We start from the raw sequence: 288,358 nt of genomic DNA on the forward strand, positions 1-288,358 counted from the left end.
TCTCCTGTGGTAGTGCTAGACTGATAAGTTAAACAAACTATATGGATATGATCAGTAATGTAATGGGGAGTTTAATGCTCAGGGGAGACACGCGTTCTTTGGTATGGGTGATGGCCGGCGTTTCATGGTAGTGGGTGATCTTTGATGGGACATCTTCAGGGCGTTGGGGCAGAAACAGTTACTTTTCGAATTGATATGCCGATTGGTTGGTTTTTTACCCGCGCCCATCGAATGGCGTGGTCTGGTCCCGTCTTCGGGGCCAGTTTGTGGATGTGTATTCCTGCTTGATTTTACTGGTTCATTGACTTGGGTGTTAGACGTAGGGGTCTTGCTGGTTGCCAACTCCTTAAAATTGTACTGGCTCGAGAGAGGAGTGCGAATTCGATATTTAGGAGATGGCTGATTGTATGGTGTTTTTATTGTTCCGTTCGACCAGCCAGTCTTAAGCGACGCTTCCTGGAGTTGGTGTGGTTTGTTCGATTCAAGTGGTCGGTTTGTTTAGAGTGGCATGTGATTTAAGCGGATTGTGTTTATTAAGGGATTTCGTCGTTTTTATGTCAATAAGTCTTTTATTCTTCCTTGACCTGAACCAATGTTAGCATAATAACAACAGGTTACCGTGTACAATAGTTGACAATAAATAAATACAAATACAAGAAGTATATGTTTCTCATAATTTTTGGACGAAGAATCACCGCTCAGGTGGTTCAAGTGTCGTTATGGGGGGGATTTGTTGTCTTCTGGATAACAAGTTGCCCGTTCATGTTCATCAAGCACCATCGTCTGATATAAGAATTGTCGGGGTCGGAATAGCATCCAGAATTACTGGTTATACGGAACTGCTTTTAACCCATTATTGCCCAACTTATTTTTCACGCGCATCACAAATTAAGTTTTCCGATCGGAAAAAATGATGTGGTCATTCCAGTATAATTATTTTTGTACTTAAAGTAGCTGATATAATAAGGAACAACCTGTGAAAATTTCAGATTGATCGATAAATTGGTTCTTGAGATATCGTGATCGCCGCGAATGAACTTTTCAACAAAATACAACTCCGAGATAATCGAGTTTTACTGTCGGTGCAGCGAGTCAACGGTCTAGCGTATCAAACACTACGCGCCGCCTACGAGTGGTCGATGGGTAGCGGCCTTTGAATAGCTGTAACTCAAGATGTAGTATTCCTATCTTAATGAAATTTTGAGAAAATTTTCCTCAGCGTATGTAGTTTCAGAATATCTAATTTGCAAAAATTCGATTTTTTTCATCCTGACAAAAATGTGTAACCCCTTAAGGAAAAATTGATTGAAAACAAAACATAAACGCCAGTTTAATCACTCTAACTTGTCTAAACGTATTCTGCAAGAGTATATGAACAATATTAACTCATTGATAATGCCTGGTCTGCGTTATTGTTTTAGTAATAGGAGTTCTTCTTAGCACCTACTATATATAGTAGGTTGGGCAATAATGGGTTAATGTATTATAGTAGCGTTTGGTCTAGGCCGAGACGGAAATAAATTCAATACGAAATAAGTTTGTTTTGATGAGGATGACTGAAAACAGATTTCTTAGATCACTTACAAACCTCCCCTTTTGCCTTTATTCTCTACCTCCGAACAGTTTGAGACTTGTGGCGGAAGCTTATCTACCGGGGAGAGGGCTGATAAATGACAACAACATTTTTAATATAAATCTTCATTGAAAACATATTTTATTTTGACATTGAAAATGTCTTACTGCACTATCTGGGGCAGGGTGCCATTCTAAAATCAAACGATGTCACGTTTTTGCGTCACTATTCTAATAGTCTTGTTGTTTATGAACGGATTTCCGTCTGGTTATGACCAAACAATTCGGTATTAACTGAAATTATGTTTTATTGCTTTAGTGTTTTTGTATTTCAATAGCACACTATTGAAAAACAAGCAAAAATGAACATCTCGAAAACGTGAAAACTCCCATACATCAGTCAATCTATCCCAGGCAGAGCCGTCAATAGGGAGCATGTTAGTGATTCAAACGAATACGAAAAGTTATAAATAAATGTGCCGCGTGCCTGTTTGAATCAGTTGTTGCTCTTTCGCCAGACAAGTAACATCGTGCCTATAGCGTCTCGTACGACAGATTTGAGCACCCAGCACACTACGCTTCTATGAATGACGTCATCATCGACTATTTAAAGAATATCATTCCTAGAGCGACTTCATTCTCCCGTCGAATGTCGGGCCGTAAAGAACAGCAGTAGCAATCATGCATGTTGACAATGCGCTGCGATGAGTGCTGCATTTGATCACTGCTACCGCTGGGGGTGAACCGATGTAAATAGCGCGCGGCTGGAAGAGTTGGCAAACCTCAGTTGAAGCTGACTAATTGTTCCATTTTGCATATTATTATTGTTAAATCTAAAACCCTTTTAAGGGCTATAACAATAACAAACAATAAAGAACAAATTGGAATATTTCCAATCATTGACGGCGATAATCCAATTGCGCAGTTTATATTCGTTATTTGTTACTTTCGCGTATATTGACAATCTGAAATTTGCAACAATCTGTTATTTGTTTAAATTTATCCTTCCGAAACAATACAAAAATGTGCAGCTACCTAAAGTACATTTCCAGGCTGAAATTAGCGAAAACCTGTGATTTATTAAAAATAGTCTTTCGGAAACATAATCCAAAATTCTGCAATCATTCAGAAAATTGGAGGATGTGGCAACACTGCCAGCTAGCGAAAGCCGCACCTACGTTAATACGTTAATGACATTACCTTTATACTCAAACATCTTAAAGTGCTTATATATGCAGATGACATGAAACTTTTCATGGAAATAAGAAATGTCAAAGACACTGAAATATTCCAAAACGAAATAAATATATTCCACATGTGGTGTAGCGAAAGTCTACTCCAACTTAATGTAAAGAAATGCAACTCAATAACCTTCAGCAGAAAAATTTCAAATGTTCCCATAGACATACACTTAGGCAACCAACTTGTAGACAAATGCAAAATTGTACGCGATTTAGGCGTAATCTTAGACTCCAAGCTCACATTTGTTGAACATTATAATACAATAATAAATAAAGCAAATAGTATGCTGGGCTTTATTAAACGTTTCACCTATAATTTTGAAGACCCTTACACAATAAAATCATTATACAATACATATGTCAGGCCAATTTTGGAATATTGCAGCATAGTATGGAACCCATACACTGTCCTGTACGAAGAACGCATCGAATCAGTCCAAAAACAATTTATTTTGTACGCGCTTCGTAAACTAAACTGGACGACATTTCCTCTTCCATCGTATAAAGCACGTTGCATGCTCATTAATATACAAACACTCAAAGAACGCCGCGAATTTACCATGCTTTACTTTATCAACGACATTATTTCTCAACGTGTACAATCCGCATCATTACTTTCGCAAATAAAATTTTATGTGCCTAGCCGACAACTAAGAACTCATAATTTATTCCAAGAACAATCTTTTAGGACAAACTATGCTAAAAATAGCCCCATCAATAGAATGATGCGTCATTATAATGAAAATTGTGTAATAATTGACCTTTCCATGTCTAGAAAACAAATCAAATCTGAACTAAACCGTAGAAATAATATATAGTATATAAGTAAATATTGTAAAACCATTCTATGTAGTCTACATATGCTTGACGAAAATAAAAAAAAATTAAAAAAAAAATAAATAAAAAGAATCCGCAAATATTTTTTCGTTATTCTGCATGAAGGCAGTCCTTCCATCATCAGTGCGAAAGTGATAAAAGCCGATGTCACGTTTCAAGCTATCAGTATTTCATATTAGATGCTGAAGCGAAAGGTTGTTTCTTTTCATTTCGAAACATTTATCTGATGTAAGTAACGTGCGGCTGGAAGAGATGGCAAACCTTTTTTTACAGCTGACTAATTGTTCCATTCTGCATGTTATTTTTGTTAAACCAAAAGTCCTTAGTTAGTTTAGTACTTTTCATTCCATAGCACGCGTGTTTGTGGATCTCACAAATAGTCCATTTCAGGATTCCACCAATTGGCCCTTTTCAGGACCCCACATACAAAACAGTTAATGTGAATGATTCCCTTAAAATGGTTCTTTTTGGGACCTCAAATATAGAACATTTCCGAGTTAATGTTAAATAAACCACCGAATATATAAAGGCACATATGTTAAACTTTCTTCGTTTACGAATAATTTGATTTATGACCAGTTATTTTTCTATCGTGCTTGCAAACATTTGATTTGATAGCAGGTATTTAAAGATAGATGTAAGGTTTTGTTTGTGAGCATCATTAATTTATGTGAGAACATAAATTAATGATGCTCACAAACAAAACCTTCATGGATTTGAATAAAACTTTTTTAAAACTTGAATTTATCACACTATAGGTTATCGATTTTAATTTAAAAATTCAACAATTATCTCTAGTGAAGAATAGCATGCCTGTGTGTAGTTCTGAAACAGTCGATGGCATTAACGGGTCTTAATTTGGCCACGTATAATATTGCTTGCTCATAAAACTGGCTGCATTTTTGATGTCATCATGGTCGTGTCTTGTACACGACACTTAATTTTTTTAACAGCAATCAGTAGTACCGTTTTTTACATTTTCATCACATGCTACAGCGCAAATATTCGTCAAGCATTTATTAACCCTTGATAAGGCAGTGGCAACTATATTGCCACCAATATATATTTACCGGCCTAATAAAATAATAGAATCAAATAGTTTTTGCCTTTCTCATATAAGGAAAGGCTATGCAATCACTGAAAAAATCGACTTTTCAACCGAGGCCCGGAGGGCCGAGTGTCATATACCATTCGATTCAGTTCGTCGAGATCAGCAAATGTCTGTGTGTATGTATGTGTGTGTGTCATTTAAACTCACAATTTTCTCAGAGATGGCTGAACCGATTTTCACAAACTTAGTTCATTTGAAAGGTATAACGCTCCCATATACTGCTATTGAATTTTTAGTTGATCTGACTTGTGGTTCCGGAGTTACGGGTTGAATAGTGCGGTCACACAGCAAATTCCTATATAAACTGGTACATCCATGATGTCAAAATGACGTAAATTTCCCATAAAATCGGTGCAATCGTAACACCGCAGAGGCTAAAAACTATTGAAATGGTCACCGAATTACTTCGATTCGCACATCTAAATCACTGATTGCCAATCAAACATTCTTTGGATATATTGTCCACTATCGACGATTCCGAAACACCCGGATTCCGGGCATATTCCACAATTTAAGTCACATCGGTTCTTCGGTGATGACTGAACCGATGTTCTCAAACCAAGTCTCAAATGAAAAGCAACATATGCGGTTGAGTATTGTGTCGCCACTCAGCACACCCCCACCCATGCCCTCACACCTTGCTCCTTCATCACACCTCTCCCTTTGGACCACCCTCACATCCGCATCCGCATGTGATCATTGTCCTTTCAACAGCAACAAATCCTCCGGTGGCGGAGTTTTGCTCGCTGTGCGTCGTGGATTAAAAGTTCAACATATAACAAATGACGCTTGGAACAGCATCGAACAAGTATTGGCATCGATAAAATTGGGAAATAGAACATTATATATATGTCTGGTTTATTTCCCTCCCGATAAAATTCGCGACTCAGCACTAGTTGATTCTCATTCTGAATCATTGACTTCTGTTTCCGCGATGGCGCAACTCACTGACGAAATCATGATTATCGGCGATTTCAACCTTTCTACAATAAAGTGGCGTTCCGTTCATAACGGATTTCTACAACCCGACCCAGACGAATCTGTTTTTCATCCTGGCAGCATCACTCTTCTGGATGGCTATAGCACGGCTACACTTCAGCAGATCAACAGCACCACGAACGAGAGCGACCGGATTTTAGATCTATGCTTCGTCAATGCCAGAGATCAATCGCCGCATATTTCCACCGCCCTCACCCCGCTAGTAAAGTATGTTCGCCACCATCCGCCTCTACATCTTACATTCCAGGACGTACCGCCTATGAAATTTTCGAGCCACGCGCCCACCGTGTGTTACAATTATAAACGGGCCGACTATAGCAGCATTTTGAATATTTTACAAAGTATTAACTGGGATTCTGTGCTAAGCAAGGATGATGTGAACTCCGCCGCTGAAACGTTCTGCCATATAATGAGCTACCTTATCGATCGTCATGTCCCAAAGTGTAATCAACGAAGTGATCAATCCCCCTGGCAGACAGCCGAGCTACGTCAGCTAAAAACTGCGAAAAGAGCAGCATTACGAAAGTTTACCAAACGCCGTACCTTGTCACTTAGAGCTTATTATGTAAGGCTCAATAACGATTTTAAAAAACTGAACAGTTTTTGTTTTTCAAACTACCAACGAAAAATGCAACGTAAGCTTAAGTCGGATCCTAAATCGTTTTGGAGATACGTCAATGAGCAGCGGAAAGAAACCGGCTTACCTTCTACAATGCTTTTGAATGGTGAAGTTGGGCATGATTCACAAGCCATATGCAAATTGTTCGCCTCTAAATTTGCGAGTGTGTTCGTCAGTGAGACTCTGTCCTCGCAGCAGATTGACGTTGCAGCTAGCGGCGTGGCCCAACTCGTCAGTGAGTGAGATTCGTGTGGAGCACTCGGATATTGTATCAGCAGCATCCAAGCTTACAGCATCGTCATCTCCTGGGCCAGATGGTGTCCCTGCTGTGTTTTTGAAAAAGTGTATATCTGGTTTGGTGGAACCCCTCTGTCAACTATTCAAAATGTCACTGACAACCGCGATTTTTCCTCAATTGTGGAAAGCAGCTTTCATCTTTCCTGTCCACAAAAAAGGTGATAAGAGAAACATTGACAATTATCGAGGAATTTCTGCGCTCTGTGCCATTTCCAAGCTCTTTGAGTTAGTCGTAGTGGAGTCAGTGTTTTTTCACTGTAAGGAATATATTTCTAAAGACCAACACGGATTCATGCCGAATCGATCTACGTCGACGAATCTACTATCTCTAACCTCTTTTGTGTCCGAAGGGTTCGATGCGAATCAACAAACTGATGTTATATATACTGACTTATCTGCAGCTTTCGACAAAATCAATCACGATATCGCAGTCGCTAAATTGGAAAAACTTGGCTTCAGTGGATCACTCCTGCGATGGTTTCAATCCTATCTCGTTGGCCATCAACTCAGTGTGAACATAGGTGATGCATACTCCAAACTGTTCTCCGCAACGTCTGGTATTCCGCAAGGAAGTCATCTCGGACCATTTATATTCATTCTCTATTTCAACGATGTAAACTATCAGCTGAAAGGACCACGGTTGTCGTATGCAGATGATCTAAAAATTTTCAACAGAATTAGGAGCCGATCGGACGCACAATATTTGCAGCAGCAATTCGACACTTTCAGCAGATGGTGTGAAAACAACCGAATGATTCTGAATCCGGCGAAAAGTTCTGTGATATCGTTCACCAGAAAAAAAGATCCCAGACAAAAGACGCGCATATTCACTAGACAACACGTTCCATGGCAACATAATCCGGAACTCGTGATATGGGGAAACTGACTCTCTTCTACCTTCTACCGTACATTAAAAATTAAGCATCAGATTCACGATCCGCGTGCAATCATTCAAGAATACACGCCACATGATTATAAAATCGAATTTATACACGCGAAGACACACATACGACAAACACGTTAACATACAAATGCTTGAACCCTTCGCGATCATCCATGCCACCTACACCCGCGATCTCGCAAACATGATAACATCCCGGTGATAAGGTGAACATCTCAGCGCTTATAACGCTTTCAAACGCGGTTTTAAGTGTGAACCTAAAGACTCCCGCACTCGCACGATCATGAATCGGTCACTTCCGGAAATCTCTATCCTTGGTATCAGCAGAATAGGTCCATTCCTTCAATTGGACCAATGAAAAAAAGAAATCTCATATCCACTGGACAACATGGCGATATGACCGGGAACTCTAGTGATATGGGGTAACTCACTCCCTGCCAGAATGTGAATTGTACACCGAAAACTAAATAGCAGAATGACGGTCCACGTGACTATCCACGAACGGACGCGAATATGTGAATGGCCACAGGGTTACAAAACCGAATTTATACACGCGAAGTCACATGCACGCGTGCACACGTGACAAACACGTTAACATACGAACGCTTAAGCCCTTCGCAATCAACCACGTACACCTACGCACGCGATTCCGCAAGCGTGATAACACTCCGGTAATAAGGTGAACGTTTTAGCACATACGATGTTTCAAACGCGAACCTACAAATGTTCGTATTCGCGCGATCATGAATCGGTCACGTCCGGAAATCATTACCCTCCGTCCTAGCAACTTAGGTTGGATCAATCGAAAAATAAAGCTCATATCCACTAGACAACACGTTCCATGGCGACATGACCGGGTACTCTAGTGATATGGAAGATCTCCCTTTCTTCTAAAATCTAAGACGTACATAAAAATTAAGTATTAGATTCACGTTCCGCGCGCGATCATCCAAGTACACACGCGAATATGCGAAAGGCACACGATTATAAAAGAGAATATATACACGCGAAGTTAAATACACGTTAGAACACGCAACATACAAACGCACACGCGATTGAACACTTTAACGTACAAACGCTCGAGTCCTTCGCGATGATAAACACGATCGCGAAGTCTCTATGCCCGCACATATCTGAACCGTACAATGAATTCCACATTCAGTATCACGGCCCGCTGCAATTGGCCTTAAGCAGTGTTTTATTGGGCGACATTGCCTGTCTCGTATGCAATTGTAGTGTGTGATTCTGACGGAGAGCCCTTCCGAAAACCTAGCTCACAGTAGGACAACTCTCAATATTATGCAATGGCTTAATGCTTATGGTTACTTGAGAAGTTACTTTGTTTTCCAAGTTTTTGCAAATTTTTGAAGCGCTGACAAAATCAGGCCTTGATAAGGAATTCTGTTCAGAAACTATAATTTTATTGGTTTTATGATAGCTTAGAAAAAGGGTTAAGCTTAAGGTGTCGGTTTAAACCGTAATTCAACTAGATTCTGTACCCTTCCCGCGCAAATGTGGTTCTAAACTCCATTAAGGTTCACGTTTGCGTTCAAAATCTCGGTAACTATTAAGGCCAAAATTTTTGAAATGGGCCCTCTTTTAAAAACGTTAGAGTATTCTACATCAGAAAATAAATTGGTTGATCTGATAATTGAGACTACTTTCCAACTATGAGCGAATTTCCGATTCAGGCTAAAACCCTAACAAATAAACACAAAAAACATTTTTTTCCAGCTATTTCTAATTAGCACTACATATTCGATATTCCTTCGCGAACAAGAGGGGTTTACATTCTTGTTTTTCAAAGCAATTACAGCTTTCTTTTATAATTTGACGGCATAATAACTGGTCCAATAACCAATGTTTCAAAGATTTTCTGTATTGTTCCTGCTCTTATATTTTGGTATTAGTTAATGTAGAATTCAGGTTTTCCTAAATGTGTTAGCTAATCAGTTCTCTCACTTTGCAGCGGCCATCACTATCAATGTGTGCAATCAACAAATCCAAGAAACGCCAACCATGGTACACAGAAAGATAAGAAATGCCAACCATACGTACGCTAAGACAGTCTAATTACAACGATGAGAGTTTGGTGCCATGGCATAATCTTTTGTACTAGAGATTCTGAATGAAACGACACACAAGCCCATGTTCCAAAATTTGAGGGAACAAGATTTGGCCACATTGCTTGAGAGATTGATCTCATTTTTATGGGCTTTGTTAATATCCAGTCATGCTGCATGTTTCTGGTATTTCAAAATGATTGATTATAATTCTGATTTTCGACAAGGTCGTACACGACAAGTGTGCTACGAAATATGAACGAGTCCATTCTCAACCAGTATTCATCATCGTCTGAACTAACGCGAATTCTGCACAGAGAATAAAATTATAGCTTGTCGAATAGTCCGTCTACTATACATAACATTTATGAGTTGATTTGTCATCACATCATTATGTAGCATGATCATCAGTCGCGTTCGGTATAAGGTGAGAGCTTTCCTAAAAGAATTTGGTAGTGACGAAAAATCAGTTGCGACAGCAGTTGTACAAAGATTTCTAATCAAATGAGCAATGAATATTGGGAGAATCGTTAAAATCAATACTACGATAAGCCATTTTTGGATACGTGATATTTTAAACGCAAGGCTGTTCCCTTGTTGGCTGTTTAACATAATGTGATTTATTCCATTTTAAAATCTTACGAGCTAACCTAGCTAACTGACTTAAACTATTCTATGTACATCAAAATGGGAGGAGTCAGTTACAATTTCAAAGCACATAATAGACCTTTCTCGTCCGACCTAACCCCCTTTTTTCTTATTTTTATTCAAAAGACTACACATTTTTAAGAATATTTCCGCTGAAATGAGACTTTTTAGAGCTATCGTGATTTTTTAATGATTTTTTTAAATTTGAAAAATGCAAGAATGTTGAGTATTTTTTTTTATCTTTGCAAGAATGGTGGGACTCAAAATATGTGTTTGGGCAGCACTGTTTTGTATATTTTTGCTTGGCTTCCTGGCAACGCGGCAAATGAAGTGGTGAGTCGCGGTACAAAGTTCATTGGTTATGTAAACAAACTAAAGTGAACCTCTCGGTGGAGAACGTTGCATGGTAATGTTTAACCTCACTTTTTTGACAGTTCAAAGAGATTGTTTACATGATCTTGGAATTTTTGTTGATTCGATCAGTATGAGTATAGTATGAGTATGAGATAGTATGAGAAACTTGGTTTGGTTCGCTGCCAAATGTTAACACTTTCCCAACAAGGTCGCTCAGCTGTATTTTTTAATTGATGTCGGCATCATACATTGTTCCGTTAAATTTAACATTTTTACTTTTCTTGTACATGATTCATTGAAGAAGCAAGGAATTTCTAGCCAAACATTTGAAAAAGGCCTACTGCCAAATGCAAACAAATCGAATTTTGATGTTCTCTATTAAAATCCTGGGACAGAACCTGTGGATAGATGTTTTCTTTTTCTTTTTTCTGTTCATTTTATCTCTTGTCTTGCATAGCCACTCTTTCTTCCTCACATATTTTAAATTGACTGGCTACATTTGACAGTCCCCCCTGACTGCATTTGACGGTTCCCTTTGGCTGCATTAGACAGCTCCCCCTGGCTACAATTGACATAAGGTTTTTTCGTATCCACACGTTCCTTCCCAGTTAAAAACTATCTATCTGGCCATGTACATAAACATCACGCAACAATGGATCATGAAGAATTTTGATAATGATTTTATAACAAATTATAAAAGAGCCCGGCTGATATAAAAGTCTTAACTAGCAATACACTTATTATAAAATGATTATAAAGGATTATTGTAACTGATTCCAAAAGGATTATAAAGGCAGTGAAATACGTACTCAATGAATTAAGGGGTGTGTCTGATGTAATCAATATGCGCAATCAAACTAAATAAAACAGTATTCAATTTTTAAATAGAATTATAATGAATTCGACCAAAACTTCTTTTGCCTTTTCTCATTTTCAAATGTTTGGGTAGAATTTAGATTATTTTATCGTTGTTGCAATCAATTTCGTTTGGTTTGTTTTGTTCACAATGTTAGTCGCAGAGCATTTTGGTGATCTATGGCAATTGATGACCTTTACACCCCATACTAGGTCCGCTCCTGTTGCAGCTGTTTCGCCCTGTCCGGCATCGAGTCAACCGATGGTCCAACCTGCGCCGCACTCGTCTGTCGCTATGTCAATGGCAGGGACTTGGATTAAAGGCCAAAATTTCAGTTACGGTTGGTGGAGTTGCTGCAATCGGTTTGCCTTCGGCCACGTTGGACATTCGGCTAACGGGAATATTCAGCGATTCCGATTCGAAGGAAGCAGCGCCAGTAGCAGACTGCTTCGGTTCAGCAATACGCTCCGGTATCGGACGAAGTAAACACTCCGACAGGACGAAGGTTTCAACGAGGGGCTCAGGCATAAGTAGCAGAGTCCTTGCACTTCCTGCTTGTCGAGTGAACAATTCCGACGAAACCACTGCCGCTCTCGCCAAGTTTGATCACCTTAATAAGTGCGACGTCAGCGGTATAGTGCCAGAATTAGTCGAGAACAGTGCCAGGACTGACTTGCCAACAGCTACAAGATTAAATAGCAATGCGTTTTTAAAGTGACCATAGTATAACGTAGAGGCTTTAGCCAGATGATTTATTCAGCAGAATAAGATAGCAAAATTACCCAAAACATAAGACCTGGCTGCCGAAGTGAATACACACACATCATCACCTACAGAGGCAAGCAATATTGGAACGCAGCGAAATTCCTCACAATAAATTGATCTCGTTAGGTGAAATTCCAGGAAGTACAATTTTCATAGCACAATTTAGTCGACCGAAATTGTAGTCCTCAGTCGAGAGAAAGACTGATAGAGTAGCAGCAGCTAGGAATTTTCTTTCGAAAGCTAGCCACGGTTTCGCGTATCCTGCGCTAAGTAGAGAGCGTTAAGACAGATCTCCGAAACATGTCAAGTGCTATCAGATGAGAAAAAACGTCGCATCTATGACCAGTACGACAAGGACGGCTTGCTGACCAACGGTTCCGTCCGGTACCACCATAACACACTGCACCGGTGACACATATATATTCACAACATACTAATTACTTATCCTTCCGAAAAAGTAAACAAATTGACTATGCAATTTATCATTCGCTGTCTAGTTATTTCCTGCCAATTTGAACAAGACAGCAGTTGCAGAAAGCTTCATTGCGGTGCAAAAATGATGGCAACTCGGGATATAATATAAATTTACATATAATTTCTCCTCCCCTGATATTCTTCCAGAATGTATAATGCTCTGCATTCTTATCACTCCTATCAAATCCTTCTTACTCCTTATCGTCAGTGCCGAGCACTGTTTTGCATTTGCCGGCTAAATCAACGACAATGCGATAATCGTCAATCGACGAAACTTTTGCTGTAATGGAGCTTGAACACGAATAATAAATAATTGTTCCATTCGAAAGTGATAACCTTGTTGTCCTCATGTTTGCAGCTATCATACGCTGGCAGGCATTCTGACCAATGGAAACGTTTTTCGGTATGGGCATTAAACGATCATTTCAACAACTTATCATCGACCGAATTCGTTACCTATAAAGTTCAGGTAAACTTCGCCACCTAAAAATGAGTAATAAATCGGATCATCTTGTTAGGACTTAACCCACGAGCAAACAAACAAATGTGTACAAATCCTTATCCATCATCCAGAAAGCAATCGTTTTATAGCCCAATGCTTGATCTTACGATTCAGCATATGCCACCGGGTTTTGCTTCCAGCGCCGATTGGTTAATGTATGAACCAGGGGTGACATTACGCATCTCGAAACGAAAGGTTTATTGTATTCAAGTTTGTGTGAAATGGTCGATTCGAATTGGTTGCATAATGTGGCACCAGGTTCCCATTGTTCCAATCCTCATCCCTCTTGAGTTGATAGTCTTTCAAAGAGCATCGAAAGTATTCAAGTAATGTAAATTTTAAAAGTCCATGTAAACAAGTCTTAGGTAAACAAGCACACTGAACTGTCAGAAAAGTGAGGTTATACATTTTCATGCAATGCTCTATGTTTTTGACAGGTATATGAATGAATCATTTCAGCATCAGTGATGCCAGGTCTATTTAAACAATAGCCTGCAGTGAAAATATAAAAGTCTGCAGATTGCTACAAAAATCTTCAATAAATTTGACATAGAAATGTAGTATGTATATATTTTAAATGATCAAAAATGTTGAAGGCTTGTGTATAAATTGGCTGGCATAGGCTTTGTTCTGCTAAATATTTGTAATCTGCAAAACATCTGCAGTGAAAATGCAAAATCTGCAGATCTGGCATCCTTTTAGTATTCCCCACAGGAAATTCATCCAAATGGTGTAAAAATACGGGGAAACAAGGCAAGATAGGTATTCAGAATATGGGGTTAAATGAGCAGCTTGCACTATTTTTGATTTTTTCATTAGTTAGAGGTACCAAATCATCGCGGCAATCAGCAGTAACGAATTGGGGATAAAAAAGGAAGCATACTATCATATAAATTTTTTTGACGAGAAAGGTCTATTATGTACGGGTAGCGTAAAAAAGGGAAAACAAATCAATGAATAAGTATGAGTGCATTGGTTGCTATCGGTGCTTTTGTTTGGTTACGCAAGGCTGTTTATTTGTCGCCTCTGCATAATAATGACCTAGTGAGAATGTTGCTATAACAAGTGGTGCGACCCAGAATGGTTTAACTGGAATGCGCCCATCTGGTTATGCAAGTTGGATTTGAAAACGATCGTTCAAGTAATTTACGATCTGTGGGAAAATATGAGTGTGGCCTCGTTTCAAGTGGCCTGACTAAAGGATATGTTAAATTTGGTTTTTATGACCTGTGACCTGAGAAGGATTCACATTAGTGCATGTAGGGATTGGTTTTGTGGGAATAATTTGTGATGCTAGAAAGTAAGTCCCTTACACCATACAAAATCAGTTGTGTTCGTTCATAGCTTGCAGTCACGTATACGACGATACATAAGGTAACACGAAGGAGAAGTTGAATACACACTGTATTACACAGTCATTGAACGAAAACAACTATCTAGTGCACGGTTCCAACCAAAATGGACGGTGGTAACGATAATTTCACTTGAAAACGATAGCTGCACCAATATCGGTGCCAACATCCAGCGGTTAAGTGTCAACTGGTTTTCACAATCATCAGTTAGATTACAGTTTAGGCAATCTTATATTGCTTAACAATTGATTCATGCTGTGCGCTGCAACGATTGGACATCTCACAAAGTCTGATTTATACCTCTTCAGTAGTCTGCATGGAGCGGGATTATGTACTTATCGTATTTTTTTCCGAACCAGAGTTTAACCCGTAAGTATGTCTTATAATCAAACAAGATTAAATCATGCCCCCGGAATGTAAGGTTAGTTTCTGTACTCCCATCTTATCTTTCCTTCTATTGTATATATAACACTGTAATACTGTTAGTTTTATAATTATGTTTTTAACACAGTCTACATATCATATCCTCTCTTGTTTACTTCCTAATGCAGAATTGTGCCGCATTATCTACTGTTGCAATAAGAATCGACTTTAATGCATCGTTTAAACCAGATTTGGCAGGCGATTAACCAAAAAAGGGCGACGTTCATGTTCCTATCATGAAATATAATGCTATATATGAGCATACAGGACAACGGCAAGGCTATATTGCTGATGATTATGTTCAGAGCAGCACCAAACATCGATAGACTGAAGCCAACGCAAAAAGGTTAAAATGTTCAATTCGAAAGACCGCTCATATTTGGACTTTCAAATGATGATTTTTCTTTCGGGACAATAAAACTCGTCTTTCATTAACCTTATTGGCTAGAATATTTTCAATGAAAGGGTCATAGTTGTGGATCATCCTTTAAAATACGATACATAGGATCATTAACATGACAACAAACAGGTATAACAATGTAGCAACATTTAGGATAATAAAATATTCGATCTTTTTTCGATACGCGAGGTTACAATTTTTAAATAAGCGGTATTATTGAATACAATATATCACATCCCTTTTATTACGTCCTTTTTATTACATTGTTCTACATTACGCATATTTTAATACGTTGATTCACATTCTGTCATTTCTATTACGTTGCTGGTGATACGTCGGTCAATGATTGTCTCGCATAGCAGTACGTCGTTTTCATGTAGCGTCGAATGAACTAAATAGTACGCACCTTCTCAAATCCACTTTATGTGCATACGTTTCGACGTAATATTACAAGATTTTTTTTTGCTGTGTAGCTTTACATTGGCTTCCTCTTGTACTTCCCCTTTCAAAACCCTGCTCGTTTGGCTTAGAAAAACTCTAGAAAGAGAACTGCGGAGACTCCATTTTGGGTCGATTTGATTCGCGTTTAGCTGTCAAAAAACGATTCCAATCGAACATTGCCTATCCTTATAACATTGGACGTGTTGCCATACAATGCCGGGGCATACGTTGCCAAAAATGCTGTTTTTTTCTCCGCAGTTCTCTTACTACGAGTTTTTCTAGTTTGGCTGCACTTTTTGACAGTCCGTTTGGCTGCAATTTTTGACACTTCGCTAGTCTGTGTGGGCGATTTAAGGGCGGGTAGAGCGAATAAAAAATCACGGCGGCAAATCGCCCAAATGTTGCATTTGAAATAGCCCCATAATTGCCAACAATTTGCTGGCAAATTGAAGGGAAATTAGCGCATCCGAGTTGGCAAATAGCCCCCCGTTAGCCAGCAACTTGTCCTTTTTGATTGGGTGGGAGTAAAAACACGATAAACTTTACCCAATTTATGTATTCAAATTGCCCATTTTTGGAAGTTATTCGAGCTGTCAAAAAATGGGTATTTTTTGTTTCTAACAATGAGTACTTTTTATCCATTTCACAACTACTCGATGAGGTAATGTCAATGGGTATATTGATCTTGATAATGGGTGAAAAATCCTTAAGCATTATTTCACGCGAGTTCACCTGCAAACTAATGTGGTTTTCGTTTGAGGCGAAACTGAGTCAGTTCCTAACCCCAACTGCTGTCAAAATGTATGAACTGACAGCGGTTGGGGTTAGAACCTGACTCAGTTTCAGCTTCAAGCGAAATCGCCATAAGGATCGTAGTGGAACCTGCAAATTATCGCCCTGCATCGGAGTCCATGGCGTTAACGGAACATTTCGGCAATGCTCCGAAAACAACGTCTGTTTAGACTACTGAGGACGTTGAAAATATGCGCCAGTTCGGCATTTTTAGAGCAGCCAAAAGATCCAGCCATCAAAAATATATCCAGTTGGCGGTTTTATTTTGTTAAGTTGTTTTAGAATAGGATTTCTATCTAGATTCTTATACTTTTATAAGGAAACAATAATGTGAAATGATTGTTATTTTATGTTTTTTTTAATTCATGTTTTAATAATTCTATTGACAGTATTTTGTATTCTGGCGCGAATTTCATGAATGGGTATTTTTTACGCATTTTGTTGTAACAGTTCTGCGAAAAATAATGGGTGAAACATACCCAGGTTAACGCACAAGGTCTGTACTCATTTATGGGTACAAACGCTTTACCCATTTAATGGGTTATTCCACTTTTATTGAAAATGAGTAGTTTTCTACGCATTAATGGGTATTTGATTTTATCAGCACGGTGACAACTTAACAGCTCCCATATATTGAACTCATAAGCAAATTTTATAGAGTACTTGACAATCTGTAACAGTATTTGTGTTCAATGATTTGTTTTCCTCCACATGTCATAATTTTTGATAGGTGGAGGAAAACAAATCGAAAAAAAGCTTTTCGGCCGGATTATTTGCATGGTGGATCCAACCCAACCGGTATTGTAGTCTCCAGAAGAAGTTTCACAGTGACACAGAGCATTAAAACACCATTATAAATATTTTAGGAAAGCGATTTCAAACGTTTAAATTGACTGACAGTTTAACATATGACAGCTAGAGGAAAACAAACCCCCAAGTAGTGCAAGTGAAATCATTTGCATAGAACTCTATGGTGATTTGGTGATGTCATGGCGGCTCAAATTGAACAATATTTGAAAAAGGCGCATCCCAATAATTATTTTCCATAGCTGTAAGAAATAAACAATTTAAGCATTTCTATCACCAAATTAATTTCGCAGTTCAAATTACAAACTGTCCTCGTTTCACCATACCTAAACAGAAACATAGATTTCATTTTGAATTTAAAAAATACAAAATAAAATAAATCGATTTTCGGAAATACAAGAAGATGACTCAAAATCGAGCCACTTCCACCACTTGGAATGTTGGAATTTCCGAAAATCTTTGCGATCGAACCAACATCCCCAGACATGAAATCCTTCGGTAGAATCCGTTCCGTTAGGTTTGTGTCAGACTGAAGCCGAGTAAAATGCAAGAAGAATTGGTCGGTGTTCAGTCAGACCGGACTAAGTCGCAAAACATCAAAAAATGAGATAATGATGTCACTGGATAAGAAATTTTGTCAGCTACATTCGACTTTTGCCAGATTTGTAATATGTAACAATAATCAAGAATTGTGACAAAAATTAATTCAATTATAATGTAAAGGATGCTACGATTCAAACTTTAAACTCGTTTTTCTTGAAATCAATATTTTGTCACTTAGTCCGGTCTGACTTAACACCGACCAATTCTAAAGGGATCCGTACCACAACCATCGAAATATCTTCCGGACAGAATTATTGCAAAAGTCGAACGAAACTCTGGCAGAAGTCGAACAAAATTGTACATTCCTGAAAACATGCTTGCTAAAATCGGACACTACCGGTTTGCTGTCAGAATTCTGGTAAAAGTACACAAATTCTATTCAAAACCAATTTTGCTAAATGTGTAGAAAATCCTAAATAGAATTCTTGACGTTCTTAATTAATTTGAAACAAGGTGTCATAGGTTCACGAATTAACAGCTTGGTGCTTTACTTTCATTGGTCAACATGTTTTTCATTTATATATCTCGAGAAAAAAAAGCACCAATGATTTACCGATTACACACTACACACAACAAGACAACCAAAACATTTTTTGGGAGGAAAAAAGCTTCCAGCTAAATTTGTAAGATTTATGTAACTTTACTGACGGTTTCCAGTTACGGATAAATTTATTCTCTAATACAGTAATATTACGATTATATCACGCTTATATATCCATATATGTATGCATGTATCTGTGTATATAGATATGTATATGTACCTATCTTTGTATGCATATATAAGTCAGTATGTATATATTTAAATGAAAATATATGCATGTACTTAAATATTGTTTTATACATGTACACATCCATCCCTATATATAACTAGGCGTGATATAATCGAAACATTACTGTAACAGTTTTCTTTATCCACATTTTGGAATACGCTTTTTCTAAATGTTGTTCTTGCTGCATTGACGGCGTTTATAACACACACTGATAAAATCAAGTACCCATTAATGCGTAGAAAACTACTCATTTTCAATAAAAGTGGAATAACCCATTAAATGGGTAAAGAGTTTGTACCCATAAATAAGTACAGACCTTGTGCGTCAACCTGGGTATGTTTCCCCCATTATTTTTCACAGAACTTACTGTTACAACAAAATGCGTAAAAAATACCCATTCATGAAATTCGCGCCAGAATGAAATATACTGTCAATAGAATTTTTTCTGAATTAAAAAAAAAACCGATTTAATCCACCTAGCAGTGAGATGAGACATTTCTTACACATTTCACTATTGGATTAGTTTGCAGAACTCACGAGAAGTAGGCACCCAATTAGAAGTGGGATGAAAATAGTTTCTAGTCTTGCACGAATAAAACTCGAATAAACTGAATAAATTATAGAAATCAACAAAACGACCGAAATAAAAAAGTAAAGCAAAAAATGAAACAATAGGTTTTTAAATTCATAAAATGAGTAGAAAAATTAATGGAAATCATTATAATTTTGATCCAAATACACGAATCAAATTAGATTAGGTTATTACATAAAAATTAATAGAATAAGTTGACTCATACTAACAAATTGAATGAAATAAAACGAATGATTGAACATGAAATGCATAAAATTAAAGATATGAATAAAATGAATCAGATAAATCAGATAAATCAAATGAATCAAATGAATCAAATAAATCAAATGAATCGTATGAATCACATGAATCACATGAATCACATGAATCAAATGAATTAAATGAATCAAATTGATTTAATTCATCCAGTGAATACAATGAATCAAATTAATGAAATGGATCAAATGAATAAAAAGAATGGATGAACAAAATGAATAAAGTAAAAAATAAATGAAATGCATAAATAAAACAAACGAATCAAATAAACAAAATGAGCTGAAGTGATAAAATGAATAAAAAGAAGAAAATGAGCAGAATTAAATGCATTGATTAAAATGAAAAATTGAAAAACAGTAAAAGGTTATAAATCAATATAAGAAATAAATTGAATCAAATAAATTATTTGGATGAAATGATTAAAACTGAAAAAGTAGTCAGATTATTAAAATGAAGAAATTGAACAAAATGAATAAACTGGAAAAAAAATAATAAAATACATACAATGAAAACAATGAATGATATGAGTAAAACGCACAAAAAGAATAAACTGATCAGAGTGAATCCAAAGAATGAAACGAATAAAATAAGTAAAATGAACGCAGATGAACAAAACGAATAAAAAGATGCGGAATGAAATAATTAATTAAAATGAAATGGTCATATATTTGAAGAATTTTTGAATAAAGAAAATGAATAAACCGGATTGTACGAATTTGAAAACCATTGCATCAGAAAGTTTTGAAATGTTTTTGAAAATCCCATCTTCTGAGAAAAGGCTAATAAATATGCAATGGACTTTCTAGGGCTTCCATCTTTTTTTGGTTTTATTCTTTTTGTTTTCATGCTTCTTTACTTGACGAATTCAAAGTTTACTTTTTGGTCACATATTCCCGAAAAAAGATTTATGTGCAGAACAGAATTTACTGGTCCAGTATTTTAACGCGCAATTGAATATAGTAAAGTGAGACAAGGTCACATGTGCTTTCAAGCCCCTTGAACAGAGAACGACAGAGGGAGAATGCGATTCGTGAATGAGACAGGTAGATATTTCAAAGTTTTTATTTGCATTGAAGTAAATAGTGTGAAATGTCTAGGCTATGTCGATTGCATAAAAGCCGTGTTTGTATTGTTTCGTTCGGAATTCTCGTGCAGGAAATATGGATAAATAAGTCCTATACAGACCAATATTGTGAAAAAGAAATGGTTCAAACTACTCAGTATATCCAAATATGGACGACGATAAGTTAGAAGACACATTGTAGTTGCATCCCCCATCGAGAGTGGGTACTTTGGGGACTTCTTTTCCTGGATCTAATTTGTGGATATTTTCGGTCTTTGATCCGTTATTTTTCATGAAAATTCGTACCAATACAACGAATGTGCAACTGATACAACTCATGGTTCATTCGCCTGCGCAACGTTCCGTCTTCCATCTGCACGCCACCATAGATGGTACGCAAAACTTTTCGTTCGAAAACTCCAAGGGCGCGTTGGTCCTCCACGAGCATAGTCCAGGTCTCGTGGCCGTAGAGGACCACCGATCTAATCAGCGTCTTGAAAATAATCAACTTCGTGCGGCGGCAAATTTTGTTCGACCGGAGCGTCCTCTGGAGTCCAAAGTACGCACGATTTCCCGCTACGATCCGTCTCTGAATTTCTCTGCTGTTATCATTGTCGTCGGTTACCAGTGAGCCCAAATACATGAATTCGTCGACCATCTCGATTTCGTCACCGTCAATCCGAACTCGGGTGGGAGGTTCACATTGTCGTCTCTAGAACCTCTTCCTCTCATGTATTTTGTCTTCGAAATCCTGGCTTCAGCTTTCAGTCTATGAGCATATATTTCATTCAAAATTCAATAGAGATACGAATAGTTTAAATATCGCACGTGGAATGTCTCTTTTGAAAATTTCCATCGTCAAACTTTCATATTACCCAGTTAAGCCAAATATTTTTCTGATATAGCCATGAATTTCCTTAATTATAGTGTAGATACAGGCTTTGAATACAATTGAATTAAAGTTGAGTTGATGTAGCAGCAGACAAAAAATAGTTTTGTTTTCTCAAACCTTCGCAATTACAATTAATAAATATTTCAGATTGGCAGAAGATCTTATCACACAACTTAGAAATGCATACAGAAATAGCTAGATAGATGCGATAGAAGAGAGACAGAGAGAAAGAGAGAGAGAGAGTGAGATGGGGGGGGGGGCGTGTGAGGAATGGCAAATGATGGTTAATGCAGTGACATTATTTTTATAGGTATATTATTATGATATATTTATTCTTACATTCTTATCATAAATAATGTAAGTAGTAATTTTTGCTCCATAACCAGTATAACCAAAATCTTGCAAAAGAGCTAAATTTTCGCTAGATTTTTGGGCTTCAAACATACAGTTGCTTTCGGTGACGCCACGAGTATAATTATATGAGAAATCTTTTATCTCACTACTAGGTGAATTACTTGTTGATCTGTGTATTGATATACCATCCAACATTTACCTCATGATTGAACGCAATGCCTTATCCAAGAGATAAATACTAGAACTCACTGTTTCTTTATCAACACATTATTTTGTCTTTGAAGCGAACTTATATAGTGATTTTTGAGAAATAGTTAATTTATTATAAAGATAATTCACAAAATGTTCTGAACATCGAATTCCTTGAATCACGTAGATTTGTTTTCATACCCCGATATTCGAAATCGGTTTAGTTTTGCCCCTAAAACACCAGTAAAGCAATACTCTGCATGAAACAATCTCATTTTTAGTTAGTGGAAATTGGTAAGCGAGGACTAAAAATACAAAATGTTTAATATCTCCGCCGCTCGTGCACGGATTTAGATAATTTATAGCTTGTTAGAAAGGTATTTTTACAAGCTTTCTATTTATGTGCGATTTGTAAGACAACATTGTATTGTTCGAAAGTTATTTGCAAAAAACCTGCTGTGTTTTGACAAAATCGCCCATATCTCAGAAAGTAAACAACATATCGAAAATCAAAAATAATAGTGTCAAATGGCAACGTTAGGCCTTTCATTTGAAACTAATTTCATTAAGATCGGTTCAGCCATTGCTGAGATAATTACATGACATTTTGTACATACATACATACACACATACACACACACATACAGACATTGTCTCAATTTGTCGAGCTGAGTCGATTGGTATATGAGACTCGGCCCTCCGGGCCTCGGAAAAAGTTGTCAAATTTTGAGCGAATCCTATACATTTCTTTTGTAAGAAATGTAAAACATAAAATAACAATCATTTCACATTATTGTTTCCTTATAAAAGTATAGGAATCTAGATAGAAATCCTATTCTAAAACTACTTAACAAAATAAAACCACCAACTGGATATATTTTTGATGGCTGGATCTTTTGGCTGCTCTAAAAATGCCGAACTTGCGTATATTTTGAACATCCTCAGTAGTCTAAACAGACGTTGTTGTCGGAACATTGCCGAAATGTTCCGTTTCCGCCACGGACTCCGATGCAGGGCGATAATTTGCAGGTTCCACTGCGATCCTTAGTTTGCAGGTTAACTCGCTTGAAATAATGCTTAAGGATTTTTCACCCATTATCAAGATCAATATACGCATTGACATTACCTCATCGAGTAGTTGTAAAATGGATAAAAAGTACTCATTGTTAGAAACAAAAAAATACCCATTTTTTGACAGCTCGAATAACTTCCGAAAATGGGCAATTTGAGTACATAAAATGGGTAAAGTTTTTTTTTACCGTGCACGTAACGAAACACGCTTTTTCCTTGAAACTATTTTGTTTCGTTGTTCATGGTATTCGTACGGAGAAAGTATACTAGCACTAGAAAAACTCTAGTAAGAGAACAGCGGAGAGAAAAACAGCATTTCTGGCAACGTATGCCCCGGCATTGTATGGCAACACGTCCAATGTTATAAGGATAGGCAATGTTCGATTGGATTCGTTTTTTGACAGCTAAACGCGAATCCAATCGATCCAAAATGGAGTCTCCGCAGTTCTCTTTCTAGAGTTTTTCTAATTAGCACCAGAGTTTTTAATAGTAGAGTTGCGTAAAGAGGATTGGCAACATTGGACCAATCGTTGGTCTTTTTTAAATTTTGGCAACCTTTTATTTTTGGTTAAATTTCAAATGACTTCTCCCGAACGCTTCAGTTAGAAGTTAACTTTGCGCATTTAAAAATTTAAAATTAATTGTTTAGTTTCATTTTGTAAAAATCTTAAATAACATCGTATAAAGAATATAAGCTTTTTCCGGTTCTCAACTGATCCGCAACTAAGAACGAAATGCATTGATTTTTGCCGCTTGCCGTCTGATTGGGGTGTGACAAAAAACAGTCGAATTTGCAGCGTAAGATAAATTTTAATAAGTACATTTGTATAAGTGGAATGCGTACACAAATTTGTCAAAATTTTAGATGCACTTTAACTATGAGAAATACCTTCATATTTCCACTGTCGGTGGAAGATTATTAACACTACCCAGAGCTGTTCCGGTGTTTGAAATAGTGCCAAATTTGAATATCAGTGAACATATGTTTTTTAATAATTGTCATTAAGCAAAATATTCCTGGTTTTAAATTATGTTAATATTACATCATTGAATTTTCTCATAAATATAATCACATAATAACGATACTCCCCACGCATTCGAGCATTGTTATTCTTCGTGTCCGATAGGTAGACGTTTTGAGTGTTCAATAGGTAGATTTGCTTCAGTCTTTGCGCAACTGTTCTTTATAAACTGTGACTAGCACCACCATCAAATCAGTGGTACATATATGAAACAAGTACTATCTGTCAAGTTATCCCCGGGTTGAGTAAAAAGAACTTATTCTGTGGGTTGTTTTATTTTTGCGTGTAGATTGTAGAACTACCCACTGAGACGTCCAAAAAATTGTTTCAAAATCGTTCAACACTGGTCCAACGATGGACGTTTGTTGAACGGTTATTTGGACGTTGTCCAAATCGGTCCAACGAACGTCCTTCATTGGACCAGTCTATACACGCAGAAAATTGCATTGTAGATATAACAATATTCTGGTTCAAATTCAATAATAATTATTATTGTCTCAGGGCTAATAATATTCTTTTCTTGATTCAATCCATAATATTGTTATTTCTACAACAAATTCTGGTTTTGACGTTTCTAGATTTTAATCGCATTATCGGATGAATCGACAATAAAATTGTTGAAACGATCGGCACTGTGTTATTGATCGAATGATGTGAACACGATTAGTTTAACAATATTCTGTTGTTGAAACAACGATTATTATAGTAAACAATTACTATTGAAATGTTTCTTTCTTTCTAGGTTTCTTTCCAATAAAAATAAAACAATTTTTGCAGGGGTTTAATTTTTATTTATAATAAAACCGTTCTAAAACTTACAGAATCAGTTGCCATACAACTTTCAACATTTCAGGGTTGTTCTGTAAGTTAAAAAGATAATGTTACTGTCAATATAAATTATTTTAATATTTACACTTACGCAGAGATCATCCTTTACGTCAGTACAATTGTAGCACTAGCACCCCAACTGGCCTGTATGTTGTGACCGTTGTAAGTCTGTGGAAATAGAAATTTTACATTTAGTAAAAGAATTGTGATGCTTTTGATTTGCTTTGCTTACATGTATCAGGAAAAAAATAAGTACCATGCATAGAATACACACAAAAAGTACACAATACACGCTGATTTGGTTCCACGCAAGACCAACATGAAATCAAATTTGATTGAAGTAAAAATAATATTTTTAGTTCAACAATAAAATAATGTATATTTAAAAATCGCTGAGTTTTGAATCAATAATAGAGTGACGATTCAAATCAAAAATCCATTTTGTTGGTTTAACCGATTGAAATTTCGCTGCGTGTAGAGAACAGTTGCGCAAAGAGTGAAGTCAAAAAATGCCTACCTATCGAGCACAATTGGAATACATCTCTGATACCTCTGCAGCAAAGTTGGATTCTAATTTTGCTCAATAGGTAGACTTTTTTCGGCTTCACTTTCTGCACACTCTTTGCGTACCTTTATACTAGGGCCTTTACATTGGACGATTTTGAAACCAACCGTTCTTAGAGGGTATGCATATTTTTATTTCTCAGTGTACATGTTGCAGGGTTACCATATTCACAGATTTTTCTCACGCAAAAGAATTGTGCATGTTTGATTCTATAAATTATTTCTTCATTTTTAATCGATAAAAATTCTTTATTGTGAACCAAGGAATTTATTAAACCAAACTATTTTTTTTTTGGTTGGATCAACCAAAATATCTTTTGAATCAATCTTACAAGTTTTGTTATCTTTGCTTTTCGAAAATCGACAAAATTATTGTTTGTTCCAAACATATCAGTGATTCTAAATAAAACATGCAGCTAATTGATTCAAAAGGACTGAATGCATTACATCAACAGTCCTTGTTGAATTGAAACAAATAAAAAATAAAAGTTGCTACGAAGAAGAAAACTTTCCACGTGCGTCAATGCTGGAAAAATTCGCTATTTTTAAATCAGGGAATTCAGATTTCGGTGAATTCGTATAGTGCTCAGATTTTCCGGACTCGAAGGGCGCAAGTGCAGCTTGAAAATAATCATGATGTCGCACAAAGGTTAGTGAATAAATTAAGTCGAATGCACACGGTGCGTTTTATGGTGCCTTCCTCTATTCCAGGACTCAACCAAAACACCCTTTGTGGCTTAAAAACGACAATCGCAGAACTGAAAACACGTCGCCGCACCAGAGATAAATAATACCCGTTCGAGAGGGCAGTTTCCTGTACTTCACCATCTCTGGTCCAACAGGAAGCCACAGCGTATTCGTGCGCCTTCTGCAATCTTTTTGGAAAAGCCGAGACTCTGAAGCACTACATTATAGCGCATATCTGGAATAAACCACGCGCACGGTCAAAGGTACTACATAAAGGGACGGTGATTGGAATCGTATGCGCTGCATGTAATAAAATTTCATTTCATTCCAAGCAAACCGGAACAGGTTTAGAATCCCTTATGGATTCTCGCTCAAATGCAACAAACGATTGAGTCGGAATCGGTTGTTGCCTTTGAGCTGGAACTCATAATGAATCCATTCAGAATTCCTAACCAATCCCGGAATGGGTTTGACTGGGCCATACTGCATCTGTTCAAACTCTTCGATAGCTGCACGCGCGAGTACGGACCATCAGTGGCCACGGGAAACGTAGTCGGATTTCGGAATGTGACAATCTTTAAAACACGCGGTGCTATACGGCAGAAAAATATACGACCTGATCTGGAGCCAAGAGACCGTTTATTTTAATCTTCCTTCTACCTAAGCCTATGAGAGTTGAGATAAATCATATTTCTCTCTTGATCGACACAATGATAAGTACAAACAATATACATCGATTAATTTTAATTGAACTCTACACACGATGAACAGAAAGTCTAAGCCTAGGTTTATATTAGGATGTCTCAATTCCCAACATGCTGCCCCCATTGAAATCAATAGATTTCAATTGCTACTCTCTTCGTTAGCTACTGGGACCTGAGCAAGGTCGTTATCCTCAATTGGGAGCAGGCACAATTTAGCGATAGGTCGTCTGATAATTTTTCCACACACACGAACATCGGCCACTCGCACCAAGCAGTCTGGGCCCGGAATGACGTTGTTGATTCTCCCTAGTCTCCACTGCATTGTCGGAAGATTGTCTTCGCGTACGATCACCATTAGCCCCGGTTTAACAGCGAAACGTTTGTGCCATTTATTTCGATTCTGTAGTGTTGTGATATAGTCGTGGGACCAGCGAGCCCAAAAATGTTGTACCATCTGCGTCTGTCGCTGCCAACGAGAAAGTGTCGTTTCCTTGCGGTCGGTGACGTCAGGTTCGGCGATATCGGTCAACGGGCGACCGACCAAGAAATGTCCTGGAGTAAGAGGTTGTGTGTCGGTTGGATCCACTGACATCGGCGTGATTGGCCTCGAGTTAAGCACAGCTTCAATTCGAGTAAGTACTGTACTATATTCCTCGAAGTTCATGTTGGCAGTGCCAGTAATTCGCTTGAGGTGATATTTGGCGGATCGAACCCCGGCCTCCCAGAGGCCGCCAAAATGTGGAGCACTGGGCGGGATCAGATGCCATTCGATGGCCGTTTTTGAACAGAAATCGTCCAGCTTGTGCTTAAAGAGCTGGGACTGGAACATGTCGTACATCTCCCTCAACTTGTTTTTGCTACCAACAAAATTAAGGCCATTATCGGAAAATAATTTCGCACATTTACCTCTGCGTGAGATAAATCGTTGCAAGGCCGCGATGAAGGCATCTGCCGTCATATCCCCAACCAGCTCCAGGTGGATCGCTCTGGTTGCGAAACATAGAAACACCGCCACATACACCTTGTACGTGATCGTTGATCGCTTATTATGCTGACGAATGTAGATCGGCCCGCAGAAGTCTACCCCAGCATTCAGGAATGGAAAGCCGCCTTCCAAACGGGACTTTGGCAAATCACCCATCATTTGTTGCATTATCGCCGGCTTCGCCTTGAAGCAAGTAACACACCGTCTGAGTACCCATCGTACTGTGCTGCGGCCATGTACCAACCAAAACCGACGTTGCAGTATGCTAAGCAGCAACTGTTGAGGAGCGTGAAGGGATTCACTGTGGTAAGCTCGAACAACAGCATGTGTAAACGGATGTCGAGATGGTAGCACCATGGGATGTCGTTGACTCAATGGCATCCACGTCGCATGACGGCTCCGACCGCCAACTCGTAGCACCTTGAACCGTGATTTGTCTGGGAACACAGAATATGTGATAAGTTGACTATTTTTATGGATTACCTTTCCAGCTTCCAGGCAATCAAAATCCTGTGGGAATGCTTCCTTCTGGACGATTCTCGTCAGCGCCATTGTTGCATCATCAAGTTCTCGTACATTCAGATGTCCGTAGCGATGTTCTTTGCGGTCGTCTTGACGAAGATGATCAATAAACCGCAACATTAGCGCCATAACTCGTTGCATTCGGCGATAGTTACTTTCGATGGTGAACAGGGTGAACGTCGTTGGTTCTGTAACTGTGAGACTGATCGAGGGTTTTTTCGTTTCCGGGAGTTGCTCTGGCGGTATGTGTTGGATGCTCGTTGGCCAAGTATTATCGTTTTGGGACAGTAAACTTGCTCCCATCCACCAGAGTGTGCATGCTCGGATTTCGCAAGGCATAAGCCCTCGCGATATTACGTCAGCGGGATTATCATGAGTCCCAATATGTCTCCATTCTATGTTCTTCGTTAGTTCCTGGATTTCAATAACTCGGTTGCTTACGAACGTCATCAGTTTGGTGGGATCAGTTCTTATCCAGGATAGTACTGTGGTGGAATCTGACCAGAGAATGATTCTGGAAAAGGTAATATTTAAATTGTGCGTTATGTTAGAAATCAATCGTACAAGTACAAGCGCTCCGCAAAGTTCAAGGCGCGGTATAGTCAGTTTAGCGTTCTTGAAGGGTGCGATTCGAGACTTTGAGGTGAGTAAGGCAACTTTGTAGTGACCGTTGTCGTCGATAGAGCGGATGTAGGCACATGCACCGTAGCCCAAATCGGAGGCATCGCAGAAGCCATGTAGTTCCACCTGACGTGGTGGCTGAGATGGCAATACGCCGCGTTGTATAGCTATTTCTCCCATCTGAACAAGTTGATTGCGGAAAGTTACCCATGATTCAGCATAAGTTTCGGCTAAAACTTCATCCCAGTCAACTTCCAGTTTCCACAATTTCTGTAGTCGCACCTTCGCCGCAAAAATTACTGGACCAAGGAGGCCCAACGGGTCATACAACTTTGCTATATTCGAATACACAGATCGCTTTGTTATAGGTCCTGAGTGGAAACTGATCTCGTGCAATTTGGTCAGGAACACATCCCTACGGGGTTGCCAAGTTAACCCCAACGTGCGTGTAGTTTTCTCGTCCTCAAAAAATGCAATCTGCTCTGAATCGGCGTTCGGTACCGACTGTAATAATTCGGGATGGTTAGAAGCCCATTTATGCAACTTGAACCCTCCAGAAGCCATCATCTGAATGAATTCGTTTTGCAACGCTAAAGCCTCGTCAACAGTATCAGCTCCACTCAACAGGTCTTCCACATAAAAATCTTCAGTCCCTGCCTTCGATGTCAAAGGAAACCGTTTGCTCTCATCCTTGCACAATTGCTCCAGCGTCCTCGTGGCCAAAAACGGTGCACAAGCCGTTCCGTACGTAACCGTGGTCAACTGAAAGATCTCCAATGGGTGTCCTTGCTCTATCCGCCAGAAAATTTGCTGATACTTCCAATCGTCGGGTCTAATTTGGATCTGTCGGAACATCTGAGTTATGTCTGCTGTAAACACTACCTTTGGAACACGAAATCTTTGCACGGTATCAGTCAGTTTTCGCTGTAGAACAGGACCAACAAATAAGTGATCATTTAGGGAGGTTCCGCTTGTAGTAGCAGCGGATGCGTCGAATACGACTCGCGTCTTCGTGGTGGTGCTCGCGGGGTTGAACACCGCGTGATGGGGCATGAAATATCCTGTTGGACAATGTTGCTTCGGTTTGATCATATGACTCTGCTCTTGATAATCGTTCATGAATGTTCGATACTGATCTCGTAGGTTGGAATCATGCAACAATCGCTTCTCCATCTGCACAAATCTTCGCAACGCCATAGTCTGACTATCTCCGAGCTTTTGAATAGTTTCTTTTGTAGGGAGACCTACTTCATATCGTCCATCTGGAAGTCTCCGGCATGTATCCGAAAAACTTCGCTCTGCTGCTCGTTCTTCTTGAGTCAGTTTACGTGCTTCGGGAAGCGCCTCCATCTCCCAAAATCGATTAATCTGTTCACTTAATGCCTCGTTCGTCATGACTGCACAAAAATTCGTAGAAGTTGACCTTTCTTCTTGCTCGTTCACTACTCCGCCAACAACCCATCCAAAAATCGTTTCTTTGCACCAGAACGTACGATCATTCGTCAACGAAAAAGATTGGCCAGTAAATAATTCGTTGAATACTTGGATTCCCAACAGCATATCGATTCGTCGCGATCGATTGAACATAGGATCTGCCAGTACTACATCCGCTGGGATTCGCTCGGGGTCTATCGGAAATGATCTTAGGGGTAAGTCAGTAGTAACCTTCTTCATTACCAGGAACTCAAGTTTCATTGAAACGTCAGCGTTCACATTAGAGCGGATCGTTGCTCCTACTTTGCTCTTGATTAAATGCGGTGCTCCAGAAACGCCTTCTATGGCAAAATTAACTTTCATCATGCGCAAACGCAACGCGTTGACTAAGTGCGTAGTGATCAAATTGTGCATAGACCCACAGTCGAGAAGAATTCTACAATTAATCGAATTTCCATTTTCGTCTTCGACTAAACCCACTGCTGTGTAAAGAACATATTGACCCTTTCGTTGATGATACAGTAGCAACGATCGAATTTGTCGATGAAGTGGAAGGTGCAGGGTTCGATCGATTGGTTATGTTCGATGAGGTTGACGGTACTGGGTCCAGTTCATGCAATGTAGTGTGGTGACGACGGGCACATTTTCGACAGGAACTGGACTTACACTCCGGTACATGGTGCTTATTACTGAAGCAGTTCAAACAGAGACCCAAACCTTTAACTTTCGAAAAACGTTCTGATAGCGGTAGTCGAAGAAATTGCTCGCATCGACTCAGGTAGTGAGTCCCTTTACAAAGGAAACATGTTGGACTGGACTTGGTTGGAGCTGTGCTGACTGGGAACGATTTGGAGACATTCGACGAGCGATCGCTAAAGTTAGGCTTGGTACGAGAACCTAGACCATGTACAGAGGAGTCCTTGCCGTCTTGTTCAATATTCTCCAAACACCTACAGCGCGACTGAAGGAAATCGAGCAGTTTATCCCAAGACGGTAGCGAATTATCAATTAACTGTAGTTCGAAGTCCTTTCTGGTACGGGAATCCAAACGCGTACAGATAAGGTGAATAAGGAATTGTTCCGACAAAGGTTCAAGTTTTAACTCAAGATTGGATAAGGCACGAATGTTGCGAGTAACATCGTTTATCAAACATCGTAGCGCAGTCCCTGACTCACGAATTATTGGTTTTAAGTGGAACAACTGAGCAATGTGCTTGTCGACCAGCAGTTTTTTATTCTCAAACTCACTGCTAAGGGCTTTCCAAAGGGACGCGAAAGTGTCTTCGGACGATTGAATATGGCGGGCGGCACCATCTTGAATGGCTGCCTTCAAATAAAACAATTTCTCACTTTCTGAAAGACCTTCCCGACGCTTTATCAGAGCATTGAACTGACCTTTGAAGGAAATCCAATCCTCCAACTGTCCGTTGAAACGAGGAAGAGGGATGTCTGGTAGCTTTGGTTGGGTTTGTTGGGCAGTCGCAACTACAACCTGTGCACTCGCTGGCTTGGGAGGATCAATCGCACGAAGTTTGGTTCGAATAATGTGACGTATCTCATCGAACAGGTCTTCTAACTTCTCACTGGTCATTTGACACGACTGGACCTCATCTTCCTTGATAACGCCATACAACTTAACCTCAGTCTCATGAAACAAAGAACGCATGGCTTCAACCGACTCTAGCTTGTCTTCGAGAATCGACTTGTCTTGCTTCTCGGGATCAAAAGAACGCACAAAGATCAGCATTTTTTCCGAACGTGACTCAATAGAGTCAATCATACGGCTATATGACGTCACCAAAAGCTTCTTCTCGGCCGCCATCTTAGAAGACGCGCAAAATTAAATCTGATCAATATTTTTTTTACAACTCACCACTTGCACGATTTTACCTGATTTCTAAACCGTACCGATTCCACCTATACCAATCTGAAAGCATGAAAGGCATACATCAGTGATCAAGCCTAGCAACGTGGCGATCCAACTGGCATCGAGCAAATTTTGCACAGCACACCGCTCAAATCTCAACAGCACAATAACTTTTCTTCGCCAACCTTAGTTGGGTTATCACTGTACTATTTTTCATGTGTTTCATAGATCAGCGTCTCTTCTTATTTTTTAGCACTCATTATCCATCCAGCACATTTATAGCCGTGCATTGTTCGTAGCACGCATCACACAAATTTGTCCAACGTTCATGCACTGATTCCGTTCTCCGAAATCCACGTTCCTCGTGGTCACTTCACAAAAATGTTCTACCTTTCTTCACCGGCGCAATCCGGTTCGAAGGACCACTTTCATGTTCAAACTCTTCGATAGCTGCACGCGCGAGTACGGACCATCAGTGGCCACGGGAAACGTAGTCGGATTTCGGAATGTGACAATCTTTAAAACACGCGGTGCTATACGGCAGAAAAATATACGACCTGATCGTGCGGTGGTCTGGAGCCAAGAGACCGTTTATTTTAATCTTCCTTCTACCTAAGCCTATGAGAGTTGAGATAAATCATATTTCTCTCTTGATCGACACAATGATAAGTACAGACAATATACATCGATTAATTTTAATTGAACTCTACACACGATGAACAGAAAGTCTAAGCCTAGGTTTATATTAGGATGTCTCAATTCCCAACAGCATCCATTCAGGATTCCGAAGCGGTTCCAGAATGATTTGACCGCGTAAAATTAATGCGTTTGTAGCCTGTTTTTAGAGAAAGGCCAATAAGTCAATGGCAAGTATTTACTTTGTGAGGTTCATTTGTACTGATGTTATCTGTTGTCAGCGAGTAATGGTTTGTTCTAAATTTGTCACCATGACAGTTGGCCTTTGGTTCCTATTAAAGAATAGGCATATTTTATATACAATAAAATTGGTTGTGCTTCAATATTTGCTATGCACTGATTCAAATATTTGTTATGTTTAAACACAATAAAAGATATTATTTGATTTAACAAAAATGTTTTTTGTATTGAACATTTGACATGCATTGATCCAAATATTTTATTAGTTTTATTCAACAAAATGAGCTCATTGATTCAACAAAGTTGTTTGTTGTTTCGATTGTTGTTATGATAAAATCAATAAAAAATTTTGTTGGTCCAACTATTTTCCATGTTTGATCCAATAAATTCTTCAGAATTATTTCAACAATTGTTTTATTTGTATAAACATGTATTTTTTATTGAACACAGAACAACTTGGCAAATTTATTATTTCAACCCTCATATTATTTGACATTAAAAATTATTTTTCTGCGTGCTGTATTGAGGGCAGATTTTTTTTCAATTTTTTTTTTCACAGATGACAGATTTTTGACATTTTGATACAAATTTCACAAATTTTCACAGGTTTTTGGAAATAATGTGATTTTTCACAGATTTTTTGAAATTTATCACAGATTTTCCCAGATTTTTTTTCCTGTTTTGGTCATCACAGATGGTAAAAAGATTTTTTTGGCCGAAACACAGATTTCAATGTGGCATCCCTGCCCTGATGTTATTTAATGGCATATTCGTTTTTGACAGTGCACTACACCGGTGTACACACATTCAAACTTGGGTGTAATCAGTCTATCTCTTTCTTTGCACTACACCGGTGTAGCACCAAACAAACGAAAACGCCATAAGTAGAGCACTCTAGTTAAAGTGTGGCCAAGAGGCCATGACGTATCCAAACGAACATGGTATTTGACGTATACAAAGAGAATAGGGAAAGAGACGAAGAGTGAAAATCAGTCAAAACGGCAACACTCCCTTTATGATGATTTCAACACTAGAATTTTGGCAACCGCTTCCACAGGCAGCACTTTAAATGACTCCTATTATATTTTGAAAACAAACCGTATGTCGATCGTTGGATTTGTTTATTAAACGATGCGCATTTCGAAAAAAAGAGATGAAATAATTCTAAAGCTTGTTTTTACTCATACATATACTCTAGAATGCACCTCACAATCACGATTGAACCAAATTCTGACGAAAATTGAAATTTCTTTTTTAATAGATGTACAATACTTATCTCCTCCAACTCAGGCATGAGTAATGTTTATTTACATTGCACGATTGGTCTGCTTAATAAGGTATTTTTGGTTTCACACTATTCGTCTCTTTCCCTATTCTCTTTGAGAAATACGTCAAATTTCATGTTCGTTTGGATACGTCATGGCCTCTTGGCCACACTCTAACTAGAGTGCTCTATATTTAAGAAGGTGTGATTAGAGTTGTGTTTTTATGTTTCTAATACTCAAACTTTTGATACATCATTTGAGTTTGAGTCATTTTCAAATAACAGAATGTCCAAAAACAGGGTTCAATATGATCTAAATACGGCGGCTGGCCTGATGCCGGTAAAGGTTTTACATTTTTTTGTATTTCAAGTAATGTAATCGAGCATTTTTCAGCTCATACAAGCGCTCATCAAACCACCGGATTCTGGTGAATCTTGTTCCAAATTGGTTGGAAGAAAACCAAATCATCCGTACTACAGGAAACCTGGCCGTGGACACAATAATGACTCCTGTGACGCTTGCGGTGAGGGCGGTGATCTGATTTGTTGCGACCGATGTCCTTCCAGTTTCCATCTTGGCTGCCAGTAAGTTTAGAGTAGAATTTTCTTTTTCAAATAAGCTCACTTTTTTGTTCTAGTGATCCTCCACTTGAGGAAGAACATATTCCGAATGGACTCTGGATTTGTCATACATGCAGAATGACGGAATCGGTCAAATGTGAACCGCAGCAGGAAATCTGCTTGGATGCCGCACCTGTGGAATCGTTACAAATAATGAAGGTAAAAAAAATGCGCAATAGAAGTACATCTCGCAAAAACTCGGCAACAAGTATTGGCCTAGATAAACCTATCAATGCTGCTAAGGATGAAATTGCAGAAAATTTTAATGTTAAAAAACTGGACGATCTAGTTGATTTGACACCAATGGATCAACTGATTAGGGCAGCTCGAATTCTCAATCCCCGTCAGTTTGAATTGCCTCGCGAAATGAATAGTCACTTTCCTTTCCCCGGAACGGAGAAACTGGATTACTCACATAAAATGGCAAATAGTAAACGCGGAGGTAAAGGACGCAAGGTTTACGAATTGGATGGGCAAGGGTTGGTACCGCTGCCTGCAAAAACTTGTCACGCCTGCGGCAAATCTTGTAGGAAAGCTCCACTGATAGCATGCGATTATTGCGATTTGTTCTTTCATCAGGACTGCCTTGATCCTCCCTTAACGGCTCTTCCAACTGCCATGTGGATGTGTCCGAACCATGTCGAGCAGTTCATCGTAAGTAAATGTTGGTGTTCATCGTAAGTAAATGTTGAATAAATTCAAACTTTTTTTCTATAGGATTGGAAGCTTGTAAATTCAGTGTCGGCAACTGAACGGATGAAACTGTGGAATCATTTCAGTGTTATTCATGATCAGGATAGTGTCAAAAATGAATTTTTTCGCAAAGTTCATCGTCGAAACCCTCCATTTCGCATTAAGCAAAAACCAAAGTTGCGTGATCGCATCGAAGTTCCAGCAATGATCGAGTATCATTACAAGAACCCACCAAGCTTGATACCCTCATTGCGTGAGCTGTTGCGTTCTGAACGAGTGAACCGTCATGCAGATCACACTAAACCATTTTATGACGATTCTCAGCTATTGGCAATAATCGACACGGAGCTCAAGGAAATTAGTGCTGCAGATGAAAAAATCGAAAAGCTTGGTCAATATATAAATAACACAGATAAAGAATCTCAAGCTTATGCAATTTCTCAGGAATTGCCTGTCAAGCTAAGATGTCTAAGAAGTAAGAAAAACAAAGGATCACCGAAAAAAAATTCCATGGAAGAAACTATTAAATCGCAAGCTACGATTGATTCAGAAGCTTCAAACCAATTGAAGGAACTAAAGAATAAGTCAGAACGTATGAAAGCGGACGCGGTCGATGGAAACAAATTTGGCGATGATCGTGCTGAGTTTCAAAAAAGTAAGTTGAATAGCGGCGAGTAACCAATCAGGCTAAAGCCTTTTTACATTTGGGTGGGTTAGTAGAGTGAGAGTGGAGAGCGCGTCAGAAATCTTTTATCTCATTTCGGTATGCGGGGTAGATGAAGCGAATGCTTGTGGGAGGGTGGTTCACAAGGGAAGGGGGGGGGGGGGGGTGTATGAACAGTGGAGGTGTAAGGGCAGGGGGGGGGGGGCATACAACACTCAACTGTATATTATACCTTCCATTTGGTCTAGGTTTGAGAAAGTGTGGAATATGCGCGGAATTCAGAATTGTTGATAGTGGACAATATTTTCAAAGAATGTTTGATTGACAATCAGTGATATAGACCTGCGAATCGAAGTAATTTGGTGACTGTTGTAGATTTTTAGCATCTGAGTTATTACAATTGTATCGTTTTATATGGGAAATTCCAGTGTGACCTTACTAACCAACCTATAACTCCGGAACCAAAAGTCAGAACCAAATGAAATGCAATATCAGTATGGGATTACCGCATCTTTCATTTTTCCCTCCCCAAGGTTGTGGGGTTTGACCTTGGGTTTGACGGTATTGCAAACATCATCAAGCATATTGCGTGCATCAGTGCTACAGAACCTCTGACAGACAACTGCTTTAAGATGGTTATTGCATTACACCTCGATAGTGGTGCATCGAGGAGACCGAGAGGGCTTTTGTGCCTTTTTTATGTTCTTTGTTTTTTCATATTCTGCACCTGCGCATACCAACGCTCAACCACTGGTCTGTGCGCGGTGATGTGGCCGATTGGCGAGCCGACGTGGCTTGACTTTAGTGTGTGCCGTGCTTGCAAATATTGTTCCACAATTTGATGGCGGTATTCGTGGACGGGATTCACAGTGGGAGTCATTGTGTGTCCATTTATCGGCCGACTTCGTCATCGTGCATATACTAAATAAATTGATTTAATAATTACATTAATTTAATAAATACAAAAGTAGAAACCTATTACTTGTCGTAGTTTTTCGTAATAGTGTAGAATTGTTATGTGGTAGTCGTATGTATCTGTGTATGTGTTCGTCCGAGTATTTGTGACAGTTAGGTCAGGGAATGGATGCAGAACTGGCGTATATGATAGGATAGTGCCTAGTATTTCCGGTGTTCAATTTTTTCATTTGGTTCTATTCATTCGGGAACGATTGGATAAATTAGGGTATAATGAATTTACCGACGCACGTTAATCATCCATTCCCGGCCAGCATAGCATGATGAAAGTATCAGAATGCAATTGTCGTTAATGGTAAATATACAACATTTGCATTTAGACGAGTTTGATTGCATTTTACATGTGTCTCTATTCTGCTTCATTTATCTGTTTTGTACATCTATTAGTTTGCTTTTCCATAACTGATGTATACCAAAATAGTATCGGTCAATTTATACACTTCTAATCAAGCTCTTTGCATTTTTTATTTATTCGGCATGTTATGATTCCTTTTATTAGTAAATATCTACTATACGCTATCTATACTCATATAGGCAAGGATGCAAAATGCCTACCTTTTCTGCGGCTGTAATTTTTCTGCCTACATTCTCATTTCTCTCTCTCGATGCTGCTGTCATTCGCTAGTGCAGGACGCCCAGCGCTGTACGGCTGCCTGTGTGCAAAGCAGTAACATGACAAAAAACTACTGTCCCCAGTACAGCCACCAGACGCGAGCGGTACAGCTTCTCTTTCCTTATTTTACATTTTTTAATATTTTCAATCTTTTTAATATTACCATTAAAAAATTACGTCAATGAATGCGGCTCATTTACGCCACAGCCGGCATCAACGCTTTCGTGTGCGGGCCTCTCCCTTTGACTATGCAGAGAAAAATGTACAAAGCGAGAGAACAAACTTTACTACGCCACACTCTCACCGAGCAGTCGGAGTACAGCAGCAAAACAAAAATGTATTCTACTGCTGTACAAGAAAATGTACTCGGTTTGGCTACCGTTCTGGCAAGAGCTGTAGTGATGCGTCGCTGTAGCGGGCTGTACGGCTTGTACAAATGTAAATATACCGAAAAAATGTAGTTTATCGGTACCGTTGGCATCCCTGCATACAAACGCTCGTTGCGTTCACGATAACATAAACCTGGTCACAAACGCGACCATGCAATTGCAATAATCCAGCATACTTACGCCCGCGATTTCGCCAACATGAAAACACTCCGGTAGTTAAGTAAACGTAGCACCACTTCCAATCGCGGTCTCAAACATTAACCCACCACTCGCGCGATCATGAAACGGTCACGTCCGGTTGTCTTACCTCGGCTCTAGCAGTCTGGACTAATGCCTTCAGTTGAACCATACAGAGAAGTAACGCTCATATTCACTAAACAACACGTTCCATTGATCTAGAACTCTAGTGATATGGCGAAACGGACTCTTTTGTACCATCTGTATCATACACTAAAAATTAAGCATCAGATTCATGGTTCGCGCGCGATCATTCATGAATACACGCTACATGATTATAAAATCGAAATTTTACACGCGAAGTCACATACACGTGACAAACACGTTATTATACAAATGCTTGAGCCCTTCGCGACCATACACGACACCTACACCCGCGATCTCGTAAACATTCCGGTGATACAAATGTCCGTTTTCGCGCGATCACGTCAAGAAACCATTACCCTCTGTCCTAATAACTTAGGTCGATACATTCAGTAGGACCAATAAAAAAATAAAGCTCATATCCACTAGACAACACGTTCCATGGCGATATAACCGGGAACTCTAGTGATATGGAAGATCTCGCTTTCTTCTAGCATCTGAGCCGTGCACCAAAAATAAAGTATTAGAGTTACGATCCGCGCGCGATCATCCAAGAACACACGGCAATATGTGAAAGGCACACGGTTATAAAATAGAATTTATACACGCGAAGTTACATACATGTTAGAACACGCAACATACAAACGCACACGCGATCGAACACGTTAACGTACAAATGCTCGAGTCGTTCGCAACGATACACGCGATCGCGAAGTCCCTACGCCCGCACATACCTGAACCGTACAATGAATATCACAATCATAGGACAACTCTCGAAAAAAATGTGTATGTATATATGAATTCATACTATCAACCAGTTGCCATATTAACAACTTGGTACAAATCAACTTAAGTATTCTAGAAGAATTCACATCTATAGTCCCATAAAAGAAATCTAACAGATTGGATTGCTTCTTATCTCGCAGGACGAAGCGCTTTTGTTCGATTAGGTGATACACTTTCTACACCTTTTGATATCTGTTCTGGTGTGCCACAAGGCAGTCATCTTGGACCATTGCTCTTCATTTTGTTTATAAATGATCTTGGCACGGTTTTGAAATCTCCGAAATCTATGTTTGCCGATGATTTGAAATTCTACCGACTTATAAAATCTTTGGAGGATTGTAAATTACTTCAGCTAGACATTGACGCTTTGTTATATTGGTGCACCATCAATGGAATGGAGGTGAATATAGAAAAATGCAGCGTTATTACATTCACTCGGATCCTATCGCCGAACATGTTTAACTATAAAATGTCGTCAGCCAACGTGCACCGCAACTTCGTCGTCAAAGATTTGGGAGTTTATTTGGACAACAAGTTAACTTTCTCCGAGCATGTAGCGTCTACTATCGCCAAAGCGTTCTGCATGTTAGGATTTTTAAGGCGAAACACTCAGTCGTTCCAGAATGTGTACAGTTTGAAAACGCTTTATTGTTCGCTTGTACGCAGCATCTTGGAGTATGCCGTTCCTGTTTGGGCTCCTTATCACGGAGTCCACATTAACAGCATTGAGAGGGTGCAGAAATGTTTCATCAGGTATGCTCTTCGCCTTTTACCTTGGACCGACCCAGTTCGTTTGCCGACGTATGTGCAACGTTGCGCATTAATCCACCTGCCTACGCTTGCTGACAGGAGAATCAAACATCAACGAATGCTTATTTTTGACATCCTGGACGGGAACATTGAAAGCAGCCAACTCTTGGGTCAACTTAATTTCAATGCACCTAGAAGACAAACACGCCAAGTGGACTTTTTCCGTTTACCGTTGTGCCGTACGCAATTCAGACGAAACAACCCGTTAAATGTATGTTGTCGTGTGTTTAATCAAGTTTCATGTTTTTTCGATTTTAATGTTGCAAGATGTACTTTTAGTATTAGGATTAGTTGATAAGCCAGTCTGTGCGATTAATAGTCGAAGACCTATATATAAATAAAAGAATTATTCATTAAAGAAATATTCGCATCTACTAATCTCTCATGTACGAGCGGAATAATTCATGAAATCGTGGACACAGAAGAGCTTACTAACAGAACGGAAAAAGGACTAACTAAGAGGAAAAAATCTAAAATCTGAAATTTAAAAAGGAGATAACCTAATTCACAATGGCAAAGGAATAAGGAATACTAATAGGAGGTAAATTATGGAAACGCAAAGGTAAGAATGCATTTCAACCAATAATAATAATAATGATACTAAATGATACCAAATAATTATTTTGATATTAAAAAAGGTGTTTAAATGGCGCTAATTCGTCCTAGTTAAAATATGGATTTAGTGGGAGGGGTGCGACGCATTTTTGACCTAGGGCAGAAATGCCGATCAGACCGGTTCTACACCAAAAATGTACTATAAGGAAATTATAAGGAAGGGTTACTGCATCTTCCATTTTTTTCATTTGAAATAAAGTTTGTAAAAATCAGTCAAAAAATCGCTGGGAAATAGGTGCGATATTAGCTTTGGAACATGGCGAGGTCCCCGAGGGCCTCAAGAACCGTCATAGGTGGCTAATGTGTTCCGAGCTACTTTGATTGATCATTAGTGATCTAGACGGTTGTACGACTTTCCCCCGAAAACCATTCCCCAGAAACTAAAACACCGAAGTTTTTTCCCCAGACAGAACCATTCTCCAGAATACCATTCCGTCGAAAGTACCAATTACCAGAAAACTTTTTCCCAGAAAGTATTTTTGCCCAGAAAACCGTTACCCAGAAGTTCAAGTTCCAATCTGAGAGCCGAGCATGTCGGATGGTTTGTTTCGTGTTCTTCGTGTAGTATTTTAGTTCAATAGTAATTCTTCAAAAGGGCTAATGAGACTTTTGTAAACAAACTTATTTCGCTCATTATTCCGCTACCGAGTTGAATTTCATGAAAAATACACATGAATCAACATCTTTATCCTTGGTAGAATCAATTTCAAATGTTTTCTAAGTTGAAATGATAACAAATTAGGAGAAATCAGCAAAACAAAAGTTTGTTTACATATCTTATTAGCCCTATTCAAATGTTGATATGGAGTTGGTCTTTCCAAGTGAAGTCTTGCGACAGCTGTATTGCGCTGTGTATTCAGACAATTTGTGTGTACTAGAGATGGGCGAAACAGTTCACTTCGAAGAACCATTCCCGACTGAACAGTTCTGTAAAAAGAACTAGTTCAGATGAACCGTTCTTCCGTTCAGCTGATAATTTACTTGTATCTAGCGAATGTCTCTCAAAACATTCGATTCTTGGAGAGGAACCAAACAGATGCTGCCAAACTATTATACCCCTGTATGCTTAACAAGTTCATCAAGGGTAGCGATTTCTTCATGCTGTATAACTAGAGAAATAGAGAATGTGATGAGTCGTTCTTCGCCGGTTCCATTCTGGGAGAGCACAGAGAGCGGTTTGTGGGACGGCAAGTCGGTTCATTTTCATTCGTTCGCCTAAAAATCGGTCCGAGAAATTCGCCAAACGGCTTTAGGTCAGGTTCAGTTCATTCGCTTTGAAGAGAATTGAGAACTACCGTTCTTTTAAAAAGAACTTCCGTTCGCTCATTCTCTTCGAAGAACCAGTTCACTTGAACCGTTCGCGAACGAATGGCCCATCTCTAGTGTGTACCTCGTGTGTTTTCGAAGTGGCATAGTTAATGCAAAAAGTCAATATGCGGAAAACTATTCATTCGGAAGCAATTTTTAACAACGCTTCGTAACTTTTTTTCTTTTCTGCTGTGGCGCATGATGGGAGAGAGCGAGAAATTGAGAGAAGTGGAAAAATAGCAAGAATATGAGAGCTTATGGTGCTTGTCGCACTACGGAGCATGAAAGTGTCAGTGAGATACAAATGCATATCTCACAGCGATGGTATCACGGGATGAGTGTGTGAAAGGGACGAAGCAGCAAAAAAAGATTTCGTAGGTCATAAAGAAAACTGGACACGTGGTGAGAGATTTCCAATTATTCTTTTTAACTTTATTATTCTTATGAGGGCTCATATGATTTCTTCATTTCTTTCTTCTTCTGCTAATGACTAGCTTTTACATTTCGCTTTTCACTTGCGTGATGATACGTTTATAAAATTCATCGTCTCTCGATTGTAGTGGAAGGGAAACTTGTAGCCGTTGTAGTTAATATGAACAGTAGGCCTAGCAACAAGCAAATCGGGACTCTCGAGTGTGTTTTCAGGGAGACATGAGAGGTTGCTGCTGGGATAATCACGGATGGATGCTATATTTATTTCTTTATAATTGTCTCGTCTCCCATTACATACTGTTTTATTCTGTTTTAAGCATTTCAGTGGCAGTCCAGCACCGTCTTCAGCCACCAGTGTTCTGTCGCATGCCTCACATGCATGCATTTATACAGGTATAGAGTTCTACGCAAATCATTTCACACATACACCGCTTGGGTGGTTTGTTTTCCTCCAGCTGTCATATGTAAAACTGTCAGCCAATTTAAGGTTCAAGTTACTTTTTTTGAGCATGTGTTAGATTTGAACGCTGGGTGGTGTAGGTGGGAGGGGTTGTGTTCGGCTTTGCCACCTGATTGTCCATTTGGACTTTTTCGGGGCTCTAGGGGAGGAGTATCGGCCGGTTTGTTGGATCGCGGCGATTCGGGTCATGCGGGAGGGCTGCTGGAGGGACTATCGGTTCCGCTGGGTGGTGCTTTTGAGGGGGTGGCTGATTTTTTGTCACACTACCACACCGTGCTGGGGTACGCAACACAACTGCGAAGTGAAGAAACCACAGCCACTTTTTCGGGGGCACCATTTGGCTGGGCCGATGGTTTTTCCAGCAGGTAGTTTGCGTGGATTGAGTTGTGGTGGTCTGGTGAATCGGCTGGTGTTCTTCTTTTGGTGTTTTTTTTTGGGGGGGGAGGGGGGGGGGTTTGGGTGGATAGTCTGGTGGAGGGGCTGAGCAGGGTTATTCTTGCGCACACTACCAAGCCTTGAGGTAACTTGAGCCTTAAACATTTCAAATAGCTCGCATATAGTAATTATAGTGGTGCTGAGATGTCCTTTGTCGCCGTAGGGGATCATCCATAAATGACGTAGCATTATATGGGGGCCCTGTTTTGTATTTTGTGATTATGTGTGACGACAGGGGATAGGGGGCCATATCATGCTACGTGGCTTTACCCGTTTCATCTAACTAACATCGTTTTTTTTTAAATTTTTTACGGAGTCAAGGTGGGGAGTAGGTTTACCGTCAAGCTACGTAATTACCAGGGGGAGAGGTTTAGGGGTTTGTGACGACATGCTACTATGAGGGAGGGGGTGCCAAATCTCTCAAAAAATGCTACGTCATTTATGGATGATCCCTAAAAGTCATTCCGAAGACGTACAATGCCGGTTGGTCAGGTTCCATCATGAAAATAATCCGACTGAAAAGTTATTTTCGATTTGTTTTTCTCCGCCTATGACGGGTGGAGGGGGACAAATCATCCAACACACTAATACAGATACAGATTGCCAAGTACTCTATGATAGTGTGTGTGGAGGAATATTTGTGTTCGTGCGCTGTGCTGGATCGTCGCTCAATGGAACAAATCGAAAGGATCTTTATAAAAGACAGAAAAACTCGGTTTTATTTCAAGTTTAGTGTTTCTCCATTCGAATATTATTTGAATTTTTTTATTAATTGAACTGCTGTGCTGTTTATTTTCGTTATTTTTTATTATTACTATTGCAGCATTACATACAATTCATATTTTGTATTTTTTGTTCATATCATTAGTATTGTTGTGTGTTATTACAGTCATGATTCGCTGGATGAGCCAAAGACTCTACTAAATAAACGTATTTGATACGCTAGTTGAAAAAAAATTTGTGATTTCTATGAGCATTACATCTAGGAGCATTGTACCCCACAGCTGGCAAACAAAAGTATATGGAACGATGGATTGCAAGTTTCTAGTATATACATTTACTATATAAAATGTATTATTCTTAATTGTCATTTCGGCTGATTAGAACTTTATATACGTAGTATTTTGTGACGTGCAATTGAATATATTACATGCAGCACATTCAAAAATTCTACAAATTTATATGATAACCATATTGTCTCTTATACTGATTTCAGTGATGGGGAAGGGGGGGAGGTTTTTAGCGTGAAGAGAAATACTCTCTTGCGAATTTTGTTTTGGAGATTTAGTTGGGGCGAATTGATCGGTACTTTCTGCACTGTATTGTGTCATTTCAGTAGCATTCTGTAGTTTTTCTATGTGGGGCTGTCGACGGGCGATTAGGTGACGAAAATTTTTCGGGGCATCTATGGGGAGCACGATTTGCGGCGCTGACTGTCATTCGGGAACTGCTTGGCCGATTTGTTGCAGGCTTTGCATGCGCATGCTGTTTGGGAGGTGCCTGGCCCCTGCCAGAAGTTTTCGAGATGGTTTTTCAGTTGGGGGGGCTTTTACTCATAAAAGAGCGGAATTTTTCTTAAAAAATGGCAATTTTTGTTTCAAATGAGTAAGAAAAACTCATGGTTGAGGTTTTTTTGATGGAGTGTGTTTGCGGGGTTTGAGATGGATCGGTTGGGTAGTTTTTTGGTTGGTGGTTGGCCCGGGGTCGTGTTTTTTCCGGAGACATTCTACGGGGGGTTTCGTCGCCGAGTCGTTTGTCGATGTTTTTGCGTGGAGGGATTGCAGAGTGTTGTTGGGGTGATGCAGTGTAGTGTGCGGGGGTTTTGATCGGTTGTCTTCGCCCGGGTTTATAGGGGGAATTGCAAACCGGGTGTTTTTTTTCGCGCTGAAACCCTTACCTCCTCTTAATCATACACATAATTTCCTCTATTTTCATTTTATTCACAAGTGAAGGATTGTTGTCATAAACATTAAAACAAATGAACAATATGAAATTTAGGAGAAAATAGCATCAGGGCACCTCACAATGGAAGACTAGATGATGGAGTGGATTGCCAATCGGAGTTACTTGGAGGAAACGTTCTGTTTCCTCTTGGAGATCTGACAAGAGTGAGACGCGCATTTATAACAAACAACATTTTGTTATAATTTTTACATATATTTTATCTGGATTAGGTCCACCCTTCTTTTTTTAGAGTTGAAGACATCCAAATCAAAACAATGATTATTTCATTATTTTATCTAATGTATACTACATTGCAGGTTATTTATATTAAAGAGAGTATATTTAATTTAAAAACATTATATTGTACTACAGTGGAGACCCGATTTTATCAGTCTTCGATTTTATCAGCCCCGGATTCTATCTACCCCCGATTTTATCAGCTTCGTATGAAAATTGATAGTTGGTAGTTTGATGGGCTCTAGCAGGCGAACCAACTTGAATTCGAGTAAATCCTTTCTTGAGCATATTTTTCTTATCTTAGAGATCCGAAATATGCAAAAATAAAAATTATAATTTTTTTTAAAGAATTTTGCACTGTTAGACCCCCTTAAGGGAAATGTAAACAAAATAATCAGAAAGGGGTATGAGGCTATATCTAGGGACTAAAGAAAAATGCTTTAAGAGCTTCAATTTTTGTAAAAGAAAGAAAAATGTATGTCCCGATTTTATCAATGTCCCTGTTTTATCAGCCCAAAATTCACCAAGGGGATGATAGAAACGGGTTTCCACTGTATATTATATGATCCCCATATCATTATGTAATGAATTTTATCTTATTAAATGATACATTTACTTGACGCAACAAATAAAACCGTAAATGGGGCGGAAGTATCAGGGTATCAAACAAACTGAGGACTGGACGAGGGAACGTGGGTAGCCAGCCTGAGTCACTTGAAGGAAACTTCAGAAGGTCCGATAGGAGTTTGACGCACCCTTCTCCAAACAAACCATCAGGTGGGTTCAAGCACGTATAGCGAAATTTTTTACCCTTTGACTGGATGTTATTGTTGGAAGAGGATCTTTTTATCCCGCGGTATGCGCGTAAGTGTCTCTGCTTACGGGGCCGCCCAATCCCCATTTGTTCCCTCTTCATTAACAACAGTAATGTGAAGGTTAAATGATAATCAATTTCGGAGCTACGATAAGTCTACCCGCATACACTGGAAAAACCTTGAGCTGATGGTGGCTTAAAAACACATCACATCACATCACAGAAAACCGTTACCCAGAAGTTCATACCCCAGAAAAAAACAATTCCCAGAAATTGAGGTATTTTAACTGAAGATGACTTTTTTATTAGTATTAACCTTTACAGTACCAAGCTAAAATTTTTCTGAAAATTTTGTTTAAATTTTGCTCTCATTTCGTCAATTTTAGACCGAATTGGATGGAACTGGATTTAAAAGATCTGGAATTTAGTCCAGTTTCTATATACCGAGTAGTGTTCAAATCCGTGGACCGGTTCCGGAATTAATCCGAATTCCCTTGGGGTATATCCGGCATCCCAGTGGGGTGACGGACGAGTTTTGAAGAAACATCCCATAAATTTAAGTAATTGTATTTTGAAATGTGCTACATATGACTATTTCCCATTGATCCTTCACAATAGACATGAATTGGACCAATCTTGGCCACCGGAGAACTGTTCCGGGAGAACCTAAGAAAATGTATATATTTTTCTATCATTCCAGCGATTTGGGTTCATAGCTTTATACGAAATGCGAAGTTCTTCCAATCATACGGTTCTACAGCTCCCTCAAGGCCATTCCGGCACCGGTTCCATACAGATGGACATTTGACGCCATTTTTAAAACCAAGATGGCAGCTTCCGGTTACCACAAAATAGTGAAAACCACCATCAATATGGGTGTTATTTGAAAGAGAACGGCCAGCAAAAGCCGGAAATTGACAATTGACGCCATTTTGAAAAGCAAAATGGCGATTTCCGGTTACCACGAAACAGTGAAAAGCATCATCAATATGGGTGTCATTCGAAAGGGAGTGGTCAATAGAAGACAGAAATTGATTTTTGACGCCATTTTCAAAACCAAGATGGCGGTTTCCGGTTATCACAGTGCAGTGCAAACCGCCACCAATAATGGCGTCATTGTAAAGCGCTAGCGATCAGCAAAAGCCGGAAAATGATTTTTGACGCCAATTCGAAAACCAAAATGGCGGGTTCCTGTTCCAAAGAAACAGTGAAAACCGTCATCAATATGGGTGTCATTAGAAAAGAGATGATCACTTGAAAACCAAGATGGTAGCTTCCGGTTACCACAAAACAGTGAAAACAACCATCAATGTGGGTGTTATTTGAAGGAGGAAATTTATAATTGACGCCATTTTCAAAACCAAGATGGCGGTTTCCGGTTACCACAACAGTCAAAAGTATTGTCAATATGAGTGTCATTCAAAAGGGGGGGGGGGTCAATAGAAGACAGAAATTGATTGTTTCGCCATTTTCTAAGCAAAGATAGCGGCTTCCGGTTTCCACAAGGCAGTGAAAAACACCGTCAATAATGGTGTCATTGTAAAGCGGGTGGTCAGCAAAAGACGAAAATTGATTGTTTACGCCATTTTGAAAACCAAGATGCTGGCTTCCTGTTCCAAGGAAACAATGAAAATCATTGTCAGTATGGGTGGCATTTGAAACGGGGTGATCAGTAGAAGACGGGAATTGATGATTGACGCCATTTTGAAAACCAAGATGGCGGCTTCCGGTTCCACAAAACAGTGAAGACTGTCATCAAGATGGAAGTCATTTGCGAGTGGATGGTCGGCAGATACGGATATTGATTGACGCCATTTTGGAAAGCAAGATGGTGGTACCACAAAATAGTCAAAATCATCATCGGTATGGGTTTTATTTAGAAATGAACGGTCACCCAAGTAGCAATTTTTATTTCAACAACTATTTCACACCAACAATATGTATGTGCTGTTGTGACAGACAACTAAGTTTCTTCGTGACTCAAAAGGTACAGATTTAGACTAATTTTCAATATAGTTCAGCGAAACTTTTAAAACTTGCTCCCGTTTCGTAGTCATTACTATGCGAGAATAACCGAATTAAATCACATTGTTGTCAATATGTTGAACGCAGATCTCAACAAGATTAGTTCATTCTTGCCGATGTTCACATGGGCTATCAATCGGCAATATTATTATAATAATAATTTTCGATTTGGACATGTGTATTTTTCCTCGTTCAATACTGCGGATCGTGATAGTGCGTTGCATTGGAGATGTATTTGTTGATTCACGCGTTCGTGGTTGGTGTCGGTGTCGGCTACATAGTGTGGTATACGTGCAGGTGTGTGGGGCTTCTTCGATGAATTCATCGTTTATGGAGTGATTGCTGGCCTCAATTAAAGCAGTGGATGATATCAAGAAGTTTTGACTCGTGAGCCGCTGCCGAATAATGTGCTGGGGGAACGACGGCGACTGAGATGCCGCGGTTGCCTACTTTTTTCTTTACTTTGTAAGTAAGGGTTTTCCACTACTCGGGTTCTTGTTTGCCCGGCGTACCCTTCTTTTCAGGGCGGCCTAGGTGTTTCTACAGAATTACGGATTTTCGTTTCACAACAAAAAAAAGGTAAATAAACTAATAGATATACCGACTTTTATTCCACCAAATCTCCTCTTTGCTGCACTCTGTCGATGAAGTTGATCAGCTGCTTCTGACGATGGCGGGAAGGCGGGCGGTTTCTTCCGACCGGCCGGGAACACAACGGCCGCGTTCTCCTGCTGGTGTCGTTGGCTGCGCCGGCAGCGGTCCTTGACTTTTAGCTAGGGAGGTGAGCTTGGCTCCTTTGTTGGAACCTCTCTAGCGACGATGGCGAATTATCGCCGGATCTACTCGCTCCCCGCGAGAGATCCCAGAAGTCACCGCAGTGTACTTCCCAGGGAGCACCTTTGGCCACCCTGCTTCGCTCTCCTTGAAGCTTAGCTGTGAAAGAGAGCTAGGCTCGTTCGGCTGATCCTTCACAGCGAGAGCGGAAAGGCGTCTTCTGGGTCCTTTATACTTAGCCGGGGAAGCGAGTTGCTCCTTGGCGCTTAGCTTCCTTTTCCGGCGACCCGACACCAAAACACTTGAGTACCCGAACCACGGGTCGGCACTTTTCGAACGGGATTGTCACCATCGCACACGCGCACTTCACCGCACTGGTTATTGTGGCTGGAAACTGTCCCGGAAAAACAAAAAAACTCGGGGCGTCTGTTCGATGCCGTGGTCCGTCACTATCTAAAAACCTCGATGGCCGCCTTCTCCACGACACGAAAAAACAAACACCAACACCAAAAAACCGTACCGCCGCATAGCTATGTGTAGCATATCCAGCACACTTATTGCAGCAAGAGGAGAGCGGTTGCCTATCCAACCCCTTTGTTTCTTGTATACAAACTTAAAACAAAAATTAGTACACCTATCTGATTACACAAAACCGTTCGACGATTGTAAGGACGTGACCCCTATCGGCCTACCCCTGAGTCGATTCCTAGTCTCACCAGGAGTACTTGCTCTAAATTTGAAGCAAATCGGACAAGTCTAGCTACCGGACCAACGTGCCTGAACTTTGTATGGGATTTTTCGACAATTTATATGAAGAAAACCCACTAGCTCGCATTTTCACCGCTAAGTGGCACAGTATGCATCGAATTATCACTGTAAGTGAAAATAAGAAATATAATTTAATTGTGTACAACTTTGTCGAAGACTGCTAGTCAATTCGGCTTTGTTAAAAGAAGTTATCAAACTTTTAGCGAAGTGGTGTCTGAGTCAGTTTTGCATGGGGCCTAGCAGTGCGTGGTAGTGTACCGGTACTAGGTTCTAACAAACTAAACATTTTAGATTTTAGCTGAATAGTATGTTCGGAAGAATTGCAATACATAATACAAGTTATGTCTTGGTTAGAAAATTTTAGTGCCACCTGTGACCGCATACATGGCGCCAACACTAACTTTTCAACGGAGAGAGATAGAAATTAGGTGTCTTCTACAAATATCACCGGTTCAATTTACTATAGAATCCATTCGAAAAATGGTTTTTGAAGAAAATTGCTCAAGGAGCTTAACTTTTCGCGGCAGTGATGCCAACTATGCGATTTTTTCAGTTAATTATTAAGTTTTTTTTTCTTATTACAAATATTTTAATTATGAAGATTCTAATGCCATCGTGTTCTGTAGATATTTTTACATAAAAAACACGTATAATCTCAATATAATTTGAGCGCATCCTGAGATGCTCTGTTTTGAAGGGAAGAACTCGAATTTTTCTCATATAAAAATCCATTTTTATTGGCCAAAATTGAGAAAATCTTCAAACAGTCATAAAAATTGACCCTGATCTGCTAAAAAGCAACCAAAAACGTAATTTTTCATAATTTCTCGTCTACTTCACGATAAATTATGTGTGAACTTAGAATACTCAAGTTAGTTTTTTTATTGTTGTGCGCCTGCGATTTTATATGGGAAATAGCGTTTTTTTGCTTCAAAATATCGCTGATTTGCTATTTGGCTGAAAAAATCGGATAGTTGGCAGCACTGCCGCCAATAACTAATATATTTTCTAAACTCCTTGAACAATTTTCTTCAAAACCCATCTTACGGTTTGGTTCTAGAGTAAATAGAACCGGAAATATGTTCAAAAGGAAATCAAGGGTTTTGACAATTTGCCAAAACGGGGGGGGGGGTTCCCATTGCCCGAGGGGTGATTGAATAGACACAAAAATTTGGGTTTTTATATATTGGCCCTAGATGAGCAATTCCTCCAAATTTGATTCAAATCCGTGAAGGTCGATTACACGTGCCTTGATCACTGCGCGTGGAATGACCCTTACATAGAATACATGGGAATTGAGAGGGACCATCAAGCCACCTGATTGAAACGATTTGGGCAGGAAGCGTGGAGTAGCCAGATTCTTGTTGCTAACATTTCGTGAACATTGCGCAGGATTTTCTCCCCACCTATTGAGGCTACTTTTTATAACAATGGCTTGCATTGTAATTGGCTTATATGGTCTTGTTATTGGAAGCAAAGGCTTCCGTAGTACATATAAGCGAAGTCACTTTCCGACCACGCAATTCCTTTTTGGCCCTTCGTACAGTAGCATGCTGAGTATGGTCAGAGATGCTTGAACACGTCATGCTTGTCGTGTAAAGATTGCTCAGTGCTATGGAGAGTGTTCCTGTTACAAAGGTGGTAGTACCACCGCCACCACTGCATCTACTGGCCACCCCTTTCAAATGACACCCATACTTATGGTTTTCACTGTTGTTTGTAGTAACCGGAAGCCACCATATTGGTTTTCGAAAATGGCGTCAAAAATCACTTTATGACTACCTCTTTCTGATACCTATACTGATGATAGTTTTCGCTGTTTTGCAGTAACAGGAAACCGCAAACTTGGTTTTCAAAACTGCATAAACAATCAATTTCGTCCTTTTTTCTCACCAATCCCTTTCAAATAACACCTATATTGATGGTAGTTTTCACTGCTTTTTGGAAACCGGCAGCCGCCATCTTGGTTTTGAAAATGGCGTCAATCATCAATTTCCGTCTCCTGCTGACACACCCCTTTCAAATGACACCCACATTGATGACGGTTTTCACTGTTTCTTTGGAACATGAACCCGCCATTTTGGTTTTCGAATTGGCGTCAAAAACCAATTTCCGGCTTTTGCTGATCGCTAGCGCTTTACAATGACGCCATTATTGGTTGTGGTTTGCACTGCACTGTGATAACCGGAAACCGCCATCTTGGTTTTGAAAATGGCGTCAAAAATCAATTTCTGTCTTCTATTGACCACTCCCTTTCGAATGACACCCATATTGATGATGCTTTTCACTGTTTTGTGGTAGCCGGAAATCCCCATTTCTTTTCAAAATGGCGTCAATTATCAATTTCCGGCTTTTGTTGACCGTTCTCTTTCAAATAACACCCATATTGATGGTGGTTTTCACTGTTTTGTGGTAACCGGAAGCCGCCATCTTGATTTTCAAAATGGCGTCAAATGTCCATCCGTACGGAACCGGTGCCGGAATGGTCTTGAGGGAGCTGTAGAACCGTATGTTTGGAAGAACTTCGCATTTCTTATAAAGTATGAACCCAAATCGCTAGAATGATAGAAAAATATATACATTTTCTTAGGTTCTCCCGGAACAGTTCTCCGGTGGCCAAGATTGGTCCAATTCATGTCTATTGTGAAGGATCAATGGGAAATAGTCATATGTAGCACATTTCAAAATACAATTACTTAAATTTATGGGATGTTTCTTCAAAACTCGTCCGTCACCCCACTGGGATGCCGGATATACCCCAAGGGAATTCGGATTAATTCCGGAACCGGTCCACGGATTTGAACACTACTCGGTATATAGAAACTGGACTAAATTCCAGATCTTTCAAAGCCGGTTCCATCCAATTCGGTCAAAAATTGACGGAATGAGAGCAAAATTTAAACAAAATTTTCAGAAAAATTTTAGCTTGGTACTGTAAAGGTTAATATTCAGGTTTCGTTTTGTAATATTTTTTTGTAAAAATTTATTGTCCAGTCTCTTATTATTACTTATTTAGTTACATTGTAAATAAAATTTATATTCATCTACAGTTTTTTTGGTTCGTTGGTGTACTGGTCATGTAACATAACATCTGGGAGAATTCCTTCAGTATCAGCTGGCGTGTCCGTCTGGATTGGTGTTGGAGAACTGGGTAGATCCAATCCTCAGGTTGTAGTTGCATTAGCCGTCGATCAATCGCTACGAAGACATTCCGTTGGTATACCCAGATAGTTTTGTTTTCGCTACATTGAAGAAGGTGATGCTCGATGCTATCTGTTTGATCAGGACAAATACTGCAGTCGGCGTCGGCTCGTCTATTCATTTTGTAGAGTAACTCGTTGGTAATTATCTTGCGATGAACAACTGAATAGCACGCAGATCGTTGATCCGATTTTAGCAGCTTGGAATGGATGTGTCTAAATACTTTCTTCCAGTCGCGTAGTGGATTCTCCCTCACTATTTTCGGTTTCTTCAGTTGTTTTAGGAAGCTGCAGTATATTATACTGGAGCTAGGCGTTCTTGCGATTTCATCAGTTAGAAAAGCAGATTCTTTCACCACTGTTCGAATGTGTTCGTATTTCCGGGGTATCGCCAGTAGATTTGGGGGATTGGCGTTGTGTTCTAAGAAACTCCAAAGAAAAGGGAGATCTGAAGCGATTTGTATCATTCGATTTGTCAGCAGAGCCTTGGCTTTGATCGGTGGTGAATGTAGATTTAACCCTCCCCTGTCTTTAGGAAGTATCAGCGTTTCGATAGCTATCCTGGTCCATCTTTTCCCATACCATAGAAATGATCCAATTCTCGAGATATGCTTTCCACTATGCTTGTTTGGAAGTGGAATTACAGATACTGTGTATCATAGCTTCGATGTTATGTAAGTATTTATCAAAATGACTTTTTGTACGAGATTCAGATTTCGGACGTTGATCATCCACATACACGTTTGGAACCCTCGTAAAACCGCAGCCCAATTGCGGTCAACTGTGTCGGAGAAGTTTTCAGCAAAATGTATTCCGAGGATTTTCACTGATCCTTATGGCTTTAGTTTTTTGGGTGTTTATTCTTGCCCCAGAAACAAATCCGCATGCTTCAAAGGTGTGTAGAACAGCTCACACCTGATAGTCACTGCCGAGAAACATAGAAATATCATCAGCGTAGGCGTTCAAAACAGCATGTGGAAATTCTCTGTGCAGTTTATCAAGCAGTGTTGGCAAATAGATTACAAACAACAGCATTGATAGTGGATCCCCTTGTCGTACCGATCTCTTTATTTTTATTTCATTTCCCAGTTTACCATTGATAAGCGCCCTTGAAAAACTGTTGTTTGTACAGTACATTAGAAGGTTAACCAGATCAGGATTGAAATTCATTTTTGCCATGGTGCTTGCCAAGAAGTTGTACTCTACCCTATCAAAAGCATGGTCGAAATCAAAAGCAACCAGCAGTGCATTCGCACGTCTCGCTTTCAGTTCACAACAGCGGTCAAGTATCCGAGCAGTGGCTTCAAATATGTTACGCTTCCCATTGGAGCATTTTTGATGTTTTGATAGTACCAATGGGAGCAAGGGATTAATTCTGTTTTTAATTATTCTAGCGAATATTTTGTAGTCCACATTCAGGAGTGAAATCGGTCTGAAAGCTTTGACGCTGTTTTCGCCCTTCTTTTTCCTAACAAGCACTAGTACTCCATCAAAGAATTCTTTAGGAGCATTAGAGGACATTGCTTCGTTGATGACAAAAGTAAACTCTCTCATTCGTTATCGAGCACTCAGTCGAGATAGAAGTCTTTTGTCATCGGTCCGTACACTCTATAGCGACAAATAGTGTTAATCCGCGTTCAAGGTTATTTGCACACTCTACGCCTAGTTGAGGTTTCAGTATTTTTCCCCCTTTTGTGTTTCTGTTTCTGAGTACCGTTAGCCGGTCAGTGAAGTGAAGCAGTGTTCTTCTAGTAAGCCGTCTGGATACCGTTACCTACACAAGCTAAGTATTAGTTTTCGTTTCCCCTTCTTGGTTGTCTTAATAACGTGCACTGGGCAATAGGCCCGTGCAAAAATGACTTCCCCTGACGGCGGTTCATCTCAAGGTGAGATGGACGTCGAAATAAAATCGGCTCCCCGGCTCAAGGTATATCCGAGCTCGGCCACCGGGCCATTTGTGATCTTCTTTCGGACCAAAGAAAAAAAGTGTTTGTATCTGTTGCAGATTTCTCGAGTTCTGACGGATCGGTATTCGGCCGTGACAGAAATATCGAAAATTCGCTCTGATAAGCTTCGGGTGGTGGTTAACAGTTCAACTCAGGCAAACGATATTGCTGGCTACGAGCCCTTTACGAGGGAGTACAGGGTGTATATTCCAGCTAGCAGGGTTGAAGTCAGTGGGGTCGTTTCCGATTCGAGTCTGAATTGCGAGGACCTGCTAAAATATGGGACTGGCTGTTTCAAAGACCCCATGCTTAAGCCAGTGAAGATACTGGAATGCAAACGTTTGCATTCAGCATCAGTCGCAGCTGACGGCAAGAAAATATACGTCAACTCAGACTCTTATCGGGTGACCTTCGCCGGCTCTGCCCTGCCCAATTACCTCCTCTTTGACAAGGTTCGTCTACCTGTTCGCCTCTTTGTGCCGCGGGTCATGAACTGTACTAATTGCAAACAATTGGGACACACAGCTTCCCATTGTAGCAATAAAGCCCGCTGTGGGAAATGCGGTGGGAATCATGCGGATGATTCCTGTGGTAGAGATGTCGAAAAGTGTCTCTACTGTGGGGGAAACCCACATGATCTCCCTTCATGTCCCGCGTACAAACAGCGCGAGGAAAATCTTAAGCGTTCCCTTCAGGGACGCTCTAAGCGATCTTTTGCAGAAATGCTTAAGATAGCTACGCCACCTGTCTCTACGAACATCTTTACCAACTTGTCTACTGACGAAGGCGACTGTGATGAACCCCAGGAGGGAACATCTTCTGCTGTGCCTAGAAGTAGTAGAAAAAGGAAGAACATTTCCTCTTCCAAGCTTCGTCGTAAAGGCCAGAAGGTGTCTCTTCATGGTCCCCCTAAAATAACTACTCAAGGAAATACTGGTGCAAAACCGAAGCAAGTCGCTCCCGGTCTCAGTAACCTGAGCTCAGATAAGGAGTTCCCAGCACTTCCAGAAACGTCAAAAACCCCAAGTGTTCCCATATCTCAGCCAGAGAAAGAAAACAGTGCTGGCTTAATAAATTTCTCTGACATTGTGGACCGTATTTTACAGCGTTAAACATTTCTGACCCCCTTAAAAGTATCTTGATAAGCTTTCTCCCCGCAGTAAAAACATTTTTGATGCAGTTCACTGCGAAATGGCCCCTTCTTTCAGCGATTGTATCCTTCGATGGCTAATTCATCGAACGAGGTCAAGGATTTAATCACTGTTCTACAGTGGAATTGCAGAAGCATTATCCCGAAAATCGATTCGTTTAAAATCTTACTAAATAATTTGAAATGCGATGCATTTGCCCTATGCGAGACATGGCTCACTTCAGAAATAACCCTACACTTCCACGATTTTAATATTATTCGTTTGGATCGAGAAGACTCTTACGGAGGAGTACTTTTGGGGATCAAAAAGTACTATTCTTTCAATCGGATAGACCTCCCCTCGACACCAGGCATTGAAGTTGTCGCTTGCCAAACCAGAATTAAAGGCAAAGACCTTTGCATTGCTTCCACCTACATCCCCCCTAGAGCCTCAGTTAGCCACCGACGGCTTTGCGATATTGCGGAACTCCTCCCCGCACCGAGGCTAGTTTTAGGTGACTTCAACTCCCACGGCACGGCATGGGGTTGCCTTCATGACGATAATCGATCTACCCTACTCCATGAGCTTTGCGACAACTTCAATATGACTATTTTGAATACGGGTGAAATGACACGGATTCCTGCCCCTCCAGCGCGACCGAGCGCCTTAGATCTATCCCTCTGCTCGCCATCGCTGCGGTTAGATTGCATGTGGAAGGTAGTTTCTGATCCCCACGGCAGCGACCATCTGCCAATCGTAATTAATATTGCTAACGGTTCAGGGCCACCGAATACAATCAATGTTTCGTATGACCTCACATGAAATATTGATTGGAAGTGCTACGCGTCCGCGATATCCGACAAAATCGAGTGCACTCAAGAGCTTCCTCCGGAGGAAGAGTACGGGTTCCTGGCTGGCTTGATTCTCGATACCGCGATTCAAGCTCAGACTAAACGCGTACCAGACGCGAACTCACGCGGGCGTCTCCCAATCCATGGTGGGACAAAGAGTGCTCAGACATGTACGCGGAAAAGGCCGCTGCGTATAAGACCTTCCGGGACGACGGGCTACCAGCTAGCTACCGACAGTACGCGATGGCGGAAACGCGCATGAAGAATTTGATAAAAGCCAAAAAACGTAGCTACTGGCGTCGGTTCGTCGACGGACTAACGAGAGAAACATCGATGAGCACTCTTTGGAGTACGGCCCGGCGCTTACGAAACCGAAACAGTACTAATGAGAGCGTGGAATATTCAAACCGTTGGATCCAAGAAGGTTTGTCCGGATTCCGCCCCGGCACAGAAGATCTACCGCGCCGCGTCCCCTCACAATAACGCGAACGAAACACCGTTTTCGATGGTGGAGTTCTCACTTGCTCTCTTATCATGTAACAATAAAGCCCCAGGGCCAGACAGAATCAAATTTAACTTGTTAAAGAATCTGCCAGACTCTGCCAAGAGACGCTTGTTGAATTTATTTAATAAGTTTCTTGAGGGTAATATTGTCCCTCATGACTGGAGGCAAGTGAAGGTCATCGCCATTCAAAAACCAGGAAAACCAGCCTCCGACCACAACTCGTATCGACCGATTGCGATGCTGTCCTGTATCCGAAAGTTGTTCGAGAAAATAATCTTGTTTCGCCTCGATAGTTGGGTTGAAGCAAATGGCTTACTGTCAGATACACAATTTGGTTTCCGCAAAGGCAAAGGGACGAACGATTGTCTTGCGTTGCTCTCAACAGAAATTCAAATGGCTTATGCTAGCAAAGAGCAGATGGCATCAGTTTTCCTAGATATAAAGGGGGCTTTTGATTCAGTTTCTATCAAAATTCTTTCTGAGAAGCTGCACCAGCATGGTCTTTCACCGACTCTAAACAACTTTTTGTTAAACTTGCTGTCTGAAAAACATATACATTTTTCGCATGGTGATTTATCGACATCACGAATTAGCTACATGGGTCTTCCCCAGGGCTCATGTCTAAGCCCCCTTCTCTATAACTTTTACGTGAATGACATTGACGAATGTCTTGTCAATTCCTGCACGCTAAGGCAGCTTGCAGATGACGGTGTGGTCTCTATTACAGGTCCCAAAGCCGTCGATCTGCAAGGACCATTGCAAGATACCTTGGACAATTTGTCTGCTTGGGCCCTCCAGCTAGGTATCGAGTTCTCCACGGAGAAAACTGAGCTAGTCGTATTTTCAAGGAAGCGTGAACCAGCGCAACTACAGCTTCAATTAATGGGTCAAACTATTGCTCAGGTTTTAACTTTCAAATATCTCGGGGTCTGGTTCGACTCTAAAGGAACCTGGGGATGTCACATTAGGTATCTGAAACAGAAGTGCCAACAAAGGATCAACTTTCTCCGTACAATAACCGGAACATGGTGGGGTGCCCACCCAGGAGACCTGATCAGGCTGTACCAAACAACAATATTGTCGGTGATGGAGTACGGGAGTTTCTGTTTCCGCTCCGCTGCGAACATACATTTCATCAAACTAGAGCGAATCCAATATTGTTGTTTGCGTATTGCTTTGGGTTGCATGCACTCGACACATACGATGAGTTTAAAAGTGCAGGCGGGCGTCCTTCCGCTGAAAAATCGATTTTGGGAACTCTCATATCGATTGCTCATTCGATGCGATATCTTGAACCCGTTAGTAATTGCAAATTTCGAAAGGCTTGTCGTGCTCAATTCTCAAACCCGATTTATGTCCTTGTACTTCGATTACATGGCACAAAATATCAATCCTTCTTCATACTATCCCAACCGTGTCAATCTCTTTCATGCTTCTGATTCAACTGTATTCTTCGACACATCCATGAAAGACGAGATTCGTGGAATCCCGGATCACATACGTCCGCAAGTGATCCCAAGCATCTTTCATAGTAAATTTCGAGAAGTCGACTGCAACAAGATGTTTTACACCGACGGGTCAAGCCTCGACGGCTCCACTGGCTTCGGTATATTCAATCAAAACCTCACCGCCTCATTCAAACTCAATGATCCTGCTTCAGTTTACGTCGCAGAGCTTGCTGCTATTCAGTATACCCTTAGGATCATTGATACTTTGCCCACCGATCATTACTTTATTGTCTCGGATAGCCTCAGCTCAATCGAGGCTCTCCGTTCAATGAAACCTAGAAGGCACATTCCATATTTTCTGGGGAAAATCTGGGAGCGCCTGCGTGCTTTGTCTGTAAGATCGTACAAGATTACCTTAGTTTGGGTTCCCTCGCATTGCTCCATTCCAGGTAATGAAGAAGCGGACTCTTTAGCTAAGGCGGGCGCTTTACAAGGTGACATATATGAAAGACCAATTAGCTTCAGCGAATTTTTCAGTATTACTCATCACAGAACCCTCGAAAGTTGGCAAACTTCATGGAGCAATGGTGAACTGGGAAGGTGGCTACATTCGATAATCCCTAAGGTATCGACGAAACCTTGGTTCAGGGGGATGGATGTGGGTCGGGATTTCATTCGCGTGATGTCTCGGCTCATGTCCAATCACTACACGCTGGACGCACATCTCCGGCGTGTTGGGCTCGTGGATAGCGGTATCTGCGCTTGTGGCAACGGTTATCACGAAATCGAACATGTTGTCTGGGCATGCGCCGAGTACTGTTCTGCCAGATCTCAACTATTCGATTCCCTATCGGGCCCGAGGAAGATCACCCAATGTCCCGGTTCGAGATGTACTAGCAAGCCGCGATATTCTCCACATGTCCTTTATATAAACGTTCCTCAAAACCATCAATATCCAAATTGAAATGCCCCTATCTTTTCTCTCATCATTCCCAGAAGTGCCCTCTTCCGCCTACCGTACCCCAACGATGGTTTGATACGACTCCAAGACGAGACAAAACATTTGTCGAATGAACCAACAACACGAGATCTACAGTACAACATCACACGCGCAGCGCGGTGTGTTTCCGATCCGTATCTGAGCCGTACTACGAAATCGTCTGGAGGAACCCCTGCCGGCGTCCCAATACTTGATACATCCGTTCGAATCTGTAATCCTGGCCGTTGATTCCTGATGTCGGAAACTGAAAGTTTATATCCCCCCCCCCCCGTTCAGCCTTGTCCACCCTCTCTCCCATGTCTCTGATACACAGATGTATGACTTTATCCCTTCTCCCCTTGAATATCTTCCCAAAACTTATGTGCCCCCCTATCTTCTAGTTTTAGTTGATCAATCCGTTCGAATCTGTAATCCTGGCCGTTAAATCCTGATGCCGGAAACTGATAGTTTATATCTCCCCCCCCCCTTCAGCCTTGTCCACCCTCCCTCCCATGTCTCTGATACACAGATGTATAACTTCACCCCCTTCTCCCCTTGAATATCTTCCCAAAACTTATGTGCTCTCCTATCTTCTAGTTTTAGTTGATCAATCCGTTCGAATCTGTAATCCTGGCCGTTAAATCCTGATGCCGGAAACTGATAGTTTATATCCCCCCCGTTCAGCCTTGTCCACCCTCTCTCCCATGTCTCTGATACACAGATGTATGACTTTATCCCTTCTCCCCTTGAATATCTTCCCAAAACTTATGTGCCCCCCTATCTTCTAGTTTTAGTTGATCAATCCGTTCGAATCTGTAATCCTGGCCGTTAAATCCTGATGCCGGAAACTGATAGTTTATATCTCCCCCCCCCCCCCCCCTTCAGCTTTCTCCACCCTCCCTCCCATGTCTCTGATACACAGATGTATGACTTCACCCCCTTCTCCCCTTTAAGATCTTCCCAAAACTTATGTGCCCCCTATCTTCTAGTTTTAGTTGATCAATCCGTTCGAATCTGTAATCCTGGCCGTTAATTCCTGATGCCGGAAACTGAAAGTTTATATCTCCCCCCCCTTCAGCCTTGTCCACCCTCCCTCCCATGTCTCTGATACACAGATGTATAACTTCACCCCCTTCTCCCCTTGAATATCTTCCCAAAACTTATGTGCTCTCCTATCTTCTAGTTTTAGTTGATCAATCCGTTCGAATCTGTAATCCTGGCCGTTAAATCCTGATGCCGGAAACTGATAGTTTATATCCCCCCCCGTTCAGCCTTGTCCACCCTCTCTCCCATGTCTCTGATACACAGATGTATGACTTTATCGCTTCTCCCCTTGAATATCTTCCCAAAACTTATGTGCCCCCCTATCTTCTAGTTTTAGTTGATCAATCCGTTCGAATCTGTAATCCTGGCCGTTAAATCCTGATGCCGGAAACTGATAGTTTATATCTCCCCCCCCCCCCCTTCAGCCTTCTCCACCCTCCCTCCCATGTCTCTGATACACAGATGTATGACTTCACCCCCTTCTCCCCTTTAATATCTTCCCAAAACTTATGTGCCCCCTATCTTCTAGTTTTAGTTGATCAATCCGTTCGAATCTGTAATCCTGGCCGTTAATTCCTGATGCCGGAAACTGAAAGTTTATATCTACCCCCCCCCCCCCCCCCCCCTTCAGCCTTGTCCACCCTCCCTCCCATGTCTCTGATACACAGATATATTACTTCACCCCCTTCTCCCCTTGAATATCTTCCCAAAACTTATGTGCCCCCCTATCTTCTAGTTTTAGTTGATCAATATTTAATCTCGTTAAGAAATGCACAACAGTACCACTACTTTAAAATAGCCCTAATTAATTCCCCCTAATCTTGAACAACTCTCTCCAGTTATTTCTAGTTAATAAGCTTGTAAAATGTTCCGCTTAGTTAATAATTAATTTCTCCTACAATCTCCCTTCTAAAAATCATAAAGTGAATTACTATAAAAAGAACACAAAATGATCCGTCCCCCAAATCTTACGAATATTATATTATACTGTAAAGTTTTTTTTTTAGTTTCATTATATAAAACAAAATAATACTGAAATGTGTAACCCCCTAGTTTTAAGAAATTCAAAATGTAAAACAATGAAAAAATGGCACCTTTAAGCTAACGCATACGTGCCTTATCAAATAAACAAATTGAAAAAAAAGTAAACTCACTCAATCACTTGCCATGCCTTTAGGTAGAACTCTTTTGGCAAGCCATCGTTGCCGGGTGATTTCCGTGAGCTGCTCGATTTGATTGCTTGTAGAATTTCGCCTGAAGAAATTTCATCCGTTACTCGCTGATTGTCCTCATTTTCACTCGGGATGCGCTGTGTTGGGTTGAAGTCGTCGTTCTCGACCGGGTGCGTGGAAGAGTATAAGCTAACAAAGTATTCTTGCACACTCTGGTGTATCGCATTTGGCTCTCGTATTGTTTCATCTCCATTCTGCAGTATATTAATCGAGGTTTCGGTTCGTTGGCTCTTCTGGTTTGCTATGTGAAAAATTGATGTGTTTTCTCCTGCTATGTATATTTCGTTCCAGCACCGCGTGCGATGTGCATAGCTACGCTGTAAAGAGAGCATCCGTCCTTTAATGTGATTGATTGTTTCCAGTTGATGGGGATCGCCATAATACCGATCATATGCTGAGCGAAGTATGGCGTAGTACAATTCCATTGTATCATGGAATGAGCGCCTTTGAATGGACGATTTCCATTTTAGGAAGGAGATCAGTTTAGGTTTCACGAATTGAATCCACCAGTCTATCCAAGTACGATAATTTCGTCGATGCCTTGTCCAGTATCCCCATTTCACGTGCAGTTCCTCAATGACCGCTGGATCATCAACCAGGCTTGGATGCATACGCCATATTCCCCAACCAGGTGGATTTCCAAGTGTTGGAAGAACAGTGCGAATTATGTATGCTTTGTGGTCTGAAAAAGCCGTTGCAGCAAAATTTGCGGTTCGAATCCATTCTCGCATATTCGGTGTGACAAGAATCCTATCTATCCTAGAGGCAAAGTCCGATCTGATAAAGGAGAATTCAACATCCTGGCGGTTTAAAAGCTCCCAGCTGTCGTCTACACCTGAGGCAGTCATGAATCGTTTTAGCATTGGACTATGCGCGTTTGAACCAGTAGCATCTTTTTGGTTTACTACCGAATTGAAATCACCACCAATGATGACAGTGTTCGTAGCATTATAGAAGTAGTATGGTAAAACTGTGTTGTAGAAATTTGCGTTGCGATTTTGAGTTCCCGATGCTGCGTACACATTAATGAAAGTTACGCCATTGATCCGTGCACTGATTAACCTTGAATCCATGCTTCTGTCTACATGGGTGAAGGTGAGAAAACTTCGTGCTTCAATCGCTGTTCCTCTTTTGTGCTCGTCTGTATTGTACTCAATGATGAAGCCTGGTATGTTGAGATGTATCGCTGCCACTTCCTGCAGGAAAATGATATCAAGTTCAGCGGATCGGATGAATGAATTCAGGGCGTCGAGCTTTGTCCCATTTGTCACTGCGTTCATGTTGATTGTAGCAATCTTGTAGTTCCTCATGTCAGCCATTTGATCGTTGAGAAGGCGGCTCGTTGACATGTTTGCGCCACCAGCTGAGCGTTGTCACCATAGCTGCGACACGAGAACCAGCGGAGCAGCTTGAGCAGGCGGCTGGGAAAGTTAAAATCTTGCTGAGGATGGCAGTATCATATGTTGCTTCGGCGGGACGTATACTGTCCAGAATGCTTACCGAGGAAGCTGGAAACGCGGCTGGCATATTTGTTTTTTGTAGTTTCCTGACAGCTGGCGGCCGTTTGCAGATACAATGTAAGGTTACCCCGGCAGGATGGGTAGCTGATGGGGGCCGTTTCGGATACGCCGTGAGCTGGGAGAGATAGAAGGAGGGAAGCGAAAGTCGCTACTTGCACATCCGTCTTGTTGATGCGGTGTTGAGACGAAGAGCTAATCAGAATTTGTCCGACGCCGGATATTTGATAATTGTTCAGTGTAACTGCAGTAACGAAACGCTGCAGACTGCATTTTTTTTCGCCGACACGACGAATGGCAGCAGGGTTCAGCTGCAGCGGGTAAAGCTGGGAGCGGTGGAAACTTGCTAAGGGTGGTAGTATCTTGTGTTGCTTCGACGGGACATATACTGTCCAAAATGCTTACCGTGGAAACTGGCAACGCGGCTGATATTTTCGTTTTATGCAGGGTGCCATCAGATACAATTTGTTATTTCGGTGTTGAGACGCATAGCAGGTCGATTTTTCATCACGAACTGTGAATGTGTGCAGCTGCATTTCATTGTTGAACCGACGGGGCAGGTCAGAGGATTGCACTGTAATGACTTTTCTGCTGCGCAGGCAGAGTGAGGAAATGCAGGATACAACAACGTCGACAGCAGCTGGTAATGATCGAAATTTGCGAGGCAGTTGACAACGGTTCATCGGTGCCGGGAGCAGGTAATAAATTTGCACTTTTTTTCTTGTTGTTTTGATGAGATCGGTGAGCACCGAGGAAGAAGCAGTTGGCACATTCATTTGTTTGTTGTTGTTGAGATGAGGCTGGTTCAGGGTAATTTTTCTATTTACTGTTTGTTGCGCGAAGACGATCGTGTGTGATGTGGATCTAGCCGTGTGACATTCCGGGGCGGTCTTTTTTCGTTGTTTCTTCTTTCATTTTCGAGAGGCGATGCTGATCTTTTTGAACTCACTGTGCTGGTTTTGATTTAGTCGCTTTCGTCTGTGAAGCCGGCAAATGAACTCATAACGTTCACGATTTGACAATCGTTTGCAGTTTGGGATGTACTGGTTGTTTCTGTTTGTTGCTGATTTCTGTTCTCAGGTGTGTTTTGGAATGGCTCGGCCACCATAGCGGTATCACTTCCAGTCAACGAGATATTTGACCCGTGGTGAGATGTGCCCTTTTTAAACCTGCGGAGCCAGCAGTGTTTGGTTGACGAAAAGTGTGCTGCGAGAGTGACCGACCGTCGCCGTTTTTCACGATTTCGGCCAGTGTTAAACGACCGCTGTCGCTCGGCTTCAGAGATTTTGCATACTCAGAGCACTTTTGAGCATAGTGATTGCAATGTGTCGATTGCAATGTTTGCATGTGGCGACTTGACCTTTGTAGGTATCGGTTTTACAAGTTTCATGCGCATAATTCTCACTCCATTTGGTACACCAGGGAAAAAATCTTTCCAGACTTCATCGCGGATTGAGATAGTTTCACCATACTCACGCATTCGGTATGCTAGCTGTCTGTTACTTGTGCTCGGGCGGAGGTCATGAACTCTAACCTCAATAGATCCATCTTCCATTGACAGTGGAATGCTGTAGAATTTTCCATCGTGTTCTAGCTGGTGTTTCATGTTGTGCTCTTGTACAATGTCCTGTGCTGTTTGAGCGGAATCGGTGCCCTCGAAGACACGTCCATTGCTGACTTGCAGGTGCTGTAAGTTAGTCGCTTCGATAGCGAGATTTTTTGTTATAAACTCGGCGATTGCGGTTAGATTTAGTTTGGTCGGCACAACTTTAAAGTTTGTAGCGTACACGTTTGAATTCTGTACAAGATCTAAGAGTAAGCATGAATCTAGCGTTAGAAATAGTGTAGACAGTCTTTGCAATTAATGTCTTCACCGGCTGACTGTAATCGCCAATCACTAAGCCCCCCGTATGACAACAAGTCAATGTCACGTCAGTTCAGTGGAAACGAAAATGTTGCCAACACCACCACATAAATGCGAGCAAACCAGAGCAGAACGGAAACGGCAGAATTCTACTGGGACTGTGCTGGTGACAAGGCAGTAAGCAGACGTCACATTCCGCCTCGAGGATCGGCCGCATTTTCATCCAGTCGAGGAAAAAACTCGAGCAAACGTGAAGTTGGCCGAGTATTTTGGCAATCAGCATTGCAGAAAATTCACTTCTCCGCGAGAAGCGCGCGGCGAAGAAATAACCTATCGATCTCGGTTTCAATCGGCGACGGAACCACACGGAAAACATCGGGACGACCCATAGCAGTAGGTGAGCAATTTCGACGGAAAGCTGTCATCTCCACGAGGAGAACATAACCTAAAAGACATTTGACTGAGTTCGAATTTATGCTGTAGCATCTCCATTCCAAGAAGCATTCAGACGACGGCGAAAGTCAAATCTAGCGTGGATCGAACAAAAATCGGTGAAGAAATCGAACATTCCCGTAAGGAACGCATGACAATCAGGACATCAGGTCAAGTTCGGGTTCGATCTCGCAAGACAGCACTATTTTCGGAAGAATTGAGGCTACTGCACAAGATTGATTCGCGCTTTCCGTGCTCAGAGCTAATTGCGAAGAGGAAATCTCCAATAGAACGGAACAACGAAACTAGGATCGTCCAGGTGAAGGACGTGACCGGTAGGACGAATTCTTGAAGCTCTCCGAAGTCGGAAGTTCGCAGCAAAAAACCTTCCAGTGGGAAGGTTTTTTTTCTAGTTGCCAGACTCAGCGGAAACTGCGAAGGAGTGATTTTCTTCTGCTACACGCAGTGCACACTACGAGGCAACGGTTTTGTCTGCTAAACAGACAAGTGACGAAGGGAGGTTCTCCAGCTGGAGTGAAAGCTAAGTGTGACTAAGAAACACAACAGTGTCAGTTGCACCACCGGATCGATCGCCAAGCAAAGGAAGATCGCCGTTGGTGCCGGTATTCGTCAAGGAGGTGGAAATGTTACGGAGGACCGAAATGTCACAATGGGTTAGCTTAGATGGCACAGGAAGACTATGCAAGTCAGGCAAATAGAAGGATGGGCCCATCATACGTGAGTAGTAGTAGTAGCTAGGAGGTTAAGACATTAATGGTTAAGCAGGAGGGTGTTGAATAAATGTAATAAGTGCAGATTTGGGTTCGTTTTGTTGGTTGCGTTCATGAGTTTCGGCCTGTAGACCGGGTACCCAAGGCATTCCAGCTTAGGGGGAGAAAACCGAACATTGGCGCCCAACTAAAAAACCCCACATTAGACACACATTATCGTTAGCATTGAGTTTTGTTGAGTTTAGTGATAGTTTTGTGAATTTTCGCTCGATTTTTTTTTTAAGTTACATTCGATTAGTGAAACCGATTTTGATTATGGATTATACGCACTTAATCGATGAGGAGATTGAGTACGAGTTGGCTTTGAGACATGTAGTTAACTTAGGACCAAAGATTCATCGTACGAAAGTGCAACTTTTGCAAAAAGCAATCCGAGAGGATGCAGCACGGAATGTGACACGGGAAAGCGCAAAACACGCTATAAGTCCCACAGTAAACATGGAAAGGTGTCAAATCCAAATTTATGAATTACATAAGCTGGTTAGTGTCGCTCTTAGAGACGTAAATATAGAAATGCTCGCGCAGCTTCGGTCGCGTATCGCACACTATCGATTCCGGTTAGCAATTTTGAAACCTCCGGATGGGTTCGCGGAAGCGCACAGTTCGCTTCGAACGCTGGTTAAAGTGATGGAAGGTGATGTGAACAGTGTACTAAACAGAGCAGTCACCCGAGTGGTGAACGGAAGTGGTGGAGGAAGAGAACAATGGGACGTACCGATAGGCAGAAACAACGTCCCAAGAGCAAGCGATAGCAGACAACACACCTCGTTACTTCCAACCAGCTCTCCACTAATAGCAGGTCATGGTAGCGGTTTGGCGTGGCCGGACTTCACCGGAGCACGTTTCAATGGGAGCTCGCACTACACCCCATTCCCAACCGGGAATCGGACAAACAACAGTAACATGAGAGGAGCGACGAGCGAACTACAAGGCCAGTCGCACCTGAATGACATCGAGACGGCGGAAGTCATTTGGGTACCACTACCAAGAACACAGCAGGAGGTTGAACAGGCACACAATCCAAACCGAAATAATCAATGTCGCAACGCGTGGGAGGAATTCGACGGACTTCGGGATGATTTACTACGTTCTCTACTGCGACGGGAATCAGCACCAGCACAAAATCGTAGTGAGGACAGGCGCATGCTGAAGGCAGTGCACAACTGGCCGTTCAAGTTCAGAGGAGAGAAGGACACCACATCACTGAACGTTTTTCTGGACAGGGTGGAAACTTTCGCCAGATCGGAAGGAATGAATGATGACACACTACTGGCATCAATCAAGCATTTGTTGCAAGAGGACGCTCTTGATTGGTACGCTCGAACTATGACGCAGCACACATTAAACTCGTGGGAGGCATTCAAACGGGAAATTCGCAAGGAGTTTTTACCCAGCGGGTATGCGCAGATATTGCGACTAGAGGCATGTTTTCGATTCCAAGGGCTCAATGAGTCATTCGCCAATTACTATCGGGACATCGCAGCTCTCTTCCGTTTTGTAGAACCACCTATGCAAGAAGAGGAATAGTTCTTCATCGTCAAGAAAAACATGAACGCGGACTACGCGGCGATCGTCACAGCAGCAAGACCAAGGACACTGCAGGAGATGGTGGAGGTCTGCACCAGCTACGACGAAACTAGACTGCTGTTAAGCAGGCAGCGACGTCTTCCTATACCGCACGGCGCATTGTTGGAACCAAACTTTGCAACGCCGACGGTTACACCAAAGCCGACGCACACCCCACAATATCAACCACGATTCAATCGGGTTCACGCGGTTGAGATGGAGGAAACCCGGGGAGACGATAACAGGATACCGGAAAGTCTGGCAGCAGGTTACGAGGTGGATCAGTCACAGGGATGGGAAGATCCCTGGCAACTGAGAATAGATCAGCTAATGGAGCAGGTCAGTGAAATGAAATTACAATTATCAGCGAGAGGACCAAAACCAACCTTTCCACCATCGCAAAAAATAAACCCACCGGTGCAGCACCGGCGGTATATGCAACAACAGGAAATGCAAACACGACATGAGCAGCTTCAGCAACGGGTATTGCAACAGCACCAGCCACAGCATGTGCCTTTTGCACAGACGACGGCACACCAACCGAGAAGCGAGGAGCCCTCACTGCAAGTACAGGGCGAAAGCACTTCTGATCACCGGCGCTTAGTGACGATTTGCTGGAACTGTGATGAGGAAGGACATCGGTTCATGGACTGTCCTAAGCCACGGGCAATATTATTCTGCTACAGATGCGGGAGAAAAGGATATTCACTGCGCAGCTGTTTCTCTTGCAGAACTGACGTGGGAAACGGACCAGCGGAGAACAGACAGTAGAGGGAAATGATTTTCCGCAGCAGCTCGAGAATCCCTCAACCATTCCAGAATTGCAAAACATTAACTCAATTATCATCAATCCCGGACAGGACAACCGGCCACATGCAGTAATTAGTGCAATGGGAAGAAAAATAACGGCATTGCTGGACAGCGGCGCGAATTGCTCGATTCTGGGAGGAATGTATGCAAAGTTGGTCGACGACCTATCGTTGCGAAAAGGTATTGTCGAAGGAGGCATTAAAACAGCTGATGGGACGCGACACAGGATCAGCAATTTCACCCGATTACCCATGGTATACAACAATCGCAATGACACGATTTCAGCACTTTTGGTACTCACGATTCCAGACTGTGTGATCCTAGGAATGAACTTCTGGGACAAATTCGGAGTAAAGGCGGTCTGTTGCGCAATGGAGACCGAAGTACAAGACACTGATCTGAAAGAAGACGAGCCCATGAAGGAGCTGACCGTCGAACAACAACAGCAACTTCAACGTACGATTTCAATGTTCCCAAAGGCGGAAGACGGGAGGATAGGAAGGACCACCATGTATGAGCATCGTATTGATGTCGGACAGGCTACACCGCGCAAGCAACGCTACTATCCAATGTCTCCCTATGTACTGGAGGAGGTGAACAAAGAGATCGACAGAATGATTTCGTTGGACATAATCGAGGATGCACTTTATTCACCGTGGAACAATCCTTTAGTAGCGGTAAAGAAGAAGACAGGACAGCACCGCGTCTGCTTGGATGCGAGACACCTCAACTCAGTAATGGTGAATGAAGGCTATCCGATACCTCAAATCTCCTCGATTCTGAACAATCTCGGCGGTTGCACTTATATCTCGTCAATAGATCTGAAGGATGCGCTCTGGCAATTACCACTACATCCGGATTCGAGACCGTTGACAGCTTTCACAGTTCCTTCGAGGGGACACTTCCAATTTAAGGTTGTTCCATTCGGCTTGTGCACGGCCAGCCAGGCTCTGGCACGTTTAATGACACGATTGTTTGCTGATATGGAGCCTGAAGTATTCCACTATCTGGATGACATAATCATCTGTTCTAGGACTTGAGGAACACATTAAGACGCTAGAGGAGGTAGCAAAAAGGTTGCGAAACGCGAACTTGACCATATCGACAGAAAAATCGAAGTTTTGCCGGCATGAAATCAAGTACCTAGGCTATATCCTAAATGAAAGCGGATGGAAAGTTGATGAGGACAAAATAGAATGCATCGTCAAGTTCCCGATTCCGTCCAACAGAAAGGAAGTTCAAAGGTTTCTGGGTCTATGCAACTGGTATCGCCGATTCATTATGGACTTCTCAAAAATTGCCGCGCCAATCACGGAGCTAACAAAGACGAAAACCAAGTTCCAATGGAACTTGCAAGCAGATCAGGCCTTCCTGAAACTGAAAGCAGCGTTGGTATCTGCACCGGTATTGGCCATGCCAGATTATACGAAACCGTTTTCGATTGCGTGTGACGCCAGCGACGTAGCAATTGGTGCAGTGCTGACACAGGGAGGGAGAAGAGCACCCCATCTGCTATTTTTCTCAAAAGCTGTCATCGTCCGAGAAGAAATACTCCGTCATGGAGAGGGAATGCTTAGCTGTAATCCGCGCGATTGAGAAATTCCGAGGATATATTGAAGGCATACGGTTTACGGTGTACTGTGATCACGCAGCTTTGAGTTATCTAAGGTCGATGAAAAACCCGATGGCGCTAATGAGTAGATGGCTGTTGAGACTGAACGCATACGACTTTGAGATCAAATACAGGAAAGGAAGCGTCAACGTTGTACCGGATGCGTTGTCGAGGATCGTTGCAAGCATGGTATTCGCGACGGAAGAAATCAAAGATGGCTGGTATAAGAGCCCACAAGAACGGGTAGCAAAGAACGGTGATAACTTCCCGGACTTTCGATTGACAGGAAAGGAGCTGTACAAGAACTGTCTTTGCAAGGACGAAATGGGAAACACGACACACAGATGGAAGAAGGTTGTTCCAAGCGAGGAACGGATCGAGGTCATAAAACGGTTCCATGATTCCCCGACAGCCGCTCACCTTGGTTTCCACAAAACTTGGCAGAAGATACAATCTCATTTCTGTTGGCCAAAAATACAGCTGGAAATCAGCAAGTACATACGAGATTGCGACGCGTGCAAGGCCAGTAAAGCACCGAACACACAGATGATGCCAACAATGGGGAAGCTGAAACCGGCTAGATTGCCATGGGAACTGGTTTCGATGGACTTCGTAGGTCCGCTGACCAGATCGAAGTGAGGCAACACAGTGATGTTGGTTATCGTGGACTGGATTACGAAATATATCATTGTGCACCCAATGCGCAGCGCAGATTCGGTGAAGATGACGGAATTCCTGGAGAAGGAGGTATTTCTGAAATTCTCACGCCCTCGGATAGTCTTGTCCGATAACGGAAAGCAGTTTCAATCATTGGTATTTAAATCACTGCTGTCACGACACAACATCAGCCATATGCAGACAGCGTTCTATTGTCCAATGGTCAACAACACGGAAAGGGTCAACAGAGTCTTAGTAACATGTATACGTTCCCTGCTAGATGGAGATCACCGAGAATGGGACGAGCAGCTCCCAGCAATCACTGCGGCCATCAACAGTGCTAAACATGATGCGACCGGCGTAAGTCCTCACGCTGCAAATTTTGGCAGAGACCTGATTCTCCACACGGATCTGTACAAGCAACAAGAACTAAACGTTCAGGATGACCCGAAGGTGGCACAGGACATGCGGTTATCGAAGATTAGGCGAATTCAGCAGTTCATCGTACAACGCATGCAAAACAATCACGAAAAGGCAAAGCAGCGTTACGATCTCCGTAAGCGAGCAGTATCATTCAAGGTGGGGGACCTGGTGTGGCGAAGAACATTCGGCCTGTCCTCAAAGGCGGACCATGTCAACCAAAAACTGGATCCGAAGTTCACACCAGCCATGATAAAGGAAACCCTCGGAGCCAACCTATATTTGCTGGAGGATGTGCCAACAGGAAGGAAGGGCAGATACCATGCGAAGGCCATCAAGGCAGATTAGAGAAAAGATACTCAACTATGTCGGCGGGTTTCAGCCTGCTAACCATGAGCAATGTGCTCCAAAAATACCGTTAGCCGATCGGGACAAATCGTGCCCTGTCATGGTGTGGTGAGCAATACCTTCTTTCAAACTACCTCCCTACCATGGCACACCAGCCAGCGTCAAATGGATTCGAGGAGCTGTCTAAGAAGCCTCCAGCAGGCACGCCGTTAGCGATTCGGCAGAAAACGCACGTCGAGAAGCAGAAGCCTTCAGCAGGCACGCCGTTAGCGATTCGGGAGAAAACGCACGTCGAGAAGCAGAAGCCTTCAGCAGGCACGCCGTTAGCGATTCGGGAGAAAACGCACGTCGGATGAAGAAGCCTTCAGCAGGCACGCCGTTAGCGATTCGGGAGAAAACGCACGTCGAGAAGCAGAAACCTTCAGCAGGCACGCCGTTAGCGAATCGGGAGAAAACGCACGTCGAGAAGCAGAAGCCTCCAACAGGCACGCCGTTAGCGATTCGGCAGAAAACGCACGTCGAGAAGCAGAAGCCTTCAGCAGGCACGCCGTTAGCGACTCGGGAGAAAACGCACGTCGGAAGAAGAAGCCTTCAGCAGGCACGCCGTTAGCGATTCGAGAGAAAACGCATTTCAAGAAAGCAGAAGCCCACAGCAGGCGCGCCATTTCGGAACGAGAGAAATCGACCAGCGAGCACGCGAGCGCAACAGGAAGGAAAGCAGGCAACCGAAAACTAGAGACGGAACTTTCGGAGCAAGTCTCGGGAAAGCCTTGAGCCGTTGCACAGGGGTGCAGGTCGACGAAGGCGGACCCCTCAGGACTCCGCAGACGTAGCAAAAGTCAATCTCATAGGTAAGCTGCTTCATGGTGACACATCAAACCAAGTTATAGACCTCAGTCACCAGCGCAAGCGCGCGAGCATTTTTCGGAGCGAGCAAAACCATGCAGCGGATGGAGCAGGGCAAACCAGGACAAGAATTGAGCACAGCAGACCTTGGCGAAGCGGAATCACCAACGGACACGCACCGCTCATAGCGGGGATTTCGAGCATGACGAAGCCAAGCACCATACACTCCTCACAACTTGTCAACTCCGGCTGCCTACACAACGTTCCAGCGTTTGCCGTTCTCGATACGGGAAAAATCGAAGTACGAGTGTTTACGACAAGCAAGCGTCCGCGGGCCAGCCGTTTGTCAGAGCGAGAGAAACTGACACAGTTCACGAATCAAAATGATGACGGAACGAGAAATTCAGATAAGTTAACCAGCTATGAGCAACACCAGCGACGATAAAATAGAAAAGCCACTCAAAACAATACGTTTCGCGGAATCAAAATAACCACTTCCTGGATTGGCGTCGGACTTTGGTCAGATCTAGTGCTAACAAGATCCATAAGGAGGGAACTCAATTGTAGCAGGGGCCGTCATGAAAATCAAAAGAAACGCGATTCTGGGCGCGGTAAAACCCTTGCTATGGACTCATGACGTTCTAGGAACTAAATACCCCTTTGCCTGCGCAATTGTCAACCCCACACAAATAAAACTATCACTTGTAAATTGTAGCTTCTCGTAATTTAATGATAATCTTACTAGTTTAGTGCTATAATTAGTATTGATTAGAGCCTGTTGAGCCGAAGTGGGGGATGTACAGAGAAGTAGGGATAAAAACTCAGTCGGAGACATTTTGCCAAAAGTTGTTTGGTGTTTGTGATCGCAAATTCTACCAGAACTCGCTGGTGTATATTTTGTTTTGTGTAAATGGAGAATAGATTTAGAGAACTTTGGCGGGCATAGTAGCTTGCGGATCATAGTTTGTGATATGTTACTTGTTGAACTTGTAGTTCGAGCAAGTCCCCTTCTGAGCGATCCACCGTCTCTGATCGACTTTTTGCAGTAAAAGTTGTTTTAGAATTTTTCATGCATCTGTAGCTACGATGCATGAAAAATTCGTCCGCTTCGGTAATGTTGTGTACCGTATACGTTTGAATTCTGTACAAGATCTAAGAGTAAGCATGAATCTAGCGTTAGAAATAGTGTAGACAGTCTTTGCAATTAATGTCTTCACCGGCTGACTGTAATCGCCAATCACTAATCCCCCCGTATGACAACAAGTCAATGTCACGTCAGTTCAGTGGAAACGAAAATGTTGCCAACACCACCACTTAAATGCGAGCAAACCAGAGCAGAACGGAAACGGCAGAATTCTACTGGGACTGTGCTAGTGACAAGGCAGTAAGCAGACGTCACATTCCGCCTCGAGGATCGGCCGCATTTTCATCCAGTCGAGGAAAAAACTCGAGCAAACGCGAAGTTGGCCGAGTATTTTGGCAATCAGAAAATTCACTTCTCCGCGAGAAGCGCGCGGCGAAGAAATAACCTATCGATCTCGGTTTCAATTGGCGACGGAACCACACGGAAAACATCGGGACGACCTATAGCAGTAGGTGAGCAATTTCGACGGAAAGCTGTCATCTCCACGAGGAGAACATAACCTAGAAGTTTTCCGTCGAAGAGCCACGGTGTCGGTATTTGTCAAGGAGGTGGAAATGTTACGGGGGACTGAAAGGTCTCAATGGGTTGGCTTAAACGGCACCGGAGGGCTATGCAAGTCAGGCAAATAGAAGGATGGGCCCATCATACGTGAGTAGTAGTAGTAGCTAGGAAGTTAAGACATTAATGGTTAAGCAGGAGGGTGTTGAATAAATGTAATAAGTGCAGATTTGGGTTCATGTTTTGTTGGTTGCGTTCATGAGTTTCGGCCTGTAGACCGGGTACCCAAGGCATTCCAGCTTAGGGGGAGAAAACTCAACAAGTTGATGACAAACGTTTTGTCAACCGATGACGCCATTCTGGCAGTTGCTGGTTCCGAATATCGGAATTTTGTTTGATATAATATGCCGGACTAAGTCCGCAAATTTCGTTAAAGAAAAAAACTATTATAGTTGTCTTCAAAAAAACGTGTGCTCACGACAACAGTTTGCTGTCAACTGATATAACAGCTATTGATAAAATGGTATCTTTAAATGTTGTACCATCTTCCTGGTCGGCAATTAACCCTTAAATGCTTTATATCACATAATTCGGTATGTTGTCAAATGGCAACAGTATGCATTTAAAGGATAAAACTTATTTTAATGTTTTGTCTATCGTGCGTGTTTTTGCCTTTCTCAATAGAAAGGTATTGTAATTGCTCTGAAAGCCGACTTTTTAACGGAGGCCCGGAGGGCCGAGTGACTTATACCATTCGATTCAGTTCGTCGAGTTCGGCAAATGTCTGTGTGTATGTATGTATGTATGTGTGTATCTGTGCGTGTGTGTGTTTGTATGTGACCAAAAATGTCACTCATTTTTCTCAAAGATGGCTGAACCGATTTTGACAAACTTAGTCTCAAATGAAAGGTGCAACGTTCCCATAGGCTGCTATCGAATTTCTAATGGATCCGACTTTCGGTTCCGGAATTACAGGGTGATGAGTACGAACACGCAGAAAATGTCGATTTTAATAAATTCTGCAATGAATGTATAAAGGTGAAAATTTTTCCAAAATATGACCACAACTGCTTCGATTTGTAGTATTAGGTCACTAACATCCATTCAAAGTCTATTTGGCCACCATCATCAGTTCCGGAAACCCCGGCGGAAGTATCTAAATTCAGAATAACAGTCACATCGGTTTCTCGGAGATGGCTAGACCGATTACACTAAATGAAAGGTATTGCGTCCCCGTAAATGGCTATATAATTTCATCCCAATCCGACTTCCGGTTCCGGAGTTACGGGTTGTAGCGTGCGATCACATAGCAAATTGTGATTCAAACCAATACTCCGATGAAAGCAAAAAAGGTAAAAATGTATTGAAATTTTAAATCGACGGATTTAATTGTAATATTGTTGTTAGAACTATTAAAGATTAAAGATATTAAAGATTTTTTAGAACATTCTTCGATGTTTGTTGCATTATGTACCATCGAAATTCCAAGGGGGTCCTCTACTTTCGAGGCCCAAAATCGATGTGGTTTTTGGGAATAAATTGCGAAAGATCTACTGAATGGATCTTGATTTTTTACATTTCTTATAAAAGAAATGTATAGAATTCGCTCAAACTTTCAAGATTTTTTCCGAGGCCCGGAGGGCCGAGTCTTATATACCAATCGACTCAGCTCAACGATTTGGGACAATGTGTGTGTGTGTAACGGACAAACTCTCATTCGTGTTTCTCAGCAATGGCTGAACCGATCTTATCCAAACCAACTTTAAATGAAAGAACTATCAAACAGTAAGAACGCTATTAATTTGTTTTTGATTCTGATGTTTAGTTTCCAAGATATGAATGTTTGAATGTGTGAAAATGGCGTTTTCTGCAGTTTTTTATATTATCTGCCGAAATTGACAACATAGATTAACAACTTATATATTTTTAGGCAGCTTATACGAATACCTTTCGAACAAGCTATAGCTTGTTGAAATCGGACTATTATCAAAAGAGATATTTAACATTAAATGCGGACGAAAGATTTTTATCATTTCCCATTGTCAGAAATATGACCAAAAACATGTAATCTATTATTAACGCCAAAACGGCTTATTTTAGGTCAATAGTATTTTCGGAGAATATAATGGAGGCAATATGCCCTTTCTTTTGGTATTGTGCTTTTGCTGATTAATCCCCCTATGAGTGAAATATTTTCACAAATTTTCTTGGAAGTGATTATATCGAAATGATACCTTCAGCAAATTTGTAGCTCTTACTTTTGCGAATAACTTTACTGAAGACTTCAAATATCTATTTTGAATACTTTAAAAGTTATGGCTTGTTGTTTGTGGATTACTCTTTGTCGCCTATTTATTGTTCAATATAGTAATAATCCATTGAAATAAGCCAAACATTATTACGATAAAACGAATTTTGTACTTCATTTTTCTATCCACAACCGCTAGAATAAATCACCGAACACTTCCAAGTTGTCTGGAAGGAACTTGATAACTTATCAGTGCAAAAATGTTCATTTGTATGAACCTTCTGACTGCAATTTTTCTAACTTATAACCATCGGATCGATCTGAAACATATCGGAAAATGAAAGCGAAGTAAATAACTCCAAGCAACGGCGTAGCCAAGAGATCATACAACTCGCCCCCCCCCCCCCTCACCACAAAAAAAATTGGATTGAAGTTTAAAATTTATTGATGCTGACTGATTTAATTCAATATTACGATAACAATTATCTGATCCGTAGTTTGATAACCTGTTGTTTTAAGCATCATGAGGACTTTTGATAAATTGTCGGAATGGGGTCCTGATATGTAACTGATCTATTGGTCTTGATTTCACAGTTGTCTAATAGCATCAATATCAAGTTCCTGCCTGAAAACATTCCAATAGAAAATTCCAGAGTTCTGTAATCAATCATAATCCTCAGATTTCTTTTCAAATTGAGCTCGCTTTTGTAGAGATGTACTGTAATAAGGGTCTTTATTTAATAGAAAGCGAAGTTAAAATTGATTTAATGTCTATGAAACATAGAACTGCTCACCAAAAAAATGCATAACTTTCAACATTTGCTAAAAATGTTTTTGCCTTTCTCATTCACTCTAAAATTCGTCAATCTAATCCCGACCGGGAGGGCCGAGTGTCATATGCCAATCGACTCAGTTCGTCGGGATCGGAAAATGTCTGTGTGTGTATGTATGTGTGCATGTGGAAAAAATGTGACCTCTGTTAATCAGAGATGGCTGGCTCGATTTGCACAAATCTCAAATGAAAGGTACAACCTTTCCATCGACTGCAATTGAATTTTTTATTGATTGGACTTCCGGTTCCGGAGTTACGAGTTGAAGAGTGCAATCACACAGCAAATTTCCATATAAACTGAAATGAAAATTTTTCGAAATTAAATTTGTATTTTTGATGCCAAATGACTTTATAATGCATGAAACATTGAGATTTGATGTAAACTCGAAAAAAATAATGTTTGACAAAAATTGATTTTTTTGGACTTTGGTACATTTTTGCCTTTCTCATATAGAAAGGTTATGCAATCACCACCAATCGTCAATCATACCGGCCCGGAGGGAGCATGCAGTGAGTGGTTGCTACTTCAAAATTAAAACTAGTTTAAAATTTCTTAACAAGTTGAAAATTTTCGGCAGGACCCGGACCTCCCGGATCTTTCTCCATGATCCGCCGCTGGTTTCAAGCGATGTTTCAGTATCACATAGTATCTCAAGATCGTGGCTGTCGATCCATTGTACGTATGTGCAAATCGTACTGAACATGTAATATTCATTTCCACCATTGTATTGAACATAACCAGCCATGGAATCGTAGTCTGGACAAATGAGAAAAGCACAATTGCACCACTAGGTGGATTAAAACAGGTTTTTATTTTGGGAATGCGTCGAGCTGAGACGAAAACGTAATATGATTAATAACGAGGATAACACTTTCAGAATGTAGAGAGAAATTTATGAAAAATGACCATTTCCATTCGACTCTAGCAAGTCCTGATGGATTTTGATGAGAATTTGATTTTTGTTGTATGATCAATTATATGGGTCATTCCATGCGAAGTGATCAAGGCACGTGTAATCGACCTTCACGGATTTGAACAAAATTTAGAGGAATTGTTCATCTAAGGCCAATATATAAAAACCCAAATTTTTGTGACAATTGAACCACCCCTCGGGTCATGGGAGCACCCCCCGTTTTGGCAAATTGCCAAAACCCTTGATTTGCTTTTGATCATATCTCCGGCTTTTGAAGAAAATTATTCAAGGAGTCTATAAAAAATATTATTTTTTATCGACAGTGTTGCCAACTATGCAGATCAGGGTCGATTTTTATGACAGTTTGAAGATTTTCTCAATTTTTGCCAATAAAAATGGATTTTTATATGAGAAAATCGGAGTTTTTCTCTTCAAAACGGTATATCTCAGGATGCGCTCATATTATGTTGGGACGATAAGTGTTTTTTATGTAAGTTTCGGCTAATTGGGTAATCAGTAACCAAAAGGTTGATATCTATCTATCTATCTATCTATCTATCTATCTATCTACCTATCTATCTATCTATCTATCTATCTATCTATCTATCTATCTATCTATCTATCTATCTATCTATCTATCTATCTATCTATCTATCTATCTATCTATCTATCTATCTATCTTTTTTTTTTTTTTTTTTTTGGGAGCAGTAAAAAAATTTTCAGAAAAACCCTGAGTGAGGAAAAATGTACAAAAACCCCATTGTCAGGGAACGGGTTTGGGCTGCCATCACCCGACCCGCTAAAAACCACTGCTCTTGCCCAGAACCTGATTCCTCCCCGGCACTACCTCACGGCATTACTTCGGGGAGGGGTTTTTATGTGCATAGCACGCACTCTAATTCAACTACTTACTAGTTCGTTTCTTCCGTAGGGTGACAGCCCCACTCCTCTACACACCACCAATTCTCTACCATCCACACAGACTGGCAAGCTCTGCATGGCAGTCGGAAAGCTGGCTGTGAGTCGAGGCTTAGTACTCCTCCCCTACGAGTACAGTCTGAGCGGCAAACTTCTGACTGTCTAATTCACCGAGCCCTGCGGCTCGCTTGTGCCGGTTAGCACCGCAACTCCCTTCTCGCACCATTCAACGCCGTTTACTCTTTGAGCACCAGACTTGTTCGCGAAATACTCGGTCTAGTCCCCGACGATGGACCTAGCCTACTCCGACGGAGAATTCCCCGGCGAGAGAAGTTCTCCCGAAACCGAGCCAACCAACCAGATGTCGAGGTCAGTTCGGCGATTCCGGTGGAGCAGAGCGTCCGGTTCGCTGATGCCCCGACGACCTGCGACTGGTGGTATTTCGTCGCGGTCTACTCAGTCTAGTCCCCGGCGGTGGATCTAGCTTACGCCGACGGAGAGTTCCCCGGCGAAGGAGGCTCCCCCGGTACCGATTCTTCTTTTGTTTTAGCACCACAATTTCATGAGCTCTTTGGCTTCCTCTCGTTCCGTTTCGCCCGATCTACTCGATCTAGTCCCCGGCGGTGGATCTAGCCTACTCAACGGGCCATACAGTAGGTGCTGAGGTCTATCCGGCGATTCCGGTTGGAGCGTAACTTCCGGTTCACCGGCGCCCCAACGACCCACTGCTAGCTCTGCGCCGCGGCCTACTCGGTCCAATCCCCGGCGGTGGATATAGCCTACTCACGAGCTACCCGGAAGGATGTCGAGGTCGGTTCAGCGATTCCGGTGAAGCTTGACGTCCGGTTCCCAGGCGCCCCGACGACCCAACTCGGTGCTACATCACGCACTACTCAACTGGTCCCCGGCGGTGGACCTAGTCTACACAGTTGGAGAGTTCCCCGGCGGCGGAATTTCTCTCGAAACCCGATTTGCGGTTTCTTGTTGGTCTCTACGCCACTTCCTCTGCAACTCGGAGAGTATGCTCGAGACCACTCTGTTGACAGCGTCCCAGGTATGTTCGTCACGGCACATCTCTTCGACGATATTGTCCGCTGTCATACCAGGTATACCCCTACGAACTTCTTCGAATCTAGGGCATTCGAAGACCACGTGTTCCGGTGTCTCCTGCACGGTCGCACAACCCGGGAAAAGGGGTGACGAAGCATGTCCAAACCGATGCAAGTACTTCCGGAAGCATCCGTGCCCGGACAAAAACTGCGTCAAATGGAAGTTCACCTCTCCATGCTTCCTATGTACCCAGGCCGATACATTTGGGATGAGTCGGTGGGTCCACTTTCCTTTCTCCGCGTTGTCCCACTCCTGTTGCCATTTAGCCAACGAGTCCGCTCGAACCTGTCTCCTAGCGTTACGTGCATTTCTCCGCTGATAGCATTCCACGTCCTCCGCCAGGGTAATGCAGATGGGGATCATCCCGGCGATAACGCATACTGCCTCCGACGATATTGTTCTGTAGGCACTCGCGACTCGTACGGCCATCAGTCGGAATGTCCTGTTTAGCTTTTCACGGTTCCGCTTGGTTTTCAGCGCAGCACTCCAGGCAGGAACCCCATATCGGAGTATCGATGACGAAACAGTAGATAGCAGACGTCTCGTGCTGCTTCTCGGACCGCCGACGTTTGGAATGATTCTCGCTATTGCGTTCGTTGCCTTCGCCGACTTTTCACAGGCGTAATCAACGTGGTTGTTGAAGCTCAACCGGTCGTCGATTATAACTCCCAATTGCTTCAATGCACGTTTCGATGCAATCACGTGCCCTCCGACGTCGATCTGCATCCGTTGGACTGATCTGCAGTTACTGACCAACAACACCTCCGTCTTGTGGTGAGCTATTTGCAGCTTAACCCCGTTCATCCAGCTCTCGATCGCGTCTATTGTCTCCGTCACCGACACCTCCACTTCTTCAAGTGTCTCACCCATCACCGTTAGTGACACCTCGTCCGCGAAACCTACGATTTTCACTTTCCTAGGCAGCTGCAGCGTTAACACCCCATCGTACATCCCGTTCCAAAGGGTTGGACCGAGAATGGATCCCTGAGGAACGCCCGCTGTGACGCGCAATGACTTCTGTCCTTCGCTCGTCTCGTACAGTAGCACTCTGCTCTGAAAGTAGCTCTTCAGGATCTGGCACGGATAGTCGGGAACCCTCATTCTATGCAGCGCTGCAGCGATGGCTTCCCAGCTGGCACTGTTGAACGCGTTCTTCACATCTATCGTGACCACAGCGCAGTATCGATCTCCTCTTCGCTTCTGTTTAGATGACTTCTCGGCACTCTCGAGCACTATCCGAATTGCATCCACTGTCGATGCTCCTTTGCGGAAACCAAACTGCATCTTGGACAGTCCGCGCTCACCTTCCGTGAATTTCGTCAACCTGTTAAGTATGATCCTTTCCAGGAGTTTTCCGAGTGTATCCAGCAGGCATATGGGTCTGTACGAGGTCGGGTCGCCAGGTGGCTTCCCTGGCTTCGGCAGCAACACCAGCTTCTGGACCTTCCACATTTCGGGGAAGTTGCCTTCATTTAGGCACTTCTGCATCACTATCCTGAACATGTCCGGATATGCCAGGATCGCAGCTTTCAGTACCACGTTTGGTATTCCATCCGGACCAGGGGCTTTCTTTGGTTTTAGGCGCTTCGATGCTTCTACTAGCTCGTCGTTAGTCACTTGCCGATCCATGTTTGTTCCTTCTTCCTCGCCGTGCGGTGACGGTGGCCATATAGTTGGATCGTGCTTCGGGAAAAGACCCTCGACGATTATCTTCAGCTTGCTCGGACACATTTCGGCTGGCGTCGTCGGACCCTTCATTTTCGCCATCACGACTCGGTATGCGTCACCCCAGGGATTGGCGTCTACTTCTCGGCATAGCTCCTTGTGGCACTCTGACTTGCTAAGTCTGATCTCCCGTTTTAGAGCGGCCCTAGCTTCCCGAAACGATGCCTTATGCTCTTCTCTATCTGGTTCCGACCTTGCTCTTTGGGCCCGCCTTCTGGCTCTGAGACAAGCAGCGCGTAACGTACTAAGCGTCTCGTTCCACCAGTAAGCTGGACGCCGTTTGTTGCGTGGTTCCAGTTTTCGCGGCATTGTGGCGTCACAAGCCGCCACAATCCTTCTTGTTAGGTCAGCCGCATCCACGTTCTCGGTCCCGCCGTCCGGCCGAAGTGCCTCAACAAAGAGGTCTTTGTTGAAGGCTTTCGTCTTCCACTTTCGTTCGCCGGTCACCCTTCTCTGTACTGCCGCGGGGTTCCGTTGGTCGATACGGTAGCGAATCTCCTGGTGGTCACTATGCGTATACGTTTCGCATACTCTCCAATTCATGTTCGCCGTCAATGAGGGACTACAGAATGTGACGTCTATGATGGACTCCCTCCCGTCTCTCCGAAATGTACTAACAGAGCCTTAATTGCACAATCGTACGTCTAACTTCGCTAGAGCTTCCTGCAAGATACACCCTCTTGTGTTGGTTACTCTACTGCCCCATTCCACAGCCCAGGCGTTGAAGTCACCACCAATGACTACCGGCTTCCGATCGATCAACTGCTCGGTTAACTGCTCCAGCATTAGGCTGAACTGCTCTTCTGTCCACCTTGGGGGAGCGTAACAGCTACATACGAAGATGCCGTTGATTTTGGCTATCACGAAACCCTCATAGGAACGTTCTACCACTTCTTGGATAGGGAATCTTCCCATTACTGGTATCGCTGCGGTTCCTGATCTATCCGCCACCCAGTTACCGTTATTAGGGGGGACTTGATAAGGCTCTGCGATCAAAGCGACATCGCACATAGTTTCTGTCGTAGACTGCCACAACAGTTGCTGTGCGGTATCACAGTGATTCAGGTTTATCTGGGTCATCTCCATCACCGTTGGCCTGCAGTCGCCTTCTTGTACGCTGGGCATTTAAAGCCACCCGTCTGATGGTCGTTTCCTTCCGCTGGGGTGCAAAGCAAGCACTTCGGCCTCTGCGTGCAGTCTCTCGCAAGATGGCCCGTCTCTCCGCATTTCCAGCACATCCCGGATCTGTCCGGGCCTTTGCAAGCCCCTGCTAAATGTCCAAAGCCTAAACATTTGAAGCATTTCTCTGCTTGTTTGTTTACTCGTGGGGCGGCTCTCAGTAGGCATCTCGACCATCCAACTGTAACCTTACCTACCTCCAGTGCCTTGTCTGCAGCGGTTACCGGTAAACGTATCATCGCTATCTGCGTTCCTCCGTATCCCTTCCTTAACCGGATCGTCATGTGCACCTCGCCCAGTTTGCACTGCTGCTTCATAGCACCTCTCAGCTCGTCTTCCGTCGTTATTTCGTCGAGGTCTTTGCACACGATTACCATCTCCGGGCTTAAGGCTTTAACTTCTGCCTTTCCACCCATTGATTTAGTTATAGTCTCCTGCAAGGCAGAGCTACTAGTCGTAGTATTCTTCTTAAGCTCGAGGAGCATCTCATTTTTTTGGGTACGCCTGACTCTTAACACGTTTTCCCCCAAATCTTTCAGCTCCGGGTCCTCTCTGACCTTTTTGAGCAGTGCTGCGTACGTAGTCTCGTCATTTGCTTTGACGAGCACGGCTTCTCCCTTAGGCGCCTTCTGACGAGCCGAGGGTTCTGATTTCCTCTTCTGCTCCCCTTTTCGCTCCTCCTTCTTTTTTTGCTGTTTCCCGCGTTTCTCCTTCCGACCTACAACGGTGCTCCAGCTTTCACACTGTAAGGTGGCGTCCTTTTCTTCGGCAGCAACAGCATCCTCGAGCGTCTGCCTCTTTGACCCGCCTGGTCTTTCTTCTCCTGGTGAGGATCTTGTCCTCTTTGGAGTTATGGGAACTGGCGTGTTCTCCACTCCAATCTGCCTCTCCTTACCCTGTTTCGGAGGGGCTAGGAGGATAGTGGCCTTAGCCGACGCGGATGCTCGCTCAGCTGTAACTGCCCTCTGCGTTGCCGTATAGTACTCTTTCACGGCAGACAGTAGCGCCTTCCGGATTTTGATGACCATCTCCTTAATGTCTTTGTGGACATTGTTTCTCATGTCCACGAACTTGTGGAGCTCCTCCACCAAGTGCCTCGCTACCACTACCTTTGGCGTTTGTGGGGTGTAGCTCCTTCCGCTCTGCTCCGGCTGTTTTTGTTGCTGCTGTTGCTGTTGCTTCGGCTTCCCCTCCTCCTGCTCTTGCTGGGTGACTTCAGCTACTATTGGTGGTGGTGACCTCACCAACCCACCTCTGGCAAACGGATTTGCCGTGCCTGCTCCATTTATATCGGTTGCTTGTTGTTTCTCCATTTTATTTTATTGGGTCCCAACTCCGGGCCGCTATCTCCACTCGCTGCATATAGTCGCCTCTCGCGATCCCATGATTATCTATGCTGCCGAAAAGCAGCAGTGAGGTCATGCAAGGGTTGACACCATCTCTCATGGGGAGTAGTGTTCAGAGCCGGATCGGCGTAAATCGGGAATGCTTCAACCGAACCTAGTACCACCAACCAAATGATGGCGAGTTTCGAACGTACCCGGAGACCTGCCAGGGTTTTGTTGGAACGGAGGCAGCCATGCTGTTAGCCCACTCGCCATTTCAAGTCGGTGTCATCCTTCCTTACTCAGGGAGTAGAACAGCACGCCTGTCAGCCCTAAGTCGCCATCCTTTTCGCCATCCGTGTCCTGTCCGTTGCCGTTCGCCATGGCCAGTATACCATAATCAAGATGTTACTGGCGTCGATCCTGATGTGCCGGTTGGCACTCCGGTTGGGCTAGAGTGCTTTTATTGCCCAGATCTTAGATTATTGGAATCTTAGGATCTTAGCAGAAGCGGCACAGACTCGCTTCGTCGGAGCTGCTTTCGGAGTTATGGCTTTTTTAGAGGTTCAGAAGAGCCCAATCTTAGCCCCACCATATCCTAGCAAAACTCCCCAACTCGCAGTAGGGCTGTGGGGGGGGGGGGGGGGTTCGTTAGGCCCCTAGACTCCTGTCCTTCCTGTCCCTGCTGCCCCCAATCTATCTATCTATCTATCTATCTATCTATCTATCTATCTATCTATCTATCTATCTATCTATCTATCTATCTATCTATCTATCTATCTATCTATCTATCTATCTATCTATCTATCTATCTATCTATCTATCTATCTACCTATCTATCTATCTATCTATCTATCTATCTATCTATCTATCTATCTATCTATCTATCTATCTATCTATCTATCTATCTATCTATCTATCTATCTATCTATCTATCTATCTATCTATCTATCTATCTATCTATCTATCTATCTATCTATCTATCTATCTATCTATCTATCTATCTATCTATCTATCTATCTATCTATCTATCTATCTATCTATCTATCTATCTATCTATCTATCTATCTATCTATCTATCTATCTATCTATCTATCTATCTATCTATCTATCTATCTATCTATCTATCTATCTATCTATCTATCTATCTATCTATCTATCTATCTATCTATCTATCTATCTATCTATCTATCTATCTATCTATCTATCTATCTATCTATCTATCTATCTATCTATCTATCTATCTATCTATCTATCTATCTATCTATCTATCTATCTATCTATCTATCTATCTATCTATCTATCTATCTATCTATCTATCTATCTATCTATCTATCTATCTATCTATCTATCTATCTATCTATCTATCTATCTATCTATCTATCTATCTATCTATCTATCTATCTATCTATCTATCTATCTATCTATCTATCTATCTATCTATCTATCTATCTATCTATCTATCTATCTATCTATCTATCTATCTATCTATCTATCTATCTATCTATCTATCTATCTATCTATCTATCTATCTATCTATCTATCTATCTATCTATCTATCTATCTATCTATCTATCTATCTATCTATCTATCTATCTATCTATCTATCTATCTATCTATCTATCTATCTATCTATCTATCTATCTATCTATCTATCTATCTATCTATCTATCTATCTATCTATCTATCTATCTATCTATCTATCTATCTATCTATCTATCTATCTATCCCTCTATCTATCTATCTATCTATCTATCTATCTATATATAAAAGTCAAAGTTTGTATGTATATGATTTATAGACTCCCAAACGTCTTAACCGATTTCCGTAAAAATTTATACACAGTAGATATTTGTTATGGGGCGTGTTTGTGTGAAATTGGTTGGGGATTATCTGCTTGCCAGATGTCGCTTTGGAATAAATTATTTTTTTCTCCTGTTTCGTTGAATATCGCAGCAATGCGCGATGGGTATTAGCTAGTTCTCTATAATCATAGCTACGTTGGCTATATTTTCCCGAGTTTTGCTTAATTGTTTTTTTTTATGTTATGTAACAATTTGTAAAAAATTCCAATTATTACGTCATTTTTTGAATAAAATTTTGCAAATCGTACTCGGCCCAACATAGCGGTATGATTTCTGAACAATTAAAAAAAATATTGAAATCGGACCAATAGCTTTATGAGGAGACTCGACAGCTAAAAACACTACTTTCGGAAAACGCGCTTTTTTCGTCTTCAAAAGTGAAATTCGAAAGCCAAAACACGTATCTTTGTATTAAAAAACATAATAAAAATCCATTCACTCCCTAACAGTTCCCAAAAAATGTTTCATTTCTTCTAAAACTGGCCGTATGCAATTTTTTATTAAATTGAAACTATGCAATCAATGAAGTATTATTAAGTTAGAAAACGTTGTTAATGATCTATGCTAAGTACTCCGTTGTTGAAAATATCGAGTTATTAAGTGGTTACTCATTAGAATTTAAAAAAAAACGAAAAAAATTCAATGGCTGAAAATGTGCTTAACCCTCTAGTTCCCAACACCGCCTCTAGGCGGTCTCTTTAAAAATCTAAATAAAACCACTAAAACATGATTGTATGTTGTCATCCGCACTACTATTTCTTCCCGACGCTCACACCTTTCATACACACACATTGTTTGAATAATCGTAGCTTTCTGTTAAAAGGCAATTGAAGCTCAAAGTTGAAAATTCGATGAAAACGTGGAAAAAAACTATTTTGTGTTTAGTGGTAATCTTCATTAAACAAATTTTAACTAGTTTTGGAAATTTTAATAACAAAAAAAAATATTTTTAAGTAGCCTGTTAGTAGCGCTTTACTGTAGATGTGAATTGGTTTAGTGGAATAATTCGGACGTTTAGCTTTTTTGGTAAAACACTTTGGACTTTGCCCGCCTAAAAGGCAGTGTTGAGCACCTGGGCCAAAAAAAATTTCAGTCTTTTGTGATTACTTATCGTACCGAAACTAGCTTTATGTGCAATTTTAGCTGGAAAGAAGCATGTTTTAAATTTTTTGGGTAAATGCTGCTGTTAGATTAAAGATGTCCTTATCATTTAATTATATTTAGGGGAGTCTGGGGTAAGTTGGTGGAATCTTTTTTTCTCCTTTTGTATTAGATATATGGCGCTGTTTATAGTCCTGCACTTCAAGTACTGTGTAATACATTCTCCCATGTATTTATGTTGCATTACATCCTGTTTCGTTCACGTTAAGCATTAAGTTTTTGAGCATATTAGAGTGAAGAGCCCATTGTGTATTAGGGAGGGTGCCTCACCATTTCATTAATTATTCGGAATACAATTGATGCAATGCGTATGAATTGGCACCAGTATCTTTGCTTTTCAAAGCGTTGAACAAAGATGGCTAATGCTGCTTTAATCACCGGTTTCACATGGTTACGGCAAAAAGAGGCTCATTACCCTAGGTGAAGTTTTTAAATTTCAGCATTTTTGTTATTTAGAGCTAAATTATAGCTATTCCACGAATGACTAGATTTTTCGATAACGCGCGAAAAGAACTTTCCGTGGCCGTATATACAATAGGGTAACAATAAAACGACCATTTTTGAAATCACTAATCTACACCCCCTAGCGTCGTTCCAAATCATGAAAAAAGGGCACTGTCCAAATTTGAGCGAAATCGGTTAACTCTAACCCCTCCCCCAAAGAGCTTAAAGTTTGTATTGGATTTTTGGCCAAAATGTATGGGGAAACACTAGCAGTTCACAAAATCGCTGCTAGAGGTCGCTGTAAACTTCCGATCACTGACCTAGGAAGGAGTTAAGCTTTTGAAGATATGCCGAACAAGTTTGTCGAAGACTGCAAGACAATCCAACCAACCGTTAAAGAGTTATTAACGTTTAAAGTTGGATACTGCTGCTTAACATTCGCAAAGGGCGTACTCCGCTTCAAGGTGCGGAAAACTCGCTCACCGCCATGAGCGTACATGAATTTGTTTCCTTATACATCGTCGGGGGTTTACGCTCTCGTTAAAAAGATACAGACCCACACAACTCGTTCCACATCACACCGTATGCGATTACGAAGAGAGAGAGAATCGGAAATCGTAATGAGTGCCATCGAACATATTCGGCAGCGAACATGTTCGTTCGGAAAAATGATCCAAATCTTCGTGCTCAATCCTGAAACTGAACGATTGAAATATATGGCTGGCCTGAAAATATCGGTAGGAGTCAGTGTCCGCCTGGACACCGCACGGAGGTTCAACTCGCAGTCATTTCCTTGCTGCGTGTTAATTTTATCATGCGCTATACATGTTATCGCTCGTGTTGAACTCTACCATTGTATGCACAAATGCCGTACTTGCGATGTAGACAAGATGGTAATGTAAATTTGGTTAGATTTGTTTGGATTTAGTTTAATTTTCAATGTTCAGGCGCGTTCGTCTCCTTCCATGCGCTACATTCGAGAGGAAACTTAGATGTCTTCTTTTCTATGCTAATAAATAATCTCGAAAGTTGTGCGTTTTATAGCGTATCATTGCGCTAATATAGCTCACTACTTTCGGTGATATGCATTTGCATAGAATTGACAAAATATCGATTGTCGCTGATCAATTTTCTTGTTTTTAACTGTAGTGATAATATCTTTTGCTTCTATCATAATCATATGATTATCCACGTTTAGGTGGTTTTGGTAAGAGGCGAAGCTGGCCCATATTATAACTCAAATTGATGTCTAAATAAATTAAGTGATAACAGTTTCGGTTGAAACCTGACTCAGTTTCGAGATCAAACAAAAACGCATTCGAGCTACGGCATACGAGTCCGGCGCATAAAGTTCATACTTTTTTGTGTGCATGAAATTAGGTGTGAATAAACAGATAGAAAGGGAATCATATGTATCAACTAATAACAATATCATACAATATAATAGATAAATCGAAATTTTAAAAACAGTTTACCAAACGAAATTTTCACTGAAATGCTGTTAAGTTTATTAAGTCTCTTGGAACTAATAATTGGAATGTGGATTGCGTGAAATTTAGTAACAAGGATCACCGTTCTGGCGAAGTAACTATTGGTGTTTGCTTCAGGCAAGATTTGTTCACAAAAATATATAAGGCTAGTAACTAGGACTATAACCATTCATTTATGCGCTTACAATTGTATTATCTATAGCACTGCAGTTACTGATATTAGTCTGAAAGGATTCCGCTGTAGCAGTGCTGCCAGGGATATTTTCAGTTAGCAGTGAAAATAAAATTTGTAGATAATTCGTTATATTGCATTATTATTGAAAACTGATAAAAACACATAAACGTAGACTATCTTTGTCTTTTTTTTCCTGTGCTATGGGCTATTGAACAATTTGGCAGCCCATAGCACTCTGATAGAAGCATCACTCTTAATAATCAGAGGTTTTTAGTGTTTCTTGATACAAACAAATAAAAAAAATTAGCATGAAAGGTTTCGAGTGATCGGTGTGAATGAATTTGTTTATAGACATCATTCAAAAACCGGGGATGGAAAACGTGTGCAACTTTCGTAGCCATATATTTTTCCAATCATAATAACTGACCAACAACATTTCGATCCGCCTCAATTTTTTTAAAATCACAGTATTTTCAATTCGATTGGAATTTATGAATCGGACAAGATCGGTTGAGTTTGAATCTAATATTAATAGAAGACCCCATGTTATATAATACTTTCAGAGAAAATCACGGTATAAAGATACTTTCCTAAGATTCAAATTTGAAAAATGATACATGGTTAATTTTACGAAGATGCGAATTTTAATCCAGGTCGCAATTAAATGATTGTGAGTATTGTGCGAATTATATTAGAATTTAAACTAAACTGTTCTCATTAGGGTCAGACCCAAAAAAAATGTGAAAAGCCTTCAGGCAACACAGAAAAGCTTTTAGGAAAACTTGGAGTCTCAAACCGAATTACATCTTTGAGTTTATATAAAAAAATTGTATGTTTAATAATGTGGTGTGGTGTCAGATGGAAGAAGTGACGACGATCCTGTAAAAGCTTAGCTATCTGCTGAGAATGGTGTTCATTGCGATAACTGGGGCACTTACGACACAGCACTGCGTAGAACTGAAGAACTTATAAATACTATCAATTTGGACAGTCTTCGGCTATCTTTTCCAAGCATCTGGATTTTTGCAAAGATTCTAGGGGAATTCTATTGTGCTTCGGAAAGTAAAAATTGAGTAGTAGCTTATTACTGAAAGAGAAGCACATACCACAGAGAACAGACGTCCATCTTTAGCGTTCAACTTGTGTAAAAATCACTAACGTTATCGAAGCTAATTGGGATATCTCCACCCGGTGCGTTACTGTCGTCATATTTTTAGTGACCGAGCTCGATAGATTGAAAATCGAATTGTAAAGCCTGAAGATATTTAGGTTTGAAGGAAACCATTTTTGTTGTAAAAATCACTTTCAACTGTCCAAACAAAAGGTTCTTTTGAATTTTTTTTTCCAGAAATAGTCTTATTATCCAGTGTAGCGCAATCCTCTGTATTAGACTCCTAAAGTGCATAGACTCTGGGTCTTACTATAAAAATTGATTCCGTTAGACACTAGTTACACTGTTACCAGTTATATTATATATAAGTAATACATTTCTTTGCATTTTAATCAATAAATATAACACGTATAGCATAAAGTATAGTTAACCCTTAAGTGCATTACGCTGTTTTAAAACAATATTACCCAAAACATCTCAAAATTATCACAGTAATGTATTGAAACTATGAAACAACTTTCACAAAATAAAAAAAAGAATTATTTGCGCCTTTGAGGGTTAATATGACTCCCATGTTTGAAAATAAAGTAAAATGTGATATCAATTGATACAAAAAATATCTATTGCGCATTTTTAAAAGACCTATTATGTACAACAATAATGTTGCCAAAAACGGAATCCATTTGTTGCCAAAATCTGAGTGTACCGAAAAGGGAGCATGCAAAAATCGGAACGTGCCAAAAACGTAATCTTACTGTACTATCAATGAACAGCCTCCAAGAAACATAAAACACACATATCGTCAATACTTCCTCCATTGCATTACACGTTGAATAACCTTGTCAATACGCTCCAGTATTGATAAAACAACTGAACGTGTAAGGACCGCTAATATGGAACACAAACAAGTCAAACATTCTTCACTAGTATATATGATGATTGACAGCAGGAAAAACAAAAAGCACCACAAAAAGGATAAGCAATCAAAAACAATATTTAGAAAACAATATTTAGAACAGATGGATAAATCGTCGTACCCGGAACATCACGTTCCAGATCCATTCTTGACCGCTCATCATTCCGAATTAGATCCACATAACATCACTGTGAATAGTCTAGTGAAAGAAACCGATTCCACGCACCCCGGCTTGCTCACAAAGTCAACTTACTGTACTATCATACTACAAATTATGCAAAACATCAAACTGTTTTGAAAACAAAAACTTCAAAGTCTGTTAATGATTAGCGGCTCTTAAGTTTCAATAATCCATTGTGGTATAACAAAGTTGGGTTGACGATGTGCATCAAAAATATTGAACCCGTAAAGTCCGCTATTCATTTAATCGCTTAGCATATTACAAACACGCACATGCACTCGACTGACACTACACCACTTCATCGATACAAAACACCGCGGCAGCGTCAATGCAAACAATCGCAAGCACCGCTCCCGCTCGCGTGCGGTGGAAATTGAATCGATTTTCGATTTAGACGAACATAGATCGCGATCCAAATTTTTGAGGAAGAATCGCATTGCCGTACGGATCCGCTCATCATTGTTTGGATACAATTCCGAACATGTATCGGAAAGAACCTAAATCGCAGCGATTCAAGGTGAGCGTAAGAGAGAAAAAATACGAACATGTGAGCTACCATATTCGCTTGGCTTTAGCCGATCGGGAGCTCAACAGATGACACTCATAAACAAGAAAGACAGAATAAAGCATCGGAGGTGGGTGAGTGCGTGTGAGCTTTGAGTGAGCATAAAACGATGCGATTCTTCCTATCCTTGCTCCGCTTATCTCATGTATGTGAACCACGAGTGAAGGTGGGACAAAGTTAGGAAAAACTCATATCTGTGATACGATAAGAGATTGAAAGTTATGATGTTCCACAAAGTTGTAGAGGAATAAAAGGACTTTTTGGTTTCACTAGAAAGTTTCAGGATTTCTCCGCAAGGTGGCGGTAGTGAGCCAAGTAATTTAAAGGGAATACTCCTATCTGTACAACGGTAAGAGATGGAGCATTTGGATGTTCTACAAAGTTGTAGAGAAGCAAAAAATATTTTCTTTTCTCATTTGAAAAATGCTGAATTCTACCACATGGTGGCGCCAGTGATCAAAATTAATTCAAGGTAATACTCCTATCCATACAATGGTAAGAGCTACAGCAATCTGATGTTCTGCAAAGTTATACAGTATTTCAAAGGCTTTCGTGTCTCGTTATTAAAATTGGAATAAGGACGCATATATACTGTGTGTATGAAGCTTAAGGGGTTACATACTTTTTTATTTTTCAAAAAATCGAATTTTTTATTACTTTATCTGAAAGTACAACTCCTTGAGAATATTTTTCTAAATTGTATAGAGATCCGAGAAATAGATCGAAAGTTACAGCGCTTCCAAGCGTGCTTCGTCTACCAAGCGCAGTGGTAATTTCAAACTCGATTATCTCGAAATACCGATTTAAAAAAAATGGTGTTCCCGTGATCACGATTCCTGAAATACCACTCAACCGATTGTCTTTATTTTTTTTTTAAATTTATCGTAATTAATTTTTCTCATACCTTAACAATTCCTTTTTTATGTTTGTTTTGTAGATGAGATTTTTTTAATAAAATTTTAAAAGCCTAAAACAGCGATTTATTAGGAAAAACGTTCACGAATGCAGGAAAAATGTTGAAATGTAGTTTCCGGTTATTCAACTAGGTCGACTAATAGAAACCGACTAAAATTACAATTATTTTGTTCAAGATGTGTGGTTCGGCGCACGAAATTAGCGGTAACCAATCACGAACTGGCTTTAGTTGGGTGTTGTAAAATCCGTTTTTTTCGGCTCGGTGCATGAAGTTAGCAGTAAAGAATCACGAACTGGTTACGGGCAGGTGTTTAAAATCCGGTTTTTTGTCGTGCATGCTACTCTCTATCAGAAATGAAAAAAATTTCCTCTGCTAGTAGTAGGTAACGACACAAATTGATTCATCCACCAGCCGTGTACAGTTCACAAATATTAATTTCCCGGTATTGTACAGCCCTTGGAGAACCCTGTACGCTCTAAACAGCTCTACACAAAAAATTGAAATAAAACTGTAGCGGACCTACATTCAAAATGTCTCATCATTTTAGTGTCCGGTTGGTGCATCATATTGAAGGTTCTGACCGAGATGAGCTGAAACTTTTCCCCATTTCCAAGTAGTTTTTTTCGAAAGATTTTTCAAAACAGGTTTTCGTTATTAATGCATGTCATACATACCTCACAATTTTATACAACATTGTTGAACTTATTTTCGACAAATTCCGAAAATTGATTAATTCCATGCAGTATGATATGAAAAGATATGAGCGTTCCAAACCTTACACGACTTTCATCCCGAAATTTTGAAAAGGGCCCGTATATTGAATGATAAGTCGTTAGCCACGACAAAAACGGAACAGCACTTCATAGTATAATGGGTTCCGCCGCGGTACAATTTTCGAAAAAGTACACTTTTATTGGCTTACCTTGGGGTCATAGAAATAATGTCACTGTTGAGTTACTTAGTACTTTGGAATGGACATGGCTCCAGAATGTAAATTTAGCAGGAATTTTATCTTTTTGCTAAAATTAAATGATTTAGCCTTACAATATGTTTAGCAAAGTTGTTGTACTTTACAAGTCCTTCATTTTGCTTTAAACAGAAGCTAGGGTGGTTCTAACTTTGGCAATATTTAAAATGAAACTTGAACGGTTCGAGATAGAGCTTGACTATTATCGATGAAAATGTAGAACAACACATTTTTGCCAAATTTGCTGAAAACACGCAAGCTCTAGCTTTTATACTTTCCATTGCCCGACAAATCCAAATGTAAGCTGTAAGGTAGAAGAAATAGGAGTAAAAATTCGAAAAAAATAGAAAACATTCAAAAGGTGTATTAAAAGATAATCATACTTTATGCTGTTTGCACCACTAAGCGGCCTAAATTCTATTTTTACAACGAGACACGAAAACCTTTGAAATACTATATAGCTTCGCATAACATCAGATTGCACTATCTCTTGCCATTGTTTAATTTTGATCACTGGCGCCACCATGCGAAAGAATTCTGCATTATTCAAATCAGAAAAGAAAATATTTTTTGCTACTCTACAACTTTGTAGAACATTCAAATGCTCCATCTCTTACCGTTATACAGATAGGAGTATTCCCTTTAAATTGCTTGGCTCACTACCGCCACCTTGCGGAGAAATCCTGAAACTTTCCAGTGAAACCAAAAAGTCCTTTTATTCCTCTGCAACTTTGTGGAACACCATAGATTTCAATCTCTCATCGTTTCAGAGATATGCGAGTTTTTCCTAACTTTGTCCCACCTTCACTCGTGGTTCACATACATGAGATAAGCGGAGTACGCCCTTTGCGAATGTTAAGCAGCAGTATCCAACTTTAAACGTTAATAATGCTTTAACGGTTGGTTGGATTGTCTTGCAGTTTTCGACAAACTTGTTCAGCATATCTTCAAAAGCTTAGCTCCTTCCTACGTCAGTGATCGGAAGTTTACAGCGACCTCTAGCGGCGATTTTGTGAACTGCGAGTGTTTCCCCATACATTTTGGCAAAAAATCCCATACAAACTTTAAGCTCTTTGGGGGAGGGGTTAGGGTTAGCCGATTTCGCTCAAATTTGGACAGTGTCATTTTTTCATGATTTGGAACGACTCTGGGGGGTGTAGGCTGCGAAATTTTTTTCATATAAATCATTCTCACCCTAATATACAATATACGCAATCATAAACAAAATTTGTTCTTCTTTGTTTGTTTACTTCGGAATTTCACCTGAAGAATCTCGAAAATTCTCTTTTACACGATCTTCTTAAATTAAAAAATAAAACATGATAAGTGTAACCATCGCCAGCGGACGCTGGTCTCCCCTACTATAAATTAGAAGTCAATAATTAAACAACCAAAGCACTAGAGAAATACTCCTTAGCTTGGGTAATTCGCGTTCTGATGGAATCCAAAATATAAACCATCTGAATTCGCTTACGCTGAAGTAACTAGAAGAAAAAAAAATTATTCGTTTTTTTATTCGCCCAGGTGTCCAACACCGCCTCTAGGCGGCCTACTTATTTTAAGGCTTTAATGAAAAATTCACTGCTTATATAAATTTATCAAGATTATTTTCGTTTTTCTTATCACGAAACCCACCTACAAAAGTTTTTTCAAGCCAAATAAAAATTTGGGCACTAGAGGGTTAAATAGTTTTGAAAATGATACGTCGCCGACGCGCGTCTTATGTATACCCCGAGCGTACTGAAAACTCTAAACGCGATTTTTTCGAAACAACTTTTTAGCTGGTCGGAAATGTAAGCCAAACAACTCTTTTTGGATCGTTTTGAAATTTGTAGTGTTTTCAGAATTCCTATCTGCAGCGATGTACGTAGGATTTTTGATCTTCTTTCTTTTTTTAATTTGCGTCGATTTTACAGCGCTTTTCATTAACAAGTGCGCCATTTCACAAAATCCTACGTCGCTTGCCATTATACCAAGAAATAAAAAAATAGTTTTTAGCTCTAGGCAGCCAAAGCTTTGTGCTGAATCATTAACCGTCAATAACACACGCAATTAGAAAGAGGTTCGAGATGTTCTATTAGGTATTTAACCTAAGGGTGCTCTTTTTATGTTTCTAGATCTTCAGGTAATATTACATGTCTTTGCAACTGAAATGTATTATAGAGTTTTAGAATTTTTCCGCGGCGCGATGCCGCAAACATCGAAAGTCGACGAATGTTGAATATTCAACAGTAGTTGCAGTAGTAGGCTAAACGCTTGATTAAAATGCCAACCGCCGTTAATTATTTTTTGCTTTCTAGTTCGCACTAAACTCCCAAGGCAACACAAGTTTTATCATAGAAATTTGCTACAAAAGCATGTAATATTTAAAACTAGCTCATACTTAAGCCACGAACCAAAACGTGAAGGCAAAACATTAAATCTCATGGTGTGTATATTGTGTACACATTATCGCTTATGGTCTATTCTCCCCTATGCTGACCTGTCATGCAGAGCTTAGGGACTAAATTTCACAAGTGGTGTCACTCTTAATTGCTGCCTACTCACGGCCCTTTTCTTGCCGCGTGTGGCACTGCGCGTACCCCTTCGATGGTTGACACTTCGCGTGCTCCTCACACGCTCAACTCCGTTCGTGAGATCGAACTTCCGATCGGCATTATGCAGCCAATATGACACGTCGACTGGTGTGGCGCATGCTTCTTCTTGCAGATGGTATCTGGTCGAAGAGTGCAGCATCCCCTGCTCTCCAGTTCCCCGCGTGTGCTAACTAAAGCCAATCCGGAACCGAGTTGCTTGATCTCACCGTGGAGGGTCTGCTCCGGAACCGAGTTGCCTCGTTCCGCCGTCGTAGCTCTACTCCGTGTACGACAGATCTGCCCGGGAACTTGAGACGTCCGCTCCGAGACGGCGAAACCTGCTCCGGGGCTGGGACGAACTGCTCCGAACTGAAGAATCCACTCCAAAACTGAGGCCCTACAAGAAATTCAGTTAGCCTTCTTTATTCCCCTTGTTGGCAATCAAACGTACCCCTGGTGAGGGCCTTTCTTGTTGCTTGTTGTTGTTATGTTGTGCGGGCACGCTCACGTGCGCTACTGGTATAAACCTTGCTTGATTTTTGATCCCTGGCTTCTCAACCTTCTACCGTGAAAACCTTCTTTGATCGGAGTTTTAAAGGATTGCGGAATCTACGAATAGAATTAAGCCCATTTAACGTAACTGCGCCAAATTCGTGACCGAGTGAAGGCATTGTACCTCACGTGATAATCGCGTTTGCCAACCAATGCGTTTGATCCTGCTGCACGACAATGATGACCCGCTCCGTCGTCTTGGGCACCCGTCGCGCAGATCGAGTGATGAATCTATACAGAGGGGATGTCTGTCACTCAAATTGCCGTATGTGCGTTGGCTATACCAGCTCTGAATTATATATATTTTACCTTGTTCGAGAAATCACACATCGCTGGTGAAAAGTTCGTCCGATGGTTTCCCCATCTGCAACGATGAGGGTCGGATGCGTTTTCCGCTGCTGAATTCCGCCCGAAAATTGATACACGGACTTGCTTATGGCCTTCGGTTTTGGCGGGTTACCGCTTTTCACTCTCTCGGACTTTGCACCGAAGTAGTTTTGCTCGAAGCGCGTGTGGTACGTCTGACCAACTCGATTGTTTTTTCACTCTGCTTTTTCCGGAAATCGTTCTGTCACTGTCGTGTTGCCAGTTGCTCGAGATTTATCGCGTGATTTTCAAGAAAATTCCTTTGTGGCTTTTGATTTTCATGCACCTGTCAACCGAGGGGCTTGCGCATGGCACCGTGGTAGTTCCTGCACTCTACGAAATCTGCTCTCGTTTCTTCGTGTGGCTACCGATGATGCAATTAATAAGCCGTATTTTGATTTCATAAATGTAATTACGACTACTATCAAACACTAATGCTAAACAACCCTACCCAATGGCAAAAATTTTTCGTGAATTGCTACGGCTTCAAATATGTAATCGTGCGCCCACTTGTCGTGGCTAAAATGTCTCCGACTCAGTTCTTTGCTGGCCTTCAAATCATATGCTCTCATTAGGTAGTGACATTCCAAGATTCTAACTAGTTTCATAATGGCTAAATTATACTAGTAGATCTACATTTAACATTGATTGTCAAAACAAAGACAAAATGGCTCAAGTGTGTCTGAATCGGTAAGTGGTTCATAGAACATTTACTCTCATTGGACTGTAAGTCATGTGAGAGGCGGTCGTATGTTTGAGGTATGAGAGGATTTAGTCTCTCCTATCACCAACACTGTTTGCGTTTTTGCCGATCTGTCTAGTCTGCTTTCTCACACTCGTCCGTTTTCTCTCGTTACGTTAACGGCAAGCCTGGGAGGCTTCAGCTTGTTCCTCGACGTGCGTCCGTTTTCTCTCGCTACGGTAACGGTAAGCCTGGGAGGCTTCAGCTTGTTTCTCGACGTGCGTCCGTTTTCTCTCGCTACGGTAACGGTAAGCCTGGGAGGCTTCAGCTTGTTTCTCGACGTGCGTCCGTTTTCTCTTGCTACGGTAACGGTAAGCCTGGGAGGCCTCAGCTTGTTTCTCGACGTGCGTCCGTTTTCTCTCGCTAACGGTAACGGTAAGCCTGGGAGGCTTATATCCTGCGCGTTTACGTCTGCTTCTTTCCCGCTCCGGTTGCGACAAGCCTGGATTGTTCAGCTGTTTCTCCTTTGCTTCTGCACACCCGCCTCACTTTTGTGGCATTTTCTGCGGTCGTGAGCTCCCTGCAACCCGTTTCCAGTCTGCAGGGTACGATTTCACCCGAATCGTGAAGGACCCGCGCGGTTACGCTTGCTTGTCGGTTTCTGACGTCCTGAAACGGTTCGCGCGCTTGCGCCAGTGACTTAGGTCCATGACTTAGTTTGATGTGTCACCATGAAGCAGCTTACCTATGTGATTGACTTTTACTATGTCTGAGGAGTCCAGAGGGATCCGCCTTCGTCGACCTGCACCCCTGTGCAACGGCTCAAGGTTTTCCCGAGACTCGCTCCGAAAGTTCCGTCTCTAGTTTGCGGTTACCTGCTTTCCTTCCTGTTGCCCTCGCGTGCTCGCTGGTCGATTTCTCTCGTTCCGAAATGGTGCTCCTGTTGTGGGCTTCTGCTTTCTCGAAATGCGTTTTCTCTCGAATCGCTAACGGCGTGCCTGCTGAAGGCTTCTTCTTCCGACGTGCGAATCGCTAACGGCGTGCCTGCTGGAGGCTTCTGCTTCTCGACGTGCGTTTTCTTCCGAATCGCTAACGGCGTGCCTGCTGGAGGCTTCTTCTTCCGACGTGCGTTTTCTCCCGAATCGCTAACGGCGTTCCTACTGGGGGCTTCTGCTTCCGACGTGCGTTTTCTTCCGAATCGCTAACGGCGTGCCTGCTGAAGGCTTCTGCTTCCAACGTGCGTTTTCTCCCGAATCGCTAACGGCGTGCCTGCTGAATGCTTCTGCTTCCGACGTGCGTTTTCTCCCGAATCGCTAACGGCTTGCCTGCTGAGGGCTTCTGCTTCCGACGTGCATTTTCTTCCGAATCACTAACGACATGCCCGCTGAGGCTTATCTTTCTCGACGCACGGTTTCTCACGTTCCGAAAACTGCATGCCCGCTGAGGCTTATCTTTCTCGACGCACGGTTTCTCACGTTCTGAAAACGGCATGCCCGCTGAGGCTTATCTTTCTCGACGCACGGTTTCTCACGTTCCGAAAACGGCATGCCCGCTAAGGCTTACTGTTCTGATTGGTGGAAGTCCTGTCCCGTCCCTCACGTCTCGACAGCTGCGTGCTGCGACTGCGAGTTGTCATGGGCCTTCCTAGACAGCTCCTCAAGTCCAATTGACGCTGGCTGATGTGCCATGGTGGGGAGGTAGTTTGAAAAGTTATTGCTCGCCACACCATGACAGGGCACGATTTATCCCGATCGGCTAACGGTGTTTCTGGAGCACGAAACTCGTGGTTAGCAGGCTGGAGCCTGCCGACATAGCTGAGCAAATTTCTTCTAATCGGCCTTTAGGTCCTTCGCGTAGTACCTTCCTACTTTTCCGGACGGAACATCCTCCAGTTCATATAAGTTGGTACCCAAAACATTCCGGATCATAGCTGGCAAGAACTTCGGGTTCAGTTTCTGGTAGATGCGATCTACCTTCGATGATAGTCCGAACGACCTTCGCCAGACAAGATCTCCGACATTGAACGCCACCGCTCTCCGTTGCAACATGAATTCGTGGATCCGCTTTAAATTCGACAAACGCAGATCCTGCGCAAGCTTTAGATCCTGCGGCGTGTTGAGATCCTGTTGTTTGTACAGATCCGTATGCAGAATCAGTTCTCGGCCGAAGTTGCCAAAGTGCGGACTCACTCCCGTGACCTCGTGCTTCGCGCTATTGATGGCGGCTACGATCGATGCTAGATTTTCGTCCCAAATTCGATGATCTCCATCCAAAAGCGCTCTGATGCAAGTTATCAATACCCAGTTGACCCGCTCTGCGTTGTTCACCATCGGACAGTAATACGCTGTGGTCATATGCTCGGTATTGTGCCACGCGAGAAGAGACCGGAACGCCAACGACATAAACTGCTTCCCGTTGTCCGTAAGAATGATCCTTGGCCATGAGAATCGAAGGAATACTTCCTTTTCCAGAAAGTTACACATGGCCTCTGTATCTGCAGCGCGCATGGGTTGCGCGATTACGTACTTGGTTATCCAGTCGACTACTACCAAGATGACCGTGTTTCCCTTCTTCGATCTTGTAAATGGGCCGACGAAGTCAAGCGAAATCAGTTCCCACGGTATCCTGGCTGGTTTCAGCTTCCCCATGTCCGGCATCATTCGATGATTCGGAGCTTTGCTAGTTTTGCATACATTGCAACTGCGCACGTGGCGGCCTATATCCTCTCGCATCTTCGGCTAGTAGAAGCCCGTTTGAATTTTCTGCTACGTTTTCTGGAATCCCAGATGTGCTCCTGTGGCTGAGTCGTGAAACTTGCCTATCACTCCTGCTCGTTCATCTTTTGGCACTACCTTTTTCCACTTGTGCGCGACCTGTTTCAGCTCGTCTTTGTATCGGCAGTTCTTAAACAGCTCGTTGGTGATGATTCGGTAGTCCGGAAACTTGTCTGGTTGCTTCTCCACGCTTGCTGCTAGTCGGTTGTAGCAGCCGTCGTTGCTTGTGCTGCCGGAGAAAGTCATCGATGCCACGATCCTCGACAGAGCGTCCGGAACCACGTTACACGATCCCTTGCGGTATTTGATTTCAAAGTCGAAGGCATTCAATCGCAGTATTCACCTGCACATTAGCGGCGTCGGATTCTTTATTGACCTCAGATATGATAACGCCGCATGGTCGCAAAATACCGTGAACCTAACGCCCTCCACGTATCCACGGAACTTTTCAATTGCTCTTATTACAGCTAAACATTCCCGTTCCGTGACAGAATAATTCCGTTCGGACGTTGACAGCTTTTGATAAAAGAACGCTATCGGTGTTCGGTTCCATCTATTTCCTGGGTTAGGACGGCACCGATTGCGACGTCGCTGGCATCACAAGCTATGTGGAACGGTTTGGCATAATCCGGCATCGCAAGAACTGGTGCTGATACTAGCATTGACTTCAACTTGACAAATGCATCCTCCGCAGCTGGTGTCCACCGAAACTTGTTCTTTGTTTTCGTTAGTTCGGTCAGCGGTACGGCGATTCTGGCAAAATCTTCGATAAATCTCCTGTACCAATTACACAACCCCAGAAAGCGTTGTACATCCTTTCTGTTCTGTGGCGATGGAAAGCTCACGATGCAACTGATCTTCTCGTCATCTACCTTTCATCCATCTTCATTCAGTACATACCCCAAGTATTTTAACTCCTGGCGACAAAACATCGACTTATCCGCGGATATCGTGAGGTTCGCTAGTCATAATCGCTCAGCTACCTTCCGCAGCATTGCAAGATGCTCTTCGAAGCTCCGCGAGCAGATGATGATGTCATCATGGTAGTGAAACACTTGAGGTTCCAGATCCGCGAAGAGATGCGTCATCAAACGGGCTAAAGCTTGGCTTGCGGTACACAGACCGAACGGTACGACCTTAAACTGAAAGTGGTCTCGACCCGGTACTGTGAACGCTGTTGTCGGGCGAGAGGCTTTCTCGAGCGGCATCTGCCAAAAAGCGTCTTTCAAATCGATCGAAGATATGTAGTAACAGCCGCTGAGGTTGCTGATGATCGAAGCGATTTGCGGCATCGGGTGTCCTTCGTTCACCATTATCGAGTTCAGGTGACGTGCATCCAGGCATACTATGTACTGGCCTGTCTTTTTATTCACAGCTACGAGTGGATTGTTCCAAGGGGAGAACAGCGCTTCTTCGATGACGTCCACGACTAACATCCGATCTATCTCCTTGTTCACTTCGTCTAGGACATATTTGGACACATGATAGCATCGCTGCTTTCTGGGCTTGGCGTCCCTGATATCGATCCGATGTGTGTATGTGTCGGTGCGTCTGATCACTTCGATTTTGCTTACTGCGAAAGTGGCCACTTCCGCGTCTAATTCCCGCTACTGTTTTCTTATCAGCTCTCTCATCGGTTCAGAGCAACTTACCTACTCTTCCAACGCTAAATCCACCTTGTTGCATATGGCTCTCACTCCAATCTTTTCCCAGAAGTTCATACCCAGAATGACACAATCCGGTAGCGATGGAATGAGTAGCATCGGTATCGTTTCGTTGCGCCCATTGTACGCGACAGGTAGCTTAACGAATTCGGCGATGTTGTGCTTGGTGCCGTCAGTTGTTTGGATCCCGCCCCGCAGGAAGCCCTTTTTCAAGTTGAGTTCTTCGACGATCCTTATCGTACTTCCTCCAATTAACGAACAGTTTGCGCCGCTGTCTAGTAAACCCGTCAGTTGTCTTTCGAGTACCGAAATGTTTGCGTGAGGTCTATTGTCTCCATCCATGTTTATGATTGATGTGTCGCAGTTCGGGAAATAATGAGGGACTGTAGAAGTTTTGCAAGGATGCTGATCCCTCTATTATTGACTCCTCGCCTGTGCGTTTCCCTGCCCCGTCGAACAGATGGGACAGATGCGAAGCGAATAACCTTTCCGACCGCAACGGTGCAAAACAATACTGCTTGGGGCTTCGATCAATCCATAAATCGATGTCCGTCTTCATCACAGTTCCAGCATGATAGCGTTGAACGTCTTGAATCACTCTGTGGTTCTTGAACGTGAATAGGAGTCTGCTGGTGTTGCTGCTGCGACCGCGGTTGATTCTGCGTCTGCGGTTGTGGTATGTCGTTTACTGTGTTCGATGTTCCGCGTCGCTCCTGCGTCGACTGATTGTGCTAGAATTCTTGTGAGTTTGAGGGTCGACGTTGCTCTCTCCTTTCAAACCGCCCTTTCAGCGCGTTCACCTATTGACAAAGGTTTTCCAGCTGGTGTACCCACTCTTGATCTTCCTGCTCGGTACGTGCGAAGTCTATTAGGTCACTGTCTGATTGAACATTTTGTGCTTCTTGTAGCCTTATCGCGTGTACTCTACCGAACCTCTGTGGAGTGACCGCACCCGAGTATATTCTTTGTGAGGTGACGGGGGTCGCAAAGTTTGGCTCCAGTTAATTGTTGTGCGGGAACGGTACACTTCGCTACCGGTTCAGTAATCACCTTGTTTCGTCAAACCCGTTGCAGACCTCGGACAATTCCAGTAGTGCTCGTGGTCTGGCAGCCGCTACTATCGCTGCGTATTCCGCGTTCATATTCTTGTTCACGATGAAGAATTTTTCATCTTCCGCCATCGGTGGACTAACGAAACGGAAAAGTGCCGAAATGTCACGATAAAATTTTGCGAACGATTCGTTTGTTCCTTGGAACCGGAAATTCGCTTCGATGCGTAAAATCTGCGCATAGCTACCAGGTAAGAATTCCCGTCGGATCTCCTCCTTTAAATGCCTCCACGACAGCAGTGATCCCTGTGCAAAAGCTCGTCCATACCAATCCAGTGCGTCTTCCAATAACAGGTGGTTGATGGATTTAAGCAAAATTTCCTCCTCCATCCCTTCAGAACGAGCGAAACATTCCACGCGGTCCAAGAACGTATTGAGTGACGTCGTGTCCTTTTCACCACGGAATTTGAACGGCCAGTTGTGGATCGCTTTTGGATTTCTCGGTCCATCCAGTTGGTTCTCTTGGAGAGTCTACGGAACGATATGCTGGAGGCGGCAGTCCGTGCGAGATGTCACTGTAGGGGTTGGGTCCCCACTCGGTGGAATCGTCCTCGTTTCGCTGATACCTAGGTATTGTAAGGTTCCATCTTGTTGGAACTCCCTGACCCCGTCCTTTACCTGTTGTAGAGGAAGCAATTGGTAGTCCGTTCTGGATTCTCGTCGGTCCTGCTTGTTGCTCGAATCGTGTCCCTTGGGTTGACGAGTTTTTGGGAACTGTTCCGGTCGATGGTGCTGTCCTGGTGCTCTCCGGAAAAACATTGGGAATGCTGACTTCTGAACGATGGTCGGAACTGTTGCTCCTTTGGTCCACGCTGTCACTATGCACTGTTGTGTTTTCACTACGTTCCCTCACTGGACTAACTATTGAGGGGTTTAACGCGACGTATACTTCCTCTAAAAGAGCCGCAATCAGCGCTTGCAAGCTTTCATATTCTTGTCGTAACTCAACCGGAGGCGGATGAACGCGTACTAAACGGTTTCTATAATGACGCAATCGCGATTTGACATTTTCTAAAAATCCGATATGCTTCTTTATCGCAGTGTCGATCGGTGTGAGAAGAAGTTTTACTCGGGATTGACAAGCTTCTATATTACGGGAGTCTTCCATCACGTGAGAGGAGTCGGTATGAAAGCAACCCGTTCTCATGTCTTGCTCCATGGCTTGTTGCAAACGAGAACATTTGTCTCGCCGGGTGGATTGTGCAGGACCCTTAATTTTGCGCAACGCCAACTCATAATTTAATTCTTCCTCACTCAAATGTAATGGATTTATCTCCATGACGAGTAAGGTCTTCAAAAAGCCAATTTATCAACTAAAGCCAACAAGAACTTATCAAAACTAAAATCTATAAATTTTTGCCAAATTGGGTTAACAAATTATCTAAGGTTCGTTTTGGTTGGGTGCCAATGTTATATTTTAAACTAGCTCATACTTAAGACACGAACCAAAACGTGAAGGCAAAACATTAAATCTCATGGTGTGTATATTGTGTGCACATTATCGCTTATGGTCTAATCTCCCCTATGCTGACCTGTCATGCAGAGTTTAGGGACTAAATTTTACAAGTGGTGTCACTCTTAATTGCTACCTACTCATGGCCCTTTTCTTGTCGCGTGTGGCACTGCGCGTACCTCTTCGATGGTTGACACTTCGCGTGCTCCTCACACGCTCAACTCCGTTCGTGAGATCGAACTTCCGATCGGCATCATGCAGCCAATATGACACGTCGACTGGTGTGACGCATGCTTCTTCTTGCAGATGGTATCTAGTCGAAGAGTGCAGCATCCCCTGCTCTCCAGTTCCCCGCGTGTGCTAACTAAAGCCAATCCGGAACCGAGTTGCTTGATCTCACAGTGGAGGGTCTGCTCCGGAACCGAGTTGCCTCGTTCCGCCGTCGTAGCTCTACTCCGTGTACGACAGATCTGCCCGGGAACTTGAGACGTCCGCTCCGAGACGGCGAAACCTGCTCCGGGGCTGGGTCGAATTGCTCCGAACTGAAGAATCCACTCCAAAACTGAGGCCCTACAAGAAATTCAGTTAGCCTTCTTTATTCCCCTTGTTGGCAATCAAACGTACATCTGGTGAGGGCCTTTCTTGTTCCTTGTTGTTGTTATGTTGTGCGGGCATGCTCACGTGCGCTACTGGTATGAACCTTGCTTGGTTTTTGATCCCTGGCTTCTCAACCTTCCACCGTGAATACCTTCTTTGATCGGAGTTTTAAAGGATTGCGGAATCTACGAATAGAATTAAGCCCATTTAACGTAACTGCGCCAAATTCGTGACTGAGCGAAGGCATTGTACCTCACGTGACAATCGCGTTTGCCAACCAATGCGTTTGATCCTGCTGCACGACAATGATGACCCGCTCCGTCGTCTTGGGCACCCGTCGCGCAGATCGTGTAATGAATCTATACAGAGGGGATGTCTGTCACTCAAATTGCCGTATGTGCGTTGGCTATACCAGCTCCGAATTATATATATTTTACTTTGTTCGAGAAATCACACATCGCTGGTGAAAAGTTCGTCTGATGGTTTTGCCCGGCTGCAACGATGAGCGTCGGATGCGTTTTCCGCTGCTGAATTCCACCCGAAAATTGAAACACGGACTTGCTTATGGCCTTCGGTTTTAGCGGGTTACCGCTTTTCACTCCCTACTTTGCACCGAAGTAGTTTTGCTCGAAGAGCGTGTGGTACGTCTGATCAACTCGATTGTTTTTTCACTCTGCTTTTTCCGGAAATCGTTCTGTCACTGTCGTGATGCCAGTTGCTCGAGATTTATCGAGTGATTTTCAAGAAAATTCCTTTGTGGCTTTTGATTTTCATGCACCTGTCAACCGAGGGGCTTGCGCATGTCACCGTGGTAGTTCCTGCACTCTACGAAATCTGCTCTCGATGATGCAATTAATAAGCCGTATTTTGATTTCATAAATGAAATTACGACTACTATCAAACACTAATGCTACAAGCAACTGAAATAGTGAGGTTTCCTTGATTTTTAAGCTCCTTTGCAGCTATAGTGTTGCATGCTCCAAAATTAATCAATGGGTTTTGCATCTATAGGAGTAGAAATTAGCAGTTACCACGGTGTTCCTAAAACCGTTATTAACAAAAAAATTACCATAAATTTGTCATACGGCATTCGAAAGATACTGTATCCAAGCATCTTCTCAGAGAATATCAAAATGATCCATCGAGGGATTCGAGAGAAATTGCAATTTGAAGTTTTATGACACGTTTCATAAGGCTACCAGCAAACACCCACGGGTTTGGTCCCATCTCCACAAACAAAATTTTTTTTGTCTACTTATTTAGTACATGGCATTCGAAAGATATAGTAATCAAGTATATCCCCTGCTAGTTTGAAAATATTTCATTGACGGAATCGAGATTTATAACGGTTTGAATGTGGTATGCGCTCATAGATGGGTTTTCTACCAGACTTCAAGAGTGAATCCATGTTTGTCCATTGACTATTTAGATCGTTTATACGTGTCGCGGTTTTTAAAGGAAAACCTTACCATTTAATCACATAAATATAATGTACAAAAGGTGTTATTTATATGGTGATGGCGCCCTGAAAAAATATGAAAATAGGGTTGTCTACCAAACGTTAAATATAATGTGAAAACTAAAAAATGAATGAAAGTTGGAATGTTTACTTCAAAAGGCCATATCTCAATGGTTTGTTGACCGATTCTAATTATTTTTTTCATTATTCATACAGGTAAACGTTTCATTGTTAATTTACATTAAGAAGAATATAAAACAGAGTCATCTACATCAATAAATAGGCGATATAGTTGATCTCAACTATATGTATTATCATTATTTAGTAAATATTTTTGTTTTAAAAATAGCTGCCTATCCATTTTTACATACTACCCTCTCGCAGGTTGATGGGATTGACGGTATTGTAAACATCATCAAGCCACAATATATTCAATAGAGTTATCTAAATATAAGGACCTTCGCTCTTTTTAGTTTTTATTTGCACCAAGTTCTACTACTAGAGGTTAATTAGTTCTCATGTTAATAATCCACCAAACATTACGACTACTGAGGATTTGATTTATATAAGAAGCCCGCTTCAAGATGTTGATTACAATACGCCCCGATAGTGGTGTGTCGAGGAGGCCGGGAGGGCTGATATGAGCCTTTTGTCTGTTCTATACCTTTCCTCTATTCACCAGCTCATAACCAACAATCAACCAGTAACAAATAGATAATTGAGAAAGGATGTGCTATGTGTGGTGATTGGCTATTCAAGTATTAGTAGTGTTTGAAGTACTAATGTATGTCTCATGTGATGATCATAACTTCAGCTGTATCTTGTACCTATCTAATCTACTACGTCTTTCATATATTGTCTTTTATTTCTTCTTTTCGAGTCCTATACTGCCATTCTACACCCGCCTTCAGCTGAATCAACAACGATGGTGATAGTGAACGTCTTAACACTCACACATTCTCAAACGCGGTCTCAGCGGGAACCTACAAAAATGCCATCGTGCACGCGATTACGAATCGGTCACGTCCAAAAGTCTATCCTTGATCCTAGAAGCCTAGGTCCATGCCTTCAGCTGGACCAATTAAGAAAATACGCTCATATCTATTAGACAACACGTCTCATGGCGACATGACCGGGAACCCTATCGATATAAACGATCCCACTTTCTGCCAGAATTCAAACCGCGCACTGAAAATTTAATATCAGACTCACGGTTCGCGCAACCATTCAAGAACACACGTTACAAAATCACGTCAGCGCACAAACGTTAGAGCCCCTCGCGATTTTCCAAGCAGCCTACGAACTCGCAAACATGATTACTCCCCGGTGATAAGGTGAAAATCTCAGCACTCATAAACTTACCAACACGATCTCAAGTGTCAACCTACAAACTCCCGCGCTCGCGCCATCATGAATCGGGATCGTCCGGAAGTATCTATCCTCGGTACAAACAATCTAGGTCCTTGTTAATTATTAAAAAAATAATAAAATTGAAAAATAACTACCATATCCACTAGACAAAACGTTCCATGGCGACATGACCGGAAACTCTAGTGATATGGGGTAACTCTCTCCCTGTCAGAATGTGATCCGTACACCGAAAACTAAAGATCAGAATGACGGTCCGCGAATATATAAATCGCCGCAGGGTTTCAAAATCGAATTTATACACGCGAAGTCACATACACGCGAGCACACGGGACAAACACGTCAACATACGAACGCTTAAGCCCTTCGCGATCATCTACGCACACCTATGCCCGCGATCGCGTAAACTTGATAACACTGCGGCAATTGTGTGAACGTTTTAGTACTTACGAAGTTACAAACGCGATCTCAAACGCCAACCCGCAAATGCGCGATCATGAATCGGTCACGTCTGGAAATCTTTAACCTTTATTCTAGCAATTTAGGTCCATACATTCAGTTGGACCAATCAAAAAAAAATAAAGCTCATATCCACTATACCACGCGTTCTACGACGACATGATTGGGATCTCTAATGATATGGAAGAGCCAACTTCCTTCTGGAATCTGAACCGTACACAAAAATTAAGTATCAGATTCACGGTCCGCGCGCGATCATTCTAGAACACACGCGAATATGCAAAAGGCACACGGTTATGAAATAGAATTTATGCACGCGAAGTTACACGTTAGCACACGCGACATACAAACGCACACGCGATCGAGCACATTAACGTACAAATATTCGAGCCCTTCGCGATGATACACGCGATTCCGAGTCCCTACGCCCGCACATGCCTGAACCGTACAAAGAATATCACATTCAGAATCACGGCCCGCTACAATTGGCCTATTGCAGTGTTTTATTGGGCGACATTGCCTGTCTCGTCTGCAAATTGTAGTATGTGATTCTGACGGGGAGCCCTTCCGAGAACCTAGCTCTACAGCTCCAGTAGGACAACTCTCGAAAAAAAAAAAAAATAGCTGCCTGTCCATTTTTACATACTAGTTGATTGCAATTGCTGTATAAACATCTGAATGTCAAATTCTCATGATAAGTTCAATTCGACAATAAAACTGACAATAGTTAGAGATATGAGCAGATGAACTTGTACTAATAACATCCCCTTTGACCAGTTTTAACATCTGTCAACCCAACCAGCGATTGTACAAAATTTCCAACAAAAACCATATCATAACATAAATTGATCTGAATCAGCAAATACCTTCATATTTTTTAAATTAGTGGTTTTATTTTTCCATCATTTGTAGTTTGCGTTCTTTGCGTTCAACTAATGTATAGGTCACCTATTTTCATATTTTTTCAGTGCACCATATAAATAACACCTTTTGTATATTATATTTATGTAATTAAATGGTAAGGTTTTCCTTCAAAAACCGCGGCACGTATAAACGATCTAAATAGTCAATGGACAAACATGGATTCACGCTTGAAGTCTGGTATAAAACCCATCTATGGCCGCATACCACATCCAAACCGTTATAAATTTCGATTCCGTGAATGAAATATTTTCAAACTTGCAGGGGATATACTTGATTACTATATCTTTCGAATGCCATGTACTAAATAAGCAGACAAAAAAAATTTGTTTGTGGAGATAGATCCAAACCCGTGGGTGTTTGCTGGTAGCCTTATGAAACGTGTCATAAAACTTCAAATTACAATTTCTCTCGAATTCCTCGATGGATCATTGTGAAATTCACTGAGAAGATGCTTGGATACCGTATCTTTCGAATGCCGTATGCCAAATTTATGGTAATTTTTTTGTTAATAACGGTTTTGGGAACACCGCGGGGGCCCCTTTTCAAAATTTCGTAAGAAAAATTATGTAAGATTTTGAACGCTTATATCTTTTGTTTTACTGAATGGATTTAATCAATTTCTTCGGCATTTTGTCGAAAATATTTGTACCAATGTTATATTAAATTTTGGAACATGTAGGACATTCATTATCAACGGAAAAATAGTGTTTTGAATTTTTTTTTCGAAAACGACTCGGAAAAGTGAAAATTTTCAGCCCATCTCGCACAGAGCCGTCAATATGGTGCAGCAACCGAACAATAAAATAATGAAAAGTTTATATATAGGTCCACTACATGTTTGTTCCTATGATTATTCGTATTGGGTTGCTTGACGAGAGCAGTTGTCGGGGAAAGCCGGCATATTAGTTTTGGTTATGCCATTAGAAGCCGGACGGAAAGGAAAGGCTCATGCACGGCACGAGAACGAGCGAGAAAGCGATAGTAGTGCATATTAGCGAAAGATTTACGTACAATTTGAACCCTAATAACTTTTTTTCTACTAAACGGATTGCCAATCTTGTTTCATAAATCGGAAGGAAAACGTTCAACGCTTGCTACCGATACGTTGTTTGCTATATAAAATTTGTTTAAATAGTTCAAAAACTACTTTAAATGAGAATCAACATTAATGATAAAACCTCTAAATAGGGGTGTCGCTGCTTTTCTCTAAGCCAGACGTGTGTAAGACGCAGTGCATAACAGACGTGCGTGGTCGTGATAAGCTGCATCGGACGACCAATCCAATCGGCTACCCTCGGAGAGAAGAAGAAAAACGTTGGTGGAGGTGGTGGCGGCCAAAAAGCCAAAGGCTAAGAAACGCAGTCACTGAAAAGGCGGTACTAACTACCACTAAAAATGTCACCAAAACATCGAAGGCTGCAGCGAACAAGCCAAAGAAGGCCGCCAAACCTGCCAAGAAAGCTGCCCGAAGAAGATAAGTAAATTCACGCGTCTCTAATGTTGCCAACAGTCCTTTTCAGGACTAACAAAATACTTGTATGGCCGTAAGCACAAAGCCGTACTAACTGTTTTTAAACCGGACTAACAACCGGCCTAAAATATTTGGTAAGCTTTAATCAAACGATGCTGTCATTTATATGGCTGCGTTCTGATCTGCGTTACACGTCAATGTTAAAAAACAACAAATTCAAGTTAAAGAAAATGAATAAATGCATTCCGATATTTTCTTGCAGTAAAATAGCTTTTCTTCGTCAAATATCTCGTTCCATAGGGTTTGAGAACAATTTTTCTCAACTTGTTGCCGATATGTTTCTGAACATAGAACTTTAACGTGTTGGATAGTTGAAAGTTGGCCGATGATGTGCAGTACTTTGTAGTGACATAATATGCACAAAAGAAAATAAATTGACATACATATGCATGTTTTTGTTCAGTTTGAATAGGCGCTCGTCGAGTTAGAGGTGGCTAAACCATCGGTTGTAATTGGTGCCATGATAGTTATTTCTCGACAAAAATATGATTACTGGTTAAAACCCAACTGTCAAAGTTCTCTTTGAAAGGAAATTCCAGACAAACAGTCGCTGGATAAACACAGTTCATAGCAGTTAATGGAAGAGAAAATTTTTCTCTTTTGTTTACTGCCAACATCTGTGATTGGCGAGAAACGGTTTGTCCGGAATTCCCTTTCAAAGAGAATTTTGACAGTTGACTTTTAAGCCGGAATTATATGTCGAGATTTCATACTTTGATTAAAAAAATGGTTAAAATATTTCAATTTGAATTTAAAATGAACTGTGAGTGTCATTCTAATTGAACATGATACCTATCGACGTGGGGGAGAACATTTATTTTCGTTTCAAGTGAATTTTCACAAGTTTGGAATAAAGATAAATTATCAATGAAGGTCTGCGAATTAAAATTATATACGTTGTTCAGCGAGGTTTAAATAAAAAGTTAAAGATCAAACAGAAAATTAAACTTTGACAGAATGATCATTTATATTCACGAGCGTTATATTTAATTTTTTTTTTGCACTGTGGCAGACAGAATATAGATATATTTCTATAATGCATCAATGCAAATTGGAACGATTTATGCCAAAAATCGAAATAAATATATTGATCATCGTTGTGTTCACAATAAATTTCAAAACATTTTGTATTCAGAAGTTTTATGTGATTTTATTCTTATTGGAACATTGCACATATTTAAAATTAATTATTTACTCTTAGCTTAGGGTATTTGTGGAGCTAATTTCTAAGCTGTTAACATTCTGATTCAATTTGCTAACGACCAGTGTAAGTAAATTCATAAAATATTGCATTTTACGATCTATATCCAATTGTCATTTGTTTGGATCTACCCCCTAAAAACAATAATTTTCTTCCGTTATTTACTTTCTTTGATGTGTGATACAATAGATATATGGGCAATCATTCGTGAAAATATGTTATCGATTTATATTAACGAATTAAATGGTCCCGCTTATTTTCTTAGCGATAAGCAAAAAGAAAAGAAACAAAACAATTCTTATTGTAGTTCTGTTCCTAATTCACAAAAACAACTTTGATCTGAATTGATTGAATAGATTTCAATTTATCCAAACGTGCTCTACTGTAACCCTTTGATGTGCAATTGGAATGAAGCGTGTAGAGAGAAGGAAAGAACGAGGAAATAAAAAAATGCGGGTAGATAAACACGGTAAAAAAACTTTACCCATTTTATGAGCTGTCAAAAAATGGGTATTTTATTGCTTATAACAATTGGTGCTTTTTATTCATTTCAAAACTACTCGATGAGATAATGTCAATGGATATACTGATCTTAATAATGAGTGCAAAGTCATTAAGAATTATTTTAAGCGAGTTAACCTGCAAACTAAGGTTCGTAGCGGACGCTGCAAATTACCGGCCTGCATCTGAGTACGTGGCGGAAACGGAACATTTCGGCAATGCTAATAAAAAACGGCTGTTCAAACTACTGAGGATGTTGCAAATATGCGTTTGGCATTTTTAGAGCAGCCAAAAGATCCAGCCATTAAAAATATATCCAGTTGGCGGTTTTATTTTGTTAAGTAGTTAAGGAGACAATAATGTGAAATGAATGTTATTTTACTGTTTTTTAATTCAGAAATAATTCTATTGACAGTATTTTTCATTCTGGCGCGATTTTCATGAATAGATATTTTTCACGCGTTTTGTTGTAACAGTTCTGCGAAAAATAAAGGGTAAAACATACCCAGGTTGACGTACAAGAGCTGTATTCATTTATGGATACGAACTCTTTACCCACTTAATGGGTTATTCCACTTTTATTGAAAATGCGTAGTTTTCTACGCATTAAATGGCATTTTATTTTATTAGTGTAGTTCGACTGTGCTTGTCTTTCCTACCTGATAAACTGGCTTATTTATTGCCATCTTTATTGCGAGCAAAGAGAGCCATATTTATCCAGAAGAAAGCCGAAGAGAGGATTGAAAATAACGAAATATATGCAAGAGAAGCATGATAAATTTTTGCATATTTTGTCTTCTTCCGGTAACATGATGCTGCCATTTGCGTTGCTGCGTTCTGATCAGCAATACACGGCCATGTGAAAAAACTGTACAATAAAGTTAATTTAAAATTCACTGTTTATGCCATTTAAAAGTCTGATTATTTCGAGAATTTTTTATTGCTCTATAAAATGGTGAATCGACATCTTGTTGAATGGGATTTATAACATAAGTATTGTATCAAATAAAATAATTTTTTCAAGCAATTTCATCACAAGATGGCGGCTCTGCAGCATTTTAACCTCATGCGCGTTTTTTGGAAGGGGACCACGGTCTGAAATCTATCTCCCGTGATTTTTGACCTAGCGCCAAAAACTAAAGTTTTTCTGATTCCTTATGTCAATACCGATGTACGTAGGATTTTTTCGATATTTTGATTTTAAGCGAAATGGTGCAGTTTTGAGTGAAAAAACGTAGAGAATGTCATAAAAATCTACACAAAATCGTTAATCAATAAAAAGGTAAGCAATAAAAAATTTAATCCTGCTTACGTGACTAGAAATATCAATTTTGAATATACTGTGAAAATTTCAAAGCGACTAAAATCATTTGCTCGAGTTACATTTCCGGCCAGTGGTTTCGAGAAAAACGCGGTTCCCAATCGTTCTGAATTTTGCACAATTCTTCTTCTTCACATCATTGCCCAGGCTACAAAACTGCTAAATATTATTATTTTACAATAACATGTTAATGGTTGTTTTAGCAATAATCGGACTTTGGCTTCAAAGTACTACGAAAAAATCGAAAATCGACCAAAAAATAAAAGCTCCCTTAATTACTTGTGAAGTGCTGTGAAAAACAACTGTGCAAATGTCTCAACGTTTGTCCAGTAGATTTTGAGTTATGGTGTACACCGCAAAACAAGATTTTGATGTGGCGCTTGACTGAAAAGACTAAGAATCTTTGCATCAAAAAAAATTAAAGTATCCAATTTTTTGCCGATAATACCTTACACAACCCCCCTTAAGTTCCGACACGATTTAAGCGATTTTTCCGTATTCAACTTTTTGCGTCATTTTGCCAAGTCATCTGTCTAGTCTCAGCTTTCACAGCTCTTTCATACCCTGTGCATATCTGTTCTATCATAAAGAATTAAACTAAAATTTGTACTACAGCGGAAATGCAAATAGTTCAAGATATGCTAGAAAATTATAAATTACGAAACAATACAAGCAAGCTCCGATAACATTTAAATAACGATCAAAAAGAGAATATTTGTAACAGTTTGTTTGCCGTCATATTTAAAAGTGTTACTTAGGCTATATGGCATGGCATCATTTAGAATTTTTTATTCAATCTTAATTTTGAACTCTTTCAAAAGCAGTCAAAATATAAATAAACTTCCACTTGCTTATGGTGTTCTTTGTGAGAAGATACAACTAGAAAAGGGAACAAATTGTGATTATATATTCTTTTCCTCATGTAAAAATAACTAAAAAATTGTGAGCAAAACTTCACTCATTTTGATAGCCATAGGTAAACTAACGAACGAAAACAATTTTCATTTCTGAATCCAATTATAAAATTTCGTTCGACAGTTTGTTTCAATATGATTCGGCTTCTGCTAACCTGCAATATAACTCTTCGATGTGGCGTTTTGAAATGAGCGTGTAGCACCTTCTAGATATAGGACGATAAAGAATATTACAAAAATGTATTTAAAATTCGATTACACCTGTTTTTCGTACGGGATAAAACTTGCTTACTTGCCCTCTTATGGTTTGTGTGCAACATGGGCCATAATATTGCACATAAAGTTCGAAAAGTTGATTCAAATTATTGAGATGTATGCAAGAGGAACATGGCGGCCTTTTACACTGTTTTCATTTGGCTTAAGGATGCAGCCATTTCGGCAATGACAGGTACTAACGTCTTAGGCCGGACTAAACTCAGGCCTAAAATCAAAGATAGTACCGTGTGGCGGTACCAACTAGATTCAAGGTTACCGCTAGTAAAGAATTAGTGGTGCTTATTTTCCGTTAGCGCTGTTAATTGTAGATGGATTTGTGTCATAGTTGTATGCAAACCGTCCTTAGGATGAAAATATAATGTAAAAAGAATTTTATTGGGAAGTTCCTTTTATTAATTTGTATAATTCAAAATAATTATATAAGAAAATATTTTTCAAATTAATCTACAAACCCGAAGGTTTTTGCAAATCCTTCCAAGAAAATCAGTGAATGTGGTAACTCTGCCACTAAGCGAATGCTACACTAAAACGAATGATGAAAATATTTTCATTTATCGCACAAAAGGATGGCCTTCCATCTGCATTGAAAAGTCAACAAATAGGAACGCCTTGATGCAAAGCGTGCTCATTCGGTGTGAGCTTTTTGCAAATCCTTCTATGAAAATCATTGAATGTGGCAACTCTGCCACTAAGCGAATGCTACACCAAAACAAATGATGAAAATATTTTCATTTATTGCACAAAAGGATGGCCTTCCATCTGCATTGAAAAGTCAATAAATAGGAACGCCTTGATGCAAAGCGTGCTCATTCGGTGTGAGCTGCGAAAGGGAAAAGATCGTATGTATGTACGCAGTAAAAACAATCATCGGCTAGGTTTGAATTGTTTCAAAAGATTCTCATCTTGTTTCAACCTAGTTATCTACAAACCGTCCTTATTAGGACGAAAGCAAAATGGAAAAAGAATTTAATTAGAAAGTTTCTTTTATTAACTAGTATTAAGTTTGCGCTTGTTAATTCTATACTTTTACCAGTGCATCATAAAAAAATATTTTTCAAATTAATCTACAAACCCGAAGGTTTTTGCAAATCCTTCTATGAAAATCATTGAATGTGGCAACTCTGCCACTAAGCGAATGCTACACCAAAACGAATGATGAAATTATTTTCATTTATCGCACAAAAGGATGGCCTTCCATCTGCATTGAAAAGTTTATAAATAGGAACGCCTTGATGCAAAGCGTGCTCATTCGGTGTGACCTACGAAAGGGGAAAGATCGTATGCATGTACGCAGTAGAAACAAATCGTCAAGGTTTGAATCGTTTCAAAAGATTCTCGTCTTGTATCACCATAGTTATCTACAAACCGTCCTTATTAGGACGAATGCAAAATGGAAAAAGAATTTAATTAGAAAGTTTCTTTTAATAACTAGTATTAAGTTTGCGCTTTTACATCTATCTATATATATAAAAGTCAAAGTTTGTATGTATATGATTTATAGACTCCCAAACGGCTTAACCGATTTCCGTAAAAATTTATACACAGCAGGTATTTGTTATGGGGCGTGTTTGTGTACTATTAGTTGGAGATTATATGCCCGCCAGATGGCGCTTTGGAACAAATTGTGTTTTCCTCCTATTTCGTTCAAAGTCGCAGCAACGCGCGATGGGTATTAGCTAGTTTCTTATAAAAGAAATGTATAGAATTCGCTCAAACTTGCAAGATTTTTTCCGAGGCCCAGAGGGCCGAGTCTTATATACCAATCGACTCAGCTCGACGATTTGGGACAATGTCTGTGTGTGTGTGTATGTAACGGACAAATTCTCATTCGTGTTTCTCAGCAATGGCTGAGCCGATCTTATCCAAACCAATTATAAATGAAAGACCTATCGAACAGTAAGAACGCTATTAATTTGTTTTTGATTCTGATGTTTAGTTTCCAAGATATGAATGTTTGAATGGGTAAAAATGGCGTTTTTTGCAGTTTTTTAAAATTATCTGCCGAAATTGACAATATAGATTAACAATTTATATATTTTTGGACAGCTTTAACGAATACCTTTCGAACAAGCTATAGGTTGTTGAAATCGAACTATTATCAAAAGAGATATTTAACATTAAATGCGGACGAAAGATTTTTATCGTTTCCCATTGCCAGAAATATGACCAAAAACATGTAATCTATTATTAACGCCAAAACGGCTTATTTTAGGTCAATAGTATTTTCGGAGGATTTAATGGAGGTAATATGCCCTTTCTTTTGGTATTATGCTTTTGCTGATTAATCCTCCTATGAGTGAGATATTTTCACAAATTTTCTTGGAAGTGATTATATCGAAATAATGTCTTCAGCAAATTTGTAGCTCTTACTTTTGCGAATAACTTTAACGAAGACTTTAAATATCTATTTTGAATACTTTAAAAGTTATGGCTTGTTGTTTGTTGATTACTCTTTGTCGCCTATTTATTGTTCAATATAGTAATAATCCATTGAAATAAACTAAACATTATTTCGATAAAACGAATTTTGTATTTTATTTTACTATCCAGCCATGGAATCGTAGCCTGGACAAATGAGACAAGCATAATTGCACCACTAGGTGGATTAAAACAGGTTTTTCTTTTGGGAATGCGTCGAGTTGAGACGAACACGTAATATGATTAAATACGAGGATAACACTTTCCAAATGTAGAGAGAAATTTATGAAAAATGACGATTTCCATTCGATTCTAGCAGGTTCTGATCGATTTTGATGAGCATTTGATTTTTGTTGTATGACCAATTATATGTATAGGTCAAATGTTTAAAAACAGTAATTTAAGGTCAAGATAGCATCATTTTGAAACCGCCAATTTCGGAGGTTTAGTATCTTCAATGAGTTTTACAAACGTTAAACAGCGCATCATTTGATAAAATAATTTTGACGGTATATCGTCCAAGAAGTATTTATGGTGAATTTTCTCAGATTAATATTCATGATGCAGCATGTTCACCTTTTTCGTAGTTTTTGTCATTATTCGTTCACTACACTCACTGTGCCAAAACGCATCACATCAAGAAATATTCAGACGCTTGTGTACAAATATTCGCTTGCATGCAATTTTAGCCTATTTCGGATGAACTTTCAAAAAAATATTCCGTCTCACCGAAACCCAAATGCGCATTAGAATGAAATGGATAGATACGAATGTGTTAAGAGGAAAGAGTATTCTTAAAATTCAAGCGAGAGAAATGGTTGTCGAAAGAGTAGTATTTGTAAAAATACGTACTTCCAACTACGAATACTTAAATCACTTGACGCCTATCTGAGGATTTACAGAACTGCAACTCGTCCATTTCGATCCTGATCGTGGAAGAGGCAGCAGTGTGAAGTTCTTTTTTAGTATCGCGGTGTGTTTTAAAAGGTAGTTGTGAGAAGTTTTTTAGGATTAAATTTATTTAAAAAAGTTCCTTTCCGATAGGCATAGCTAGTGCGGTCAGTGAATTGTGCGGTCAGAAATACAAATTTGAATTCGCTACATTTCGTGCGAACTTGTGTGTGAAAAGAAGGTAAGATTAAATAATTGAGTTGTGTGATAAAAAGCTTCAAAGCGTCGAATAGCCGATCGACGGCTTCTTTTCTTTTATTGAAAGTTTGGAGATTTTCCGCCATCCGCGTTCTAGCGACGCATACGCTCGGTACACCGCCCGTCTCGTTTACCACCCTGCTGACCCCACTTTCCGGCTTCGAAAGTTCCCGACGCTTTTGGTAAAAGGTCGGAGGGAAGCAGCAAAACCATCAACGCGCTTCATCAGAGCGACGGCCATCTTCATCGTCAGAAAGTTGGCCGAATTCAACACCCGGTAGGCAAAGGCCTAAATAGCGTCATCATTGCGACGCCATTGTAGACGCCGTTCGTCGCCATCGCTGAATTGGTTTGCGATAGGAAGTCGGTGCCGAAGCCGCAATACCAGTCGGCACCCAGCTGAGATGCAGCTCTGCTAGATCGACGCTGTTCCAGAAATAACACATGTGAGTAAAAATAGATCATTGATCCGTGCACGTAGATCCATACACACACACAACACTCAAACCTTCGAAAGCTTTCTTTGCCGCTCGAAAGCTAAAGCCGAGCGCGCATTTGTACTGCTCAGCGCAGCTTTATCCGCTAGCAGAAATTTTGACCGCACTTAGATAGAAAGAAAAGGGGAAAGCTAGAAAGAGAGGAAAGGAACCGGAAACATGTAAATATATTAATTAATAAAACCTAGGTTAAGAATAAATGCCGTATTTTTATCCGTCCAATAAAATGTTTTCCTGTTAGTTAATGTTACCTGAAATGTTTGTATTTTTTATGTTGATTAGCTTTCCCGTGTAGTGAATTTGGTTCGAGAAGATTTTTCACGTTTCGCGTCGTTTCCGTAGATTTGAATTTTCTTTGTGTTTACTGTTTTACTCCGATGGGCTATCGGGAATTAGTCCCCACTACTACTTACAAAGCGAGAGGGAAAGAGTGTTCGACTGAGTTCTGCCTGTGATGATAACTGATCGTTTTTTTTGTGCATGAGCTTTCGAGTTGGTATAACGCTCATTTCTCTTGCGTCTTTGCTAAACATAGTAGTGGCTCCATCTATACGCGAAACGGAGTGCATCTTTTCACATTTTGTGTTTACCTACCGTTCCTTTGCGCCATTTCGGGATCAATTTCTATAACCTGCCCTGAGGTTAGGTTTCATGCTAGGCAATTCTAACCTCACGAGTGGTCCTCTTCGGGGGTGGCGCTAAAGCTACTCGTTTAAAACGTCCTGAGGAGCGTTTTGGTAGACGGAAACCGTAAACGGCCATTTGGTCCGCTACAATGACTACAATAAAGTCTCAACAAATTTGCTAAAGACACGAACTCTGTTACTATTTTCTGAAAAATTAATTCTGCATAATTTTAAAACTTCAAAAATTACGGTTTCGGAATTATGCCGTTTGGACAGTAAGATCGATTTTCACCAAACCCCCACCAAACCGAATTTCTGGCTACGCCGTTGACGTCAAGAAAGTAGAAACAAAGTCGTTCTACACTCGTTCACAAGAAACTTCTTCGAATGCTGAATATCTATTATAATGCATTGAAACCCCTGAATATCTATTATAATACATTGAAAAAAATATGTTTGATGGGTTCTAGCAGACGAACATGACTGAATTCTAGTAAATTCTTTCTTGAGCATGTTTTCCTTATCATGAAAATGGAAATATGCAAAACTAAAAAGTTCATCATAATCAGAAATAGTTATCAGACTACATCAAGGGACGGGAAAAATATTTTAACAGCTTCAGTTTATTATAAAGAAAAAAATTGCCCGATTTAGTCAATGTCCCCATTTTGTCAGCCTAAAATACGCCATGAGACTGACAAAAATGGGTCTTTATTGTATGTATTATTCACTGTGTTTCACATTAATAGGTACATTTCATTTTTGGAGATTTTTTTTTGCATCGAACTACAACAATTTTTAGGTAGTTTTCAAGGGGTTATTTTATAGACTTCTTCCAAAATTTGGCGAACCTATTCCAATTCGTATACCAATTAATTGGTATACTTAAGGGTTTATATGTTGCAGATGGAGAAAATATTGAAATTTTCAACTTTTTTCCTACACAATATTACGAAAGCTTATTAAACAATTTTTCCTAATAAGTTTGTGAAAATTATAAACTATTTGAAATTTTTTAATAGTTTTATTTTTTATTTATCCGTGTTTTTTTAATAAATGGTGACCATCACTTCACAACGTAGTCTATTTTTCATGGCTTGCGGTGAGCACGATTTCTCGAAATGCTGAACTGAAAATTATGGAACAGAAATTATTTTTTAGTATTCTTTGCAGATTTAACTCGTCGCGCAGATAACTCTGAATTAGACCCGCTGGTGCCCTAAGACGATTTCGCTAGATTTTCACCCAGTGCATTAACGCAAGTGACGGAAGGTTATCGAAAAGTTTCGTGAAAATGAAAATTCCAGTAATGATGATGATTTTCCCAAACGGTTCGTTTTCGTGAGGTTTTTATTTGTTCTTTGGCATTAGGATTAGCGATAATAATTCAAATCAAGGATACTACTGGGAAGTCACCTTTAGAAAAAGTTTCGACATCGACTTTGAAAAAAGAAATTTTGAAACGTTTTGAAATTTTACGAAAAGTAAAATTTGAAACTATGCACACATGCACTTCAGAGATAGCGTGATATCAGGAGCTGCGATTTCATTTCAACGATTTTTTGTGAAAAGGGCGAAACTTACAAATGTAAACATAGGGCTTTTTTCATACATGCTAATGAGGGCTTTGAAACGCAACAAATTAACCTAAAAATTTGGATTCTACGATATTGCTTTCTTAAACTACAGCAAAAAATACAACGGGCGAAACTGTATTTTTGTTTGTTTATTTAAAGTTTCGCCTTCCACGTTCCATGCAAACAAACAGGGCGATACTTTTTTTGCTAGCAGTTTAGAGGCGAAACTGTTATTTTCGTATTTTATTTAGGATTATCAAGCTGATACCAGCTGTAAATAGTAACAATGATCTCTATTGAAAAAGCACGGACGAAATCGGTGGTGTAGAACGGTAGTTATTGTTAAAAAACGTAAGGGCGATACTTCAATGCTGATAGGTGGTACCGAAAAAGTAAACAATCGCCAAAGGGGCGATACTATCATTTTGTCAATTTCAATAGCAAAAACAAATTTTAATTTAATAATTTCAAATACTTTATGAAGTTTTGGGTTTCGATCACTGAATCATGCAATCTAGGATGTAAAAAAACACAATAGTTCTTAAATAGGAAATAAAACCAAGTCTGGAAATATTCACTGTTGATTTTCTTTGAATGGTATCAATGCTAGTATCGCCCTTTTCAAGAAAAAGCGTTGATTTCTTAGTTCTCGGTCGCGTTGGAAATTTGAGTAAAGTATAAACTTCAAATCGATTCAAAAAAAAATTCGATTTTTTTGGCTCAGTACAATATATAACCCCTTTAGGAAAATTCAGTTTTCCCACCACAATATAGATATTTTATTAACAGGGCATTAACAATAATTCGTTGGTATGTCTATTTTATGGGCCATTTTTTCGCTTTCCAATTGATTTGGTTTGAGATTTCTAGCACTGATGTTGTCCTATGCTGATTTGAGCGATTCTCTTTCCTACCACTATCCCATGTAGTCTGTGTTATCGAAAACATCGCGAAGCATCAAGTTCTAAATGTTCTCAAACGATATAATATCCGAAGAGAGTGATAAGAGTTATAAGAAATGTCTCATCACACTGTTAGGTGGATTAAAAACGTTTTGCCTTTCTCATATAAAGAAAGGCTATGCAATCACTGTAAAAATCGACTTTTTAACCGAGGCCCGGAGGGCCGAGTGTCATACACCATTCGATTCAGTTCGTCGAGATCGGCAAATGTCTGTGTGTGTGTATGTGTGTGTGTGTCATTTAAACTCACACAATTTTCTCAGAGATGGCTGAACCGATTTTCGCAAACTTAGTTTCATCTGAAAGGTATAACGCTCCCATAAGCTGCTATTGAATTTTTAGTTGATCCGACTTCCGGTTCCGGAGTTACGGGTTGAAGAGTGCGGTCACACAGCAAATTCCCATATAAACTGGTACCACCATGATGCTCAAATGATGTAAAACCTATTAAAATTGATGTAACATTACTCTAATTTACGGGTCAATCAAAGCAGCTTTGACCACATTGGCCACCTATGACGGTTCATGACGCCCCCGGGGAACCCGCCAAGTTCCTAAGCTAATATCACACCCATTCCCCAACGAATTCTCTACCGATTTTTACAAACTTGATTTCAAATGAAAGATACAGTAATACCATTGACTACTGCTGAGTTTCATTCGGTTCTGACTCTTGCTTCCGGAGTTACAGGGGTGTTAGTAAGGATACACTGGAATTTCCCATATAAATCGGTACAATCGTAATACCTCAGAGGCTAAAAAGAATTGAAATGGTCACCAAATTACTTCTAATCGCAGATCTAGATCACTGATCAATCAAACATTCTTTGAATATATTGTCCACTATCGACGATTCCGGAATTCCGGGCATATTCCACAATTAAAGTCACACCGGTTCTTCGGTGATGACTGAACCGATTTTCTCAAACCAAGTCTCAAATGGAAGGCAAAATATGCAGTTGAGTATTACGTCGCCGCCCCTCCTACCCCCGCCTTGCCCTTACACCTCCCTCCTTCATCACTCCCCTCCCCTTGGACCACCCTCACGCCCGCATTTCCTTCATCCACCCCGTATACCGAAATAAGATGAAGGATTTCTGACGCATCCTCCACTCTCACTCTACTAACCCCCCATTCCCTCCACTTTCAAACCCATTCCACCAACATTTCAAAATATAATTACATGAAGATAACATTGAACTCATGCTGATTAAGGTAATTAAATACTATTGTTTTGCCTTTCTCATATAGAAAGGTTATGCAATTGCTCCAAAAACCGACTTCCTAACCGAAGCCCGGAGGGCCGAGTCTCATATAACATTCGACTCAGTGCGCCGAGATCGCAAAATATCTGTGTGTATGTACGTGTGTTTGTATGTGCGTATGTATGTGTGCATGTATGTATGTATGTATGTATGTATGTATGTATGTATGTATGTATGTATGTATGTATGTATGTGTGTGTATGTGCGGATTTGTTAACAAAATATCCACATCGGTTTCTCGGAGATGGTTGAACCGATTTTTAGAAACTAAGATTCAAATGAAAGGTATACTATTCTCATAGGTTGCTATTGAATTTCATTTTCAACCGACATCTTGTTCCGGATTACGAGTTGAAGAGTATGGTTACAAAACAAAATTTGTTGATTTGTCCACATCGGTTTCTCGGAATTTTCTGAACCGATTTTGACAAACTTGATTTTAAATGAAAGGTCCATCAGCTGCTGTTGAATTTTGTGTGGATCCGAGTTCTGGTTCCTGAATTACAGGGTGATACGTACGATCACGCAGCAAATCTCGATTCTAACGAATTCTGCGATGAATGTAAAAAGGTAAAATTTTTGCCTTTCTCAATAGAAAGGTATTGCAATTGCTCTGAAAACCGACTTTTTAACGGAGGCCCGGAGGGCCGAGTGGCATATACCATTCGATTCAGTTCGTCGAGTTCGGCAAATGTCTGAGCGTGTGTATGTATGTGTGTATGTATGTATGTGTGTGTATGTGCGTCTGTGTGTGTATGTGACCAAAAATGTCACTCATTTTTCTCAGAGCTGGCTGAACCGATTTTGACAAACTTAGTCTCAAATGAAAGATACAACGTTCCCATAGGCTGCTATTGAATTTCTGATGGATCCGACTTCCGGTTCCGGAATTACAGGGTGGTGAGCACGATCACGCAGAAAATGTCGATTTTAATAAATTCTGCAATGAATGTATAAAGGTGAAATTTTTTCCAAAATATGACCACAACTGCTTCGATTTGTAGTATTAGGTCACTAACATCCATTCAAAGTCTTTTTGGCCCCATTGGCCACCATCATCGGTTCTGGAAGCCCCGGCGGAAGTATCCAAATTCAGAATAACAGTCACATCGGTTTCCCGGAGATGGCTAGACCGATTCAACCAAACTTAGTCTCAAATGAAAGGTGTTGCGCCTTCGTAAATGGTTATTTAATTTCATCCCGATCTGACTTCCGGTTCCGGAGTTACAGGTTGTGGCGTGCGATCACATAGCAAATTGCGATTCAAACCGATACTCCGATGAAAGCAAAAAAGGTAAAAATTTCGCTAAAATGTCTCTCAAACAACTTAAATTTGCTGTTCTAGGTCATCGACGGCCAACCAAACTTTCGTTGACTACATTGACCACCATAGACGGTTCCGGATGTGCCCGGGAAAAGCGGCCATCTTTCAAAATTGACGTACTCACATCAGTTTCCCGGAAATGGTTGGGCCGATTTTCACAAACACTGTCCCAAATGATAGCTATAGTATCCCCACAGATGTCTATAAAATTTCGTACGGATCGCTTGGATGCGTCCGGAAATATAGACTAATCCATCCGGTCACATATGAAATTCCCATATAAGCCGGAACTAAATTTTTTTTTCAAAGGGGGGACCCCATGAAATTTCAGAAATCAAATTCGTTTTTGATGCCAAACATCTTTAAAATGCATGAAACGTCGAGATTTTATGTTATCTCGAAAATTTTTTTTTTTATGAAAATCGACTTTTTGGGACTGCCGATTTCGCACCTTTTTTCAATTTAATATTAATGTAGCTGTTTTTTCTTTTACAAAATTTTAGAACTCGAATAGTGATTTTTTCTTGTATATTTATCATGTCATGTATAATAATAAAATGTAATATATTCATTTGAAAGCTTTTAATGAATATAAACAACGCAAACATTCACGTGTTCATGATTGAGAAAGGCACAATTGCACCGCTAGGTGGATTAAAATAGGTTTTTAATTCTATACTTTTACCAGTGAATCATAAGAAAATATTTTTTAAATTAATCTACAAACCCGAAGGTTTTTGCAAATTCTTCCATGAAAATCATTGAATGTGGCAACTCTACCACTAAGCGAATGCTACACCAAAACGAATGATGAAAATATTTTCATTTATCGTACAAAAGGATGGCCTTCCATCTGCATTGAACAGTCAATAAATAGGAACGTCTTGATGCAAAGCATGCTCATTCGGTGTGAGCTGCGAAAGGGGAAAGATCGTATGTATGTACGCAGTAAAAACAATCGTCGGCAAGGTTTGAATTGTTTCAAAAGATTCTCGTCTTGTATCAACCTAGTTATCTACAAACCGTCCTTATTAGGACGAATGCAAAATGGAAAAAGAATTTAATTAGAAAGTTTCTTTTATTAACTAGTATTAAGTTTGCGCTTGTTAATTCTGTGCTTTTACCAGTGAATCATAAAAAAATATTTTTCAAATTAATCTACAAATCCGAAGGTTTTTGTAGATCCTTCCAAGAAAATCATTGAATGTGGCAATTCTGCCACTAAGCGAAAGCTACACCAAAACGAATGATGAAAATATTTTCATTTATCGCACAAAAGGATGGCCTTCCATCTGCATTGAAAAGTTTATAAATAGGAACGCCTTGATGCAAAGCGTGCTCATTTGGTGTGAGCTGCGAAAGGGGAAAGATCGTATGTATGTACGCAGTAGAAACAAATCGTCAAGGTTTGAATCGTTCCAAAAGATTCTCGTCTTGTATCACCATAGTTACCTACAAACCGTCCTTATTAGGACGAATGCAAAATGGAAAAAGAATTTAATTAGAAAGTTTCTTTTGTTAACTAGTATTAAGTTTGCGCTTTTTAATTCTGTACTTTTACCAGTGAATCATAAGAAAATGTTTTTCTAATCTAAAAATCCGAAGGTGTTTGCAAATCCTTCCAAGAAAATCAGTGAATGCGGCAACTCTACCACTAAGCGAAAGCTACACCAAAACGAATGATGAAAATATTTTCATTTATCGCTTAAAATGATAGCCTTCCATCTGCATTGAAAAGTCAATAAATAGGAACGCCTTGATGCAAAGCGTGCTCATTCGGTGTGAGCTGCGAAAGGGGAAAGATCGTATGTATGTACGCAGTAAAAGCAATCGTCGGCAAGGTTTGAATTGTTTCAAAAGATTCTCGTCTTGTATCAACATGGTCATCTACAAACCGTCCTTATTAGGCCGAATGCATAATGGTAAAAGAATTTAATTAGAAAGTTTCTTTTGTTAACTAGTATTAAGTTTGCGCTTGTGAATTCTGTACTTTTACCAGTGAATCATAAGAAAATGTTTTTCTAATCTACAAATCCGAAGGTTTTTGCAAATGCTTCCAAGAAAATCATTGAATGTGGCAACTCTGCCACTAAGCGAAAGCTAAACTAAAACGAATGATGAAAATATTTTCATTTATCGCACTAAAGGAGGGCCTTTCATCTGCATCGAAAAGTTGATAAATAGGAACGCCTTAATGCAAAGCGTGCTCATTCGGTGTGAGCTGCGAAAGGGGAATGGTCATATGTGTGTACGCAGTAAAAACAATCGTCGACAAGGTTTGAATTTTTTCAAAAGATTCTCGTCTTGTATCAACATAGTTATCTACAATCCGTCCTTATTAGGACGAATGAAAAATGGAAAAGATGGGTTGGTAATGTATATGATAAAACAGGGGTGTCGTGACCACACTTCAAAGTTATTTCAAATCTTGCAAAGCAAAAAATTGACATAATTTCAATGATTGTTCCTGTATGAATGAAATGACAAATTTTCAGGTCAACGCGGCAACAACTTTGCAATTTATAGAACAATTTTATATTTTTAATTATCATATATTAACTTTCATCTTTTCCAAACAACTTATCCCTCTGCTGCCAACCCCGTGGTTTTGCAGGGTTAAGAAGAATCATTGTAAAATGTCCAATACACGATTTTATGTTGTTACCTTCACTAAAACACTTCAGAACACTCCCACCTGTCATACATGTACATTGTCTGCTTGTTGAAATTATTATATGAAATTATTGACCTGTATTCAATGCGGAGAACTCGGTAAGAAAATTGTTTAGCTGAATATACTAACGAACGGGATCCCCAGGAAAATTTCGCTGAGCCTGGTGAATCGAACTTAATGCGTAAAATTTTGCCATTTGAAAGAGATACAAGCAGAATTTTAAGAATATAATCATCGTGGTTATGTCCCGAGCATTACCCGCCCCTAGTTTTTCGCTAAGCGTGTTCATTTCTGTACGCTAGGAAAAAGATTCCGATGGTTGTTTCGAGAGATTTTTACATTGATATTTCAAAGCAAGAAAATGTGAAATTTGTTCATTTCATGAATGAATGTCTCAACGAGCTTAGAATCCAGCGCATCCCCTATCAACGCAGACGCCAACAACAAAGGTGCTTTTCAGAACCACCATAATTATTATAAAGAATAACTTGAAACATTCCCACATATTTCATTGAGTATCATTCGATTTGAATTACAAGTCAAACGAGTAGTCACGACACTCCGGTTACCCACTCATCTTTTTATCTAAAGTTTTATTTGAAACGGCTCAATGCGTTAGCACAACTGAGCCGTGAGTCTTATCTTAATTTTTTTACAATAAGTAAAAATAAAAAAAATAAATTGTAAGAATGTCGGTCTGCCAGATCTCGTGGACGCAGTTTGCTGCTGCGTGTTGAGATCCTTTTCCTTGGCGGTGAAGCCGCTTGGGGGTCATTCAGTCTGCCTTCTCTCGCGTTATCGTTCCCGTCCATGTCGCCATCGGTACTGCTTTCTTACTGTTCACGATCAGAGGTTCTTATTTGTTTCTTGTTCTTACGAGTCGCTGTTGTATATCCGTCTTCATCGGTATTTGCTTCTTTATTGGCGATGCTAGTTGTTGGTTTGGGAGCGGTTGTCGTGGTCGTTGTACCTGCATTATTGGTTAATTGGATCGTTGTTTTTGGTTTATCTGAAAGTGTCGGTGGCTGCTTGTTAGAGTTGGCTGTAGTAGATGAGTTTTGACTAGTTGCTTCGGCGCATGTTTTTCCGTAGTCGGCTGTATGGTTACAGAATTGGCATGTTGGAGTCTGCTCGGGATATGTGATTAGCGTTGTTTGCTTATAGGTCACGCCATCCTTCGGTGATTTGCATTCGATAGTAATGTAAGAAGGTATTGGTTTAGGCACTCGCATCCTCACAATTTGGAAATGCCGGTGACAAAATTTCTCCAGGTGTCATTCGTAATAGATTCTACTTCTCCAAATTGCGACATGATTCGTTTGATGCAATCTTCCTTCGTGCGCTGGGCCAAATCATGGATACGCACGTCCACCATGTCGTTTTCCATATGCACGGGGATCTTGATTCTGGTGTTATTAAATTCGACCTCGTGTTGCATGTTGTTTTTTGCAATGAAGTTTTCTGCCTGTGCTAAGCTTCTAAATATATATACTTTAGCGAGATTAAGCTTCATTTTCACTTTAACTCATTGTTCCACTTCCTGAGCTGTGGGTCTAACACGAGTTTTATTAAAGTTGATCGAAATTGTGTTATCCCGTAGCACGGGCACTTTTGTTTCATTTGGCAAACTCATATCACTCCGCAGCCGGCCATACAATTTGTATGTGTACTGATGTATAACAATAGCTAGCTTGATTCACTAGTGCCTATAGCCTGCTATAGCGTAGCGATTTTTCGCTTCTGCTTTGTGTGAGGTCAGAAGTTAGACTGGCCAGAATAGTTAATATAAATCAAATTAATACAATAATACAGATCAAATTATTTCAGCTCTTTAAAGTTGAAGTTACAAAATAATAGCATAAATTAAATTAAATCAAATTAACAAAATTGATGAAATGAATGGAAATAATGTCTAAACAGAATGAATAAGATTAAAAAAATGTAGGAATTGAATAAAATGTATCTACTTAAAATAAATAATAAAATAAATGAAAAAAAAAGTTTAAAACAGACAGTAAACTTTCGCTTGCTTAGAATGAATTGTCCAACAGTGACATGCGTAAGATATGCATTGGTAACATATTCTATTATTATTTTCAGTTAACGGAGAGCTAGCATGTCTCGATGATTCTCTGATTAAAATGCTAGCGTATCAACGACTACAACAAATAATGGCACAAAGTAGCGATAAAATAGAGAAAGATGGCAATAATTCAATTAAATCAATACGTAAAATTGTCAAGATAGAAGAACCAGCAAAATCCATGCCTCTACCGAGCCAACTATTGACGAAAGATGACATAGAACGAATTGCAAGAGAATTCACCAGTCCAAAGAGGGAGTATGAAGTGTCAGATGATCATGCTTTGTCGTTACCTTCCCCGCTGATTAAACAAGAAATTAAGGAGAACAAGCCCAATGCAGTTGCCAAAACACAAGAGCAGAAGTTAGTTCTGCTTACAGAAAACCTCGTCAAATATGCGACATATCAGGACATTCGTGCTCGCGCCGTCGTCACCCCAGTTGACGTTAATGTCCCAGGCTGTGGTTGGTTCGAAAATCCAGATATTTTACAATCCGTTCATATGCGATATCGTTCACTTTCGATCGGCAGTGGGCGTGGAAATGATATTCAGTTGACTCAGTTTGGTAGCTGCCAATGCATCTCGGATAAACATGCGACGATATTTTATGACGAGGTAAATTTATTTATATATATATATATATATATATATATATATATATATATATATATATATATATATATATATATATATATATATATATATATATATATATATATATATATATATATATATATATATATATATATATATATATATATATATATATATATATATATATATATATATATATATATATATATATATATATATATATATATATATATATATATATATATATATATATATATATATATATATATATATATATATATATATATATATATATATATATATATATATATATATATATATATATATATATATATATATATATATATATATATATATATATATATATATATATATATATATATATATATATATATATATATATATATATATATATATATATATATATATATATATATATATATATATATATATGTAGGTATGTATATAAAGGTATCACCACAGAAAACAGACGTTTTGGTTCGTATTCAAATTATTTAAATACATTTTGTTATAGCTTAATGTATGTTATCTGTGGTAATACTACTGGTAATTGCTCCAAATTGCGGCTCAATCGAAAAATGAGTTAGTTTTTTTTTGGAAATGGTTCTAAGCGGACTAGTTTACAACAACAAATCAAAATATCGGGGGAATAGCTTAAAAGTTGTTTAAGGGGTTATATCTACCTGAGTGGGTAAAAAAATCGATTTTTTTTTGTTTGCGTTTTCTTAATGAACCTTCTCTCAAGAGTGTTTAAATTTCAGAAGAATCTGACCATTTGAACTGAAGTTATAGCACTAAATAGCCGAGTGACTTCAGTTTTCACACGTCCCCGGTTTTCCCCAAAATACTTGTTCATTCCGAAAGTCACGTTCATCAGAATGTATATTAGTGTTAGTCATCTTTTGAAAAGAGAGTTGATGCTGAATGGAGAACAGCGGGTCTAGTTATGTAAGGTATGCAAGCTAGGCTCGATGGAACAATCCAAGTCAGTCTTGGATATAGCGAAATGGCAATCTGTTAAGCGAAAAAAGTTATTGGGTGAAATTAAAGTATATTTTGGAATACCTCCTAAAAAGTGTTTTTCACTGTAACTTTTTCATTTGATTTTTTACAGTTTTTCATTGTTCTAGAAAGTAGCAGATGCTTTCAAAATATACCTTTTTGGGTAATAGACTAACTCGCTATCTCTTTGTTTTTAGGATGTATGCTAAACTTTAAGGGGTTATGATTTGTAGAGTAGCAGGTAGCATCAGCTAAATTTATTCATTTGTTGTTCAGCAAGAAATGCCCTATTGATACGTATATAAATCATAGGGCGATCTAAAGGGATCCTTGGAATAATGTGGGGTAAAAAAGACTAACGTTCCTTAGCTTAGTAAGGTCAAACTGGTGTCGAGGGGGATCAATTGAGGTTGTCTGTCGTATTCTTGATGGTCATATCATTAGCGTTTATGCATTAGAATCGTGTCTGTCGATTATAGGATTGAGGAATATTTAAAAAAAAGTATATATAACGTTTTTTCGCTTCAACCAGTTGTTATTCCAGGCTGTAGAACCCCTTGAGCGTCTCGTGGCATATACCAAAAAATTACATCATCCCGGGTTTTTATTTTTGGGTTTCACCGGGTTTTTCCCAAATAATTTCAACCCGACTGAAACATGGGTTTTTTTCGTTCTATTGATTTTATGAGGCGCTTACCGTTTTTAAAAATGTAGCATTTATATATAACTTAATTGAATTAAACCAGGTAATTTGTAACAACTGTTACAAACAACAGAACCGTTATTTCTCCTCGCCGAAAACATCACAAGAGGATTGTTCCAACTCCAAAAGATGTCAGGTGAGTTGTATAAGGATTTGCGAGGCCTTCTCGATGAGTCTACACGCATCGTAAGCCGGTATTTGAACCAGCAGCTCATCGGCATTTCGGAGCACATAATTATTAACACCATTAAGAATGCACTGGACAAACCGACGCGCAAGGCTTGGGAATCCACTCTACAACAAGGTGAAATACCTAATGGGGTTTTTTATTGAAAAACCCCGGGGTAGTGGATTTCTAACAGAAAAGCAGGCCACTAGACGTGTTTCATTCACTCCCCCCCCCCCCCCCTTTCTGCTAGAAAATGCAAAACCGGTGCAATCTAATGCCCCGGTATTTTTCACTGAAAAACAACAAGTATGAATCGATCATCGCTTTCCTGAAAACCAGATGCCAAATTATGGAAAACTGCGAGATTTCTACACCAGTACCACGAATCAGGCAGAAATGTATGAGCTTTGTGGTGGTGCACATTTCAACTACCAGTGTGCCACCTTGAAGAACTTGAATGCATCCCAGAAGATCCGAGCAGCTGGTGCACGTTTCAACTGCCTGCAGAAAGGCCACCGATCGAACAGATGTCCATCGAACAACACCTGCAGAAAGTGTCAGAAGCGTTATCACACCATGCTCCACGATAATAATGCCGAATAATGCAGCCAGGATGGACGTACGAAGGTACTAAACGCCTTGAAAATGCTTGCTAATTAGCCACATGAGTACCGTGTGTTGCTCGACAGCGGTTCTCAGGTAAATTTCGTGTCCGAGAAAATAGCAGACGTCCTTGGGTTCCAGAAGAAACGAGCCAATGTTGCAATTACCGGCATAAACGCCTTGAAAATGCTTGCTCGAGATAAGGTTTTCGTGAAATTCCTATCCCGATATAAAGATTTCCATGCCAGCATCGAATGTTTGATCACACCAAAGATGATGAACACAATTCCATCTCTCAAGATGGAAATAGAACATCTCCCAAGGAATTCATTTGGCCAACCCTGAGTTCCATAACCCTGAGAAAATCGACATGCTAGTCAGAGCTCAGCTGTTTTTTAACTGACTGAAGCCAAGTTGTCTCACTCTAGCCGACAACTTGCCACAATTCCGAGACACTCACCTTGGATGGGTGGTCGCCAGAGTGATAAACGATGTCATCTTATCCAACGTAGCCATTCAACTATCCAATGTCGCATCCATCGCCCGTGTGGGAAGGTTGATTCACCAGTTACCGATGTTACGCCGCTGTCTGTAGAAGAGCAGTTGTGTGAAACACATTTCCTTTCCATTTACAATCGCAAAATGGACGATTTGTCATTAGCCTACCTCTGGAGGAAAATGTCAGCCAGTTTGACGATTGTCGTGCTTTAGCTTTGAAACGATTCCTTATGCTTGAAAAACAACTGCAGCGTGACGCCGAGCTTCGATCTTTGTATGTTGATTTCATTCGCGAGAACGAGGCTATTGGACATTGTCACGAAGTGAAGGAGTCCAATGATAAACCGAATGGGACAATGTACTATATGCTACACCACGCCGTTCTTCGACCGCATAGCTCCAGCACCACGTGTCGTGTGGTGTTCGACGCAAGCGCCAAGTCATCGTCACCAAAGCTATCGCTGAATGAAATGCTGAAGGTTGATCCTATTGTTCAGAAGGATCTGTTTTCCATCATGCTGAGTTTCCGGAAGCATGCTGTCTTTTCGGCGGACATTACAAAAATGTATCATCAAATACTAGTGGCCCCGCAAGACACGTGCAACCTGCGAATATTTTAGAGAGAGAGCAGCCAACTCAGTCGCTACGTGTTTTAAAACTGGATGCTGTTTCGTACGGTACAGCATCCGCTCCATATCAAGCCACTCGATGTTTGCTACAGCTCGCCGAAGAAGAGTCAGCAAACTTTCCCATTTCTGCTCGTATCGTAAAGGAGGATTGTTACATCGATGACGTGTTATGTGTTGCGGATACCACAGGGGAAGCCATTGAATGCCATCGCCGATTAAAACTGATGCTCGCCCGGGATTGTTTCCCCGTGCACAAATTATGCTCCAACTCGGATGAGTATGCAGTGTATTCCAGTCGAGGAACGTGAAAAGCGGCTCACCTTGCAGGAATATGGTGCCAACGAAGCAATGAGCATTCTTGGCTTACTGTGGGATTCGAGTAACGATCAGCTTTTCATCGCTCATCAACATCATGAATTGTCAACGCCGGCTTGACCAGCGACTAAATGGATCATCTACTCTGAGATTGCAAGTTTTTTCGATCCATTGGGATTGTTCTCACCGGTGATCGTCATCGCTATAATTCTGATGCAGCAGCTATGGAAGACCAACGTAGGATAGGATGATATCCTGGATGAACAATTCCAACGACAATGGCAACTGTTTCAAGAATCACTGCCTCGTCTAAATTTCATTAAGGTACCACGATATGTGGCTTTTCCGAATGCCTACGAGCTTCATGGGTTTGCTGATGCTTCTGCCGTTGCGTAACGTAACGTAACGTTGAAACTTCTCAACACTGAATGATGTAACCATCCCGAAGAAGGATTTGAGTAGTTTATGTCGTTTCTGTTTACTTTATATGATATGGTGCGCTTTTCCATATTTTGAACATCTTGCGGCAATATACATGAAACTAGAAATTCTTTATAACGACACATCCCGATCAGAATGAAATGACAAGATTATAACAGAAAATAATTTTTGTAACATATTGTGTTATAATTTTGGTCTCGTTAGTAGTTAAAATAATAGAAATTTATAACAAGTAACAATGCGAGATATAATTTTGAAATATTTCTGTTATGTGTTTCTGATCGGGATAGATGTCCGCACCATAAAATAACCTCATCCCAGTAAATTACACCCAGAATCAGTTTCGGAATATGAGTTGATTTATGATGGAATTCCAACAAAATGGAACAACCTACCCTGAATGAATCGGTTTTAGAATGGGTTGTTGCATTTGCGCTTAAATTCTAAAAGAAAACATTCCGATTGCGATGAGTTGGGAATCTGCTGTCAATACTACAGACACTTTATATACAGACTAGCGAAGTGTCAAAAAGTGCAGCCAAATGGACTGTCAAAAAGTGCAGCCAAACGAGCATGAGGGTATTGAGAAGGGAAGTAAAAGGGGAAGCCCAAAGCTTATAGGATCTTCCGTGATGCCAGGAAATGTTCATGATTGCTAGTTTTACTGTTTTTGTCTCCGAAAGTCTGTATATAAAGTGTCTGTAGTCAAAACGAGTGAAATAGAGTGTTGTTTCTTGGTGGAAACTAATAGGTAAAATGTATGGGCGCAAACAGGTTTTTTAGATGTTATTTGAAAGTTTTTGCCTTTCTCATATAAAGAAAGGCTATGCAATCATTGTAAAAATCGACTTTTTAACCGAGGCCCGGAGGGCCGAGTTTCATACACCATTCGATTCAGTTCGTCGAGATCGGCAAATGTTTGTGTATGTATGTGGGTGTATGTGTGTGTCATTTAAACACACAATTTTCTCAGAGATGGCTGAACCGATTTTCGCAAACTTAGTTTCATCTGAAAGGTATAACGCACCCATAAGCTGCTATTGAATTTTTAGTTGATCCGACTTCCGGTTCCGGAGTTACGGGTTGAAGAGTGCGGTCACACAGCAAATTCCCATATAAACTGGTACCACCATGATGTTCAAATGATGTAAAACATATTAAAATTGATGTAACATTACTCTAGTTTGCGGGTCTGGATCACTAATGATAAATCAAAGCAGCTTTGACCACATTGGCCACCTATGACGGTTCATGACGCCCCCGGGGAACCCACCAAGTTCCTAAGCTAATATCACACCCACTCCCCAACGAATTCTCTACCGATTTTTATAAACTTGATTTCAAATGAAAGATACAGTAATACCATTGACTGCTGCTGAATTTCATTCGGTTCTGACGCTTGCTTCCGGAGTTAAAGGGGTGTTAGTAAGGATACACTGGAATTTCCCATATAAATCGGTACAATCGTAATAAATCATGGGCTAAAAACTATTGAAATGGTCACCAAATTACTTATAATCGCGGATCTAGATCACTGATTGCCAATCAAACATTCTTTGAATATATTTTCCACTATCGACGATTCCGGAAGTCCGGAATTCCGGGCATATTCCACAATTTCAGTTACATCGGTTCTTCGGTGATGACTGAACCGATTTTCTCAAACCATGTCTCAAATGGAAGGCAAAATATGTAGTTGAGTATTGCGTCGCCGCACCTCCCCCCGCCTTGCCCTTACTCCTCTCTCCTTCATCACTCCCCTCCCCTTGGACCCACTGTCACGCCCGCATTTCCTTCATCCACCCCGTATACCGAAATAAGATGAAGGAATTCTGACGCATCCTCCACTCCCACTCTACTAACCCCCCATTCCCTCCACTTTCAAACCCATTCCACCGACATTTCAAAATATAATCGCATGAAGATAACATTGAACTCATGCTGATTAAGCTAATTAAATATTATTCTTTTGCCTTTCTCATATAGAAAGGTTATGTAATTGCTCCAAAAACCAACTTTCTAACCGAGGCCCCGAGGGTCGAGTCTCATATAACATTCGACTCAGTTCGCCGAGATCGCAAAATATCTGTGTTTTTTTACGATGGAGAAGACCTTTACGTCCTAGCCCAGTACACGTGCTATTGGTAGGGTCCAATCTACCACACGGGGTGCACTGGGGGCGTGTCAGGCTCGAATGGTGACGCTGCCATTAATACCGACTAAACTCCATTGGGCTCCGCCATCATTCCTCCCAGGAACTACCTCTCGGTATTACTTCTGGGGGGATGGCTGTACTAAATGTACTCATTCACTCTCACTCACGCGTTCATACGTCCTGTATGAGGCTTACTTGGGTGCTCTCTCAATCGCACTTTGATTCACTCTCAAACACTTCCACATGAGGCTGACTTTTGTGTTCACCTTTTTCGTTCCTTGCGTGGCTGACTTGTGTGCTCACCTTACTCATTCCTTGCTAGGCTTACTTTTGTGCTCGCCCCACCCATACCATGTGAGGCTGACTTGGGTGCTCACCCTATTACCTGATTCACTCGTGCCACTCTATTGTACCTGTGTCACTCCCCCTGGCATCCCATGTGGGACATTTTTCTTAGGCCCCACTTCTCACATACCATGCGAGGCTGACTTGTGTGCTCACCTTTTTCATTCCTTGCTAGGCTGACTTTTGAGCTAGCCTCTACCATACCATGTGAGGCTGACTTTTGTGCTCACCCTTAACATGCCGTGTGAGACTGACTTGGATGCTCACCCTTTCACTCCTCTACCACGCCATGAGGTATCGATAGCTAAGTCCCAACATACTACGCTACGACCCTCCCGTCTTGGCATGAGGCAGTCCACTTATACGCCTATACACTCACTCTTCTGTCTTGCTTCGGGGTGGCTGGGTTTACCCCTTACGCGGTTGCCAGTCGCTGCGCCAAACCTGCCTCGGCATGAACAGACCATTCACTCCCTTTTTGCGCTTGGCCTTTTTCGCTCCAGCTAACCAATCACTAGTTAGCCGTGCCCGTCGTCTGTTGCTCGGTTCGCCAGATTACCTGTAGCCTACTGGCAATCTGGATGGTAGCAGCCGAGACTGCGCTCCATTTTTCCACCGATTGACACATCCGCTGAATAAGGGTATCAGGTGTTGTGTCCCAGCCACAGACGTCAAGCATTTCTCTTCTTTCGACGTCGAACCGATGACATACGAACAGTATGTGTGCGGCAGTTTCGTCTACACCTGGGCAGTCCGGGCAGACTGGGACCTCCGCGTGCCCGAACCTGTGGAGGTACTGTCGGAAACAGCCATGGCCTGACAGGAATTGTGTCAGGTGGAAGTGAACTTCCCCATGGGGTCTTCCCACCCAGCTCGATATGCTAGGTATCAGCCGGTGGGTCCACCTACCTTTCGAGGAGTTGTCCCACTCACGCTGCCATCTGGCGACCGAGGTCACCCTGGTGCGCTCGCGGGCTCCCCTATTTCCACGTAGCTCGAAGCACTCCTCATCTTCCCGAATGACCAGCCCGACTGGCATCATGCTCGCTATCACGCAGGATGCATCGTGTGATACCGTGCGGTAGGCAGATATCACTCTGAGGCACATCACGCGGTAGGTGCTCTCCAGTTTCTGTAGGTAACTGGTTACCCTCAGTGCCCTTGACCATGACGGGCCGCCGTACCTGAGGATAGATACGGTAACGCCTGCCTGTAACCTACGTCTACTGGCGCACACCTTTGAGCTGTTGGACATCATCCTCGATAGAGCCGCAACAGCAGTCGACGCTCTCTTGCATGTATAGTCGACATGGCTGCCGAAGGTCAGCTTGTCGTCCGAGAGACTTCAGACTTCGCTGTGAAGTGATCGCGACTTCTCCCACATGGATAACTGCATGTTGTGCCGACTTGCGGTTGTTGACGATAACTACCTTCGTCTTATGATGAGCGAGCTCCAGGCCTCTCGCGCTCATCCATTCCTCCACCGTGCTGATCGCGTGTTCTGCGGTTAGTCACTGGAGCCACCATTTCGGCCGTGCCCGCACTGTCTCGTAGTGCAGGTGGCCAGTGGCTTGTGGCTCGAGACGGGAAGAGTACTTCGATAAACGTTGCCAACCGGTGCGGTGACCGTTCTGGGGGTGAGGAGCCCCCTTTGGTCTTGGCCATCACAATCCTGTAGGCGTCACCCCACGGATTCGCGTTGGTACTCTCACACAGGTTGTCGAAACACGCTCTCTTGCTGTTTTTAATGGCCTTGTTAAGGGCCAATTTCGCAGCTCGAAACACTTCACGGCGGTTCTCTCTTGCATCCTCGGTGCGAGCCCATTGCATCCTACGTCTAGCTCTGAGGCAGGCTGACCGTAGAGCTGCAATCTCGGCACTCCACCAGTATACCCGGTATCTGCCGTTTCTTGGCAGTGTTTTCTCGGCATAGTGGCGTCGCACGCGCGTGATAGAACAGCTACCAGCGCATCCCCGCTTAGACTGTCGGTGTTGGCCTCTAGTCCCAGGGCCGCGGTGAAAGCTTCGCTGTCGAAGTGATTGGACTTGCACCCGCGTACCTGACAAGAATCTTCCGCCCTCGGATGCTGCACACCATAGTTGATCCTAAAGCGGATTGCTAAATGATCGCTATGGGTGTAGCCTTCGTCTATCCTCCATTCCATGCCTGGAGCCAGACTCGGGCTGGCAAATGTTACGTCAATCCACGCCTCCATCCCGTTTCTACGGAATGTACTAGCGGAGCCATTATTAGCTAGCACAGTATCGAGTTTCGCAAGCGCCTCCATTAGCGCTTGATTCCTGCTATTTGTACAGCGGCTGCCCCATTCCACTGCCCAAGCGTTAAAGTCTCCCGCTATGACTACCGGTTTCCGGCCCACTAGGTCCGATGAGAGCCTGTCGATCATCTGGTTGAACTGTTCTATTGGCCACCTTGGTGGAGCGTACCAGCTGCAATAGAACACACCATTGATCTTGGCAACCGCAATACCCTCGGCGGAGGAGTGGTTCTCAATTGTTCCATGTACGTATATTATTACAGACATGCCACTATTGAGATCCGTCATTCGCTAGCGAAGTTGTGTAATATCTGTGTGTATGTATGTGTGTATGTATGTATGTATGTATGTATGTATGTATGTATGTATGTATGTATGTATGTATGTATGTATTTTTTTTTTTTTTTTTACAATGGAGAAGACCTTTATGTCCTAGCCCAGTACACGTGCTAACGGTAGGGTCCAATCTACCACACGGGGTGCACTGGGGGCGTGTCGGACTCGAATGGTGACCAGCCATTAATACCGACTAAACTCCATTGGGCTCCGCCATCATTCCTCCCAGGAACTACCTCTCGGTATTACTTCTGGGGGGATGGCTGTACTCAATGTACTCATTCACTCTCTGTATGTATGTATGTATATGTATGTATGTATGTATGTATGTATGTATGTATGTATGTATGTATGTATGTATGTATGTTTTTTTTAAGAGAGCAGTAAAAAAATTTCAGGAAAACCCTGAGTGAGGAAAAATGTACAAAAACCCCAATGTCTCAGGGAACGGGTTTGGGCTGCCATCACACGACCCGCTAAAAACCACTGCTCTTGCCCAGAACCTGATTCCTCCCCGGCACTACCTTATGGCATTACTTCGGGGAGGGGTTTTTATGTGCATAGCACACACTCTAATTCAACTACTTACTAGTTGGTTGCAGGGTTACAGCCCCACTCCTCTACACCCCACCATTCAGCGCCGTTTACTCATTGAGCACCAGACTTGTTCGCGAACTACTCGGTCTAGTCCCCGACGATGGACCTAGCCTACTCCGACGGAGAATTCCCCGGCGAGAGAAGTTCTCCCGAAACCGAGCAAACCAACCAGATGTCGAGGTCAGTTCGGCGATTCCGGTGGAGCAGGGCTTCCGGTTCGCTGATGCCCCGACGACCTGCGACTGGTGGTATTTCGTCGCGGTCTACTCAGTCTAGTCCCCGGCGGTGGATCTAGCTTACGATAACGAAGAGTTCCCCGGCGAAGGAGGTTCTCCCGATACCGATTCTTCTTTTGTTATAGCACCACAATTTCTTGAGCCCTTTGGCTTCCTCTCGTTCCGTTTCGCTCTACTTTCCCGATGAGCCATTCAGCTCCCGCCCTCACTTGTTCGCAAACTACTCAGTCTAGTCCCCAACAATGGATCTAGCCTACTCTCCTGCAACCGAGCGGTAGATTTCTCCTGATTCCGATGTACGTTTTGTGAGCCATTTAGCTATCCGCGTCGTCCCGATCTACTCGATCTAGTCCCCGGCGGTCTATCTAGCCTACTCAAGGTAGGTGTTGAGGTCTATCCTGCAATTCCGGTTGGAGCGTAGCTTCCGGTTCACCGGCGCCCTAACGACCCACTGCTAGCTCTGCGACGCGGTCTACTCGGTCTAATCCCCGGCGGCGGATCTAGCCTACTCACGAGCTACCCGGTAGGATGTCGAGGTCGGTTCAGCGACTCCGGTGAAGCTTGACGTCCGGTTCCCAGGCGCTCCGACGACCCAACTCGGTGCTACGTCACGTACTACTCAACTGGTCCCCGGCGGTGGACCTAGTCTACACAGTTGGAGAGTTCCCCGGCGGCGGAATTCTTCTCGAAACCCAATTTGCGGCTTCTTGCTGGTCTCTTCGCCACTTCCTCTGCAGCTCGGAGAGTATGCTCGAGACCACTCTGTTGACAGCGTCCCAGGTATGTTCGTCACGGCACATCTCTTCGACGATATTTTCCACTGTCATACCAGGTATACCCCTACGAACTTCTTCGAATCTAGGGCATTCGAAGACCACGTGTTCCGGTGTCTCCTGCACATTCGCACACTCCGGGCAAAGGGGTGACGAAGCATGTCCAAACCGATGCAAGTACTTCCGGAAGCATCCGTGCCCGGACAAAAACTGCGTCAAATGGAAGTTCACCTCTCCATGCTTCCTATGTACCCAGGCCGATACATTTGGGATGAGTCGATGGATCCACCTTCCTTTCTCCGCGTTGTCCCACTCCTGTTCCCATTTAGCCAACGAGTCCGCTCGAACCAGTCTCCTAGCGTTACGTGCATTTCTCCGCTGGTAGCATTCCACGTCCTCCGCCAGGGTAATGCAGATGGGGATCATCCCGGCGATAACGCATACTGCCTCCGACGATATTGTTCTGTAGGCACTCGCGACTCGTACGGCCATCAGTCGGAATGTCCTGTTTAGTTTTTCACGGTTCCGCTTGGTTTTCAGCGCAGCACTCCAGGCAGGAACCCCATATCGGAGTATCGATGACGAAATAGTAGATAGCAGACGTCTCGTGCTGCTTCTCGGACCGCCGACGTTTGGCATGATTCTCGCTATTGCGTTCGTTGCCTTCGCCGACTTTTCACAGGCGTAATCAACGTGGTTGTTGAAGCTCAACCGATCGTCGATTATAACTCCCAATTGCTTCAATGCACGTTTCGATGCAATCACGTGCCCTCCGACGTCGATCTGCATCCGTTGAACCGCTTTGCAGTTACTGACCAACAACACCTCCGTCTTGTGGTGAGCTATTTGCAGCTTGACCCCGTTCATCCAGCTCTCAATCGCATCTATTGTCTCTATCACCGATACCTCCACTTCTTCAAGTGTCTCACCCATCACCGTTAGTGACACGTCGTCCGCGAAACCTACGATTTTCACTTTCCTAGGCAGCTTCAGCGTTAAGACCCCATCGTACATCCCGTTCCAAAGGGTTGGACCGAGAATGGAGCTCTGAGGAACGCCCGCTGTGACACGCAATGATTTCTGCCCTTCGCTTGTCTCGTACAGCAGCACTCTGCTCTGAAAGTAGCTCTTCATAGATAGGCATAGATAGTCGGGAACCCTCATTCTATGCGGCGCTGCAGCGATGGCTTCCCAGCTGGCACTGTTGAACGCGTTCTTCACATCTATCGTGACCACAGCGCAGTATCGATCTCCTCTTCACTTCTGTTTAGATGACTTCTCAGCACTCTCGAGCACTATCCGAATTGCATCCACTGTCGATGCTCCTTTGCGGAAACCGCACTGCATCTTGGACAGTCCGCGCTCACCTTCCGTGAATTTCGTCAACCTGTTAAGAATGATCCTTTCCAGGAGTTTTCCGAGTGTATCCAGCAGGCACAAGGTCGGGTCGCCAGGTGGCTTCCCTGGCTTCGGCAGCAACACCAGCTGCTGGACCTTCCACATTTCGGGGAAGTTGCCTTCGTTTAGGCACTTCTGCATCACTATCCTGCACATGTCCGGATATGCCAGGATCGCAGCTTTCAGTACCACGTTTGGTATTCCATCCGGACCAGGGGCTTTCGTTGATTTTAGGCGCTTCGATGCTTCTGCTAGCTCGCCGTTAGTCACTTGCCGATCCGTGCTTGTTCCTTCTTCGCCGTACGGTGTCGGTGGCCATATAGTTGGATCGTGCTTCGGGAAAAGACCCTCGACGATTATCTTCAGCTTGCTCGGACACATTTCGGCTGGCGTCGTCGGAGCCTTCATTTTCGCCATCACGACTCGGTATGCGTCACCCCAGGGATTAGCATCTACTTCTCGGCATAGCTCCTTGTGGCACTCTGACTTGCTAAGTCTGATCTCCCGTTTTAAAGCGGCCCTAGCTTCCCGAAACGCTGCCTTACGCTCTTCTCTATCTGGTTCTGACCTTGCTCTTTGGGCCCGCCTTCTGGCTCTGAGACAAGCAGCGCGTAACGTACTAAGCGCCTCGTTCCACCAGTAAGCTGGACGCCGTTGGTTGCGTGGTTCCAGTTTTCGCGGTATTGTGGCGTCACAAGCCGCCACAATCCTTCTTGTTAGGTCAGCCGCATCCACGTTCTCAGTCCCGCCGTTCGGCCGAAGTGCCTCAACAAAGAGGTCTTTGTTGAAGGCTTTCGTCTTCCACTTTCGTTCGCCGGTCACCCTTCTCTGTACTGCCGCGGGGTTCCGTTGACCGATACGGTAGCGAATCTCCTGGTGGTCACTATGCGCATACGTTTCGCATACTCTCCAATTCATGTTCGCCGTCAATGAAGGACTACAGAATGTGACGTCGATGATAGACTCCCTCCCGTCTCTCCGAAATGTGCTAACAGAGCCTTCATTGCACAATCGTACGTCTAACTTCGCTAGAGCTTCCTGCAGGATACACCCTCTTGTGTCGGTTACTCTACTGCCCCATTCCACAGCCCAGGCGTTGAAGTCACCACCAATGACTACCGGCTTCCGGTCGATCAACTGTTCCAGCATTAGGCTGAACTGCTCTACTGTCCACCTTGGGGGAGCGTAGCAGCTACATACGAAGATGCCGTTGATTTTGGCTATCACGAAACCCTCGTATGAACGTTCTACCACTTCTTGGATGGGGAATCTTCCCATTACTTGTATCACAGCGGTTCCTGATCTATCCGCCACCCAGTTACCGTTATTAGGGGGGACTTGATAAGGCTCTGCGATCAAAGCGACATCGCACATAGTTTCTGTCGTAGACTGCCACAACAGTTGCTGTGCGGTATCACAGTGATTCAGGTTTATCTGGGTCACCTCCATCACCGTTGGCCTGCAGTCGCCTTCTTGTAGGCTGGGCATTTAAAGCCACCCGTCTGAGGGTCGTTTCCTTCCGCTGGGGTGCAAAGCAAGCACTTCGGCCTCTGCGTGCAGTCTCTCGCAAGATGGCCCGTCTCTCCGCATTTCCAGCACATCCCGGATCTGTCCGGGCCTTTGCAAGCCCCTGATAAATGTCCAAAGCCTAAACATTTGAAGCATTTCTCCGCTTGTTTATTTACTCGTAGGGCGGCTCTCAGTAGGCATCTCGACCATCCAACTGTAACTTTACCTACCGCCAGCGCCTTGTCTGCAGCGGTTACCGGTAAACGAATCATCGCTGTGTGCGTTCCTTCGTATCCCTTCCTTAACCGGATCATCAGGTGCACCTCGCCCAGTTTGCACTGCTTCTTCATAGCACCTCTCAGCTCGTCTTCCATCGTTATTTCGTCGAGGTCCTCGCATACAATTACCATCTCCGGGCTTAAGGCTTTAACTTCTGCCTTTCCACCCATTGATTTAGTTATAGTCTCCTGCAAGGCAGAGCTACTCAGCTCAGGGTCTTCTCTGACCTTTTTGAGCAGTGCTGCGTACGTAGTCTCGTCATTTGCTTTGACGAGCACGGCTTCTCCCTTAGGCGCCTTCTGACGAGCCGAGGGTTCTGATTTCTTCTTCTGCTCCCCTTTTCGCTCTTCCTTCTTTTTTGCTGTTTCCCTTGTTTCTCCTTCCGACCTACAACGGTACTCCAGCTTTCACCCTGTAAGGTGGCGTCCTTTCCTTAGGCAGCAACAGCGTTCTCGAGTGTCTGCCTCTTTGACCCGCCTGGTCTTTCGTCTCCTGGCGAGGATCTTGTCCTCTTTGGAGTTATGGGAACTGGCGTGTTCTTCACTCCAATCTGCCTCTCCTTACCCTGTTTCGGAGGAGCTAGGAGGATAGTGGCCTTAGCCGACGCGGATGCTCGCTCAGCTGAATCTGCCCTCTGCGTTGCCGTATCGTACTCTTTTACGGCAGACAGTAGCGCCTTCCGGATTTTGATGACCATCTCCTTAATGTCTTTGTGGACATTGTTTCTCGTGTCCACGAACTTGTGGAGCTCCTCCACCAAGTGCCTCGCTACCACTACCTTTGGCGTTTGTGGGGTGTAGCTCATTCCGCCCTGCCCCGGCTGTTTTTGTTGCTGCTGTTGCTGTTGCTTCGGCTTCCCCTCCTCCTGTTCTTGCTGGATGACTTCAGCTACTATTGATGGTGGTGATCTCACCAACCCACCTCTGGCAAACGGATTCACCGTTCCTGCTCCATTCATATCGGTTGCTTGTTTTTTCTCCATTTTATTGGGTCCCAACTCCGGGCCGCTATCTTCACTCGCTGCACATAGTTGCCTCTCGCGATCCCATGATTATCTATGCTGCCAAAAAGCAGCAGTGAGGTCATGCAAGGGTTGACACTATCCTTCATGGAGAGTAGTGTTCAGAGCCGGATCGGCGTAAATCGGGAATGCTTCAACCGAACCTAGTACCACCAACCAAATGATGGCGAGTTTCGAACGTACCCGGAGACCGGCCAGGGTTTTGTTGGGACGGAGGCAGCCATGCTGTTAGCCCACTCGCCATTTCAAGTCGGTGTCATCCTTCCTTACTCAGGGAGTAGAACAGCACGCCTGTCAGCCCAAAGTCGCCATCCTATTAGTCATCCGTGTCCTGTCCGTTGACGTTCGCCATGGCCAGTATACCATAATCAGGATGTTACTGGCGTCGATCCTGATGTGCCGGTTGGCACTCCGGTTGGTCTAGGGTGCTTTTATTGCCTAGATCTTAGATTATTGGAATCCTAGGATCTTAGCAGAAGCGGCACAGACTCGCTTCGTCGGAGCTGCTTTCGGAGTTATGGCTTTTTTTAGAGGTTTAGAAGAGCTCAATCTTAGCCCCACCATATCCTAGCAAAGCTCCCTAACTCGCAGTAGGGCCGTGGGGGGGGGGTTCGTTAGGCCCCTAGACTATTGTCCTTCCTGTCCCTGCTGCCCCCTATTAAATTCCATCTCCATCCGACTTCCGGCTCCAGAGTTACGGGTTGTGGAGTGCGATCACATAGAAACTCCGATTTAAACCGATACCTTCCCCTTCCACATTTCGGGGAAGTTGCCTTCGTTTAGGCACTTCTGCATCACTATCCTGCACATGTCCGGATATGCCAGGATCGCAGCTTTCAGTACCACGTTTGGTATTCCATCCGGACCAGGGGCTTTCGTTGATTTTAGGCGCTTCGATGCTTCTGCTAGCTCGCCGTTAGTCACTTGCCGATCCGTGCTTGTTCCTTCTTCGCCGTACGGTGTCGGTGGCCATATAGTTGGATCGTGCTTCGGGAAAAGACCCTCGACGATTATCTTCAGCTTGCTCGGACACATTTCGGCTGGCGTCGTCGGAGCCTTCATTTTCGCCATCACGACTCGGTATGCGTCACCCCAGGGATTAGCATCTACTTCTCGGCATAGCTCCTTGTGGCACTCTGACTTGCTAAGTCTGATCTCCCGTTTTAAAGCGGCCCTAGCTTCCCGAAACGCTGCCTTACGCTCTTCTCTATCTGGTTCTGACCTTGCTCTTTGGGCCCGCCTTCTGGCTCTGAGACAAGCAGCGCGTAACGTACTAAGCGCCTCGTTCCACCAGTAAGCTGGACGACGTTGGTTGCGTGGTTCCAGTTTTCGCGGTATTGTGGCGTCACAAGCCGCCACAATCCTTCTTGTTAGGTCAGCCGCATCCACGTTCTCAGTCCCGCCGTTCGGCCGAAGTGCCTCAACAAAGAGTTCTTTGTTGAAGGCTTTCGTCTTCCACTTTCGTTCGCCGGTCACCCTTCTCTGTACTGCCGCGGGGTTCCGTTGACCGATACGGTAGCGAATCTCCTGGTGGTCACTATGCGCATACGTTTCGCATACTCTCCAATTCATGTTCGCCGTCAATGAAGGACTACAGAATGTGACGTCGATGATAGACTCCCTCCCGTCTCTCCGAAATGTGCTAACAGAGCCTTCATTGCACAATCGTACGTCTAACTTCGCTAGAGCTTCCTGCAGGATACACCCTCTTGTGTCGGTTACTCTACTGCCCCATTCCACAGCCCAGGCGTTGAAGTCACCACCAATGACTACCGGCTTCCGGTCGATCAACTGTTCCAGCATTAGGCTGAACTGCTCTACTGTCCACCTTGGGGGAGCGTAGCAGCTACATACGAAGATGCCGTTGATTTTGGCTATCACGAAACCCTCGTATGAACGTTCTACCACTTCTTGGATGGGGAATCTTCCCATTACTTGTATCACAGCGGTTCCTGATCTATCCGCCACCCAGTTACCGTTATTAGGGGGGACTTGATAAGGCTCTGCGATCAAAGCGACATCGCACATAGTTTCTGTCGTAGACTGCCACAACAGTTGCTGTGCGGTATCACAGTGATTCAGGTTTATCTGGGTCACCTCCATCACCGTTGGCCTGCAGTCGCCTTCTTGTAGGCTGGGCATTTAAAGCCACCCGTCTGAGGGTCGTTTCCTTCCGCTGGGGTGCAAAGCAAGCACTTCGGCCTCTGCGTGCAGTCTCTCGCAAGATGGCCCGTCTCTCCGCATTTCCAGCACATCCCGGATCTGTCCGGGCCTTTGCAAGCCCCTGATAAATGTCCAAAGCCTAAACATTTGAAGCATTTCTCCGCTTGTTTATTTACTCGTAGGGCGGCTCTCAGTAGGCATCTCGACCATCCAACTGTAACTTTACCTACCGCCAGCGCCTTGTCTGCAGCGGTTACCGGTAAACGAATCATCGCTGTGTGCGTTCCTTCGTATCCCTTCCTTAACCGGATCATCAGGTGCACCTCGCCCAGTTTGCACTGCTTCTTCATAGCACCTCTCAGCTCGTCTTCCATCGTTATTTCGTCGAGGTCCTCGCATACAATTACCATCTCCGGGCTTAAGGCTTTAACTTCTGCCTTTCCACCCATTGATTTAGTTATAGTCTCCTGCAAGGCAGAGCTACTCAGCTCAGGGTCTTCTCTGACCTTTTTGAGCAGTGCTGCGTACGTAGTCTCGTCATTTGCTTTGACGAGCACGGCTTCTCCCTTAGGCGCCTTCTGACGAGCCGAGGGTTCTGATTTCTTCTTCTGCTCCCCTTTTCGCTCTTCCTTCTTTTTTGCTGTTTCCCTTGTTTCTCCTTCCGACCTACAACGGTACTCCAGCTTTCACCCTGTAAGGTGGCGTCCTTTCCTTAGGCAGCAACAGCGTTCTCGAGTGTCTGCCTCTTTGACCCGCCTGGTCTTTCGTCTCCTGGCGAGGATCTTGTCCTCTTTGGAGTTATGGGAACTGGCGTGTTCTTCACTCCAATCTGCCTCTCCTTACCCTGTTTCGGAGGAGCTAGGAGGATAGTGGCCTTAGCCGACGCGGATGCTCGCTCAGCTGAATCTGCCCTCTGCGTTGCCGTATCGTACTCTTTTACGGCAGACAGTAGCGCCTTCCGGATTTTGATGACCATCTCCTTAATGTCTTTGTGGACATTGTTTCTCGTGTCCACGAACTTGTGGAGCTCCTCCACCAAGTGCCTCGCTACCACTACCTTTGGCGTTTGTGGGGTGTAGCTCATTCCGCCCTGCCCCGGCTGTTTTTGTTGCTGCTGTTGCTGTTGCTTCGGCTTCCCCTCCTCCTGTTCTTGCTGGATGACTTCAGCTACTATTGATGGTGGTGATCTCACCAACCCACCTCTGGCAAACGGATTCACCGTGCCTGCTCCATTCATATCGGTTGCTTGTTTTTTCTCCATTTTATTGGGTCCCAACTCCGGGCCGCTATCTTCACTCGCTGCACATAGTTGCCTCTCGCGATCCCATGATTATCTATGCTGCCAAAAAGCAGCAGTGAGGTCATGCAAGGGTTGACACTATCCTTCATGGAGAGTAGTGTTCAGAGCCGGATCGGCGTAAATCGGGAATGCTTCAACCGAACCTAGTACCACCAACCAAATGATGGCGAGTTTCGAACGTACCCGGAGACCGGCCAGGGTTTTGTTGGGACGGAGGCAGCCATGCTGTTAGCCCACTCGCCATTTCAAGTCGGTGTCATCCTTCCTTACTCAGGGAGTAGAACAGCACGCCTGTCAGCCCAAAGTCGCCATCCTATTAGTCATCCGTGTCCTGTCCGTTGACGTTCGCCATGGCCAGTATACCATAATCAGGATGTTACTGGCGTCGATCCTGATGTGCCGGTTGGCACTCCGGTTGGTCTAGGGTGCTTTTATTGCCTAGATCTTAGATTATTGGAATCCTAGGATCTTAGCAGAAGCGGCACAGACTCGCTTCGTCGGAGCTGCTTTCGGAGTTATGGCTTTTTTTAGAGGTTTAGAAGAGCTCAATCTTAGCCCCACCATATCCTAGCAAAGCTCCCTAACTCGCAGTAGGGCCGTGGGGGGGGGGGGGTTCGTTAGGCCCCTAGACTATTGTCCTTCCTGTCCCTGCTGCCCCCTATTAAATTCCATCTCCATCCGACTTCCGGCTCCAGAGTTACGGGTTGTGGAGTGCGATCACATAGAAACTCCGATTTAAACCGATACCGCGATGAATGCAAAAAGATGCTCTTATATATACTTACCAAGTGTAATAAGAATGAAAGACATTTCCATAATGTTATATTGTACGAACCAGCTATTAAATCATAGTTTGGAGAAATGAGAAAGGCACAATTGCACCTCTAGGTGGATTAAAACAGGTTTTTAGTACGTATCTGAATGAACTTCTACAAACTGTTCCCATATTTTTTCTGCATCAAATGTGTATCCTTTTTACAACTACAATATTATAGTTTCTCCAAAATCCCAAGTTTTAATATCTTTTCCATTCGTTGAACAGTTATGTGTCCAACAAAAAAACACCTTTAACAGGCCAACGAGGGTACCCGGGTACCCACAAATTGAAATGCTCATAACTATGGCTTCCTTTAACCGATTTGGATACTTTTAGATATTTTGGATTCAGGAACTCGTCCATTTTTTGATTCTGACAATAGAACCGGAATAATGGATCTGGTTTTTGGTAATCCGGATTTTCCGGAGTAATGTTCCAGTACTAGGATATGATTTGTAAATTTTAATAATGTATTAGCAATATGAGTATCAAAACTCTTCAAATTGTCTCGGAAGTCTGTTTTTTATTGTTACGGGACCCCATGGCAATTTTAAAAATGGAATTGGAATGGAATGGCCACTCACGGCCCCACGGGAACCTGCTCCGGAATGTCCGTTCCGGGGTCAAATCACCAAATGGTTCCAAAACCACGAGATATAGCCAACTGATGCAATTCCAAGAATTTTGATACTCATATTGCTAGTATTCCATTGAAGTTCGCAAATAGTACCCCAGCACTGGAACCTGCTTCCGAAAACCCGGATTCCCGCGAACCGAATGAAGTAATACGATTCATTTTTACCAAGTCCAAAAGTGGATGAGTTCCTGAATCCAAAACGGCCAAAAGTATCGAAATCGGTTGGATATTACCTTAATTACGGGCATTTTAGTTTTGTGGGTACCCGAGTACCCACGGCCGACGCGTCGGCCTGTTACGTAGTAAAAAAATTCAGGAGCCCATCCTCACTCCCACCCTTACTATATCAACAATATTATTAACCCAAAAGCTTGACTTAGTGAAGTTCTAAGATGTCACAAAGTTTCAATTTCCAGCTATGGATAAAACATAGAAATTTAATTAATTGAAACTTAAAAAGGTACCCGGGTACCGCGTCGGACACACAACGGTTAAATTCACGTTATCCACCACCGAAGCAGCGCTATCTCTTGAATATTTTCATGAAAGTATTACCTAATTGTGCGCCTCTCTACTGCTAACTCGCCTACTAGAAAAGGTACTACAAGCCATACAGATGACGTTCAGAGAAATTGTGCTCTGGTCCGATAGCACAATCATCCTGGCCTGGCTGAAGAAGCTTGCCGATTGTTTGCAAGTTTTAGTGCGAAATCGCGTGGCAGAGATCCAGAGAACCACCGGAAACTACAATTTATTTATTTATTTCAAGTCGTCAATCAGATGTAGACCGGTTTCTTACAATAATTATTAAACTAACTTAACACTAGTTAAAATTTTGGTTTACTTTAACTGCTGCTTAAGTTTTGTTTTCGACATAGTGAAATCAATGCTTTCGCAATGCTTGTTGTAAATATTCATCATTTGGTTTAAGGGGCCAAACTTGGCATAATTAGTGTGATGGCGAATTGTACAAAAGATGCTGCGGTTACGTAGTTGTCAAGAAGGAGCATAAAAATTTAGTTTCGATAAAAGTTCGATTGAATCAATACGATGTGATACAATGTCGTTTACAAATGATACCATAGAAAATTCACAACGATCTTTCAAGGTTTGAATGTCAATTAGCATGCACCGTGCTTCATAAGATGGCAAATGTAGGCCAGTCCAACCTAGTTTACGAAGAGCGAACAGTTTTTGACTGCTTTTGTACTGATTCTATCCGGTTTGCATGCGTTGCTGAAAAAGGCGACCAAACTATACTACAATATTCTAGTGTTGAACGTACATAGACTACATATAATGTTTTTATTGTGTAGGGATCTTGGAAATTATAGCTGAAGCGTTTTATAAAACGTAGTGTGCTGTTTGCTTTATTAATTATTGTGTTATAATGATCTATGAATGTTATTTTGGAATCTATAATAACTCCTAGATCTCTTATTCTGTCACACTTTTCTACTTGTTGATTTCCCAATAAGATTCTATTGTTCTGTATATTATTCTTTCTACTCAATGTTATGGAATTACATTTTTTTACATTCAGTTTCAGAAGGCTTTTATTACACCATGTATAAAATATATTTACTTCGTTTTGAAATGTCTGAAAGTCTTCACCATTTCTTATTTCTAGAAATAGTTTCATATCATCAGCATATATAAGAACTTTCACATTTTTTAGAATGAAGGAAATGTCGTTAACAAATAAAATAAAGAATAGTGGGCCCAAATGAGACCCTTGAGGGACTCCTGATGTAACTTGTAAAAATCTAACAGCTTGTTCACGATTTGTAAGATATGATTGTACCCTAGAGTGCCCAGAAAAATAAAGAATTTTTGAAAACTCACTCGGCCCACCCCTGAGTCGATTCCTAATCCCACCAGGAGTGTCTGCTCCAAATTTGAGCCAAATCGAACAAGTCTAGCTACCGGACCAACGTGCTTGAAGTTTGTATGGGATTTTTCGACAATTTACATGGAGAAAACCCACATTCGCACATTTTCCCCGCTAGGTGGCACTGTATACATCAGATTGTCACTAAAAGTGAAACTTAAGAAGATAATTCTATTATCTACAACTTTGTTGAAGACTGCAAAGCGATCCGACTCGAACAAGAAAAGTTATTAAATTTTTAACGAAGTGATGTCTGAGTCAGTTTTGCATGGGGCCTAGCAGTGCATGGTTGTGTATCAGTACTAGGTTCCAACAAACTATACCTTTTCGTGGAATAATGGTTAGATTTAGCTGAATAGTATGTTCGGAAGAATTGCAGTACATAATACGAATTATGTTTTGGTTAGAAAATTTTAATTTCACCTGTGACCGCATAGATGGCGCCAACACTAACTTTTCAACGGAGAGAGATAGAAATTAGGTGTCTTCTACAAAGTTGTAGAACAAGCTTTTTGCAGTAATTCTTCCAAACATCTCGATATTGTATCTCTCTCCGTTGAAAAGTTAGTGCTGGCGCCATCTATGCGGTCACAGGTGGAACTAAAATTTTCTAACCAAAACATAATTCGTATTATGTACTGCAATTCTTCCGAACATACTATTCAGCTAAATCTAACCATTATTCCACAAAAATGTATAGTTTGTTAGAACCTAGTACTGATACACAACCATGCACTGCTAGGCCCCATGCAAAACTGACTCAGACATCACTTCGTTAAAAGTTTAATAACTTTTCTTGTTCGAGTCGGATCGCTTTGCAGTCTTCAACAAAGTTGTAGATAATAGAATTATCTTCTTAAGTTTCACTTTTGGTGATAATCTGAAGTATACAGTGTCACCTAGCGGGGAAAAAGTGCGAAAGTGGGTTTTCTCCATGTAAATTGTCGAAAAATCCCATACAAACTTCAAGCACGTTGGTCCGGTAGCTAGACTTGTTCGATTTGGCTCAAATTTGGAGCAGACACTCCTGGTGGGACTAGGAATCGACTCAGGGGTGGGCCGATGGGGGTCATTTTTTTCTGTCACTCTATTGTACCCATTTAAATTTAAAAATTAGCATGGGTATGTTGATGCGATCAAATGCTTTGCTAAAATCTGTATAAAAGGCTTCAACGTGGTTTCCGTTATCCATTGCTGTTAATGTGTAGTTAATGAACTCGAGTATATTTGTACTTGTAGAACGCCCTTTGAAAAAAACCATGTTGCACATGGGTAATTCTGTTCTTGATTTGGTGGAATAAATTTTCATTAACAATCGCCTCGAAAATCTTGGGAATGCATGAGATGATAGCTATTCCACGATAGTTACGCACATCGGATTTTTTACCATTTTTTAAAATTGGAACTAGGAAAGAGCTTTTCCATGTTTTAGGAAAACAACCTGATTCTAGAGACATGTTAAAAAGCCAAAATAAAGGAGCGGTTAGTTCTATTGACAAAGTTTTTAAAAACACCGGTGGAACGCCATCAGGTCCAGGGCTTTTAGAGCTATCCAAGTTTTTTAAGGCATCCATGATTGTATGTACTTTTATCTGTTTAATGTTAATATCTCTTGAAAGTTCTGGGAGGAATGAAAAGTATTCACGCTCTCGATCCTTCTCTGAAAATGTAGTGTAAACTTCTTGGGAGAATGTTGCAAAAAGATTGCAGATTTCCTCTGAGTTATCGTCTACCTTTGCATCAAGATGCATTTCGGTTGGGAAATAATCCGATTTTATTTTAGTTTTTACGTAATTAAAGAAGTTTTTTGGGCAAGTTTTTATATTGCGTTCTGTTCTTGCATTGTACTCTTCAAACGTGATGTCAATGGCAAGGTTCAATTGATCGCATAGATTTGAATAGTTTGTTAAGCTATCTTCGCTGTTATATTTTTTATAGATTTTGTGTGCTTTCTGCTTACGATTTTTTAAATTTTTGATTTCTCAATTAAACCAGATGGGGTGTTTTGAGTTATAGTGACACCTTCTTCTTTTCAATGGTATATTTTCGTGAATGACTTCAAATAATATTTTGTAGAAGTTGTCTACGGCAGCTTCAACATTTTCTTCATTTTTTAAAATCATTTGCCAGTTTATTGCATTAATTTTTGCCTCAAGCTTTCATAGTTAGCGGACTCGTAATCAAATACCTCCTCAAATTCACTATCACCAGGTCTGTCGTTAACATGCAAGAATATAGAAAACTCAATGGCTGTATGATAAGCTTCATTCTTCCATAAGGGAGTAAGTGATTCCGTTACACAGATGTCTTCGTCTATATTCGTCATTAATAAATCTAAATAGCAATGTCGCTGATTTTTTATGTGATTTATTTGATTAAGGCCTAAACTGGCAGATTTATCGCAAATGAACTGCAAAGTTTCATTTTCCCTTACAACAGGAAGTAGGATGCTCTCATTATCAGCATCTGGTATGAAATCAATACCGCGTTGATTGAAATCGCCATATATGTGAACTTTTACGTGCGGGGAAAGACTATTAATAATGCATTCAGCAGCATGATAAAACTTTTCGTAAGTCGTTTTTCGAGCTAAATTTGGAGGAAAATACACCGAAGCGAAAACGTGAGTTTCGTCTTTAACATGTATTTTCACCCACACATGCTCGAATTCTTTTGATTTTATAGTTTTGATAACTTCTGCATTTAGTTTTGCTGAAATCGCAATCAACGCGCCCCTCCTGACTTCTTACCAGATACATGACAATCACGGTCATCCCTAAAGACATTGTAATTGCTCCCGAAAACTTCTTCACTTCTCACTGTTTCGTCCCAACTAGTCTCAGTTGCTAAAATTACGGAATAATGACAACCTAATATTTTGTTTTAAATCACATTCATCTTAGCTGCACTTTTCATTCGGTTAAAGTTTTGGCAATAGACCAAGATTTATGTTCTTGACGGAGATTCTTTTAGAGAAGTGTTAGTGGAATGGGAATTAATTAGACCTAGCTCTACCTCTTCTTCATCTTGAAGCGCAATATGATTTGTCAATTCATTACTATCTTGCTCTAATGAGCGCGTCGATTGCGGCAAAAACACTGACAGGCGCCAATTCCGGAGGGGTACATAGGTGTGGCAGCAGCTGTTCGATGTGAGGTGCTAGGTTGGTCGGTAGGGCACGGGTTTAAAACATGCAATGGTAGGTCTGAACGAAGTTGAAGGTGGCCTCGAAAAACGTTCATTTGCCTCAGCCAGTAGCTCTCTATCCAACGGAAGATTGTCGATGTCGCGGCGTTTGTTATCATGGTACGCAAATCTGCTGTGGTTGTAATTACATCCGTTATTTTTGTCGAAAATTGTGTGGTGCTTGTAACCGTGATTCTTGCGACGCTTGGTGTTATTATTACTGTTACGGGTGGTGTCAAGTGCATTAGCGGGCCTCTGTTTATTCCGTTTCTTCTTTATTCTTGCTTCCCCGCCGCCGCTTTTTGTTGATTGAGACGACGCAATTTACGTGCGTCGTATTCGGACCAATCAGCCTTCCATACCTTAGAGTTGCCAAGGAAACGCCAGCCTGAGTTACTGGCCTCGAAAAACGTTCATTTGCCTCAGCCAGTAGCTCTCTATCCAACGGAAGATTGTCGATGTCGCGGCGTTTGTTATCATGGTACGCAAATCTGCTGTAATTGTAATTAAATCCGTTATTTTTGTCGAAAATTATGTGGTGCTTGTAACCGTGATTCTTGCGACGCTTGATATTATCATTACTGTTACGGGTGGTGTCAAGTGCATTAGCGGGTCTCTGTTTATTCCGGTTCTTTTTTATTCTTGCTTTCTCCGCCGCTTTTTGTTGATTGAGACGACGCAATTTACGTGCGTCGTATTCGGACCAATCAGCTTTCCATACCTTAGAGTTGCCAAGGGAACGCCAGCCTGAATTACTGGCTGCCTCGACGGACATCTCAGCCTCTAAACTAGGGGAGGAATCTGTTGTGGGTGAAGCAACAGTCTTTTGTTCCAGTGAGTTTACTGCGCTAGAAATTTGCTTTAACTCATCGATAATATCATCCGTGAATGTTGGGTTTACATAACTCATATTCTGTGCCGACCAGTTGTTAGCCATGTCAGTTATCACGCTGCTAACCTTTTCAGTTTCTGAACAAATTTGTTTCAACTCGCGTGTCATATCGGTGGTCAATTCATTGACATAGGCTGCGATGTTGTTTTTCGTAGCTTTCATCGATATGTCGAATAATGATGTTAAGTGATTTTTTGTGGCAACGACATCAGTTTTGCCAGTTTTGTTGGAAGCAGCCAGCTCATTTCACAACTCCGAGGTTTTGGCTATGTGTGCAACCGCGTTATTATGATTAGCTACAGTTGTTTTAATTTCGCCTTTCAACTTGTTTAGGAGCATTTCGATACATTCAAATCCATCTCGGACGTTGAAGTTGCTAAATGTGGATGTGAGTTTGTGATTCGACTCCATAACTAGCTTGTTGAGGTTGATGGCTTCTTGTTGTTGTCTGTACAGTTTATCGAAATTTAACTCCATCACGAGACGCTTCTGGCACTCGTAGCATATTGGCAGCATGTATGTTAGTATTCTTTGCTCATGATTCCTCTGAGCACCAACGCATGCAGCTTGGAATTTTTTCCCGCATGATCGATGGCAGTACCACACATGTTTGTCGTCACTCACTGTACAATTATTAATCGCGCACGGCATGTTAAAACACGCACGGTTAAACTTTAAACGGCGCAAATGGAAACGCGACCGAACTGTAACGACGTCTTGAATGTATTGGTGCTACGTTCGCTCGGGAAGCAATCCAGGTGACGTGATATCGCGAAGTCAAGTACCGGAACAATTATTTAATAACGAACTTTGGTGGAACGGCTGCGAGTTACTTAGATCATACTTCTATGAATTAGAAGATACAGAAGAAGCTCCTTATCAGCCGCTTCTAGAGATGCAATTGACCATCGCTATTCCAGCTGTGAAGATCAAACTCTTTTCGTTTGTGACTAAATTCAGCAAACTTTGCAAAGAATAACGCACCATGGCATATGTTTTGAAGTTCGTCAACAACTGCTAGAAGAAGCATTCCCTCGATCGTATTCTCGCTCCTAATGGGGAATCTAGGAAAAAATATGAATGTAGGAAAAAAATGTACAAAACCCTACTCAGCGAACGGATTTGGGCTTGTCATCACCCGACCCGCTAAAAACCTGCTCTTGCACAGAACCCGATTCTTCCCCGGCACTACCTTACGGCATTACTTCGGGGAGGGGTTTTATGTGCATAGTACCCACTCCATTTCCACTACTTCGAATTTAGTTTCTTTAGTAGGGTTATAGCAGTACTCCTCGACACACTACTAGTTCACCACCATTCCACACAGACCATGGCAGTCGGAGAGCTAGCTGTGGGTCAAGACTCAGTGCTCTTCCCCTACGAAGACAATCTGGGCGGTAACTTCAGATTGTCCAATTTACTGATCCCTTCTGTTCCTCTGTGCTGTTCAGCACCACGATTCGGCATTTCTCGTACTATTTAGCACCACTTAATCTTTAAGGTCCCGACTTGTTCGCGAACTACTCGGTCTAGTACCCGACGATGGATTTAGCCTACTACGACGGGAAATTCCCCGGCGAGAGTCGTGTCGAGGTCAGTTCGGTGTTCCGGTGGAGCAGGGCGTCCGGTTCGCTGGTGCCCCGACGACCTGCGACTGGTGGTATTTGGTCGCGGTCTACTCAGTCTAGTTCCCGGCGGTGAATCTAGCTTACGGCGACGGAGAGTTCTCCCGATACCGATTCTTCTTGGTTTTAGCACCACAACTTCTTGAGCCCTTTGGTTCCCTAACCGGGGCCATTTATCACCGCAACTAATTTAAGCCCTTTGGTTCCCCTCTCGTTCCATTTCGGTCCACTTCCCCGATGGACCGTTCAGCTCCCGCCCGCAAACGCAAACTACTCGGTCTACGATGTTCGTTTCCGTGAGCCATTTAGCTCTCCGCGTCGTTCCGATCTACTCGATCTAGTCCCCGGCGGAGCATCGAGCCTATTCCACGGGCCAGCCAGTAGGTGTTGAGGTCCATCCAGCGATTTCGGGTGGAGCGTAGCTTCCGGTTCACGGTTCCCCAACGACCCACTGGTAGCTGTGCGACGCGGTCTAATCCCCGGCGGTGGATCTACCCTACTCAGAAGCTACCCGGTATAGTTTTTTCCCTTCCGTTTATTTGACACCGCATTTGCAAAAGCTATTTACGCCAGTTTCTTTTTTTACATAGCACGTTACAAAAACCCTTAAGACGAATTTTAACGATACTAGTAATTTGTCTAAAACTAACACTGAAATCACTTTATTGTTTCCTTTTTCCTTCCATTGTTGTATTTCATAATGATGTAGTATTTTCGGGTGTAATTATTTACTTTTTTCTGTTTTTGTCTAAATTTAAAAACTGAATATTCTAGGACACTTTAATTGGTGAATGATTAGCCTTGGATGAGAGTATGAGGAGATGAATTTAATTAAATTTTGACAGACGCTGTTTTTAGAAAATGATAGATAAGTTCCATGTATAGAGGATCGCGATACGCCAGGATGTCTCTAACAGGAACATGGATTGGTCTTCCTCGGACTTGTAAAGAATCTACTAATTGTGATCTGGCTTCACGATATTCAGTGCAGGACCAAACAACATGCTCAATATCATGGTAACCCTCTCCACAAGCACAATGATTGCCCTCAGCGAACCCAATACGACGGAGATGCGCATCTAAAGTATAATGATTGGACATGAGCCTAGACATCACACGGATGAAGTCCCGACTTACATCCAATCTTTTGAACCATGCCTTCGTTGATACTTTAGGGATAATTGAGTGTAGCCATCGTCCCATATCTCCATTGTCCCAAGATGTTTGCCAACTAGCAAGTGTCCTCTGTCGAGAAGCGCTATAAAATTCATTGTAAGCGATGGGTCTTTCATATATTTCACCATCTAGTGCACCAATTTTGGCTAAATTATCAGCTTTCTCATTGCCCACAATAGAGTAATGGGCGGGGAGCCACACTAGGGTAAATTTATAACATTTTCTTGCAAGGTTACTCAGAGATTCTCGTATCTTCCCCAAAAAGAATGGATCGTGATTATCAATCCTCTTTGAGCGTAGAGCTGCAATTGTGCCGAGACTATCAGTGAGGATAAAGTAATGATTCGGAGGTAAAGTATTAATTATTTGCAAACTATAGTGCACTGCTGCTAGTTCCGTTATATAAACAGAGGCGGGTTCTGCAAGTTTGAGAGAAATTGAAAAATTATTGTTGAAAATACCGAAACCAGTGGCCTCACTGATTCGTGACCCATCAGTGTAAAACATTTTAAGGCAGTCTATGTGTTGATATTTACTTGTGAATATTTTAGGGATCTCCCGCGAGCGAAGATGATCCGGAATTCCATGAATCTCTGCTTGCATGGACGTGTCGAAGAATAAAGTGGATTCAGGAGTATCTAGTATATTGACGTATGTGGGAACATACCTAGCAGGCGTTATTTCTTGTGACATGTGATTGAAATACACTGTCATGAATCTGGTTTGGGGTTGAAGCTCGACAAGTCTTTCAAAATTTTCAATTACCAGTGGGTTCATAACCTCACATCGAATAAGTAAACGAGAGGAGAGATCCCAGAATCGGTCTTTTAAAGGAAGAACTGCCGCTAGTACTTCAAGACTCATTGTATGGGTCGACTGCATGCAACCTAAGGCAATTCGTAAACAACGATAATGTATCCGTTCCAGTTTAATAATGTGAGTGTTCGCAGCTGAACGGAAACAGATGCACCCATATTCCATTACTGAAAGTATTGTTGTTTGATACAATCTTATCATGTCACTTGGATGAGAACCCCACCATGATCCAGTTATTGTTCGCAGAAAATTTATCCTTTGTTGGCATTTCGTTATTAGATACCTAATGTGGCCTCCCCATGTGCCTTTAGAATCGAACCAAATTCCAAGGTATTTAAAAGTCAGGACTTGGGCTATCGTTCTACCAACCAACTGAAGCTGAAGCTGAGCTGGATCACGCTTCCTTGAGAAAACGACCAACTCTGTTTTCTCCGTAGAGAAATCGATGCCCAGTTTTAAAGCCCAAATTGATAAATTATCCAAGCTATCTTGCAATGGTTGTTGAAAATTTATAGCTTTTGGTCCTGTGGCAGCAAACTGGGTATCTGCAAGTTGTCTTAGAATGCATGGGCTGACAATACAATTATCAATGTCATTCACGTAAAAATTATAGAGAAAGGGGCTTAGACAAGAGCCTTGTGGGAGGCCCATGTAACTTATTCTGAGTGTCGCCAAATCGCCATATGAAAAGTGCACGTGCTTTTCTGACAATAAATTGTATAAATAATTATTTAATATCGATGAAAGACCACATTGATGTAGCTTCTCCGAGAGAACATCAATGGAGACTGAGTCGAATGCTCCTTTTATGTCTAAGAACACAGACGCCATTTGTGCTTTTTTGTGTAAGCGAGTTGGATTTCTGACGAAAGTAGCGCCAGGCAATCATTCATTCCCTTTCCTCTCCGAAAACCAAACTGGGTATCTGAGAGCAAGCCGTTCGCCTCAACCCAATTGTCGAGACGTCGTAGGATAATTTTTTCCAACAATTTCCTGATGCAGGATAGCATTGCGATCGGTCGATACGATTTATGATCGGAGTCTGGTTTTCCCGGTTTTGGAATGGCGATAACTCTCACTTGTCTCCAGTCACGCGGGACAATATTCTGCTCAAGAAACTTGTTGAATAAATTCAACAAGCGTCTTTTTGCTAGGCCAGGCAGATTCTTCACCAAGTTGAATTTAATTCTGTCTAGTCCCGGAGCATTATTGTTGCATGAGAGGAGTGCAATTGAAAATTCCATCATTGTCAAAGGCGAATCTATGAAATCGTTACTTGTGGGAGCATCACGAATGATTTTCTGCGCAGGAGCAGAATCTGGACAAATTTTCTTGGCAAAATTAAATATCTAACGATTCGAAAAATCTTCGCTTTCATTAGTCACGTTTCGATTCCTCATTCTTCTGGCTGTGTTCCAAAGAGTACTCATTGATGTTTCTCTTGACAAGCCATCAACGAAGCGTCTCCAATAACTAGACTTTTTGGCACGACGTATACTGTCAAATTTGTTTTGCAAAATGAAATAATTTTCAAAGTTCTCACGTATACCCCCTTTTTGTTTCATAATTTCTTTGTAGGCAACTTGTTTAGCTTCATATGCATCAGAGCACTCTTTGTCCCACCAAAGATTAGGGGGCCGTCTATTTATTGTCATTCCAGGATTGCATTTCGTTTGGGCTTGTTCTGTTGCTTCTATAATTAAACCCGCTAGGGATTCATATTCTTCGGTAGGGGGTAGCTCTTCTGTCGAAGCAAAAGAAGTGGAAATTAATGTTTCGTATGTTTTCCAATCAATATTTCGTGTTAAGTCATAAGGAACATTGATTGAATTCGTAAGGCCTAATTCACTGTTAATTGAAACAACGATAGGAAAATGATCGCTACCGTGAGGATCAGGATTCCACTACCTCAAAAATTTGACGTTGTCCAATTTGAACTTTGGGAGGTATATATATAGAAGCGATAGACATGTCTTTGTCTTTAATATTCATTTGGACTGCTACAGCCTCAATGCCAGCAATCATGGGGATGGTAATTCTATAGAAAGAATAGCACTTTTTAATTCCTAGAAGCATTCCTCCATACGGGGTGTCTCGGTCTAGGCGAATAATGTTGAAATCATTTAAGTTGAAATTAATGTTTGAGGTAAGCCATGTTTCACATAGAACAAAAGCATCGCATTTTAAATTATGCAGTAAAATTTTTAAGGAATCAATTTTTGGTATGATACTTCTGCAATTCCACTGTAAAACAGTGATGGAGTCTTTCACCTTAGGAGTTGAATTAACCATTGAAAGATATAATTGCTGCAAGGATGGACCATTGAGCAATCAGCTGCTCTAAAAATGTTCTAATTGTTGGGAGGAAAGCTGAAAGTATACTCTTTAGTGGTTCAGAAATATTGAATGCTTTAAAAATCCAATCAACAATTTCAGAAAATTTCAATAATCCTACCCCCGACTGAGGCTCAGAGGAAGTCGAAATTTTATTATTTCCAGTAATGGTGTTCTGTTTGGAAAGTACGTTCCCAAAACCGGGCGGAATTGATTTCGGTTTTGAATCGGAATTTTTCGGTTTTGGGCGCAGTTTATCTATTGGTGGACAAATTTTAAAGCCCTTTCTTGGCAGCTTGGGAAAAGAAGACTGTTTTCTTTTTCTGGAATTTCCGGGTAAAACAAATGATGTACCTTTGCACGCTCCGTCAGAGTCAGACTGTTCCGAAAATAGAGATGTGTAAGTGTTTTCTAAGAAGATGGGTTTAGGGGTAGCATTTTTCAACATTTCTGCCTAGGAGCGCTTAGACCTCTCCTTCAAGGATCGTTTAGTTTTATCCTCGCGCAATTTATAAATGGGGCATGCAGGGAGCTCATGCGAGTTTTTTCCGCACATTAAACATTTTTCTGAATTTTCATTGCATGTATCCTCTAGATGAGAACCCCCACATTTGCCACACCGTACCTTATTGGAACAGTAAGTGGCTGTGTGGCCAAGCTGTTTACAATTAAGGCAATTCATTACACAAGGGATAAAAAGGCGAACAGGGAGACGAATCTTATCGATAATGACATAGTTGGGCAGCGCAGACCCAGCGAAAGTCACTCGAAACGAGTCAGACAGTCGATAAACTTTTTTATCTCCTTCGTGTGATACTGAATGCAATTGCTTGCATTCAGGTATCTTTACGTCTTTAAGTATGGTGTCTTTGAAACGACCAACCCCATGCTTAACACTCGGAATACCAAGGGGGTAAAAAAATGGGAACGCTTACTTTGACCGGTCATATCTCAGCCGTTACATAATCGATTTTAAATCTGTCTTCACCAATAGAAAGATATGTCTTTTGTGAATACGTCAAATTAAAAAATAGAAAAATAGAGTTGTCTATCGTAAGTTACAGTAAAAAGAGTATAACAATGTCAGTGAGAAAAAAAATGGGAACGCTTCTTTGACTTGCCATATCTTAGCTGTTTGCTCACCAATTTTAATTCTTTCTTTACCATTGGATAGGTAAATCTTTTATAAAAACAGTGAACAAAGAATGATGGAAATCAAATTTGTATATCTGAAGTAATTGTAAAAACAGTAATTGAGAGTCAGTACAGAAGAAATGAGTTTTTCTGTTCAAACAATCGTATCACGACCGTTTGTCAACCAATTTCAATTTTCCTTACACCAATGCAATCCTTAGAGCTTCTAGACTTGTAATATACGCAATAAATAGTAGATTTTCAAAAATTACTATACTTTTTCGAGTTTTTAGGAGATAGGATTTTCACAATGTACGTGGCATACGGATGATTGAAATTCTTTGCGACTTGTTAGTTTTACGGTTTGAAAATTACCTGTTTACTCAATAGTTCTACATATTATACATGGATATTATTATATCAAAATCTTTGCACGGACGTGGAGAAACACATTAATGTATGTAAGTTACTAAATAATAGGTGTGTTAGGACGATTCAGTAAATACGAAGAAGTTAAGAATTTTAAAATATTCGTCATATAACTTTAAATTTGAAGCGATGACCTATACATTTTAATACACCAGTCGATTGTAATTGTTGGTGGCTACAATTTCTGAAAAAACACATTTTTGTATTTTCTCAAAAAATAGCCAAAAGTACGTAAAAGTACAGAAATTTCATTTAGTTAGCAAATAACGTCGAATTCAAAGCGATGGCCCACACCTTTTTATATACCAATCGATTATAATAGATGTTGGTTACAATTTCTGGAAGAACAATTTTTATATTTTCTCAAAAATAGACAAAAGTACGTAGAACTACAGTAATTTCATTTAGTTGACAAATAGCTTCAAGTATTCAAAGCTATCACCTATGCAATTTATACACCAATCGATTGTAATTGATTTTGGCTACAATTTCTGAAAGAACAAATTTTTATATTTTCTCAAAAAATAGCCAAAAATACGTACAAGTACAGAAATTTCATTTAATGGGCAAATAACGTCGAATTCTAAGGGATGGTTTATACTTTTTTATACACCAATCGATTGTAATTGATTTCGGCTACAATTGTTGCAAGATAAACTTTTCATATTTTCCCAAAAAAACGACAAAAATACGTAGAAGTACAGAAATTTCGTCTGATTGGCACATAACTACAAATTTCCGTACTTCTACGTATTTTTGGCTAATTTTTGAGAAAATATAAACAATTGTTCTATCAGAAATTGTAGCCGCCATCAATTACAATAGATTGGTGTATAAATAGTGTAGGTCATCCCTTTTAATTTGCAGTTATTTGTCAATCAAACGAAATTTTTGTACTTCTACGTATTTTTGTCGTTTTTTTTAAGAAAATATAAAAAGTTTATCTTGCAACAATTGTAGCCGAAATCAATTACAATCGATTGGTATATATAAAAGTGTAGTCATCACTTTGAATTTGACCTTATTTGCCAACTAAATCAAATTTCCGTACTTCTACGTATTTTGTCTATTTTTTGAGAAAATATAAAAATGTGTTCTTTCAGAAATTGTAGCCACCATCAATTACAATCGATTGGTGTATAAAAAAGTATAAATCATCCCTTAAAATTCGACGTTATTTACCCACTAAATAAAATTTCTGTGCTTATACGTATTTTTGTCTATTTTTTTAGAAAATATAAAAATATGTTCTTTCAGAAATTGTAGCCAAAATCAATTACAATCGATTGGTGTATAAATTGCATAGGTGATAGCTTTGAATACTTGAAGTTATTTGTCAACTAAATGAAATTACTGTAGTTCTACGTACTTTTGTCTATTTTTGAGAAAATATAAAAATCGTTCTTTCAGAAATTGTAACCAAAATCAATTATAATCGATTGGTATATAAAAAGGTATAGGCCATCACTTTGAATTCGACGTTATTTGCCAATTAAATGAAATTTCTGTACTTCTACGTACTTTTGGCAATTTTTTGAGAAAATATAAAAATGTGTTTTTTTCAGAAATTGTAGCCGCCATCAATTACAATCGACTGGTGTATTAAAATGTACAGGTCATCGCTTCAAATTTAAAGTTTTATGATGAATATTTTAAAATTCTGAACTTCTTCGTATTTACTGAATCGTCCTAACACACTCTATTATTTAGTAACTTACATACATTAATGTGTTTCTCCACGTTCGTGCAAACATTTTGATATAATAATATCCATGTATAATATGTAGAACTATTGAGTAAACAGGTAATTTTCAAACCGTAAAACTAACAAGTCGCAAAGAATTTCAATCATCCGTATGCCACGTACATTGTAAAAATCCTATCTCCTAAAAACTCGAAAAAGTATAGTAATTTTTGAAAATCTACTATTTATTGCGTATATTACAAGTCTAGAAGCTCTAAGGATTGCATTGGTGTAAGGAAAATTGAAATTGGTTGACAAACGGTCGTGATACGATTGTTTGAACAGAAAAACTCATTTCTTCTGTACTGACTCTCAATTATTGTTTTTACAATTACTTCAGATATACAAATTTGATTTCCATCATTCTTTGTTCACTGTTTTTATAAAAGATTTACCTATCCAATAGTAAAGAAAGAATTAAAATTGGTGAGCAAACAGCTAAGATATGGCAAGTCAAAGAAGCGTTCCCATTTTTTTTCTCACTGACATTGTTATACTCTTTTTACTGTAACTTACGATAGACAACTCTATTCTTCTATTTTTTAATTTGACGTATTCACAAAAGACATATCTTTCTATTGGTGAAAACAGATTTAAAATCGATTATGTAACGGCTGAGATATGACCGGTCAAAGTAAGCGTTCCCATTTTTTTAGACCCCCTTGGTAGTCCGCGTAACTTTTTACCCCCTTGGTATTCCGAGTGTTAATTAAGTCATCAACAGTCAAACTCGATTCTGTGATGACCCCATCAATTTCAATTTCCTTTGAAGGAATATACGCTCTATATTCACGCGTAAAAAGCTCGCAAGAAGCAATTGCATTGGCTTGTTTGAGACTACCAACGACAATGCGTATTTTATCTTTATTAACTTTGACGATCTCTTTTACATCCGAGAATCGCGATGTCAAATCTTTCGAAATTTGAATGATATTTAGTGCCTTTAGTTTACGCCTAATAAATACAATCCATGGTCCCGTTGACGACTCTGGGTAAATTTTAATTCTAATCGGGTTTACATTTTCATCAGAAGGCTTAGGGGGAGGGTCTATTACTCGTTCTCCCATCTCCTCATCCATTTTACCTAGCAAGAAAAACTATCACAAAAAGGAATGAAAAATATACCTGTTATCTGCTATCTCTTAGGTGACGAAGACACCGTTAGAACACATCTCATGTGTTACGTTGTAAACTCGGTGCCCGTTGTTTGACAATGTGACACTTGCTGTCCTTCTTCGTCGCGTTGCTTCTTCAGTAGAGAAATAGGCCTACATGCAACACTTCAAAACTCTCTCCGGTTAAGCGGCTCGTCGGTATCACCACCACAAGCGCGCTCTCTCCGTTTCCACCACCGCGGTAAACAAATGTGGCTACCTGTGGCTTGCTGCGATAATCCCACTGTCGGTGCGGCACTTTCGGTGCCACTTGTTTTCCTTATTCGTCGTACCACTTCTGCGGTAGACAAATAGAGCAAATGGGTCTACCTGTGACGCTTTCTCTCTCGTCGATTAGAATTGCCCGACGACACCAATACAATATATTTTTTTCTGTGTGAAGAGGCACGATCACTGTCGATTTCTGCCACCGCGGTAGGCAAATTCCTCTGCCCGCGGTTTGCTGTCAAAACATCACTTATCGAGGATGCCGTTGACCACGCCTCCGGCGTATCAACTGTCGACTCACACTTAGCAAACTGGTCTCTCTCTCCCACAAAAAACGCATACAGCGTCTCGCACTCCGTCACTCTCTCGAGAACAAAACCTTCCACCTGGAGGCACAACCGTCTCGGCCGGTTGTAAAAACTGTTATGATACCCGGTATAGTGTCGAGATCGGTCGGATGATTCCGGTGAAGCTTGACATCCGGTTCACTGGCGTCCCGACGCCCCACAGTGGCCGGAGGCTGGCCAAAACCTCAAAAATTTATTTTTGAAATATTGATATTTTATATTTTTCCTCAATTTCTCATGTATTGAATGATGTATATTCAAAATTGTATGATCATTGGATAAGGACACGATTTTTAACACGAGTTTAAACGTACCAAAGTCCGGATTTTTTAATGATTTTCATTTCCGAAACCACCATTGCTCTGTTCACTTCAAATGCATGTTGCTCTTTTGATTTTGGTCCGATTTTAGCACAACTAGTTTCATTGTGTAGAGAAACGAAAGAACTTGGTTAGTGGGTAAAATTCATTTGGTAAATTTGCTTGGAACTATGACTTTTTAGTTTAAATATGTTTAAGATGGTCAGATCAAAAATACTTTGTTCACTAATGTATTCTGTACAAATTTCGGAATCAGTTCGGAATGGTCACATAGTATACATTCTATGTGAAATTACCTCTACTTTTCGAATATCATGGTCTCGTTCTGCGCCTAGGTGCGCAAAAAGTTTTAAGCAGATTTTGAAGCTTTGTTGCTGATATGGAGACGCATGGTGTTTTGTGTAAAATAGTTAGACAATCTACAGTAAACCAACACGTTCAACAATGGTTTTTAAGTAGTGTTCTTTATTTTTTATGAGATTGTTGACATTGGTGAACAGTAACGGAAAATCTACCATAACAACGGGATCATAGTTATAAGAAAGGTTCAATGACACTGTATGGAAAAATGCATTTAATATTTTACGACTTTTGACATCAAAAATGAGCTCAGCACCTCAAAATTAGCTTAAATTGTGATTTTCAGCCAAATTAGGAAATATTTGAGGTTTTGTCCGACTTTTGTTTGAAGAGCCGCCACTGTGCGCCCCACACTCGTTGCTACGTCGCGTACTACTCAACTCTTCCTCGGCGGTGGACCTAGTGTACACCGTCGGAGAGTTTACCGTGGGCGGAATTTTTCTCGAAATCCGATTTGTGGCTTCTTGTTGGTCCCTTCGCCACTTTCTCTGGAGCTCGGAGAATATGCTCGTAACCACTCTGTTGATAGCGTCCCTGGTATGCTCGTCGTAGCACATCTCTTCGACGATATTGTCAACTGTCACTCCAGGTATCAGGGATGCCACATTGAAATCTGTGTTTCGGCCAAAAAAATCTTTTTGCCATCTGTGATGCATAAAACGGGATAAAGTCTGTGAAAATCTGTGATATATTTCCAAAAAATCTGTGAAAAATCACAATATTTCCAAAAATCTGTGAAATTTTTATCAAAATGCCAAAAATCTGTCATCTGTGAAAAAGAATCTGTGATCAAAAATTGTGAAAAAAATCTGTGTCATTACAAAAAAATCTGTGAATATGGTAACCCTGCCCTACGAGCTTCTTCGAACCAGGGGCATTCGAAGACCACGTGTTCCGGTGTTTCCTGCACTTTCACACTCAGGGCAAAAGGGTGACGAAGCAAGTCTAAACAGATGCAAGTACTTCCAAAAACTACGTCAAATGGAAGTTCACCTCTCCATCCTTCCTATGCACCCAAGCCGACACATTTGGGATGAGTCAGTGGGTCCACCTTCCTTTCTCCGCGTTGTCCCATTCCTGCTGTCATTTAACCAACGAGTCCGCTCGGACCAGTCTCCTTACGTTACGTGCATTTCTCCGATGGTAGCATTCAACGTCCTCCGCCAGGCTGATGCAGATGGGGATCATCCTGGCGATAACGCATGCTGCCTCCGACGATATTGTTCTGTAGGCACTCGCGACTCGTACGGCCATCAGCCGTTATGTCCTGTTTAGTTTTTCACGGTACCGCTTGGTTTTCAGCGCAGCACTTCAGGCAGGAATCCCATTACGGAGAATCGATGACGAAACAGTAGATAGCAGATTTCTCGCGCTGCTTCTTGGGCCGCTGACGTTTGGCATGATTCTCGCTATTGCGTTCGTTGCCTTCGCCGACTTTTCGCAGGCTTAGTCGACGTGGTTGTTGAAGCTCAACCTGTCGTCGTTCATCACTCCCAATTGCTTCATTGTACGCTTCGATGCAATCACGTACTCTCCGACGTCGACCTGAATCCGCTGAACCGCTTTGCAGTTGCTGACCAACAACACCTCCGTCTTGTGGTGGGATATTTGCAGCTTGACCCCGGTCATCCAGCACTCGATCGCGTCTATTGTCTCCGTCACCGACACCTGCACTTCTTCAAGTGTCTCACCCATTATCGTTAGTGACACGTCGTCCGCGAAACCCACGATTTTCCTGGGCAGCCGCTGTGCTAGGACTCCATCGTACATCCTGTTCCAAAGAGTTGGACCGAGCATGGAGCCCTGAGGAACGCCCGCTGTGACTCGCATTGACTTTTGCCCTTCGTTCGTCTCGTATAGCAGCACTACTCTGGAAATAGCTCTTCAGGAGCTGGCATAGATAGTCGGGAACCTTCATTCTGTGCAGCGTTGGCTTCCCAGCTGGCTCTGTTATATGCATTCTTCACATCTATCGTGACCACCGCGCAGTATCGATTACCTTTACGCTTCTGTTTAGATGCCTTCTCAGCACTCTCGAGCACTGTTCGAATTGCATCCACTGTCAAAGCTCCTTTACGGGATCCGAACTGCATCTTGGACAGTCCGCGCTCGCCTTCCGTGAATTTCGTCAATCTGTTAAAAACGATCCTTTCCAGGGGTTTTCCGAGTGTATGTCTGCATGACCACCAAGGCCGTGCACCTCGAAGCTGTTTCTGATTTGACGACGGATGCGTTCCTGGCACCACTCAGACGCTTCATCAGTCGTAGAGGATTGGTACAGCAGTTGCATTCTGATAATGCAACCAACTTTAAGGGAGCGAACCACGAGTTGAACCAGCTGTAACATCTTTTCCGAGATCAACAGGGGCTCTATCAAGCTCAACAGTTTTGCGCAGAACGTGAAATCGAGTGGAATTTAATCCTTCCCGACGCCCCTGAATTCGGCGGGCCGTGGGATGCAGTAGTGAAATCGGCAAAAACTCATCTGAAGCGGGTCGTCGGCAACACGCGGTTAGCGTTTGAAAAACTGGTAACAATTTTGACCGAAATAGAAGCTATGTTAAATTCTCGCCCTCTATTCAGTATCTCCAGCTGATACACAAGTGATAACACCAGCGCACTACCCGATAGGTCGTCCGCTCAGCATGAGCACTTTTGGCGTGTTTGGAAACGGAAATTACCTCAACAGATTGTAGCCATGCAATTTAAGAATGATGCCGAATCTACGCCCCGGAAAGGTTGTTCTTCTCCTGGTTATACCTTTTGCCGTCCGGTCAACAAGATTTCGGTTCTTACTATCGAAGATAACTCCATCGCAGTGCCATCCGACGACTAATCTGTTGTAACGTATTTCCAACCGGATGGAGTATGTTCCACCCGTCACACATATACTGCTTTCCCTTTGCGCAACGATAACTGACCTATGTTTGTGTACCAGCGTGACATGCTGTTCATGTATCAATAATAGGGGAGAGTGAGGATACTTGATCCTTAGGGATATTTGATTCTCTGGCCATATCTCATAATCTATACACAAAAATTATCACAATATAACAAAAAAATGAAATATTTGTTTTTTATGATGTTTAAAAAACAAATCTAATGTGTAATACATTTGGTTTGGAAAAGTTGTATAATATTTTAGAAAATATGTGTTCAAATCCATCTTGAAGATCTTTTTACAAATTTTTTGAACGATTGTATGAGATCGTCGAACTAATTTAATATGAATATTTTCAAATACGATTACTTTCTAGGGGCTTTTGTATAAACACGTTTTTCGAATAAACAGAATTTAAAATTTTAATTTTGTTCACTTCATACAACAGATATCTTTGATCCCTGTAACACTGGGTATTCTTGATTCTTATCATTAGCTCTCTCAAACAGTTTCGAAATGTCTAGAAATAGAAAAACATCATTATAATAAAGCACCTGGCACTATTAATTGATTAAAAAATTTCGTTCCCGTCAACAAATTATGGTATGTTATAAAAGGTAGTCTTATTAATTAATTTGTCAGGATAGGTGAACTTTCGTGTCTATTAGTCATAGTGTACTTTATGTCTTTAGCCCTAGTAGGCGGGGGAGGAAGTTACCATAAGTTTTTACAAAAAACTTCGTTGTGGCATGATTTACAAAACTCTTCATATTACTGACAGGACATAGTATTCGGAATTACACATTATTCACAGCTCTTACATTTCGAATTGACTAAAAAATGGCGAATTTCGCAATTAAAATTTTTATTTCATTGCAAAGTTATGAAAGAAAAACAAAAGTGGGATCAAGTGTACTCACTCTTCCCTAATGATGTGACTTATTTCCTCCCAGCAAGCATATAAATTTGCGCTGCAAAGCAGCCGCATCGTCAGTTTATTTTCAACCACGATGCAGCAACAACATAAAAGGGGGGGGGGTTGATTTTTTTTATCGTTTATTTTAAAAGAAACGTACAGCAACCCTCAAATTTTGAAGATTTTTTCAGAGGCTTGGACCTAGTCTTGTGAACCAAACGACTCAGCTCAACAAATTGTGTTAATGGTTGTTATCGAGAAGGAGTCATCAAAAGACACCGCTGCATAGTGGTCGGAAGCCCCAAAAACGTGAACTTAATTCACTAGAGGTTGTAACCCGTTAGGGTAACAATTTAGCACTGGGTGTAAATATACCTATTTGTGGGTATACGCTCCGTAGAGTGTATTTGTTGACATGTAAAATTATGCTCACCGCTTTTCGATACCGTTCACTTTTCCATGTAAATGTTGTTCACGGTGTTCCTAAAACCGTTATTAATAAAAAATGACCATAAATTTGGCATACGGCATACGAAAGATAAAGTATCCAAGCATCTTCTCAGTGAATTTCAAAATGATCCATCGAGAGATTCGAGAGATATGGCGATTTGAAGTTTTATGATACGTTTCATAAGGCTACCAGCAAACACCCACGGGTTTGGTCCTATCTCTATAAACAAAAAAATATTTTTGTCTACTTATTTAGTACATGGCATTCGAAAGATATAGTAATTAGGTATATCCCCTGCAAGTTTAAAAATATTTCATTAACGGAATCGAAAGTTATAACGGTTTGGATGTGGTATGCGGTCATAGATGGGTTTTCTACCAGACTTCAAGCATGAATCCATGTTTGTTAATTGATTATTTAGATCGTTTATACGTGTCGCGGTTTTAAAAGGAAACCATTTAATTACATAAATATAATGTACAAAAGGTGTTACTTATATGGTGCACTGAAAAAATATGAAAATAGGGCTGTTTGCCAAACGTTAAATATAATGTGCAAATTAAAAAAGAATGGATAAAAGTTGGAATGTTTACTTCAAAAGGCCATATCTCAACGGTTTGTTAACCGATTCTAATTTTTTTTTCGGTATTGAACAGGTGGACGTTTCAGCAAGAATTTTCATTAGGAAGATTATAAAATAGAGTTGCCTACTTCAAACAATAGACAATATAATTGATCTCAACTATATGTATTATCATTATTTAGTGAATATTTTTGTATTAAAAATAGCGGCCTATCCATTTTTATATACTAGTTGATTGCAATTGCTGTATACTACGAATTGTGGATATTTAGTTATTTATTTATTTATTAATTAATTTATTTATTTATTTTTAGTTGGACCTCCGCTAGTTGATCCATTGTCAAACTAGAAACATCTGAATGTCAAATTCTCATGTTAAATTCAATTCGACAATAAAACTGACAATGGTTAGAGATATGAGCTGATGAACTTGTACTAATAACATCCCCTTTGACCAGTTTTAACATCTGTCAACCCAACCAGCGAATCACGATTGTACAAAATTTCCAACAAAAACCGTATCATAACATAAATTGATCTGAGTCAGCAAATATCTTCACATTTTTGAATATATATATTGAATTTATGGTTTTATTTTTCCATGGTTTGTAGTTTGCGTTCGTTGCATTCAACTAATGTATAGAAATTGATAGGTCGTCGTTTTGAATATAAAGATATTCACTAAATAGTGATAATACATATAGTTGAGGATAATTATGTTGTCTATTGTTTGAAGTAGGCAACTTTATTTTATAATCTTCCTAATGAAAATTATTGATGAAACGTCTACCTGTTCAATAATGAAAAAATAATTAGAATCGGTTAACAAACCATTGAGATATGGCCTTTTGAAGTAAACATTCCAACTTTTATCCATTCTTTTTTTTTAAATTTACACATTATATTTAACACCTTTTGCACATTATATTTATGTGATTAAATAGTAAGGTTTTTCTTTTAAAACCGCGACACGTATAAACGATCTAAATAGTCAATGGACAAACATGGATTCACGCTTGAAGTATGGTAGAAAACCCATCTATGACCGCATACCACATTCAAACCGTTATCATGTTCGATTCCGTCAATGAAATATTTTCAAACTTGCAGGGGATATACTTGATTACTATATCTTTCGAATGCCATGTACTAAATAAGTAGACAAATATTTTTTTTGTTTATAGAGATAGGACCAAACCCGTGGGTGTTTGCTAGTAGCCTTATGAAACGTATCATAAAACTTCAAATCGCCATATCTCTCGAATCTCTCGATGGATCATTTTGAAATTCACTGAGAAGATGCTTGGATACTATATCTTTCGAATGCCGTATGCCAAATTTATGGTAATTTTTTTTGTTAAGAACGGTTTTAGGAACACCGTGTGTTCATTTTCGCGAATGCGAACGGTTTTGTTCGTACAGCTAGGTTAGATAATTTTCGTTTTATGTTTGTAGATAAATAACATAGGGATTAGTTGGGTTACCGTGCTCCTTTTGCTGTTCAATTGGTTGCTGGATATACTGCAAGGGCGATGACAGCTATGCACCTAGGCGGTTTGTCGGTTTTGGAAGGTGGCCATCGCGGTGATAGTTTAATTAGTGACAGACCACGGTATATGCAAGACGTCCTCGATAACCCGTTCCAGCACAGTTAACAGCCACAAGAGCAATTGTGTGAAGTGCGAGTGTGTGGCGGAAGATATCCGTTGGAAAGTGCCGGCCTGTGGTTTGGGCACTCATATTGTGTGTGGTGCTGGATCGCCGTCGGGGGAAGCTATTTATAAAGGAGTTTTCGCTTCCCCGGCTAACCGCAAAGGATCCGGACGCACCATTCCGCCCTCGCTGGGAAGGATAAGCTAAGGAGGGCGAAGCAGGGTGGACAGCGGCGCCGGTGTTCGCGCGGTCACGGGTCGATCACGTCCGGAAGTCTGCTCCATGGCTACACGACTACAGAACCGAAACTATACTCGCGAAGCTGCATACACGCCATCACACGTGACATACATAGGCCCACGCGATCGAATACGCTACCATACAAATGTCTGAGTCCCTCGTCGTTAATTGGCAGGGGCGAACATGCAAATGCGATCGTCCACCAATACATCCAAAATGTCGAATACGCGAAAGTGATATGGAAGAACGCACTCTCTTTTAGCATCTGATCCATACTGCGAAAATTAAGTATTCAATTCACGGTCCGCGCGCGATCATCTAAGAACACACGCGAATATGCGAATGAAAACACGGTTATACAATCGAATTTATACATGCGAAGTTACATGCACGCTAGCACACGCGACATACAAACGCCTACGCGATCGAACACGTTAACGGACAAACGCTCGAGCCTCTCGTGACAACAAATATCATTAAGAATCACGACCCGCTGCAATTGATTCCGTCTGCAATTGTAGCGAGTGATTCTGACGGGTAGCTCTTCCGACACCCTAGCTCTACAGCTCCAGTAGAACAATTCTCGAAAAAACATCCACACACTCTTAGTGAGCATCCACGCACAAACCACCACAGTAGGACTCACAATTAGATATATACATACATAATCACACGTAATAATTACAAGTATTCGTCTGGCAACCGGGTGAAGTACATCTCAAACGCAGAACTTATCATTTCAATGATGGCATTGGATCTACGTTGTCTGTGCAAGGCACCATAGCTTCGTCCGCCAGGTCAAGGATGTATGAAACCCGCTAGCCACCACCCTCGGCCCTAGCTGCCCATAAAGGGATAAACACAACTTTTCCCACTGTAATTTCTCGTGCAAACCATGTTTCAAACAAATGTGGAGGGCCTTAGAAAACGCTTTATAAATCGATAACATTAAATCCTACAAGTTCAAGTTGTTCAATAAAATTCTTCATTACGAGCATTTCTGCAACTTTGTCGAAGAGACCAACTTTCTACATCGTCAGTATAAAAAGTTAATTTTTCTAGTTCAATCATAGTAAGCCATGCCTCAATTCAATTTTTATTAGATTGTGGAGAATATTCATATGAACAATTCCTCCAACGACACCCTGTGAATATATTCGATGGTTCGGCCTCTAGTAAACGTTTTTGGTATTTCCGACCACAGTGCGCTGCCTGCTGGCTTGTGGTGGATTTGGATTGGTGTGTAGTTGTTGTTAAACCAACCAACTAAACTTAAACCTCTTGTATCTCGCAAACCTCATCTTTCCGGGGCAACAGTTAAGTACTGTTTTGTGTTCTTACTTATTTTGTTTTGTATTAATCGTCATGTTTTATCCATAGCTACTTTTCCTTACTTGCTGCCCAACCTTCGCGATGCATTTGACCTGCTCAGGTCTGCTGCAAATATCGTCATCTGTTCAGACATGAACCGATCCGGAGGAGTCGACCAAAAGGGTTTACATCTGTTTACACCAACCTTCGCCTGACTTCTTAACCTTCTTGGTGCTAGTCGTTCCTATTTATCTGCTAGCTGGTGCTGAGAACATCTCGGCGGCAGTATTTCACCCTATACCGATGCCCATTTTCGCGATCCATTTCGCTGCCATTCCAACGGAATAATCATCGGCGGTAAAATTTCTCTAGACATCGTTATCCCGATTTTCTCCAACTTCGTGTTTTTTTCTCCTTAGCTGCCCTTGCTAGCCTGCTGACCGACATGTGCTGTCTACTCACTACTGTTGCTAATATCGAAGCTTGTCGAAACGTGAACCGATCCTTCAGAGAAGCCGTCCAACTTGACATAGATCCCTTTCCAGCTACCCTCGCAAAGTTTCGTCCTTGGTTTCTTTATTGACTTGTTTCTAGAGTGACCGAACTCAAATGACATTTTATTTGTCAAAACGGTTTGCTGTATATTGTTTTTTCCTGAACAGGAAGTTAATAAATTTTTATGTGGTTTGAACCCCGAAAAGTTTTTCGTAGATCGCTTATTAAACCAGAATAGTCTACCGAATCATTTTAATTTGAAATAATTTTTACTCTAAACTTATAAAATACTGATTTGATATACTTTTTGAGGATATTTTTCGCTATTTGGGTACAAAAACTACAAAAAAACGAAATTTGACTTTACCTTATTTTTACGAAGCTTCGTAAAGTGTCTATTTTTTATAAAACAAATAAATCTCAGATTTAAGCAAGAGTAATAAATTACAAACGAATTTTTATTTTCTTTTAGATTGGGTTGTGCCTAATTTAGTTTTAAGAGTTTGTTTATTTTAAATACAATTTTTTGTGAAACTAGTTGGCAATTATTCCAAATTATTTAAAGCTAAAGTTCCAAAGCCAAAATTACTCAAATTTTACAGTACATTGAAATACTTTGTATAATACCAATTAACATCTATTTAACTATTTAACAATGAGTTTTAACATTTGAACGAAAAACATTGACATCAATAACTTATTGTGGGTGAACATGCAGGGTATCAAAGTCACCCCGGAATACGAAAACGGACTTCAACTTGAAATCATTTTTGGAAAAATAGCTAAAAGCAGACAATTTTAGGTAAAACCATCCAATCTTGTTCTCCATACATCAGTACATGGTTTAAAATATTAAACTTCAAAAAAATGTTTTGCGTCTTAAAATATGTAATGATTACTTCGAAAAATGATCAATGTCACCCCGGTTTACGGTATATAAGCAAATATTGTAATACCATTCTGTGTAGTCTACATACGCTTGACGAAAATAAAATAAAAAACCTAAACGATGTCGAATATTAACAGCTAGGGTGGAGCGTAATGTAACATGATTTAGTGAAATAAAAACTGAAAATGAATTTGAGGCACACTAGTGAAGCGAGAATAATAAAACTGACAACAAGTGGCTAACGTTCCTGTGCTTGAAGGGGAAAGGTATTTTGGATTATTTCCCTTTTTTCTGCAATTGTTTATGAATGGCCCCCAAACAAACAATATTCCATAACGAATATCACGTAACATCGATGTCAGAGCAGCGGGATCAAGGCTCCGGTTCATGCCAAACTGACAAGCAACATCCATTTAGGCACCGAGAACAGACGTCCAGCGTAAACGTAAAAGATGAGAAAAATTTACGGTGCATCAAAAGAAAAGTGTGATGGTTCTACCGTTTTTCCATTTAGTGCGTGAGTTTTACTGAATTGACAGTGGACCACACAATTGATGTCCAAGTGGCTATCACAATTATACTGGATTATGCCAATATGATGACCGTAGTTGTCTAGCGGAGATTAGTTCAAATAGCAAAACAAGTATTTTAAACTTGTTAGTCGACACCTGGGTGTCTGTTCTCAATGATTTAGATGTAACATATTAATCTTCCTAATTGAATTGAATAAGCAGATAGTATAGCCGAAGGGAGAGGCATTCAACAAGGTTAGGAAAACTAGGAGTGAGGACGAGAGGTCGTCTGATAAGGAAGATCACACCTAAAAAAATCCACTGTATTAAACAAGCATAGTGGCGTTACAACAGAATAATACAATCTAATGTTCGTTTAAGCAATCATTAATACACACTAGAACAGAGAGAATAACTGGTAGAATAGCTGGAGGTAATTTAGTATTCGTGGACATTACGGCTAACAGCGCTCTCTGATTTACTAATAGACGATTGATCCGCTTCAGAACTAGGGGACCCAAGAGGAGATCACGAAGAAGAAGCGAAATCAATGCGAAGTTTTAATTGACTGACGACTTAGCATGCGTTGTTAGGAGCATGATAACAAAAAAACTTAATTTCAGGAACTGTACGTGATGGCGCTGGGCCTGTGGCCTTCGACTGGGATGGTCCATTCTCATTGGTTCGGGAGTCTGCTTGGCTGGTTTTGGTAGATGTGGGCTCCTACTTACAAGTTGATCAATTCGCTTGGGTGGGGGACATGTGGATCCTACTAGTTGTCGATTCTTTTGACCGCGAGTATGAGGCTAGTTCAGGATAGGAGTGGCACCTAAGAGATAGTTAATTATTCAGGACTTGTTCTTACGATTATTTAACTCGACCAATCACACCGGCTCTCAGAAATGATAAGCAGCCCTTTCGGGTCGGAGTGGTCTGTTCGAGTCGAACCAGGCGGACAATCGGTTCGAGCTGATTTTGTGGGGGATAGTGGATAGGGTTCGCAGTACCGACCCTTTTTGGCGAGAACCGGTACTACGGTACTGAAGCCCTCAGTATCGGTAGTACCGGTAAAGTACCGGTACGCGAATATTTTTTTAAAAAATTCGAAAAAAGCTTCAAACTGAAATTGAATGCTCAAACTGATGATCTTATTCTCAGATGATTGATTTGTGCTGATCAAAAAACATGTTTATTGTTTTTAATTGCTTCGGAATGGCAAGACTTATTTCACAGAAGATATTTTTCGTATAGGGCACCTTCTTTTATTTCTAAATCTAGGCCACTTTGAAATCAATAACTGCTAAGTGGTGCGACTTTCGTCGATTTGAACAGATGGTAAATGTATGAAACCCTATTAACAACAGTAAATTAAAGCAAGAAGTGCAGTAAATCCGAGCAGGTTAATTGCATTTCCTCTCTTGCTTTTCTGAAAATTGGTTCCGACCTTTGTGTCGTTTGCCTACTATTCTCTAATGCATATCAAGGCTCCTTGCTTTCCTGTAAACTATAGAATTTTGCTGAATTTTCCGATCACCAATAATTACAAATCACACCCCATTTGAAGCAGTTTACCAAGCCCAAAACTGTTAGCTACTAAATCGCTGTTCGTTCTTTTATAGATAAAGGTTTAAGAGCAAACCAAATACAGACATGACCTAGACCATAGTCTTATTACGCGCCACCCAGTGAATAATGGAAACCAATCAGAATGTCGACAATAAAACTTTTACTTCTAGAATTATTATGATGATGGCCCCACCTCATTCCCACACAAAGGTGTTATCTCAACGATTTATCTAGAAGGCAAATTAATATAATTAAACGTTATCTTGCAGACCGATATTTTGAAACAGATCCCCCTGCAGAGTTAACATATTTGTCATAAAAAATGTATATTACCGAAAATATCGGTTCTGGCTTTTGTTCAGTACCGGTATTACGGTATCAAAAATGGGTCGGTATTCCCGGGATTTTCGGTACCGGTATTACCGGTACCACAACCCTACTTGTCATGGCGGAGCCAGACACTTCAGTACACTCCGTGTGGTAGCTTGCCATCTACTAATGCACGTGTTACAGGATCAGTGCGTAAATTGCATTCTCCATTGCAAAAAAACAAGGCATACATACGGGCTTACATTCATACATACTAGTTGGCACAAGTTTAGAGAGTGTAACGTCGTGTCATCTAGTCTGTTTAATCCAACGGAAAATCGTCCTAGCATCGCCTTGGAGTCTACGTCATATTGGCAAATTTCGCATTGAATCCGCTTCTGTCTCTTCCTAATCTCCTTTTTGACTCCTACGTCCGCTGCGGATCAATTGATTATTAATTGATACGGTAAACTTACTAGAAGTATTAGTCCTTACTCCCAAATACTTTTTCCTACAACTGTGATAATTCATCTCTATCTCACGGTGTATTTATTAGAACAATTTTATGCAAAAAAATTCAGCATCTCTGAAACTTCGGAATATGAAAGAATGGGCTTTCCCCTTTCATTTGAAACCAAAATCAAAATAATCCGTCGGGGGGTCTAGAGCAACTTTTTTTTAAAGTTTTTTTCGTGGAAACATAGATTTTACAATGGAACTAGTTCATATTTCTGCCCCCAGATGGTGCTTTATAATTCGAACAACACTAAAAGTGAGAAATTGATAGAAAATTCAATTGTCTACAAGTTTGTCGACCACTATATATTGATCTGAAATCATCCGTAAAAGTTGTTTAAGATTTTAACAAAGTTATATCTAAGATAGTTTCACACGAGGCCTAGTGGTTTGGAAATATGTTTTCTCGCACTTATTACATTACCAAAAAAAAAAAAATTATTGGGTTTAGTGGCATGAAAATATTAGACGGGATTCATTACGTTGACAATTCTAATTGAACTTCTGAAAATAAGGATGTTTGACAGAGTCAGAGAACTATTTGTGCTTTTGTTTTGTAATCCTTCCCGATAGATTCGAAGGGATTACCATTCATCGGAAGGTATTGCTTGGTTACAAGGGTTTGCTTACATTTATGTTTTAGAAAGGACCATACGTCGTATAACTTAGGTTATGATCGCTTAAGTCAGCTATTATAATTCCATTCAAGACGAAATGTTGGGACACACCGTTTCTAATTTAACGCAACCCACAGTAGTAACTGTCCAAATTAGTGGTTAGCGTGAAACGATTTATTCAAGTTTTCTCCGAAAAGCATATTGTGGCAGTTGTATTTTACGGCCATTTCCTATCAATTATGCGAGATATCGTTACCAAATTGATCCTAGATTATGCGATATGTATTACTTTTGAAAACAAAATATGATTTGAGTACAACAATAACCTTATATACATAGAAGTCCTCGAATATATCCCAAAAAAAAAATCTTGATACAAAAACTCAAAGTTTTTTGTTCACTCTTTGTCACATTGAGTTAATTTTGAAAACGGATAATCAGCGTTTTTAACCAAGCGTTGCAATGAAATCCGCGAAATATTGCAATGGTGCGTTAAAAGTTTCATTGAGTTTGTTCAAATATAAATGTTGAAGTTCAGGACAAGTCAATTTTATACGAAGATGCTAACAGAGTAGGAGATTCATGTAAGAATAGTTATCAGCAGTGATACCACAAGTACAGATTTATCTAGAAAGGTACAGATTTTTTAAACATTTTTGGTACAGATTCTGTACGGTAAGGATTACAGATTTTTGTCAAAAAGTTTAGATCGGTGCAGAATTTTTTGTGTGACAGCAGCGTAAAATATTAAACACTGCAAACGCATCAAATAGTCGGCAAATATTGAGTTGGGCCGCCGACAAAGTGACATCGAGAAGTTGAGCTGGAGCTGTCGCTGGACACTGGGATGCGAGAAGTCGGGAATCAAATGAAGCTTCCCGCAGATTAAAAGCAGACAATTCACCGAGATCTGCTCGGCCTTCATTCAGAAATCAACCCTTTGATTTGCTGCAAGCAGGTTTCACGCGTATCGAATCTTAGTGTCAGTTTCAGCTCGCCGGCTCAAATGAAAAATATGCACATCATATGATTTTTAAACAATCTTGTTATTGATTTGGTACAGAATTCGGTACAGAATTTTCCACATAATGGTAGAGATAGAAAAGATTTTTGAACCCCCGGTACAGATTTAATTGTGGTAACACTGGTTATCAGTCATCCCTGAGAACATTCGAATAAATGAAAAAGAAGGCATACATAATTGAAAAAGCTGTTTCTGCGGGAGGAATCATCATGAAAAAGAATATTAATATCATACTAGTTTGGTCAACACTTATCTAAAACTTCTCATCCCAACAATATGAATGGTGCCCTGTATCAGGGAATTATAATTTTCAGCTAAAAGATGAGACTTTCCAAGCTCTCAAATTCCGCTGAATTCACTATTGAACTAAACACAACTATTTGGCAAATAAAAAAAGTGCTTGTGAATTGACAAACCACTACGTCTTCTGTGAAACTAACTTAGACTTAGAATTCGTTAAAATATTAAACTACTTTTCGGGATAATTTCAAATCGGTTTTTAGTTGGTAACAAAGTTGTAGACAATTAAATAATCTATCAGATTCTTACTTTTAGTGTTGTTCGAATGTCTAAAGCACCATCTGGGGGCAGAAATATGAACTTGTTCCATTGTAAAATCTATGTTTTCACAAAAAAAACTTAAAAAAAAGTTTGACGGATTATTTTGATTTTGGTTTCAAATGAAAGGGGAAAGCCCATTCTTTCATATCCTGAAGTTTCAGAGATGCTGAATTTTTTTGCATAAAGTTGTTAAAAAAGACACCGTGTATCTGATAACAGAATTCGATTATCCCTGTTCTAGTCAACAGACGTATTCATTACATTATGGACCAGCCAAACCCTAAATATATGACTCCGAGAGACTTCAGACTCCGCTGTGAGGTTATCACAACTTCTCCCACATGGATAACTGCAGGTTGTGCCGACTTGCGGTTGTTGACGATAACTACCTCCGTCTTATGCTGAGCGAGCTCCAGGTCTCTCGCGCTCATCCATTCCTCCACCGTGTTGATCGCGTGTTCTGCAGTTAGTTCTACCTCAGGGATTGACTCCCCATTGACCTCCAAGGTTACGTCGTCGGGGAAGCCAACGATCTTGACCCCAGGAGGGAACTTCAGTCTCAGAACCCCGTCATACATGAGGTTCCATAGCACCGGGCCTAGGATCGAGCCCTGCGGGACTCCGGCGGTAATCGGAACCCTTTTCTGACCGGCATCGGTCTCGTATAGCAGCACGCAGTTCTGGAAGTAGCTTTCCAGGATCCGGTACAGACCCACCGGTAGGCTAAGCCGGTGTAACGAGAGCGCGATGGCATCCCAGCTTGCGCTGTTGAATGCGTTCTTCACGTCAAGTGCCACTAACGCACAGTATCGAATGCCTCGCCTTTTTCGTTGGATCGCTATCTCGGCAGTCTTTATCACTGAGTTGATAGCGTGCACCGTGGACTTACCCTTCCGAAAGCCAAACTGATTGCTTGACAGGCCATCCGTACTTTCTGCGTACGGGGTTAGCCTGTTGAGGATGATCCTCTGAAGCAATTTGCCAGTCGAGTCGATCAGACAGATTGGTCTGTACGCCGATGGGTCGCCTGGCGGCTTCCCGGACTTCGGCAACAACAGCAATTTCTGCCTTTTCCATCTATCGAGGAAGCGGCACTCTCCAAGGCATCTCTGCATAGCTAGCCTGAACATGTTCGGGTTCGCTATGATCGCTGCCTTGAGAGCGTTGTTTGGAACTCCATCCGGCCTGGAGCTTTGTTCATTGCTAGGGAATTAGCCACTGCGAGTAGTTCTTCATTCGTCACCGGAGCCACCATTTCGGCCGTGCCCGCACTATCTCGTAGTGCAGGTGCTCCGGGGCTTGTGGCTAGAGACGGGAAGAGTGTGTCGATAATGGTCGCCAACCGGTCCGGAGACCGTTCTGGGGGTAAAGAGCCCCCTTTGGTCTTAGCCATCACGATTCTGTAGGGGTCACCCCACGGATTCGCGTTGGCACTCTCATACAGGTTGTCGAAACACGCTCTCTTGCTGCTTTTAATGGCCTTGTTAAAGGCCAATTTCGCAGCTCGAAACACTTCACGGCGATTCTCTCTTGCATCATCGGTGCGGGCTCTTTGCATCCTACGTCTAGCTCTGAGGCAGGCTGATCGTAGAACTGCAATCTCGACACTCCACCAGTATACCGGGCGTCTGCCGTTTCTTGGCAGGGTTTTCCTCGGCATAAAGGCGTCGCACACGCGTGTTAGAACGGCTACCAGCGCATCCCCGCTTAGACTGTCGGTGTTGGCCTCCAGTCCCAGGGCCGCGGTGAAAGCTTCGCTATCGAAATGATTGGACTTCCACCCGCGTACCTGACAGGGATCTCCCGCCTTCGGATGCTGCACACCATAGTTAATCCTAAAGTGGATTGTTAAATGATCGCTATGGGTGTAGCCCTCGTCTACCCTCCAGGCATGGGCCTCGAACCAGACTCGGGCTGGCAAATATTACGTCAATCCATGCCTCCACCCCGTTTCTACGAAATGTGCTAGCGGAGCCATTATTGGCTAACACAGCGTCGAGTTTCGCAAGCGCCTCCAGTAGAGCTTGGCTTCTACTATTTGTACAGCGGATGCTCTACTCTACTGCCCAAGCGTTAAAGTCTCCCGCTATAACTACCGGTTTCCGGCCCACTAGGTCTGACGAGAGCCTCATGATCATCTGGTTGAATGGGCCACCTCGGTGGAGCGTAGCACCTACAATAGAACACACCATTGATCTTGGCAATCGCAACACCCTCGGCGGAGGAGTGTATTACCTCGTGAATCGGGAATCGTCCAGTTGTCAGGCAGGGATGTTGTACGGGTCGGATAGGAGGGCGACATCTGTCCTCGACTCCGAGACCGACTGCCACAGCACCTGTTGGGCTGCTGCACAATGGTTAAGATTTAGCTGTGTAACGTTCACGGCTTCTTCTTATTTGCCTCACCGAAGGGACACGAAGGTCCGCCCATAGCATGATTACGGGCTTGCTTCTTAGCGGTGCAGATAAGGCATTTATGCGCCTTAGTGCAGCCCCGCTCCTTATGCCCCTCCTCGCCGCAGCGACGACATATTTTGCTCCTGTCTGTACCCTTACTTTCGTACGACTTATGGCCGGACTCAAGGCACCGATAGCACCTATCCACTGAAGGAGGCTGGAGTATGCTAACTGAGCATACTGACCAGCCGATCTTCAGTTTACCTATCACGGTAACTTTTTTTGCATCTGCTTTCAGATAGGCTACTTGCGTGTCAGAGGGTCCCGCTCTCAAGCGCACAGAGGCCCGCTGAATTGCTACGTCACATTGTTCCTTTTTCGGCTGCGACGACATCGTCTGCGGTCGTGAACTCGTCCAGTTACTTACCCTGGAGAGTCATTTCCGCCCCTGACGACCTCACCTGGGCGCCTTCACTCAGGACCTCTTGGGCCCAAGGCCTTCTAAATTGCACTGGATTGTGCGCCTCGCTTCAGCAGCAAAAGCATTTCGCCTGTATTGGTGCGTCTCACGCTTCGCACATCTTGCCCGAGGGCCGAGAGGCTTTCGGCCGCCCTCATCGACTTTAGGACGTCGGCTTATTTGTCCTTGTCGGTCTTTAAACACAAGGCCTCGCCTCTGTCCTTGGCCTTCTTCGCGGGCCGAGGTGCGTCCGGTGTCGGTGTCGGCTTCTTCCTAGTGACCAGTGTCCAGGGGTTTACGCCCCCCTGTCCTGGTTGCGCCGAGTTGCTGGTGCCTTTCTTCTGCCCGGCGGGGTCATTTGGGCGTGACGGTTACACGCCGTTTGGTGTTGTTTTTTGCCCCCTCGCCTGGTGACTTCCTAGGACGCTTCGCGTTCGACGTCGTCTTGCGCTTGCCCTTGCCCTTCGAGGGGACCCTTAAAAAGTACCCTCGAACATACACTTCATCAAACTGGGAAGAATCCAGTATCGTTGCTTGCGCATTGACGTGGGTTGCATGCACTCGACCAATACAATGAGTTTCGTAGTGCTGGAGGGCGTTCTCCCGCTGGAATACCGATTTTGGGAACTCTCATATCGATTGAACGGCTGTGATAAAAGTTATGGGCAGATTCCCCATTCAAGAAGTGGTAGAACGCTCATATGAGGGCTTCGTGATCGCCAAAATCAACGGCGTCTTCGTGTGTAGCTATTACGCTCCTTCAAGGTGGACGGTAAAGCAGTTCAGCCTAATGCTGGAGCAGTTAACCGAGTAGTTGATCGGTCGGAAGCCGGTAGTCATTGGTGGTTACTTCAAAGCCTGGGGCTTGGAGAGTAACCTGAGAGACTTAAAAAATCAGATTGCCCCAAAGAGCTGTGACGAGAAGTAGACGCTTATCCCTGGGGCGACGCGTACCTAGTCGTGATGGCGAAAATGAAGGGTTTGACGACGCCAGCCAAAATGTGCCCGATCAAGCTGAATATAATTATCGAGGGTCTTTTCCCGAAGCACGATGCAACTATCTGGCCACCAACACCATACGGCGAAGAAGAAGGAGCACACACGGACGATCGGTAAGTAACGATGAGCTCGACAAAACATCGAAGTGTCTGAAATCAAAGAAAGCCCTCGGTCCGGATAGAACACCAAACGTGGCGCTGAATGCTGCGATCCTGGCATATCCGGACGTGTTCAGGATGGTGCTGCAGAAGTGTTTAAATAAAGGTTTTTCGAAATTTGGAAGGTATAGAAGCTGGTACTGCAGCCACCAGATGATCCGGCCTTTTATGTCTGCTGGATACACTCGGAAAATTCCTGGTAAGAATCATCCTTAACAGGTTGATGAAATGCACGGAGGGAGAGCGCGGACTAACTAAGAGGCAGCTCGGATTGCACAAGAAGCGTCAACAGTGGATGCAATTCTAACAATGTTTAAGAGTGCTGAGAAGGTATCTAAACAGAAGTGAAGAGGATATCCATACTGGGCTGTGTTCATGATAGATGTTAAGAATGCATTTAACAGCGCCAAGTGGACAGCCATTGCTGCAGGGCTGCACAGAATGAGGGTTCCCAACTATCTATACCAGATCCTGTGCGAGACGAGCGAAGGGCAGAAGTCAATGCCAGTTACAGCGTGCGTTCCTCAAGGCTTTTTTGTCGTGACTAACGACTTACCTTTCAAAATTTCGGAAGAAAAATGATGTAAGATTTTGAACGCTTATATCTTTTGTTGTACTGAATGGATTTAATCAATTTCTTCGGCAAGGCTTTTTTGTCGTGACTAACGACTTACCTTTCAAAATTTCGGAAGAAAAATGATGTAGGATTTTGAACGCTTATATCTTTTGTTGTACTGAATGGATTTAATCAATTTCTTCGGCATTTTGTCGAAAATATTTGTACCAATGCTGTATTAAATTTTGGAACATGTAGGACATTCATTATCAACGGAAAAATAGTGTTATGAAAAATCTTTCGAAAACGACTCGGAAAAGTGAAAATTTTCAGCCCATCCCGCACAGAGCCGTCAATATGGTGCAGCAACCGAACAATAAAATAATGAAAAGTTTATATATAGGTACACTACATGTTTGTTTCTATAATTATTCGTATTGGGTTGCTTGACGAGAGCAGTTGTCGGGGGAAAGCCGGCAAATTAGTTTTGGTTATGCCATTAGAAGCCGGACGGAAAGGAAAGGCTCATGCACGCCACGAGAACGAGCGAGAAAGCGATAGTAGTGCATATTAGCGAAAGATTTACGTACCTTTTGAACCTTAATAACTTTTTTCTACTACACGGATTGCCAATCTTTTTTTTCATACGTTTATTTGACACGGCATTTGCAAAAGCTTTTTACGCCAGTTTTTTTTTTACATAGCACGTTACAAAAATCCTTAAGACTAATTTTAACTATACTAGTAATTTGTCTAAAACTAACACTGAAATCACTTTATTGTTTGCTTTTTTCCTTACATTGTTGTATTTCTTAATGATCTAGTATTTTCGGGTGTATTTATTTACTTTTTTTTCTGTTATTGTCTAAATTTAAAAACTGAATATTCTGGGACACTTTAATTGGTGAATGATTAGCCTTGGATGAGAGTATGAGAAGATGAATTTAATTAAATTTTGACAGACGCTGTTTTTAGAAAATGATAGATAAGTTCCATGTATAGAGGATCGCGATACGCCAGGATGTCTCTAACAGGAACATGGATTGGTCTTCCTCGGACTTGTAAAGAATCTACTAATTGTGATCTGGCTTCACGATATTCAGTGCAGGACCAAACAACATGCTTAATGTCATGGTAACCCTCTCCACAAGCACAATAATTACCCTCAGCGAGCCCAATACGACGGAGTTGCGCATCTATAGTATAATGATTGGACATGAGCCTAGACATCACACGGATGAAGTCCCGACTTACATCCAATCCTTTGAACCACGCCTTCGTTAATACTTTAGGGATAATTGAGTGTAGCCATCGTTCCATATCTTCATTGTCCCAAGATGTTTGCCAACTAGCAAGTGTCCTCTGTCGAGAAGCGCTATAAAATTCATTGTAAGCGATGGGTCTTTCATATATTTCACCATCTAGTGCACCAATCTTGGCTAAATTATCAGCTTTCTTATTGCCCGCAATAGAGCAATGGGCGGGGAGCCACACTAGGGTAAATTTATAACATTTTCTTGTAAGGTTACTCAGAGATTCTCGTATCTTCCCCAAAAGGAATGGATCGTGATTATCAATCCTCTTTGAGCGTAGAGCTGCTATTGTGCTGAGACTATCAGTGAGGATAAAGTAATGGTTCGGGGGTAAAGTATTAATTATTTGCAAACTATAGTGAACTGCTGCTAGTTCCGCTATATAAACAGAGGCGGGTTCTGCAAGTTTGAGAGAAATTGAAAATTTTTTGTTGAAAATACCGAAACCAGTGGCCCCACTGATTCGTGACCCATCAGTGTAAAACATTTTAAGGCAGTCTATTTTAGAGATCTCCCACGAGCGTAGATGATCCGGAATTCCACGAATCTCTGCTTGCATGGACGTGTCGAAGAATAAAGTGGATTCAGGAGTATCTAGTATATTGACGTATGTGGGAACATACCTAGCAGGCGTTATTTCTTGTGACATGTGATTGAAATACACTGTCATGAATCTGGTTTGGGGTTGAAGCTCGACAAGTCTTTCAAAATTTTCAATTACCAGTGGGTTCATAACCTCACATCGAATAAGTAAACGAGAGGAGAGATCCCATAATCGGTCTTTTAAAGGACGAACTCCCGCTAGTTCTTCAAGACTCATCGTATGGGTCGACTGCATGCAACCTAAGGCAATTCGTAAACAACGATACTGTACCCGTTCCAGTTTAATAATGTGAGTGTTCTCAGCTGAACGGAAACAGATGCACCCATATTCCATTACTGAAAGTATTGTTGTTTGATACAATCTTATCATGTCACTTGGATGAGAACCCCACCATGATCCAGTTATTGTTCGCAGAAAATTTATCCTTTGTTGGCATTTCGTTATTAGATACCTAATGTGGCCTCCCCATGTGCCTTTAGAATCGAACCAAATTCCAAGGTATTTAAAAGTCACGATTTGGGCTATCGTTCTACCAACCAACTGAAGCTGAAGCTGAGCTGGATCACGCTTCCTTGAGAAAACGACCAAATCTGTTTTCTCCGTAGAGCGATGTCCAACTTTAAAGCCCAAATTGATAAATTATCCAAGCTATCTTGCAATGGTTGTTGTAGATTTATAGCTTTTGGTCCAGTGGCAGAAACCACCCCATCATCTGCAAGTTGTCTTAGAGTGCATGGGCTGACAATACAATTATCAATGTCATTCACGTAAAAATTATAGAGAAGGGGGCTTAGACAAGAACCTTGTGGGAGGCCCATGTAACTTATTCTGAGTGTCGCCAAATCGCCATATGAAAAATGCATGTGCTTTTCTGACAATAAATTGTATAAATAATTATTTAATATCGGTGAAAGACCACATTGATGTAGCTTCTCCGAGAGAACATCAATGGAGACTGAGTCGAATGCTCCTTTTATGTTTAAGAACGCAGACGCCATTTGTTCTTTTTTTGCGTAAGCGAGTTGGATTTCTGACGAAAGTAGCGCCAGGCAATCATTCGTTCCCTTTCCTCTCCGAAAACCAAACTGGGTATCTGAGAGCAAGCCGTTCGCCTCAACCCAATTGTCGAGACGTCGCAGGAAAATTTTTTTCCAACAATTTCCTGATGCAGGATAGCATTGCAATCGGTCGATACGAGTTATGGTCGGAGGCTGGTTTTCCCGGTTTTGGAATGGCGATAACTCTCACTTGTATCCAGTCACGCGGGACAATATTCTGCTCAAGAAACTTGTTGAATAAATTCAACAAGCGTCTTTTTGCTAGGTCAGGCAGATTCTTCACCAAGTTGAATTTAATTCTGTCTAGTCCCGGAGCATTATTGTTGCATGAGAGGAGTGCAATTGAAAATTCCATCATTGTCAAAGGCGAATCTATGAAATCGTTACTTGTGGGAGCATCACGAATGATTTTCTGCGCAGGAGCAGAATCTGGACAAATTTTCTTGGCAAAATTAAATATCCAACGATTCGAAAAATCTTCGCTTTCATTAGTCACGTTTCGATTCCTCATTCTTCTGGCTGTGTTCCAAAGAGTACTCATTGATGTTTCTCTTGACAAGCCATCAACGAAGCGTCTCCAATAACTAGACTTTTTGGCACGACGTATACTGTCAAATTTGTTTTGCAAAACAAAATAATTTTCAAAGTTCTCACGTATACCCCTTTTCTGTTTCATAATTTCTTTGTAGGTAACTTTTTTAGCTTCATATGCATCAGAGCACTCTTTGTCCCACCAAGGATTAGGGGGCCGTCTATTTATTGTCGTTCCAGGATTGCATTTCGATTGGGCTTGTTCTGCTGCTTTAATAATTAAACCCGCTAGGAATTCACATTCTTCGGTACGGGGTAGTTCTTCTGTCGAAGCAAGAGAAATGGAAATTAATGTTTCGTATGTTTTCCAATTCATATTTCGTGTCATAAGGAACATTGATTGAATTCGTAAGGCCTAATTCACTGTTAATTGAAACAACGATTGGCAAATGATCGCTACCGTGAGGATCAGGTACAACCTTCCACGTGCAATCTAACCGAAGTGATGTCGAGCACAGAGATAGATCTAATGCACTTGGACGTGCAGGAGGTCTGGGGATGCGTGTTGTTTCGCCAGTATTTAAAACTGTCATATTAAATTCGTCACAAACATTGTATATCAAAGAGGATCGATTATCATTGTAGAGGGAACCCCACAATACTCCGTGCGAGTTGAAGTCTCCCAGTATCAGACGCGGAGCAGCCATGGATTCCACTACCTCAAAAATTTGACGTTGTCCAATTTGAACTTTGGGAGGTATATATATATAGAAGCGATAGACATGTCTTTGCCTTTAATATTCGTTTGGACTGCTACAGCCAGAATGCCAGCAATCATGGGGATGGTAATTCTATAGAAAGAATAGCACTTTTTAATTCCTAGAAGCACTCCTCCATACGGGGTGTCTCGGTCTAGGCGAATAATGTTGAAATCATTTAAGTTGAAATTAATGTTTGAGGAAAGCCATGTTTTACATAGAACAAAAGCATCGCATGTTAAATTATGCAGTAAAATTTTTAAGGAATCAATTTTTGGTATGATACTTCTGCAATTCCACTGTAAAACAGTGATGGAGTCTTTCACCTTAGGAGTAGAATTAACCATTGAAAGATATAATTGTTGCAAGGATGGGCCATTGAGCAATCAGCTGCTCTAAAAGTGTTCTAATTGTTGGGAGGAAAGCTGAAATTATACTCTTTAGTGGTTCAGAAATATTGAATGCTTTAAAAATCCAATCAACAATTTCAGAAAATTTCAATAATCCTACCCCCGACTGAGGCTCAGAGGAAGTCGAAATTTTATTATTTCCAGTAATGGTGTTCTGTTTGGATTGTACGTTCTCAAAACCGGGTGGAATTTATTTCGGTTTTGAATCGGAATTTTTCGGTTTTGGGCGCAGTTTATCTATTGGTGGAGAAATTTTAAGGCCCTTTCTTGGCAGCTTGGGAAAAGAAGACTGTTTTCTTTTTCTGGAATTTCCGGGTAAAACAAATGATGTACCTTCGCACGCTCCGTCAGAGTCAGACTGTTCCGAAAATAGAGATGTGTAAGTGTTTTCTAAGAAGATGGGTTTAGGGGTAGCATTTTTCAATATTTCTGCATAGGAGCGCTTAGACCTCTCCTTCAAGGATCGTTTAATTTTATCCTCGCGCAATTTATAAATGGGGCATGCAGGGGGCTCATGCGAGTTTTCTCCGCACATTAAACATTTTTCTGAATTTTCATTGCATGTATCCTCTTGATGAGAACCCATTCATTACACGAGGGATAAAAAGGCGAACAGGGAGACGAATCTTACCGATAATGACATAGTTGGGCAGCGCAGACCCAGCAAAAGTCATTCGAAACGAGTCAGACAGTCGATAAACTTTTTTATCTCCTTCGTGTGATACTGAATGCACGGTGTTCCTAAAACCGTTATTAACAAAAAAAATGACCATAAATGTGTCATACGGCATTCGAACGATACAGTATCTAAGCATCTTCTCAGTGAATTTCAAAATGATCTTTCGAGGGATTCGAGAGAAATTGCAATTTGAAGTTTTATGACACGTTTCATAAGGCTACCAGCAAACACCCACGGGTTTGGTCCTATCTCTACAAACAAAACATTTTTTGTCTACTTATTTAGGACATGGCATTCGAAAGATATAGTAATCAAGTATATCTCCTGCAAGTTTGAAAATATTTCATTAACGGAATCGAAATTTATAACGGTTTGGATGTGGTATGCGGTCATAGATGGGTTTTCTACCAGACTTCAAGCGTGAATCCAGGTTTGTCCATTGACTACTTAAATCGTTTATACGTGCCGCGGTTTTTAAAGGAAAACCTTACCATTTAATTACATAAATATAATGTACAAAAGGTGTTATTTATATGGTACACTGAAGAAATATGAAAATAGGGTTGTCTACCAAACGTTAAATATAATGTGTAAATTAAAAAAATGGATAAAAGTCGGAATGTTTACTTCAAAAGGCCATATTTCAATGGTTTGTTGACCGATTCTAATTATTTTTTCATTATTGAACAAGTACGTTTCATCGTTAATTTTCATTAAGAAGAATATAAAATAGAGTTGCCTACTTCAAACAATAGACAACATAATTATCCTCAATTATATGTATTATCACTATTTATTGAATATCTTTGTATTCAAAACCTATACAGTAGTTGAATGCAACGAACGCAAACTACAAATGATGGAAAAATAAAAATATCAATTTAAAAAATTTGAAGGTATTTGCTGATTCAGATCAATTTATGTTATAATACGGTTTTTGTTGGAAATTTTGTACAATCGCTGGTTGGGTTAACAGATGTTAAAACTGGTCAAAGGGGATGTTATTAGTACAAGTTCATCTGCTCATATCTCTAACTATTGTCAGTTTTATTGTCGAATTGAACTTATCATGAGAATTTGACATTCAGATGTTTATACAGCAATTGCAATCAACGAGAATATAAAAAAGGACAGGCAGCTATTTTGAAAACAAAAATATTTACTAAATAATGATAATACATATAGTTGAGATCAACTATATCGCCTATTTATTGATGTAGATGACTCTGTTTTATATTCTTCTTAATGTAAATTAACAATGAAACGTTTACCTGTTCAATAATGAAAAAATAATTAGAATCGGTCAACAACAACCATTGAGATATGGCCTTTTGAAGTAAACATTCCAACTTTTATTCATTTTTTTAGTTTTCACATTATATTTAACGTTTGGTAGACAACCCTATTTTCATATTTTTTTCAGTGACCATGTAAATAACACCTTTTGTACATTATATTTATGTAATTAAATGGTAAGATTTTCATTTCAAAACCGCGACACGTATAAACGATCTAAATAGTCAATGGACAAACATGGATTCACGCTTGAAGTCTGGTAGAAAACCCATCTATGTCCGCATACCACATCCAAACCGTTATAAATTTCGATTCCGTCAATGAAATATTTTCAAACTTGCAGGAGATATACTTGATTACTATACCTTTCGAATGCCATGTACTAAATAAAAAGACAAAAAAAAATTTGTTTGTAGAGATAGGACCAAACCCGTGGGTGTTTGCTGGTAGCCTTATGAAACGTGTCATAAAACTTCAAATTGCAATTTCTCTCGAATCTCTCGATGGATCATTTTGAAATTCACTGAGAAGATACTTGGATACTGTATCTTTCGAATGCCGTATGAAAAATTTATGGTAATTGCCCGACGACACCAATACAATATATTTTTACTGTGTGTACAGGCACGATCACTGTCGATTTCTGCCACCGCGGTAGGCAAATTCGTCTACCCGCGGTTTGCTGTCAAAACACCACTTGTCGAGGATGCCGTTGACCACGCCTCCGACGTATCAACTGTCGACTCACACTTAACAAACTGGTCTCTCTCTTTCACAAAAACGCATACAGCGTCTCGCACTCCGTCACTCTCTCGAGAACAAAACCTTCCACCTGGAGGCACAACCGTCTCGGCCGGTTGCAAAAACTGTTATGATTGCCAATCTTGTTTCATAAATCGGAAGGAAAACGTTCAACGCTTGCTACCGATACGTTGTTTGCTATATAAAATTTGTTTAAATAGTTCAAAAACTACTTTAATGAGAATCAACATTAATGATAAAACCTATAAATAGGGGTGTCGCTGCTTTTCTCTAAGCCAGACGTGTGTAAGACGCAGTCCATAACAGACGTGCGTGGTCGTGAGAAGCTGCATCGGACGACCAATCAAATCGGCTACCCCCGCAGAGAAGAAGAAAAACGTTGGTGGAGGTGGTGGCGGTGAGAAGGCTAAAAATCCAAAGGCTAAGAAACGCAGTCACTGAAAAGGCGGTACTAACTACCACTAAAAATGCCACCAAAACATCGAAGGCTGCAGCGAACAAGCCAAAGAAGGCCGCCAAACCTGCCAAGAAATTTTCACGAAGAAGATAAGTAAATTCACGCGTCTCTAATGTTGCCAACAGTCCTTTTCAGGACTAACAAAATACTTGTAAAGAATTAGTGGTGCTTCTTTTCCGTTAGCGCTGTTAATTGTAGATGGATTTGTGTCATAGTTGTATGCAAACCATCCTTAGGATGAATATATAACGGAAAAAGAATTTTGTTGGGAAGTTCCTTTTATTAATTTGTATAATTAAAAATAATTATATAAGAAAATATTTTTCAAATTAATCTACAAACCCGAAGGTTTTTGCAAATCCTTCCAAGAAAATCAGTGAATGTGGTAACTCTGCCACTAAGCGAAAGCTACACCAAAACGAATGATGAAAATATTTTCATTTATCGCACAAAAGGATGGCCTTCCACCTGCATTGAAACGTCAACCAATAGAACGCCTTGATGCAAAGCGTGCTCATTCGGTGTGAGCTGCGAAAGGGGAAAGATCGTATGTATGTACGCAGTAAAAACAATCGTCGGCTAGGTTTGAATTGTTTCAAAAGATTCTCGTCTTGTATCAACATAGTTATCTACAAACCGTCCTTATTAGGACGAGCGCAAAATGGAAAAAGAATTTAATTAGAAAGTTTCTTTTATTAACTGGTATTAAGTTTGCGCTTGTTAATTTTGTACTTTTACCAGTGAAACATAAGAAAATATTTTTCAAATTAATCTATAAACCCGAAGGTTTTTGCAAATCCTTCCAAGAAAATCATTGTATGTGGCAATTCTGTCACTAAGCGAATGCTACACCAAAACGAATGATGAAATTATTTTCATTTATCGCACAAAAGGATGACCTTCCATGTGCATTGAAGAGTTTATAAATAGGAACGCCTTGTTGCAAAGCATGCTCATTCGGTGTGAGCTGCGAAAGGGAAAAGATCGTATGTATGAACGCAGTAGAAACAATCGTCGGCAAGGTTTGAATTGTTTCAACAGATTCTCGTCTTGTATCAACATAGTTATCTAAAAACCGTCCTTATTAGCACGAATGCAAAATGGAAAAAGAATTTAATTAGAAAGTTTCTTTTATTAACTAGTATTAAGTTTGCGCTTAATAATTCTGTACTTTTACCAGTGAATAATAAAAAAATAATTTTCAAATTAATCTACAAACCCGAAGGTTTTTGCAAATCCTTCCAAGAAAATCATTGAATGTAGCAATTCTGCCACTAAGCGAATGCTACACCAAAACGAATGATGAAAATATTTTCATTTATTGCACAAAAGAATGGCCTTCCATCTGCATTGAACAGTCAATAAATAGAAACGCCTTGATGCAAAGCGTGCTCATTCGGTGTGAGCTGCAAAAGGGGAAAGATCGTATGTATGTACGCAGTAGAAACAAATCGTCAAGGTTTGAATCGTTTCAAAAGATTCTCGTCTTGTATCACCATACTTATCTACAATCAGTCCTTATTAGGACGAATGCAAAATGGCAAAAGGATTTAATTAGAAAGTTTAGAAATATTTTTCTGATCTACAAACCTGAAGATTTATGCAAATCCTTCCAAGAAAATCAGTGAATGTGGCAACTCTGCCACTAAGCGAAAGCTACACCAAAACGAATGATGAAAATATTTTCATTTATCGCACAAAAGCAGGGCCTTTCATATGCATCGCAAAGTTTATAAATAGGAACGCCTTGATGCAAAGCGTGTTCATTCGGTGTGAGCTGCGAAAGGGGAATGATCATATGTGTGTACGCAGTAAAAACAATCGTCGGCAAGGTTTGAATTGTTTCAAAAGATTCTCGTCTTGTATCAACATAGTTATATACAAACCGTCGTTATTAGGACGAATGCAAAATGGAAAAAGAATTTAATTAGAAAGTTTCTTTTGTTAACTAGTATTAAGTTTGCGCTTGTTAATTCTGTACTTTTACCAGTGAATCATAAGAAAATGTTTTTTCTAATCTACAAATCCGAAGGTTTTTGCAAATGCTTCCAAGAAAATCATTGAATGTGGCAACTCTGCCACTAAGCGAAAGCTACACTAAAACGAATGATGAAAATATTTTCATTTATCGCACTAAAGGAGGGCCTTTCATCTGCATCGAAAAGTTTATAAATAGGAACGCCTTAATGCAAAGCGTGCTCATTCGGTGTGAGCTGCGAAAGGGGAATGGTCATATGTGTGTACGCAGTAAAAACAATCGTCGACAAGGTTTGAATTTTTTAAAAAGATTCTCGTCTTGTATCAACATAGTTATCTACAATCCGTCCTTATTAGGACGAATGAAAAATGGAAAAGATGGGTTGGTAATGTATATGATAAAACAGGGGTGTCGTGACCACACTTCGAAGTTATTTCAAATCTTGCAAAGCATAAATTGACATAATTTCAATGATTGTTCCTATATGAATGAAATGACAAATTTTCAGGTCAACGCGGCAATAACTTTGCAATTTATAGAACAATTTTATATTTTTAATTATCATTATCATATCTCTTCCAATCAACTTAACCCTCTGCTGCTAACCCCGTGCTTGTGCAGGGTTACGGAGAGTCATTGTAAAATGTCCAATACACGATTTTATGTTATTACCACCACTAAAACACTTCAGAACACTCCCACCTGTCATACATGTACATTATCTGCTTGTTGAACTCATTATATGAAATTATTGACCTGTATTCAATGCGTGCGGAGAACTCGGTAATAAAATTGTTTTACTGAATAGATTAACGAACGGGATCCCCAGGAAAATTTCGCTGAGCCCGGTGAATCGAACTTAATGCGTAAATTTTAGCCATTTGAAAGAGATACAAGCAGAATTTTAAGAATATGATAATCGCGGTTATGTCCCGGACATTCCCGCCCCTAGTTTTTCGCTAAGCATGATTCATTTCTGTACGCTAGGAAAAAGATTCCGATGATTGATGAATGTTTCGAGGGATTTAAACATTGATATTTCAAAGCAAGAAAATAAGAAATTTGTTCATTTCATGAATGAATGTCTCAACGAGCTTAGAATCCACTGCATCCCCTATCAACGCAGACGCCAACAAAGGTTCTTTTCAGAACCACCATAATTATTATAAAGAATAACTTGAAACATTCCCACATATTTCATTGAGTATCATTCGATTTGAATTACAAGTCAAACGAGTAGTCACGACACTCCGGTTATGTCCTAGACATTACCCTCCCATCTTTTACAATGAAGAATACATTTACGTACTAGTCCAGTACACGTGCTATTTGTAGATGCCAATCTACCACGCGGAGTGTACTGGGGGTGTGTCGGGCTCGAATGGTGACGCAGCCATTAATACTGACTAAACTCCATTGGGCTCCGCCATCATTCCCCCAGGGACTACCTCTCGGTATTACTTCTGGGGGGATGGCTGTACTTGATGTACTCATACACTCTCGCTCACATGAACGCGTCCTGTATGAGGCTTACTTGGGTGCTCTTTCTGTCGCATTTTGATTCACTCTTTAACACTCCACATGATGCTGACTTTTGTGTTAATGAATCCCTGAGCAACATGGAAGGATAGCCTCTGAGCCACCAAAACGCTCATGGGAAGCCGGATGCGCGGTCATAGATGTGACCATAAAGCACTGCACACACTGTCAAGTGCAACGGTGAGACGGTAGGTGTACAGTTAATGCACATAGGTTGCAGAAATAGGTTGTTGAGACAGCCCGATTGCACACTGATAAATAACAAAAAATAACATCTTGATGAAATTTTCTTTTCGCTAAATATATTATAACGTGTTTTAACTCTGCAACGGCAGTATTAAAGTACGTTCAAATTACTACATGTTTTAATGTAACTCTATCTTGATGACCTTATTCTTGTTGCTAATTATTATAACATGTTTTACCTCCGTAGTGTGAACATAGTATTAGTAATGTTATTAGAAATTACTTATTTGTTTCAGTTCGAACTATTTTAAAGCTCTCCCAAGTAACAATTAAAGTTTTATAGTATGCTACAAGTGCAATCTAAGTTTTATGAGTGGCTATAAAACTATCATAAAACCTCAATTGTTACTAGGGCTCCCCACGAGTTTCATTAGTTGTGGTAAAATAGGCCTTTCAGAACCATTTTTAAAATATTAACCTATTTTCGAAAAAGCCGTGATTGGGAACATTTACCATACCATTGAAATAATCTAAAGAGTTGTTGCTTCGTTGGAAATTAGGTAACAAAAATGTTTGAACTACTGAATTATTCCGAGTTTGGAACAGTCGTGAATGGACAATTGTTTGCTTGTGATTTGACTGATTTCGCATTACAAAATAAACTCGAACCTTCTGTCGAATCGGGTCATCCGCCAACGAAGAAGTCGAAAAAAGATGAAGCTGATGATTCTAGTAAGGATAACAAAATCGATAAACAAAAAATCCGACAAGAGGTGGTGAGCTTAATTAACATGTCACGGCAAAGTGCTAGAGAAAATTGCGATTTCCTGTCCAATACTAGGTAACTATATATCCTTCTTTTTCAACAGTTTACAGAAATTTATTTAATTTTATCATTTCGGACAGGATGGCAAACGTTTGGCACCCCAAGTGTGGCTGCGCTGGATTGAATCGAACAATACCTGGTTGGGAAGGAACAGCTATACTATATCAGGGAGCACTCTTAAAATTCGGTTGCCTATCATTTGTATTTACTATCACAGACTATGATATCAATATGAAGGATTTCGATGACACGGATGCTACATCCGAAGAAGAATAAATTACCCTAATAAACATCGTATGATTTAAGAGCCTAACGAACTGTTCAGGGTATCATCCAAACAATATGTGGTATCGTTGGACTATATGGGTTAAAATTTGTGTACAATATTTTTTTATTAGGGTAACGCAAGCTCATATCGTCGCTGTTGTGCTATCTTATGACAAGCACCATTTTGCACATTTCGAGAAAAACGATTTTTAAAGTTTGAGATTGAATATCTTGAAACTTATAAATGGTATAAACAATTCAAAGAAAACAAATGATGCTTCTATCTATTCTGCATTAATCTTTCAAATATTACGAAAATCGGTTAACTACATTGCGAGTTTTCTTTAAAAACTACAAGGGGCAGCCCTATGGGGTTGCACGAGCTGTAGACGTAGGACTATATTACTTAACGTAAAATATTTATTTTCTTAATACATTTATAGTAATAATAAATCAAACATATTTCTTACGTATGGTTTAATCACAACCAATCAACATCGAATATTACATATTTAACCAAACCTTCTTGGTTATCAGGTCATTTCATTTGTAGTAGGTGATCGAATCCGATTAAACTTATTTAAGAAGATCTGAAGAAAGAAGACAGAAAACTGTGATTGAACTAATATCTGGAACTAAATCTTTATAGAATAAGATTAGCTTGTAAAACCTTTTCGATTGTGTGTGGTAAAAACCCGGACCAGTGAAGAAAAATCAAATTTTAGGCAATATAATCACATTTCACAAGCATTCTAGTTATATTTTGCCGTTATTATAACTTTCCTAAAGTACGCATGCAAATATAGCGAATGCAGTGGTCTTAATCATATACCGAAACTATAAATATATAAGAATCGAAAACAATTTTATATGTGCACAAGATGCGTTTTTAAACGGTTTTTCAAGTGGCAGTGTATTCATTCATAAATAGGCTTTGTAGTATGTACCTATTAGTAGAATCAAAGTATTATAGGCTGAGTGGAAAAGAATCACGTGATGGGGAAATGAATCAATGAATTGATCGTACATAAATAATAAACTTTCGTTGTGCAATTTAGTAACAAATTAGATCTATCTACCTACACATTCGCTTCAAACATTAAACCCAAGCGCACAAAGCAAAATGAATCAACGCTGATAGAGCGAAAGAGACAACTAATACCACGACACTATGTTAACCGTGTTTGCAAATGGAGCTCGCATGTACAAACTATTTTGTGTACGAATAATTATACATAAAAGTGTGCTGGAAACGAGCACAACACAAAAGATAGCATACGGACAAGCTCATTCGCATTCACTGGGTGTAACGGACTTCTAACTCAGCTACACTGACTGTAAAAGCACACAGCGCAGTGATCTGCTTCGCCTGCCGCTCTACAGGCGACTGAGCTGCTTCGGCGAAATCCGTCCGTTTAAATAGTCGATGATGACGTCATTCATAGAAGCGTAGCGCGCTAGGTACACAAATCTGTCGTGCTGGACTAGGGAAACGCTATCTTCTGTGTGTAAATGCGCGATATTTTAACTAGGTTGTTCATTATTTAAATTTTTAATGCCATGAAATATCAAAAATCTTTGGGTTTATCTATTGAAATCTATTCTTAGAAGTATTTCGGGGCGACATGCGCAAAAAAATTGAAAATTTATCGTGAGATGGCTGAATTATATGCGTTTAAAATTGGACCACTTTTCGTTACATACCATTTTTGTAGAATTTGCAACGTGCACCCCTATATCGAAAACAAAGACGTAGTCCTACGTCAAAAATGTAAACAAAAGTCGGTCTCACACGTATCATAAGTGTGCATTGATGACAAAATTTGTATGGCGTGTCATAATCGTGCATGGAAAATATAAACAATCGGTGAGATGCATTTTGAAGGAAATGAGTCAGGGAATCTAGGAAAAATGGTTATTACACATATTGGTTTTACAGTGTTTCCAAATATGCTATATTTCCAGTTTAAAACTTAAATTGCTTTTTTGTCACAATTCTTGCACTTTTGTTTTGAAAATGATTATGCCATTGTGTTTATCAGATAGTTTTACATATAAAAACATCTCATACATAAAGATAATTTGAGCGAATCCCCAGACACAGTCATTTGAAGCAAAAAATTAAAAATTTCTCAGCGCGTTTCTCGCTATATCTCAGTAACCAAGCAGAATATCAAAATTCTGTAAACGCTACTTTGTACAGATTTTTTAGACAAGTATTGTGGCATATCTAACTCAGTTTACCCCAGAATGGCGTTTGTCATAAGATAGCACAACAGCGACGATATAACGATGTAATGTAATGTGGGATGCATAAGTATAGCAAAGAAATACTGTACTCAAAAATACGTTATTTACTGTTCTTTTCTAATTCTACAACAATCCATTTTGATCAATAGTCCTATCCACGATGACGTCATCATTTTCATTTTGACAGTAGCTGCGGGTGGAACTGAGCTCGATGTTTTTCTTCTTGCGTTGTGTTTATTTTTGTATGAAAATTGACTATCGCTATTTTTGTTTATCCAACTGTATTTGGATAGTTGTGATTTTTATTTAAAATGACTCATAACTGTGCAGTAGGCAGTGTTGGGAAATTATCAAAAAATCAAAAATCGGTAACGCATAAAATTACTAGTGATTCTCTTACTCGATATTTATTATCAGCAAAATCACGGATGAGTTTAGCAATACAATGAAAATGTGACATCCATTACGCCTTCTTCGATCTCATCATCGTGATAAGTTTTTCTTTCACACGTACTCATAAAATCATCTAAAGAAAAATCAATCTCACCAATTATCAATGATGTATGATATTGATTATTTTATTATGCGCATAAACTGCTATATCAGTTTCGTCTGCCATTTTGCAGTAGCTGCGATTGAACAACTAGAGCTGAATATAACGGGAGATGCGGGAAGGTAATTAGGGCCCAACACATTTGTTTAGGGGGGAAATGTTCTCGTATGCAGCGAACCAAAATATTAATTTAACGTTATAGTACAAATAGTACATGTCCCTATACTATTTAACATGTTTGAGTGTTAGGATTTTAGTTGACCAACAGCCCAACAGGGCTTACATCGTGATCACCGAAGTCGCCAAAACACTAGAAACCCGGAAACTTCACACGGTTTCTTTGCTTTAGGGAGTTTGAGTGAGTGTAACATCGACTACACCAGTGTAGTGCATTGTCAAAAACGAAAATGCCATTAGTTGTGTCTTCTACTAATAGAGCCTACAAAATATGATGAGAGAGTTTAGCCAGAGACAGATCATCTAACGCTGAGAAAAATTGTTCACGATCTTTTAATAAAATTTCTTCTACTCAAATGTAGCAATCACGTGATGATTTTATTTTGCTTACCGTTGTGTGAACAGTAATGGATGACAACGGCCACATAAAATTGAAAACGAGAATACGAGATCAACATCGTTCTCTGTATATCAAGTTATAAGGATTGTGATGTCAGGTGGTAATAATGAAAACGATTATCGTCGATGATTTTTTTGCGACGGTGATCATTGATTTTTAATTTTTTGATTATGATTATGACAACACTGGCAGTAGGTAACTATAAGTGGACTGAAAAGGCGTTGGGAGGTTGTTTCTTCCGTTTTCCTGCTGTGAAAAGCCTGCTTCCGGTATTGGTTAGTAACGACGAGAAAAATGGAAACGTGTCCTTACATTGGAAGACCAATACATTGCAACGAATATGTACATATGTAGTTTGCATTTTGTTACAGGTGAGTTATATGTGATTAAACCATGAATTTGATCTTTTGTAGTGTTAATTGTATCTGTAGGCAAAGCAGCAAAATTCACGGATATAACACATCGATTGGGTGCACTCACTTAAGCAAAATGATTCTAAGAGTATGCAAACATGAATTAAATCGAGATGTAGAAAGATGTAGTGAATTACATCAAATCCTCAACGACCACTCCGTGTTGTCTTATAGCAAACAGTACATGGCATTTTAGCAGCACAAGAGGTACATCGAGATGTACGAAAATCGCAACTCTCCCCTTAGATTATCAAAAAACTAATTTCGCTCCCGATGCTAATTTCGCAGATTCCCGATGCGCTCAGCTGCACCATGGCGCTTTTCTACTTCATTTAAATGGTCGCATACGAAAATTCTACCAAAAGTATCGCCCGTGTATATTGTCTCGTGTGACCCTAACAAGGGAAATAGAAAAAAGAACAGATTTAGTACCGATTCCATCACCCGCACTTAACTTTTAAAAGTTATGCGTCGGTGAAGAAACCGGCCCACAGTGGGACGGAATAAAAAAAAACCGGACATTGATATTTGCGACGAACCTATTGGTTATGGCACTTTGATGTCTTCGGAAAGGTTTCTTTATTTTTAAGTAGTTTAATATTATTGTTGGAAAATTTTCATTTAAGGGGGTATATAAGCAGATAAAAAAAAATAACTGCAAGTTGTTGCCAAAAATGATAGTCATGTATGGAAAGTTTGTAGACAAAATGATTTTATGAAACTTTGTTGAAGTAGCGAAATACCTATGTGTTAAGCGAAAAAAGTTATTGGGTGAAATTGAAGTACATGTCGGAATACCCCCTTAAAAAGCGTTTTTTTCATTGTAACTTTTTTATTTGATTTTTTACAGTTTCTCGATGTTCTAGAAAGTTGTAGAGGCACACCTTTTTGCGGAATAGGCCAACTCGGTATCTCTTCGTTTTTAGGGCGTATGTCTGTTTTTTGGGCTAACTTTAAGGGGCTACGGGTAATCGGAGTGTTTTTGTGAATTTTTCAGGTAATTTATGCAGAAAACCAGTCCTACAAACGGTGGATTACAAAAAACCGGTAATGTAAAACAATTTTATTTTATTTAGCAGGTAGTTTCGAGAGGATGGACGGGTGTCGACGGCCACCCCACCCCACAGGAATGCACCATAACGGAACTGGTTTTGAAGAAACCAGTGGAAGACAAGAAGGGAAGTCCGGTTGAAGGTAAGTTTCTTGAACAGGATCTAATGGTGAACTTTACATTTTAGGAGCAACCAGACAGTACAGTGTTCCGAATCGGAAAGGTTTTCATCAAAAATCATCCTGGAGGATGACTGGCCAAAAGTTTCGATAAAATAATACACCCCATAAATTTACCAAATAAACCTAAATAATCTGTACTAAAAAATAAACACTTAATAAATAAATAACATGGAAAAATTTAACAAATAAGTATTTCTCGAATAAATAATTACAAATAACGATTAAATAAATAAATTGTATGTATATAAATAACAAAATATGAACATGAAAATATTAATATCGAACAAAAATATACAAAATAACTGCATACTAACAAAATTTAAATATAAGGTGCAGGTAAATTTTCAATATATGTTAGCGTTAGGTACTAATATAGTTATACGACTCGATGTAGTAGCAAAAACACTAACATTATTGACACCGAAAGGGAATTATTTACAAAAATGAACTTGCGGGGGAGGGAGGGTGATTGTGATTAGCCCAACACCCTATTCGTCTTAGTCTCTGTCCCGGGGAAAGGTATACGACTCCTCTCTCGACAGGCAGGCCAACCTGTTCGAACAGTATTCCTCGCGGATTTCCTTAAGAAACTTTGCCTCTTCTTAGTTGATACTGCCAGCTCGATTCACTCGGGTTTGCTCGTCATCGACCTTACACAGGAAGGTCCTCCGAGTCTTGCACGGTCATCATCCAAGCATCCCCAGTCTTGGACTCGCGATGTGTTTCACATTACTGATACTCCTCTTCAACGCCACTTTACCTTAGCCAGCACGGATTTAAGTGCTAACGCAGAAACAAAACTTTCTCTTTGCCCGATTGCTCCAATTTGTTCACAGGGGTCCCTTCTTTGGTAGAAAAGTTAGCCTTTGAGCGAAGCGAAGTGATTCGGTTAACCATTATCGGAGTTTTCGAGGTTTTTTTTCAAGATATCCGCATTCGAGAATGAGCCCCGAAGACGACAAAATTCACTACCGCCGAAAGCAAGAACCCTTCGTCGTCTTGTTGGACAAGACTCGATTATGACAACTGATGGATATCTGTCTTGTTTCCCGAAATCTCGGTCGATCTTCGGCATCTCAAGTAACGTCTTTCGCAGTTCGACGATTTCATCAGCCGACCGTACAGACAACCCTTCGACAGATTCATTGTTGCTTTCCGACGAATTTTTGTTGACCTTTCTCCCAAAACCCTTTTCTTCTACACTGTCTTCACCCATACTTTCTACCGCACTGTTCAAACTATCCTTGACCTCAGATTCCAGCATGACATCCGATTTACCATCCATAACAATACGTGAACAGTTGTCCCGTACCTTAAACTTTGTATAGCCCTCAGACGAAACAGTCTCTAATGCTTCACACCTCACACTACGCTCAACGGTATCCCCACTTCTACTCTGGAATGAATCGACTGTAAGGGGTTCGAATATATCAGAATTCAAAGACAAACGGGCGCCGTCGTACTTCTTTAGAAGGTAATCTACTTCGTCAGCATTCATGTACGCCCAACTTGAGTTCTCGTAGGAATATCGCGATGGACTATCTTGTACCCCATGGTTAGTGTGTTCGTAAGACGGACAGTTGGAAATCCACGCCTCGCTCTCATTGCTATCTCCCCCACAAGTATCGATTGGAAGATTCTCGCTAATGTTCTCTTCTATCATTTCCGCGCAAAATGATTGAGGATGTCCAACCAGCTCAGATCGGTCATAGGCATCACTTCGAGGGATATAGTACTCCTTTTCACTAAAGTCTTGGAAGGGACAGTCTGCATTCAACAACAGGGGATCACTGTGAAACTTGTCTCTTGGCAAACGATTATATATACCAGTCGTCGGTATAGAGGTCAACCTCAGGATGAAACTCAGGGCAACTCGTACCGAACATATCATGTTCCCTACCGTCTCCTCTGCAGACCTGGTAAGCGACTAAGAAAATGAAAGTTCTGATTTCAAGTCCTCCATAGCCTCCATAATCCTGACTCTCTGACTTGTCCAAATCGACCGGGTATGCATTGGGTTGTTCGTGCTTTCTTGAAGCTAACTTTCTACTCTGTTTAACGGGACCCCCCTTTCCATTAGACCTGTTCAAAAGAGTATGAATCTCGTTTTCAAGCTCTCTCTGCATTCTTTCTGTGTAAGAATCGGAGGTTTCCCACCTCGTTACCCTTAGCAGGTAGTGCTTAAGGCGAGAAATTACCCAGTCATCGAATCCTGTATCTAACCTTCTTCCGAAAAAGTCCACTTTCGCCAAAATATAGTCGTACTCATACATGGAGTTTATAGAAGGGTGCTCACGATATTTTTACCATTTTTTTGTTAACCATTTTTGTTAACGACCTATTGAGTTAATTTGTCAACAGTTTTTTCGGCATTTAATTAGCAAGGGACTGGAAGGTGAAGTATATTTTTCAATATTTAGAGCCATAGTACTCAAGGGAGAGCAAGGTGTTGAAAGGAGAAAGTTTAGAAAAGCGTGGAAGGATCATATATGCAAGCTTAGAGCTCACCGGCGACTTAACCCTTTGTCTGCTACCGTAGTGGTCAAGGTCTTTTGGCATTAGAAATGCGAATCACCTGAGTCTACGGCATGTCCGAACAAGCGTAAAGTAACTTGTTACTTCATGCTGTCGGAACCGACAAAAAGTTAAGTCACGGTAAACTTCCACACTAAGCATTTGCGACGTTGAAACTCATTGAATGAGCCAGTTTTGTTTGTTCCCTCACCAATTGCCTGCCTGAGTGATTTTATTTTATCGACTATTGTGACTGTCTCAGCGTGTGTGACAATATGGTCACATGTGTTGCTGATTTGCACGGTGTCGGCAGCTTTCACCCAACGCTGCAACGATGAATCCCCATCACGGTAAGTTCTATTTTTACCATTTTTTTGTTAACCATTTTTGTTAACGACCTATTGAGTTAATTTGTCAACAGTTTTTTCGGCATTTAATTAGCAAGGGACTGGAAGGTGAAGTATATTTTTCAATATTTAGAGCCATAGTACTCAAGGGAGAGCAAGGTGTTGAAAGGAGAAAGTTTAGAAAAGCGTGGAAGGATCATATATGCAAGCTTAGAGCTCACCGGCGACTTAACCCTTTGTCTGCTACCGTAGTGGTCAAGGTCTTTTGGCATTAGAAATGCGAATCACCTGAGTCTACGGCATGTCCGAACAAGCGTAAAGTAACTTGTTACTTCATGCTGTCGGAACCGACAAAAAGTTAAGTCACGGTAAACTTCCACACTAAGCATTTGCGACGTTGAAACTCATTGAATGAGCCAGTTTTGTTTGTTCCCTCACCAATTGCCTGCCTGAGTGATTTTATTTTATCGACTATTGTGACTGTCTCAGCGTGTGTGACAATATGGCCACATGTGTTGCTGATTTGCACGGTGTCGGCAGCTTTCACCCAACGCTGCAACGATGAATCCCCATCACGGTAAGTTCTATTTTTACCATTTTTTTGTTAACCATTTTTGTTAACGACCTATTGAGTTAATTTGTCAACAGTTTTTTCGGCATTTAATTAGCAAGGGACTGGAAGGTGAAGTATATTTTTCAATATTTAGAGCCATAGTACTCAAGGGAGAGCAAGGTGTTGAAAGGAGAAAGTTTAGAAAAGCGTGGAAGGATCATATATGCAAGCTTAGAGCTCACCGGCGACTTAACCCTTTGTCTGCTACCGTAGTGGTCAAGGTCTTTTGGCATTAGAAATGCGAATCACCTGAGTCTACGGCATGTCCGAACAAGCGTAAAGTAACTTGTTACTTCATGCTGTCGGAACCGACAAAAAGTTAAGTCACGGTAAACTTCCACACTAAGCATTTGCGACGTTGAAACTCATTGAATGAGCCAGTTTTGTTTGTTCCCTCACCAATTGCCTGCCTGAGTGATTTTATTTTATCGACTATTGTGACTGTCTCAGCGTGTGTGACAATATGGTCACATGTGTTGCTGATTTGCACGGTGTCGGCAGCTTTCACCCAACGCTGCAACGATGAATCCCCATCACGGTAAGTTCTATTTTTACCATTTTTTTGTTAACCATTTTTGTTAACGACCTATTGAGTTAATTTGTCAACAGTTTTTTCGGCATTTAATTAGCAAGGGACTGGAAGGTGAAGTATATTTTTCAATATTTAGAGCCATAGTACTCAAGGGAGAGCAAGGTGTTGAAAGGAGAAAGTTTAGAAAAGCGTGGAAGGATCATATATGCAAGCTTAGAGCTCACCGGCGACTTAACCCTTTGTCTGCTACCGTAGTGGTCAAGGTCTTTTGGCATTAGAAATGCGAATCACCTGAGTCTACGGCATGTCCGAACAAGCGTAAAGTAACTTGTTACTTCATGCTGTCGGAACCGACAAAAAGTTAAGTCACGGTAAACTTCCACACTAAGCATTTGCGACGTTGAAACTCATTGAATGAGCCAGTTTTGTTTGTTCCCTCACCAATTGCGTGATTTTATTTTATCGACTATTGTGACTGTCTCAGCGTGTGTGACAATATGGTCACATGTGTTGCTGATTTGCACGGTGTCGGCAGCTTTCACCCAACGCTGCAACGATGAATCCCCATCACGGTAAGTTCTATTTTTACCATTTTTTTGTTAACCATTTTTGTTAACGACCTATTGAGTTAATTTGTCAACAGTTTTTTCGGCATTTAATTAGCAAGGGACTGGAAGGTGAAGTATATTTTTCAATATTTAGAGCCATAGTACTCAAGGGAGAGCAAGGTGTTGAAAGGAGAAAGTTTAGAAAAGCGTGGAAGGATCATATATGCAAGCTTAGAGCTCACCGGCGACTTAACCCTTTGTCTGCTACCGTAGTGGTCAAGGTCTTTTGGCATTAGAAATGCGAATCACCTGAGTCTACGGCATGTCCGAACAAGCGTAAAGTAACTTGTTACTTCATGCTGTCGGAACCGACAAAAAGTTAAGTCACGGTAAACTTCCACACTAAGCATTTGCGACGTTGAAACTCATTGAATGAGCCAGTTTTGTTTGTTCCCTCACCAATTGCCTGCCTGAGTGATTTTATTTTATCGACTATTGTGACTGTCTCAGCGTGTGTGACAATATGGTCACATGTGTTGCTGATTTGCACGGTGTCGGCAGCTTTCACCCAACGCTGCAACGATGAATCCCCATCACGGTAAGTTCTATTTTTACCATTTTTTTGTTAACCATTTTTGTTAACGACCTATTGAGTTAATTTGTCAACAGTTTTTTCGGCATTTAATTAGCAAGGGACTGGAAGGTGAAGTATATTTTTCAATATTTAGAGCCATAGTACTCAAGGGAGAGCAAGGTGTTGAAAGGAGAAAGTTTAGAAAAGCGTGGAAGGATCATATATGCAAGCTTAGAGCTCACCGGCGACTTAACCCTTTGTCTGCTACCGTAGTGGTCAAGGTCTTTTGGCATTAGAAATGCGAATCACCTGAGTCTACGGCATGTCCGAACAAGCGTAAAGTAACTTGTTACTTCATGCTGTCGGAACCGACAAAAAGTTAAGTCACGGTAAACTTCCACACTAAGCATTTGCGACGTTGAAACTCATTGAATGAGCCAGTTTTGTTTGTTCCCTCACCAATTGCCTGCCTGAGTGATTTTATTTTATCGACTATTGTGACTGTCTCAGCGTGTGTGACAATATGGTCACATGTGTTGCTGATTTGCACGGTGTCGGCAGCTTTCACCCAACGCTGCAACGATGAATCCCCATCACGGTAAGTTCTATTTTTACCATTTTTTTGTTAACCATTTTTGTTAACGACCTATTGAGTTAATTTGTCAACAGTTTTTTCGGCATTTAATTAGCAAGGGACTGGAAGGTGAAGTATATTTTTCAATATTTAGAGCCATAGTACTCAAGGGAGAGCAAGGTGTTGAAAGGAGAAAGTTTAGAAAAGCGTGGAAGGATCATATATGCAAGCTTAGAGCTCACCGGCGACTTAACCCTTTGTCTGCTACCGTAGTGGTCAAGGTCTTTTGGCATTAGAAATGCGAATCACCTGAGTCTACGGCATGTCCGAACAAGCGTAAAGTAACTTGTTACTTCATGCTGTCGGAACCGACAAAAAGTTAAGTCACGGTAAACTTCCACACTAAGCATTTGCGACGTTGAAACTCATTGAATGAGCCAGTTTTGTTTGTTCCCTCACCAATTGCCTGCCTGAGTGATTTTATTTTATCGACTATTGTGACTGTCTCAGCGTGTGTGACAATATGGTCACATGTGTTGCTGATTTGCACGGTGTCGGCAGCTTTCACCCAACGCTGCAACGATGAATCCCCATCACGGTAAGTTCTATTTTTACCATTTTTTTGTTAACCATTTTTGTTAACGACCTATTGAGTTAATTTGTCAACAGTTTTTTCGGCATTTAATTAGCAAGGGACTGGAAGGTGAAGTATATTTTTCAATATTTAGAGCCATAGTACTCAAGGGAGAGCAAGGTGTTGAAAGGAGAAAGTTTAGAAAAGCGTGGAAGGATCATATATGCAAGCTTAGAGCTCACCGGCGACTTAACCCTTTGTCTGCTACCGTAGTGGTCAAGGTCTTTTGGCATTAGAAATGCGAATCACCTGAGTCTACGGCATGTCCGAACAAGCGTAAAGTAACTTGTTACTTCATGCTGTCGGAACCGACAAAAAGTTAAGTCACGGTAAACTTCCACACTAAGCATTTGCGACGTTGAAACTCATTGAATGAGCCAGTTTTGTTTGTTCCCTCACCAATTGCCTGCCTGAGTGATTTTATTTTATCGACTATTGTGACTGTCTCAGCGTGTGTGACAATATGGTCACATGTGTTGCTGATTTGCACGGTGTCGGCAGCTTTCACCCAACGCTGCAACGATGAATCCCCATCACGGTAAGTTCTATTTTTACCATTTTTTTGTTAACCATTTTTGTTAACGACCTATTGAGTTAATTTGTCAACAGTTTTTTCGGCATTTAATTAGCAAGGGACTGGAAGGTGAAGTATATTTTTCAATATTTAGAGCCATAGTACTCAAGGGAGAGCAAGGTGTTGAAAGGAGAAAGTTTAGAAAAGCGTGGAAGGATCATATATGCAAGCTTAGAGCTCACCGGCGACTTAACCCTTTGTCTGCTACCGTAGTGGTCAAGGTCTTTTGGCATTAGAAATGCGAATCACCTGAGTCTACGGACTGCGGACATCGTTGCGAAAAAGTTTTCCCAAAAATTGACATTTGGCCTCCAGATCCCATTTAATCTCCGCTATCCTACCCCGAATTACCAATTCGTAATTCACCTCATCGTTTGTCATATCACCTGACATTGGGAAATTTGTTTTCCATAATGGACGTAAGAACTTCCCATAAACTAAAACACTGTAACACAAAATATCCGAACAACTACACACAACCTACAACTAAGACTTTCACAACACTCAAGTATCCGAACTGTACCATAAATCTGTAAAATTGGCTATCAGAGAAATCTGTAAAAATATATGTACAGACAAATAAAGACCAGAAACTAAAACTTGAACCTTATCATTTACCTCAGAGAAAACCTACCCAAGAAAATGCTTTAACTTCCTTAAAGTTCCTAATAAAGGGGCCGCACGTTGGGCGCCAAAATGTAGCGCGTGCCAAACGTACCTACGTAACTGTCTGCTATAGCGCTTACCCCGGATCTCAGAACTAGTGATTTGAGTGTCACCTCTTACGAGGACCACTTGTCATGTTCTAGGTTGCCCGACCAGAAACCCAACCCCAGGGCGGGTTAGTTTACTAAAATTTGGGGGAAACGAAACGGCAGACGCAAGAGCTGAAGGGTACTCCGCCTCGCTGGACGATACCAAACAACAACCAAAGAGTTCGCAACTAATTTACCGAAAATTTACACCAACTCGTGATTCTCATCACTGGCAGAATCCCTAATAAACTACCAAATACCAAGCCAGCTTCAGAAGCCAGAGTGGGGACTGTTTTCACGAGCAGTCCTACCCAGAGTACAAACGAAAAACTACCAGAAACGAACGCGAAACATGAGACCCTTTAATTCGACAAACCTACAAAAACATCACTTCGAACACTAAAACATCTTTTAGGAAACGCAAACTAACTTTCAACATTTATTCTACAAACTAACATTCTACTTTTTCACTAACTCCTACATTTTTGTACCGGTTCAGAGCCCTAACAAATGCGGGTGGGAAACTGTGTATACACGCTATAATTTATCGAGCTTTATCACCCTGCGCAGGGAATTCAGGGTGATAAATTTAAATCCTGACTCACTATTTATTCACCCACCATCTCACGCTGCTATTTTCGATGCTCACTCTCACCTTCAAAACGTTGAAGTCTGCTGGTGCGACGAATGCTGTTCAATGCCGATGCGGATGTTTTGCGCTGCCTAGCGCCGAAGCTATTGTTGAGGTCCTAGCAGGGATTGATGATAACTGCTGGTAGTGTCGGACCTCCGGACAGCGTACCAGTAACAAAATACGGATGTTACGGATCCGGTTGACGGCGTTTAGTGCTGCCGCATTACGCACGTGGCGGCGCGTCTTCGTCCGACTTTTTACTGCAACTGACGCAATTCCTCGATTGGTAACTTAAATCCAGAGTGTGGTGGCAGGAGGTGGGATGATCTTTGCTGGCGGTGCGGTGGTAGCTCCATTTCATTCACCCAATTTTTAGTGATCGTCGTCAATAGTTGGGGAAACAAGAACATGACAAATAAGTCGGCACTTCGTTCAAAGTCCGCGCTATAGCAAAGAGAAAACGACATAGAGAGAAAACGTCCTGCGGCTTGTACGCAAGCAGAACATTTGTTCTAGCCGCCCGCACGGAAACGCTCTCGATCGCATGGCAACTAAATTTTTAGTCGTATTTCTGAAATCGACTAGTTAAAATTTGGTACAGCTAATCGATTGTTGATTTTTCTAATCTGTCATTTTTGTTTTTGTGACAACAAAATAATGGTTGAAACAACTAAAACATCTAGGTAAAAATATGATGCTGTCAGTTAGCATACACACCTACCGACTTAGCACATCAAATGAGTTGTAACAGCCAATATTGTTGTTGTTTTAAACAATAAACCTGACAGTAAAAGCTAATGTTGATGTTAATTTTAAGAATGGTGCTGGCTGTAATAGCAAGCGTTGTTGAACTTAAAAATGATCCTGACTGTAACAATTATTATTGTTGTTGATTTTAAGAATGGTACTGGGTGTTTCAGCTAATGAATTTCTTAAATCTAAGATGGATTCTCTGTAAATGTTTCTAATTAATTTTATTGTTTTTTTACTTGTTTATTCCATGATCATCATATATTCATACACACAACGACTATGAAAATCTTAATTCTTCGCTTGTTCTGCAATTGATCTCCTAAACCTTAGTAGCTAAATGTAATATGTAATATTACCAATCCATATATTAAAGTCTGCAGTACTGACAAATATTCTGCATGGTAATGGTATTCCTAGTAAAATATCGACGTCGTTTCGAATATTCCGATGATTACTGCATGTCTCATGCTAAATAGCGCGTTGCTATTTGGATACGTATGCTGAGTGTGCAATTAGAACGAAACAGGTTGTATGCTGTATTTCCTCGAAGATGCTTACGATCTAGATAAGTTTATACTATCATCCAGTCAATTCCACAACCTAATTAAAAAAACGAAAATATTTGCGTATGAATATAAAGTATTGGATACAATGTTCTGATCGCAGTTGAAATGTTATATATAAGCGCATCATAATGCGAATTATGTGCGCTAGTTGCGCGCATATAGAATAAGAGAAAGAGCGCTTTACGCATTGTGCACAGCGGAATGAGTGAATCAAGGGTTTGATTGCACAGCGGAATGAGTGAATCAAGGGTTTGATTTTAAGTATGCAGTGTAAGAACATTTGCTACAAAAATATAATACGTTTCTTTTCTATACAAGTTATATAAGAGTCTGCTTAATGATGTCTGGTTTCGCATGCGATATATCAATGCTTCTTATTTAATGTTGTAAAATTAGAATATGCGGTTCACGAATCGCATAGCTTAGTTTTTCTTGCTATGTAATCCAACAATATTGTTTCAGTATATATCATTATGAATGTCTTCTTGACTGTCGAGCTTCTATTATGAGGAATTTTTCGGCTAATCTTCTTCTATATATATATATATATATATATATATATATATATATATATATATATATATATATATATATATATATATATATATATATATATATATATATATATATATATATATATATATATATATATATATATATATATATATATATATATATATATATATATATATATATATATATATATATATATATATATATATATATATATATATATATATATATATATATATATATATATATATATATATATATATATATATATATATATATATATATAATATATATATATATATATATATATATATATATATATATATATATATATATATATATATATATATATATATATATATATATATATATATATATATATATATATATATATATATATATATATATATATATATATATATATATATATATATATATATATATATATATATATATATATATATATATATATATATATATATATATATATATATATATATATAAGTCAAAGTTTGTATGTATATGATTTATAGACTACCAAACGGCCTAACCGATTTCCGTAAAAATTTATACACAGTAGGTATTTGTTATGGGGCGTGTTTGTGTGCTATCAGTTGGAGATTATCTTACCGCCAGATGGCGCTTTGTAACAAATTGTGTTTTCCTCCTATAGACCTTTCTCGTCAAAAAATTTTATATGCAGAACAGCTTCCGTTTTCATCGCTGGATCGATTCTGAATACTGTCACGTTAATTTGGTGTCTAACTATTGAAAAAATCAAAAATTCTTCGAACTGCCCATTTTACTCTGTATTCCCCTGTCCTATTTTACCTCGATTCTCCATACTTTTACACCATTTGGATGAACTTCGTGTGGGGAATATGAAATAAAGTTACGGCGGGTAGCTTATAACAAAGTTCCAGTAGTCTACCGCTCGCCGGCATCTATTTTAATCTGGCTATTCGCCGTTTTGTTTACTGGGTCAAAAACATTGTTTTGACGTAGATGAACCCGTAAACAGTGTTGCAGAATATACCGATTCATCGATATCTAAACCGATTTTTAATTTCAATACCAATAAAATTACTAAAATACCGATTTATTTTTTCTTACCAAAGAATAACGATTTTCATATAATACGATCAATTAATATTACGTATGGGCCTTTTTAGAAAATGTCTTCACATTTCCACATCAAATCATCCGGAAATTGATTCAGCAATTTACCACACTGAAAAAAATCCAAACGTTAATTCTATTTGCTTCAAACCGCTTAAAATTCATATGAAGAAGAAATGCTATTGTTATCTCGCGCACACATATCTTCTATGTGTCAACTGTATAAACTATGTATGAACACACATAAGTTATATGTGCATATTGTTATAGAATGGGGTTTTATGTGCCCAATAGTTATGAAATGTGAATGTAAGATTAATATTTCTTGTAAATACACACATTAGTTTTATGTGCCAGCAAATAGTGTCTATATGCCTCCGTTAATTGCTAAAATCTATGTGTAAAATCAATAGGCATAACGTTTACTTTTTTTGAGTGCAGGTTACTATCAAAATTTCGAATGAAGCTCAACAACCGATTCTGAAATCGATTGAGCTCGGTAGGTTTGATTACATAACATTAAAATGATCTATTTTTTAAAACCAATAATTTGCAGGTAACTTTTGGTTAGCATACATCTTCACACCGATAAATACCTATTTTTTGTTTAGAACTATACCGATATTAGATTTGTTCCAGTACTAGTAGAAAGTGGAAGTACTCCGGAGCAAACAGAGAGAAAATCGTTCCTATGTTCTCTTCTCTTTTTTCTTCTTCCGTTAGCAAGCTGGAGTAAAAAGCAAGTATTTTTTGCTTCTGTTAGCTCCTGAGCAACTTCTGTGTAACTAGAACAAACTTATTATACAAAACCATCTGACAACGCTGCTCTAAAGTGAAAAGTGCTCTTCAATAGAGCACTCTAGTTAGAGTGTGGCCAAGAGGCCATGACGTATCCAAACGAACATGAAATTTGACGTATTCACAATAGAAATACGTCAGATTTCAGCTCGTTTGGATACGTCAAACGCGTCTTGGCCGCACTCTAACTAGAGTGCTCTACTCTTCAAACATCGATGACATCTTTTTTTGTTTCTCTACCTATCTGTTATGTATTTACATCCTGCCAAGGAATCCAAAAACATTAGCTGTCTCCCGTTTCCCGAGAGTTCGCCGACCAGTTTTGCTTTCAAACTGAAGAAAAAACTAGTTTAACTTCACCAGGCACAATCATCAGAATGAGATGCAGGAAAATATTTTCATTTTACCGTTCAGTATGAGAAACATTTTACAAATGATAATCGTGTATGCCCAAAAGGTATTTGTGCGGATCTGCGAATCCGGTTTTTGTGGAATAATTCTACCAAGGGCTATGATGTAGCAGCGGTGGAGAGTAAGTCCAATCCCACCCCGGCAGCGCTGGCGAATGTTCTCAGCCACCTGGAGGAGGAGGTTCAGCGCGGAAGAAATGTTACCAGACATCGCCGATCTGGTGTCTGGACCTTTTTGATAATTTCATAGAGATTGGGTGTGCAGATGGGCGGTTGGAGTTCTGGGAGGGAACGACTGGTAACTTTAAGGTAAATTGTATGGAGTCACTTGTTTTTGCCTTTCTCATATAGAAAGGTTATGCAATCACTCTGAAAAACGCCAACCTAATCCCGGCCCGGAGGGCCGAGTGTCATATCCCATTCGACTCAGTTCGTCGAGATCGGAAAAAGTTTGTATGTGTGTGTATGTGTGTGTATGTATTAGGGTGGGGCAAAATGGTCGTTTTTTCAGCACAGCACTTTTTTGGTTCCTTTTGGGGTCCCAAACAACTGTGCAAAATTTGGTGTCGATTGGTGTTGACCCGGCGTGGCGCATTGCGTTTGAAATTTGTATGGAGATTAGTATGGGAAAACCTACATTTTTGCATTTTTAATTTTACAGACTGCAATTCTTCCTGTAGTATGCCAACAAATAGATAGAAGTATAGTCCAGGATATGCTGAACAACTTTGCCGAAGGATGTATGGTGTTAGAATGTCTCTAGGCCAAGTTATAGCTGTTCAAAGTTCAATACATCGAATGAAATGCCAAAAATCATTTTTATTGCCAACACTGCGGGCGTACCAATGGAATTTCATATAGAATTCCAAAATAACATTATATATTTTAGATTTTCCACATTGGTATGTTTGGATAAATTATTCAAAAGCCTTAGCTCAATTTCGTGAGCGTAGGTAGTTTAGCAATAGGGCGTAGTGAGGGGGGGGGGGGACTTTAATATGTAGAAATTCGAACTGAAAGGTTGTCGAGTTGGAATGTTCAGATGAATTATTTCAAAACATTTAGACATTGTCCTACGCATAATAGTAACCATGAAATAAAACATACTGTATCTCTTTGCCTTGACTTTTATCAATAGAAGTTACGTTACAGACTGAATCAACTGATGTCGAGTTCATATGTCAGAGGATTATATTTCGGTATAATATGCATGATTTGATAGCATGCTCATTTCTTTGCTGCTCGATCACGAGGCGTGAAGCTAATTTCTGGATTTCAACATGAAATCCACTAGATTCCTACATCAATTTTTGCTTCAGGTGATCGAACAGCATCGAAATGAGCATCCCATCAAATCATAGTGCGTATTAAACTGAAATATAATCAATGCAATCCTCTGACATATCAACTCGACATCAGTTGATTCAGTCTGTAACGTAACTTCTATTGATAAAAGTCAAGGCAAAAGGATGCAGTATGTTTTATTTCATCGTTACTATTATGCGTAGGACATTGTGTAAATGTTTTGAAATAATTCGTCTGAACATTCCAGCTCGACAACATTCCAGTTCGAATTTCTACATATTAAAGTCCCCCCCTCACCCCTCACTACGCCCTATTGCTCAACTACCTACGCTCATGAAATTGAGCTAAGGCTTTTGAATAATTCTTCCAAACATTCCAATGTGGTAATATAAAATATATAATGTTATTTTGGAATGCTATATGAAATACCATTGGTACACCCGCAGTGTTGGCAATAAAACTGATTTTTGGCATTTCATTCGATGTACCGAACTTTGAACAGCTATAACTTGGCTTAGAGACATTCTAACACCATACATCCTTCGGCAAAGTTGTTCAGCATATCCTGGACTATACTTCTATCTAGGGTGAAGTGCCTATTTTCACCATACTAAGGAGGGCGCCTCAATGATTCATTAATTACTCGGCCTACAAACAATGGAATGCGTACAAATTGGCATCAACAGCTTTGCTTCGTTGTTGAGTACCAACATAATAACATACATGCGCTGAAAACAGTGAAATTCTTGTGTTTGAGCGCAACGAAAACACGAATCGAGTGCCCCTATTGTTGCGCTACCATTTGATTCAATGCGTTAAACAAAGATGGCAGACACTGCTCTAACCAACGGGTTCAAATGGGTAGCGTGATAATAGAAACATACCGATAATGGGCTCATCACCCTATTTGTTGGCATACTACAGGAAGAATTGCAGTCTGTAAAATTAAAAATGCAAAAATGTAGGTTTTCCCATACTAATCTCCATGCAAATTTCGAACGCAATGCGCCACGCCGGGTCAACACCAATCGACCCCAAATTTTGCACAGTTGTTTGGGACCCCAAAAGGTACCAAAAAAGTACTGTGCGCGGTTGATGTGGCTATGATTATGTTTTTCCATATAACAATGCCCCACCCTAGTATGTATGTGCGTATGTGTCAAATAATGTCACTCATTTTTCTCAGAGATGGCTGGACCGATTTGCCCAAACTTAGTCTCAAATGAAAGGTGCAACCTTCCCATCGGCTGCTATTGAATTTTGGATCGATCGAAATACTGGTTCCGGAATTACGGGTTTTAGAGTGCGGCCACACAGAAATTTCTCTTATAAACTATAGGAAAAATTAAAATTAGAATTTTTATTTTTGATGCTAAATGTGTTCAAGGTGCATGAAACGTCGAGATTTGATGCAAACTCGAAAAAAAATTTGACAACGATTCACTTTTTTGGATTTTGGCACATTTTTGCCTTTCTCATATAGAAAGGTAAATTTTTTTTTCGACTCGCATAAGGTTTCTGGATTTTAACAGGGGCGTAGTTGATGGTTTACGGAGAGGGGTTACACCCCCCCTCTACTGTTCACTCCCCTCCTTTAAAAATCTCCTTAAATCAGCCCTCAGACCACCACCCCATCCAGCCCTCATACCCCTCCCTTTGAACCCCATCATCTTTAAACCACCACTATATCACAAAGCATACCAATTTAAGCTGGGGAGTCGTTCGTTCATGGGACTTTCGTTCTCCTCACATACCCACCCCCGCATGATAAAATGAGTTAACAAGCAGATAACATTGATCTAATGCTGATTAGCCTAATGGAGTATGATATTTTTTTGTTTCAAGTGTTTCACCGTCGACACGTAGCTCATCAAGTTCGTGGCTGGCATGCCATTGTGTATAAGTGCAAAGTGTACTAAGAATGTAATGGACATTTCCACAATTATGTTGAACATAAAAAACCTCCGTGCCATAGTTTAGAGAAATGAGAAAGGCACAATTGCACCGCTAGGTGGATTAAAACAGGTTTTTATTACAACTATTGACGGACGTTTCATTGCAAGGGTATATATGAAGCCGAAACCACCACAACAATGGGTTAACTAACATAAAGCTTGCCGGTGACAAAGTGATAGTCGCACGGTTGAGTGGACGAATCGATTCTCTGAGACTAGAAACGTACACGCATAGTTGTCAGATCGATTGGGGTTTTCGTCTGCATATGGGCGAAGTAAGTCCTATGTTTCAAGCAATTTTTTAAGCTCACGTAGGGCACAGAACAGACAGATTTTATTTGTTATTTTAAAATACTGTATATTCTAAGTCATTTAATTTTCAGTCTGCAATAAGTATGTCATCAAGTGCCTTAATTCTTGTTCTTTTTTAGCTCACGTACGCACCGGTTCGACAGGAAGAATTAGTTTATTTCAGCAATCCGTCCACAGCGTTGCCAGCTCAACATAACGCATCCGAGGAGGAGCTTCGATGTATTCTGGAGTTTCACCAGCAGGGTTACCGGTGACATGTTTGGAAGTGGCGGGCGGTACAATCATGACTGGCAGCCAGGGCCACACTGTTAAAGTGTTCCGACTCGATAGCCACCTATTGCAGTTCACCCTAAACGGCCATTGCGGTCCTATCACATGTATTTTCATAGACCAGCGGCAGGCCGAGATGGGCGCATCTGGTCGCCAGGATGGTGTGCTATGTGTGTGGGGCATGAACTAGAACAGCTCCTACAAGACAATGGTTACGAGAGTGTTCAGCAGGCCGTTGGTAACGGAGTGGATAGTTTTTATAGTGTCGATTGTTGATAACAGGGCCATTTAATGGCACCGCAATTAAATATAGAAAGTTACTAAATACATTTTGATAATAAACAAGACTAATATTTACATTGCTTTCAATCAGATAATTTATGTTAGAACTTGCTTTTCCTCTTCTATTTTCCCATTACCGCCTCCAGTGACCGCGTGGATGCTTTCGGTCACGGTAGAATAACACTTTTTTAATGTAGAATACATTTAAGCTTTCAATATAGGGGTCCCGTTTCAAAATATCGGCTGCGGCGCCGCGTCAGATTTTGAACGTTAATAACTTTTATCATACTTAACAGAATGATTTGATTTTTAGGCCAATTTGTTGAAAATACGTTCCTCTATGCTGTATTAAAATTTGAAGTATGTATAACATGCATTAATAACAAAAAAATGTGTTTTGAAAAATCTTTCGAAAACGACTCGGAAAAGTGAAAATTTTCAGCCCATCCCGCACACAGCCGTCACTTTGGTAGACCAACCGAACAATAAAATAATGAAAAGTTTATATATAGGTCCACTACATGTTTGTTTCTATGATTATTCGCATTGGGTTGCTTGACGAGAGCAGTTGGTGGGGGAAAGACGGCATATTCCTTTGGTTAGGCCATTAGAAGCCGGACGGAAAGGAAAGGCTCATGCACGGCACGAGAACGAGCGAGAAAGCGATAGTAGTGCATATTAGCGCGATTATAAAAATATCTGTCGGTCGGTTTTTCTCATCATTCGTATTCGTTCAAGTTCAAGCACTAGCAAGCAGCCAGTCCGCCGAAGGAAAGCAGTTGGCGATGACGACGGTCGGAAAAAGTGCCCCAGCTACTGGTGACTCATCACAACCCGATCAGGAACTGTCGCCCTGCAAGAATTTCGCCCCAACTAAAGGGCAACAGAGAAACTAATCTGTGTTCTAATAAGAGTTAAACTGGCTCACCGTGTCCGCGGGGAGTGCGTCTGAATTATGCTCCCGCAATAAAACAATAAACGGTTCTTTACAGGACCAATTAATTGTGTTCTAATAAGTGTTAAACTGAAATTTACATTTTATGGTGTATAACAAATAATTTTCAGAAAGCTATATAAGAAATACGATGTGTGGAAAGAAAGAAAGAGAATTTAAATTATCCTCTCTCGCTCGTTTTCGTGCACTGCATTTCCATTCCTTTCTGCTGCTAATACCATCATAACGAAAACGAATGTGCGTATTCTCCCGCCATGGCCAGTGTTGCCACAATTGCATGTCGCTATTACAATTTGAATTATTTTATTGAACTATTTGGCAGCTTCCGTTGATTAACTACATAAATCGATTTGTTTGTGCAGCTCCTTGCTAGTAGCAAACTAAATATCCTTTATCAGCGCTAACAAATAACACAAAAGAATTTAAATTTGTGAAAATCTTTTCCTTCCTTCTTTTCAAATCTGCAACATTCTTTGAAAATATTGTTGGAATGTTGTTATTGAAAAACTGAACATGCAAGTTTGCTAGCACTGGCCACTAGATTGAATGCGATGGAAAGACAGAATATTCGTTTTGGTTATGCTAGTATTGGTAGCCGAACGGAAAGGAAAGGCACAAGAATGGCATGAAAACGAGCGAGAGAGCGATAGTAGTGCTTTCTCGTGTGTTCATATATGAATATTGGTCGGTCGGTTTTTCGCATCATTCGTATTCGTTCAAGCGCTAGCAAGCAGCCAGTCCACCGAAGGAAAGCAGTTGGCGATGACGACGGTCGGAAAAAGTGCCCCAGCTACTGGTGACTCATCGCAACCCGATCAGGAACTGTCGCCCTGCAAGAATTTCGCCCCAACTAAAGGGCAACAGAGAAACTAATCTGCGTTCTAATAAGAGTTAAACTGGCTCACCGTGTCCGCGGGGAGTGCGTCTGAATTATGCTCCCGCAATAAAACAATAAACGGTTCTTTACAGGACCAATTAATTGTGTTCTAATAAGAGTTAAACTGAAATTTACATTTTATGGTGTATAACAAATAATTTTCAGAAAGCTATGTAAGAAATACGATGTGTGGAAAGAAAGAAAGAGAATTTAAATTATCCTCTCTCGCTCGTTTTCGTGCACTGCTTTTCCATTCCTTTCTGCTGCTAATACTATCATAACAAACGAATGTGGGTGTTCCCCCACCATCCCATGGCCAGTATCACCGCTAACAAATAAGACAAAAGAATTTAAATTTGTGAAAATCTTTTCCTTCCTTCTTTTCAAATCTGCAACATTCTTTGAAAATATTGTTGGAATGTTGTTATTGAAAAACTGAACATACAAGTTTGCTAGCACTGGCCACTAGATTGAAGGCGATGGAAAGACAGAATATTCGTTTTGGTTATGCTAGTATTGGTAGCCGAACGGAAAGGAAAGGCACAGGAATGGCACGAAAACGAGCGAGAGAGTGATAGTAGTGCTTTCTCGTGTTTTCATATATGAATATTGGTCGGTCGGTTTTTAATGTAGAATACATTTAAGGTTTCAATATAGGGGTCCCGTTTCAAAATATCGGCTGCGGCGCCGCGTCAGATTTTGAACGTTAATAACTTTTATCATACTTAACAGAATGATTTGATTTTTAGACCAATTTGTTGCAAATATGTTCCTCTATGCTGTATTAAAATTTGAAGTATGTATAACATGTACTAATAACAAAAAAAATGTGATTTGAAAAATCTTTCGAAAACGACACGGAAAAGTGAAAATTTTCAGCCCATCCCGCACAGAGCCGTCGTTATGGTAGACCAACCGAACAATAAAATAATGAAAAGTTTATATATAGGTCCATTACATGTTTGTTCGTATGGTTATTCGCATTGGGTTGCTTGACGAGAGCACTTGGTGGGGGAAAGACGGCATATTCCTTTGGTTAGGCCATTAGAAGCCGGACGGAAAGGAAAGGCTCATGCACGGCACGAGAACGAGCGAGAAAGCGATAGTAGTGCATATTAGCGCGATTATATAAATATCTGTCGGTCGGTTTTTCTCATCATTCGTATTCGTTCAAGCACTAGCAAGCAGCCAGTCCACCGAAGAAAAGCAGTCGGCGATGACGACGGCGGAAAAAGTGCCCCAGCTACTGGTGACTCATCGCAACCCGATCAGGAACTGTCGCCCTGCAAGAATTTCGCCCCAACTAAAGGGCAACAGAGTAGGCTATCGTTCCAGCGTCTGGGTCGTGAGATTGTGCAGGACTGCAAAGTCGAGCTACGCTTACAAAGCTCAGTCGTAATGATGCCCCGAGAAGCCAACGATGCCTACTTGGTCGGTTTGTTCGAGAATGCAAAATAGTGCTTTCTAGCTCACCGTGTCCGCGGGGAGTGCGTCTGAATTATGCTCCCGCAATAAAACAATAAACGGTTCTTTACAGGACCAATTAATTGTGTTCTAATAAGAGTTAAAATGAAATTTACATTTTATGGTGTATAACAAATAATTTTCAGAAAGCAATATAAGAAATACGATGTGTGGAAAGAAAGAAAGAGAATTTAAATTATCCTCTCGCTCGTTGTCGTGCACTGCTTTTCCATTCCTTTCTGCTGCTACTACCATCATAACTAAAACGAATGTGGGGAACACCATCTCATGACCAGTGTTGCCACAATTGCATGTCGCTATTACAATTTGAATTATTTTATTGATCCTCTCTAGTATTGATAAAATATAGAACGTGCAAAGTACACTAGTCGCATGCTTTTATTCGAACTTTTTGGCAGCCTCCGTTGATTAACTGCATAAATCGATTTGTTTGTGCAGCTCCTTGCTAGTAGCAAACTAAATAGCCTTTATCAGCGCTAACAAATAACACGAAAGAATTTAAATTTGTGAAAATCTTTTCCTTCCTTCTTTTCAAATCTGCAACATTCTTTGAAAATATTGTTTGAATGTTGTTATTGAAAAACTGAACATGCAAGTTTGCTAGCATTGGCCACTAGATGGCGATGGAAAGACAGAATATTCGTTTTGGTTATGCTAGTATTGGTAGCCGAACGGAAAGGAAAGGCGCAGGAATGGCACGAAAACGAGCGAGAGAGCGATAGTAGTGCTTTCTCGTATATGAATATTGGTCGTTCGGTTTTTCTCATCATTCGTATTCGTTCAAGCACTAGCAAGCAGCCAGTCCACCGAAGGAAAGCAGTTGACAATAGCGACGGACGGAAAAAGTGCCCCAGCTACTGGTGACTCATCGGAACTGTCGCCCTGCAAGAATTTCGCCCCAACTAAAGGGCAACAGAGTAGGCTATCGTTCCAGCGTCTGGGTCGTGAGATTGTGCAGGACTGCAAAGTCGAGCTACGCTTACAAAGCTCAGTCGTAATGATGCCCCGAGAAGCCAACGATGCCTACTTGGTCGGTTTGTTCGAGAATGCAAAATAGTGCTTTCTAGCTCACCGTGTCCGCGGGGAGTGCGTCTGAATTATGCTCCCGCAATAAAACAATAAACGGTTCTTTACAGGACCAATTAATTGTGTTCTAATAAGAGTTAAACTGAAATTTACATTTTATGGTGTATAACAAATAATTTTCAGAAAGCAATATAAGAAATACGATGTGTGGAAAGAAAGAAAGAGAATTTAAATTATCTTCTCTCGCTCGTTTTCGTGCACTGCTTTTCCATTCCTTTCTGCTGCTACTACCATCATAACTAAAACGAATGTGCGTGTTCCCCCACCATCTCATGGCCAGTGTTGCCACAATTGCATGTCGCTATAACAATTTGAATTATTTTATTGATCCTCTCTAGTATTGATAAAATATAGAACATGCAAAGTACACTAGTCGCATGCTTTTATTCGAACTTTTTGGCAGCCTCCGTTGATTAACTGCATAAATCGATTTGTTTGTGCAGCTCCTTGCTAGTAGCAAACTAAATAGCCTTTATCAGCGCTAACAAATAAAACAAAAGAATTTAAATTTGTGAAAATCTTCTCTTTCCTTCTTTTCAAATCTGCAACATTCTTTGAAAATATTGTTGGAATGTTGTTATTGAAAAACTGAACATGCAAGTTTGCTAGCACTGGCCACTAGATTGAAGGCGATGGAAAGACAGAATATTCGTTTTGGTTATGCTAGTATTGGTAGCCGAACGGAAAGGAAAGGCACAGGAATGGCACGAAAACGAGCGGGAGAGCGATAGTAGTGCTTTCTTGTGTTTTCATATATGAATATTGGTCGGTCGGTTTTTCTCATCATTCGTATTCGTTCAAGCACTAGCAAGCAGCCAGTCCACCGGAGGAAAGCAGTTGGCGATGATGACGGTCCGCAAAAGTGCCCCAGCTACTGGTGGCCCATCGCAACCAACTACCGATCAGGAACTGTCGCCATGCTAGTATTTCGCCCCAACTAAAGGGCAACGGAGCAACTAATCCGCTGGCTAACATTCCAGCGTCTGGTTCGTAAGGTTGTGTATTACTTCAAAGTCGAGCTACGCTTACAAAACTCAGCCGTAATGAAGCCACTGATGCCTACTTGGTCGGTTTGTGGGAGTGGGCGTAAATTACAATAAAAGCAACGGTTCTTTTCAGGACCAATCAATTGTGTTCTAGTGAGAGTTAAACTGAAACTTTTATTTTAAGGTGTGTAGCAAATTTTCAACAAGCAACATAATACGTTGGGTGGAAAGAAGTAGCTTGCACACGGAACAAAAATTTAAATTATCCTCTCGCTCGTTTCGTGCACTGCTTTTCCATTCCTTTCTACTGTTATTATCAGTATTACCAAAACGAATGTGTTGTTGCATGTGTTTAAGAGAAACGTTGAAGTCGCATGCTTCTATTCAAGCTTTTTGGCAGCCCCCGTGAACTAACTGCATTAAATGATTTTTTGTGCAGCTCCGTGCTAGTAGCAAACAAAATGGCCCTACCAGTGTCTGATTCGTGAGATTGTGCAGGATTTCAAAGTCGAGCTAAGCTTATAAAGTTCAGCCGTAATGGTACCCGAAGAAGCCAGTCTTGTCGTTTTGTTCGAGGCTACAAAACAGTTCGCCAGGCACGTAACTATCATGCCAAAAATATCCAACGATCCAGCGCATCACCATCAACACCAACGCCGATACCAAAGGTTCTTTTCAGAACCACCATTATTACCATAGAGAATTATTTGAAAATTTCCCATTCAAACGTGATTCTGTTGAATATTATTAGATTTAAATTAACGTCTCGAATTGAAATAACGACGCTCCGGTTATGTGACAGACATTACCCACCCATCTTTGACCACGACACCCCATTTCAATATTTCTGAATGAACAGAAGGTCGAGTTTGGAAAGTTTGTAACTTTCATTGTACTTAACCAAATTACACAATGTTCGCACTAATGATTCAGAAATATGATCAGAAATCTTCTGTTAGATTTGTAAGTATGTATAATTTACATGAATAAAGAAAAATTGATTTTCAGGAATCAATTATTATCTGTTCTTCCATTGGCCAGTACTACGCGACTTCCTCATGCTAACAATTAATTTCATCGTTAGCCATCTCCCTCACCAAGGCCAACAACGCCAACAAAACCGGTCCTTTTCAGGACCACCATCATTTTTGTAAAGAATAATTTGAAATATTCCTCGCCCAAATCACCTTTTGTCCGAAAATTCCAATGAGTATCAACATATTTGAAGAACGTGTTCCTTATGTATTCTACATCTCTCCGGTTATGTCGCAGACATTACCCACCCATCTTTTTTTCTCATCATTCGTATTCGTTCAAGCGCTAGCAAGCAGCCAGTCCACCGGAGGAAAACAGTTGGCAATGATGACGGTCCGCAAAAGTGCCCCAGCTACTGGTGGCCCATCGCAACCAATTACCGATCAGGAACTGTCGCCATGCCAGTATTTCGCCCCAAATAAAGGGCAACAAAGAAACTAATCCGCTGGCTAACATTCCAGCGTCTGGTTCGTAAGGTTGTGTATTACTTCAAAGTCGAGCTACGCTTACAAAACTCAGCCGTGATGAAGCCAGTGATGCCTACTTGGTCGGTTTGTTTGAGGATACAAAATAGTGCGCCAAGTACGTAACTTTCTCGCAAAAGAATCTCGAATTGAAATCACGACGCTCCGGTTATGTGACAGACATTACCCACCCATCTTTTTTTATTGTGACCACGACTAACGGTTTAATATAGACACCCCATTTCAATATTTCTGAAGGAACAGAAGGTCGAGTTTGGAAAGTTTGTAACTTTCATTGTACTTAACCAAATTACACAATGTTCGCACTAATGATTCAGAAATATGACCAGGAATCTTCTATTAGATTTGTAAGTATGTATAATTTACATGAATAAAGAAAAATTGATTTTCAGGAATCAATTATTATCTGTTCTTCCATTGGCCAGTACTACGCGACTTCCTCATGCTAACAATTAATTTCATCGTTAGCCATCTCCCTCACCAAGGCCAACAACGCCAACAAAACCGGTCCTTTTTAGGACCACCATCATTTTTGTAAAGAATAATTTGAAATATTCCTCGCCCAAATCACCTTTTTTCCGAAAATTCCAATGAGTATCAACATATTTGAAGAACGTGTTCCTTATGTATTCTACATCTCTCCGGTTATGTCGCAGACATTACCCACCCATCTTTTCATCATAAGTTTTCTTCTAGATTTTTTCCATTATATAAATGTTCTAGAACATTGTTTGGACTATTAAACTGCATTACTTTGCCGAAGACGGAAACTTGCTATCGCTAGTATGTGTGGAGATATTCACGTTTTTTGATTGAAAATAGCTCTTTTTCCAATGCCGATAACTTTTAAACGGGCAAACCACTTTGTAAATAAATTAAAGTGCAAGAAAAGCACAACAAATGCCGAAAAAATCAGATCTCCCCAAGGCGGCCCTCTATGGAAATACTAGAGCCTAAGTTTGTCCATACTTGAGCTGTTCCGGCATTAAATACATCACCATATATTGCTGTTAGTTTTTTTATTTCGATTATAGAGGTTTTAACCTTAAGGTCATTCGCCTCTTCGGGTTAGAAAAATCTCTTATGAAAAATTTCTAACCCTATGTGCGGGGTCGGGACTCGAACCCAGGTGCGCTGCGTACAAGGCAATCCATTTACCAACTATGCTACACCCATCCCCTACTGTTGGTTCGGAAATAAAGGGTTCAAGTCGTAATAATGATCCTTTCTTACTTTTGTAAGCACGTCTTGAGTAAATACCCAAGCAACCAAAAGTTGATATAAAGGAACTACATAAGCTTCTCGTTTTAAGTAATTTTGCAATACGTTTTATGTTCTAATAGCGGGTTAAGCAGTTCTCTTTAAGCTTGAGCAGCTTGAAAGTTCCCTAAGAACTTTTTGTGAATTTTAAAGTGTGCTTTTTAAGTATTATCCGAACTTCTGTTTGCTTGTGTCAAAAGTTACAGTTGTTCAAAAACTCAATGCATACGCCTGACACCGGAAACTGACAATTCCCTTGCGCCTACTTCATAACAATGGCGCAAGTGCAACCAAACGGCGAGTAATCAATTGCATTTGATGACGGAATGAGCCAAACTTCAGCTCAAGTATTTCCATAGAGGGCCGCCTTGGGGAGATCTGATTTTTCCAGCATTTGTTGTGCTTTTCTTGCACTTTAATTTGTTTACAAAGTGGTTTGCCCGTTTTTGCCCGTTTAAAAGTTATCGGCATTGGAAAAAGAGCTATTTTCAATCAAAAAACGTGAATATCTCCACACATACTAGCGATAGCAAGTTTCCGTCTTCGGCAAAGTAATGCAGTTTAATAGTCCAAACAATGTTCTAGAACATTTATATAATGGAAAAAATGTAGAAGAAAACTTATGATGAAAAAAGTGTTTTTAAGGGGCCTTTTACAAATAATGTCCCATATCTCAAAAACCTTAAAAGATAGAGAGTTGAAGTCTTCGGGTAAAATGTTTGCAACGAGTTTCTCTACAACTTTGCTGAAGTATTTGTCTATCTGAATTATTGGAGAAAATAAATTCCGTAACTCACTATTAGGGGGATTAATCATTAATCTGATAAGACAGAAAGAAGGGGAGTTTTACTCCAAGAAACTTTCTCAAAAACACCATATTGCTAAAGTCAACCGTTTTGACGCAATCTAAAAAACCCCCTTTTTTGCTCTTTGGGACCACTGTGCGCTGGTGACGTTTCAAACTGCTGCTTTCTACGTAGCCTTTGCCACAGATATCACACTTATACGAACGTTGGCCAGTATGCATGCGCATGTGGCGAGTGAGTTCAGCGCTAGTTATGAATTCTTTGCCACAAATATCGCACTTGTGCGATCTCTCACCTGCATGGATAAGCCTGTGTCGCATGCGACTACTGTTTTCGGTAAACTTCCTACTGCAGATATCGCAAGGTAAGCCGGTGCCGATCCAATTGCTCAGAAATGAAAAATTCTCTGCCACATATCCGACAACGGTGCCGTCGTTCGCCGGTGTGTATCCGTTTGTGCCGGCTTAGATTTATACCCTTGGTGTATGCTTTACCGCAAATATCACAGGAGTACGGTCGCGTGCCGGCATGTACGCGCTTGTGAACTGCCAGCTGTCTCTTCTTGGGGAATGATTGGTCACACATTCCGCACTCATAGGTTTTATCGATGGTTGTTTGCAGTACGGTGGCATGTGTGAAATTGTCAACTGGACTTGTTGACTGTGTTGTCTGTCTAGAATGAAAATAGGGAAAAGTGCATTCGATATTAATATTTTTTTAAAAAAGCATTCTTATATATTAAAATCTCCGAAAAACGGGTTATGAACTCAAAAAATCTAACTTATTTTCGAAGCAATGAAGCGGAATAAGCATATCATAACAAATTACCGTTCACCTATCTCCACCTTACCGTCCTATCACATGTATTTTCATAGACCTGTGGCAGGCCGAGATGGGCGCATCTAGTTGCCATTGCCAGGATGGTGTGCTATGTGTGTGGGACACATTTAGGTTCACTAGTCGTATGGGACGACAATACTGGAGATGTAGCTCGAGAAGTCAGGCTTGACTGTTCCAATTCACAACTAAGTCCGAAGATTAGGCTACCTGCCAGTGGTTCGGTAATTTGTGACTAAGGAAATCAAATGTGAATCGTTCGTTTCCCACTTGTGGCGGCGGAAAAGTGGTTCGGTCCGGGGAATCGTAATGGGCCAGCTAAAGAAAACAAATGTACAGCAGCAGCCTCTGAACGAAGCCATTGCTAGCACGAGTCTTTGATTTGGAAGGATAGTTGCTGAGGACCATTCTCACAATAGTATAAAAGTTCTAAGTTCTAACCTCAAAAACAGACAACAATAAAATGTATTTCTTTCAGAGTTGATAATATCCATTACATGATCAAATGCGCTGATGGGTTAGGCTTTGGATTCGGTTATATTCCATCGTCATTGAAGCTAGATCATAGAATCATGTTAATTTGACAGACTGCAAGTGTTATTAGTAGCACAAACAGCTAGCAACCCAGCTAGTATTGTTCTTTCTGCTTGCAACCAACCTGGTTATATTAAGTTTGTTCCAGTACCAGGAGAAACTGGAAGTACTCCGGAGCAAACAGGGAGAAAATTGTTCCTGCACTATCTTCTTCTCTTTTTTCTTCTTCTGGTGGCAAACCGGAGTGAAAAGGAGCAAGAATTTTTTGCTCCGGAGCAACAGGGAGTAACTTCCATGTACTGCAACAAACTTATTGATGTCAATGCTAAATTCGCTGTTACAGCTGTATGATCGCTATACTGTCCCATTTGTTATGGGATTCCCTATTAATATGGGACAGTTATGCTTAGAGCACCAGATTCTAAAAGCGACCAATTTTGGCCAATCACTGGAGACAAAATCACGCGTAACAATTAACAATAAATTAAATTATTGCTGAGTAATTTTTGTTGCACATGAATAAAACATATCTATTTTCTCGTTACCTATGGCTAAATAACCATTAGAAAGGTTATGAGTTTATGTTGTCGCATTTTATAATCATTTATACTACTTTCAAGCGATCGATTTTCAAGATACGACTCGCACTTTAACCACCCCTTCACCGCGCCATCAAAATATGAATAAGTCATGCTCCTAATGAACTAATATTTATTAAAACATTTACTAATTAAAAACATAGACCTGATAGTTCGTTTGCAAAAAAAACACCGAAGCACAGTGAGTTGGTGTTAAAACTCTATCTTTGATCCTAGTGCTGCAGGAGTTTGCCAACATTTATACTATTTTCATTCAAAAAAAGTATCACGTAAAAGTACACTATGTATATGGACTTCTAAATTTGGTAATTGTTACGAATCACACTCGGTCTGGCCTTGGGTACAAGATAATAACTGCTTGATCTCCCACGAGCATGGTCCTGCCGGAGTGTTTGCCTTGCCCGATACCGGGGCAGCCTGTCCTCGTGTGAATCGGAACCGCTGAACATTCCGATGAGGGTATGTCCAACGGGATTACTGACGGAGCCGATCGCTACACTACCAGCAGTAGCTGCGATTTGAGCAATTAATCCAGATGTCTGGTGGGGAGCTACCATTGGTGCAGCGACAGCCGAGTGTGACGCAGGCTGGACCATCGGCTAACTCGATTCCGGCGAGGTGGAGCGGCTGCAATTGGTGCGGATCTATGGAGCGATGTATATAATTTCAAGGGCATTTGCAACGCAATTACCAGAGATCATCAAAATGTTTCGTGGCTAACGTTGTAATTCAGCAAAAAAAACAAAAGTTAAATTGATCGCAACAAATAAAATAGCTTTCTTCAACGAATCGTGGACAAGAAAAATCCAAATGCCAAATTTAACGGATTTAATGCCTAATGACGTCAAATAAAAATGAAAGCCTAGCGAGCTTGTTAATACAAGATATTCGTATTTAAAAGCGAACCAAATCAAGTTTCTCATACTGTGGTCGAATACAAAAAATTCGAAGTCTATATAAACAAGCTCTGCGAACTGTCGAAAAAGTGAGGCTAAACATTTTCATTCAATGTTCATACAGCGAGAGGTTCATTTTAGTTTGTTTACATTGCTAATGAATTTTGTACTGCGATTCACCACTTCATTTACTGCGTTGCCAAGAACTTAAGTGAAAATATTCAAAGCAGTGCTGCCCAAACGCACATTTTAAGTCCCACCATTCTTGCTGAGGTGAAAAAAATATTCAACATTCTTGCATATTTCAAATTTTAAAAAATCATTAAAAAATCATGATAGTTCCTAAAAATCACATTTTTACGGAAATGTTCATATAAATGTGTAATCTTTCGATTAAAAATAAGAAAAACAGGTGTTAGGTCGGACGAGAAACGTCTATTTCGTTGAAAGTCGCAGCAACGCGCGATGGGTATTAGCTAGTCAGTCATAAATTAGACAGCGAAAACAACAATATTGCTTTTACTTCCAACGTTTCAATGGATTTATTCCACCTTTATCAAGGATATATCGATAAACTTTGATCTAGAGTAGCTTATAACCTACTAAGGGTTTAAAGAGCAAACGTTTTTGATTCTCGACGTTTCACAAAATCGTCGATTCAGTCTAACATCATAGTAAGGGATCATCCATAAATGACGTAGCATTATATGGGGGAGGAGGGAGATTTGTATTTTGTGATGATGTGTGATGACAGGGGAGTAGGGGGTCATGTGCATGCTAGGTAGCTTTTTTAAAGGGGAAAAACTAACATCGCTTTTTATTTTTTTTTAAATTTTACCGTGACAAGGGGGGGAGAGTTACTGTCAAGCTACGTAATTACCAGAGGGTACTTAGAGGTTTGTGACGAAATGCTACATTGGGTAAGGGGGGTGTTAAAAATCGCTCAAAAAATGCTACGTCATTTATGTACGGTCCCGAAGAGTCAAGGAAAGACGTTATAAGGAAGCATTTTCTATTCGTGGACGAGGGATCCCATGGAGCAAAACAATTTAGTCATGAAAGCCATCTGTGAATTTACTAAATTTCCAAACAAATGTCTTACCAAATGCCGAATAGTATTGTAGTATCGGTTTAATACTATATTCGTTCTAACTAGGGTGTTATCAATCAAGCACTTTCTCATAGTCGTGACGAATGAAAACATATTTAAAGTCACGCAAATAAAAATAAACCAAACAAAAAAATTCTCATTGGGGGTTATTCTGACGGTCACTTTCGGTGAGGTGACACAAATCTCACGTGACTAAGGTGATCGGAAATTTTCGAGTCACCTCACTTAAAGTGAGAGATGTCACCGAAGTGACAAATTTTGTCACATTAGGTGACTAAGGGAATATGGAAAGTGACTTCAATGAGGTGACTTTTGTAATAAGAAAAACGACGTAACTGAGGTGAGGCGGTTGATAATTTTAATTTTAATGGTTGATTTTAATTTTTACATTTTAACAGTGGAAGCTCTACAAAAATATTGTAAATCGGTTAGAAATTTGTAATAAAGTATTAGTTTCTATAATTTTGTTAACCAATTGAAATGAATTTAACCAGTTTTTTTAGTGACTCTGGTATATGAAATATTTTTGAGATTGGAACTATCTGCTGCACGGCGATTTTTTTTATTAATATTTGTACCAGAGGGAATGTGTTAAAGGTTTGGACGTTATCCTCCTCCGTTATATTATTCTCAGCTATGGTAACCACCATAAAAGCATGAAATAAAAGGTGACAACAACATAACTGTTGTTTTTATAAGTAATAATTTTCATTTTTATTTGACACGACTTGTGTGACAAATTTGTTTTCGGATATCATTTTGGGATGTGGAGGATGGTAGAAATAACGGGAAAAGGGACAGTTTCAGGATACGCTTGAAACAGTTCGTTACAATTAAATGGTTGTTGAAGATAAGCTTTGTTTGCACTCCTGTTGGTCTGTGGATAGTATTTGACAGTTAAAAATGAAACTTCTTAATTCAATTTTCACAATTGAGGTATCGTACCAAATAAGCTAGCCATGACTTTAGTGCCACAGTAGTGTAATACTTGTTACGAGATAGACGTAAAATATATTGTGCTTACACAGAAGCTAATAGATCAAGTGCTAGTAATCTTCAGTTCCGAAATCCTGTTACTACATTGGCGACGAGGAGAAAATGTGAGTACATGCATTATATGTGGAAAATTTTCATTTGGTTACATTGATCGTCTCCAAAATTCCACGCACCATTCAAATCGAGTTCAATACGGTAGCTACGCCACCCGGAGTTTTCAAGCGTGCAAAGTTTCAAACGAAATACTTCCATGGCAACCGCGAAACTACAAACTTCCATGGTTTGCTATATATTTCTGAACAGCCGTTAAGAAAAAAAAACGTGTTTGTTATGATTGAGTTCGACATACTAATGTACGGTGAAATCATTAACGGTGGCATTGTGGTGTTATGTGTTATTCGGTGGGTTGTTCCGACTACGAATGGTAGATTATCCTGCTACAGATGATCATGTTATCTGTACACAAGAGACAGAAAACGATAACTTAAATGCAGTTGGTTTCAGGTATGTATATATAAGATTCATGTTAACATTTGGAATTAATGATATGAAATTAAAAAAATGCGTGTGAAAACTGATTTTTATTCACAATTGTTCGCTAAAAAAATATACATAAGAAAAATTGTAAGGCGGAATCGCCATACTTTATCAAGTGGAAAGCGGGTTCGCCACGGTACAACTATTAGGTGAAAATGAGTCACCAAGTTACATGAAGTACGAAAGGCGGGTTCGCCACAGTATGTGAAATTGGGTTAGCCACAAATGTGTAAATTGAAGAAGGCGGGTTCGCCACACAAATTCCATTGAGAAGGTCAGTTCGCCAAAATGATAAATAAGATAGGCGGGTTCGCCGATGTGCTATAAGAAGGTTACTTCGCTACAATATGAAAACTGAGGAAGGCGGGTTCGCCAAAATGTTAAAACCGAGAAAGGCGGGATCGCCAACATTAAGAAAGCGGGTTCGTCATGCAAAATAATTTGATAAGGCGGTATCGTCATATTTTATTGCGGTTTGGCTATAGCTTGACAGAAAAAATGAATGATGCGTGAATTATTTTTGTCCCTTTCAAGTTTTTATTTGGCATGAAATATTTATGAATTTGTTTTGTTTTTTCTGCATTTTGTTCAATGAAATAATAGGGCTGGTGGAGAAATTCGGATTAAACAGTTTTTAACTTCAATAGAGTCATCCCAATTGCCCTTGGCATGGGCCAAATGGAAACGCGATTTGGAATGTTACTTTGAGTCTGAGAAAATTGAATCTCAGTACGACAAACGGTCGAAATTGTTGTACCTAGGAGGTTCTGATCTACGGGATATATATGATAATTTACCAGAGGTTGAAAATGTAGCGCACGTTCTGAGGGACCCACCGTATTTCGATGTCGCAATTGCCAAACTTGACGCTCATTTTGAGCCGTACCGTAGACGTACTTACGAACGTCATTTGTTCCGCCAAATTACTCAGAAACCATCTGAGCGTTTTTCTGATTTTGTACTGCGGTTGAGGACCCAAGTTAAAAGATGCGAATATGATAAGCCTGATGAGATGATTTTAGAACAAATAGTTGAGAAGTGTTCTTCTAGCAAGCTGAGACAAAAGATGCTTAAGCGAGATATGCCATTGAGTGAAGTAGAAGGTTTGGGTGTAAGTCTTGAAGAGAGCGAACGGAAGCTAAAGGAATTTGGAAATTTGCATGATGCTCCAATCAGTAATGTATCGAATTGGAAGACAGATGGCAATAAAGGGAAACCAAAACTTCAATCAGGTATTTCTAGAGATGTACGACCATTTCACCATCCAGTTGGTCGTTTCTCGATACCGGTCCACAGAATGAATAAGCGGTCCGACCCGGTATGTTTTGCTTGTGGCAAACGAGGTCACGTCAAAGGAGCTGACATATGTCCGGCACGAGCTGCTACGTGTTTGAAGTGTAGAGGACCAGGGCATTTCGCTAGACAATGTCTAAAACGTGCGAACAATGAAGTTAGAGCAGAAGCAGCACCAAAACGTATTCGAGCTATTCATGAGGATGTTGAACAGGAAAATGATGAAAAATACATTTTCTATGCGATGGGAAAGAACACATTTTTGTTCAAAGTCGGTGGCATAAATATACCGATGATCATTGATTCGGGAGCAGCGGCCAATATCATTAGTCAGAAAACGTGGAATCATATGAAACAAATGAAAGTTTCTGTTTGGGATATGTCTACTGAGGCGGACAGAAACTTCACGTGCTATGCATCAAACGTACCCATGGAGATAACGGGAACGTTTATGGCAACAGTAGAAGGCGGAGGAAAAAAAAATGATGCCAAGTTCTATGTCGCCAAGGATGGCCAACAGTGCCTTTTGGGAGAACAGACGGCTAAATCGCTGCAGGTTTTGAAGGTTGGATTCGACGTTGGAAATGTTTCCCAAACATCTCATGAGTTTCCGAAAATTAAAGGAGTCACTGTAGAAATTCCAATTAATGAATCTATCCAGCCTGTTCAACAAGCATTCCGACGTGCTCCATACGCTCTAGAAGACAAAGTAAACGAGAAACTTGAAACATTGCTTGTACAAGGAATCATAGAACGGGTTTCTGGACCATCACCTTGGGTTTCACCAATGGTTCCGGTTTTAAAGGAGTCAGGCGATATTCGACTGTGCATTGACATGCGTCGAGCAAATCAGGCTGTAATACGGGAAACACATCCACTTCCTTTAGTAGACGAATTACTCGGATCGGTAAATGGTGCTACGACTTTTTCTAAAGTGGACATCAAAGATGCGTATCACCAATTGGAAATTTCGGAAAGATCTCGTCCCATTACCACATTCATTACAAAAAGCGGCTTGTTCAGGTAATTCAGAGGAATGATTTTTAACATTTGCATTTAATTAAATATTAAGCATTTAGATGGAAAACTGAATTCAAATAAAATACAGAGAATAAAAAAATATATATATTTCAAATATTTTTATTTTCATGACACGATTGTACTCAGATATAAAAGGCTAATGTTTGGTGTGAGCTGTGCCCCAGAGATTTTCCAGAAAACGATGGAGACGATTCTGGCGGGTCTAGAAGGGATCATAGTGTATCTGGATGACATAGTTGTGTTTGGATCTTCAAAACAGGAACACGATAATCGATTACAAACCCTCCTCAAGCGTTTGGAGGAATACGGAGTTTTATTGAATCATCAGAAATGCATATATGGAGTAAGCGAGTTGGAATTTTTGGGTCACGTCTTGAGTAAAAAAGGAGTAAGTCCCACAGAAAGTCGCATGAAAGCTATACAAAGTTTTAGGGAACCGAGGACAGTCGCTGAATTAAGAAGTTTTCTTGACCTTATTACCTACGTCGGTCGCTTCATTCCACATCTCGCTTCGAAAACGGCACCTCTACGATCTCTTCTTCGAACTGGTTCGGTGTTTAAATGGCAAAATCAACAACATAGGGCTTTTGAATCAATCAAGGAGGCAGTTAGCGATATTAGCTATTTAGGATTTTTTGATAAGAAAGACAAAACTAAGCTGATTGTTGATGCAAGTCCTGAAGGGTTAGGAGCTGTTCTGCTACAAGTAAATGAGGACGGACAACACAGAATTATAGCTTTTGCAAGTAAAGCACTTACTGAATTAGAACAGAAATATTTTCAAACCGAACGTGAGGCTTTAGCCATAGTATGGGGTGTAGAGAGGTTCAGCTTATACTTGCTGGGAACCAAATTTCAACTTATAACTGACTGTAAGGCCCTGAAATTCTTATTCAACGCTCGATCTAGACCGTGCCCAAGGATTGAACGTTGGGTATTGCGAATTCAATCATTCAATTATGAAATTATTTACGAACCTGGAGCAACGAATCTGGCAGATGCGCTATCTCGGCTATCTGTCGCAACAGCTAAACCATTCGACAAATCAGTGGAATTCTACATTCATCAACTAGTTGATTTTGCAGTTCCTGAAGCTGTGACTCTGGACAAAGTTACCGCAGAAACAAAGGAGGACGCGACGTTGCAAGATGTAATAAGAGCCTTACAGACTGGCTGCTGGACAGAGACGACTAAAGGTTTCAATTGTTTCAAAACAGAATTACACGCAGCCAAAGGGGTGTTAATGAGAGACGATCGCCTAGTTATTCCCGAGAAACTACGTCAACAAGTGCTAACCTGTGCTCATGAAGGCCATCCGGGAATGAGTGTTATGAAACGTCGTCTTGCGTTGCGTTGCGTTGCGTTGTGACGATGATTTTGGCGGATTGCACACTGACTTCATCATGTTTGACTGCTGATTATCTAATAAGAGTTGCTTAGGAAGTGGTAAGTAGGAATTCATACCAATCCGACCCATATTAAAACCTCAACAGCATGATAGCCATCATTGCCGGCCGCCCCCATCTCCATCGTTCACGGGGAAGGATAAAGGATAAGGTAGACGGGAAGTGTTGATGCTCCACCTACTTAACGGAAGGACGACGATTCATCAGACTCTTCCATAGGTGTCGCGGAGTTGGTGGTTTGGAAGGGTATCAGGTCTAGGATTCGCTCCAAGCAAACGATGCGACCTGTAAAGCATATTTTATTAGGTAGTTGTTTAGTTAGTCTTCGAGTGCACGATCACTCGAAAAAGAGATGATCTTGTTTAGTTTTTGGTTATTTTTAAACTCTGGGCAGCCGGCTACCGAGAGTATACTATGTTCCCTAAACAAAAACAATTTGAACTCCACACAGCCGATCGTGGGAGTATTGCCTGGAAAAGCTAATCTTATCTGCATAATGGGCCGGATCACTATTTATTGCAACAGTATTTGGACAGAACTCGCTACTTCTTCTCTACGATATATTTATTGGCTTGAAAACTACCAAGTGACAGCATATTATACTGGCAAAAATAGCGCGAGATGTTATAAATCAAGGAAAGTATTTTTTATTTTCCATATCGGATTGTTTGTGGAATACAAGTATACGGGCGATAAAACCGAACACTGAAGGGAAATATAAAGGATTGTTAACCTGATGCACGGGCTTGTTAGCAATAACGGAGCTTTAAATTAGGTTCATAAAAACAGACGCGGCGAATTTTCAATACGTATTGACCCGTGTTCATAGATACTAGTCAGATTAGTCGTATTGGGGGTAATTTCCGATCAACTATTCATTTTTACGGCAATGTTTTCTCGACTAGATCTGTTCGCACCCTCTCATTCTGTTCGCACCCTCTCATTCTGCGGTCTAAGGACCAAATGTCATCAATAGACTTAGACTCGCGTGGAGGCATGAGATAGGAAACTTGTAAGAATTTTGCTATCCCACCGTTTGACTACCAGAATGGATGGGAGAACAGTAATACTAGCAAATACCGACTACCATAAGAGCGGTGCAAATTTGAACGAGTGACGTAGAGTACTGCACTGAAAAAAGGACCAGGAGTGCGATTTTACGAAGTTTTAGCTTCCGATGGCCCTACATTTTCTGACAAAGTGAAGTTCTTGAATGTTGAGATTTTTATTACTGTTTAGAAAAGCAACAGTATCATAAAGCTAGTGTCAGGCCTTCATGAGACCTCAAGAAGTCACTTTTGGAGGTATTCGTAAATGTAGATTTGTCGGTAGACGGTTTCAAATATAATAGAAAAATACCTAATTTAACACAACTACAGATCACTTGCAACATAAAAAGCTTTTTGTGAAATTCGACAGCTCCATCTTAGGCCAATTCAATAAATTTCCTACATGAAAGTTTCCATTTTTTAAAAACGGTTTTTAAACCAAAGCTTTGGAAGTTAAACCTTGGCGTGGAAGTGCCGGTATATTAATATATTCTGTTACTTAGTGTAGAATTAGATTTCGTCATTTACGGCTAATATACAACCGCCAGAAGAAACTTAAAACGTTGGTACACAATCAAGAAAGGCGAATCAGAAAAGGTGAGTATATGTCAGTGATTCACTAAATACAGACTGGAAAGAGGGTAATATGGAAAACCTTAAGGTCCGTCCAGATTAAGTCTTCGGTACGGAGCAAAACCTCGGCCTAGGAACTCCTAGCATGTTGTTAGTCGCCTCTTACGACATGGGAGCAGTTCCCAGAGGTTCTATTCTTGGTTGAAATAGTGCAAAAAGATTTCAGCCCGCCGGACACCACACGGCTTTGAGTGTTATGAAACGTCGTCTTAGACAAAAAGTTTGGTGGCCAAAGATGGACGAACAGGTGGAAAAGTTCGTAAAGAGCTGCGGTTCATGTACGCTAGTTTCCGCTATCAGTCCTCCTGAACCAATGCTCAGGACCAAGATGCCAGACAAGCCCTGGTCAGATGTAGCGATTGATTTCTTGGGACCATTACCATCAGGACATTATCTTCTTGTTTTAGTAGACTATTTTAGTCGATTCACTGAAGTAATCATAATGAAACAAACAACTACAGACCTTACTGTGCAAGCTCTGTTCGAGACATTTAGTCGTTTTGGGGTGCCCGAAACCTTACGATCTGATAATGGACCACAGTTCATAAGTGAACCATTCAAAGCATTTTGCCAGGAGTTCGGTATAGAGCATCAGAAGACAATACCATATTGGCCACAGGCCAATGGTGAAGTGGAACGCATGAATAACACCATTCTAAAACGTCTCCGTATAAGCCAGGAGGAGAATCGTTCAAAGTGGAAATGGGATTTACGAAGCTTCTTGCTGATGTACAACTCGACGCCACATTCGACATCAGGTATTGCGCCATCGGCTCTTATGTTTGGCAGAGTATTGCGAGATAAATTGCCAAGTGTCCACAGTCGATTAGGACGTTTAACGGAAGCTATCCAAGATCAAGATTGGGAAAGAAAAATTAGAACAGCTGGAGTGACAGACATCCGAAGGCAGGCAAGATCAAGCGATCTTGTAGAAGGTGATATTGTGGTGGCTAAACGCATTGTTAAGGAGAACAAGCTATCCAGCAATTACGCGCCTGAGAAGTTTGAAATCGTGAAAAGGAATGGTTCAGATGTGGAAATTCGCTCAAAAGTCACGGGGAAAATATATCGTAGAAACGTTTGTCACCTTAAACGTATACATCTAGATACGAAACTACCTACAGAGGAATCATCAACGGATACTTCACAAATCAATAAATCAGATGTAGTACAGTATAACCCTATTACGGACAACCAAACCTCAAGACCATCTTTAGGCAGGAACATCGGTGATAATGTTGAAATTCGAAAAAGTCGACGAGAAGTGAAACGACCAGAGCATCTAAAGAATTATGTTTCAAGTATTTTAAAATAGATACTAAGTAAGGGGGGAGTGTGGTATCGTACCAAATAAGCTAGCCATGACTTTAGTGCCAGAGTAGTGTAATACTTGTTACGAGATAGACGTAAAATATATTGTGCTTACACAGAAGCTAATAGATCAAGTGCTAGTAATCTTCAGTTCCGAAATCCTGTTACTACAACAATGTGATTGGATCATGGAATCGGTTTCATTTTGTAACATATATTTTGTTTAGGCCATCAAACAATATAGATGATTGGGAATACGTGTCTACTTTTCGGCATTGAAAGTCAATTGAAGTGATGTATTTATGGGATCTAACCCTTAAATGCATACGGTTGCCATTTTGCAACATACCGGATTCCTTGATATAAAGTTTTATCAAGAGGTATAGACCCTTAAATGCATACTGTTGTCATTTTGCAACATACCGGATTCTTTGATATAAAGGCTTATCAAGAGGTATAGATTGTATCCAACCAGAAAAATGAGTACCAAGGAAAAATGAGTTCCATGCATTTAAGGGCTAACAGCATGTTATATTTCTGCATGGATCATTTTTTAGAGTATATAGCTCCAGGGGAAAATAAACTCATCGTATACTTTTACTCTTATTCGTTACATGTAAGATGTCGGTTATTTGTTTGTGGGTTCGCTGCTGCTCTCATCCCACGGGAATAGTCGTTGCGATTCCGGAAGGGGCCTGCTAAAGTCCCAACGCCTAGTATTGACGTTCTGGGGTGGGAATGGAAGGGCTTGTTTTGGTCTTCGGGAATAGGGGATGTATTTTATTGTTAGGTTTTCAGATCTGGTTTGAGGTTTAGGATCATACCTAAAGCTCTGGATTTATCCGCTTACCTCTATAAAATTCTGATTCCTGATTTCTGCCCATGCAATGAGTGGTGTTCTCTAGCGATAGAAGTAGAGTAACGTTACGTCTTCTGCTGCGGCGGGCCTTCGATTTTATGTTGCCGTATCAGAACGAGGACTGATTAGAGAAAGACAGGCAAATTCGATGTTGCTCCTTGTATAGTTCACCGACAACTGAAGTCTGAGTTAGATGGTCTATGAAACTATTGTGTTACATAAGCATGCATGGATTGTATTTTTCATATTCTACTATTGATGCAGAAGTACAAAAATTGAAGCATATCCCACCATATATGTATTTCGAAAATTGAGTTCCTATTGAAAATAGGCAAATAGTGTTAACTAACAAATTGATAACTATGCTATATGTTGGTTTCTGATGAGGCGAAGCCGAAACGCAACACAGTATGAAATTGATAACATTATCAGAGACTAATCGAGACTACCAACTTACGAAATAGTACTTCAAATTTCATGGTACATCGTGTACTAGATCCTTTGAAGTAATAGAGAAAGAACGGTCCCTTCAGTTTTGCCAACCTTGACAAATAAATCTGACCATCGAACTTTCTATCAGGCTCGTAAAGTTGGTAGCAATTGTTTATTGTTCGTTGCTAAGTTCGTTTCTAGGATCGTTGCTACATGCATTTGTTATTGTTTATGAGCAAAAATGGGTAAAAGTTTTTAAATCATGCAACACCACCGAGATTGGGCGATATAAGCTCGTTAAATAGACTAGGAAAGTTGTCAGAAGATTAGTAAAGCATAAGGGAATTAAATACTTAAAGGGGGTTCTACTTGTACTCGTAAAGGGCGAAGAAATAGTTAGTATTTTATTGATAGTTTTAAGCATCTAATGTTGACAGTTTTTCATTGTAAAGGAGTTTTATGAGATCAGATGTTTTGAGATAGTTTGTAACATTAAAACCGATAATGAATTTTTGCCATGCCAGAGACCTTATGACGCATTAAAAAAATCGGAAGCAAATTTGGGTTGAAACTTTAATTTTTCGGATTTTATGACGCACACTCAATTTCTGATCTTACGACACACAGCTTATGCGTCAATGTTCCTGATGTTGCGTGCCATGCCAATGAATACGTAATGGCATCCGCAATCTGCTAATTTTGAAAAAAAAAATCCTAAATAAAATATAAATAAAGAATCTATCACAACCGATGTCAAGGACTATACAGCACTCTCCAAAGAAAAGCAAAGCACTTTCGATTATAAACCCGTTTTCTGTTTGACATTTCGAGGGACCCTCTAGTACAACTTGAGCTAGTACCTCTTGAACCATGAGAAACTCGTGAGTCCGCCGTCTCAATTAGTCTCTGACATTATTATGATGGTATACATGTAAAACATCACTAACGACGGAAATAGTATCACAAAATTGATGTGCCTAATTACTCTATATGGCCATTGCCGCATTTTTCAGACGTATTATGAACATCAATTGTTGCAGGGGCCCCATGGAACTTTTGTCGAAGCTTTTTGGAGAATTGTGAGTTTGTATGAAGAACTACGACCGATTAAGCTACTTTATTTCAGACTTTCTATGTTGACTGACTGAATATTTTACGTTTAAAATTTAAATATTGAGTTTGGGAGGGACTTTTGAAACGATTTGAACAGTTGTTAACATTTAGTAAATATATGGTTTCTCCCCACCCATTGGGATTACATTTAACTACCATTGTTACAGTTACAGTGGCCCAGTACGATAATTGAGGAAGAAATTACGTTTCCTGTTAAATCTAGTGCTTATAGGTTAATGTCGTTTTCGAACCACCTTTTCGCATAATTGGATGCAGCGAATTCAAGCATGTCTTCGCTAAAAACAATTTCACGCACTCACTATATTGCCTATAATCGCAAGTCAGTCCCGTGTAGATAGGGAATCCCATAGAACATGGGACTGAGTTGCGATTATGGGCAGTATATTTCTGGCAGGAAAATTTTTAGAATGGTGGATAAATTGGTTTCTGAGTTTTTGTAGTCGCCGCCCGTGTAAGAACTTTTCAACGCATGCACGCATTTGCAGAATACCTTTATAAAAAAAGAATTTTGTCATCGTGATAAGAATGTGTATGTAATGTAATCCCGACTGAGCTTCATTGCATTGTAAATGCTATAATAAGGGGCAGATGAGTGCAAATGTATAAATGGGCGAATGGAGAACAGTGAGTCTAATTATGTAAGGTATGCAAATGCAAAACTTAATTGAACTATTCAAGTCAGTCTTGGATCTCATACATTTGGAGTAACATCAGAGCTTCAAGCTGTCTTCAACCCCAACTTTTACGCCGCCATCCACGTTACGGCTTGGTAAGGCCAAACTAGTGTGGAAAGGGGTCAATTAAGGTTGTTTGACATCACATCATTAGCGTTTCTGCTTTTTAAAAGGTAGACAATCTTTGTTGTTTTTGAATTCAGGGAATATGTATGAAGTGATATATGTCTTTTTCGCTTCAAACAGCAGAGTTTCAAAGGGAAATGGCGGATTCGATGACAGAGATATCGATTCTATGAGACGATCGACTGACGGTGTCGATATACCAGAAGAGATGAGCAGCGGTAAGCTGCAACTTCGTATGTATCACGTTTTGAAAGAGAAAGTGAGACACTACCCCTGAAATGTAATATGTAAGTAGCACTAACACACATTATTATTCCAGCTCAAACAGTTCAGGGATTGTACAGGTTTGTGACCTTCGACTGGCATGGTCCATTATCATTGATTCGAATGTCTTCATGGCTGGTTGGTAGACGTGTGCTTCTACTTACAAATGGATATATATTTTCGCTTGGATAGAGGGATATGTGGATCCTGATAGTTGTTGACTTTGACCTTGGGTATAGGTTAGTTCGGGCAAGAGTACTGGACTGGCACCTAAGAAATATGTAGTTATTTATTTAGGACTTTTTTTAAGATTATTTAGCTCGACCAAGCACACCGGCCTCAGAAATGGTAAGCAACGCTTTCGTGTCGATGCAGTCTGTTTAAGCCGAACCAGATGGACATTCGGTTCGAGAAATTTTTTGGGGAATCGTGGATAAATATTTCTCATGTCCTTTACGAGCAGAGATTCTTTTTGTGAAACTCTAAAACGCCTTCTCCCGTCTAGCTGCTCAGCATAATGATGATAGAAAAAATTGAGGATCGTAACAAATGTGAATCTTTGATACAACGTACCCTCGATATAACGTACCCTCGATATAGCGTCACTCGATATAACGTACATTTTTCCTCGATATAACGTACATATTTTTTAATATATTTTTCGGGTCGAAATTTCTCTTCAATTACGCATGTATTACATATTTTAAGAATTCAATATGTTACACACTATCTTAAAACGTAATAATTTGGCTTCTAATGAGCATGTTAGCAAGTGGCCACTTTATTGAAGGCTACGAGAGCTTTTTTCCAATTCCATTGGCGTATGGTCGTCATTTATTAAAACCAATCGTTTATCTCAATAAATAATACAAGATCAGTAAGTTCTTACCAATTATAAGCAAGAAAAATCAAAATTGGTGTGACCATTGATAGTTTTTTTTGGAGCTGCGGAATCTGATTCTCTGAGCCGACAATGTTGACAATGACAATGTTTTGTCCATGGTATGCTTTGCCATAAAAAAACAGTATGTGAAATGCAATCATATTTGATGACAATCAGTTACAATCACTTCCTGAAAATCTGGAACTCGGTTCGACGGATTAGATATTCTTTTTATTATTTTCGATACCGAATATCTAATGCGTTTTTATTATTACGATGAATCCGGTTACCAGAGAAGATTGTTTTTGAATCCTATTATGTGGCACATCAAATAAATGAGTGAGAGAGATCATATTTGTAGTTACACGGACAACTGTGCACGTTTTACGACCGGTTTGATGTATTTAGGAAACCGGTTAGCGGACTGAAATATATTTTCAGAAATTCTTAAATCGTGGATACAAGTGGATAGTCTATTCTAATGATTAAAGTTTATAAATTGCCTTTATTTGATTAGGCGCACACGGTGGGAATGATGCCAATGATTTAATAATTAGGAAAGGAGTCAGAATAAGAATATTTTCAATAAATTCAATTCATATAAGCAAAACAAATTTATTTCGGCATCTTTTTTATGGAACCACTATAATTTTCTTATGAGAAAATTTGTTTCACACTGCTAGGTAGGTAGATTTTCAAAATTAGTTACGCGTTGTCAAAATTCTACAAAATAAAGTACCATGAACAACAATTCTGTGAACATTGTGCATGCTTCGATATAACGTACAATTCGATATAGCGTACAATTTTTAAACCGAGAAGTACGTTATGTCGAAGTTTACCTATATTTACTAGAACAGGGATAATTGAATTCTGTTATAAGATGAATGTGAAATAGCACAGTCGCAAGAAAAAGTATTCGCGAGAAAGGACTAACACTGCGACTACTATGTTTACCGTATCCATTAATAGTCGATTGATACGCTTCGGATCTAGGAGACAAAAAGGAGATTAGAAAGAGACAGAAGCGGATTCAATGCGAAATTTTCCACTATGACGTGGGCTCTAACGCGATGGTCGGATAATTTTTCATAGAATTGAACAGATTAGATGACACCTTACACGCTCTCTGAAACAAACGCGTCAAATATGTATGTATGTAGGAGTGTAAGCTCGTATGTATGAATGTATGCCTGTATGTGTGGATGTGCATAGGAGCAATCTATCCCTAAGCAACATGGAAAGACAGGCTCTGAGCCGCCATAACGCTCATGGGAAGCCGGGTGCGCGGTCATAGGTGCATAAAGCTCTGCATACACTGACATGTGCAACGGTGAAACGGTAGGCGTACAGTTAATGCCCATAGGTTTCAAAAATAGGTTATTGAGACTGCCCGATTGCACACTGATAAATAACAATAACATTAGTGCAAATATATAGACAATATTGTGCATTGGTTCAATCGCCGTCCTATGATCGTTGATTCAATGCTTATGGTTACTTTGGTTCCTTGCTATGTTCTGTGCTTTCAAAAAAAGAATCTCTGCCCGTAAATAATTTGGGTTAAATTTTCAGCGATTACCCAAGTTTTCTTGACCCAAAGTTCTATCTGGTTCGGTTCGAATAGATTACACCGACCCGAAATGGAAATTCAGTATTTCAACACAGAGAACAGACATCTATGATCGAACAAAAATATTTAAAAAACGTGTGTAAACATTTGAATTGATATACGATACACACTAGCGCCTCCACACCAACCTATCCCAACTATCCGTCAAATCCATTCTGGAACCGGTTCAAAATCCTGACTGGATTCAGTATGGAATCATGCTCAAAGAAAACAACCGATTCCGACTCTATCGGTTGATGCATTGGAGCTGGAATTCATGCTGGAAGTCCGAACCGGTTCCGGACTAGTTTGACTGGGTAGAGGAATAACCGCTGTCAATTCTGTCGAACTCAGCCACAAAAAAACATAACGACAGTAGCGCACCTGGTTTGGATATCCCAACTACCTTCGAAACCGTTAGATATTTTACACAAGTTGAATGCTGAAGATGGACGTCTGTTCTCTGTGATTTCAATAAGGTGCTGTACTTGTGCGAGCCAAATAACCATAAAAACAAGTCCTGAATACTGATCTATTTCTTAGTTGCCAGTCCTGCACTCCTTTCCTGAACTAGCTTCATACCAAAGGTAAAAAAAAAATCGATAACTAGCAGGACTGTGTTCCCCACCCAAGTGAATTGATCCACCCACTTGCAAGTAGGAGCACACATCAGCCAAGAAGACTTCCCAGCCAAGAAGACTTCCGAGCCAATGAGAATAGACCATGCCAGTCGAACGCCACAGGCCTAGCATCATCCCGTACAGTTCCTGAAATTATATATGCATTAGTGCTAATTACAGATTTCATTTCAGTGGTAATAAGTGTCTCAATCCCTCTTGTAAAACTCGTTTACCGCTCCTCAACTCTTCCGGCATTTCATCGAAACCTTAATTTTCTTCTGAACTCGTAAATGAGATGGTCAAGGAGGTTTACTGGAGCGAAAATGACATTAATCACTTTATACATATTCCCTAATCTTATAATCAACAAAGGCTGTCTGCTCATTCCTTATCGAGCACTCAGTCGAGATAGAAGTCTTTTGTCATCGGTCCGTACACTCTATAGCGACAAATAGTGTTAATCCGCGTTCAAGGTTATTTGCACACTCTACGCCTAGTTGAGGTTTCAGTATTTTTTCCCTTCTTTTGTGTCTCTGTTTCTGAGTACCGTTAGCCGGTCAGTGAAGTGAAGCAGTGTTCTTCTAGTAAGCCGTCTGGATACCGTTACCTACACAAGCTAAGTATTAGTTTTCGTTTCCCCTTCTTGGTTGTCTTAATAACGTGCACTGGGCAATAGGCCCGTGCAAAAATGACTTCCCCTGACGGCGGTTCATCTCAAGGTGAGATGGACGTCGAAATAAAATCGGCTCCCCGGCTCAAGGTATATCCGAGCTCGGCCACCGGGCGATTTGTGATCTTCTTTCGGACCAAAGAAAAAAAGTGTTTGAATCTGTTGCAGATTTCTCGAGTTCTGACGGATCGGTATTCGGCCGTGACAGAAATATCGAAAATTCGCCCTGATAAGCTTCGGGTGGTGGCTAACAGTTCAACTCAGGCAAACGATATTGCTGGCTACGAGCCCTTTACGAAGGAGTACAGGGTGTATATTCCAGCTAGCAGGGTTGAAGTCAGTGGGGTCGTTTCCGATTCGAGTCTGAATTGCGATATCGAGTAGAGGGACAACGCGTCCGCGTTCCCTTCAGGGACGCTCTAAGCGATCTTTTGCAGAAATGCTTAAGATAGCTACGCCACCTGTCTCTACGAACATCTTTACCAACTTGTCTACTGACGAAGGCGACTGTGATGAACCCCAGGAGGGAACATCTTCTGCTGTGCCTAGAAGTAGTAGACAAAGGAAGAACATTTCCTCTTCCAAGCTTCGTCGTAAAGGCCAAAAGGTGTCTCTTCATGGTCCCCCTAAAATAACTACTCAAGGAAGTACTGGTGCAAAACCGAAGCAAGTCGCTCCTGGTCTCAGTAACCTGAGCTCAGAAAAGGAGTTCCCAGCACTTCCAGGAACATCAAAAACCCCAAGTGTTCCCATATCTCAGCCAGAGAAAGAAAACAGTGCTGGCTTAATAAATTTCTCTGACATTATGGACCGTATTCTTACAGCGTTAAACATTTCTGATCCCCTTAAAAGTATCTTGATAAGCTTTCTCCCCGCAGTAAAAACATTTTTGTTGCAGTTCACTGCGAAATGGCCCCTTCTTTCAGCGATTGTATCCTTCGATGGCTAATTCATCGAACGAGGTCAAGGATTTAACCACTGTTCTACAGTGGAATTGCAGAAGCATTATCCCGAAAATCGATTCGTTTAAAATCTTACTAAATAATTTAAAATGCGATGCATTTGCCCTATGCGAGACATGGCTCACTTCAGAAATAACCCTACACTTCCACGGTTTTAATATTATTCGCTTGGATGGAGAAGACTTACGGAGGAGTACTTTTGGGGATCAAAAAGTGCTATTCTTTCAATCGGATCGACCTCCCCTCGACACCAGGCATTGAAGTTGTCGCTTGCCAAACCAGAATTAAAGGCAAAGACCTTTGCATTGCTTCCACCTACATCCCCCCTAGAGCCTCAGTTAGCCACCGACGGCTTTGCGATATTGCGGAACTCCTCCCCGCACCGAGGCTAGTTTTAGGTGACTTCAACTCCCATGGCACGGCATGGGGTTGCCTTCATGACGATAATCGATCTACCCTACTCCATGAGCTTTGCGACAACTTCAATATGACTATTTTGAATACGGGTGAAATGACACGGATTCCTGCCCCTCCAGCGCGACCGAGCGCCTTAGATCTGTCCCTCTACTCGATATCGCTGCGGTTAGATTGCATGTGGAAGGTAGTCTCTGATCCCCACGGCAGCGACCATCTGCCAATCGTAATTAATATTGTTAACGGTTCAGGGCCACCGAATACAATCAATGTTTCGTATGACCTCACACGAAATATTGATTGGAAGAGCTACGCGTCCGCGATATCCGACAAAATCGAGTGCACTCAAGAGCTTCCTCCGGAGGAAGAGTACGGGTTCCTGGCTGGCTTGATTCTCGATACCGCGATTCAAGCTCAGACTAAACGCGTACCAGCCGCGAATTCACGCGGGCGTCCTCCCAATCCATGGTGGGACAAAGAGTGCTCAGACGTGTACGCGGAGAAGGCCGCTGCGTATAAGACCTTCCGGGACGACGGGCTGCCAGCTAACTACCGACAGTACGCGATGGCGGAAACGCCCATGAAGAGTTTGATAAAAGCCAAAAAACGTAGCTACTGGCGCCGGTTCGTCGACGGACTAACGAGAGAAACATCGATGAGCACTTTTTGAAGTACGGCCCGGCGCTTACGAAACCGAAACAGTACTAATGAGAGCGTGGAATATTCAAACCGTTGGATCCAAGAAGGTTTGTCCGGATTCCGCCCCGGCACAGAAGATCTACCGCGCCGCGTCCCCTCACAATAACGCGAACGAAACACCGTTTTCGATAGTGGAGTTCTCACTTGCTCTCTTATCATGTAACAATAAAGCTCCAGGGCCAGACAGAATCAAATTTAACTTGTTAAAGAATCTGCCAGACTCTGCCAAGAGACGCTTGTTGAATTTATTTAATAAGTTTCTTGAGGGTAATATTGTCCCTCATGACTGGAGGCAAGTGAAGGTCATCGCCATTCAAAAACCAGGAAAACCAGCCTCCGACCACAACTCGTATCGACCGATTGCGATGCTGTCCTGTATCCGAAAGTTGTTCGAGAAAATGATCTTGTTTCGCCTCGATAATTGGGTCCAAGCAAATGGCTTACTGTCAGATACACAATTTGGTTTCCGCAAAGGCAAAGGGACGAACGATTGTCTTGCGTTGCTCTCAACAGAAATTCAAATGGCTTATGCTAGCAAAGAGCAGATGGCATCGGTTTTCCTAGATATAAAGGGGGCTTTTGATTCAGTTTCTATCAAAATTCTTTCTGAGAAGCTGCACCAGCATGGTCTTTCACCGACTCTAAACAACTTTTTGCTAAACTTGCTGTCTGAAAAACATATGCATTTTTCGCATGATGGTTTATCGACATCACAAATTAGCTACATGGGTCTTCCCCAGGGCTCATGTCTAAGCCCCCTTCTCTATAACTTTTACGTGAATGACATTGACGAATGTCTTGTCAATTCCTGCACGCTAAGGCAGCTTGCAGATGACGGTGTGGTCTCTATTACAGGTCCCAAAGCCGTCGATCTGCAAGGACCATTGCAAGATACCTTGGACAATTTGTCTGCTTGGGCCCTCCAGCTAGGTATCGAGTTCTCCACGGAGAAAACTATTTTCAAGGAAGCGTGAACCAGCGCAACTACAGCTTCAATTAATGGGTCAAACTATTGCTCAGGTTTCAACTTTCAAATATCTCGGGGTCTGGTTCGACTCTAAAAGAACCTGGGGATGTCACATTAGGTATCTGAAACAGAAGTGCCAGCAAAGGATCAACTTTCTCCGTACAATAACCGGAACATGGTGGGGTGCCCACCCAGGAGACCTGATCAGGCTGTACCAAACAACAATATTGTCGGTGATGGAGTACGGGAGTTTCTGTTTCCGCTCCGCTGCGAACATACATTTCATTAAACTAGAGCGAATCCAATATTGTTGTTTGCGTATTGCTTTGGGTTGCATGCACTCGACACATACGATGAGTTTAGAAGTGCTGGCAGGCGTCCTTCCGCCGAAAAATCGATTTTGGGAACTCTCATATCGATTGCTCATTCGATGCGATATCTTGAACCCGTTAGTAATTGCAAATTTCGAAAGGCTTGTCGAGCTCAATTCTCAAACCCGATTTATGTCCTTGTACTTCGATTACATGGCACAAAATATCAATCCTTCTTCATACTATCCCAACCGTGTCAATCTCTTTCATGCTTCTGATTCAACTGTATTCTTCGACACATCCATGAAAGACGAGATTCGTGGAATCCCAGATCACATACGTCCGCAAGTGATCCCAAGCATCTTTCATAGTAAATTTCGAGAAGTCGACTGCAACAAGATGTTTTACAACGACGGGTCAAGCCTCGACGACTCCACTGGCTTCGGTATATTCAATCAAAACCTCACCGCCTCATTCAAACTCAATGATCCTGCTTCAGTTTACGTCGCAGAGCTTGCTGCTATTCAGTATACCCTTGGGATCATTGATACTCTGCCCACCGATCATTATTATCATCAATGAAACCTAGAAAGCACATTCCATATTTTCTGGGGAAAATCTGGGAGCGCCTGCGTGCTTTGTCTGTAAGATCGTACAAGATTACCTTAGTTTGGGTTCCCTCGCATTGCTCCATTCCAGGTAATGAAGAAGCGGACTCTTTAGCTAAGGCGGGCGCTTTACAAGGTGACATATATGAAAGACCAATTAGCTTCAGCGAATTTTTCAGTATTACTCATCACAGAACCCTCGAAAGTTGGCAAACTTCATGGAGCAATGGTGAACTGGGAAGGTGGCTACATTCGATAATCCCTCAGGTATCGACGAAACCTTGGTTCAGGGGGATGGATGTGGGTCGGGATTTTATTCGCGTGATGTCTCGGCTCATGTCCAATCACTACACGCTGGACGCACATCTCCGGCGTATTGGGCTCGTGGATAGCGCTATCTGCGCTTGTGGCAACGGTTATCACGAAATCGAACATGTTGTCTGGGCATGCTCCGAGTACTGTTCTGCCAGATCTCAACTATTCGATTCCCTACGGGCCCGAGGAAGATCACCCAATGTCCCGGTTCAAGATGTACTAGCAAGCCGCGATATTCTCTATATGTCCCTTATATACACGTTCCTCAAAACATCAATATCCAAATTTAAATGCCCCTATCTTTTCTCTTATCATTCCCAGAAGTGCCCTCTTCCGCCTACCGTACCCCAACGATGGTTTGATACGACTCCAAGACGAGACAAAACATCTGTCGAATGAACCAACAACACGAGATCTACAGTACAACATCACACGCGCAGCGCGGTGTGTTTCCGCTCCGTATCTGAGCCGTACTACGAAATCGTCTGAAGGAACCCCTGCCGGCTCGAGGAAAACCGCCCGGCGTCCCAATACTTGATACATCCGTTCGAATCTGCAATCCTGGCCGTTGATTCCTGCTGCCGGAAACTGAAAGTTTGTATCCCCCCCCCCCCCCCGTTTGTCCACCCTCTCTCCCATGTCTCTGATACACAGATGTATGACTTCACCCTTTGCTCCCCTTGAATATCTTCCCAAAACTTATGTGCCCCCCTATCTTCTAGTTTTAGTTGATCAATATTTAATCTCGTTAAGAAATGCACAACAGTACCACTACTTTAAAATAGTTCTAATTAATTCCCCCTAATCTTGAACAACTCTCTCTAGTTATTTCTAGTTAATAAGCTTGTAAAATGTTCCGCTTAGTTGATAATTAATTTCTCCTACAATCTCCCTTCTAAAAATCATAAAGTGAATTACTATAAAAAGAACACACAAAATGACCCGTCCCCCAAATCTTACGAATATTATATTATACCCTCTTTTATATTTATAAGTAAGCTGTAAAGTTTTTTTTTAGTTTCATTATATAAAACAAAATAATACTGAAATGTGTAACCCCCTAGTTTTAAGAAATTCAAAATGTAAAACAATGAAAAAATGGCACCTTTGAGCTAACGCATACGTGCCTTATCAAATAAACAAATTGAAAAAAAAGGCTGTCTGACGATTCTAATGCAGAAACGCTAATGATGTGACCAAAGTTTTTGCCGAAAATGCATTTTTCCCATAAATTGTCGTTCTTTCCATTGTATATCGATTGTACTGCAATAGGTAGTAGTACTACATCATTATCAGCACAAATTATGATTTAGGAACATTTACCTTATCTAATAAAAATAATTGCTATTTCTACTAAATTCCTGTTTTCAATAGGGAAATGTTAAACGATGCGCCAACGTATAATTAATGGCAAATGTTGATCTAAATTTAAATCGTATTTTGTCATACTAATATATCAACAAGTGCAAATGAACATCAGATTTTAGGAAAATATACAAACTGTTAACGTAGTTGGTATTACCTGGTACGCAGCCGACTTAGGCTCAACTCTCATTCCAGATTCATAAGATAGCAATCCGTATGATCAAAACTAATTGCTTTAAATTAGCAGTCGCCATCACAATCAGATCACGACCTAGATTAGAGCGGTTCTTTATTCACAATTGATGAAAAACAGGACATTATGATACGGTTCTAGATAAACTGTTTTGGTCTCACCAAAAAAAAATCTAGTCTCTCGTTTACCATAACAGACGGTGTTTTTCCTACGAAATAACAGATTCCCAATCAATAAATTTCTCAAGCAGCAAATATTGCACCAATTCAATGGCACCCCGAGTTCATTCACTTTACCAAATAGCATTTGGGCTGAATGAGATCAAAATATCGTCGAAGAAATCATCCGGGATGTCAGGCTAACGACCACATTAGTAACATCAAAGCAAAAAAGGCTGATTCGGTGTTGAATGATACCTTTTAATGTTTAGTTATTACATATCAACCTAGTGTACATGGAACTGTTAATGAAATAAGATTTATACGTTAGAACGCAGAAAAATCTATTTCCGAGTTTCTGTGTCCAACGAAACAGTACCTACGAAACCTGTCATCCGAAAAAGAACTTCGTGGTAGAGTAGAATTTAGTCATAACATTATTATTAAGCTTATTCTTCATTACGACGGATCACTTTTCGAACGAATGTGATTTGCATTCTCAATATAACGACACGATTCGGATGCGATCGAACCGCATTCGTTTGAAAAATCAAACTGTCGTAATACGCAATAAGCTTGTTCAACTTTATACTTTTTAAAAAATTTATGCCGCCTTTTGATAATGCTGCCAGTGTTTTTTCAAGTACAAATTTATTAGTCAGCTTTTCCGTATTATTTTTTAAATTAACAACACTACTACGAATAGTTGTAATATATTATGCAATTACTTGAAAAGTAACAAATACGACTAATACCAGTTAATCAAAATTTATACGGATAACGATTTCGTATTCAATGTTTATTTTTTACCATCGTCATCCCTCAAGGGGGTTATTCCGAACAGTCACTTTAGGTGAGGTGACACTTTATCTCACTCGCGCGATCACCGAAGTCACCTAAGGTGAGACGAGTCACTCACGTGACTCTTTGTCAGGCTATTCCGGTGTGTCACCGCATTCTGTAAGTCGTTTCAGGTGACGACAAAGTGAAGAAAAAAATGAGAGATGACGACGGTGCAAAAAAAAAACATTAAATCGAATTGTTGTCCGTTTATATCATGATTGTCTGGTAATCGTCGTATTAAATACGACAAATTTTGTTGCTTTTTCAAGCAATTGCATAACATATTACAACTATTTGTAGTAGTTTTGTTAATTGAAAAAACTAATACGGAAACGCTCACTAATAAGTTTGTATTTGTAAAAGGCACTGGCAGCATTATCAAAAGACGGCACGAATTGTTAAAAAGTATAAAGTTAAACAAGCTTATTGTGTATTAAGACGGTGTGATTTTTCAAACGAATGCGTTTCGATCGAATCCGACTCATGTCGTTATATTGAGAATGCAAATCACATTCGTTCGAAAAGTGATCCGTCGTAATTCAGAATAAGCTTAGTAATAATGTTATGACTGATCTACTCTACCATGAAGTTCTTTTCGGATGCCAGGTTTCGTAGTTACTGTTTCATTGGACACAGAAATTCGAAAAGAGATTTTTCTGCGTTCTTACGTATAAATAAATCTTATTTCATTCGCAGTTCCATATACACTAGGTTGATATGTAATAACTACACATTAAAAGGTATCATTCAACACCCAATCAGTACTTTTTTGCTTTGATGTTACTAATGTGGTCGTTAGCCTGACATTCCGGATGATTTCTTCGACGATAGTTTGATCTCATCCAGTCCAAATTCTATTTGGTAGAGTGATTGAACACGGGATGCCATTGAATGGGTGCACGCCCTAAAAACATCGTGTGATTTAAGAACCTAACGACCTGTTCAGGGTATCATCCAAACAATATGTGAAATCGTTGGACTATATGGGTTAAAGTTTGTGTATAATATTTTTTTTTATTTGGGCAGTTTTGCTGCTTGAGAAATGTATTGATTGGGGATCTGTTATTTCGTCGGGAAAACACCGTCTGATCTGTTATGGTGAACGACACAGATTTTTTTAGGTGAGACCAAAAGAAGTTTAGCTAGAACCGTATAATAATGTCCTTTTTTATCAATTGTGAATAAAGAATCACTCTAATCTAGGTCGTGATCTATGATTGTGAGCGATTGCTAATTTAAAGCAATTGGTTTTGAATTTGATCATACATTTAAATTTAGATCAACATTCTGGGGTCATTATTTTAGCCATTTATTATACGTTGGCGCATCGTTTAACTTTTCCCTATTGAAAACAAATTTTAAATTTAGTTGAAACAGCAATGATTTTTATTAGATAAAGTGTTCCTAAATCATAATTTATGCTGATAATGTTGCGGTGAAACGAGAAAAGTGAGACTAGTAATGTAAGCTATGCAAGCTAGGCTCAATGGAGATATCCAAGTCAGTTTTGGATCACATACATTTGGAGGAACATCAGATGTTGCTTCAAGCTGTCCTCAACTCCTATTTGGCAGTTTTCACTTCGTTGTCTGACGTATTCTTGATGGTCACATCATTAGCGCTTCTGCATTAGAATTGGCAGACAGCCTTTGTTGATTATAAGATTAGGGAATGTGGGGAATAAAGTAATATAGGGTGATGAGCCTATTTGCGCCATGTTTCTATTATCACCTTACCCATTTGAAGCCGTTGGTTAGAGCAGTGTCTGCCATCTTTGTTCAACGCATTGAGTCAAATGGTAGCGCAACAATAGGGGCACTCGATTCGAGTTTTCATTGTGCTCAAGCACGAGAATTTTATTGTTTTCAACGCATTTGTGTTATTATATTGGTTCTTAACAACAAAGCAAAGCGGTTCATGTCAAGTTTTACGCATTCCATTAATTGTAAGGCAAGAAATTGCCGAATTAGTGAGGCACCTTGCTTAGTATGGTGAAAATCGGCTCATCACCCTATAATATCTTTTTTGCACCAGTATAGCTCCTTGAGAGTCTCATGTACGAGTTCCGAAGAAAATTGAGGTTTCGATGAAATGCCGGAAGAGATGAGGAGCAGTAAGCGAGTTTTACAAGAGAGACTGAGACACTTACTACTACTGAAATTTGTAAGTAGCACTAATACATATATAATTTCAGGAGCGGTACGGGATAGCGCTGGACCTGTGGCGTTCGATTGGCATAGTCTATTCTCATTGGCTCGGAAGTCTTCTTGGCTGGTTTTGGTAGATGTGTGCAAGTGGCTAGATCAATTCACTTGGGTGGGGGACATGTGGATCCTGCTAGTTGTCGACTCTTTTGGCCTTTGGTATGAAGCTAAATCAGGAAAGATTATTTAGCTCGACCAAGTACAGCGGCTTCTAGAAATGCTGAGTAGCCTTTTCGGGTCGGTGTCGGTGTGATCTGTTCGAGCCGAACCAGATGGACATTCGGTTCGAGAAAACTTTATGGGGAATCGCGAGTAAATATTACTTAAATTCTTTATGGGCAGAGATTCTTTTTGTGAAACTTTGAAATGTCTTCACCCGTTCAGTTAGTCAGAATAATGATAATAGGACAAAATGAGTATTTGCCTGAGCTATATCCTGACAATCACCACTATTGACTAGAACAGGGACAATCGAATTCTGGTTTAAGATGAAGGTGAAACAGCACAGTTGTGGGACAAAGTATTCGCGAATAAGAACTAACACTGCTAGTATTTTTACCGCATCCATAAATAGTCGATTGATCCGCTTCGAACCAAGGAAACAAAAAGAAAATTAAGAAGAGACGTAAGTGGATTCAATGCGAAATTCTCACTATTGTTTGTTTTATTGTATTAGCTACACCAAAATGTGCAGTTAGGGACATCCTGAACAGAGTCACAAGGTGGCAGCTAAAATGGCTGCCGTCGCTTCTGCTTCTTTTTATTTCATCGTCAAAATCAAAACATTGCATTGGCTAGCAAGACAAAATCGTTTGAAACTTGAATGTCTTAGTTCAGATTGCTTAGAGATTTTATCACTGTATGTACGCATGTTAGCATAAGCAGATGAGTAAATTCTCTTCACGGAATTTTGATTCGTTTAGGAAATTCGTACCTGTTTGTTTTTCAAAACAAATGAAACACGCGGTAAAAAATCAGCCAGCTGATTACTAAACGATACACTTGTGTGCATCCCATCTACTAACGGTATAGCACGCTCTAGCTGCACACAGATGTTGTAACGTAAGCCGAACATAACTGAACCTTTGTTGTGATTTTGACACCTTAAGTAAACTATGCAAAACGAAAAAGTTGTTGCCACTGATATATGTCAACAGATATACTTACAGTACAAAGATTTGCGTTCCCACTAAGCAATTACATGTACTTTCTATCTCTATGGCATGCACAGAACATAGCAATGAACCTAAGTATTGCACAATATTTTCTATACATTTGCGCTAATGTTATTGTTATTTATCAGTGTGCAATCGGGCTGTCTCAATAACCTATTTTTGCAACCTATGTACATTAAATGTACACCTATCGGCTCACCGTTGCACATGTCAGCGTGTGCAGAGCTCTGTGCATCTAGAACTGTGCACCAGCCTTCCCATGAGCGTTATGGCGGCTCAGAGTTTGTCCTTTCGTGTTGCTAGGGATACATTGCTCCTATGAACATCCACATATAGGCACACATGCATACAGAATTTGATCATCCCTGTTGCAGTCAATATTCATATTTGTTACGAATTTTTTCTATCATCATTATGCTGAGTAGCCAAACGGGAAAAGTTCTTTTTGGGTTTCACAAAAAGAATCTCTGCCCATAAAGGACATGAGAAATATTTATCCACCATTCCATATAAATTTTTCCCGAAACGAATGTCGCTCTGGTTCGACTTAAACAGACCGCATCGACCCGAAAGGGTTGCTTACCATTTCTAAGAGCCGTTGAGCTTGGTCGAGCTAAATGATCATAAAAAAATCCTGAATAATTGTCTATTTTTTAGGTACCACTCCTGTACTCCTTTCCCGAACTCAAGGCCAAAGTCGATAACCAACAGGATCCACATATCCCTCCATCCAAGGGAAAAGATATATCCATTTGTAAGTAGAAGCACACGTCTACCAACCAGCCGTGAAGACATTCGAACCAATGAGAATGGACCATGCCAGTCGAAGGTCACAGGCCTAGCGCCATCCCGTACAGTCCCTGAACTGTTTGAGCTGGAATAATAATGTATGTTAGTGCTACTTACAGATTACATTTCAGGGGTAGTGTCTCACTTCCTCTTTTAAAACATATTAAGTTGCAGCTTACCACTGCTCATCTCTTCTGCTATTTTGACAACGTCAGTCGATCGTCTCATAGAATCGATATCTCTGTCATTGAATCTGCCACTTTCTTTGGAACTCTGGTGGCGTAAATATCAACTATCTGAAGCAAAAAAGACATTAAATGTCAATTCATACATATTCCCTAATTTTAAAATCAACAAAGGCCGTATGCCTATTTTAACGCAGAAACGGTAATGATGTGACCATAAAGAATACGTCAGACAGGCTTAATTGACCCCTTTCGACACCAGTCTAGCCTTGCCAAGCCGTAACATGGGTGGCGGCGTGAAAGTTGCCAAATCGGGGTTGAGAACATCTTGAAGCAACATCTGATGTTGCTCCAAATGTATGTGATCCTAGACTGACTTGAATAGTTCCATTGAGCATAGTTTTCATACCTTACATAATTAGACTCACTGTTCTCCATTCACCCACGATTATACATTTGCACTAATCTGCCCCTTTTTATAGCATTTACAATGCAATGAAGCTCAATAGGGATTACACATTCTTATCACGATGACAATTTTTTTATAAAGCAGCAGCAGTTTTCAGCAAACACACGCTAGAGTTCGCTGCACCCAATTATGCGAAAAGATGATTCGAAAACGACATAAACCTAGAAGCAACAGATTTAACGGGAAACGTAGTTTCCTCAATTATCGTACTGGGCCACTGTAATTGATCGCAATGGTAGTAAAATGCAATCCCAATTGGTGAGGAGAGCCCACCATATATTTACTAAATGTTAACAACTGTTCAAATCGTTTCAATAGTCCCTCCCAAACTGAAATAAAGTATCTATTTACTTAATCGGTCGTAGATCTTCATAAAAACACTTTCTCCAAAAGGGTTCGACTAAAATTCCATAGGACCCCCGAAACAATTTATGTTCATGATACTTCTGAAAAATGCGGCAATGACCATATAGAGTAATTATACAAATTATGGATATACTATGTCCGTCATAATAATGTTTTCAATGTGTTAGTAATTATTATTATTTCATTATTTTCAATAGGAACACAATTTCCGAAATACATATGGTGGGATATGCTTCAATTTTTGAACTTCTGAATCAATAGTAGAATATGAAAAATATATTTCATGCATGCTTATATAACACAAGATTTTCACAGACTAGCTAGCATAAACTTAAGTTGCCGGTGTACGTAACAATTTAGAATTTGCCTGGCTCGCCCTAATCAGTCCTAGTTCTGAACCTTGAAAGAGACAACAGGCCGTCGTTGCGGGCTACATAGGCCGTGTGTCCGGCAATCTTAGCTTAACACTCTAAACATAAAAGACAAACGCGCGCCTCGATGGCCCGCCGCAGCAGAATACGTAACGTCAATCTACTTCTATTACTACATAACATCGCGTGAAAGTAACCACTCATTAACAGAAGTAAGCGGATAAATCCAGAACTTTAGGTACGAACCTGAACCTTAAACCAGATCCGAAAACCTTCTTACAACAAATCACGTGCCCGATACCCGAAGACCAAAAAGAGGCTTTCCATTCCCACCCCAGAACGTCAATACCAAGCGATGGGAATTAAGCAGACCCCTACCGGAATCGCAACGACTATCCCCGGGGAATAAGAGTAGCCGCGAACCCACAAACAGTAACACAAAAAACCAACATCTTACATGTAACGATGAATTTATTTTCCCCTGGAGCTAGATACTCTTAAAAGATGATCTATGCCGTAATGGAACATGCTTTTTAGATCCCATCAAAACATCTCTTCAATTGACTTTCAATACCAAGTAGAGGCGCATTCCCAATCATCTATATTGATTGATGGCCTAAATAAAATATATGTTGCAAAATGAAAAAGCTTCTATGTTTATTTGGTCTTATCCAACCACATTGTGCAAATTGAAATCACAAGTTTCATTTTTAACTGGAAAATACTATCCACAGACTAACAGGAGTGCAAACAAAGCTTATTATCTCCAACTACCATTTATTTGTAACGAACTGTTTCAAGCGTATCCTAAAACTGTCACTTTCCTTATTTCCCCATGTTTGTACCATCCTCCACATCCCAAAATGATAACCAAAAACAAATTTGTCAGACAAGTTGTGTCTAATAAAAATGACAATTGTTTGACAATTATTATTTCTAAAAAACCAACAGCTATGTTGTTGTCATCTTTTATTTCATCAGTGCTTTTATGGTCATTATCGTAGCTCAGAATAATATAGCGGAGAAGGATAACTCCAAACCTGTAACACATTCCCTGTGATGCAAATATTATTCAAAAAATCGCTGTGCAGCAGATAGATCCCTTAGGTGCTCCAATCTCAAAAATATTTCATATACCAGAGTCACAAAAAACTGGTTAAATTAATTTCAATGGTTAATAAAATTATGGAAACTCATACTTCATTACAAATTTCCAACAGGTTTACAGAGTTGCTAAAATGTAAAAAATAAAATCGACAATCAAAATTCAAACTATCAACCGCCTCACCTCAGTTGCATCGTTTTTTCTTATTCCAAAAGTCACCCCCATTAGTCACTTTCCATATTCCCTTAGTCACCTAATGTGACAAAATTTGTCACCTTGGTGACATCTCTCACTTTAAGTAAGATGACTTGAAAATTTACGATCACCTTAGTCACGTGAGATTTGTGTCACCTCACCGAAAGTGACCGTCAGAATAACCCCCTTTTTCTTCACTTTTCTGTCACCTGAAACGACTAACAGAATGCGGTGACACACCAGAATAGCGTGACAGAGAGTCACGTGAGTGACTCGTCTCACCTTAGGTGACTTCGGTGATCGCGCGAGTGAGAAAAAGTGTCGCCTCACCTAAAGTTACTGTTCGGAATAACCCCCTAGTAGGGGAACGCGGGGCAAGTCCGACACCTTACGCGCAATAATTTTTCTAAAATTAAATGAAGCTCCTAAAATTGTATATTCTGTGCATAATCCTTGTTTGGGTGGTTCTTAACAAAGTATAATTTTTTCAGCGTTTCAAAAAATTGAATTCATTTAAAATTATTGGTTGCCAAAAAGTGGAGAAAAATGACATTTTAAAAACGCTGCGGGTAAGACCGACACCCCAAAGGGGCAAGAGCGACCCCCTTTTGAACTTTCTTTTTGTCCATTTTTTTTCCATTAAAAGTGTATTGTGTATGTGTGATAAAGTGCAATTATGTGTATATGAGTATGTGTGATGCAAACGCATGCTTTCTGTAGTTTCATCGCGTAGCAAGAGGAAGAGCATTCGAATGCGTGGTGTTATGAAAAAATAATAATTAACGCTTGGTTTATATTATGGTAATGGTACGGGTTTTCTCAAGTAATTCTTTCGAGCTTTATTGCCACTTGTATAGCCATTCTAACGAGGAAGAGCTATTCTGCAAGCAGATTATATAGGCTGTTACTAGGACTCATTCACTTAGAAGTGACGCACGCTTCGTAGTAAGCTATCCGGTTCGTGTTGTGATTTTTCGGAACACTGTTGATCAAATATCCGACGGTCAATGGAAATTTTTCATCAATATCATTTCAAAATCTCATATTAGATTATACTTTTCGTTTCTTTTTGTAATATTTTTATGAATCACGTTCAATTTAATTTTTAATTTTTTTGGTCGACTTGAGACAATACTGATAAATAAATGCAAAAAACATAGTTTACGTGTATTTCAATTATTAACATGACGTAATTATAGTATAATCGAACACAACAAATATACCGAGTCGTTTGTATCGAATCAAAAACGAACCCAATCATCCAAACACCGTGTCGGTCTTACCCCACCCAAAAACTGTCGGTCTTACCCCAACAGCGCACATTTTTGTTAAATGCTCAATTAACAGTATTGAAATACTCAAACTTATCTTCAATACACACAAATAACGATATGGAGAGTAGAATAGAATGTGTGACAAAAAAACTGGTCATTTTCAAAGCTTTTGTTATTAAAACCTTAAAATGTATCAACTAAAAATAACATCCAAAAGCGCATCAGCTTTGCTTGTTTTGTTTATTTTGTTGACGTTTAATGAACCCATATGGCATCGACATGTATCGAAATGCCTAAAATAGTCGTACTAATAATATCCGGTCATTATTGTATGATTTAAAATTTGATATCTGGGAAAAGTCGTGGGGTGTCGGGCTTACCCAGGGTGTCAGGCTTCCCCCCAGTTCCCCTATATAGGTGCAGCAGCAATGTACCGTTCGTTTCAGATATCATCTAACAATATGACATGCTTCTGTTGAATTTATAAATTATATGGGCTTTTTTTAATTTTTTAATTTACCCACATCAACAACCTATGTGTTTGCCTCAGTTGAAATTACCCTATTGGCATGTATTGACAATACATATATTCGTGTCACCGAAGCGATGGTTTCTTAAATCAACTCGTAGGGAAACTGAAATGTTTTCGGCTGTTTGTTATTGTATCGTTTTGAAGTTGTCTGCAATCAAGATACTTCCAGTATGGATCAAAAACAAATTTAGTACATTGTCCGTGTGTAGATCAGATCTGAAAAATAAAACAAATGTAATAAGCCTATTTCTAAATGTGTACCTATATGAACTATAGTGTTGAAATAATCCTCCGAAAGAAGCTTGTAGATATAAATGTACCTGTAAATATAATTTATTATATAACCCCGGGGCTTCATTCACATGTAAGTCTAGCCGGAATACTAGTTAGCTTTAGTTAGTATAATAATGATAATCAGTTTTATCATTAAAGCCGGATGCTAACTAGAGCCAGCCAGAATTCTGGCTCACTTTTCTATTGGATTTACTGGAATGGTTCACATGTCTTATGTATGACTGACTGGTTTTCTATTTCTGATGGCGTGCATGATACATTTCACATGAGGTATGCGTTGCTCTGTACGCCTAATGTCGACTGCATATTATAAACGTAGTATATAATATGCAGTTATAGTATTCCCCGAGCTAATTCGCGTTCCTCAAAGAGCAAATCCTTGGTGATAATCGGTTGGGTTGAACTTAATACAAGGATTCCATCACTGTATTCTAGTTCATGGCATTGTTGTTGCTCTCATGGTGAGCAAAACATTCTCAGTAGATCGAAGATGTATCTAAAACAACACAACATAAAGAAATTTGCTATTCTCATAAATGAAAAATTATATATTGTAGACAATGACAACTGTTCTTTAAAAAAGTAATTCTATAAAAATATTTAATCATGGAATGAAACATTTACCTATACTTGGTGATACAGAACAATCAAGAAATTCAACGAGATAACGTCACATCAATAATTGACTAATCTACGTGCGGCTGTGTTGGTGCTACATTGAGGATAAATGGATTAAATCGAGTGGAGTTTTTAACAAAATGATGTTAAATCAGGTGGAAAATTTCACGCACTCTTATCCCTTATGCATACAGAATTCTTGGCAAATCATTTCACACACACTACTTGGGGGTGTTTTCCTACTAAGAGAATAGGGAAAGAGACGAAGAGTGAAAATCAGTCAAAACAGCAACAATCCCTTTATGATGATTTCAACACTAGAATTTTGGCAACCGCTTCCACAGGCAGCACTTTAAATGACTCCTATTATATTTTGAAAACAAACAGTATGTCGATCGTTGGATTTGTTTATCAAACGATGTGCTTTTCGAAACAAAGAGATGAAACAATTCTAAAGCTTGTTTTTACTCATACATATACTCTAGAATGCACCTCACAATCCCGATTGAACCAAATTCTGACGAAAATTGAAATTTCTTTTTTAATAGATGTACAATACTTATCTCCTCCAGCTTAGGCATGAGTAATGTTTATTTACATTGCATGATTGGTCTGCTCAATAAGGTATTTTTGGCTTCACACTATTCGTCTCTTTCCCTATTCTCTTTGTTTTCCTCCAGCTGTCTTATGCGAAACTGTCAATCAATTTAAGCATTGGAAATAGTTTTACACCGAGCAAAAAGTATCTGAGAATTTCATAAGTCTCGGCATATGAACCAGCCTTCTGACGATGCCATTAAACGCTTTAGAATGTCATAGGCAGACTTATGAATTCATTTATCTTTATTCATGCACTCCATAGACGTACAAATAATGTATTTCATAAAACAGTCTTATGATTTTGCTCCAATATATGCGTTTAAGAATTTCATAAGTTTTTCTCATGAAACCCATATGAGATCTGTTATTGATTCTATAAAATTATATTGTTTTTCATAAACGTCACTTTTGTGAAAAGTTCATAATCGTTTCTTATGAATTCAGTACTGGCCTGGACGTCCAAAGGAGCTAATAGTTTCAGGCCAGCACTTTTTGGTTACCGCTGTTTGAAACAAAAGAAGTGAGAATTTTAGTCAAATTGCAACAAAATTTAAAATAATTGTTTTTTTATATTATTCAATAAATTACTGTGAGCATTAAATCAGTTTCCATGGTTATGATTTTTACAGAAGATATCCAATATTTTGAAATGAAATCAGTTGTGCATATAATTAGTATCTGACACGTATTTCATAATTATCAAAATCATTTGAGAAGTAAGAATCATTATCATTCAGTTGTCAAGTCCAGTTTCCCAGTTGTCTAAGCCCAGTTGGCCAGGAAATATTGACGAAGCGTTGCTCATTGCTCATTATGTACAAATTTTAATATTTAATGGGAGTTTTCTCTTCAATCTTCTGAAGGCATCTACACTTGGCGGTTCATTTGTCCCGAATTTAGTTCTACAAGATGACAACACGAATGAACTCATTATGAATTACGCTCATGTTTTAGAATTCTCGGTGGTTTGTTTACTTTGTCAGTTGCGTGAGTTCGAGTGCAACAGGTGCCCATCTGTTACATTCAAACTCACATAACTCCCATGTGAACAAACCACCGAAAATTGTCAAACGAAGTTCATCCGGCTCATTTTGGGGTTATGTCGGTTGGTGTAAAACCTAATATCATCTAAAGGTTGATTTTTACTGTTGAGTTTTTGTCTACTAAAAATGCTCGAGAAATATCAGCCATGTTCTATTTTTTATATAAATACACAATAATATCCATAAAAAAACTTATGGCATTCATTCGATCATTGTGATGAATTTCATAAGACTGTTCTATGGAAATCATTAATACTACTATGTTTTCTGCTTATAAATGTCAGCAATTTTCATAAATGGGCACCTATGGCGTTCATTCGGACATTTTCATAAATTTCATAAGAGTGTCTCATGAAAATAATAAGAGATGGATTTGGAAAATTTCCCCTCCAAATCATAAGACAGACTTATAAAATCCATTCAAAATCCTTATGTCTGAAAGTCATAAGACGTTTTTATGGAAATTCAAAGTAAATTTTGCTCGGTGTACTAGTTTATACTACACGGTAAAAAATCATCATAAATATAAATGATGTAAAGTGATTTGCTATTGAATTTTCACTACTTGCCAAACAGTTCAAAACGAAGTGTAAGTCTATTGGGGACCTTTGTATCGAATCACAATCGAATCAACAGCAAATCACTTAAAATTGCATTACCTTGCACACCGCTTTGGATGTGCCAGGCTTTAAATTTTGATTGTTTACCATATTGATATTAACGATCCATCACATCAAGTTTAAATTATTTACTCTTGAATTGTCTATTGATTAAATATGCGCTATATTAAATTTAAATTATTTTTAGCTAACTTATTTCAATATAAATAAACCTGTAAACGTCGTGATCCTCAATTTGAATATATTGAGAGCCCGGTGCGTACGGTTCATTCATGAAACGTCTCGCCCAGGTTCTCCAGTTCGCGACCTGAAACCAACAGAATTGCATTTTTAATTTGCCCATGCAAAATGTTAAAAGTACTCACATTCTATACCAACATAAATACTAAAACGTATCAGTTTGAAGCGTAGGACTTCTACTTAAACAACTTTTGCTCCAAGTGTTCATCTTTTATGTGCTTGAGTTATTTTGACATTTGTGAGCAAAGGCTGGAACATTAAAATCTAATAGATATGGACAGTAGTGCTAATGCAACAGATACAAATTTTAGTTTCAAGGTAATTTCTATTGAATAATTTTCAAAATACCTATGGAAGCGTCGCTGAGTCGGTGGCCTTCCTTAAGTAGGTATTACATCAACATTTCCTACCTTACCCTAAGTATCGGTGAAGATGGTCGTGGCCGGCAATGGCGATTCTCATACTATTGGTTTACTGAACTCACAAGAGATAAAGTTCATTCCTGATCATTTATCTCACAAGCAAGATGAGTTGAACTACCTATAGACAACATGATAATCGTTAGTATGCAATCTACGAATAGCACCGTGCTTCGCAACGCAACGCAACGCAATTTCTATTGAATAATTTTCAAAGATATATCACTTTTGTACGAATCGTAAATCACTAGAAAATCAATACTAAATCACTTCATTTCGTAGTGAGGCATGGAAACTGATTCAAGTGCTTAAACATTTGGATTAGACGGGACAATTTTTTACCGTGTAGTGTTGAAAATTTCAATATTTAATACTCTGTACCGCTATAAAAGTTTCCGGAAATATGCAATACCGGCTATTTTTGATTTGTTTTCCTCCACCTATCAGAATATTATGACAGCTGGAGGAAAACAAATTGCTGATTACCCTAACACTGTTACAGATTGGAAAGTACTTTATATGTCACACATTGCAACTGTGCCCTAGAAATAACGCAATGGGAACTCCCTCTCAGAAATCAGCTCAAAGCGTTACTGCCTTTGTGCGCAGAGATGCCAGATTTGCAGACAAGTCTGCAAATTGGCAGACTTTTAATTTAAGCTGCAGATTTTTTCGATGACGCAGATATTTGCAGATTTTTTAGTTTGGTTGCAGATATTTGCAGATTTCTTAGTTTGGTTGCAGATATTTGCAGATTTTTGAATATAAAGGCTTTTGGTTACACTAGCTTTCCTGACATTTTTTGTTCTTCCCAGACTTTTAAAATTATTATCGCAGACATTTGAAAAAAGTACCTGGCATCTCTGTTTGTGCGTTTGTTGGACGGTAACGGTGATGCTCGAATCATCGATTCGAGTGCCGCGAGCAGATTCGGGCAGTATCCGTGCACATTTTTATACCGTTCGTCTCGTTTGTTTACATGTACTGTCCGAATACAAACACAACTGCCTTTCTAAACAAAAAAGTGGCGAACGCTTGTGCTTTTTTTCTAGTACCAATTACGCCGTGTGCATTTGTTTTCTGGTGATCCGGTTAGTTTGGATGCATTTCTGCGGAAACGAGAACCAGCCTACTATCGAACCCGCCGGGAAGTAACCCAACAGGGAAACAAAAAGTAGAAGGTTAGTAAATTATATTTTAAGCTTTATTACCTGCTTTGTACTCCCAGAAAGTGCGAAGAAAACAAGTAAAAAACGACACTTGTTTCACTTCCCAGTTGTACTTCCAGTTTCTCCTGCAAGTTGCCTTACATATTTCTGATTTTCTTTTTTTCTTTTAGATCCGCAATCAAATCTGTCTCGGAAAAGCTGGGTTATGTATTGCTCCCAATACACGCTTCTGTGCTTCTGTTCCCGGAGCCAATCACAGCAAACCAATCGGAAAATTTCTGAATACTGGTCAAGCATTTCATCCTTCTTAAGCCTATTAAAATTTTCCTGCTCCCCGCGACGATGGTATGCCAGCACCAGGAGAAAAAATGGCCTACTTCTGTGCGTTGCTGCTGAAGAGCAAATATAATTTTATATCGAATGCTAGGAGCCGGGAAGCGAATCGGCACAGAATATGGGAATCCTGTATGTTTGGCCAGTGGGAGTGATTAAATTGCGCTTGGGTTACTTTGTAAGTACTATCTGTATGAGATTGCCAACAGAATTGGTTTCCGTTGTGTTGTATCACGATGCATGAAAATTGAACCTGCTGGATAAGTTGTTTCTGATCGTTGTGATTAAGTTTCTGGATGTATAGACGAGAAACAAGACGCTCGGTTCGTCAAATCGGCATCACTTACAGGTGCTGACGTTATTGGGGGACATCCGGCTTGCTAAAACACGACAATGAAGTTGATTCAGTATTAGGGTAAGTCTCCACTTTTTTCTGTTTCGTTTCATTCCCTCTTATGTTTTATATGCGGCTTAGTGCTGTAACAGTGTCTCTTGGCACCTAATAATTTTAAGTCTGCAGCAACCTAATAATTTCAAGTCTAGAACTAGTTCTAACTCTTAGATTCAATTTATTTCCGTATGATGCGACAGGTCAGTGGCCATGGCGGTGTATGAAAAATTTTAACTTTAGCTTTAAATACGAAATGGAAGTGAGTATAAATATGAAAATTGTATTGTAGTTTCAAATATCACAAAATAAACATAGTTTTGGAATGATTGTAAGAGGCTTTTAGAATGTTCAAGGAATTTGTTGAATTTCTATCATATCTATTTTTGGTTTTCATAACGACACATACTTTATTATTATTATTAGCTCTATTAAGGAAATTTTCAGTCGGCTGGTTCATCTCCATAAATGTGGAGAGGGCAACCCAAAGAGTGTTCCCATGAGCGAGATATTACAGAATTTAGTAATTTAACATTTTCTATCGGTTGCGTTGGAAATTTTCGTTTGGTTCATATTTTGTCGTGCAACTCGGTGTCTTTCAGGAAGTTGTAGATAATAGCATATTGAAACTGTGGAGGGTGTCACGAATCCAGTACAGCAGAAAAATTCCATGCTTCGTGGAATTTGTGACTGTTTAGAGGGGGGAGGGCTGGTCTATGATTTTTCAGTGAAAAAATAACGCCCAAAAACTTTTTGGCTATACAGAAAGTTTTTGTTTATTTTGTAAATTTTCATACAATACTGCAACATTTGAACTATATTTTCCTGAACTTTAATTGCAACATATTGTTGGCTGCTTATTTACAGAATGGTCATTCGCAAGAGAGAAAATTTGGCTAATACCGAGTTAGTTTTGTCGTGTAAGTGTTGGCGGTTTAAGTAGAATTGTCGAGTTTTTTGTAGCCGCTCTAGGACCATTAATAAATTACGTAACACTTTTAGGAAGAATTTGCGACAATTTGTTACATGGGAGAAGGGGGAATCAAATTGTGGGGAATTTTCGCATTACGTAATTTATGAATGGTCCTCTATATTTGTAACACTGGATCTATTCCTTATTTTTCAATCTGAAATGTAGGTGAAAACAAGCCACAGTGTCCGGTAGGTTAGTTATTGATGCACTTGCTTGTCATTGGAACGTCTTCTTTCCCCTTGGTTGGTTTCAGCGTTCTGTGATCTGTTAGGCTGCGGAACACCTCTCGTACACCCGTAATTTGTGTCGCAGAGGGCCCATTGGGTCAATGTACTGGATTATTAGGTGCCGCACCTTAGAATCCAGTACATTGCCATTGGATGGGTGTTTTTTCGTGTGTGTGCGCGGTAGAAGGTTTGTTTGAGAGATGGGCTGTTTTGCTGGGATCTCACAATATTTCATCAGAGTTTTTCGTCTTTCAGAAAAGATATTAAAATTTCTTCGCAATCTAGGTCGTTTCCTAGCACCTTTCGGATTGACGAAAAAATCGTACTGAAGCCGGAGGTTCGCAAGCTCCCGAAGTTTATAAGGATATGCTCTATAGTGAGTCTAGTATTACAGCTATTGCATATGACGGGGTCTACACGGGAGATAGTGTGTTTGTGTGTGACTCTTGTGTGCTCCACCATCTGCCCTCCCCTAGGTTGACGGGTTTGACGGTATTGCAAACATCTTCAAGCATATTTCAGAGTCAGTTTTAAAGAAGCTCTGGCAGACAACTGCTTTAAGATGGTTATTGCATTACGCCTCGATAGTGGTGCATCGAGGAGACCGAGAGGGCTTATGGGCCTTTTTTATGTGTTGTTTTTTCATACTCTGCACCAGCCCAAACTAACAGTCAACTAAGAGCCTGTGCACACTGGCGTGGCCGATTGGCGGGTCGCCGTGGATTGACTTTTTCTGTGGGCTGTGTTTGCAGACATTGTTCAACAGCTTAACGGCAGTCTTTGTGAGCACGGCACGCAGTGGAAGTCATTGTGTGTCGATTTATCGGTCGACCTCGTCAACGTGCACAGGCGCATTAAAAAAAATAACAGTAGAACCCTATTAGTTGTGTTGTGTTGTAATAATTGTAGTTTTTGGTACTAGTGTACAATTGTGTGCTAGCCGTGTGTCTATCTGTGTATGTGGGCGCCTGAGTATTTGTGACATATGGACCAGGGAATGGATGCAGAACTGGCTTATATTATGGAATAGTGGGTGATCCTTCTTGGGTTTCGTTGGTCACTTTTTACTGGTGTTCAATTCGTGCATTCGATTCGATTCATTCGGATTGGATAAATGAAGGTACGATTAATTTACCGACGCACGTCAATCATCCATTCCCGTCCAGCATAGCATGAGAAACTTGTAACGGAATTAATTGTCGTTAATGGTAAATATATATCATTTTCTGGCATTTAGACGATTCCAAGTAGTTTTATTGCTTGGTACATGTGTTGTTCAATGAATATTCAATAACAGTACTAATTCTACTCTCTATTTCATTTTACATATTTTATTTATTTTCGGTCTCATGCGTCATATTCCTCTGATGACTTCTCCGAGTTAATTTAACATAAAAGGGCAACATTGCTGTCAACAATGACTATTCGCTGCCATCAGACGTCGCCAGGTTTTAGAAAAATTGAGATGCACTTTCAATACTCAATTGAATCAGATAAGTAGGAACGAACAACAAACTGCAAGTTGCATATTACACATGTCTTATTTTAACATCATGCATATTTGTATTAACACATTATTTATAGGTAACACACATATCTCAACACGCATCACTTCCCATACACACGTAAACATTCACACACGCAAATATACAAATGCTCGACAGGTGACTGGGCCAAGTGCATTCACTCGTAGGATCTATTATTTCGATGATCGCCTCGATTCTACGAAACCAGTGCACAATTAAGCTGACATAAGCTAGTCTCGTCTGGTTAATGCATGTAACCTGGAAGCCCCAGACACGACAGGACGAGACAGACAGAGTTTTAGGCATTCTCCAATGCACGGCTAGCGACCTCAAAAAAAATATCAATTCATACTATAAACCAGATGTCATATTAACAACTTGGTATAAATCAACTCAAATATTCCAGAAGAGTTTACAGTCCCATAAAAGAAATATTCATTAAAGAAATCTTCGTATCTACTAATCTCTCTTTCATGTACGAGCGGAATAATTCATGGAATCGTGGACACAGAAGAAGCTTATTAACAGAACGGAAAAAAGGACTAACAAAGAGGAAAAAATTTAAAATCTGAAATCTAAAGAGGAGATTTACAATGGCAAAGGAATATGAAATAGCAATAAGCGGTAAATATCAGCCTCAAGGTAAATTATGGAAACGGAAAGGTAAGAATGCATTACAACCAATAATAATACTAAATGATACTAAATAATTATTTTCATATTAAAAAAGGTGTTTAAACAGCGCCCATGCGCTTATTCGTCCTAGTTAAAATTTGGGTTGAGGGCGGCACGCATTGTTGGCCTAGGGCGGAATGCCGATCAGACCGGTTCTACACCAAAAATGTACTATAAGGAAACTATAAGGACTCTTGTGTGCTCCACCATCTGTTTAGTTCGACTAGTGCGGTCATCCCATCTTTCAAAGGTTCATTTTAATTTCTGCCGATGTGCTTTGAGACTCCTCCAGTGCGTTGTGAAGTGGTAGACTAATCCGGTTTTGAGCGTTGGAATATGTCTGGCAGCTGGAACATCATTGCAAAGCACGGTTGCAGTATTCCTGCTTAGCGATGCGAGATTATCGACCTCCTCATTGTCCTTTACTCCTGGAATCTAGCGAATTGTGGTTAGGCAGAGTGAATCTGCATTTTCACATAGAAACATAAATTCATATATTTCCTACGGTGCATGCGATGGAATAACGAATCCTATTCACAGCGACAATCAGATTAGTTTGAAGTGAAACCGCTACATAGGGAATGTCCGCTCGTATGCTAAGTCCTATTGACTGATACACGTTGGATCCTCGCACTGTTTCCATCGGTGTTTCCCTCCAAAACACGCAGCTTGATCAGTATTGTTATCGACATGCGTTTCCTGGATGGCTATCATATGGGATCATATGTTGGATACTCACAGCAAGGACAGAGGGACTTGTACGAGTCATTGATTGTCTTCTAGCGTCCTTATGAATGAAGCTACGAGATTTGTTTACGCTCGGCTCGGGTGGTTGTCCTTGCTTCAGACCTGGCCCGATCGTTTTCTCCGTTGCTGGTGTGCGTTTTCAGGTACAAATTCCGGTTATGTTTGGGAATTGTTCCACTACCTATGCTAGTGGGGGAAGTACAGCTCTCGTTTTCTGATTGCAGTCGTGTTAAAGTTTTTTGAAGCTAAATTTTTCGACAGCACAACAGAGAGTGACCATCTCTTTGAGGAGTTCTTCGTATTGTTGCTTTGAATCGTTCAGTTGCACTTAGTGTCGCTATTTCAGCATCTTTTGTTTTGTCGATTGTTTGGTTTTTTCAATTTGTCCACTCCTACCCGTAGTAACTTAATTGTGAGATTTTATTCGTTGGGTTTTGGATCAAGTCTCTGCTTTAGAGCGTTGGCGTAGCTCGTTGCATTTTTGTTTTCAGTCGCAATAGCTGTGGCCTCGGGGAAAGTGACATTGCGAGTTATTTGATTTTAATGTTTTCCTCTTTCGCTGTTAAAATCGCTCATTTTCGATGTTTAACCGAGTGGTTATCACCGCAGTTTCCACTTTCGTTTGGAAGTTGGCAGGGGTTTCGCTAGTGGATTCACGTGTCCCACTGCAGTTACGACATTTTGCTTGGAAGTTTAACGTTCGGTTGCTGTGCCCAAAGCGTCCGCAGGTATGATCCGGAAAAGAGCAGAATAAGTAAGGGAGTGTTTGGCACTTCATTCACAGACTAACAGACATAACACTCGAAAACAATGCTTCGCCCGCTTTAACGGTAATTTTAAACATATTTGTAGTTAGGACTGTGGCCACATTTTTAATTATGGCGCCACTGACATATGAACAAGCATATGGGGGATAGATCACTAGTGAAAAATCGTTCCCAAACCTGAGGGGTAACCCACCAGTACATGAGTGTTTGGGACCGTGAATAAAAGGTGTAGTAAGCGTTCTGGGAAAATTACCGGATCGATATTTTTTGAGAAAATTCCCTCATAGTGTTTTGTTTGTTAGTCTGTGCTTTATCTTCCCGCAGCTTAGTGATGCTTCGCACCACTATCACATTATGTTCCTTTAGCTCTTGAGGAGATCGCCAGGCAGGAGGCCTCCTGCCGATCGTGTCAAGGTCATATATAATCCCTTGTACTATGTTCTGCACAATTGCTTTATTCCGATGAGTCCATTAAGAGCTCGTTGAGATGTCGTACCACTCCGTATCTTGTTTCCTTTGCATCTTGGCCAGCATAAATTAATTTAATCGGATCAGTACCAAGGACATTTCAAACTGATTTTAAAATTACGAAGGTTTGGACAGAAATCGGTCGTCGTTTTGGATGATCGGTGGTTTCCAACACATACTTGAAATGATCGTTTATTTAGGAAATTGCGTAGGACATGAAATGTGTCTAGAGAGACCCTATTCAGCACGTTGTGTAATTACGCTGGGTATCCAGGTGCGGTTGTATGTTGTATCCTTTTCTTTGAGTGCGTGGATGAGCTACTGAAGTTTTTGGCTAAATTCAGAACGTCTTCGATTCTCCGATTCTTAATCACCATCTCTATGCATTTGTTCTGTCAGCTTGGAAATCCCTTGGTTTTTTCCTATTGAGGTTATCTCAGCAAAAGACCTAGAATTGTTTCCTTGTTCGTAGAAGCTCCATGCAGCAGGGTACGAGCAGCCTTGATTAACGCGAATCTTTTGGATCTCGGACTCCTTTTGATTTGGTTTCGATTGGTTTTGTGATTATCATCATCGCATCGGTTGCAGAAAGCTGACAGGTGCCGCAAATCGTCTTGGTCATTGGCATCGAATTTTCGTATGATCAAAAGCCCAGCATCGGTAACGTAGCATCGGAGCTAGGTGAACAATCTGGTTTTACATCGCTAACACCCAAACAATATAATCCGGGGCGGCTGTCCCTTCGATGTTTATGTAGTTCCGTCTAGAAGCTGTTCATGGTTAATAGTTTTCTCACATGTTTCGGGGTTCGCACCGTCAATGCTCTCGTATGCGTACCTACCCATCTTTTTGGTATGGCTTTCGCTTAGTGACAGGATTTCCATATTCATTAATTTTCATGAAGGAGTTCGAAAATTTCGAATTTATAGATTATTAATTAAATGAATTTTTGCTTTCAATGGTATTATACACTGGTAAAGATAAAGAATTGACCATCAACAAGCACAAAGTTTCGTCAATATAATTGAATCTACTAATGGAATTTTCTTATTCAATTCTTTTTCCATTATGTATTCGTCCTAATAAGGACCGTTGGCTGATAACTGTATTGTGATTCAGGTTGAGGATCCTATAAATCGATTCGAACCTTGCCGCCACGGCTAATACACGCGGTATAAACCAGCAATTCGCCGTCTTGCTTCTGTTATGCTTGTGCCATCATCGCTGAAAACTGTGAACAACAAAATCCTTCCAATACACGCAGACAAACGCTCCCATTCCGTGGCTCATGTCAAATGAGAGGTGTATCGGCTATCCTGCCAGCAGCAGCAGCAGCGATAATCCTTATATCAAGCAATAAAATGTGTAGGACTCTTATGAGTTTCAAATTTGTGAAAATTATATATGTATTCCCTATTTTTGCAGATTTACGAATTTTTCAATAATGTACTAATAGTAAACATAAACAAATAAATGTAGTATTACTTTTTACTGGCAATTGTCTGTCTGAATCGATTGGTGTTCACATCGTTTAAATCCATCAACAATTGACTAAACGTAAGCAAAAAAATAGTCTGTTTTTTTTTACATTTTCACGCTGTTTTTAAAAAACACGAATTTTTCAATAGTGTACAGCGGAAATACCAATTTGAAGTAGCAATCAATTTTTAAGTTGGTCCTTTTTTTAATCGCTCAGTATTAAAATGGCGCAAACCCATTAACAATTAACAGGGCTACAGTAGCTTAAAATTATGCCACATTTTCGTGACGCAGAACATGTGAATTTACTTCTTGTCGGTAGCGATTTTTTTTTCGAGGCAGCTTTCTTGGCAAGCGCGGTAGGCCTTCTTTGGCTTAGGAGTCTTCGGCTTGTTCGCTGCAGCCTTCGAGGGTTTGATGGCCGTCTGCTTAGTGGGAGCTGCTACCGCCTTTGCAGGGGCAGCTTTGGCCTTCTTCTCAGCCGGTTTTTCAACCAAAGTCTTTGGCTTTTTGGCCTTCTCACCACCAGCGGTTTTCTTCTTCTCGGGTGGTAGCCGATTTCGGTTCCCCAATAAAAAGAAATTATACACGAACTTTAACCCATATAATCCAACGATTCCACATATTGTTTGGATTATACCCTGAACAGGTCGTTAGGCTCTTGGATCATAAGATGTTTATTAGGGTTTCTTTTCGGTCTTCTTTGGCAGCAGAATGGCCTGGATGATAGGCAACACACCACCCTGGGAAATAGTCGGAGAGCAATTCGTTCAGCTCTTCATCATTTCGAATGACCAGCTGCAGATGACGGGGGATGATCCTGGTTTATTTGTTATCACGGGCAGAGTTTACTGCCAGCTCCAAAACTTTGGCGGCAAAATATTCCATCACTGCTGACAGGTAGACGGGTGCTCCTTCACTGAGACGCTCGGCGTAGTGACCCTTTCTCAGCAAACGATGGATTCGACTGACATGACGTTCTGGTCTATCCAGCACGAGTGTAACACACGAATGATGCCGCACTCGCATACAACCCCCGGTTTTATACTGGGCTCAGTTTACGTTCGAAGCCAAAGGGGACCGGCCTTCGAACAAAAATAGTTTACTTCTATCGTCAAAGAGAAGGATCTAGTTTGGCTCGCTTGTAATCGAATTGTACGAACCAATCATGGTGCAGATATTAACTGCTTTCGCAAAATCCATTATTTCCGTTATTTTCAGTAATTATACTTTCTACAGAATTAGTTTCAAAATTAGTGTACATATTTCTAATCAGATAGTGCAAAAATCTAATGCTTTCATTCAGTACAACAGCAGATATTCACGTTCAAAATCTCAGGAAAAATTCTGGCTGAACATTTTTAATCGATGCCCCTATATTGGAACGTTAGAAGTATTCTACTTCAAAATGTTTTCACAACATTCCAAATGTCTTCAAAATGAAGACATGCTTCCACATCTGGCATAGCTGATCGACAGGGATGAAATGCAATGTACTTAGCCAAACAAACCTTCTTGGCGAGATCGAATATCCAACGGTTTGCATATTTCAAGCTCTCGTTAGTACTGTTTCGGTTTCGCATATGCCGGGCCGTGCTCCAAAGAGTGCTCATAGATATTTCTCTCGTTCGTCTATCAACGAACTGGCGCCAGTAACTACGTTTCTTGGCTTCCATCAAATTCATCATTTGCGTTTCTAACGTCGCGTACTGTCGATAGCTAACGGGTAACCCGTCGTCTTATACGCGGTGGCCTTCTCCACATACACATACAGAACTCTTTGACCCACCATAGGTTGGGAGACCATCCGCGAGAGTTCGCGTCTGGTACACGTTTAGTCTGAGCGATTTCGAGATTTTGCCGGATACCGCGGACGAGTATGCTCTCCCAATGAATATTTCGTGTGAGGTCATACGAAACATTAATTGTATTCGGTGGCGCTGAACTGTTAATAATAGTAATTACGATTTACAAATGGCCATTGCCGAGGGGATTAAGGATTAGCTTCCACATGCAATCTAACCGCAGTGATGTCGACCAGAGGGATAAGTCTAAGGCGCTCGGGTGCGCTGGGAAAGCCGGAATAACCCGTTTTCAAAATGGTCACATTGAAGTTCCGTTGCGTAAACACGGTATACTTCGTAGATTGCAGACTGACGACTCTCATTTCCACCCAGACTACTTGAGTAGCATTGTTTGGGAATAACAATTGCTCAAGTCCAAGCGAGAATTCCACCTGAGAACCACCATTGCGGGCCACGATCATCTTTACCGTAACTTGGGATACGAGAAAGGAAGTGTTGATGTGGTACTTACTTACCGGAAGGCCCCGACTCAGTGACACTCCCATAAGTACCACAGATTGGGTAGTGGGTGGGTTGTTAGTCAGGATTCGCCTCAAGCAAGCGATGCGACTGAGAATATATTAACATACATAACAAGTTTGAATAGTTTGTTAACTGTAGGATACGTAAATGTTCTAGATGTGAAGGCGTTTAAACTCTGGGTAACCGTTTATCGAGACTTTGTTTAAACGTTAAGTCACGGTAAACTTCCACACTAAGCATTTGCGACGTTAAAACTCATTGAATGAGCTAGTTTTTTTTTGTTTTTTGTCCCTCATAAATTGCCTATCTGAGTGTTATATTTTATCGACTATTGTGACTGTATCAGCATCTGTGGCATATGGTCACATGTCGTCGCTGTTGTGCTATCTTATGACAAACGCCATTTTGCACATTTCGAGAAAAACGATTTTTAAAGTTTGAGATTGAATATCTTGAAACTTATAAATGGTATATACAATCCAAAGAAGACAATTGATGCTTCTATCTATTCTGCATTAATCTCTCAAATATTACGAAGATCAGTTGACTATGTTGCGAGTTTTTACTATGAATGTAAACAAAAGTCGCACTCATACGTGTCATAGGCGTGTATTGATGACAAAATTTGTATGACGTGTCATAATCGTGCATGGAAAATTTTCCATACAAAAAAATCATCAATTTTTAACTTTTATTCATATCTTTGCGTTCATATGGTCTATAAACAATCGGTGAAATGCATTTTGAAGGAAATAAGTCAGGGAATCTAGAAAAAATTGTTATTTTTGATTGCAGTGTTGCCAAATATGCTTTATTTACAGTTTAAAACTAAAACTGTGCTTTTCTCACAACTCGTGTAATTTACTTTTGAAAATGTTTATGCCATTGCGTTCCTCAGACATTTTCACACATAAAAACATCTAAAGCTTTAATATAACTTGAGCAAATCCCTAGATACAGTGATTTGAAACAAAAAACTCACAATTTCTCATCACGTTTCTCGCTATATCTAAGTAACCAAGTAGAATTTCAAAATTCTGAAAACGCCATTTTGTAGAGAATTTTCAAACAAGTAATGTGGCGTATCTAACTCAGTTTACCCCAAAATGGCGTTTGTCATAAGATAGCACAACAGCGACGATGTGTTGCTGATTCGCACGGTATCGGCAGCTTTAACCCAAAGCTGCGACGATGGATCCCCATCAAGGGTAAATTCTATTTTTACCATTTTTTTGTTAATTATTTTTTTGTTAACGACCTATTGAGTCAATTTGTCAACTGTTGTTACGGCTTTAATTAGCAAGGGACTGGAAGTTGAAGTATATTTTTCAATATTAATATTGACTTAACTTTATGTCGGTTCCGGCAGCATGAAGTAACAAGTTACTTTACGCTTGTCCGGACATGCCGTAGACTCAGGTGATTCGCATTTCCTTGCTAATTAGATGCCGTAACAACAGTTGACAAATTGACTCATTAGGTCGTTAACAGAAAAAATGGTTAACAAAAAAATGGTGAAAATGGTATAGTGGACCATTCATAAATTATGTCACGCAAAGATTGCCCAATACTAACTAACTTGCTCTCATATTACCTCGCTCTTTATCCCTTTGGTCTAATACGAACCAAATAATTTCTGTTTTTCCTTTTTTTGGAGGAGCACAATACTGCCGCTGCATGTAAAAGTGTCCATGTTTTTTGGAATTTCTTATATACATCGTACAATCGTGCGTAAAACGGCCGATTGCGTCAAAGCACATGACGTGCCCTCCTTCACATTTATGTCACTATTTGTCATAGCTCTTCCTCCTAATAGTGTGGCAGAATTTATAAATGGTACTTTATAGGTATTATCACAAGCATAGTGAGATCCCGTAATTTGAAATTTTCCACCTCGTTCGAGTAAACGTTGCGATATCACAATAAAATATTTGATCCTGAAATGATTGCCGCAAATTTCTAATTGGTTTTGAATTGTTCTTGAAAATTGTCAATTCTCAACCCCCATACATAATTCACTCAGACAAGACCATGCGCACTAAAGACCCAGTAGATTCGTTTCCTAGTTGGTCAAATAAACACCAAACAAACAAATAAATCAGTTCTCTCAGTCTGAAGAAATGTCAGCTCGATTGGCATCAACCGGCGGATACGTGTTCCCTTACAATGCCATCAAATCAAAGAACATTTAAAATTACATACGACAAAATATGTGCAATTCAGAATAAAACGAAATGCAGATTAAAAAAAGATCGGAATAAATTAGTTACATAACCAAGGTGGTTCATTTTTAATGATAGCACTGCTGTTGAATCACTTTATAAAAATAGGTGATGAGGGACGCGGACGAAAATAGTTGACCACCGCCCGTATTTTCAAAATGGGCACATTGCAGTTGTCGCAAAGTTCGAAGAGTGAGGTAGATCAATTATCGGCATTAAGGCATCCCCATGCCGTACCGTGGGAATTAAAATCACCTGAAACTAGCCTCGGTGCGGGGAGGAGTTCCGCTATCGGAGGCCAACTGAGGCTCTAGAAGGAATGTAGGTGGAAGTAATGCAAAGGTCTTTACCCTTACTTCTAGTTTGGAAAGCGACAACTTCAATGCCTGGTGTCAAGGGCAGGTTGATTCGATTGAAAGAATAGTACTTTTTGATCCCCAAAAGTACTCCTCCGTACGAGTCTTCTCGATCCAAGCGAATAAAATTTAAATCGTGAAAGTTGAGGCATATTCTGAAGTAAGCCATGTTTCGCATAACGCAAATACAACGCATTTAAAATTATTTATTAAAATTTCAAAAGATTCGATTATCGGGATAATGCTTCTGCAATTCCACTGCAGAACAATGATCAGATCCGTGACCTCGTACAATGAATTGGCCATCGAAGGATACAATCGCTGAAAGGAGGGGAAATTTTGCAGTGAGTTGCATAAAAAATGTTTTACTAGGAGTAAAAGCGTATCAAGATATTTTTAAGAGGGCCAGATTAATGTAAAGCTGTAAAAATACGGTCCACTGTCGTTGGGATTTAGAACCGACTTGGTTCTAGCTTAGAAACGACGTGTTACCGAGCTTCGCACACTTCCTTATTTAGAATCAAAATGTATTGCTTTTTTTTAAATTTTTTTTACCCGGAGGATAAACAAGTAAATTCATAAGCCGGAAGTACGACCTATGCAATTTACGGTTTCCTTATCGGGAGCTGAACCTAATTTGGAAAGAGAATAGAAAAACCTGTTTTAATCCACCTAGAGGTGCAATTGTGCCTTTCTCATTTCTCCAAACTATGATTTAATAGCTGGTTCGTACAATATAACATTATGGAAATGTCTTTCATTCTTGTTACACTTGGTAAGTATATATAAGAGCACCTTTTTGCATTCATCGCGGTATCGATTTGAATCGGAGTTTTCTATGTGATCACACTCCACAACCCGTAACTCCGGAACTGGAAGTCGGATGGAGATGGAATTTAATATCAGTTTCCGGGGACGCAACACCTTTCATTTGAGACTAAGTTGATCAATCGTTCTAGCCATTTTCGAGAAATCAATATAACCGTTATTCTGAATTTTGATGCTTCCGGATCCGTCGATGGTGGCCAATGTGGCCAAAGAGACTTTGAATGACTGTTGGTGACCTAGATCTACAAATTCAACAGTTGTGTTTACATTTTGGAAAAAAAAATTCACCTTTTTACATTCATCGCAGAATTCGTTAGAATTGGGATTTGCTGCGTGATCGTACGTATCACCCTGTAATTCAGGAACCAGAACTCGGATCCACACAAAATTCAACAGCAGCTGATGGACCTTTCATTTAAAATCAAGTTTGTCAAAATCGGCCCAGAAAATTCCGGGAAACCGATGTGGACAAATCAACAAATTTTGTTTTGTAACCATACTCTTCAATTCGTAATCCGGAACAAGATGTCGGTTGAAAATGATATTCAATAGCACCCTATGGGAATATTATACCTTTCATTTGAATCTTAGTTTGTAAAAATCGGTTCAGCCATCTCCGAGAAAACGATGTGCACATTTTGTTAACAAATCCGCACATACACACATACATACATACATACATACATACATACATACATACATACATACATACATACATACATACATACATACATACATACATACATACATACATACATACATACATACATACATACATACATACATACACACATACATACATACACACATACATACGCACATACATACGCACAGATATTTTGCGATCTCGGCGAACTGAGTCGAATGTTATATGAGACTTGGCCCTCCGGGCCTCGGTTAGAAAGTCGGTTTTCGGAGCAATTGCATAACCTTTCTATATGAGAAAGGCAAAAGAATAATATTTAATTAGCTTAATCAATATGAGTTCAATGTTATCTTCATTTGATTATATTTTGAAATGTTGGTGGAATGGGTTTGAAAGCGGAGGGAATGGGGGGTTAGTAGAGTGGGAGTGGGGGATGCGTCAGAAATCCTTCATCTCATTTCGGTATACGGGGTGGATGAAGGAAATGCGGGCGTGAGGATGGTCCAAGCGGAGGGAAGTGATGAGGGAGGGAGGTGTAAGGGCAAGGCGAGGAGGGAGGGGCGGCGACGCAATACTCAACTGCATATTTTGCCTTCCATTTGAGACTTGGTTTGAGAAAATCGGTTCAGTCATCACCGAAGAACCGATGTGACTTTAATTGTGGTATATATTCAAAGAATGTTTGATTGGCAATCAGTGATCTAGATCTGCGATTAGAAGTAATTTGGTGACCATTTCAATAGTTTTTAGCCTCTCAGGTATTACGATTGTACCGATTTATATGGGAAATTCCAGTGTATCCTTACTAACACCCCTGTAACTCCGGAAGCAAGAGTCAGAACCGAATGAAATTCAGCAGCAGTCAACTGTATCTTTCATTTGAAATCAAGTTTGTAAAAATCGGTAGAGAATTCGTTGGGGAATGGGTGTGATATTAGCTTAGGAACTTAGCGGGTTCCCCGGGGGCGTCATGAACCGTCATAGGTGGCCAATGTGGTCAAAGCTGCTTTAATTGATCATTAGTGATCCAGACCCGCAAACTAGAATAATGTTACATCAATTTTAATATGTTTTACATCATTTTAACATCATGGTGGTACCAGTTTAAATGGGAATTTTCTGTGTGACCGCACTCTTCAACCCGTAACTCCGGAACCGGAAGTCGGATCAACTAAAAATTCAATAGCAGCTTATGGGAGCGTTAAACCTTTATTTATTTATTTATAATTAATTAATATCAACAGACACAGTGTGGTCCTAAAGATAATTTCTTAATCTATTTAAAAAGTCAAATTGTAATCTGCTACGTGGAATGTGAAGATCGAACTCGGATGAAACTCTGTTGAAGGTCCGCTGCAAACCAATGATGGCACCGTTTACTCCATAGTTAGTCCGGCGAAGAGGCAATCGGAGGAATAAATTATTGCGAAGGGCGCGAGGGCGAACGTTCATGTTTATCGCACTGAGAAGCTCGGGGCAGTCAATTCGATCTTGCAAAATATCCGAAATCGTCATAGCACGGAATAGATCCCGTCGCACTTGCGATGTATCGAGTCCAATAAGCAAACCCCGGCTTTCATAACTTGGCAGCTGGTGAGGGTTGCTCCAAGGCAATCGACGAAGGGCAAACCGAACAAATCTGCGCTGTACTGTCTCAATTCGATGGACACCGTTGATATAATGAGGGTTCCACACAACTGAACAATATTCCAGAGTTGATCGAACGAGTGAGCAGTAGAGAGATTTCAAGCAGTAAATATCTGAAAAGTGCTTAGATATTCTCATTATGAGCCCCAAACAGCGTGATGCCTTTGCGACAATATAGCTGATATGCTGTTTAGACGTCAGTTGTTCATCGAGAAAAACTCCGAGATCTTTAACGCAATTCGCTCTGTCAATTGTGGATTCAGCTAGACAGTAATCGAATGTAATCGAATCGAATTGGCGTTTTTTTCCTCGAGAACGTAATGACCGTACATTTCTTGGGGTTTAGGGTCATTCGGTTGATCTCGCACCATTCCGCAAAGGTTTCCAGTTGGCGTTGAAGGAGAGCTGCATCGTCAGTATTCCGGATTCTATGGTATAACTTGAGG

The 288,358-nt window shown here is 40.6% G+C and overlaps 2 protein-coding genes and 2 long non-coding RNA genes across 4 annotated transcripts; 1 reads left to right on the plus strand and 3 right to left on the minus strand.

The window, feature by feature from the left end:
- Positions 1–27,187: 27,187 nt before the first annotated feature.
- Positions 27,188–32,432, minus strand: LOC131680430 (uncharacterized). The gene is made up of 2 exons (XM_058961145.1): positions 31,787–32,432; positions 27,188–30,804 (listed from the first exon to the last, which is right to left on the minus strand). Exons 1-2 carry the CDS (start codon positions 32,430–32,432, stop codon positions 27,188–27,190), a joined length of 4,263 nt encoding a protein of 1,420 aa, XP_058817128.1.
- A 2,357-nt stretch (positions 32,433–34,789) lies between these two features.
- On the plus strand, positions 34,790–205,041 carry LOC131683266 (PHD finger protein 12). Its single transcript, XM_058965107.1, has 7 exons — positions 34,790–34,957; positions 35,012–35,202; positions 35,256–35,892; positions 35,956–36,586; positions 131,503–132,101; positions 201,168–201,448; positions 201,514–205,041. The coding sequence occupies exons 1-7, from the start codon at positions 34,904–34,906 to the stop codon at positions 201,707–201,709; spliced, it is 2,589 nt and encodes an 862-aa protein (XP_058821090.1). The 5' UTR covers positions 34,790–34,903; the 3' UTR covers positions 201,710–205,041.
- Positions 205,042–256,715: 51,674 nt separating this feature from the next.
- Positions 256,716–268,442, minus strand: LOC131683267 (uncharacterized). The gene is made up of 5 exons (XR_009304460.1): positions 268,219–268,442; positions 267,788–268,090; positions 267,572–267,620; positions 262,949–267,516; positions 256,716–262,888 (listed from the first exon to the last, which is right to left on the minus strand). It is a non-coding gene; the product is annotated as an uncharacterized LOC131683267 (long non-coding RNA).
- Positions 268,443–270,630: 2,188 nt separating this feature from the next.
- LOC131679276 (uncharacterized) lies at positions 270,631–271,588 on the minus strand. The gene is made up of 4 exons (XR_009303819.1): positions 271,477–271,588; positions 271,064–271,255; positions 270,841–271,001; positions 270,631–270,782 (listed from the first exon to the last, which is right to left on the minus strand). It is a non-coding gene; the product is annotated as an uncharacterized LOC131679276 (long non-coding RNA).
- Between the last annotated feature and the right edge of the window lie 16,770 nt (positions 271,589–288,358).

The sequence above is a fragment of the Topomyia yanbarensis genome, chromosome 2 (genome assembly GCF_030247195.1).
Source record: "Topomyia yanbarensis strain Yona2022 chromosome 2, ASM3024719v1, whole genome shotgun sequence".
Lineage (NCBI taxonomy): Eukaryota > Metazoa > Arthropoda > Insecta > Diptera > Culicidae > Topomyia > Topomyia yanbarensis.

Coding starts and splice junctions, on each gene's coding strand:
- LOC131683266 (XM_058965107.1), top strand. CDS start 34,904: ATGTCCAAAAACAGGGTTCAATATGATCTAAATACGGCGGCTGGCCTG. Junction 35,893..35,955: donor ACCATGTCGAGCAGTTCATC/GTAAGTAAATGT, acceptor TTTTTTCTATAG/GATTGGAAGCTTGTAAATTC. Junction 201,449..201,513: donor GATTTCCTGTCCAATACTAG/GTAACTATATAT, acceptor CATTTCGGACAG/GATGGCAAACGTTTGGCACC.
- LOC131680430 (XM_058961145.1), bottom strand. CDS start 32,432: ATGGCGGCCGAGAAGAAGCTTTTGGTGACGTCATATAGCCGTATGATT. Junction 30,805..31,786: donor CCACTTAAAACCAATAATTC/GTGAGTCAGGGA, acceptor CATTTCCGATAG/ACCCCGAGCGAATCCCAGCG.